Source organism: Desmodus rotundus, chromosome X, assembly GCF_022682495.2.
Source record: "Desmodus rotundus isolate HL8 chromosome X, HLdesRot8A.1, whole genome shotgun sequence".
Taxonomy (NCBI): domain Eukaryota; kingdom Metazoa; phylum Chordata; class Mammalia; order Chiroptera; family Phyllostomidae; genus Desmodus; species Desmodus rotundus.
In genome coordinates, this window is record NC_071400.1 from 94996828 (window position 1) to 95240620 (window position 243793).

Below are 243793 nucleotides of genomic sequence, written 5' to 3' on the forward strand. Positions count from 1 at the left end.
AAATGGGGAAAGGAAAGTATTTTGAACAGATGACACTGGAACAAGTGAACATCCACATTTTTAAAAAGGTGAATTTTGATCCATACCTCACACCATATACAAACTTATCTCAAGATGGATTTCAGACCTAAATGTCAAAGCTTAACAATAAAGCTACTAGAAAATAAATTGGGCACAGATTTCCTAGACAGAGTGCAAAAATCTCTACCATTAAAAGAAAATGTGATAAATGACAGTTCACACAAATTTAAAACATTTACTTATCAAAAGACAGCATTAAAAAGATGAAAATTCAAACCACAGACTTGGAGGGGAAAAATTATATGTCAATATGTCCAACTTGTATCCAGATTGTGTAAAGAAGTCCTACAAATCAATTACAAAAATATAAACAATTGAATAAAAATGTGCAAAAGGATTGAACAGACATGTCAGAAAGGAAGATAGATGAATGGCCAATGAAAGCATGAAGAAATCCTCAGCATTGTTACCACATAAATACAAATGAAAACTGCAATGGGATACCCCTACATAGTCACTAGAATAGCTACATTTTAAGTTTAAAAATTAAAAACTGGTAATACCAAACAAACATTTGTAAGAATTCAGAACAAAGGGAATTCTCATACATTGCTTGTGGGAATGTAAAATGATACGTGCATGTGGCAGTTTCGTAATAAAGTTAAACATAAAACTACTTCTGATCCAGCCATTCCCTTCCCAGGGACAGAACAAAGAAAAAGCAAAACATATGTCCTTAAAAACACTCTATCAAGAGTTTTCATTGCAGCTTTATTCACAATAGCCCAAAGCTATGAACACCCTACATGACCAACAGTAGGAGAATGATAAATCATTGCGGTCTACCTGTACTATAAAATACAAGTAACTCGGCAGCAGAGAACGGACTGCTAATGCGTGCAACAACATGGATGAATCTTAAAATCATCAGGGTGAGTGAAAGAAACCAGACCCCAAAGAGTCTGACCCTATGATTCCATGTATATGAATTTCTAGAACAGGCAAAACTAATCTGTGATAATAGAAATGAGAACACAAGTTGCCTGGCAGACAGGAGAATTCTTAGGAAGGTGTACAAAGGAATTATATGAAGTGACGGAAGATTCTATATCTGGATGGGACTGTTGCTTGCATAGGTGTACATATGGTCAAAACTCATATAATTGAATGCCAAAGATTAGAGCATTTCCTATATGTAATTACACTCCACACTCACACACAAAGAAAACAGGGATAGGAGGAACAGCTGGCATAACTTTTTTATGTCATTGTTCCATGTGTTTTTATTTTCCTTCGACTGTGGTAGCCCTGTGAAATGCTATTGTTAGAATGTAAGTCATAGAGGTAGGAGCTACATCCGTTAAATTTGCTTAACCCAATACTAATGCCATTGCCACTGGGATTGGCAATCCAATCCCAATTTACAGTAGTAAGTTTGACGGAAGAGAGGAAGGCAGAGGATAGCTAATGATTAAATAACAAAAACTTGCTTTTAGTGCAGAAAAAGAAATCAGCAGAAAGTGAAATGGTAAATAGGTTAGAGCATTGCAATTCAAGGAATATCGTTTATGAGGCACTCTGCCCCATCCAAGTGTACAGAACATCAGTTAAATAGTGTCTAACTGTGCAAGTAGTTTGCATCCCATTTCTTCTCCACTTCCGTTGAGTTCACATGGTACCATCTGTTACATGGCTTCAAAACAGATGTCTGTACCGCCACAAGTGTCTTATGGTCTCTATCAGAGGCGGGAAGGAGTGTAGCAGGTATTATACCAACAACATTTTGATGTTGCTTGAGAAGTAATAAAACATGAAAAACTATGACCCCTTTATCCTAAAAACAAGGCTTAATTAAATGAAAATGATCGGTAGAGCTCCTAGTTTATGACCAATGAAGCTTAAAAATGCAAAGTGCCTTGTCTGGGCTGGCTGAGATTGCTTAAAAAGAGGAGGTAAAAACATCAGTAGCATTATTAGATACTAATGGTAGCAATTCTACCTTGAGAAGAAGAACAAGGTTAAACCCCATTCAATAAGCCCCAAAGGTAACAGAAAACAGTCAAGCGATGCTCATCCATGTCTCATGGGTATAGTCGTGTCATTTATAAGAGACAAACAGATCAGAGTCACATAATTGAATCTCACGATTGTCAACAGAAAACAGAGGTAAAGGGTGGGGGTCTCAAAGCCTACTGGTGTTTGTGAAATCTCCCCCTAAATACTAAAGAGAACCTACTGTAAAGGGATGCAGCAGAAACGTAGGAAGTGTGATTTGCAGAAACGTCTAGGACCAGGGAAACAGAAGCCTAGTTCTTAACTCAGATTTCCACTAATAAGCTGTTGTAACTCAGGCAACTGAAAGCGGTTCCTAAAATGATGTGTACAGAGATGGAGGCAAAGCAGCATGAAAAAATTATACATCAATCCGTTTTACTAAAAAAGAAAGTGTAGTCATCCAGTTGAGTAAGAGTATCAGATAAATGCAAATTACTGTTATTATTTTCAAAAAGGCTGTCAAATTCTTCTTAAAAGATCCTTTCATCTATTATAGACATTTTGCTATATTTACAATTTCTTGTTGCAGTGTCCTTATATTGGGATATCAGTAAAATGCAGAGAAAAGCAGCACTTTGCAAATTATTTTCAGATCTTCCTTAGAAGGTTTGCCCAGAGACAGAAAGGGATTACAGCAAATCTCAATGCAAATATCTGATGTAAAATTTTATAGCTAGGGCAGTGTGTAACAAGATCAATAGATATGCTTGTATAGTTTGAACAGTAATCACGTAGTACAGAATATATTTTTTTAAATTTAATCAACAAAATAAAAACAATAAGAATAAAGGTGTACATGCAGCAACAACTACAATAGCAAAAAACTTAAAGTAATATATGCCTAACATTACAGGAATAGTTAAGAAAATCATAATACTTTGATTAAATTAAATGCCATCAAGCCATTAAAAAGTATAATACTAAAAATATATCTAATATGCCCTGGCTGGTGTGGCTCGGTGAATTGAGTGCTGGCCTGCGAACCAAAGGGTCGCTGGTTCGATTCCCAGTCAGGGCACACGCCTGGGTTGCAGGCCAAGTTCCCATAGTGGGCCTGAGAGGCAACCACACACTGATGTTTCTCTCCCTCTCTTCCTCCTTCCCTTCCCCTCTCTCTAAAAATAAATAAATAAAAAATATATATTTTTCTATTTGTATGTCTATTGATCATTTTCTTAATTGCCTCTAAATATCCTGTTTTGATTCCTGATCTTTGCTCACCCACAAGGTTACAGAAACATTTTCCTAAATTTTCTTCTAATATTCATAAACATTTCATTTTACATTGAGTTTTATTAATCCACTTAGTATACATTTTTATAAACGGTCTAAGGTAAGAGTTCAGATTAGTTTACTTCCAAATGAATAATGAAATAATACCAATGTTTAATAATCTTTCTTTCCAATTGAATTGTAATGCCAGCTTTTCCAATATTAACTTCTATATTTTTTGGTATGTCTTTACTATGTTTCATCATTTTGGTTATTGTTTCTCATACTATTGACATTCTTTTTTGATTACCATGGAATTATTATAAGTTTCATCTGGTAACCCTACCCCAGTTATTCCTTTTCTGAAACATAAATATTTTTTATTGTTGTTCAAGTACAGTTGTCTCCATTTTCACCCCACCTCCCACCCTCGAACCTACTCTGTTTGGTTTTGTCCATGTGGCCTTTATAGTTGTTCCTGAAAACCCTTCCCCATTTCCCCCACCCCACCCATTGTCCCCTCCCACCTCCCTCTGGTTACTGACAGATTGTTCTTAATTTCACTGTCTCTGGTTCTATTTTGCTTGTTTGTTTTGTTGATTAGGTTCCGCTTATAGGTGAGATCATACGGTATTTCTTTTTTACCGTTTTTTTTCATCATTTTTTTATTGTTGGAAATGTTCTCCCTCTCCTGCTCCCCCTCCCTCCCCCTCCCCCTCTCCCCCTTTCTCTCTCTTCCCCACGGCCCCTCTCCTCCTCCCTTTCTCCTAAATTTTTATGCTTAATTCTGGAGAATAAATGCAAGCATAAGCGTGACACAACTCTATTCGTCAACTAATGCCCATATCAGTAGACCTTTATCGGGCTGAAATTAAAGCAGAATAGATCAATCCGTGCTTTTGCTCCCAGACAAAACCCCTACTTCTGTCAGTGATTTAAAGCCAAGGTTGAAATCCTCATTTAGCCGGATCTCTCACCTCTTTCTAGAGTCATGAGTCATGGAATGATTGTGTCAAGTTCTTTCCGGGCCAACATGGATAACGTGGATCTGCTATCCAAACCACCAAGCATTATTTTGACTATTTGGCTACCAAGCGGCGCTCCCTGATTTTAAAATCTTGCTGTTCAGTCAAATGTTTCCGCGTCTGGAGAAAAATTGATATCGCCCCTTCAGGAAGGGAGTTAACAATTCACAGTTCAGTCCTGACAACAGCATGAGCTAATTAACCAACCTTGGAAACAAAATAGAGCCATTTTTATTTTATTTTAAACCTGTTTAATAAATATGATATGCATAGCTGCTGAGGCAGTAATTACCGCTAGGAAATTATGAACATAAATTAGCAGAGCAGTTGTCTAACCCACAGGTAAGCAAGTTTTCAGATTGATTTATTTTCCAAATAGAAATCAAAGTTGTCAAGGCAAAAATTACATGCAGACATGCTGAGGCATTGGTACAGAGCCAGAAAAGTGAAGTTGTGGGAAATTAAGGGAATGGACCACAGGTTGCATTCAAATCACAGGTCCCGAGACTGGTGGAAATGCTATAGTGTAACAAGAGGAAAAGAAAACTCTAAGTCAGAAAGCACTTAAAATTCACTCAACTACACCAATTCTACGTGCCCTTGTGTGAGCAAGGCTGCTCTTCAGACAGGATCAGCTTCATAATTGTCATGACCCATTGCAAAATAAAAAGCAAGGCCCCTCGTTATAAAGTATTACAAAGTTTTTAAAGGTTGCAACAGCGCATGAAACCAAACACAGAGCGCTTTGAAGTGTGAGACCGTGTTGCACAGGGTCTGCCTGTCTCTGGGTTTTAATCTTTTAATTAGTGAAATGGGAAACAAAATTATATTTGCCTTGCCTCCTTCATGGGGTGATTGGGATGATGGAGTGAGATAATATCCATAAAAATGTTTTGCAAATTTGCAAGCTCTTTATCCAGAGCAGAGGCCATGGAAAGTCTGGAAATGCAAGTAGAGCATTTCCTGGACCCCTTCTGCTCACTTACAGGAATTTAATAAGGGATGGCCGAATACTTTACCTGTATTTAGTGCTTTATAAATCACCAGATTGAAATGGATCTTATCCTTAGCAATTTTCACTGAATTAAAAGAAACCAGCTCACTAAATGCAATGATTTTTCTGGATCGGTTCCTAGAACAGAAAAAGGAGATCAGTGGGAAAAACTGGTGGATACCCATAAAAGCTCTGGAATGTAGTTAATGGTATCAGGCTACGGTTAATTTCTCAGTTCGGACAGATGTACCGTGGTGTGTAAGATGCTGACATTAGAGCAAACTGCCTAAAGGTTGGACAGGAATTCTATGTCTATCTTTGCAACTTTTCTGTAAACCTAAGTTATTCCAAAACTAAAGTTTATTTAAAAAATGAAACTACTCCAGTTTGAAAGACTGGGAGAAAATGATGATTCTTATTTACTTGGAGGCAAAATAATAAGATTAGCTTCTGTATTAAAATATGGAGACCTGTCCGAAGTTATCTAGGCAGTCCTCTTAAATGATATATACCTAAATATACATATCCACAGATAGAGAGCCAAAGGGTCAGGGGAGAAAACAGCTGGATAAATAGATGGTGAAGTTGCTAAGATCTACAATAAGAATAAATCTTCTATGTGTGAAATTGCCTAATTTATAAATTAAACTTCATCGTAGGTATGTATGTGTTGGAAAATGCATAGTACATATAGGGCTCGGTACTATCCATAGTTTCAGGCATTCACTGGGGGTCTTGGAACGTATCCTGCCCCCAAAAGAGGGCACTATTGTGTTGTCACATTAACATATAGTTGAACTTCTGTCAGTGTTAAAATTTATAGTAAAAGACCACTCCACTTTATTGCTACAAGTTCTTACTTCTCAGAATAAATTAAAGAGCATCTTGGGAGTATTTATGTTCGGAAAGTAAAACCCGGCATATACATGAATAATCTACGCAAAACCCACACAGAAATTGAGTTTTACTAAGAGAAAAGAACCAGATGTGAGCTCCCCCCCGTGTGAGATTGTGTCTTGGGAGAAATTCTCGCCCCATTTACTTTAGGCCTACAGATAACACTCAGTCAATTCTTGATTTTTCCTTCCAGTTAAATCTACAATAAAAATGTCTCTAGAACTCCATGGAACATCAATCCCATATTAGCTACGACTTTAGCCTTGTCCCCGACCAAATGTATTAGCAGAACCTTCCCAGAAAATGTGCTCTGTGTAAAGAGCATCTCTTTCTGCCTTCCCTGGTCGCTTTCCTTGGTGAATTGTAAACACAAGAAATCCTCGAAAGTGTGCCAGCAGGAGGAAGAAACACAGCAGCCAGACCTGAGATTGATGGTACACGCCTTAGCCTGGCCAACTCCCACCCACCCGCAGGCCAAATCTAACCTGCAGCCTTTTTTTCTACGTAAACTGGGTGGAGCACAGCCACGCTAGTTCCTTCTCCTGTGGTCTATGCAATGGCAGAACTGAACAGTTGCAACAGAAACTCTGCGGCCTGCAGAGCTACATGTATTTAATGTCTGGCCCTTTATAGAGAACATTTGCTGAGTATGTCCCGGAATGTGGGCTTCGCTGCTCCCCACCAGTGCAGGCCCCTGCAAAGCCGCCTCACTGACTGTAAAGGCACTCTTACATCTCTCTAGTTTCACCTCGGTAATGTCTGTCATCCTCTAATTAGAATCGAACCCGGACCTCAGCCATTCACACAGAAAAGCACAGGGTAATGCAGTCACACCGTTTAATTTTCTTCCACTAAGGCTGCAGTCAGCTTCTAATTCAATCTGATTGTCAAGGCCTGAGAAATGTTCGAGCTGGGACTAAAAAAATTAAGGTAAAACAGCTAAGAAAAGGGCACTGTGCCTCTTGCGTTGTGCTATTTCTGATGCACAAGAGAAACCTAGTCTAAGGTGAAAATAGCAATGTGGAAATAGCAATGTGGAAACATCCAAGTTTTGGGATCTCCAAAATAGACGCATTATTTTTAAACACATTTCCAGCGTCAGTCTGAAGCCTCTTCAGGTAGGAGCCGAGACGTTCACAGGCCTTTGCTAAAAGAGAGGTAATTGCTGGCTGTAGGCCAAGCGGTTAAGTTCCTGAGCTATAAATTGAGTGACACTTTGTACCAATAATCTTGTGTTTCCACAGAGGCAAATGAGGACAGAAAAAGACCGAATGATAACAATGTTCTCGGAGTTATGCTGTTTCAGACTTCAGGGTTCAAAGCACGTAAGTTGCTTTTCAAATCATTTCTTAAAAGCTCAGCCACAAATTTGGTGAACAAAATTATAGGAACACTTTATTTATTCTGTTTTACCAGAAAGTGAGGTATTCCATATATGTAAACATTCTAAGTAATTAAATTTGAAGTTCAGAAATCTTGGTTATAATCATGTTAGAAAAAAAATTCCCAAAATAAATTGCTTGACTGTGGACTATATGTAAAACACATATCAATTTTTTCGTGACCAAGAATTTCGTGAGCCATCTCTGCCCTCAAGGAAGTGACAGTCCAGGTGTCAGCAAACATTTTCTGTAAAGGGCTAGGTAGTAAATATTTTCAGCTTTGTGGGCCATATCGTCTTTGTTGTATGGTCTCTGAGTGTAGAGAAATAAGTTCTAGCTGGGAACATTAGGCTTTTTGGAGGATCCGAATTGAATCCTCGAAGGATGAGTATCAATTATTGTGTTCAAAGGTAAACATGCATCCAGAATATATAAAGAACTCATGGCTCAATAACAAAAAGACAAACAGCTGAACTGAAATATGGGCATAGGACTTATTTCACTTAGCATAATGCTCTCCAGTTCCATCCATACTGTTGCAAAAGGTATGAGCTCCTTCGTTCTCTCTGCTGTGTAGAATTCCATTGTATAAATGTACCATAGTTTTTGGATCCACTCATCTGCTGATGGGCACTTAGGTTGCTTCCAGTACTTGGCTATTGTAAATTGTGCTGCTATGAACATTGGGGTGCATAGGTTCTTTTGGATTGGTGTTTCAGGGTTCTTAGGGTATAATCCCATAAAACGGTAAGTTTTATGCTATATGAATTTCACCTAATTTAAAAAATAACTTTAAAAAGTAAATATACAGGCTATTCATCGATTCAGGGATTATTGATATAATATCAATAGGTCATATATATGAATATGTGTGGGTGTTTCCACACTTTGGGGCCACCTTCCATATGTATTGCTTTCTTACTGTTAAAGTGGTAGATGTTTGTTGTAAAGTTCAAGGCATGTAGAAAAATTTCAAAACCGTAGCTAAAATGTATTACACCCTGGCCATTTGCTAAGACTATGCTGAATTGAAACAATCAATACATGTCTGAATACTTACAAGAATCCTGTCAGCTGGACATTGTATCTGTGCCCAATTTAAATAATGTAGAAATAAAGGATGAAAGAAATTAAGAAACAAGCCTAACAATAGAAATCTAGTAAATAGCAGAGCCAGAGTGGGAACCTCAGAGTTCGACATCAGAAGTCTGCCTCTGAAACGTTGCTTTCCGTTACCCAGAAAGAAGTGATGGAGTCTTTCCCAATTCTGTTCTCTGGAGGCCGTCACCATCAACTAACCATCTTTAGATACCTTTTTAAAACAAAATGAGGATCCCCTTATAGTCAATATTCTAGAATCCAATGTTTCAATTTAATACATCATGAGCATATTTCCATGTGTAAACATGCATTTTATCCTTCAGAGCTCAGAGGGATTGGGCTGAGCCTATGACTTCTCTATCCTGCTCCTTCCCTCCTGGACTCTCCCAGAAGTGCTTCCTTAGGAAGTCACTTGCTCTCAAATTCTCCTGCCAGGGTCCACTTCTGGGGAGCCTGAGTTCACACAAACCTTCCTTTTATGCATTTAGATAATAAATGATAATAATATCATTTATTGAGGACTCCTACCTACCAGTCATGGTGCTTGGCACTTCAACCTGTTAAAGAGAAAACCACAGGCCCAAAATGGAGTCACTTCTGCTAGACCTTATCACCAAATGAGGGCTTAATACCTAACTAACTGCAGTTTCAGTGTTCCCCCAGTAATGTAATCTTAAGGTCCATCTAGAATTTTCTGGTCAGTGCCAATGAGATAATCTGTCACATGGTCCCTCTCCCTCTCTCAGAGGAATATGAGGTAACCACATAAAAAGACTTTTTTGTCCACCAAAGGGAGGTGACCTAATCTGAAATAATCCTTTTTTGTTGGTTACTTATACCTTCCTGGTCTTGCCTGTAAAAACCTTTCCCATTCCGTAGCCCTTCAGGGCATCTTTCTATTTGTTAGATGCTGCCCGATTCATGAATTGTTCAATGAAGAAGCCAATTAGATCATTAAGATTAACTTGGTTGAAGTTGGGTTTTTGACAATCCCATGAAGCAGTCCCTATGTCTTCTCCGGTGTGAAGCAGAGCAGCAGATGACTTGCTTGGAAGGGAAAGCACGAATGTAAAAGAGCAGTCATCGCTTGCAGAGCACACTGCTTAAATTAAGGGGGTGGTGTGACAAATCTTCAATTAGCAAGGCTCCTGAGACAGAGACTTGCCCAGTCATCAAAGCACAATTTTCAGTGTTACTCAGGCAGTCAGATGGTCCTCCCTGAGATTTAAAGACTTCGTTTGCTGCCTTTAAGCCAAGATATTCTTAAGATAAACAGAAAGTCCCGCTTTAACATGAGCATATGCAGCACCAAGGAGCAAAATCTTTATTTTGCTCTAATGAAGTAAGTGAAATAAGCTCCACTGGAAAAAATACACTACAAATAAAGGCATAGTTCCCTTTTTCTTTCTTTAAAAACCATGTCCTATTCACATAAATAATACCAGTAATCCAAGAAGGAACAGAAGAGGGAAAAAATCCTCTCTTTTAACTAGGCAAATGAATCATCCAAAAATTTCTTTGATGCCTGAGAGGCTTAAATTATAGAATTATGTCCTCACTCCTGTCACCGTCATCCTGTCGTTTGTCTCTTTTATTCTAAAATGAAAGTCTGGCTTTTCCCTTTTCCACACCAAAAGTTAGCAGCTCTACCTACATGAAGGTAAAAATGCTGAACAAAACAGTTTTAAAAATTAGTCATAGGCTCATTTTATCTAAATGAGGACAGCTTACAAAAGTTTGTTGTAAGTACTCATTTAATAAGTCCACGTTTTAGGAAAATTGGAACATATAATCCCATAGAAACAGTATGAAACAAGGTCAAGACAATCTGAAATTTTACTGAATCTGTTGAGTAGCTAAATGTGATATAAATACGTAGTGTCATTATACCGCCAACTAATTTCTATGTATTTCTATGGGAAATTTGTCCAATATACTCACATGATATGTCCTAAATCTGGCTTCTTTAAGACTTAAAGATAAAGAGGTGTAGTAGATAGACTGTCCAATGCAAAAAAAAAAATGTTTGTTACATCAGCATAGGTATTGTGTAGATATTTTCAAATTAATTTTATATACATATTAAATTTTCAAGGTTTAAAATTCAAAGTTACAAGTACCCAACAAGGTGAACCCAAAGAGACCCACACCAGGACACATCATAATTAAAATGAAAAAGGTTAAAGACAAAGAGAATCTTAAAAATAGCAGGGAAAAGACAGTTAGTTACCTACAAGGGAGCTCCCAAATGACTGTCAGCTGATTTCTCAACAGAAACATATCAAGCCAGAAGGGATTAGGAAGAAATATTCCAAGTGATGAAAAACAAGAACTTACAATGAAGGCTATGTAACCCAGCAAGGTTATTTAAATTGAAGGAGAAATAAAGAGCTTCCCAAACAATAAAATGCTAACAAAGTTCATTACCAACAAACCAGTATTACAAGAAATGGAAATGTCAAAGGGTCTTCTTGAAGAATAAGAAGGAGGAGGAGGGGAGAAACAGGAGGAGGAATAGGAAACAAAGGAACATAGTTATAAGGTGCAAAATGGCAATTACTACATGCCTATCAATAATAACTTTAAAGGTAAATGAATCAAATGCTCCAGTCAGGGCCTAGGTTAGCTGAATGGATAAGGAAACAAGGCCCATATATAAGCTGCCTCCAGCACACCCAACTCGGAACAAAAGATACACACAGACTAAAAGTAAAGGGATTGAAAAAAGTATTTCACGCAAACAGAAATGAAAAAAAAAATCAGGGGTAGCAATACTTATATCAGATAAAATAGACTAAAACCAAGGCTATAGTAAGAGACAAAGAAGGACACTACATAATGATAAAAGGAGCAATCCAGCAAGAAGATATAACCCTGGTAAACATGTATGCACCCAATATAGGAGCACCTAAATATATAAAGCAAATCTTGATGGGCATAAAGGGAGAGACTGACAGTAATACAGGCATAGTATGGGATTTTAACACCCCATTGACATCAATGAATAGATCTTCCAGATAGAAACTCAATAAGAAAACAGTAGCCTTAAATGACACACTAGATCAGATGCATTTAACTGATTTCTTTGGAGGATTTCATCCCAAGGCAGCAGAATGCATATTCTTGTTAAGTGCACATAGAACATTTTCCAGGATACACCATGTGTTAGGACACAAAAAAAGTCTCAATAAATTTAAGGAGATTGAAATCATATTAAGTATCTTCTCTGATCATAATGGTATGAAACTAGAAATCAATCACAAGAAGAAAAGTAAGAAACATGCAAAGACACGGAGGCTAAATAACATGTTACTGAGCAATGAATGGGTTAACAATGAGATCAAGGAAGAAATCAAAAGATACCTTGAAACAAATGAAAATGAAGACACACCAACCCAAATCTATGGGACACAGATTTTACACAGAGGTAAGTTCATAGCATTACAGGCCTACCTCAAGAAACAAGAAAAATCTCAAATAAACAACCTAACCTTACATTTAAAGGTACTAGAAAAAGAACAACACACAATAACAATGCCCAAAGTGAGTAGAAGAAAAGAAATATATATTTATTAAATACTGAGGAATAAATTTAACCAAAGATGTCAAAGACCTCTACTTGGAAAATTATAAGACACTGAAGAAAAAAATTGAAGAAGATACAAAAAAGTGAGAGCACATACTGTGTTCATGGATAGGAAGAATTCACATCATTAAGATGTCCATACTACCCAAAGCATTCTATAGATGCAACGCAATTCCTATCCAGATACCAATGGCATATTTCTCAGAACTAGAACAAATATTCCAAAAATGTCTGAGTAGCAACAACAATCTTGAGAAAGAAGAACAAAGTTGGAGAAATCATGCTACCTGATATCAAACTATACTACAAGGCAAGAGTAAACAAAACGGCATGGTACTGCTATAAAAACAGACACATACATCAGTGGAACAGAATAGAGAGCCCAGAAATAAACCCATAATCTTATGGCCAGTTAATATTTAACAAAGGAGGCAAGAACATACAATCAGGTAAAGAGAGTCTATTCAATAAATGGTGCTGGGAAAACTGTATAGCCACCTGCACAAAGGGAAATCAGACCATCTCCTTATACCATGTACAAGAATAGACTCGAAATGGATTGAAGACTTAAATCATAAACATCTCAGAAGAAAACGTAAGATGTAAAATCTCAGAAATTTCCTGTACAAATCTTTTTTCCCTATATATCTCCTCAGGCAAGGGAAATAAAAGAAGAAATAAACAAATGAGACTACACCAAACTAAGAACTTTTGCGCAGCAAAGGAAACCATCCACAAAATGAGAAGACAACCCACTGAATGACAGAACATATTTGCCAATAGTACATCTGATAAGGGGTTAATATTTAAAATTTATAAAGAACTTATACAACTCCATACCAAAAAGCAACCCAATTCAAAAATGGGCAAAGAGCCTGAATAGGCACTCCTCCAAAGAGGACAGACAGATGGCCAATAGACATATGAAAAGGTGTTCAATGTCATTAATCATCAGATATAAATTAAAAGCATTATATGTTATCACCTCACACCTGTCAGAATGGCTACCGTCAATAAAGCAACAAACAAGTGCTGGTGAGGATGTGGAGAAAAGGGACCCTTCTTGCACTGTTGGTGGGAATGCAGATTAATGCAGCCACTGTGGAAAGCAGTATGGAGGCTTCTCAAAGGGGAACTGCCTTAAGATGACACAGAGATTCCACTTCTGGGAATATATCTGAAGAAACCCAAAACACTCATTCAAAAGAATATATGCACCCCTGTGTTCATTGCATCGTTATTTACAATAGCCAAGATTTGGAAGCAGCCCATGTGACCATCAGTAGATGAGTGGATAAAAAAGCTGTGGTATATTTACACAATGGAGTACTACTCAGGTGTAAAAAGGAAGGAAATCCTACCATTTGCGACAGCATGGATGCACCTGGAGAGTGTTATACTAAGTGAGATAAGCCAGTCAGAGAAAGACAAATACCATGTGGTTTCACTTATATGTGGAATCTAATGAACAAAATTAACAAATAAAATAGAAACAGACTCACAGATACAGAGAACAGACTGACAGCTCTCAGAGGGGAGGGAGTTGCGGGGCTGGGTGAAAAAGGTGAAGGGATTAAGCAAAAAAAACCCCCACAAACCCTCATAGACACAGACAACAGTGCAGTGATTACCAGATGGAAAGTGGGGGGCAGAGAAGAGGATAAAGGGGGCATAAATCGTGATGGAAGGAGACTTAATTTGGGGTTGTGAACACACAATACAATATACAGATAATGTATTATAGAATTGTACACTTGAAAACACTATAGTTTTATTAGCCAATGTCACCCCAGTAAATTCAAAACAAAAAACTTAAAGTTACCAAAGGGCATTTAGGAAAGAGTCTCCTCTTACCAGGTCTCTACCCACCCACTTCCCCTCCCAGTTATTAGTTTCTTGCATATCAACTAAATGTCTTGTGTGCACACCCAAGCATATATGAATCCATTTTTCTCTCTTTTTACATCCATAATGTAAACACTGGAATCCCCACGGGGTTTTTTGCACTTAATGATAATGGTTTATTTCAATAAGGGACTATTAATAAGGTCTTTGAACCTCAAATTTAATTCAGTGTCCTAACAGGAGTTTTTCAAAGTGACATTCACTGGACAACCGGTATGTAAATCACCAAAAGCAGATTCCTGGGCACAGCTAGACTAGAGCATCAGAAAGGTATACACACTAAAGTATGTGATCTGAAGATGGGGCAAAAGAGCGTTGGCTCTGGAGTCAAGTAGATCTGGGTTGGATTCAAATCCGGTCTCTCTGGAAAGCAGGGGTGATGGTGTCCCCTCCATGTCCCTAGGAAGTAAGAAATGATTGCATGATCACATTAGAAAACCATCTCAGGAACTGGTTTGTGAGCTCATGAGCACCCATCGCTGTCTCCCTTTCCCAATCTACTAGAGTTTCTTCTCTCTCCCAAATAAACTACTTGCATTTGAATTCTTTTTCAGGAGTCTTCTTCTAAGGGAATCCAAGCTGATGTTGTAAAGATGAGTGAATATCTATAAAGAGATAGAAAATTGCCAATCATAAAATAAGCACTATACATGTTTATTATTATTATTATTATTATTATTTCTCCATTTTTAATGGATGGCAACCTCACTATTAATAACTGTCCCAAAACTCTCCTACCTTGTTTCACAAAGGAATAGTTTATTCTCTAAGGGAGGGGACATTATTTCCATTCCCTGTAGGCTACAGCAGGCATTTACCCTTGGCAATAGTTTTTAGAATCTTAATCACATGTATCTGAATTACATTTTTTGTTGTTGTAATCACTCTCCAAAGCCTTCACACTCTTCTCTCTCACTCAGATATGAGGCATGCATTATTAATTAAATGACAACGTTATTACAGGCAGTAATTGAATTACTCCATAGCTCCTGCCTGCAGTAATTAACATCCATCAAAATAAAAGAGGAGGAGTTGTGTTGCCTTTATTACAAATGGTTCAGTTTCATGGGTTTTTGATCAAATTAAATAGAGTCAAAGTAACAAGTAGTTAAATTAAGCAAACGTCATGATGCTTACATTGCCCTTATTTGTCCCCAGGCATGACTGAACATCGAGGCTCCCCTTTGCAGTCTACATATTTTTCATTAACACGCTTTTTCCTTCTCACTGCAGACCCAGGGCTGTGTTTTTAAACTGATGAACCACATTCTCATCAGACTGTGTGCAGCAGTGGTTTTGCACCCAAGAAACTACTTAAAAGTAAGTCAAGAACAACCAATTAAGTCTAAACGTTATTTTGCAGCCACTGTACCAATGATAAGCATAACCAAGGAGCAGTTTGTGTGCAAAAACACTCATGAAATCAGAACGGTGTCAGAATCGGTCGATAGCTGTCAATTTGTATTAGTCTGAAGTGAAACAGTAATGCCGGGAACGCTGAGCAGGCCAAACGCTGAATCAAAGGGAAGTTTTCTCATGAATAGGCAAACAGATTGTCTCTCATAAACACACGCAGAACTGCATGCAGAGAAATCTGTAAAGAGAAGACAGACCACCCCCACAATAAAAGAGCTTCCCACCAAGCCACATCCCCGTCAATATGCAGAGCATCGTGAACCACACAAAAGTAATGAAATCTCTACTCATAAAAATATTCATGTCAGCGGTGGACTTCAACAGAAACATACGCTACTTTTCCTCTTAAACTCGCAAAGACGAAACCTGCCTTAACTGGGATGTTCCTCTCAGTAGACACTGTTCCCTCACTGAACTTCGGGGCACAAACTCACATTCAACTGCAGCCGTCATTCACAGGTTGGCTAAAAGTGACTTAGGTGAATTTGTTCTAGTCTAAATAGCCTGCGATAGTCCCATTTATGGCTGTTGCTCTAGCTAAATTGGCAATAGTTCCATTTTCTCTCTCAAAAGTGTCCTGATTTGGAAGTTTCTTGACAAGCATTTCCTCTCTGAATACATCAATGACAGTCTACTGGGCAGAAGAAGGGTACAGTGCCTTCATTCTGAACTAAAGGCGAAATAGCATTGTGGAGCTGAGGTGCTTCCATGCTTAAAATTTTGCACGTAATAAAAAGATGTTGCCCCTAAAGAAAAACAAGTTTCATGCATACAATCAGCTCTTTAATTTCATCAAAGATAATAGAAACATCAAATTGTAGAAATATCAGTTATGGAGCAATAGATGAGTAGAAGAACATTCTAGAAGTCAACAACCTCCCTTTGTCCTCAATATAACAGTATGCTATCTGACTTTTACCTGCCTCAAAGGGATCTGCTAAGCAATTATCCATCAAGATGATAAAGTATTGAAAGAAGCTGGCTAAAGAAAGTGGTGGAGGCTCTGTACCTAGAGACATACCAGAAGAAAATTAATAACCACCTCTCCTGAGTGCTATGGACGTTAATCTTTTGGACCAGCTGATTTTTCAACTTACTACCCAGCCATACAAGTGTATGATTCATTAGAACTTTGAAATCGTCTGCAGGCGATATGCTCATACAAATGTTACAGCATTAAGCACATCTAGGGAAAAGGTGATCTTGTGTAGATACCAGTTTGTAAATGGTCAAATTAGAAAAGTAGCTTACCAGCTTAAACAATAAAATCATTTCTTAAGAATTAATTCTAGTTACTCAAGAAATACATGTTCATTGAGGAAAACCTGGAAAACACACGTATAGCGAGTAAGAAAACATAATCACTGAGTCCCAACGTGGTTAACATTTTAGCTTATGACTTATGTACAGTTAGATGAATTATGATGAATGTATACGCCCATGCAACCTCCACTTAAATCGAGAAGTACAAAGTTTTCATCTTCCCCAAAAGTTTTCCTTATGGCTCCTGCCGGTCAATCCTGTCTTCCATAGACAACCTGTTCTGATCTCTGTGTCTCTGGATTAGTTTGGCCTGTTCTTGAACTTCATAAAAATGGAATCACACAACACAGTGTTCTTGAGATTCACTCATGTTATTGCATGTTGTGGGGTCAATACATGGCTGTCCCATAACCTGTGACAAGAGCTAGCCAGGGGTCTGTGGCCAGAAGGAATGTATCCTGTTTTGGGAATGGATTGTAACTCCTTATCTCCTTTGGGAGTGACTTCTGGTCATGTGACTGCTTCTTCACGTTTTCTTTCTGCAGGGACACACTGAGGTAGTGTAGTTTAGAACTACGCATAGGACACGTGCCCCCTTTGTCTGGGCCCCCTTACAACCAGCCTCAGACTGGAGGAGCTGCGGTCTCTCTCACACTGATGCGGTCTCTCTCACACTGTCGGCGCGCTCCCTTGACATGTGAGTGATAAACGGCCTGTCTACATCTGCTAATCCTCTGGGTGGTGTTTTGGGAATATCGCAAACACTTAAGCAGCTCCCCAGTTTGGGGCTCCTGCGCTACACGTGTATAAGCAGTTAACTCATTTTTATTGCTGAATCATTTTCCACTATGTGAATTTAGTTGCATTCCATTGCATCGCTGACCACATTTTGTACTATTGATAGTCAAGGGTGAATAGAACGTAGAATGGGTAGTAGAAGAGAGCGCTGATAAGTATCAGTTGTGGCCTCAAGAGCAGCCGCAGAGATGAAGGCTGTAACACTCACTAACTTTCCTCAAAACATTCTCTGCAGGAAAGGGGACTGACCAGACCTGTAAAGAAGCTGTTCATAGAACTTATCATAAGATGCAAGGGCACCCAAGTGGTACAAAGGGTGGGTGGTAGTGGATACTCTGGAGCACCAGCCAAGATCCCTTTTAAGGACTGAAGCACTCATTTCTCCAACTGCTGGAAGTCGTAGTGGCTGATGGCCCTCAGCTGAAGAATGTTGACTGACCCAAGGTTCCAGTGCGTCACTAGGGGAAGCCGGCAGCCCGTGAGTAGTCAACTTGATGGTATAAAAGCCAGGCCTTTCTTACCTAAAAACAGCGCAGCTCGGAATAGTTCTCTCAGTTGCTGGGTTCCCTGAGAGAGAGACTAAAGCCTCCATTGCAGCTCCTTCGTTCCTCCCTTTCTCCCTCTGCTAAACCGCTCTGCCTGCACCCTTCCCAAGCATGGCTCCTGAGAGCAGTCTCGGATAAGTTTCTGCTTGCAAATGGCATGGTATCAGCACCATTGCCTCATCACATCTGACCTACAAGCAAGTTTTCAAATAAGGTACCGTTCTCCGATTTTGTTCCTGTTTCAAGATGGTTTTGATATTCTAGGCCTTTCGCATTGAGATGTAACTTTTAGAATAAGCTTGTGCATTTCTGCCAAAAAGCCTACTGGGATTTGGATAGGAATTGCGTGGAGTCTGTGGATCAGTTTGGGGCTGGGGTTAATCTTTTTCTATGTGGATATTTACTTGTTCCAGAAACATTTGTTGAAAAGATTCTCCTTCCCTCCGTAGGATTACTTTGACACAATCATGTCACCTGCGTGATGTTGAACAGAATGAACTTGCCTTCTTTCCAGTCTTTAGAGGAAGCACCCAGTCTATCACCAATGAGTTGTCCCCCCGCAGCCACCGAGTTGAAATGCCATCTCTATTAAATACCAGATTCCCCTCATTCCTGGGCCTTTTCTCATGGATCCTTTTCTGCACTAGTAACACAATGTCTTAATCACCATAGTTTTTGTGGGTCATATTTATATCAGGTAGAACAAGCTTTTCTTTTTTTGTTATTTTCTTGGTTATTCCTCATCGGTTTATTCTTTAGAATGCCATTTGTTTTATTTGTCCCTTTTTCTGTTGTTGTCCCTTTCTTTCTTCCTTTTTACTTTCTATGCACTTAACCAAATGTTGTTCTACTGGTCTGTTTTAATTACTCTGTTGATTTTTTATCTATCTCTTTCCATTAGTTTTAGTAGTTATTCTAAACATTAGAACACGTATCCTGAACTTATCAGAAACTGTGTTGATTTAACATTATACCACTTTGCATAAAGTGTCAAAACCTTGTAATAGTATAATTCTATTAACCCTCCCTTCTTATCATTGTTATATATTATACCTGTATGTTATTAATGCCAAAATAAAATATTATTTTTTGCTTTAAAGACTCAGTTGTATTTTAAAGAAATAAGATTAAAATCAAGAGTCTTTTACATTTATACAAATATTTATGATTTCCACTGTTCTTGTTTCTTCTTTTGTATTTAACATGCCATTTCCCTTCAGCCTAAATAAAGTCTTTTTCATTTCTTGCAATTTAGTACTGCTTAGAACTAATTAATTCAGCTTTTATTCTCCTCAAAATATATTCTTCTTTAAAAAAAAAAAACCCAGAGGGGAGCAGGGAGGGGATAACGGGGGAAAGAAGGGGAGGGGTCAAGTCTGGGAACATGGATAAAGGACCCAAGGACAAAGACAATGGAGGGGAGGATTGAATCTGGGAGGTGGGGTGGGTAGGGCTGGGGAGAGCAATGAGGGGAAATGGGGACAACTGTAACTGAACAACAATACAAAATTTTATTAAAAGATTTCTTATGTATTTAGTTTTAGAGACGGGTGAAGGGAAGGAGAAAAAGAGGGAGAGCAATTTTAGTGTGAGAGGGAGATATCATTCAGTTACCTCTCATGCTTGCCCCTACCAGGGACCGAACCCACAACCCAGGCATGTGCCCTGACTGGGAATCAAAATGACAACCTTTTGCTGTGCGGGATGATGCGCAACCAGCTGAGCCACACACCAATCAGGGCGTGTCGATTCTTTATTTATTTATATTTTTAAAAAACACTTTCTATGCATATAGATTTATGTGTTCATTCTTATTTTATGGTTTTATTGTTGTTCAAGTGCAGTCGTCTCCATTTTCCTGCCACCACTTTCCCCCGCCCCAGCCACCCCCACCTCCCACCCTCCATCCTTCCCCCCTTTGGCTTTGTCTCTGAGTCCTTTACACATGTTCCTTGATGACCCTTCCCCTTCTTTTCCCCATTATCCTCCTCCCCTCTAATCAGAGATATTGAAAAAAAGAACAAACTGACATTTTTGTTTTATTTTTATTGGATCTAGAATTCTGGTTGAATTTTTTGGAGAACTTTTAAAATGTCACTCCATTGTCTCTGTGTCTCTATTATATCTGATAAAAGTCAACTATTACTCATGCCATTGTTTTCTAAAACGCCTCCCTCCCCCTCAAGCTGCTTTTAAGATGTTTCTGTATACCTTTGGTTCTCAGCAGTCTGACTATGATGTACCTAGGTGTGGTTTTCTTTCTTGTTTTCCTATTTGTTGTTCACTGAGCTTCCCGGGCCTATAAAAGCGATGGTTTTCATCACTGTAAACTTTGCAGCCATTATTTCTTCAAGCATTTTTTTCCGCTCCTTTCTCTCCAGTTCTTCTCAGACAACAATTACGTGTGTTCTGAGAATTACATTGCCTTCTCAGACTGTTCAGTTTTTTCAGTCTTTTTTCCTCATTCTTTAGTTTGGATAATTTCTATTGCTTTGTCTTGAAAATTAATTGAGCCTTCCTTCTGCTAATTCCAAGCTACTGTTAAGCTCGTCCTGTGAAGTTTTTATTTCTGTTATCATATTTTTACACTTTTAGAATTTTATTTGGTTCTTTTTTATAGTTTTTATTTCCCTGCTTTGGTGCCCCATCTGATCACTCATTTTTTAAAAGATTTTATGTATATACTTTTAGAGAGAAGGGAAGGGAGGGAGAAAGAGAGGGAGAGAAACGTCAGTGTGGGAGAGAAACACGATCAGTTGCCTCGCATACGCCCCTGACCAGGGACCCTGCCCACACCCCACACGTGTGTGCTGACCAGTGACCTTTCAGTTTGCAGGACAATGCCCAGCCCACGGAGCCACACCAGCCAGGGCTGATCGCTCATTTTAATAATGTTTTTAATTTAAGTTTTTGGACATAATTATAATAGTGCCTTCAAAGTTCCTGTCTGCAAGTGTTTAGTTCCATTCACTGCTGTTTTTCCTGGCCCTAGGCCATATGTTACTGCTTTATTGCACATGTTATCATTTCATTATACACTGAACATTGTGGATGGTATGTTTCAGAGAATCTGAACTCTGTTATTCCCTGTGAAATTGATGCATTTGGTTTTATCAGGTAGTTAGATTACTGGCTAGCCTTGAACTTGTGGAAACTTCCTTTAACACTTTGTAGGGGTGGAATTGTTTTGATTTGTCCTTACTCTTACGATTAATCTCTCAGTCCTGTGACAAAGTTTTAGTACTCCGGCCGTGGCCTTTCTAGACTTTCAGTGGAAATCCCAAAGTATTTGCCAAAGCTATGTAACTTGGCAGGACTCATAAAGCAAACTCCGTCTCCCCATTGCGGGTAGGAGCTTCAATCTCTGCCCACACGTTTCAGCTTTACTGCTTTTACTTCTACGAGTATCCTTGCCTGCTCCTTGGTGCAAGTTCAACTCAGGGATCAGCCAAGGATATAAGGGGAGATTATGCACAGATTTGTATGCATTTTTGAGATGCATTTATACAATCTAAGAGGAGATTATTTGCAGTCCCCTCTGTGACTCCCTACTTTGAGGGTTTTACCTGTCAAATTCCAGTCACTCTTACATGTCCTAATTCAATCTTCCGACACCTCTAGCCAATATGACGTCAGCTTTCTGTCTGAGCTTTCGCAGAGACTGGAGCATGCCTTCAGAGGGAAAAAAGCTATACAAACTTGCACCTTACCCAGTGTAGTTCACTTCTCTCAGAGAGTCAAATCCAATTTCTGTAAACCTTTTTGTCACTTTCTAGTGCCTTCAAATACTTATGTTGTTAATATTTTGTCAGACATTTATAATTTATGTGTGTAAGAGGGTTAGTCCAATCCAAGCCAGTCTGCCATCACTAAAACCGGAAATCCTCTATTACATACTGCTTGGGAACTTGCTGTATTCACCTAACAATTTAGCTTAACCATTTCCTTTAGAGTTAGGATTTCCTTCTACAATATAATTACTTCATATTCGAGCATAATTTTTTTTTCAAATAAACCTATACATTTGTGTCTGAGTCATGGAAACTGTTAAAACGCACAACTTTAAATGTCATTTAAGGCTACGGTGACAGTCTGGTGGTGGCACCATGAAGATGATGGGAAAGCATTAGGTAACATCCTGTGAGAATTCAGAACTTTACAAACCATTCCACCGAGAGTTCATACTACTTTCCTGATGTCTCTCTTCTGGCTGTACCTTAACTGACGTACCAACCGCAGGGATACTCAAACCCTGTGCCTGGGGATCTAAGAGGAACCCTCCTCAAAAAAAGTACATGCTCTTCCTGAATTGTAAATATCTAGAAATAAATGATGGGCTTTAAATATTTTTTTTAAAAGGGGCGGACCCTGGCTGGTGTGGCTCAGTGGATTGAGTCCCGGCCTGTACACTGAAAGGTCACGGGTTCAACTCCCAGTCAGGGCGCATGCCTGGGTTGCGGACCAATGTTTCTCTCTCTCTCTTTCTCCCTCCCTTCCCTTCTGTCTAAAAATAAATAAATAAAATCTTTTTAAAAAGGTATATTCTCTACAGATGAATAAACAAAGAAAACAAACAAACTCATAGACACAGACAACCAACAGTACGGTGGTGACCAGAGGAAAGGGGGCGGGGGTAGGAAAAGGTGAAGAGGGTCAAATATACGGTGACAGGTGATGATCTGACTTTGGGTGGTGGGCACACGATGCAACATACAGATCATGTATCAGAATTGTACACTTGAAACCTATATCATCTTATTAACCAATGTCACCCCAATATATTTAATTTTTTTTTAAAAAGGGGAAAAGTAAATGCTCTAGGTACCTTTCAAGATACTTTCCATTCCTCAGCATTTACCTTTACCCACTAGTTTTTTCCTCATGGGAGCTCTAGGTAAAGGTGTAGGAAGAAAAATAGACGCTAATGGGAACCTGTTACCACACATCGGAGCTTGCCATTGCTTTATATTTCAAACATGCTCTATGATTTACAAACACAGTTAAGCAAGAGGGCCTGCCAGGGTGTGCTAAGTCTGTGGAGAAGTCTTCATATATAATGCCAACTTCTAAACGCCCTATGTATCTCAAGGCAAACTGGGGTGTTTTCCTTAATACACTATTTGGCAGCTCTCACCACTTAGAGGGAATAAAAATTTCAAGCATTAGTTAACAGGTCTGATAAGATTTATGTTCAGGTTTCTTTTTAATTCCAAAGTTTTCTAGGCAATTCCATCTCCTGGAAAAGAAAATACCTCTTTCCAGTTTATGCCTGCGTTTATTATTCACCATGGACAGGAAATAGCTGAAATGAAATGACTACAAAATGAGGTTTTTCTTTAGTCATCAGAATGTGGAACACAGCTTTTGTTGCATGATCATTCTGCTCTGGGGGTTCAGAGTGTAGCTGCCGTTGTCTTTCCTCAGGACACCCGAGCCCCTGCATTTAACAAAATGGAAGCATCCTGGAAAATGTAACATTCCCCAGCGCCCGCATCTGCAAGGATGCTACTGAATAGAAATGCTGGCTGCAAATTTAAGTAACAAATTTGATAAATTATGCCACGGTGCTTACACAAAGCTATTTTACTAAGAAACATACTTGGAAAGACAAAAGGCAGGTTTATGTTTATTTCAATCAAAACACTTTCCTTCGGCCACCAAGGCTGATGAGCGGCCACCATCCAGAGGTAAGGTAGCTGAATTGCAGGGGAGATGGTGATTTTGTTTTGTTTTGTTTAGGGATGAATAAAATTCATTTGAATCGTCAAACGTTAAGTTACCACATCATCTGTGAGGAAAAGCAGACGTCTGTCAGGTGACCACTAGCGTAGCCTGTCCTGTCTGAACCCTATAATTGTCTGCATTTTCTCGGCCTGCTCTCAAGATGAGGTTTGATTTTTATGTACAGGGTGTTCTTTAAGTACTCAGCTCAGTAACAAGAAGCAGGCAGAAATAAATAAGAGGATGAAAATGATGCAAATAACATATGTCGGCCAAAGACAGAATGTTCTGAATAGGCAATTATGACACTGGAAAAGCAGGAATAATTAAAAAGAAAGGATCGAAAATGAAGGTCACTGTGGGAGAGGCAAGGACGACTGCTTGGGTAAACAAGACCCACAACTCGGTAACATTAGGTAAAAGTTGGCCTCATCAATGCAATAAGCCCACATGGGTTATGAGAGAGGGAAACAATCTGAGACGATTGTGGATAAAGACGGCAGATGAACACGGACATTAGACAGCAGCTCCGTAGAAGTGCCGCACTGCCACAAAAAGATTTGCACCAGTTCAGGGTTCCTAAAGGTGATACTGTATGTAACTGAGAGAAGAGGCACAAGGAAAGACCTCCTTTGTTCCCAGGAAATTTCTGTGTGGACATACAATGCAGTGATAGAGCTCTGAAGTAAGTGTCTGGAAGAGTCCCCTTCTCAAAAGGAAGTAGTACGGCATTTAAGAAATGCTTTCTGTGGACCTGGCTGGTGTGACTCAGTGGATTAAGCGCCAGCCTACAAACTAAAAGGTCACCGGTTCGATTCCCAGTCAGGGGGCACATGCCCGAGTTGCGGGGCAGGTTCCCAGTTGGGGGTGTGTGAGAGGCAACTGATCAATGTATCTCTTGCACTGATATTTTTCTCTCTCTCTTTATCTCTCCCTTGGTCTCTCTCTAAAAATAAATAAAATTTTAAAAAGGAAATGCTTGCTGTGAATCGGGATCTTCATGTGGTATTTCAGTCAATTTTCTTTCTAAAACAAGTGCATTATATTCATTTTAAAAATAGAAAATGAAGCTTGACTATCATTTATTAGGCTCTTATTTATGTGCAATGCATCGAACTAAGCACTTTATGAGCATTATCTCATTTTATCTTCACAACGACTCTTCAGTAGCTATTATTATCCCCAGTTTACATATAGTAGAAGTATTAGCTAGAATAATCCTTCCTTTTCAGATACATATAACCTTGCTGTTAACTGCCACTTCATAAAAAACAATGCTAGTCCTATGATTCCTAAAACTTCCTTAGGGACTTACTTCCTCATGGTTTCCCTGCCTCTGAGCTCCTGCTTTCACTCTATGAGTTTAGCTGAGTAATTGTCTGATTATTCCATCTTTTCCCCTTTTCATGTAGTTGTAGTCTCAACATTGAGCCATTCCCTTCCCTAATTCACACACAAACACACTCACACACATACACATAAACACATAAATGAATCCAACCAAAGCAGTTGTGTTTAGAACAAATGTTACCAAAGCTTTGGAAAGATTGAGAAGGTCTACAACACAGGAACAGAGAGAACTTGAACCGAATCCAAGATCTCCCTGTTCCTTTTGGCCTCCCCAGCATTCCGTGTAGCCTCAGCCTTTCTTACCGGCTCCTCTTCCCCTTCTCATGAGGGCCAACAGTGAATGAGCAATTTCTCCCATGTTGTTATAAAAATGACTGGCCCTTCCTGTATTCTGTACTTCCTTTCCAGACCCTTCTCTGAGGCTTATATTTGCATAGCCAAGTTATCCATCAATTTATTTTCTCAAACAAAGAGAGTTCTGTCCCTAAGAGGATTCAGATACTGGCAAATAAGAAACAGAGCTGAGGGAAATGAAGCCTGAAGAAGTTTAGAAATTTGCCTCAGGTTAAGCGCATAGTCAGTAACAGAGTCAAGATTCATTCTCTAGAACTGCACTGTCCAATACAGAAGCCACTCGTCTCGTGTTACTACTTAAATTTAAATTCTACTTAATTAAAATTGAATAAAATTAACATTTCAGTTCCTAACTCTCACTAACCTTATTTCAAGTGCCGAAGAGCTCATGTAACTGGTGGCTATTGCACTGGCCACGGCAGATATAGAACAGTTCCATCATTCCAGAAAGTTCTATGAGGACAGGGCCTCTGCAGACACTGTACAGTTCCCAGACTCTGCTGTCCCCAGCCTGGCTGCCACATTGGAGATGGCGACAGATCCATCTCACTCTTTGTATGTTGGACTGCCATCTGCTGTGGCATTTATAAATGAGAAGGAACGCAGGGCACAGTTGCAAGTACGGAGTCCATGAAAAACCAGCCAAGTTTCTCTGTCACCTGTGTGGAGGCTGCCTCTCCCTCTGCACAGGTGTCCGTGCTCTTTCCATGTTTCTGCTGGAAACCAAGGCCTCATTGCATACCCAAGGCACTGGCCTCTTTCTGAACCTTTCAGAAACAGGTATTTTAAAGAGTGGTTGCTTCCAGCCCCTACCCGTTAGATGATGAAGGACAGCTGTCCCTGAGAGAAAGGGCTCTTAGTGCCGCTGCATTGATAACGATGTGTCTACTCCCTCCGCCACCGCTGTGCTGAATCCTGTTCTCCCAGTTCTCTTGAATTCTCGGTTTCAATTACTCAAACTGCCGCCATTTCTTCATTTTGAGCTTTGATGGCAAAAGGGACGATTCATTGGGATTGAATGCCTTTAAGCCTGTGGTTCTCAACTTGGCTGCCCATTGCAATCACCCAGAGAGCTTGGAAAAATCCCAGTGCTCAGGCCCACCGAAGGCCACTGTGAGACTCTTGAGGGATGGGACCCGGCGTCAACTATATTCACAGTCCCCAGGTGGCCCTGTCAGGTGTGGTTCAGTTGGTTGGAGCCTTGTCCCGTACACTACAATGTTGTGCATTCGATCCCTGGTTAGGATGCATATGGGAAGCAACCAATCAATATTTCTCACATTGCTCTTTCTCTCCCTCTCCCTTCCTTTCTCTCTGAAATCGATGAACATATTTTTTAATAAAAACAGTCCCCAGATGATTGTGACATGCAGCCAAGTCATCCGGCCCCACTGAGTTCCATGGAGCGACTACACTGTAGAGGTTCCCAAACCTGGCTGTGCATGAGCATTGACCCAGAAGCTTTGTAAAAATAGATTCCCCGGTTCCTTGCCCACCAACTGAGTCACAACCTTGGAACCTGGGATCAAGCTATTTGTATTTCTCTAAAGAGGCACAAGAGTCCAAGAGAAAACAGCTTTGCAAATACCTACCTAGGGGCAATTGCCATCCTATAGGGACTAAGGCAAAATCGCCCCACGAGAGAGTCTGCCTCTCCCTCCTGAACTTTGGGCCCTCTGATGGGCTTCCTGCCCCTCCCTAGTCCTGCAAACACCTCACCTCCACGCCTGCAGTCCTGCAGGTCAAATGCCCCCAGGGCCCTTCCTGCCTCCATCACATTTGGGTTTTATCACTGCTTTCTATAAAAGGAAACTGAAAAATAAATTGACTCTTAAAAAAATAAAAAGAAAAAAGAAAACTGAAATAAAGCTGGCATCTAGAAAACCCTCAGTGAATCCCTCCACAATGGGCCTCCTTCCATTCATAACTTTTCTGCCTCAGGATTAACCTTGTTTCTCCCTAGCACCCAACCTATTTTGCAATCAAGTGCATGGTCCCAGCATCTTGCCTTATGTGCAGTAAGTACCCAAAAAAATGTTTGAATATAAATGATGAATGCACAGAAATTTTCCTGTATCTATAACTTAACATGTGTAGGGTTTTTTTTTTTTTTTAAGGTCAGGGGTTTTATAACAGTCAAAAAACAAGTCCCTTTTGTGACAACCACATTAGTTCCGTGGCACATCTTTGCATGCAGAAGTGGTAAAGCAGAACTTAGGGAAATACTTTAAATTAGCAGAAGATGAACCCTACAAGTTGTGTAATTAATGCACTGGGAATTAATGTCACTGTAATTTTAAATCCATTTTCTGAAGTGGAAGAGCCTGCTGAAACTTTCCCCACATATTTGTATGAATTTCCCTCCTAAATCCATATAAATGAATTCTGAAGACCAAAGAAATAGAAACAAATGTTACTTTTCTCCAAGGAGATTTCCATGAAGAAACTCCAGCAGTTTCAGAGCTCAGGGCTACTGGTCATTTATTACATCTGCTTGTGGGTGATTTTTCTCAGGCTCAACCACTGGAGGTAGTTCAGACCTGCTAATGAATCAAAGATGCTCATCCAGGGACCCTGCAGGGAGAGGCAATGATTATTGCCAGGGAGGGGGATTGTTCCTTTCTTCCTTTTGCTTATGTTTCCTGTTTTTGATACAATGAAAATCTATTTTTAGGTAATAATAAATGTAAGTATCCAAGCTCAATAGTGAACATGGGGAGTTTCATTTTTATTCAACTGGAAATCAGAGAGGACCTTTCCACTTCTGTTCAAAGATGGATTAGATGGCCGAGCTAGTATGCACTGCTTGGTTGGAATCCTGTTTATTGGGACCTGACTGCCAGTTTAAACCTTTGATGATTAATAGTAATCCATGGTGGATTATTTTTCTCCATCACACAGAGTTTTCCAGTTACATATTTCTTTATGCATTCTTCACAGATAAAGACTTCAAAATGGGTCTTAAAAGTAGCTTCAGAAAGTAATCCAAACATCAGAAAAATCTGTATGCAGGTAAATCTATCTCTAATGGTAAAAACTTGGAAACAAGTGTCCCCAGACAGAAAAATGGCCTAACAAATTCTAATATAGCCATTTGAAAGAATGTTTTGAAGTCATTTGAAATACTGATTATGAAAGATAGCAACCTGTAAATGCATATCAAATCACACTTTAAATGAAACAATATACAATCAACACCACAATGATATGCCCCCTTCATACTCACTAGAATGGCTAGAATCAAAAAGAGAAGGAATAACGAGTATTGACAAGGATGTTGAGAAATTCAAAAACTCGCACATTACTGATGGGAATGTAAAATGGTGTGACTGCCTTGGAATGCATTCTTGCACTTCCTCCAAAGGATAAACATGGAGTTACCATATGAGGTAGCAGTTTCACTCCTAGATATAACCCCAAAGGTGCCTGGCAAGCACACAGTAGGTGTGCAATAAATATTAGCCAAGCAGGTATTTCTTAGGCTGTATCCTGAGCCCCCTTCTCCCGCCTCTCACTTTTATTGTCTCCCAGAATTTTGACTCCTTCTGTAATAATGATTCCCAAATGTATTTCCAGCACAGAACTCTTTCCCGAGTTTCACACTCCTGTAGCCATCTGTCCCTGGTGAATAACAAATATAAAGTTTATTAATAAACTGTGTTGATTGCTATTAAGCCCTCTTCCCTTAGAATCAGCACTTACAAGAATGCTTTTTTACTTATCTGAGCAAGTACAAACTTGTTTATTTGGACAGTCCACCTCAACACAGTGTCAAGCTCTAGTAGTAAACTGGGAGAGGAACCCAAAAGGTGGGAAAAGGAAATTGAGAGTGTCTGTAGAACTGTCTCCTCTGAATTTCCGCTTGTCATCCAAAGCAGGTGCATGTTCAAAGGTAACTCCACCCTGCAACCCCTCTCCCCCTCCTACCCCCAAGTCATGAAATACTAATGCTGAGATTGTCAAGAGTATGGCCAAACGTGATCTCAAGGACCCCGACAAGGGACTATAAACACTCCAGAAGAGGAGACATCTTTTGGTGATGAATAGCTGCTTGGCACTGTGTTAAGGCTCCCCATGCCTTAACCCATTTAAACCTCACATCAACTCCAAGGTGAGTGCTAATAATAGTTACATTTTCAGATGGATTCAGGCAGGAATAGTAAGTTGCTCAAGGTTACACAGCTAGGAAGTACAGGAGCAAGAATATGATTACATACTGTCAGATGCCAGAGCCTCACTCTGTTGGTGAAGGTTCCTTAACCCCAGCACTCGTGGCATTTGGAGCCAATAATTCTGTGCCGTGGGGCTGTCCTGTGTGCCGTAGGATGTTTAGCAACACTGCTGGCCTCTACCCACCAGATGTCAAATGCAAACCCCAAGTGGCAACGATCAAAAATGTCTGCCACATTGCCAAGTGTCTGCTAGGGAGTAAAATCGCCTGCCGTTGAGAATCGCTGCTATAGATAGTAGGGAGGGTGTGCCTAGTTTAGAGATTAAATACATTGCCAATCAATGGTAACTAGGGAAGAGCCCAACTTGTATTCAAACCCAGGATGACCTGATGCCATATATTATGCTATATTGATCAATACGGCAGAAGGACCAAGACCCCCCCAAAAAGGAAAGAAAGAAAAAAGGAATAAAAGAAAATAAATAAGATTATTCTTTTCGAATGATTTGCTTTTGTTTAAAGGAAAAGAAACAGAACAGAAATGGTCCCTAAAGACTGTTAAAGAAACAGACTATCAAAGATTGTTTTTTAAAAAAGAGTCCCTAATGTACTTAAACTTAACTAAGAGTGAGCAGGAATATTCTATAAAGCAGTATTTCCCAGACTTGGCTCTGTATTAGAATTACCCAGTGAGCTTTAAAAATACTGATAGCTGAGTCCCAGCCCCAGGTGATGCTCATTTAATTGATCTAGGATGTGGCCTGGGTTTAGGGTTTTTAAAAGCTCTCCAAGTGTTACTAGTATGAATCCAAAGCTAAGAACCATGGCTAAAAACAATTAAACTAGCCTTATCAATTATGCATATTAAATTGATTGCATTTCTTTAGCTTCACAGAAAACCAAATGCTTACTTAATAAACTGAGTACATACACTATTCTCAACATCCGTTGAGCTACTGACCATCCAATTTGTAGATGTTCACAGCATTCTATGGCCGGAAGGGAAAGTATTCTCTAGTCCCTAACTTTTGGGCCATCTCATCTCTCATTTTCAATAGAAAATGAGCAAAAAGATGGAAAGGATATTGATCATTTTATAATTTTTCCACAACATCGTAAAAAGAATTTTTAAAATTACTGGGCAAAATATGGTTTGGAATGGTTTCAAAGCTGTAAACAATTTTTTGATTATTCCAATATGTTTGACTGAGTGGTTTTGCTAAAATAAAACTTAACCTTGTCCCTACTACTGTGAATAATCTGGAATTCAATAGATGCATCAATTTCTAAAATGCGATTTTTTCAGATGACAAAAGGACGTTGTAGGTTTTCATTAGGATAGCCTTCAAACTATGGAAATGATAACCATTTTCTCAACTAGCTTTCTATCACAAAGACCAGCGAATCTTGTCTAATTCGACACAACACTGTCTTCGCTCCAAATATACGCCCGTTCCTTCCCTGGACAGCCTGTGCTTTCTCATCATTTCTGCAATACCAATGCCCATGTCTAATCACATGGACCAAAATTTGTCCAGCAATTTGCATTGATTTTTAGAAGATGGTCATTTCTCAAACACGGATCTAAGGGTAGGTCATTTCTCACATACTGAGCTGTGGAATCTGTAGGGCCCTTCAGAATTAAACAAAAGAAACCAAAAATTATGTCCCATTACAAGGGGTGAGTTTGCTTATTTTGTTTTGTGGTTATTGCCCATTTGGTTGGGTATTTTTTGGAGTAAGAAGAAGGCTGGGAAGTATAAAAAGCTTTCCCAAGCCCTGAAGATTAAAAACACCTTTAAGGAGTGGGGTGGAGCCCAATAAACTGTGGTAGAAATGCTCTTCCAAAGGGCGTCTATACATCCATGATGGCTAACGTTGGGCTGCAGTCTTACCTTAGATACCAGAACTAAAAATAGCACTGACACTGGCAGCGGCAATATCTGTATTTATCTAACACCTGGATTCCCAGAGAGTTATGTGTAATTTAATTTAATTACCTTTAATTCGATTTTAATTGCACAAGTGGTCCACTCTATCCTACAGTTAATTCTTTTATTTAAAAATGAGGGGAGGGAACATAAATGTCTACTTTTGAGTCTCCATTGCATCTAATAGCCTGGTTTATATGTTTAAAATATGCTTTTATGTTCAAGATATGTGCTGTTTATTGGTTGGCTAAGAGAAACGATTCTTGGGTCACGCCAGTAATTATTCTCTAATTTATTTTCGTATAATTTCTGCTTTTCCTTGTTCCATTGCTCCTTCCTAAACTAGCGATACATTTGGACCGGGATGAAGTCTATGAATGGAAAGGATGAAGTGACAAGGAGAAAGAATGGAGCAGATGCAAGTGTGGGGTTTTTTTGATGGCTATTGATTGCTTGACTCTGCTTCCAGTTTCCATCGATTGGCTGGGGTCAACTGGCTTTACTACTATTGTGCTTTGTTTCTGAGAGCCAGTATTTTATTGTCCCTGCAGCAGCATGTCCCTTGTGCTTAGGTCATTTCCCTGAGACCTCAAATATCCACGAAGCAGCCAAGAGCTGAGAAATAAGTCAAAACACTTCTGAGCAACCAAAATAGATATGGCCGTTTCCCCACGGTCCAAAAACTTACATGAAGTGGAAAGCCCTTTGGAGCTCTCCGCACATAATTCTAGTAAACTGCATTGTGTGATTTTCTAACAAGGCATGTTAGAAGCAGCAAATTTGTTACGAGGTTAGAAAAAATAAGGCTTCCAAAGGCTGGGAAACTGGCAACCATGAAAATGACACCTAGGAGACCGCAAGAGAGAAACAGACCAAACAACTAAAAAAGAAAGCCTGTAAAAACAAGAATTAAGTAACCAAAACTCAGAGGAGATTTGATCAGGCCTCGCAGAGGCAATTGACCCTGTGGCTGAACCGCACGTGAGGACAACATTGTATTCTAATGCGGGAGAGAAATTGATAGTCGTCATGGCAAGCCTGAGGAAGACAAGGGTAAGATATGCCCAGGAAACTTCTGCAGGAGGCAGGAAAGTATGCGCTATGCTTTAGAAAGATTTCTAGCCAAAATGCTCTTGCTGGTGTTGTGTTTGTGTTTAAGTGAGTGAAAATCAGAAAAAAAAAACCTCTTAATTTTTAATCAGATTAGTTAAAATTTTTTAACAGAAAAAAATCAGATTCTTATTTAAATGACTTAAATGACTTATTTAAGTCACTTAAATATGCCACTTCTGATTGAGTAGCAGCCTGCAAACCAAACGGTTGCCAGTTTGATTCCCAGTCAGGACACACGCCTGGGTTGCGGGCCAGGTCCCCAGTCGGGGGCTCACGAGAGGCAACCACACATGGATGTTCCTCTCCCTCTCTTTCTCCTTCCCTTCCCCTCTCTCAAAATAAGTAAATAAAATCTGTCTTTAAAAAATAAAATAAATAAATAAATATGCCACCTCTTCCCTAACATGCTGGAAACATTGGGCATTACTGAATTTCAAACAAAGCATGCAAATCTCTTTAGAAGCATCATGTTCTACAAGTAGCAGTATGATAGCAATGATGAGATTTAGGAAGGAGAGTCAGGGAGGCAGACAGGGAGAGAGATACAGAGCTACAGAAAGACAGACTGCTAATTCTGTCAGGGTTACTGCCGTTCCATCTTTCTTGCCTGTGTTTTCCAGCCACATGTGCTTTCAATTTTGACAGAGTTATTAACATGATATAAAATTCATTCTGCTTTTATTTTACTTACCATTCATCAGACTTACTTTCCATGTACCTCTGTATAATAGTCACAATTTTCATTTTGATGGCTGCCATCAAATTGCTTCCTAAATTGCTTCCAGTTTCACTAATTACCCATAAACAATACTGTAATAAATAAACATCTATACATATGGAGCTATTATGTCCTTTTATCGTTCTGAATTGCTGTCAAAGGACAAATTCCCCAAAATGAAATGAGAAATGCATCTAAAGTGAAGTAAGAAACATGTCTGAAGTGCGAACAGCTTTATGAGGCTGTGGTAAAAATAAGGTTGGAATGCTAATCAAAGCCCTCCTCCCAAGAATAGCAGAAATCTAACCTCTAGAGACCTTTTCCTCCCCCTACTCTGAATTGACCAAGAACCTGGGGATTCCCTCAAATTCTTCACTCAGAGAAAACTAGAGACTGACCGCCATCTGGTGGACACTTCATGACATTGCTTCAGTTAGTCCTGTCCTATGGCCCAGACGACGCCTCGCATCTCACGTGTAATGCGCAGGGCTCTTACGCTGTGAGCACCCATCGCCCATCGGTGAAGGGGGCCCAGTGGGCGTTAGCATTCCTCTATTAACAGATGAAGACAGAGAGGCTCTGACAAGTAGTTACTTGGCCAAGGTGTCACAACCAGTAAGGGACAAAGCCAAATCTTTCATCCCCCTAGACCATGCCTTTGTCCATTTCACCACAGGAGCTCATCATGCACAATACCCATGCCAAGCAAAGTCTGAAAACGCAGGGGGGCACTGTTAACGTTAACGGTGAGGCCGACACTGCACCATATATATGTCGGTGCTTCCACATCATGATTCTTAAAATAGCTCGTGAGAAGAGAAAACATACCATATGGGAAATTATGCCCTAAAAGGCCCTTACACATTGTTGGGTTCAAATGATTTTAGCCAGTTGGAATTATCAGTATTATTTTTTTCCTTTTCATTGAATTTATTGGGGTGACGCTGCTTAACAAAACTATACGGGTTTCAGGTGCACAGTTCCACAGCACATCATGTGTACACTGTATTGTGTGTTCACCGCCCCATGTCAAGTCTCCTTCCATCACCTTTTATCCCCTTATACCCTCCTCTACCTCCCCCCGCCCCTTCTCCCCGCTGGCTATCACCACAGTGTCATCGTCTGTCCATGAGGGCTTTTTTTCTCTTTTTTGCTCAGTCCTTCCACCACCCAGCCTCCCAACTACCCTCCTCCAACAGCCGTCAGCCTTGTATCTATGAGTCTGTCTCTATCTACTTGTTAGTTCAATTTGTCCATTTGAGTCCACATATGAGTGAAATCATATGGCAATATTTAGAGATTAACCTAATCCGGAGCTTGTTAAAGATATAACATAAAAAAAAATGTGAAAGAATAGAGTTGGAAATGCAGCCTCCAAACAACACATTATTGAACTTCAAATGTGTAATTACACTCATTTACATGTGATAATATGTCACTATAGTGTATGGCCGTGAGATTAACGCACTTCCTATTTGCTTCTGAAAGTATTTCTCCATCAATAACTGTGTATAGCTGTGCCCTCTGCTGGATTGAAATGGGTGCTATTTTGTATAGCTGAACATAGACATAGTGTGTTACAATAACATCTATTTAAGTAGAAATTTTCATTACTTGAATTCTGAGTAATATTTCATAAATTAGTTGGCTCTGTGCAATACCAATCCCCTAACCCTCTTTATAAATTACTGATAAGGAATCTCACCTACTGAAAATTCAAAATACTGTTAAAGGTTAGGTCAATACTGTCTATCAGCTGATAGTGACTTGAAACTTCCAAAAAAAGTACTCATGATTTAATATAATAATGTAAATATACATTAATCTTTTTGGAGTGTCTCAAGAAAATGCATAATGAAGCCTTTCATTATAGTATTTAAGTTTGCAAATATCCAAATAAGCACAAGCATCTTCCCATTTAATTTCATTAGGTCATTTAACCAGTGTTTCTTCCCAGCTGGTATGTTATGTTTTGTTGACACAGAACTAAATAAGGCATGACCTCAATTCTCAGGAGTTTCATCATTGAGTGGAAGATGCTGAGAAGCAAATGGACAATTCTGGAGTAGCACGTCACGCACACTCGGATTGCCCGGGACCCCCTTCAATGAAGCGCCTGTTGCTCCAGCCACATCACCAACAGCACGCCCCCTTCACATCCAGTGCCTGCTCCATAGGAGAGAATAGGGGCCCTGACATCTCAGCCTACCTTTGACGACTGAGAAGGGCGATTTTTGGTCCTGAGATGCTGTGGTCCGCAAAGACTGTTGTTAGGCTACATCCAAGTTCAACTCTTCTCTCTCCCCCAGTGCTTCTCAATGGGGAGCAATTTTGCTGCCCACCCCCATGCTTGCCAACGGGGGAACATTTTGGGTTGTCATAACTGGGGGAGGAGAGGTATGTGTGTGTATGTGTGTGTGTGTGCACGCGCTACTGGCATCTAGAGGGTGGAGGACGGGGATGCTGCTCAACACGCACAAGTGGCAGCCCCGCCACAAAGCATCACCCAGGCCAGAAGGCCCATGTTCTGGCAGTTGAGAAATCCCGTCAACCCCATCGCTTCTGTTGTTTCCCTTTCATAGGTCTTGGTCCCAAGGTCATTCCTTAATAAGCATCCTGCACCCTAAACTCCATCGTTGAGTCAGCTCGCTGGGGAACAGTTTCAGTGGGATCTGTCACAAGAAACCGTTTGGTTTTATATGTGTGTATATAAGCAAGAGAGTGGCATGTATGCGTTTCACTGTGTTAGTATAGAACACGACTGGAAGGACATAGTCTAAAGAGTGGGTACTTTAAAGTAATGGGACTGTTCCATGTTTTCTTTTTTGCTTAAGCGCCTGTGTTTTCTGAGATTTGTGTTTTTGTTCTTATGTTTTTCTTCTTGTTTTTTGTTCTGTGCACGAGGCACATGTTACTTTTGCCATTTGGGGAAGGACAATGTGCTAATTGCAAAGAAAGAGGGCATGGTCAGTAGTATCAAACACTGCACAGAGGCCAAATAATACTAGACCGTAGAGGGGAAGAAGTCGGCAGACAGCCTCGGTGACGCGGCTGTGTTGTAGTGGATGTGCTAGAAGAGAAACGGCAGTGGATTGGGAGGAAAGAAGGCAAGGCAATCAAAGTAGGGCATTTTTTACACAAGTAGGACCACAAAGAGAAGTTGAAAAATAGAACAGTAAGGAGTAAGATGAAAAGTCAACCAAAACTATTGCAAAGATCAGAGAGCCTGGGTGAGGTTGACGCTGATGGAAAAGGGGCCGGGGGGAAAGAGAGGTACCGATGTAAGACAGAGGCGTGTGATTGAGGAGCAAGGTGCCTGTGGGGACGTGGGCTCGGATGCAACGAACACAACAATGGGTTGGCCTAGGCGAAAGCCAAAGCCGTCTTCTAAAATGAGAGGCACGGTCAGTACAGAGTTCAGACGGCGAAACATTTTGAAGTGACAAAATCTGCACCTGGTCTTCATTTTGTTGGTAGGAGGTGAGGCCATCCACCGAAAGAGAGTGTCTGGGTGGCGGGGCAGGAGTTTGCCAGGAAGGGAAATGGCTGGGAAACTGGAGGGGCCTGATGCCCTGCCTGTGACGGCATTCTCCTGAGAAAGTGACCTCTCCTTTACCCAGTTTGAAAGTAACTGGGTAACCAATGTGACTGAGGCGAGGGGATGCTACCTCGCGCTGTGCTAGTGCTACCATTGTGACCGAGGCGAGGAGACGGTTCTCCACAACACTCAGGTGCCACAGGGCTGCAGGAAGGACCTAAAAAGCCCCATCAGATTATAGTAGCTATGGCTTCCTGCACCTGGCAGGGTCATCCACACCTGTACATCTCTAAGGGGAACTTGGGGGCCCAGCATCACAGTCTGGGATGACTCTGACTCTGCGCTACTTCCTGCTTTAGATAATGGTCTCTGAAGATGTCCTTGCCATGGGGTTCGAACAAGCTCTACACCCTCTCACGGGGCCTTTTGGCATACCTCCCTCAATCTGATGTCCAGCTGTCAGGAGCTGTCCAGAGGACAAAAAAGAGGACATGTCATGCTGCAGCTGGAGCCTCGTTTTCTTTTTTAAAAAGATTTTATTTACTTTTAGAGAGAGAGGGGAAGGGAGGCAGAAAGAAAGGGAGAGAAACATCAATGTATGGGTTGCCTTTCACCCCCCACCCCCACCCCTGGGGACCTGGCCCGCAACCGAGGTGTGTGCAGTGACTGGGAATCAAACCGGCGACCCATTGGTTCGCAGGCCCGTGCTCAATCCACTGAGCCACACCAGCCAGGGCTGGAGCCTCGTTTTGTCCTACTTCTGACTGTCCACCTCTCCCAGACACCCCTCTCCCACCCCCAGGAAACACTGTGGTCTTACTAGACTGTGGGATTTTTAGGAGCTCTGTTAAAAGGAACAGTTCTCAACTAGGAGCAATTTTGCCTCCCTGCCCAGGGGACATTTGGCAATTTTTGCTGAACATCCTACAGTGCACAGGACAGTGTTCATAGTGAAGAATGATCTGGCCCCAGATGTCAATAGTGCTGAGGGTGGGCGACCCTGCTTTGAAGAGCTCCTTACCTGCAAGGACCTTTTCTCTTCTTTTTTAAATCCTCACCCCAGGATAGGTTTATTAATTTCGAGACAGAGAGAAAGAAACATTCATTGGTTGCCTCCCCTGTGTGCCCCAACCGGGGATCAAACCCACAACCTATCGGTACAGGGGAGATGCCCCAGCAACTGAGCCACCTGGCCACAGAGCCTGGCTAAAATCCATATAAGGGCTATTTATTATTTAAGGTTAACGTCTAAAACAAATCAAAGAATATACCACACAATAGCGTGAGGAATGGTAGGGTTTATAAACTGCCACAGGATGGCACTAAAACACATGAAAATCCAAACTTCTCCAGCCTCCATTTCACAATCCAGTCTCTCACTCACCCTGCCCAGCTGCCTGGGGTAACAAATGCCCATCCTTTTCAAAACGGATTGTCACTTTTCCGTGCTTAGTGTTCCCCACTGGCAGTATTTTCATGCAAGTGAATTAAAAGGATTAATGACTAACACTTTGCCTGGAAGATAAAAAGAACAGGGCCACCTTCTCAGTCAGCTACAGAATTTCCACTCCCTGTAGCAACAAGGATGGGGAAGAATCTGCTAGCTTCTTGCCTTCTTCTTTAGCTAACATTTAGCTGGGAACCTGGCCAGCACACACTTCCAAGACTCCACTACCCTTAGGAAGGTCAAGTGATGAAGCTCTGGCCATGAGTGGGATTTAAGCAGAAATGCTGTTGGAGACTTCTGGGGAATACTCTTAAAGCAATGGTTCTCAACTGGGGATGGCTTTGCCTCTAGGGACATTTGGCATTGTCTGGGACATTTTTAATTGTCTCAACTGAGGGGTGCTACTAGCATCTAGTGGGTAGAGCCCAGGGATGCTGCTAATCATCCTACGGATGCACAAGAGAGCCCCCAAACACAGAATTATACAGCTTCACATGTAAATTGTGCCAAGGTGGAGAAATGCTACCTTAGAAGGACGGGGCATGCAAGGGCTTCCCATACCTCTCTTCCCACTGGCTGGAAGGAAGGTACAATGGTGTGCCATCTTGGGCCATGTGGGCCAAGGCTATAAACCAGGGAGCAGGAAGCTGCAAAATAGGTGGAATCTGAGTCCCTGGCCCAGTGGATCTACCTTACTACTCTGGACACCTTCCACCCAGAGAGATAGAATATATACACATTCACGGCACCGTAGTACACACTCATAGTACTCCCGCAACTGCTCTACCCGAAATGTATTTACTCTAGCCTGCTTGCTCTGCCTTTCCCAGGAGCCCTTCAGCATTTTCTCCCTCCTATCTTACCCCTCTTCTTCTCGCTTTCCTTCCTCCCCTGATGGCAGCCTCTTCCCTAAGGCAACTATTTTAACAGGCCCCCATTGATTTATCAGCTTCACTCCATACCTGACTCTTCCCATACGTGACTTTTCCCAGAAGCCACTACACCCCATTCTATTCCCTACCCCCATTCTATTCATAGATATTTCATCCCCCCCATCCATTTTTAAAAGATTTTATTTATTTTTAGGGAGGGGAAGGGAGGGAGAAAGAGAGGGAGAGAAACATCCATGTGTGGTTGCCTCTCCTGCGCCCCCAACTGGGGACCTAGCGTGCAATCCAGGCATGTGCTGTGAATGGGAATCAAACTGGTGACTCTTTGGTTTGCAGGCCGGCGCTCAATCCACTGAGCCACACCAGCCAGGGCCCATTTTTTAAACAGTCGAGGAGGAACCTTGTCTAAAATAATCCCCCTCAATATACACTTTCTGGCCATTACCCTAATAGATTTCCTTCATATAACTTACCACGATGTGCACTTATACTCTGTGTATTGTGTATGGTCTACTGAAGAGTGTTAATGTTCTGAGGTGAAAAAATGTCTTGTTCACCACTGCATACCTGGTAAATAGAGCAACATTATGCAATAGGCACACATAAACATATCATTCCTGCCACATTTATAATTTTAAATGTTCTACTAGCTGTGTTAAATAAAGTAAAAAGATATAGGTAGAATTAATTTTAATCTTATATTTTACCTAAATAGCTCTTCCCTAACATGCTCTCACTATTAAAAAATGAGATTTTTATCCTCTTCTTCTCAAACTACTTCTTCAGAATCCACTGCGTACCGTTACAGCACATCTCAGTTCAGCTACACTTTGAGCTGTGAGCAGCCACACGTGTTGAATACAGTAGGCGTCCAGTACATTTTTGTTAAAGTTAATATTCGTCTGTGCTATTTGACTCTTCTGTAGTGCAAGAAGAGCACGGTAATTATGTCCATGACATTAACTAGCCTGACTTAGCCATCTCCTCTTGTTTCCAGTTTCCACTTCTTAAAATAATTCTGCAATGAGCATCCAGTTTACATCTGTTTTTTCTTGGAATAATTTCCCAGAAGTGAAAATTTTAGGACTAAAGTACACCCTCTTTTAAGGATTTTGCCATAGTTTGCCAAGATACCCGAGAAAAATATGCTTAGACTTCGAGTGGTTTATACTTGGTTATTACTGAATCCTCTGAGACACTAACAGGGAAAGTATTGCTGACAATGATTGTGATGATAAAAAAATAATGTTAGTGGGCACTATTTGTTTGCTCTAACGCACCGGGCATTGTGCACTAGGTATTATTCACATATTATTCACGAGCTGAGGCTGGCGGAGGTTAATAAACTAAGTGCTAGCATCGCGCTCATACTCAGATTTGGGTAGCTATTTCCAAAGCCTGGCCGTTTCCCTGAGCCACGACCACTCTCCCTTGAGAGAAGAGCGAAATGTCAAAAGCCAAGGAACTATTACAGGGACCTGGGCCGTGCAGAACGCCCCTTGTCTTCTCACCCCGCTAACCCTTCGGCACAGAAACAGCCGCCCGACGCGGGCGCTGGTCTGGGGCCAAATTCTAGTGCCGCGATCAGGGCGCTGCAGGTTAAGTCCTCCGCACCCAGCACCTGCCACCAGCCGTTCCGTGGACTCTCGCCCTGGGCCCGCCCCACAACGTGGTGCAAAAGGCGCCACGAAAGTGTCGTCACCCAGGGCGCGGGGCGGGGCGGGGCGGGACTTCCGGCGCGCAGTGACTACCTAAACCAATCGGAAGCGCCTGCTAGTCGCCCGGGCAACAGTTACTCCCATTCTCGACCCACAGGAAATAGGTCCCTGCTGTCCCACCGCCCAGGATCAGCAAGCCACGCGTCCACGAGGTGACTCTGGGGACGACTGGGTTTTCTTTGGGAAGTGAAGGTGGAGCCTGGAGGCCCCGAGAGCCGAGAGCTTGACTGTCCCATTGTAGTAGTAATTGTCATGCCGCGGTTATTTGTGAGAAGGGACAGGTTCCAGAAGCTCTCAGCTCTGATGTACATGAGAATCACTTTATGACTTTTAAAATTCTGATGCCCGGGCCTCCGTCCCAGATCAGTTAAATTCATATCCCCAGAATTAGGGCCCAGGCATCGGTATTTTTATTAAAGCCCCCCATGTGATTCTGAAGTGCCAGTAACATTGTGTTAAGCTGGGGCAGCCTCATTCTTGGAGGGAAGTCTAGGATATCGGTCGTTATACTCAAAAATGGGTGCTTTCTTTCCCCTCGCACTTTGCTCTCTGTGGGAAGTCAGGGGTTTGGGTGGAAGTTGTCTGGAGAACATTTGCACCTGTGGTCTTTTATGCGCCTTGCCTGTGGAAGTGGAGAATGTCTTTGCCCGTTTTTCTTCCTCAATATTTGAATTGAACCAGTAGCCAACAAAGTACCTTTTAGGTTTGAAATTCAGAGTCCCTTATTTCAGGCCAGTTTGTTCTGAACTATTTAATTTTTTTTTCAGGAGTGATTTTTAAAGTTGTTTCACAGGCTAGGTTGTGTATTCAGTGGTCTTGCACCTGAATTCAGAATATTACTTGAAAGTCCAGACTAAAGATTAGTAACACAAGTAAGACTTCTGGGGTTATTTACTCTCAAAATACAATTTATAACTATATAGTTTATGAAAGTAGCAGTCTCTGCGATGGCAATGTGAACAGAAAACTGTATTTTGAAAGATTGTTAGGAATTCGACATACGCATAACAAGCAAGTTCACTGTGAGGTGTACAAATCCCCTACGCATGCTCATTGCCCTGCTGGGAAAGTACGTAAACTGAAGGTCCAGAGAGACTTTCATTCTAAAACTGTTTGACAGATAGGGAAGGCCTTGTGGTTTTTAGGATCCACCACTGAAGGATGGGGCGCCATGAATGACAGGGATAGGGGATATTGAACAAGTAGGCTGGAGCAGAGGTTGGAGAGTCCAAATTCGCTGCAGAACTCCTGGAATGACCACAAATCCAGCTACAGAACAGTGACAAAAGTGAACAAGTGGAGGAAGTGGAACCAGAGTTGATCAGATGAACTGAAAATATCTTTGAAAGCATTAATGCATTCAAATGTCTTTCTGAAAATATTTGGAGCTTTATAATATTGGAGTGCCTAGCTATTCGGTGATTTTAGAAAGGGTAAGGGTAGGAGGAGAGAGTGTTATTGGGAAACAGCAATCCCAACAGCATCCAAGAACAGGAAATATTAGCTATGATGTTTTTATACTGGAAGGAAAATAGGAAATGTAAAAGAAATAGATTGCAGAAGCCATGCCTACAGCTACTTGATTAAACACCCAGATGAGTGGGGCATAGTGAGTGCCGTATGCATTCAGAAAAGTGAGATTAACGTGCAATTACCACATATGCGTTTATAGAAGTAAAACTTGAAATAAGGCTCCTAAAATCTACTGGTGGTCTTAGCCTCGTTAAACTAGTCATGGGCTTTGCTGGTAGGCTCTTTGCTTGTATTACCTGATTGTTCGACCCTTATCCCTTTATGCTCACACAAAGTTTTACCGAATGAAGGATAAACTTGCAGTGAAGAGATCTTATCTGTTTCCTTTTATGAGTTGTATTATTTTTATGTCCTCAATTGCCCCAGTTTTCTGCTATTTCATTGCCTGGTGGGCTCATGAGTCAGAGGGTAACTTTGTTTTGGGATGTCCTCATATTTCACTTCTGATTCTGATGTTAGTCCCATAGGGAACTGGGGGACTTGTAAATAAATCCATTCACAAATCTAGCACTCTTGCGGACAAGTTAAACAATGCCGTTCTGTGGCAGAATGCTATGTTTGTTAAAAAGAAGAACTAACTACATCCTTTCAGTCTTTCTCCTTCCCTGGGCTGTGCCTCTGTTGTGACATTACTTATTGCAACACCCAGAAGAGAGTAAACTGGGGTTTGGGTTTGAGGGAATAGGAAATAAACTCCATTTGGGGGCTCCCTTGCCCAGCAGTTTTAACGGTAGCTGTTAGAGACAGAAAGATGCGGGCTTACTGAACACAGAAGCCTGGGCACTTGTGGGAGGCCTGTGTCTGAAAGATGGAGCTTGGACTGCTGAGAGCGGAAGACCATTCAGACTTCAGCCATCTTTGATGCCCAAAACACTCTGCAGGGGCCATGCACAGCCACAGGACAGAGCCCGTCGAGGCATCAGGCCAGACGAACTTGCCAACCTTATCACGCGGCTGGGGGTGGGGGCAGGAAGTGGTGCTCTCAAAAAGCCTCATTTTATTATTTTTCTTAGTTGAGGAAGTTCCTACCATTGCATGTGTTGTTGAAAGACATACGGTTATTACTGTACATAAGAGATTCCTTAGAGCCACATGACTCAATTTATGTAATTCAGGTTTCTCACTGTACCTTCATTTATTTTGAGTGATCCCCAGCAGAAACACCCCCCTTCCCTCTCCCTTGAAACAGTGTAACCGGTGGGCCTAATTAGCTCCCTGAAATTATCTGGGTGGCTCAGGGAACCAAATCGGGGGGAGTCTTACAGGAACCGTTCGAGTTTCAGGGCTTTAACCAGCATAACTTATTTCGTGACTGACTTGCCATGTGTTTCTTTGCAAAAATCAAAGCAGGTGAGTTTTCCTGCATTTAAGTTTCAGAACTCTAGCGGAAAAGGGGAATAGAGAGGAAAATGCGGTTATAGATGTATCGTTTTCAGGGGTATTTGTGGTTTTATTTATCCGGTTGCTGTGATACACCCTAGATCCTATATTTATAAGAATATAAATATGCAATGAAAAGAAGATACACAATGCCACTACTTTTCAACAAAGCCACATTACTTATTAGTGGGATTTTTTTTAATTGATGAAAATAGTCACAGTGTATCCATTGAAAACTACAAAGCTCTTGTCTGTTGTTACGCATGTACACTTACGCATGTAAAAAATGTATCTTCCAGGATAAGCAGATTCAATGAAGAATGAGTACATTTTCTCAGAAAGGCTTTCTGGGAAAATACATTGTTGACGACTCAGGGGCAGTGTCTTCTTGCCTGTGGGCCTCGGCAGTGTTCAGTGAATGACCTCAATGCTGTTTTTATTCCTTCCTTCTCTGCTGGTTGAGGACAGACAATGAATTCAGTCTCTGTACTTGCCGGGGCTCAGCTGGGCAGTGACTATTCTGCCATTGTACTCACTGGGGAGGGCTGTCCGGTTGGTAGTGCTGTGGATCCGGGCCTGCCCTGACATTGCCAATCTCTTTTCTTTCAGCTGCACCATCCCATTAGAAAAGAAAGTGGCTGTTCAGTCCCCGAAGTGCGCCATAATAAGTAGAAGACACTCCCAGGGAGGCGGGGAATGAAAGATAAAAGTAAAGGCCAGTGAAAAGGCATCGCAGTTTGCTGCAACCATCCGAGTTCTTTTCTTTGAGTTGGTGGCGGTGTTGCTCTAACATCTAGAATTGTTTTAATGTTGCCCTTTCAGAAACCCAGGTGTTTTATTAAGTCTTGAAACATTGTATGTGGAAAGAGTAACAAGCTTTAACAAGTTAACAGGACCCTTCCCTTGGGAGTTAACTGATGCAGCCAGCAGGGAAGAGTATGGATTCCTGGTTCCAGTGATTAGACGCAGGGAACTCTCTCCCGTTTCTCCTCCTTGTTGGGTCACTGCCTAGCGCACAGCAGCTGGTAGAGCGTCCATCAGAAATCACAGCACTGTGGGTGTATTCTAACGTACACCTGCTGATAGATACTGTTTTGTGGGAGTTGGAGGTCTTTTTTTTTTTCCCTTAAGTCTCTAAATGTCTTTGTAGGTCTTTAAGAAATGGTTCAATTTGCTTATTTAGTCATGGAGATGATTCTTTTGTCCCAAATATTAGGAACTGGTCACTGAGATTTTTGGCCGTAATCTGTGTGCTCTTGCTTCCACTCATCCTATTCTGAGTCTAAGTGTGAGAATCTGAAGTTGCCCCAGTGATTTCCAAGTGGAAAGTGAGGAACAATTAGGATGTTTGGCATTTGATAGTAAATGTTCTAGCGTCCTAAATACTGCACAAAGCACTACAGTTGAGGACAAAGTCACTTGTATTCCATCGTTAATATAAATCCATCTTTTCTTAATGGCCTGGGTCTTGACAGAGTCTAGCACTTTAACTGATTAATTGGTACACTTTATAAATAGTCAGCACACTGGCCTGAATCAGAGCTGCTTCTGCCTCAAGTGCTGGAATTGGCTTTCTTCGAGCATCTCAGCTCATGGTCCTGGCGTCTTTCTTACGAAAATGTTCAGTGTGTCTTGCGTGATCTCTAAGGCAGTGTAACATGGCAGCCTTTTTATCAAATTACTGCTCGAATTAAAGGCATAAATAAGTAATCTCTCCTCAAATTAGCACTCCCTCCACCTTTTTAATCACAGCCATCAACAATGAGCAGCCTGGCGGACATGACAGATTACACTTGAACTTCTTAAACACTTGCCTGCTTTATCGCATCTTCCTACACTTCTCACTCGGAGAAGTGGAGCCTCTCTCCTATGCTGTCTCGTGTGTTTGCAGAATATGGTACTCTGACTGTTAAAGCCAGGCTGGGTTGTCGTAATGATAAATAAAAACAGGATTTCCTGAGGTCTGCAGTAGTGCTCAATGACAACGATGTTTATTACATATTTGAGGCTGTCACACTTCCCCATTTGGGATCATTAGTATTCATATTCATCTGGTTCTAAGTACATTTTGTAGGGCATCAAAGTCTGGATTCAAAACTCTTAATCTCCAGAAGACATGCAGATGTCTCCTCGACTATTCTAATCTAATTTCTATGCTGCTTGTTAATCTTCTAAAACAAATTTGATTAAGACACACACGGAGTTCACTTTACTGCCATTTTGCAGGCTCTCGGCGATTCACGTGTCAGGGCCAGACGGAAACTGGCTGGAGTGAATTTGCCACTTAAAGGCTGCCCCTTACGGTCTAGCACTCAAGGGTGTGCTGATTTCCACCATAATTTCATCTGTGTCAGTCTTATTTCTCTGGGCAGTTAGCCCCTGGGTCGTGTTGCATTTTATATTTCCTCAATAGCCTGTGCAGCACACAGCAGTTAGCCAGGCTTGCAGATAATGGCTCATAGTTTCAAAGTAATGTGAACTGAATTTGCACTTACATTTTTGCTGCATCTGTTCACTCTTTTCCAGTTTCCATTCACTGCATGTGTGTGCATTTCTGAATTTAGAACAGTGAACAGGAAGTGTGGGCTGTGTGTAAGGTAAAACTACAGGTCATGTCGGCCCTCTTGGAAATACCCTATTTGAAAGTTTTTTTGTATATTGAAAAGAAGGCAAGTGGTTCTCTTTTAGGTTAATTCTTAAAAGAAGTCATTTTGACATCGCAGTTCCCAACAGTACCCACAGCAAAACATCTGATCGAGATTATGAAATAAGTCAAGTTTATTTCTTAAGACTTGAAGATTTTTAAATGTTATTCTGTTATGAAGAGAAGTTAGGAAAAATAGCAGTCCTTCATATCTGATTTCTGAAGTTTCAGATGCTACGTAACAGCTCAGCGACACATTGTGGTAGTGGATTTGTCTCACAGGCACTTCAATTCCCATGCATTTTAGACTTATTATTTTTGTTTAAGTTTTTAAAGTACATTCTGGTGTAGACTGTCATTTTAGTAGCTCTGAACCCCTGAACAGGAAGAAAAAATATTAAAAGCCTGTTTTAAATAGGTTGTAAAAGGTGCAGCCTGAACTTTACCTTTAGGTATTTCCTGTCCTATCAGTAAATCGCAGGCAGGTAGGCAGTGGGGGAAGGAACAAGGCTGCTGGGCAAAGGCGTTCTGCACTGAAGCTTGGTAGAGAGTCTCCATGGACCGGTCTCTCCCCCTGCACAGGGGCAGAGGGGTCAGACAGGAAGAGCTCCGTGTCACACACTGGCTGAGAGGTGCTCATCTCAATCTGAACCAAAATAAGGCCCATTGAGGGGGCTTCAAGCGCAGGGCACAACCCAGGCTGGAGAGATGGCTTGAAGGGGCGTCTAACCTGTGGCCCGCGGGCCACATGCAGCCCAGGATGGCTGTGAACGAGGCCCAACACAAAATCGTGATTTTACTTAAAACATGATGAGATTTTTGTGTGATGACATGTCACAGTGTATTTAATGTGTGGCCCCAGACAACTCTTCTCCTTCCAGTGTGGCCCAGAGATGCTAAAAGGTTGGACACCACTGTTAGAGTCTTCTCCAAGTCCCAGTCCGAGGACAAGACCTAACAGAGGTTTCCAGTGAGTTGGCAAGATGTAGTTCATTCCAGCCTCGGGGACAAGCAAATTTAATTTCAATTTGAATTAAGGATTGGTAAATAAAATAATATAGTTGTCCATTTTTAGTTCATGCTCTGTGCATTATTTTGTATATACATCGTAACTACTGTTTACATGTACTCCTGAAACCACTACAAAATAATATTGAAAGTAAACTGTAATTGAAAAATAAAAATAAAACATAGAGAAACCAGGACTTGAAAAATGGAGTGTCCTTGGAGCGACTTAATCATGCTCAGGGGACCCCTCATTTTCACGCCACAAGGCCACGCCCCTGTGCCAGGCCCCGTAGGGGCGAGCTGCAAGAAGGCCAGGCACCTGTGCTGACCAGCTGTTTGCCCTGTGGTTGTTCTTTCCTAGCTTCAGTGCCGCTTTGGACTTTCGCAATCAGAGATGGCATCAGAGGTAAGATTTTTTTTAATTTATAAGAGAAAAAGGTATATTTAGTCTTCAAAATCCTGGTGTTCTCATTCCATGACTGAGAACAGCAAAGAAATACATCAGAAATGAAAAGTAAAGGCACCCCTGGGTGTGTCGCCGACATCTTTTGTCCTAGGCACTGAGGAGTAGGCGGGGCCAGCAAGCATTTGGGGGGCAGAGGGTGGGGGAGCAGAAAACACCACATTTATTCATCCACGTGGTGCTTGGCTTTCTCACTTGGAACTAGTTGCTTAACTATAGTGGCTGGAAAGGCCCAAGGGAATAGATGTCCGGTCCTTATCTCTCCCCACATCCTATCTAAAAAATGATCATTATTAGCCTCTGTCCTGCTTTTTAACAGCCATAGCCTTAAGCTCATTGTCCTGTGTGTACCTCACGTACACACACTTCAGAGCCAGTACATGGGCACTTGGTGTCTGGTGAGCATGGACCTATCATGTCCTCTTTTGTCATACCTACTTTTGTCTCTTGAGGATGACCTGTGGTATCTAGCCTACACCTCCCTTGACTTTGTAGGCAGCGCCATCGGGAACTGGGGAGCCTTGGTCTTGTCATCCGGCGTATGCAAGATACTGGCGTCATTATTACCAAGCAATGGCTTGGATGCGAAGCCACCAGATGGCCTATTGGAAGGCCGTGGAGTCCTACCTCAGGTCCCCATGGTACTTCACTCCCGACGGTCATCCCCAGGGCCCTTATGCTGAGGAGGGCGGATTTCCCCAGTCCTTCTGGGGCCACCACTTGGCCTCCCAGGACTCCCGCTGCAGGTGCGCACACTCCCCATGGCCTGAGCAGCACCATCCTGACAGCACGAGAGAAGTCCAGGATTGGGCCGAGGAGGAGGAGGAGGAGGAGGAGGAGGAGGAAGAGGAGGAAGAGGAGGAAGAGGAAGAGGAGGAGGAGGAGGAGGAGACCGACTCAGACGAGGGGGTGGAGTGTGACCTGAGCAACATGGAGATCACCGAGGAGCTGCGCCAGTACTTCGCAGAGACCGAGAGGCACAGGGAAGAGCGGCGTAAGTGCGTGTTTCATCTTCTTGCCCTGCGCTCTGCAGTTTTATCTTCCCTAGGCTGTGTCAGGTCAGCTTCCTACGCCTCGACTGAGCACAGATAACATTCCATAGCCAATCCTAACCTTGCAAACGCTATGCTGATGTTGCCCCTCAATTGTATTAGTTTCCAGAGCTGTTTCAATATAGGGCTTCTTTTTTTTTTTTTCTCAGTTGTAGAACAAAGCTCAACCTGATAGTGTGTCTCACACTTATTGAATGTTAGAGACCCCACCAGATGGAGAGTGTGCGTGCCTGCATGTGTATGTGCGTACATGTGTGCACGCGTGTGTTCCCTGACTACACAGCAGTCCCTCGAGGTGTTAAATCCACGTTACCGATGAGGGAGGTGAGCCTTCAGAAGGTCGACTGACTTGTTCCATGGTACACGAGCAGTCATTGGCTGTTAGGGTTCCAACCACCGTCTGCCCGACTCTGGCTCCTGTGCTCCTTCCTCATGCACAAAGGTAGGGATTAGCTCCTGTCCCTACGACGGCTAGGTTCCTAAAATACTGTTGCCGACTCACAGGCACACAGCTCTGAGCCTTCCCCGCTGCTCCAGAGCTGCCAAATCTTAAATGGTAAGCTCCCTGCCCTCAGAGCAGAGATTGCCATGAACATAAACAGAATAACAACATGCCTAGTACTCATTCTGATTCAGTCCTGCATTGAGATGATCTGCCTGGGGCTGGAGACTTGTGAGAAAGCAGGAATTGTCTTTTTTTTTTTTTTTTAATTTCTTACTTACTCCAAGAATTAGAACTGCTTTTGGTGCTCTGCTTACTATTAAGATTATCAGACCATTTCCAGTTTAAGTGTCTCTAACAGATATACACATATCTGTTATTTTCTGTCTATTATAACCACTAGACAGTCTCGATATTGTTTGTATTGAGTTCTAATGAGATGACAGTTTACCTGTAATTGTTAGTAAACAGAAACAGAAGCCCCGAAGAGCTGCAGTTCCATTTTCAATGACCCGCGTTTTCATAACGATGGCGAGCATTCACAGATGCCACAAGGTGCCCTTTGCTGTCTTTGCTGCTATTTTCCTTCATTTTCTTTCTTAACTTCCCTTCTTTTAATTAAACTGTGGACTTTTCTGATGTGCATTAGAAAGTATACCAAACAAGTACTTTTAAAACAGTGCTTTATGTATTACACATAGAATACATTTCTCTCTGGGATCTCCAGAAATGAAGTCGAGCTTTTTTCAAAATACATACAAAATAACTATTAGTATAAGGAGAGTAGCCATTGGCCCATGTGCACATCTGGTTGGAGTGTTGTTTGTTCCTTTAAAAATGAAAATCTGATGGCGATAGGGCTTATTTCTGTTGTCCTTACCAGAAGTTGTCCCCCCCCCCCCACCAAGAGACTGATAATTTTATAATAAAAGTTGTAATTAAGGATAGGAGCAAACCCTGCTCCTCAAAGAGGCCATTTTCAATTATCTGCCGATTTAAAAGAAACCTGATACAGTTATTCAATAAAAGTAGACATGGATGAAATGAACATAAAGTAATGAAAAGTGTTCTTCCAGCGAGCGATTCGGTCACGGGAGCGGGGAAGAACAGCTGGTTAAGTGCTAGGCGTGTGGTTACTCTGATCCGTTCCTCCCTCTTGCCTCCGTCAGAATCCAGTAGGTTTTAAAAACTCATGAAAATTATGTCCTACTTTGTGCCTGGCACTTAATATTATTTTGAGTGAATGAATGAACTATTTTGGTATTAATTATGAGCCTTAAATCAGAGGTTTTCTAATCTTATCCCACAAAGTACTGAACTTGCTATGCTTCTGTGAAACATTTTACCAAGTGAGTTAGGGTCGAGTGCTTTACAAAGTTGATGAACTGCATATTTTGTTGGATAGTGGTCCTAAGTCATCTTTATTTATTTCAAGGCTCCAAATGGCACTGTTATCATCACTGTTACAGCTTCACTTGTGTCCCTTAAAAAAAGACATGTTGGAGTCCTAACCCCAGGCCTCGAGATGTGACCTTATTTGGAGATAGGGTCTTTAGAGAGGGAATCAAGTGAAAATGAGGTCATTAGGGTGGGTCCTAATCCACTGGGACTGGTGTCCTTAAAGGGGGACATTTGGACACAGGCACGCCCGGGGAGAATGCCACATGAAGACAGGAGTTCTGCTGCCACAAGCCAAGGAACTAGGAGAAACTAGGAGAGAGGCCAGAACAGACCCTGCCCTGGCACCTCCCCTGCCCGGGGCGGCCCTGCCCTGCCGGCCCTTGATCTCGGACTTCCGGCCACCAGACCTGTGAGCCCATGCGTTGCCATTGTTCGAAGCCACCCAGTTTTCGGTGCTCTGTCACGGCAGCTCTAGGAAACTAATACAATCCCCCCGCAAGAGTTGTCTTTGTGAGTGGGACATAAAGTGTGCTGGAAAGGTGTTATCACCCCCGTGAGGAAAATGCGGTATGTGCTTGTTTTACTGTGATCTAGACAGCAAGCCAACAGAAAGCGGAATGTTCTGAAAACCATTACAGTCATCATCCTTAACCTCGCTCCCAGTGCAGCTGTGGCGGAACTGCTCAAATCATGGGGCTCCCCCACTTCCGAGCCAGAGGTCCTTACCCTCTTGTGGGCCCTCTGCCCTAACCATTGTGAGCCTCAGCCCCCTCACCTGTGAAGTGGGGATTCTAATTAATGCGATGGTAATTATGAGATTAAATGATATAATAAGAGAAAAGTTAGGGAATGGTGCTTGGTACAAAGTCAGTGCCCAAGAAACGTTAGTTGTTATGGTTAGTTGCTTATAACTCATCCTTTGTCATGGATTATTCACCATAAATTGGTTTTACTCTGATAACTGTTTCTCCTAATTAGTGCTTGATTCCGATTCTGTACCTTTTCAATAAAGATGTTCTGTGACTTCAAACAAAATCACATATTTCTGCTCTAGGCAGCACTTAAACTCTTAAATCGATCTAAATATTTAACATTTAAATATTTAAAACATCAAAGAATTAAATTTTGGTGTCTGTCAAGTTTAGTCATTTAGTTCTGTTTCTAGGACATTCTCATTTGACATAACTTGATATAGTAAAATACTGGGGCTGGAAAAACTAACCTCCTTGCATATTACTAATCACAGCCCTGAACACGTTGAGCTTCCACTCCTTTGGGCTTTTGAAAATGTGTAGTTGTAGCAAAATTCAAAACTACTTGTCCTGGAGTCTCTGCCATGCTTTTGGGCCCTGCAGTCTGCCCTGAAAGCAGTATGAAGTCCCTAGGAGACATGAGAAGCATCTGGTGAGGGTTAGAACAGGCTGCGGTGCCAACATCTCTCTGCTAAAGACCTGCTCTCTCTTAGAAGTAGCTGCCAGGGCTTGGCCCTGAACCCCCAGTAACAAACCCACGGCTCACCAGCGTTGTTTTTTTCACCAGCACTTTGGGTGGCATTTAGGATGAATACGTGTTCCTTCGGGCAGTAATGAATGATGGAGTTCAGATGTAAGTAATTTGAATGCCCGGGGTGTTTTCCAAGTCACGGCCATTACTAGAATGTACCTGAGGTTTATACACAGTCCCATACACGGTCAGGAAATGCTTGTTAAAGAGATACGGGACCTGAGTAGTGGGAGTACTTAGTTAAAGCTGTTTTTGTTTTGCTCTTTGAACCACTAGAAGCTACTTCTTCAATAAGGGCAAATTCTACTTTGAATATGAACCATTTAGAGAACACCAAGTTTTGTAAAATATTACTAACAAAGGAAAAACAGAGCTAAAGTTGGTTTAGCTTTTTCTCATCTGGATCTTATTTAAAATTTTCTTAGGATAAAATCCTTCAGATTAGATGGCATGTTCTTGCTTGTGATCCCTACTCTTCCAGATAATCTCTAATTTAACATCCTTCAATGGTAACAAAACATTACGTCGAATAAAGACCTTTTGTGCAGTGGGAACAAGCATACTTTTGATTCTGGTATGTCATCATTTCCTCATGAGATGTTTCCATTATTTAAAACTTCAGTGGTAACATTACTTACAGGAAACTAGGCAGTTGTGACGTTTTGAAGTTCAGCTGTGCTTTCACCTATTTCTTGGGGGAAAACTTTATTGCTAGGTTAAGGAAACATTTTATTATTATTTTTTTTGGTATAAATAACCATGGACTGTGTCTGCAAGGTTATCATCTTAATTCTTAGAGGGAAAATGGGCGCAAGTTACCATTCGCAATAGACAAGAAGGCCCCCCGAAACAAACACTGCCACTGTTGTCCCGGGCTTTAGCCAATCAGAGATTTATCATGTGTTTTGGGGCCAGGTGTTGAGTCAAAACAGGGACATATACGCAAAGAGCAAACCCAGGTGGGAAGGGGAGATAAATTAAAAAATGGTACCTAGAAGAGCCATCTGCGGTGTCGTCCGTGGCTACTTTTGCAAAGCGGGGTAGAGTACGGATCACCAGTAGTGAACTTGGTAATCGGGGGAGGAGCCCCGCGGGCGAGCTGTGGAGAAATGGAATATACCCTAGGCTTTGAGGTATGGGCTCAATTGGGAATGAGAGAGAAAGAAAGGAGGTAGGTCCACTCCCACTCATCACTCTAAGTACTGTTCTTACCAAAGGGCCCAGATGTGTTTTTCTTACATTTGTTGGGAGACATCTGCTCCATTGTGTCATGTCTACCTGAGGAGGGAGGTTTAGACTGTCAGTTGGCTGGACCCCCATCTGTTTGGTGCTCCTTCAGTCCCCCTGTACGGAAAACCTAGAGGATGTAGCAGAGGTTACAGCCCAGAATTTAACGAGTCATTTTGGTTAAGTCAGTGAGATTCAAGTGTGGAATCATACTGATAGAGCATAATTCCGCCGTGTGTGCATTTCATCCAGTCCAGATGTTGAGACGTGCATAAAGCCAATGAGTGAGTAGAAATGTGTGAAAGGCTGCAGAGAAGTGGAAGGGAGGGCTGGAAACGCACTTTTATTCTACAAATGGACATGGTGGTTGTCCGCTGGCTTACATTTGGCATGGACTGAGGGATGTGGCGTGAGGATAGAAGACCCGCCAGAAATGGCTCCGGGTCTGCACCTGTGTTCTGGGTGTGTTGCTGACAAGTCAGAAATGAGGCGTTCATTCCATAAATCAAGCCTGTGCTTTCACTCGGTTGTGTGAAGATCATTAATTCTAGCAATGTAGCAGTGAATAGAATCAGAAAGACATGCTAATGCTGGAAAACCAACATTCTTTAACACTCATTTGTCTTACTGCTTTGTCCTCCAAAATGTTCTGCCTCCAGGCTAATTATCTGTGGAATACTGAAGGCATGTTTTCCTGCTATGTGAGGTTCCCTAGAGTCCAAGTCACTTTCCATGGTTTTTTCCTTCCTTTATGCCCTGCAAGTCTCTATCGGTACCATCATGTAAACGTACAGAGTGAGGCAAAAATATCAATGTCATATATCCTGAACCCGGATGAATCCAGTAGTGTTTCTCCTTAACAGTGTAATACTGAGCGTTTTTATTGTGTTAACCCTATCTGCATATTCTCCCTGCATCAGTTTCCTAGGACCGCTGGAACAAATCACCACCAGCTGGATGGCTTAGGACAACAGAAATTTATTCTCCCAGTTCTGGAGCCCGGAAGCACAAAGTTGGGGTGTTGGCAGGGCCACACTTCATCCAAAGGCTCTAGGGCTTTGTTTCTTCCAGCTTCTTCTGGCTCCTCGTGTTCATTGGCTTGTGGCAGCATAGTTATAATCCCTGCCTCCGGGTTTAAATGGTTTCCCCCCTGTGTCTCTAGCTGTCCTTCTCTGTCTCACATAAGGACATGCTCCTTGGATAGGGTCCACCCTAATCCAATATGACCTCATCTCCATCCTTCCCTTCACCTCCATCCTTCCCTTCCTCACATCTGCAAAGACCCTGTTTCCAAATAAGGTCACATTTGGAGGTTCCGGGCCGATGGTAATTTTGGGAGGATACTAGTCATCCCACTACAACCTGGTGCTGGAATCTAAAAAGGTTATGATTTATATTCAAACAAATTCCCATGACCAAGTGTCCTAGAAGAAGAGAGCTCTTGGTCAGATCAAGTCCCATGGCTGTTTTCAGTAAAAGTGACACCCCCCCCTCCCCCCGCCCACCAGGTACCTGTTCAGTTATGAATGAGGTGTGACAGTCCCCTTCTGTGCTTCAGTCAGCTGATAGTCCATCAGGTTGGAGGAGCCCTCACTGTGTTTTGAGAATAAAAACTACCAGTGATTGAGAATCCTTCTTTTCAGTGGGAGGAAGGAAGCAGTAAATAGAAACCAGAATAAGTGGATGCTTTCAAAGGAGTCTCTTCCGCCCTGAGGCTTGCTTGGTCCCCTAGGTCGCTGTACACCAAAGCACTTTCAGCCAGTCTGAGGGTATTTGGTTTTAAGCTGGCTGGTTTCCAAACCTGTAGTCCAGCCTTAGAACCATTTTTTTAATTGTGTGAATAAATGGAGGTGAAGTGACTCAAATGGAAGGGAATAAGATCAGACCCCACCTCATCAGGGCCCTCCTGTGCCTGCTCCCCCAGCCCCTCCGCCATGGAGGCTCTGAGGGAGGTAGTGAGGGGCGTGCCTCCAAGCCCCATTAGTGATGTGAGCATCTGTTTCTCTATCCCTGGGCTGTCAGCATTTTTCTTTAACAGCATCTGGAAGAAACAGAGCTGTTTACCAAAGGAAAAAATAATGTATGGCCTTTGTCCGCACTTTCTCTCAACAATCACTTCCTGAGCACCTGCTTTGTGTCAGGCACTGTGTCCCCCGGGGGTTGGGGAGGGGGTGAATGTAGGCGATGGGGCCCCTCCCCCACAGGCAACTCCTGCAGCCCATCCGCTAGCTGGCCTTTCAGTGCAAAGCCCAGGCTTCCTGCCCCTTAGATCTATGTTTTAGGACAACTGTCCACTGTGCAGGAGACCTGGAAACCTCCAAGCCTTTCAGGCAGGGAGGGGACAGGGTTGGACCTTACATTTTCATGAGGAAGGCCCAATGGGAAGGAGATACAAGTAGAGAACAGAGGAGAGGGCTGTATCTTTTATTCTTACGCTGTGAACTTTGTTAAGAATTAAAATCCAATGATGGCAACCCATGAGCACAGGCCATGTGCAAACTTGGAAAATTGCACAGGCTTCATGGGTTGCCGGATGGGGTCACTTTGTAATAACAGTGTTTCGTCCACAGATGTCAACAGTAAGAGAAAATATCTTTCGACAGAATGGTGACACTGATTTAATATTAGTAAGATAGTTTTTGTCAGAAGAGTGGCTGAAAGAAGCATAATGATAACCAGGTTAAATTATAAGGAAAAGGGAAATAAACATGCCAAAGTAAAAAGTTTATATTCACATATGCTAATGGCAGAGAGCAACACTTAACTAAGATAGCGAAGATTCCAGTGTGTATTTAAACTTCGAAACGCACAGACTCAGATTTAGACAGGAAGTTGAACATCTGCTCTGTCACTAAAGCGGTCAGGAAGGCTGATGACAGTCTTGGGACAAACTTGAGAGTGAATGGACCGTGGTCTGGGAAGCTCTGCCCTCTAGATGCAGAGGCTCTGAGGCCCCCACGGCCCCATGTTTGGAATCGCGTCCTCCAGGCCAGCAGCAAGGCTCTCACAGGCGGGACTCTGTTGTCCCTGGCTAACGTGGCCATGCCAGGCCTTCAGAAGAGTAGTCCTTGAGGGGCGCTGTGGGGAATAGAATGGGAACACCCAGAAAGACAGAACAACTTGCATCCCAATGTTTCAGACTCGTCAGAAAGACCACAAATGAGAAACAAATGCTTGTGGAGCTCCCGTTCAGTTGCATGTTAGGTCAATATTTTGGTTGAGGTCTGTGTTTCACAGTAAGTCAATTATATCTTTTCCATGGATAAGGTAACAGTGATATGGGGTTTATTTTGACAGTCATTTGGCATATCCGTGTACTGCTTCCTTGTGTGAAAATGAACCGCAGATGTGCTAAGACAGAAATGGCCACATACATTTTTAATAATGTTTCCAAGTTGATAAACCCCCTTCCCTCCAACTCCTAGGTGTCGTTTATAAAGAACGGGATTTATGAGAGTGACTGTGCATAAATAACATAAATAACTTTCTGTTCACACTTGATTCGCTCACTTTCGTTGTCCCTCCCATACTAAGCTTTCTTTCCGCTACTTTCTTTGTAACAAGGGAAGGACGATTTATGTTGTTGGGATACTCCCTGCTCAGTAGCATTTCTCTTGGTAGCAATAGCAGCTATAGACGTGTACATTCTACTGTCGATTTCTCTGTTCTTGACAGGAGCTTACAAAAATCTACATATTACATTAAGTTAAATTTGACTTTTTGTAGCATCGTTTTGATGATATTTTTTAAGTCAATTTTTTTTCTACATGACATTTTTTAAAAAATTATTGATTGATTTTAGAGAGAGGGAAGGAGAGAAAAAAACATTGATTTGTTGTTCCACCTATTTATATGCGGTCATTGGTGGTTGAACCCACAACCTTGGCATATTGAGACGATGCTCCAACCAACTGAGACACCTAGCCAGGGCAGTTTTTCTGATATTTTTATGTTGTTCTTATTTACATAAGAATAAAAGTTATGTTAGTACTTGCTATAATAAAAGAGAGGGGCTAAACAATTGAATAAAGATTTCTTGCTATACTAGAGTCCATTTAAATGAATAGAATTGAAAGCTTGTAACCATGGCACTTGAAATGCAGCCTAAGCTCATCTGTGAAGTGGGAAGTCAGATCCCGTAGTGAGGATGTTGCCACCAAGTTACAGGTTTACGTAGCAGGAAGATTTTAAGTAGCAGGAAGATTAGATGTCAGGGGTTTCCCTTCCATTTGAAGAAGAATCGCCTTGCTCAGCCCTTCTACCCTCAGCAAGAGTTGAATCACCTGACCTCCCGTTGCCTGGGATGGTTTCTGTTTTGGATGCGTGGAAGGATCATTGGTCATCGTGGCCGTTCTCTGTTGCCAGCACTTGCTCTTTCTGGATTACCTAAAATCATTCCCCCCCCACCACCACCTCATTTGTGGTGGGAACTACTACTTATTTGCACACTGGCCTTTCCAGGAAGCACTGCATTCTCCTGCCAGCGTGGTGCCGTGCTTAAATCCCAGGGAATGAGTCTATTTATTTAAATCTCCTCGCTAGGCAGGCTGTGGGCTGGCGTGTGGATGAGGAGAGGAACCCAGGTGGTGTCATTTTCTTCTGTGTTTTTAAGACTCTTCCCAGAGGTTTGATATTTTGGGGTGCCATGTTTCCTTGTGGCTTTTTGCTATTTCTCTCAGCGTATAGCCCCCTGATAAGTGAACAATGAGCTTCATAATTAAGTAGATAAGAAGAGGCAGGTTGTGCCTTAGAATCTAGAGAACATCTGAGCAGGCATAGCTGGGCCTGGCTTCACAGTTTGAAAGGGAAAGCTAAGGGGACTTGCTGGACTGCCCGCTGTACGTCTGGGTACCACGGAATTCACCCCAGTTGACCATGTTGGCTTGTTCCCAGGGCGGCAGCAGCAACTGGACGAGCAGCGCCTGGAAGACTATGTGAACGCTGACCACGACCTGTATTACAAGACAGGCCGCTCCATGGAACCACCGTCTGAGAGGCCCGGCGAGCAACGCCAGGCTGAGATGAAGCGCCTGTATGGGGACAGCGCTGCCAAGATCCAGGCCATGGAGGCCGCCGTGCAGCTGAGCTTTAACAAGCACTTTGACCGAAAGCGGCCCAAATACTGGCCAGTCATTCCGCTGAAGTTCTGAGCCCTGGCCTCCCGGCCCCCTTCCTCTGGGATTCGTTCCTTCTTCTGCCTCTGTGCATTTTCTTGGGGAAACGGGTCTTTATACTGAGACGTTCACCAAAGTGCCAGGGGGCCCACCGTGGGGGTGATAGGATAAGTCAGGAAGTTTTCAGCATCAGGGTGTGTACTGTAGTCAGCCTGCGAGGTTTTCTTTTGACATAAAATGCTCATTTCATATGCATCACACTTTCGGTTCTTTGAAGTTCTCAATTAGAGATACTGCTTAGTTGTTTTTGTCTTTTTCTGCTTTCTTCTATATTTAGCCCAACTTAAATGCCTTAAATGTGTCAGCTGTGGTCTCCTACTGGCACTCTGTTTGCCCCTGCTGACACTGACCCAAACGTGCAGCCAGACGATGGCCACTCCTCTCCCACACAGAGGTCAGCATGCAGTTCTGCCAAGGGCCAGAGAGTTCGTATGTTTGCCTTTACAGACCACGCGTTCCGTCTTGTGACTACTCAATTCTGCCCTTGCAGCCTGCAAGCAGCCATAGACAATAAGTAAACAAGTGGGTATGGCTGTGTTCCAATAAATCTTTATTGATAGAAACAGGCCATGGGCCAGATTTGGCCTATGGCTGGCAGTTTGCGGGCCCGTGCTCTAATGGATGAAACAACCTGTCTGACATTGTTCTTGTTCTTTTTACAGAGTTTGAATGTCACACAGAACTGAGGGCAAACAACAGTAATTCCCAAACCTGCTCCCCTCTGCAGTCTCCTCTCTTGTCAGAAAGGTATTATTGACCTCTTACTTTGTATAGCAGATATCATTTTGGAAAGAGAATGAATTTCTGAGAATGAAAATTTAAAGATTGATGGAACAGTCCATTTTAAAAAGCCAGCTGCCTTTTAAATAAGTTATTACGGTGTGTTGCCAGGGTGAGCCTTGTTGACCTGAGAAGATTAGCGCATCCATCAAAGATTGGTGGAAAGATTTAGTATTGACATGTTTTTCCCTGAGAACACTTAGCTCCACACTTCGGCCCTTGCCCTGTGACAAATGCATTACTTTCATCAGCCCCAGGTGCTTGTTTTTCCAAGCCCTTGTTTTATTACTGGAGTTGCAATCTGAGCTTGGGTATTGCAGACCGAAATCAGTATTAATTTCCCCTGAGGTGACGCATGACTCAAATCTCAAGTCTTTAGTAGTCCTCTCTATTTTTTTCTAACTTTAAACTCATATGCCTCAATAGAAAAGAGATGTGACGCAGGCACAACTACAAACTAATTGTATTTGCAGCAGGTTCTTAGCTATGTGAGAGGGAAATGTGTCTCTTTACAAAGACCTCTCCTACCTTTCCCTGCAGAAAGCTGCATGCCGGTGCCGCCCCTGCCGGCGTTGTGGCTGCAGACTTCGAGTTACTTTCACCTCGCAGCGCTTCGTGTTCCTCACTCTTCAAGAGGGTCTTACTGTTTCCCCCACGTGGAGTTCTTGTGAGGACCACATTGAGTTAGCGCCTGTAAAACATGGTGCTGGCTGCACAGTAAATACGCAACACATGTTGATACTTATTTATTCCCTGCCTCTAAAAATTGCCAAAGAGAGCCAGTGGAAATCCCACGTATGAAACTTCTTCCAAATACGGAGAAATGTTTCCCTGTCAGCCTTTCGAAGGGATGCATTGGCTTCTTACGTCTCATTCCCGCCTGCCCTTCTTCCCAGATGCCTCATAGATAAAGTGTGATGGGGGGACCTATGACTTATTCATTCATTTATTCAGCAAACACTTGAGTCCTTCCAGGCAGCTAAACCATAGTCTCTTCCCTCAGGGCACCTGCATTCTAGCAGACGCAGACAGGTGTGTAAAGATAGCAATGGCATTTGTGCACTGCTGCACGCATGCGCAGGAGCTGCAAGACTGTAGGAAAGAGAGTGATGAGGGCGGGGCTTCTCAGTCTCAGCACTATTGATGTTTGGGACCCATCATTCTTTGTTGTTCTTAAAAAATGCGTACTATGGACACATATGTACTAAAATTGAGAAACTTGCATGCAAATGATTCATACACACCAGCTTCAGAATAGTGGGTAGTTCTGAGCAGGGGAGGGATTGGAGTGCCATTCAAAAGTGGTTGTTCTGTCTCTGATGTTTATTGTTTTTCTCCCTTCATTTCCAGGGTTAACTGTTACATGAAATGTTTATTTATCAAATGCTTATGTAGGGCTTACTGTGGGCCACACACTCTTCTAATTGCTTTTCAAATATTAATTTCTTTAGCAATCAACCTATGACCGACCTATGAAGTAGCTATTATAGGTTCGCAACCGTTTTCCAAACCGTGAGACCAGGCATGTTCCAGAATTCAGATGTCGTTGTACTTTCAGTTCCATTCAGGTCAGGTTTTGTCATCAGATCCTTACAGTTAAGTCAGGTTAGGCTGCCAAACAAATTATTTTTAAAAAAACAACAACAACAAAAATAACTTCTAGTTTCCAGAGCTTTGGGGATTTCAGAAAAGGGGTGAAGGAACATTATTATTTTTATAGACGAGGAACCTGAAGCACAGAGAAATGAACCCGCTGAGCCAGGCTCACTTTCAGTGGTGGAAGTGGGTGTCAAAGCCAGATGTTCTGACTCCTAAACTCCCCACTTTTTGCTGCTCTGCCCTGCTGACCTCAGCCTCTACAACCATACTGTCAGTGTGGGTAAGGCACGCCGTTTCCAAGCATTGTGAAGAATCTGGAGCCACTTACAGCCCTCAGCAGGATTCCAGTACATTCCAGGCTGGAGCATGGGGTTAGGTTCTAGTTCTAGCTCTGCTTGAGAATGTCTGACTCTGGATAATGCGTTTGTACCTTTTGTCTGAATTTAAGAACTGAGGCTATAGCAACGAGAAGAAGAGGGACACACTTGAGCTATTGAGGAAATAGACGTTCCATGGCTTAGCAATTTGGGGCAGGTAAAGAAAAAGTCTAGGATGGCTCAAGTTTCTGTCTTGGATGGTGGTTCTAGCCATTGAGGTACAGAAAATGAGAAACTGGTTTGGGAAGAAGCATAATTCTATTTGGGACACTGAGTTTGAAAGGCTCACAGGACATCCAGTGACATCCTGTCAGTCACTAGATATTTGACTTTGGAACTCAGTGTAGACAGCCTGCATGCATAACCCATAGACACAGACAACAGTGTGGCCGTGGCCAGAGGGAAGGGGGGGTTGGGGCTGGGTTGAGGTGGGCAAAGGCGGTGGGTGGGGCGGGGGGGGGATGGGGACATCTGTAATAGTGCTTCAAAGCATAAGAGGAGTCTGAAAGGAAGGAGAAATGACTAGGAAAACCAGGAGCTAGAGGTGTCTCAAAGAGGACAGTGGGACAACCAGACTATGTGGCTTCTGCTGGGATGCATTAGGAAGCTGATAGGAGCACCAATGAAATGTTTTCACAAATATGTATATACATATATCTATATCAAATGCATTGCAAATGTTCTTTCAAATATGTATCTGTATATATAAAAGAGTCTAGTTAAGTTATCCAAGATTAAATATAGGGAGAGCATCTTACAAGCAGGAAGAGAAAAGGAGACAGTTACCTACAAAGGAGTGCCCATTAGACTATTAGCTGATTTCTCAAAAGAAGCCTTGCAGGCAAGAAGGGGCTGGAAAGAAGTATTTGAAGTCATGAAAGGCAAGGAAGGACCTACATCCAAGATTACTCTATCCAGCAAAGCTTTCATTTACAATGGAAGGGCAGATAAAGTGCTTCCCAGACAAGGCCAAGTTAAAGGGGTTCATCATCACCAAGCCCTTATTATATGAAATGTTAAAGGGACTTACCTAAGAAATAGAAGATCAAAACTTATGAACAGTTAAATGACAATAAACTCACAACTATCAACAACCGAACCTAAAAAACAAAAACAAAAACTAAGCAAACCACTAGAACAGGAACAGAATCACAGAAATGGAGATCACAGGGAGGGTTATCAGTGGGGAGGGAGAGGAGAATGGGGGGGGAAGGTACAGGGAATAAGAAACATAAATGGCAGTTACAGAATAAGTAGGGGAGGTTGAGAATAGTGTGGGAAATGGAGAAGCCAAAGACTTATATGTATGACCCATGGACATGAACTAGGTGGGGGGGGGTTCTGGAGGGAGTGGGGTGCAGGGCGGAGGGCGATAAAGGGGAGAAAAAGAATGGGACAGCTATAAAAGCATAATCAATAAAATACACTTTTTTAAAAAAGACTTTAAATACCAATTTACAGGGAGTTCAGGGAGTAGACTAACATTTTAAAACATACTAAACATACAGTCAACGAAATCTAGAATGAGGGAAATTTGATAGGATAGAAAACCCAGTTTCTTCAACAAATGGACTTTCAAAAAGTGCGTGTTGAATAGGTGATAGCAAGGAGAAGAACTGTTATAAGATGTACTGTGTAGACTTCGTATGGATTGTAATTTGAACAATATTAAAAATGTGAGGGGATTTGAATGTGACTGTTAGAGGATATTAAAAATTATTAAATTTTTAGGAGTAATGAGTGTTTTGTGGTTCTGGGGATTTTTTTCAGTTCTTATCTGAACTCTTTATGGTTGCGCTCATACGCTGTCCTTTATGGTTGGGTTTCCTGTAAAGTAGTCCAGTGGCAGAGCATGGGAGAGGTGGCGCGTGAAACAAGATCAGCAAAATGTTGAAAATTCTGGGAGCTGGGAACCGGATGCCTGGGGGCCCCTTATGCTCTTTTCTCTGGCTTTGTTTGTGTTTGAAAATTCCATAGTAAACTTTTAGAAAATGAAATGGAATTTGAAGGAAAGAGATTAATAGTGTTGTCACAGAAAGGTCTGGTAAACAAAGAACAGAAAAGGAGACTTTGGCCTGACAGCCGAGAGACCATTGTAATGTAAAGGACCTTAAAGCAATCTCAGTGCGTAGGTGGGGAAGGAAACCAGATTTTACATGCAAAGCTAAGATGGGTGTGCGGAAGGACTGGGGCAAGTCAGAGGGACACTGGAGCCAATCTGAAAGAGCTCCCAGCCCAGTGGCCCAAAAGGGGCACTTTGAGCAAGAAACCAATGTAGTATCAGAGTGTAACCCAAAATACAAAAGAAATACACACAAGTCCATACTGACAAATGATTGAATAATAAATGGGGAGAAGAGACAGCTTCCTTACAAAAGAATTCCAAATAATATCTATCGATACCGCCCCCTGTAGGAGGGGCCCCTTATCCTCCCCCACTGAGTAGAGGCTAAATGAGCCACTCGCTTCCAAAGAACAGAGTATAGAAAGGGGCTAATAACTTTCAGTGGAAACCTAGCAGACCACATCACTTAAGTGCTCAAGGTTAACATCAGCGGTGACGAATTCCGTGGGTACAGTGTGCTACCCGACGTGATCTGATGTGACGAGAAGGGCACTCCACCTCTCGCAATCTCCAGACCCATCACTGCAGTCCCGTCACGAGAAAAGCATCAGATAAACCCGGATTGCGGGACATTCTAGAGAGATCCTGGCCAGTACTCTTTAAAACCGTCAAGGCCGTGAAAAGCAAGGAACACAGAAAATGTCACAGAAGAGACTAAGCAGACTGGATGAATAATTACAATGAGGGTCCCTGGATTGGATCGGACAACAGAAAAAGGATATTAGTGGGAAAAGTGAAATCCAGATAAAGTCCATGGTTTCATTTCATGCGAATGTGCCAATGCTAACTTCCTGGTTTTGACACACACCTGCGCCACGGTTGGGAAGCTGGGTGAAGGTGTGTAGGAGCGCTGTACAATCTTTGCAATGTTTCTATAAATTTAAAATAATTCCAAAATAAACAGTTTTGAAATAAAAACAAATTTTATATTGATTCTTGCTCATTGTATTTATATGTAACTCTTGTTCCACCTTTACGAGGGGGAGAGATTTTTATTCTTCTAAAGAAGGAATTTACAAAGCCTTTTTTATTGTTTTGAGCGGTATCGAACCTGACCCCTCGGACACCAGAATGGTGAGAGCGAGGGGCAAGTGAAGTAGGGACCCAACCTTTGTTAGACCTGAGGTTCCACAATTTGCACGTTACCTGCTTTGTTTTTCCGAACAACCCGATGAAGCGTGATCCCCAGTTTTCTGATGAGCAAATTGATTCGAAGTAAGAATAACAACGTGCCTAATGGCCGTGGGTCGGGCGGAAAAGGGGAGTGACAGCTAATGGGCTCAGGGTTGCGTTTTGACAGGATGAAAACGTTTGGAATAGAGAGGCGGCGGTTGTGCAACACTACGAATGTACTCAATGCCACTCAATCGCTCACTTTAAAATGTTACTTTTGTGTTATATACATTTCAGCTCCATGAAAAAAGGGTAATAATAAAGAGATGGAGAAGCTATGGTCTAGTTTTTCAGGGTTCTTGGTAAGGATACTCAAGGCAGAGTCCCAACAAACTGGCAGCTGCGGTTGCTGCAGTTCTGTCTTCAGCTCCACGGGTGTCCACTGGCCAAAGACGTGCTGAGTCGTCTCCCGGTTTGAGGCAGTCAGCAACTCACAGCGTGGCAGATCCACCAGACACGAACTCCTGATTTCCATGGTGAATACGGTAGCGCTGTATTAGCTGGCGGAGCCGCTTTCTGTGTTGCCACATGGACGTGCACGGCAACACAGACTGGAATAGAATGAGCCTGTCCCTGTCAGCAGAGTCTCCCCAAAGGAATGGGGAGATCAGTAATCATCGCAGCTGCTGTGATAATGAATTGTCTCAAAACCAAGTCATAACTGATGCCAAGTGAAAGCACTGTGTACACATCAGAATACGGAATGACCGAAGAAATAAAGTACATTTGAAACCTTAAAAGAAGAATCTGGGGTCTAGGGACGGGAGAAAACCTGGAGAGTGATGGATAGCAATCATGTGGTGTGTAATAATTCTCAATTTGTTTTTTTGGCCAAAGAATAGTTGCTCCACTAGGTAGGCATCAGTACATGACAGAACGTTAATAATTCTCCGTAGCACACAGATTGAGAAACACTTCTTCATGGAACGAGTCCTTATTTTAACAAACAGAACAATGTAGGAGTCTAACTTGGCCCCGGGTGCCGTAGGAGCCACCCGTGTGGCTTCAGGAAATTGAGAGAAGAAAAGGATCAGAGACCAGTTTGAGGAGAAGCTGTATTTGGGCTCAGTCTATTCCTAGGCAGGACGGATTTGGCAACATGCAGATGGCATGGACACGCACTCCGGGTAGAACTACCAGCAAAAGGCAGAATACGTGCTTGTGTATGGGAAATAGAATGTGCGTGCATCTGTCAGACTCCCAAGGTCCTCAGACCTGGCTGCACATTGGAATCCCTTGGATCCTTCTCTAGCCAATTAAATCAAAACCGCTGGAGGAGGGGCTCAGGCACCGGGAGTGTTTTTAACGCTCTCCCGGTAATCCAGTGTGCAACCAGGAACGAGCTGTTCCTGAATATGGTGTCAGAGTGTACTGCTGTTCAAATTGGAGTGTGGTGGTATACACTACCTTTCAAACTTTAGCGTGTGTAACAATCACCAGGGAGCTTGCTGATGCACAGATTCCTGGGCCCTACTCTAAGATTCAGATCACTAGTGTGAGGTGAGGCCCACGAACCTGCCTTTCTATTAAGCTCCCAGGTGGTGCCGATGCTACTGGTTCACTGACTTCACATGGACCAGCACTGGCGGCAGCAATGTGATAACAATGAAGGGATAGTAAAGAAAGGTTTGCAAATAGCCTGCTTTCTTAAAGTGGCATCCTCAAAAGTGAGTTCAAGTGCTTGAACAGGAGACAACGTGGTGGCGTTACGGCAGTCATGCCAGGACTTGCAAATATCCCACAGCTCTTCATCCCCCACACCAAGTGCATTGCGATGAGGAGGAGGTCATGAAGACCTGGGCGTGGGTTGGCGAGGGAGAGTGATGACCCAGAAGCATGGGAAAGGGCCAGTTTATGAGGGGCCTTCCCTGCTAGACTATGAACTCTAAGCAACTGCAAGGTCTTTACAAAGGCCATTTTTCGAGAAGAAGACATTTGCAGTATTTGTTCAAAGGTGATACAGTAATGAGAATTAATGGGGCTTGACTACAGAAGTGGCAGTGGACCTGGGCAGAGAAGATAGATGTGAGAGATGGGGCAGAAATAGTAACTCCATCCTTCCAGGTGCGCAACCAACTCTTCTCTTTCCCTCCTCTGGCCAATCCATTAGAAATGCGGTCAGTGCTACCGGCTTCTGCCTCTGTACAAAGTACCACCCTCTCGCACCTGGATTGGTTCAGTGGCTTCCTAACTTCCTTTGCCCTCCTACAATTTATCCCCAGCACAGAGCCTACAGAGATACTTCTAAAACATAAGCCAGGTTACAGCACTCTTCTGCTCCCATCTCATTTATAACAACAGCTCAAGTCCTTACAGTGGGTGGCCTTAAGGCATGGCAAGACCTGGCCCCCTGTTACCTTTCTGACTTTGGGTCAGTTTACTTGGCCACTCTCATTTTCCTCCAGCCCCGTTGGTCTCTTTTGAGGACCTTGCTACTCAGAGTAGCCGTGGTCTGTCCCTAGACCAGCAGCACCGGCATCATCTGGGATCTCATTAGAAATAGTGTCTCACTTCCACCCCAGACCTACTGAGTCAGGATCTGCATTTTAACAAGACCCTCAGGGGTTCCTCTGCACCAGTAAAGGGGGAAGCAATGATCCAGAACAGCCGGGTACCCTGCTGCCCCCAGGATTTTGCACTCGCCATTTCTCTCCCCGGACAGCTTGCCCTCTAAATAGCCACATAAATCACTCTCTCCCTCCTGTATTCACATTCCACCTTCTTAACGTTCTATTTAAAATTACAGCTCCCTCCACCAGGAGGGAAGTCATTAACCCCTCTGTTGCCTTTATTTCCCCCATAACCCTTCTCAGCACCTGCAAATGGTAGTCTCTGGGAAGTGCAATCAGGTGTGGAATGATGGGGTCTGGACTATGGCTCGTTTGAGCCTAAGTCTTGCAGGGTTATTTGACTTTTAATGCATGGACACCTTCTATTTGTTTGTTGAGGTTAAAAACTGCCAGCCCTAGCTGGTGTGGCTCAGTGGACTGAGTGCTGGCCTGCAAACCAAAGGGTCACCGGTTCAATTCCCAGTCAGAGCATATTGCCTGGGTTGCGGGCCAGGTCCCCAGGAGGGGGCACAGAAGAGGCAACCACACATCTCTGTTTCCCTCTCTCCTCCCTTCCCCCTCTGTAAAAATAAATAAATAAAATCTTTTTTAAAAAACTGCCAGAGTTTAGTTCCACATGTAAGGGGCATGGGAGTCAGCACTCCATCCTAACAACAAGCAAAAAGCTGAACAGACTGGCAAATCAACAACTCTTCTATGCTCTGTGACACGGGAGGACACGGAGCAAACCGCTGCCCCCGAGACTGGAGAGCAGGGAGTACAAGGAGTTGTGGCTTACCGCGGTAGAGCCTCAGAGCGGAAAACACTGTGGGAACCAGCGCTGGGGCAGGAAACAGGAATGGTAAATGACATATTTCTGGGCGCTCAGCGTGGACAACTCTGAGACTTAAAAGCTCAGGGGGTCCCAGTCACACGGGGCCCCTACAATATTGTGACATTTCCCTGCAGGAGCTTGCCCAGAATATAACAGTAAGTGTTGGAGGGTATAACAGTAAGTGTTGGGGGTGGAAATCCCCTCTAGTTTCCGCAGAGGGAGGGGAAACATTTTAAAATGCTTCAGAACACTGTGTTCTTAACCAAGCCTGCCCTCAGATGAAGCCAGTTAACCAGAGCCTAGCCTACTGGGTTATTATCAAGGCCTAACTGACCTGAGGGAGGGAAAGGCCCCACTCGGCCCACTCCAGCGTCCTGCATCACGTAAGGGGTGGGAAGGGCAGACTGGAGCCCTTGTACAGCGCACAGCGCCGGGGCACAGGCTCACTCAGAGACAGACCCAGTCACAGGGCGACAGAGCTCCTGCCCTCCCCGCACCTCAGCCCACATTGCTGCAAGCCCATGCACAGCACTTCCTGAATTCACCTGGCACGTCCTGTCCGGCCACCAAGAAAAATGACAAGGCGTTCCAAGAGGCAAAAACCAATCAGAAGAGAGAGACAGAGCAACCATCACGGCCAGACATTCCCGGGACGTAGGAATGATCAGAACTGGAATTTAAAACGATGATGATTAATGTGTAAGGGCTCTGAAGGGTGAAGCAGACAACATGCAGCCATAGATAAGCAATGTCAGCAGAGGTGGGAATCCTAAGAAGGAGCAAAACAGAAATGCTAGAGATCAAAAACGCCACACAGAAATAATGTCTTTGATGGGCTTATCAGTAGACTGGATACAGCTGAAGGAAAACATCTCTGACCTGGAGGGTATATGCATAGAATCATCGCACACCAAAAATCAGGGAACAAAGACTACAAAGAACCCAGAACATAATATCCAAGGAATGTGGGACAACTGCAAAAGGTGTAAAGACATAATGGGAATACCGGAAGAAGAAGAAAAAGAGAAAGGTACTGAAGAAATAATTGAAACAATGACATTTCCCCCACGTTACCATCAGATACCAAAGAGATCCAGGAAGCTCAAAGAAACCAGGCAGGATAAATGCCACAAAACAAAACAAAACCTATACCTGGGAATTTTCAAATCACAGACAGTCAAAAGATAAAGAAAAAATCCTGAAAGAAGCCAGAGGAAAAGACACCTTCGCTACAGAGGAACAAACACACGAACTCCCTCCAAATTCTCAGCACCATGTAAGCAAGAAGAGACTGGAGTTAATATTTGAAGTATGGAGAGGGAAAAACCCCCCACCAACTTAGAGTTCTGTACCTGGTGAAATTATCCTTCAAATGTGAAGGAGGAACACTTTCTCAGACAAGCAAACATTGAGGGACTTTGTTGCCAGTAGACGTCCATTGCAAGAAATGTTCACAGAAGTTCTTTAGAGAGAAGGAAAATAAGAAGTCTGAAACTCAGATCTACCTAAAGAAAGGAAGACCAGCAAAGAAGAAATAAGTGAAGGTAAAATAAATACTTTCATTTTATTACTTTATTTTTCAGTTCAGAGTTTGGTCATTTTGTTGCAATTTCATTGTTCAGGGTAGTATGGATGGATGTGTTGAGTGGTTCATTTCCATCCTGAAGAAAACATAGCTTCTATCTTATGTAATTTTATCAAATTCAAACATGACTCGGATGGTTTTTTAAAAAACATTTTCTTTACGAAAATGCCAGAGTTGTATGATACGATTTTTCTTCGGGATCATTTTTTTTAAACCTTCAAGTAGTTTGGAAACATTTACCTATTTGCTCATTGCTCTGGGCACACCCTTCCAGGACATTTATCCCACCTGAACTGAAAATCTGTATTCTCCCAGCTGGTGTTAGGAGGTAGAGGAGATCACAGAGAAATGAAGAGCAAGTAAGCTTTGTAAACTACTTCTAAATCTCTTCATTGGTATGCTATGCTTCCCCCAGGTTCTGCAAAGTCAGACATGCAAGACAAGTAGTTGGCCAAAAAAAGCAGGATTCTTACTAGCGTAAAAATAGGTTTTGAATAAAATAGAAACTCTGTAGGAAAGAGAATTAGATTATGCTTTACATTCCCACCCCTGCTTTAAGGTATCTGTGTATATAAGTGCAAGGGGCACTTACGGTTGGTCTCCCCCAAGTAAAAATTGAGGATGTCTGAGTGCATTCGCTGTGCACAGTTACAGGTGTGGTTCTTTGGGAAAATCTGCAGCACATCCCACAACAATGGGTGGTGCTTAGCGACAGAGCTGGTGAACTCTATCAAGTTACCTGTGAGACACTGAGGTCAAAGAGGATGAGGCCTAACCATAGGCTAAAAGACAACTCTGAAATGCGATCATTTGAAAACCTGAGCTAATTATAAAGCTGAAAGCAAAACCCCTCATTTGCCAGTATGTCTTATTAACCTGTCCAGCTACCTCTTTTGGAAGCTAAATTCCAACACCAGTGTTACTTTAATGTTTTTTTACTTTTTATTTTACTTTAAAAATTTTTAAATATTTTACTGAGATATCATTGACATATAACATTGTATTAGCTTTAGGTGTACAACATAATAATTTGATGTATGTATGTATTCTGAAATGATCACAATAAGTTTAGTTAACATCCGTCACCACACATAGTTCCATCTTTTTCTTGTGATGAGAGCTTATATGAAAACTCTTAACAACTTTCAAATATAGAATATAAACTGTTAACTGTAGTGACCGTGCTATATATTATATCCCCACGAATTCATTATGACTGGAAGTTCTTACCTTTTGACCACCTTCACCCTTTTGCCCATCCCCCACCCCCTGTCTCTGGCAAACACCAATCAGTTCTCTGTGTGCATATTTGGGGTGGGTTGCATTTCACATATAAGTGGCATCGTATGGTATTTATCTTTCTCTGTCTGGCTTATTTCACTCAGCATAATGCCCTCAAGGTCCACCCATGATGTTGCAAATGATAGGATTTCCTTTTTGTGGCTGAATAATATTCCATTGCGCATTTATATGACATTTCCTTCTCCATTCATGTTTATGGGCACACAAGTTGTTTCGGTGTTTTGACTATTGTGAATAGTGCTGCAGCGAACACGGGAGTGCAGACATCTCTTCAAGACCCTGTCTTCATTTCCTTTGGCTGTATACCCAGAAGTGGGATTGCTGGGTCACGGAGTCGTTCTAGTTTTAATTTTGGAGGGACATTCTATCATTGTTCACAGTGGTTGTACCAATTAATAATCCCACCAATAGTGCACAGGGTTGTTATTTCTCCACATCCTCGCCAACACTTGTTGTTTCCTGTCTTTTTGCTAACAGTCATTCTAAACGATGTGCAGTGATATTTCATTGCGGTGCTGATGTGCATTTCCCGGATGATTCGTCATGTGGAGCATCTTTTCATGTACCTGTTGGCCATGTGTATGTCTTCTTTGGAAAAATGTTCCTTCAGATTCGCTGCCCAGTTTTTAATCAGATCCTTTGTTTTCTATTAAGTTGTATGAGTGCTTTATATATTTTGAGGATAAAGTCATTCAAATATCAGATATATGATTTTCAAATATTTTGTGCCATCCCTTAGGTTGCCTTTTTGTTTTGTCGATGGCTTCTTTTTCTATGCAGAGCCTTTTGGTTTGATGTACTCACATTTATTGATGTTTGTTTTGGTGCCTTTGCTTTTGGTGTCAACTCCAAAGAAATCATTGCTAAGACCGATGTCAAGGAGCTTATCCACTGTGGTTTCTCTGAAATTATGGCTTCGGGTCTTACATCCAAGTCTTTAATACATTTTCAGTTGATTTTTGTGTATGGCATAAGGTTATTTTACTTTTTATTTTTATTTTCTACTTTTTATTTTTCTCATTCTTAATTGATCTAACAGATAACAGTTTGTTCAAAATAACAATAGTGACAATGCATTCAATTATGTACGCTTGTGTATATTTCTTAGGTGTGTATATATGCTATGTGTGTGTGTATATACATACTTATGTATGCTTATATATAAATGAAATGAATGACAGCAATAATAGAAGAAACAAGAGGGAAGAATTAGGAATTTTGTTTTGATAAAGTACTCACACTACCCATGAAGTACCATAGTATTATTTGAAGTGACCTTGGATTAGTTGTAAATGTATATTGCAAACTCTAGAGCAATGATTTAAAAAAGTTTTTAAAAAAGTATAATTGATGTGCTAAAAAGGAGAGCAAATGGAATTATATAAAATGCTTAATAAAAACCACAAAAGGAAAGAAAAGAGTAAAAGATGAAAATAGGAACAGAGAACTCTAAGAGAAGAGAGAGGCACAGATTACTAATACCAGAAATGAAGCAGGGCATATCCCTGTAGATCCCACGGAAATTAAAGGGATAATAAAGGAATACAGTTGACTCTTGAACAACACAGGTTTGAATTGTGCAGGTCCACTTATATGTGGATTTTTTTCAATTGACACGTGCTGTTCCAGGGTCAACTGTACTATGAACAACTCTATGCCCACAAATTTTATAACCTAAATGAAATGGACCAATTCCTTGGAACACATAATATTCTGAAACTCACACAAGTAAAAACAGATGATCTGAATAGGCCTATATCGATTAAAGGAATTGAATCAATAGTTGATAGCCTTCCAAAACAGCAACAGGCTCAGATGGGTTCACTGGCGAATTCTAAAACACATTCAAGGGAAGTATATCAAGTTTTAGCAATCTCTTTCAGAGGATAGAAACAAAGGGAATCCTTCCTAACTCATTCCATGAGGCCAGCATTACCCTAATACTCAAAACCAGACAAAGGCACTACAAGAAAAGAACAAACCAATATCTCTCATGAACATGTATGCAAAAATTCTCAACAAAGAAGATAAACAGATGGCAATTAAGCACAAGAAAGGATGCTTCATGGCATATGTGATCAGGGGAATGCATATTAAAACAGTAATGAGGTACCACTACACACATATTAGAGAATGGCCAAAACCCAGAACACTGCCAACACCAAATGCTGGCAAGGACGTAGAGCAACAAGAACTCTCATTCATTGCTGGTGGGAATGCAAAATGGTACAGCCACTTTAGAAGACAGTTTGAAAGCTTCTTACAAAGCTAGATATATAAAAAGATGCTCAACTTCACTAGCTATTAGGGAAATACAAATCAAAGCTACAACAAGATACCTCCTCACACCTGTTAGAATGGCTATCATCAACAAGTCAACCAATAACAAGTGTTGGAGAGGTTGTAGAGAAAAGGGAACCCTCATTCACTGCTGGATGGAATGTAGACTGGTACAGCCACCATGGAAAACAGTATGGCAGTTCCTCAAAAAATTAAGAATAGAGTTACCACATGACCCAGCAACCCCTCTTCTGGGTATCTACCCCCCCAAAATTGAAAACATTTATTCACAAAGACATATGCACCCCTATGTTCATTGTAGCACTATTCATGGTGGCCAAGACATGGAAGCAACTGAAATGTCCCCTGATAGGTGGCTGGGTAAAGACGTGCTACACATATACAATGGACTACTACTCAGCCACAAGAACAGACGAAACACTGCCATTTGTGACAACATGGATGGACCTTGATAATATCATGCTAAGCAAAATAAGTTCAACAAAATATGTTAAAGACCATTTGATTTCACTCCTAAATGAAATATAAAACTGAAAGCAACAAGTGAACAAGCAAGAAAAACAAAGAAATAAAAACTCATAGACACAGACAATATGTTGGTTATCAGAAGGAAAGGGGGGTGAGAGGTTAGGAGAGGGTAAATGCGTCAGATATATGGTGATGGAAAGAGATCTGACTTTGGATAGTAAACACACAATGATACAGATGATGTCTGATAGAAGTGTACACTTGAAACCTATATAATTTTATTAACCAATGTCACCCCAATAAATTCAACTTAAAAACTAAGCATACTCTTACCCTACAATCCAGCAATCACACTCCTTGGTATTTATCCAAAACAGTTGAAAAGTTATGTCCACACAAAAACCTGCACCTGAACGTTTATAGCAACTTTATTCATAATTTCCAAACTTGGAAGCAACCAAGATGTCCTTCACTAGGTGAGTGGATAAATACATTGTGGCACATCCAGACAATGGGATATTATTTGGTGCTAAAAAGAAATGAGCTGTCAAGCCATGAAAATCCGTAGAGGAACCTTAAATGTGTATTATTAAGTGAAAGAAGCCGATCTGAAAAGATACATACTGTGTGATTCCAACTATGTGACATTCTGGAAAAGGCAAAGCTATGGAGACAGTAGAAAGGTCAGTGGTTTGCTGGGATGGGGTGGGAGGATGAACAGAGCAGAGAGGATCGTCTCTGATAATACGTATCTATTACTATCCATGATTATCTGCTATGTATTATCACAGAGTATGTATTACTCTCTGTATCAGAGAGTATGTATTTTCACAGAGGGCAGTGAAAATACTCTATGATATAATAACAATACATATGTAATCATACAGTTGTCTGAATCCATTGAATGTATACTAAAGAGCCACCCTAAGGAAACTGTGGACTTTGGGTGATTATGATGTATCAATGTAGGATCATCATTGGTTTTTTTTTAAATGTACCACTCTAGTGTGTGATGTTGATCGTGGGGGAGGCTATGCATGTGAGGGGGCAGGGGGATATCAGAAATCTCTGTATCTTCCTCTCAATGTTATTGTATACCTACAACTTCTTTTGTAAAAAATAAAGCCTTTTTAAAAACTGCCAGAGAATGGACCCCAAACTGAGAACCCCTGGTTACAGCAGAAGATAGAAAACGGACAAACCCACCGCTCTGCCACTGCTTAGGCTATAATGAGCTTAGGCACTGAGTGCCATGGCAACAAGGAAGAAGAAACAGCCTGCAGGTTCAGTGACTGTCAAAACTATGAAGTAATGAGCTTATCCAACTGTGGAATGTCCATGTCCAGTGACTTGTAGAAGGAGAAGAAAGGAAGGCACACGGTTGCATGTCCGAAGGAGTGTGTGCCTCGTCAGTGCTGTGCACAGGTACTTCCAGTCCTCCTTCCAGACAGCCTAGGATGGCATTGAGTGTACCCAAGCCACGTGACTTGCTTTGACCAATGAAATGCAAGCAGAGGCCTTTAAGAGCCTGTGCACACTTTTCCTTCCTTTCCCTGAGCCCCAGCAATAGCAGCATTTGGACGATGTGAGGGCCAAGATGGTCAGCCCCATTAGACTGCATGAGCGAGGACGTGGTGATCAGCATCTGGTTTTCCACATGGTAGAGCAGTCCCACAAGGGACACGTAGTAAGAGCAAGAAACAAACCTTTGTGGTTTAAAGGCACTGACATTTTAAAGTCATCCCCACAGCCCAACACAACTTCTCCTGACTGGTGTGGGGAGGGAGAGCTGAAGTGGGAGATGCAGTTTTTGAAAGTCAACCAAGATGAGGCTTAGTAAGCACAGTGGTGCCATCTCCTCTACGTGGAAATCATAACACAAATGTATAGGATGCACACTCTTGCTGAAGTGCTGCAAGTAGCCCACAGATATGCTTTGTTTGGCCAGGGAAGTATTTGTTTACAGGTTTAAACCTGGGAGATGGGAGTGTAATTTATTCCCCTCTTAGCTATAGTCGCCACTATTCCCTATTACTGGCAGCAACCTCACTTGACTCGGGTACTTGACCACATAGCCACTGAAGACATTTGGGTTTGCTCTCCCCCTTCCCCGGTGGTCTATGCATCTAACTTATTGAGAGAGGTTAGGATAGGCATTACCATTCTCACCTAGCAGAAAAGAAAACACAGGCCCTGAGAGATCAAGAGCCTTCAATAATGACACAGCAAGTCAATGGCAGAGCTGGGGCCTGAACCCAAGATTCCTGATGCCTGTGTGCAGGGCAGGCTGTGAATGCACTACCCCGGTGACAGCTGCCTTCAGCTACTGCAGCCATCCTAGGAGGTCAATTCATTGATTGCATATCCTGTTGTCTAATCAGCCCACACACTGCCCGAGTTTATCACCCAGCAAATTCCCATTTATTTTAACAAGAAAATCACACCATCCTGAAATGCCTTGTTGAGATCTCTGCAGTCTCAACAGACAGCTTGCTTTTTAAATCCATAAGCTCAACACAAATCTGCATTCTTTCAGCCAAGCCATTGCAGCTCTTTTTCTTTAAGTCTGAACAGTTTCGTGATAAAGACAGCCAAGTGGAGGAAATTCAAGGAACGACCACAACTACATACCTCCAGGACAATACTGTTAAGTACAAAAACCAAAGTGCAGAGAAGTGTATATGAATAATCCCATTTGTACAAATGAAAAAAAGAGAAAGAAATGTATTGCATGTATTTATATTTTTATACACAAAAATGTCTCTTAGGATATGCATGAAACATTATGGCTGTACCTGGAAAGCTGACTGGGGGTCAGCAGTGGGAGCGGGCAGCACTGTCGGTGCCCGAGCACCGGGCCCTGCCAACTCCAGCCTCTGTCTTTGTGACCTGGCCTAAAGGCTCTCTCTGGCCACAGAGCCTTTTTGACCTGTGCTCTGGACAGGTGGAGGTGCTGGAGAATGAACTCTCCTGGGAGCAACATGCAGTCAATGACTAATGGGAATTGGAGAAAGGCACCAAGTCCTTTATCTCTTGGGCAGGGCGATTCTGAGATCATCAGCGTGTGCTCTACGCTGACTGCCCGAGTTCCCTGGTCAGTCGGCTCCCGTGTTCCCACAGTGTGGATATGCTCTTTTTTGGCTGCCCCCTGCTCTGTGACAAAGGGGTCTCAGGTGGCCAGGCATGAGCACTACGGTGTTTGCCATGTGTCTGAGGGTGGCAGAAGTGGACAATGTCTTAGGGAACTACAAGGAAGTTCCCAGAACAGTTCCTTTTTTAAAAAAACTATTTAAAAAAACACTGCATTGCACAAATTTGTTTACATTTCAACAAATCCCAATGAACACTTTGTCGTGGGTTGGCACTGGTTCTAAGGACCAGTATTTGGGGACAACACGTGGAGGATAGATCCTAGTGATCAATTTCCGGCTCATTGTGGCAGCGGCTGTTGGTTGTCCTCCAATATTCAATGTTCCTTCTTCCATAGTAATAGAGACCCTGGTTTTTAGCTGTGTAGCCATGCAACTATGCCCTGGCTTAATGAGATGTGGACAAAAGTGTCCCTTCGCTGTTTCCAGGCACCTCCCTTAAAGGACAGCTGGTATATGACATTGTGCAATTTGCTCCCTCTTCACTTCCTCTCCTCCTGCCCGGAATTCTGATGTGGTGGCCGGGTCTTGACCTTCTCTTAGACCACAGATGGAAGGTCACAAGTTGGGGGCGGGGGGTGGCTCAGTGAGATGAAAGGAGTCTGGGTCCTTGAGGACTTTGGGAAGTATGACAGCCACAGCAGCTCTGGACTGCTCTGTCCTGACTTCTGCATGAGAGAGGTAAATTTCTATTTCCTTAAGCCACTATCATTTGGAGCCTTTATTGTCTACAGTTACACCTTATCCTTTCTGACCTGTGCCACCACCAGCCATACTGTGAGAAAGCCCCATGTCAGGGTGGTAGGACCTGTGCTATTCAGGATAGAAGGCAGCCATGGCAACGTCCTCCTGTCACTGGCTCACATCCTCTGCCCACTTCATCACATTTATAATAATTTGCTTTGTCTGACTTTTCTATTTCCATACGTGTAGTCATATTTCTTTCTACTTTCTGTTAGGACCATTTCATGAGATATTTCAAGATGTTTTGTTTAAATACAGTAAAAATAGAAGTAGTTACCATTATAAACAGCACAATTAACAGAGGATCTCATTATACCCCTATATGAAGTCAAATGCAAAGGGGCATAACAATCAAATTTCTAAAGGGAAACCATGAAAAGCATTAGTGTTCTCTCTCCTATGGCTCCTTCCACTTTCCCAGGGGTCAATGGCGCCCCTGTGCATGTGTCTCCATATGACGGATGTGCACATCTGTTATTTCTGTTTTAGAATATAGTGGGTCTCTTTAGGTCACCAAAGGCCATTGTTGCCCAAGTTATGAAGAGAAGAATATTACTCCATCTTGAGCATTTTCCAGTACACAGGACTTTCCTGTCATCTTTCCAGAAAAGTTCTGTGTCCTAGTTAGAAAAGCAAATTTTTGATATAACTTTGTATTTAGTTTTGTTTCATATGAGAAAACAAATGTCCTGAGCAAATATAACCACAAGACATCCATTCCACAAGCTGGGCGTTGTTTGAGTCTTTCACATTAATTTTTTAGATTATGTAAAGAACTTAAAGAATTAAGTCAATCCATACAAATAATAATCATTTGTGGAATTTAAGAGCCTAATAAATTGCAACCCTTGGTCCAACCAAGTTCAAAACCAATTGAGAAATAAATTCAGGAGTCCAACCAATGGACATGGAAATATCAACTTTGTTACTGATAAGGTGATTGAAGAATGTGACCTTAACTCTTGGCCAAATGCAGTTCCTGATACATTCCCACGGACTTGATCTTAACTCTGGGGCAGTGCCCATCCCATAAATCCTCTTATTTTAGAGCATTGGGGGTATGGGAAGAAGCTGCATTTGCCTGCATGTCCTTTCCCCTGCTTCAGGGCACCCTGTTCCTGCCCCGCCTCTATCTATCAGGACTTACCCCTCCAGGTTGACTGTTGTTTGCATGTACTATATCTTGTATCCCATAGTCACATGATGCCAGGTCATTCATTAAATGGCTACAGAGTATTGCATCGATGAAGGCAGAATAGTTTATTTAACCAGTGTTTCCTTGTTATTGGATAATTAGGAGTTTGACTTTTAGTACAAACAATGCTACAATGCATATCCTCGCATACACATCTTTTACTTGTCTCTGTAGTACAGGTTCCTACATGTGGAATTGCTGGATCAAACAGCATGTCCAGCTTGAATCGTCACAGATATTGCCAAAGTGCTCTGCAAAGAAGTCGCCTGAAATTGCCCTCCGCTAACGGTGGGTAAGAGCGCCCATTTCCCTTCCCTGCCAGTGGTAGCTATTAACAAATTGTTGGGTTTTTGCTAGGTTGGTATTTTTTAAATGTATTTTCTTGATACATTTTAATTTGCAGTTTTAAAATTATAAATGAAAGTGAGCATTTTGCCACTATTGGTCATTGGAATTTCTTGTGCTGAAAACTACTTATTCATGTCCTGTCCCATTATTTTCTCTTAGTTTTTTTATCTTTTTCTGATTGATTTGGAAGAGCTGTTTGTAACTTTGGGAAATCAGTCATAAGTCATATATGTTGTAAAATTTTCACTACTACATGTTGTCTTTTATGGTAGTTTTCCCTGCAGGGAAAATTTATTTTTGGTGAAATTTATTAATCTTTTCCTACATATCTTCTTATTTTATATCCTTCGTACAGAGGCCATCCTCATGATTACAAAGTAATTCCCTTAAATATTAGTGTTAGATTTTTTCGTAATTTATTTTTTACATATGTATCTTTAGTCCATCTGGTACAAATGGAAGACGTAGAGATTTCATCTTGATGTCTCCAAGTGACTAGACAGGTATTCCAAAGCCATTTATTGAGTAACCCATCTTTTCTTGTTTTGATTTGATTTGATATGTGACTTCATCATATTTTAAATTCTTATATGGATGGGGTGTATTTCTGAAATCTCTACTCTATTCTGCTCAATCTATTCTTAGTCCAGAGACCAAGCCATTTTAGTTATTGTTGCTTTACAACATATTTCACTACCCAATAACGCTAATAATCACACCTTACTCATTTGTCATGCCCCCTACCCAGTATTCTCCTAGCCATCCTCACATGTTTGCTTAAATCAATAAATGGGACTGAGCGCCTGCTAAGTGCCAGGCAGTGGTCTAAGGATACAGCAGTGAACACAAGAGGGAAAAGCTCTGCCCACATAGTGTTGACATTCCAGCTGTGAGAGGCCTAAACAAGTTAAATCAGTCAAATGCTTGCAGGGTCAAAAGATGACAAGTGAGATGGAGAAAGACAAGATAGGGAAGGAAGATAGGAAGTGAGGGGTGTGCGAAAACCAAGCACTCGGTGAAGGCCTGCTTCAGAACATGGCAGTGGAGGTGAGGGGACAGAGAGGCAGACAAGCAGGAGCAACATGTGAAAAGGCCCTGAGGTCAGAGGCCACGATACCTGAAGCAGAATGAGGGAGAAAGAGAAAAGGAAATGACAGCAGAGAAATAACAGGGAGCGATTAACGAGGGCCTTGTGGGCAAATGAAAAGATCAGGGCTGGCTCTCCGGGCAAGGTGGCGACCCACTGGAGCATATTGAGCATGGGCGTGCCATGAGCTGACTTGAAGTTCTAAAAGTTGATGCTATACGTTTATTGGCAGGGATCACATTGAAATCTTACATTAATTTACAGAGGATGACATCTTTATAATCATGTATCCTCATATCCAAAAATATATTATGTGGCAATATTATAAATGCACAGTGACCAATTGATTTACCTCTAGGAATGGATTCTACATATACTCTCACATACGTGCAAAATGAGTTATGTACAAGCGTTGTCCACAATGGCAAGAGATTGAAAACGATGCAGACATCCAGACATCCACCTATATGGGTCTAGCTGAGTAAATTTTGATGCATGCACACAATGGAATATACAAAAGATTGAGAATGCTCTTTATGTACTAATTTGGAATGATATCCTAGATGTACGAAGAATAAAAGCAGGTATAGAATAGTGTGTATAATATGCTACCATTTGGATAAAAAAGGAAACTATACTTCATGTATGAATTTGCTTTGGTAAAAATAAAATATCTCTATGAGAATACGTAGAAATTGCTAATAGCAGTTATCATTAGGGAGGGACACTGAGTAACTGGAAGACAGGAGGAATACAAATGAAATTTTTTGCTGTCTACCCTTTTGTGTTTTTGGACTATTGAGCTATCTGAATATACTACCCCTTCAAAAACCAAAAATTATATAAATTTTAATGAAATAAAGTATGTCTTTATATTAGGACCATTTTGGAAATGTCTGCAACAATGGCTCAGACAGAACCAGTAGAGACCTAAGTCACAGGCAACGACCTATGTGATGTCTCTTTACATGTCCAGTTGTAGACAAGTGTGATACTTAATGCACAATGTCCGCATTTTCTGACCCCCTAAAAAGTAGAAGAGGAACAAGGACACAAAGGGCAATTTGCACATTATTCAGTGCAAGTGAGCTAGGCAGAGCTCAATCTTGGCCTGCCAATTACAGATTTAGGCCCGTGGTGAATAAGTGGGCTGTGCAGTGTCTTAAAAGATGATGCAACCTACAGATAAAAGAAAACTGAATCCAGTAAGAGTGATCAGGAGTGGGCGGTGAATAGCTAAGATGAGAGTGGGTGTACAGACCTGAATTGTGCAGTTAGGAAGACTCCCTGAGACTAGGTAAAATTTGGAGAAAGATGTGAAGATGGGGAGGAGCAGCCAGGCTGGTGTCTGAGAGAAGAGCCTTCCAGGCAAAGAAACAGCCAGTGCAAAGGCCCTGAGGCAGTTTCCCTGGCAGATTGAAATGGCAGTAAGGAGGCCATTGTGGCTGGAGTAGATGTTTGGGGGAACATAGGAGATGGAGAGGAGATAGCTTATGCCACAGGGGTTTGTCAACTCTGCTAAAGACACTGCCTTAATGAACGGGAAACCACCAGAGAACATTGAATAGAAGAGTGAAACTTGCTCTTACATTTTAAGAGCATCGCTCTCGTTACTGTGTGGAGAATATGCTGCAGGGAATGAAGGGGAGCAGCAGGGATGAGTGTCAGAATGTTTCTGTTACTCCTAACTTCATTCCCTGAAGCACATTGTTAGGGCTATTCAAAGTAGATGCATGCAAGAACCTACACTCAGCCCTGGCTGCTGTGGCTCAGTGGCCTGAGCGCAGGCCTCTGAACCAAAGGGTCGCTGTTTCAATTCCCAGTCAGGGCACATGCCTGGGTTTCGGGCCAGATCCCAGTAGGGAGCGCAGGAGAGGCAACCACACATTGATGTTGCTCTCCCTTTCTTCCTTCCTGCCTTCCCCTCTCTCTACAAATGAATAAACAAATTCTTTTTTAAAAACTTTAAAAAAAGGACCCTACACTCAACACATAAACAGTCTTTAAAAGCTAATTTCTTTCTGGTCATAAGAATAACATATACTGCAGAAAACTTGAGGAAAACAAAAACATATGCATGAGAAAAAATTGCCAGTGTGATAGCTGCCAAACACAAGCACTGTTGATATTTTAGGGTGTTTCCCTATCATTCATGTGGTTTTACATAGTGAGGTTCATAACATGCATGTACATTGGTATTCTGCTTGGTCTCGTAACCTAATAGAATAAGCATTCTACCTGTAAAAGAATTATTTATTCTAATGGAAGCATAATATTATATTTTTTGACCGTATAAAATGTAACCCAACCAATCCACTAAGTAATACATTAATGAAGATTTTTATGCATAAATTTTGGTCTGCATTTTATTTTAAATGTTTATTTATTTATTTTTAGGGAAAGGGGGAGGGAAGAAGAAAGAGAGAGAAACATTGATGTGCGAGAGAAACATCGATCTGTTGCCTCTTACATGCCCCCCAAACAAGGACCTGGCCCGCAACTCAGGCGTGTGCCCTGACCAGGAATCAAACAGGTGACCTTTCAGTTTGCAATACAATGCCCAACCCACTAAGCCACACCAGCCACGGCTTGGTCTGCATTTTAGATTTGCTTTGCACAGGACAGATTTTAGAAGTGGAATTCACAATTCTAACAGAGAATCAATTTTAGGATTTTGATACTCACTGTCAAATTGTTTTTCAAAAAGGTTGTGCTTATATAAATTCCCGTAAATTTACCAAAGCCATAAACAACATTTAAGAGAAAATATCCTTCATTAACATCATCCTCTTAGAGAAATTTTTTTAAAATGAGAAAGTTTCTGCCCTGGCTGTTGTGGCTCAGTGGCCTGAGCGCTGGCCTGGGAACTAAGAGGTTGCGGGTTCAATTCCAAGTCAGGGCACGTGCCTGGGTTGTGGGCCAGGTCCCCAGGTGTGGGGATATGTGAGAGGCAACAACACATGGATGTTTCTCTCCCTCTCTCCCTCCCTTCCCCTCTCTCTAAAAATAAATAAATAAAATCTTTTAAAAAATGAGAAAGTTTCAGAATTTCACACATCATATGCATAGCAGGGATGGTGAAAATAAGATTCTGAGTATGAAAGAATCATTAGAGTTTTTAGACTAAAGCTGCAGTTAAATTATGATCCAGCTCAAGGAGTACATATGAAACCAAGTGCACGCTGGGTATGCTTTACAGGCGTAGAAGTAGTCATCACTAAATATATGTGGTTGCTAAGTAACTACAGTGGGGACTAAAAATGACATTTAACACATTCTCCTCAAATTGAGTTATTCCAGGACTAGCCATCTCTTCTCTCTAAATGGTATGCCATGGAGTCATTTGTGACAAATTGGTGTTCAGCCAGAAGGAAAGAAATACGCAGAAAGATGAGATAAGGAGTAGGAAGATGTGGGTTCTAGAACAATTCATTACTTCCTTACTTCAGGTCAATCACTTGACCCTTTGAGTCAAATAAAGTGGGACTAATATTGCCTGTCTTGTCTCATCTACCTCAAAAAGCTTTTATGAAGATCAAATATGCTAATAAATGGCAAAGTGATATGCAACCATAGGGTCTTATTACCATATTGAAGTCTCAAGCGAGCTGCTTAGGGTACTTATATATAATAAGGTACTTTCATTCCTCTTGGTGGGTTATTCTTATATATTCAATTATAGCAGATTCAACAATCTGCTCTGGGGAAAATCCACTCGAAAGGAGAGCATGTAATGCAGGACATCATTCTGAGCCCCTGATGAAACAGGAATTTCCTAAAAGGCAAGAATTGCATCTCATTCACCCATGTGAATGAATGTTCAGAACCCCTTGGGTTGGGAGGAAACAGGATTATACACTCCTCTTTTGTCTTCTTTCTAACGGTGTGTTATAAATGAGGGCAAGATGGAGGCCCATGTAGGAACTTCTTTCCTGCTTCTGAGCCTACATTACTGCCATCTGGTTATTCCGTCCTCACCCTGAGCGGCCAGGCAAGCTACTCCCTCAAGTCTCAGGAAACCCACCCCTTCTAGCTCTTTCCTTAATGCCATCATCCAGTCCTAAACCTCCATTAGCACCCAGTACACCTCATTACAGCACCATCTCATTGGGTCCTACCACGCTCTTTTCCCCCCCAGGCGGGGCAGGTTCCACAGGCTTGCCCTGCTGTCTTATCTCCTTTGTACCTGCTTTGGAAGGAATGGATGAGTTTTAAAGGGCCTGGTGTCACAAGGAGGCAAAGCCTCCCTGATAAAAATGAAGCCTCTGTAGTTTGGCTTCAGAAACAGAGTGATAAACCAATGTCTCTGCATAGATACATTACTCTATACATAAACATGCTTATGGATACTTATAACCAGTATTCTCTTGGTAACATAAAATGTTGAGAATAGCAACAAGCTGAAGTTACTGAGGCCTGATACTAACATGCCCAGGTCTTATATTTAAATGAAATTGGCCCTGGCTGGTGTAGCTCAGTGGATTGAGCACGGGCTGTAAGCCAAAGGGTCACAGGTTCAATTCCCAGTCAGGGCACATGCCTAGGTTGCAGGCCAGGTGCCCAGTGGGGGCCACATGAGAGGCAACCACACATGGATGTTTCTTTCCCTCTCTTTCTCCCTCCCTTCCCCTCTCTCTAAAAATAAGTAAATAAAATCTTTTGAAAAAAGGAAATAAAAGTGAAGTATACTCAGAAAGAGCAGGGGATTTTTAATCTAGTCTTCTAAAACCCGCTACCAGAAATCTAATTCAGCTGCTGTCAGTTGTCTGATGATTCTATAGCAGTAGACTCTCTAATAAATGCTGACGTCTGTGAACTACCCCAGGAGATTCAGATTTAATTCTTTGGTGGTAGGACTTGGGCATCTGTACATTTTAAGAGCTCCCCAGGGGATTCTAATGTGCAGCCAGGCTGAGAACCACCATTCCAACGTGTCCAAGCTTGAGATGACTGATCTAGCTAATTAAACCTCAGGGCTGAGCACATTGGACTTCCTGAACATCTGCATAAAATCTCTTGCTCTCTCTCACGCTCTCTCATTTCCTTGCCCTCTCACTCTTCCTTCTTTGCAATGACTCTGCTGTTTTTCAACCACTCAGGCAAGAACTCCAATCCTGATGGTTCACAGTGAAGTGATCTGGGATTTTTAAAACCCAGGCCATAGTGGTGCAAATGAGGGGCTATGAAAGGATGAGACAAAGCCATTGAATTCCCTTTCCTACTTCAGCTTGTGTAATGTGGGTATACTCGTGGATGGGAAGAGACACAAGAAACCTAGAGAAATACTGATATACCAGAATTTACCAGACCTCCATCAAGTTCCACTCTTGGAATCAGCCACAGACCAGGTGGGATACCATCTGATTCCCATGTGCTAGATGCCACGTGGCAGCTAAGTATCCTAAGATTCTCTGAACTAGGCAGTTCCTGCCTTTTTATCATGAGTCCCAGTATCCTAAGGAGCCATGACTCTTGGGTTGGGGTAGAGCGAGCACTCAGGTGTCTCAGTATTGGTGCCACAAAGGCGCTCTGTATAAATAATCATCCTTGCACAAGGTGAGTCAACTGCAGTCCTTCTTCAAAAGCCAACCTCTGACTGTAAGTTCCCAGAGGGCTGGGTTCCTCTGTCCCAGCCTTCATTGCCTCTCACAGAGAGATGGTCCCTGAGCAGATGCTCAGTTGGTGTTTATAGAACAAATGCTCTCCAGTTTGATATTTCAACAAACCATTGAAGCCCCACAATTCGCTTATTCCCAGAAATAGTTAATGTAGAGATACACAAGCCCTGAGGTTCCTTCTTAGAGCTGTAAGATATGAACCACAAGAGCGCAAGAGACAGGACTGAAACAACATGGCACCTCCCTGGTGCCATGTCACTCTGAAAAGTGACTGCGCTCTCCTGGAGCATACTGATGAGCCAGTGTGTCACAGAAGACTTTGGGCCGCGAGCCCCTGAATTCCTACACCAATCATCTCCCTGACAACCAGCGTTTCAGCAGGATTATGATGAACATTACCTCTAAAGCTGTGAGCTCAACAATTCTCCCATAGTTGCATTATCCTGGGGGCGGATTCAACTGGTACGGCACTCAACTTTGATTGCTACACTCGGGGCCTCGGCCATCACGAGGATGAAGGAAGTGGAAATCCAATCAGATCATACTTTTTGGAAAATATCAAACAGAAAAATTATGTGATGCCTTTTATCTCAGTGTCTCGGTTTCATTTTTTCCCTATTTCTTTTACCGTTTGTTACATCATACAACCAAGCTTTCTATGCTAAAAGAAGGGGTTACAAGGGAATGCTGCTTCTACTGAGTATGAAAGTGGAAGAAGCGAATCCTAAAGCTTCTGCTGGAAGGAAGCCCTATTTCTATTTTCACTGGAAGTTTTTCAAAGCAAGATAATGAGGATTTCTCAGGGTCATGAGGTTCACCCTCGTGCCCTCCATACAATCAGCTGATTCTCACACAGATACATTTTGTGGAACCTTTTCCTGCAGTGCCATTTCCCGCTAATTTGGGAACATGCCATTCCCCTGACAGGCAGCGTAACTTTTCATTACACTGGACAGCGTGACTCAAACCCATGTGTGCCAGGGCCGAGCCGTAAAAGTGCCAGTAGAGGCCTCTTGACATCCACACTCATTTCTGAATTTGGTGTTACCCCAGCTTTTCAGCTCCCAATTTCTGTTTTTCGTGTTGGATTGAGTTTTAATTATCTGCCAGAAATATGCCAGCATTTTTTCAGGGTAGGAGGCTAGGAGGTAGAGTTTTAGGAGACTCCGCCATGGTGAGTGTTGGGAAAACTGTCAGACCAATGCAATGCATTGTTGTTATTTATTTCATGTCTGATACTGAATTTAATTCCTAGATTTTAGGCTATAAACTCAGCTGAAATTGAACAGAAACCTATATAGGTTTGCAGTCATTGCTAGTTATAATAATAGTGACATTTATCCAACATCCTTTCTTTATGTACCAGGAATTCATATGCATAAAACTCCCACCCCATGGGCAGGAACTCTGCACAGAAACTCGAGACACCCAGGCCCTAGCCTTTGCCCTACCAGGCACTGCTGGGCTATTTGAGGCACACACTTTTATAAGCCTGCGTTTTCTTCCTTCTTTGACACTCTCTGAACCTCCCTTTCCTTATGGTAGAGTTCGAGGCTGCGTGATCTATCGCAAGTCCCCTCCACCATTTGCAACTCCCAATGGATATATATCTCCAAAAATTCAGCCAAATTTTACAAAATGGAAAAAATAGAAAAGATAAATGAGCCCTGGCTGGTGTTGCTCAGTGGATTGAGTGTGGACTGCAAATCAAAGGGCCGCTGGTTCCAATCCCAGTCAGGGCACAAGTCTGGGTTGCGGGCCAGGTCCCCAATGGGGGCCACATGAGAGGCAACCACACATGGATGTTTCTCTCCCTCTCTCTCTCCCTCCCTTCCCCTCTCTCTAAAAATAAATAAATAAAGTCTTTAAAAAAAAGAAAAGATGAACAATTATGGGTATCTATCTGAAAATTTTGAAAAGATTAATTTGCAAAGATATATGCACCCCTGTGTTCATTGCAGCTTATTCATGGTGGCCAAGATGTGGAGACAACCAGTGTCCTTTGAGAGATGACTGGATAAAGAAGATGTGGTCCATGCAAACAAAGGAATATTACTCAGCCATACGAGAAGAGAAAATACTGCCATTTTCAACAACAAGGATGGACCTTGAGAATATCATGCTAAGCAGAGTAAGTCAGTTAGATAAAGTTAAGAATCATATGATTGAACTCATATATGGAACACAAAACTGAAAGTAACAAATAAACAAACCAGAAAAACAAACTAACAAAAACTCGTAGACATGGGCAATAGCATGGTGGTGACCAGAGGGAAGGGGGTGGGGGAGTTGTGAAGGGTAAAGGGGCCAAATACATGGTAACAGAAGAAGATGAATAACAAGAATGTTGTTCTTATTGAGTTAATGAGTTAACTGTGGGGTGTGGGCACACAATGCAACATACAGATGATGTATTATAGAAACGCACACTTGAAACTTATAAAATCTTATTAACAAATGTCACCCCAATAAATTTAAAAAAGAAAATTAATAAAGAAGATGAAAGAAAGAACAGTAAAGATGTAAAAGAATGAAACAAATCATTCTGTTTCCTTCATTTGGATATTCTTTGATTTCTATGACCATAATTTTTCTCCTTGTCATTTACTGGGAAGGACAGAAGATTTTTTTGAAAATGACACAAATGGAAAGCAGAGGCGCAGGAACGGAAGAAGCTAGAGGAAGAGCCAAAGAGTGTGGTGACAGAAGCCTCGCCCCCGGGCCTGCTGTTCCCCTCTTCTGCCAATAGCCCTTGCGAACTGTGGCAAAGCACAACCATATGAGGGAGTGTGAGCTGACCCAGCAGCGTTTCCCACTCTTGGAGGCCATAACATCACTGCAACAAACACCTACAGAATCCCTTCTTTTATGTGAGGAGTGACAGCCTCAGCCCTAGGAACTTGCAGGGAGATGGGGTAGGCAAGATGTGAACAGAGAAAATAATCTCAGGAAGCAGAAAATTAAGTCTGAAGTTGTGTGGGAGGAATAGCATGCCCTGGGGGCAGTCGAGGGTGGGGACCTGTGTGGGTTGATGGGGGTTGGGAGGATGCAGGCGAGAGTTGGGGCTTGATTGAACTGGAAGGTTGGGTGGTAGGGATGTGTGCAGACGGCAAAGAAATGGAAGGACCTTCTAGAACTATTCATTCTTTTTCCTGACACTGCTTTATTTCTTCAGATGCTCAGCTATCATTTTAAATCAGCCTTCATACATGTATCATTAGTGAAAGAATCAGCAGTTTTCTTCAGAAAGGACCATTTGTCCAATACACCAAACATTGTTATTTCCTGTCAATGTGGGATAATTTCCTGAAAGTTGTTATTATTCTTTTCCATTAAGACCTTATTCTGCAGTAATTTTCACCGGGGTCAATTTATGATCCCATCCTCTCATTTAGTGTATTACATTGTTATTTGCAAAATGAGCCTGCTAAAGTATGGATGATTTATTGCCTCTGGTTTCCATTCTACCATGTCTGAAAATCCATGTTTAGTTAGGAAGGCTAGGGGGGCACAGAAGAGAGAAAATAAACTCATTTTTGGTGTTCATTCAGTTTCATTCACTTAAGAATCAGAGCCTCAGAAACAGGCAGGCAAATAAATGCTCTGGGAACTTGCTTTTAAAAGCTGCTTAATGTCTAGATTTAATGCACACACACCAGAAAATTGTGGTTGGAGAAAGACCAAAAGCAAATTGCTAAATGCTATAGCTTCTTTTATGTGTAAACTTTAAAAAGGGTACCAGTGAAGACAACTCACAGGATAGAAAGAAATATATGCAAATCATTTATCTGATAAGAGACTTGGATCCAGAATATATAAAGAATCTTACAACCCAATCATAAGAAGATAAATAGCCCAAGTAAAATAATGGGCAAAAGACTCGAATAGTCCTTTCTTCAAAGATACACAAATGGCCAATAAACAATGAAAAATGTTCAACACCATTACCTGTGAAGGAAATGCAAATCACAACCACAGTTAGATACCGCTTCACTCCCACTAGGATGGCTATAATAAAAAGATGGACAATAATAAGTGTTGGTGAAGATGTAGAGAAAACAGAGCATAGGAATGTTAAGTGGCACAGCCACTTTGGAAAACAGTGTGGACATAGTTAAACACAGAGACTCCCAGCAATTCCACTTTTAGGTATGTGCCCAAGAGAAATGCAAACATATGTCTACATATAAACTTGTACATGAATGTTCATAGCAGCATTATTCATGAGAGCCAAAAAGTAGAAGTAACCCAAATTTCCATGAACTGATGAATGGATAAACAAAATGTGAGCTATCCATGCAGGCGAATATTATTCAGCCATGAAAAGAGTAAAATATAGATGCTACAACATGGATGTACCTTGAAAATATTATGCTGGATGAGAGAAGCTGGTCACCAAAGGTCATATATTGTATGATTCAATATACATTTGACCCTGAACATCATGACCCTGAACTGTGCAGGTCCACTTATATGTGGATGTTTTTCAATAAATATATTGGGAAACATTTTGGAGATTTCCTTAATACAGTGAAGCAATTGTATAGATTAAACTAAGCCACCATAAAGCAATCATATTGCTGCTTCTTAGTTATGAGTGCATGAATCATTATACCTGTAAATAAATAGGAATTTCTTTTTTCATATTATCTTTTTATTTTTGATGTCTAGTGTTAATAATTCATATAACAGCTACAGTGTTTTGTATCATATAAGACAATACTGATGCAGGTACTGACAGACTGACTCACCTTGTAAACAGACGATATATACTTACAGTATTGCTATAATACAGTACTGTAAGCATATTTTGTCTTCCTTATGATTTTCTTAACACTTCTTTTCTCCAGCTTCTTTATTATAAGAATAGAATATATAATCGATGTGACATATAAAATATGTGTTAATCAACTATTTATGTTATCAGTAAGGCTTCCAGTCAACAGTGATTATTATTAGTTCCTCAGTTTTTAGGGAATGAAAAGTTAGATGTAGATTTTTGCATGGGGGTAGGAGGTTGGTGCCCCCAAACCCCATGTTGTTTAAGTGTCAACTGTATATGAGATAATTCAGAATAGGTGAATCTCTGGAGACAGAATATAGATGAGTCTTCACCTTGGGTGGGGGACTCTTGGGGGGCAATTAGAAATGACTGCTATTTGGTCTAGAGTTTTTTAGAGGTGATGAAATGGTATACAATTGATTGTGGTGATGCTTGCTATTTAAAACCACTGAAGTTGAACACACACACACACACACACACACAAGGTACACCAGACCCCCCCCAAAATCCCAAAGCTTTGTCCCACTTTTGCTGACAGACGTGAAAACTGAAGGGACAGAAATCAGACAGTTACTCAACCACTGTCCCTAATGTTGATTTCTGTCCCTTCATTTTTCCATCAAAACAGTGAAAATCAGCACCCATCTATTTCCATGAACCATAAATGATTGTAGGGCGAGCAAGTCCCATAACCCACATAATCCTGGGGTAATGCTGACGCCCAAGGGTAGTGTCTTAAAAGATAAGAATCCAAGGTGGGGCGCAGCTCTTCCCTCACAGCAATGTCACTGGGCATCGCCTCGAACCAGAGCCATTTTCAGAGGCTGAACCCAGGCCAACCTGTTCACAAGATAGGGGTGAAACATTACTGTTCCATAGTGGCATTTAGATGAAAAAGATTAGATTTTTATGCTCCTAAAAAACACATGCACACGTACATACCCTGTACCACCAATTTCTTAAAATGAGCTTTTCTGTTTATTACCAAGGACTCCGTGAGTCATTTAGCTTTTGGAAAGCCATTCGAAAGAAATGATCTTCAATTTAGAAAAATAGCTATGTGCACAGGGATGTGTATTATCACGGAATTGCTCAGATTGGTGAAAAATTGCCTAAAAATTGGGCAGTGGTGAAATATGCCATTCCACTATCATAAAGCCATTGAAGTAATGACAGTGTGATGTGGCTGCATGACGTAAACATGTGGAAATGTACACATATAAAAACAGCATTTACCTTAGGGTGCCAGGAAGGCAGGTGATATTTTTCACCATTTCTCTATAATGAGCTTTTATTACTTTTAGGATGAAATAATTTACATTTTTAAAAATCATTATGAGAATTAAAACGATATTTTTCCTCATAGAAAAGAATTGTGGCTGTAAACTACTGCCTCATTTCCTGGTTGCCTGCAACAGCCGTCCTCCAACTTTAATGTGCACGCAAATCACTCAGGATCTTGTTTAAAATGTGCATTCTCGTTCAGCAGGTTTTGCGGGGCTTAAGACTGTGTTTACTTTTTTAGAGAGAGAGAGAGGAAGGGAGAGAGAAAGACAGGGAGAGAAACATCAAGGGGTTGCCTCTCTGAGGGTACCGAACCTGCAACCCAGGCATGTGCCCTGCCCAAGAATCAAACCAGCCACCTTTTGCTTTGAGGGGTGAGACCCAACCAACTGAGCCACACCGGTCAGGGTTCAGGCCCATTTCTAATGAGGTCCCAGGTGATGCCGATGCTACTGATATGTGCACCATACTTTGAGTAGCAAAGGGTCTAAAAGTGTTTTGAGATAAATTGTCTAAAAATCAAACCCAAATCAAACAAACAAACAACCAAAAACACCAATTGAGGATTGTTAAAGTCAGGAAAAAGTTCCTATAAATTGGCACTATGGAGAGCCAGGTAACCAAACTTCCCTCCAGGTTGGTTTTATATTTTGTCTAAGGATGTTTTTATTCATATACACAAGCTTGAGAAAATGTCAGTTTTCCATATTATTACAGATTTCACTACATTTATCTTTTTAATTGTGTTACGAATACTTAGCATGAACAGAAAGGACATTTCTGTTCCCTGCTAAGTGACTTGAGTTCAGTTTAGATGCCCCTGGACCCAATCCACGATTCCTTTCTTTTCTACAAACGGCCCCTCAGCTGTTGGCCTCCGCAGAATGAAGCAATGAAGAGCCAGGAGCCCTTCTCTGTGAAATGTACAATGCTTGTTCCCTCTCTCCCGAGGGCTTTCACTGGGTGATAGCTCACCTGAACCCTCTCAGGTCTGACTCCTAAACTAAAATGTAGAGAAGCTTTTCCAGTCTGCCTCCCTTAGGTGATCTGTGGCCTTTATACGCTATTGCTCATGGAATCGCCACACTGTTCAGCAAGCGCTTGTATTCATTTCCTATGGCTGCCCCAGCACATGGCCATAAATATAGTGGCTTAAAACAACACAGGTTTATTGTTTTATGGTTCTGGGGGTCAGAAGTCTACAATCGAGGGGTTGGCGAGGGTATGTTCATTCCGGAGGCTGCGTCCACTGTCAGTCCATCACCGCAACCTCTGCTTCTGCCCTCACACCTCCTTTGTCTGACTCTGACACCCTTGTTCCGCTACCCTCTTACGGGAACGCTGGCTATTATAATACATTGGCCCACCCAGGTAATCCAGAGTCATCTTCCATCTCAAGAGCCTTAATTTAATCCCATCAGCAAAATCCCTTTTACCATATAACGTAACATAGTCACAGGTTCTGGGATTATGTGGACATCTTTGGGGGAGCAAGGATGTTATTCTCTTATCACGGTGGTCTATTCATAGCCCATAGCTGCTTGCCCCTTGTGGAGTTTAGTTTTTCCTTTCTATGAATAGCTTGATTGACACCGAGAGTGAGCTATAGTCAAAGTTATCAACCGTAGAGTGGTGCCATGTTAACTCAGTGTTGCTAGTTGTCTATTGTTACATCACAAGTTACAGCCAAGCCTCGGTTGTTGAATGTCTCCCATCTCAGACAATTCAGTTCCTGACCAAGTTGTTCATGGAAAAAGCGTGTCAGTTGTCAAACAAAAGTTCACTTGCCAACCTGACGACCCTTTTGTGCCGATACCCATATGATCAGTTTTCGAACAAATCACTTCTCAAACAGCCTTCTGGAATGAATTAACTTTGAGAACTGAGGTTCCACTGTACCACAAACTTAGTGGCTCGAGACCATGCGAAGTTGTTAACTCATAGTTATATAGGCCAGCAGTCCAGGCCTGACATGGCTGGATTCTCCACCCAGGCTCTCACAAGGCTGAAATCAAAATGTGGGTAGGCTGACATTCCTTTCTGGAGGCTCTGGGGAAGAACATGCTTTCAAGTTCTTTCAGGTTGTTGGCCGAATTCAGTTCTTTGGGTTGTAGCGCTGAGGACGGAGGTCCCCATTCCTTTTTAGCTGTCAGCCAAGAGCCACTCTCTCAGCTCCGTAAGACGGCTCCTTTCCATTCTGCCAGGGCCCCTCCATCTTCAAGCCAGCAATGGCAAGGTGAGGCCTTCTCAGACTTCCAGTCTCTCTGGAATCCTTTTCTGCCACCTTCTTCTCCCATCAGCCAGAGAAAGCTGTCTGCTTTTAAGGGTTCATGTTAAATTAGACTACCCATATAATATCCCTTTGTAAACTGAGCAATGACAGAAAAGGCAATGTAATATGGGAAGCAGAGACCTGAGCGATACATTCTGGAGATGGACGAAGGGACCACCAACCGAGAAACACAGGCGGCCGTGGGAAGTTGAAAAGGGCAAGGAAAGGCATTCTCTTCTGCAGCCTCTAGAAGGAACGCAGGCCTGCCGACTCCTTGACGTCATCTCAGTGAAATGGACTTGAGGCTTCTAAGCTCCACAGCCAGAAGAGAATAAATCTGTGTTGTTTTAAGGCACCAGCTTTGCAGTACTTTGTCACAGCAGCAAGAGGAAACTAACACACTGCCTCCCCCGAGTCCAACATCGGCAGGCATCAGAATCACGCAGAGCCCTGGGCAACCATCCCCAGTGGACTGTATCAAGTGGCTAGCAGTCACCTTCAGAGACATAAACCTAACCTGAGCAGCACCCAGAGTGGGAACTCCTTGCTGTCTGGCAGGCTAGTGCTGGAGAGAGGCTGTGAGGCCCCCTCAAACCAACTAATTCATCAGTTCACCACCCAGAGGGGCCACTCACTGTGCCTCTGAATCAGCTGAGCAGACTGACATAGGTCACCAGCGCCACCAGAACTTTGCCCACTGGCTACACAGAGAGCATGGACCACTGCTCTGAGGACCCAGTAGTCACACAACATCGCTCACCTTCAGCCTCACAAAAAGTGGAACGGGCTGGGAAGCCTGGTCAACACGGAGAATGGCATAAGACAGGAAAACCTGTCAAGCTGGGCTGGTGGGACTCGGAGGAGAAAATAGAAGCCCCCCCCAAAAATGGAGGGGGTGGAGGAATAAGAAAAAGGAAACCAGAAAAAGACAGATTGAGAACAGTCAGTGATTATGAGTAAGATGTGGGAGCTGAGAGGGAGACAACTGCTGTGCCGTCCGAGCCAAGGACAGGGTGGGGGTGGGACAGCCGTCTGTGCAGCCGGTGGCTTCTGTCAAAGCCACCAGGCTGTACCATGGCCCTCGTCCCCCACCTCAGAGTCCCCTTTCTGTGCAGAAAGGCGTGCCTGCTCACGTCACCCGTGGCAAGGAGCCCTGAGATAGATGCTAGATGGTTTCGGGGAGACAAAGCTCCCCAACAGAAAATTTAAATTAATGCTGCGTTTAGAACTCCACTCCAGGAGCTTATTGTGATAAAGCTTTAATGCAATGAGACAACCAGAAAAACACTATTGGATGCTACCAAAAGGGGAGAGGTGTCAATATATGTACGTATGTAGAAATTTATGTCTCTACCCATCTCTCTCTCTACATATAGATAGAGGTGGGTGGAGATATATATAAATAAAAGGCTTGGAGATCACTGTCCAATTGGAAGGTGTTCTCGAGCCACACAAATACACACACACAAATGAAAATGAATCAATCAACAAAGCCTTCTGCAGAAACCCTGCGTGAGGAGTATAGATGAGGCCGGATTCGCCCACACTTGGTCTTCCCAGGGCCACTCTGGCTGCACTATACCTGTGATTTCTGTTTATGGAGCACTTACTGAAAGTGAGGCTTTGCACCACACTCTCCAAGTGCGCCGACTCACTGCCTCTTCATAACAACCCTTTTAATTAGGAGAGGCATCATTCTACTCCCATTCTGCTAGGGAGGAAGGCTGCTCAGAGAGGTTCAAGTCACTTGTCTGCAGTCCCCACAGCTTCTGTGAAGCCAGGAGGCAGGATTTGAAGCCAGTCCACTTCCAAGGCCACGCTCTTAACTGAATCACCAGGTCATGCCTGTCAGCTGTGTGTATTTAACTGGGGCAGACAAAGTGCCATCCACCGGCACCCTTTGCCTCTCTTACTAGGATGTGATAATTAACTTCACCAAGGAGGGAGCCTGGTTCAAGTGGAGCAGTAGAGAGGTGAGATGCAACACCACAGGCATCAGAAGAGGGGGGGAGACACACCGCATCCCCAGAGGACCTGGCGCTATGGACAGACACAAAATGCAGCCGTACACAGAGAAGGCAAAGAAACCCCATGCCCAGCTGCTGTGAAGGGGCCTCTGTTCCACAGAGGAAAAGGAGCTTGGCTTTTTCAGATGGCCAATCTGCTCCCACCACCCACACAAAACTCCTTAACAAAGCGGACACCGAACGCAGAGAGAGGATTAATCCTACCTCCACAGCCACACTCCTACATACTTTTTTCCTGGCGCTTTGCTGTGGCACAAAGACACACATGCACAAAGGTGGATTATCAAATCAGCTTCCTAAATGACATTTTGCTTGTTAAGTTTAAATCACAAACTACTGTTTTCAAATGCCTGCATGGCAGGGAAAACCAGAGAACTGTGAAGGGTGATGAGCGTGCTATTTAGTGGTGAAAATGCTGGGCCTTATAATTGCTTCAGAATCAGTCATTTGACAGTACAAAGAAAAAATTAACTGAGATTAAATTGTCTCTTGGGGATGTAATTATGATTATTCTAAAGCAGTCATTATTCATTTTACAGATTGGGAACTTGCTCCCAAAACGTGACCTGTTGGGTGATAGAAAGCGATTTCAATATAATTCTCGTAAAGGATTTTGATTCTTTATCTCAAATTCAACTGCATTTTAAGAAACAAAAGAAATGTAACAGTTTTTAGAATTAGAATTATGATATTTATTTATTTATTTATTTATTTATTTTTAGAGAGAAGGGAAAGTAGGTAGGGAGAGAGGGAGAGATGCATCAATCGGTTGCTTCTCACACGCCCCCTACTGGAGACCTGGCCCAAAACCCAGGCATGTGCCCTGACTGGGAAACAAACCTTTTGGTTTGCAGGCTGGTGCTCAACCCACTGAGCCACACCAGCCAGGGCAGAATTGTGATTTTTGATTGCCTTATTTTTTTAAAAAGGTGGACTGATTTGCTAATATTTTATCCTTGCATGTGCTGTGCATTTATTTGTGACCTACAAAGCACAAAACTCATGACTACACAAAGGAGGGACAAAGACTTGTTCAGTACAGATCAGATGATGGAGAGAAGGCAAAACAATCCACCATCTAGTTTTCCTCCGCCTTTGACAAGGAGCAAAAATTGAAAAGAAACAACAAAATCTAAAGCAGATACCATTATAAAAGGGGGAAACTATGGGTAAATTGAATGTGGGAAAGAGAAAAATACAAAATAGCTATTATTTAAACCCTCCTACCAACCCTGCAAAGAGTTTATGGTCACCTATATAAAATTTTATTAAGCAATGTTACCCCAATAAAGTCAATAAAAATAAAAATTAAAATTAATTAAGAAAAGAGTCTATTGTCTTCAGTTTGTGGATTGGGAAACTGAGGCTCAGCTAGTCAAGGCCCAAGAGGAGGTTTGATCCCAAGTCTGTCTGCTCTTTGTAGTCATTCATTCACTCAACAAACAGCAGTGAGAGACTGAGGACACAGAGGCGTACAGGAAAAAAGTCCAGCTGGTCCTTAGAATACCTCTAGGCAAGCTTGGAACGAACAGCTCCTGTCCCTTTAACATGAGACCAGGACCCCAAGCCCGTCAGTTTACATCCCTGGACCCTGCAGGTCTTTGCATATCATGGACCAGGAAACTGGGTTGAAGCAGAAGCCTCCAAGCAGACAGAGAAAGAGAGATATTGATTTGATACATCGTGGCAATAACAACAAAAATATAAGCCTGGAGGTAGGACTTTACCTTAAATCACATGTTTTCAAGTACTCTTTTGAGCCTGCTCAAAATTCTACACGGTGGCATGTGCCATGAGCATTATCATCTGCCTCTCAAGCATGAGCAGCCAGGTTCAAAGGAGTTAGATCACTCGCCTAAAAGAAAATAGCAAGTTCAAACAGCCACTTTGTCACACTTTTGACTGGATGCTGATACTGGTAGGTGAGAAGGAAAATTGACAAGGAACCACTGTGGCTCCACTCAGCAAGTTCTAGTTCTAATTATCCACGAGTCTTATAACCATGCCTAATGTACTCTACCACTCCCAGTCTTAATGATCACTTCCGAAACTTTTGATAATGCTGACCCTGCCTACCTCTGTCTCAGGAATCCACTGGGAGAAACATTCAGTGATGTGTAGAGCGCATCAAGTGTATGGTACAGTTACATTTAAGCTCTCTGAGTGTTTTTAAAACAAAGAGTTGATTGTAGGGAACTCGCATATACTAAGGCACAGAAGTTCCCTCCCCTACCCCCACCTTCCTTTCCGCTGTCTCCTCCAACTTCATTGCTTTCCTGGATAAAGTTTCTAGATGGGAGAACAGGGGCATGCTCAACATCCTCTCTGCACTTCAGGAAGAGTGGAAGCACAAGGATAGCCATTCAGGGGAGAAGAGAGGAGAGGAAAGAAGAGGCGAGGCAGTTTCTGGGCATTAAAATATGCAGGGATTGCATAATTGTCACATCTGTTCCTCTTTCTTGGGTTTAAACGGTCTTTGCTCACAGCGCATTTTAGAAATCATCCTGTTAACAGGTGTCTGCCCCAGCTGAACAGCTGAAGCCACCTTGAACTTTGTGTGTGCTAAATAGACAATGGCCTTTTTCCACAACAGAAGTTGTTATTTCCTTGTGGACAACATACAGAAGTGTGTGCTGGGTGTCAACACAATCAAGGATTACCCAGCTGGCTGAAAACAAACATGGTCAGCGAATGCCAATCAATGAATTGAGGTCAATGGGAAGGAAGAAAGATGGTCAGAATCAATATTTTCATCTACAAGATGATGAAAATATAGAAAGCATATTCACCAAAAGTAAAAGGGTGTCAAGCTTTAAAACAAAAAGGTGAGCAGTTTAGCCAGGAAAATCAAGGTTGTTCTGAAATAGCAGAGGAATCATAGGCAAGTCTGGAGAACAAAGGAGAGGGGTGTGTTTTTAGAGGGGAAGGGAAGAAATTGAGAGAGGTGATTCTGAACAAAAGTTCACTGGAAGGGAGTAAGAGTTCTAGCTGCAGTGGCTTCTCATTGGCTGAGTTGTGACGGCTTACTCGTTGGCTGAGTTGTTGCTGGGCAACTAGAAAACCTTCCTTCTTCCTGCTGAGGTGTGTAAAATAAGCTTCTTCCAGCTGAGATATATAAAGGAAGCTGCGACAAGTAGTACATGCACGAAAGCCCTCCCCTCATGGCTTCCTGACTTCATTTTGAATGTGGTTTTCCTTTATTCATTTTCACAAGAGGGAGCTAATATGTTTGGTAGAAGAATTAAACCTCAGAATGATACTTATAAGATGTCAGGATATTTCATACAAACAAGAATTTTAAAGATCCTTAGGTTCAACATTATCTAAGTTGAAATGGAGGAAATATTCATTCATTTAATAAAAACTTGGGCATCTGGTATGTTCTGCACAGGGAGGGAGTGGCGATCAAGACAAATGAGCTTTCCGTCCACCTGGACGTCCAGTCCGTGGTATGAAACTGACAGTAAGAAATAAACATAGGCATGACAAGACAAATTGAGGTTGTAGCAAAGAAGACTGAGAAGTTTCATCTGGTGAGGCAGAAGGAAAATCAGAAATATGTGGGTTCATGGAAGCCTAGATAAGAACGTGTTTCTAGAAGCATTGAGGCCTCTACTGCAAGAGTCCCATCTTGTCACATGCAATCATTTGTGTTCTTGACAAGAGCAGTTTCAGCAGAATGATGGGAACACAGGGTTTATTGGAGTAGGCTTCAGAGAGTGAGGGGTGAGGACTGCAAACAAGTACGGATGACTCTTCCAAGAGGTTTCGCTAAGAAAGGGAGAAAGAAAATAAGGCAGTGGCTGGAACGTGTGTGTGAACCAGTAGGAATGATTGAGTCAAAAGGTAGATATTGAAGACTCACGAAAGGCAGAAGGCTATTATTGCAGAAACAGAGTCCTGGGAAGGAGGGGATAGGACATGAAGTCTCCCAAGGTTTCTCAAAAAGTTTTCAATGAATTAATTAATCAGGATATTTCAATTTATTCCCACTATAGTCACAGCCCAACAGAGGAGAAAAACATGTACATTATATATGCACATAATCTGAAGAAAAATTGCAACTGTGGCAGGACCTAGGAAGGGGATGTGGACCGTGTGATAAGACTGTGTATCAGGGAATTCAACCTAATAGGGAAGTCAGAGAGGGCTTCCTGGAAGAAGTGATGCTCAGGCTGCAAGCCAAATGTTGAGTGGACTCTAGCCAGGCAAAGAGACAGTGGAATGAGCATGTACAAAGGCTCTGCATTGGGAAGGAGGGCCTGGGAGAGCAGTGAGGCTGGAGCATGGAGAATGAGGGCGTGTAGTAGGAGATTAGGGTCAGCCTAGGCAGGGCCTTAGAGCCCATATCAAGGAGGTCTTAAAAAACAGATGGCTTCAGCCCTGGCTGGTGTGGCTCAGTGGATTGAACACCAGCCTGTGAACCAAAGGGTCATCGGTTCAATTCCCAGTTAGGGCACATGCCTGGATTGCGGGCCAAGTCCCCAGTAGGGGGGCATGCAAGAGTCAACCATACATGGATGTTTCTCTCTCTCTTTCTCCCTTCATTCCCCTCTCTCTAAAAAGAAATAAATAAAATCTAAAAAAAAAAACAAAAAAAAACACCAGATAGCTTCGAACACCACTTCATTCTCACTAGGGTGTCTGCAATTTTGAAAAACGTGCAACAACAAGCATTGGCAAGGAGGTGGAGAAACTGCAATCCTCAGACACTGATGGTGGGAATATAAAATGGCACGGCCACTGTGGAAGACAGTATGATGGCCCCTCGAAAAGTTATTCATGGAATCATCACATGACCCAGCAATTCTACTAGGGATACAGGTCCAGCAGAAGTAATGCCTGCTTGAGTGTGGTTGGTAGGGTACTCACATGGGTGTAATAATTTATAGTTTTAATCTGAACATTTCACCAAAAACTTCATACAGTATGCTTGAGTGTGATATTGTTACATTTCAGAATGACATGCTTATGATTTTATAATAAAAGATTTTGTAATATAAAAGGGATATTATAAGTGCCAGACCCTGTATGTGCCCAAAAGAATTCAAAGCAAGACTTGAACAGGTAAATGTGCACCAGCATTAACAGCAGCTTTACTCACAACAGCCACAAGGTGGAAACAACTCAAATGTCCACGAAATGAATGGATAAACAAATATGGCCTAGTCACACAGGGGAATATTATTCAGCCACGAAAAAGAATGACGTACTGGTACATGCTGCAACATTATGCTAAGTGAGAGAGGCGAAGACGCGAAGGCCACCTATTGTATGAATCCATTTTCATGAAATGTCCAGAACAGGCAAGTCCATAGAGACAGAAAGCAGATGAGTGGTTGCCGGCGGCTGGCAAGCCGGGGGATGTGCAGTGACTGCTAGAGGGGTGCAGTTTCCCTTTGGGGCGGCGAAGTGTTTTGGAACTAGATAGCGATGATGTTTGCACATGTGAATACTAAATGCCACTGAATTCTACACTTTAAAATGGTTCGTTTTATGTTGTGTGTATCTTACCTCAATAAAAACAAACAAACATAAATACATATCATTTGGGGTGTTTCCAACTCAAAGGAAGAAGGAGCCCCAACCTAAGCAGCTGGAGATTTACATCTCACTCGGGCCTCCTACTTAAAGAGGAACTTGGCAAAATTAGAGGAGGAGGTTGGGAGCCCCACAGTAACTTGAGAAACGTTTTCACAGTTCCATTTGTTGAGAAATGATAGTAGCGACCTTCCCACCCTGAGAAGTATTCAATTATATCTGAACGGCTCACGGCCATGGACAGGACACAAGGGATTTCTGATGTGGAGGATTGGACTGGGTGAGTGATCAAGTTCCTTTAACTCAGAGACTCCATGACACACTCTCAAGAATCACTTGAGAGGAATGACAGGAAAATCCTAGCCCAAAGCAACATTATTTTTTCCAAGAGGCTATCAAATTCATTATTACTAGGTAAATGGGAGGTGTGTAAAAAATATTGTCAGCTAATAAAAATGATGGGCTAATAATTAAGTAATTTTGAGCTCTGCACATGGTTTCATATACAGTGTCATTGGCAAAGCCAAGGACACAGTTACATTAGCTATATTCGTTGGTGTTTGTTGTGAGTTCCTGATGCCCCACTGTGAACTCTGAGCTAGATTCATGTATGTGGGTAACTCGGCCACAGTTTAAAAGTACAGAGTCCTGTGAAAGGCGCAAGCATTAGAGGTGGATATCATCCAGACCTGTGGAGTGAAAGGCTCAGTACAAACCAAAGAAAAACCACTTGCCAATTGCTGTGCTTCACAAAAAGACAGCATGAAATGACCTGTGTTTAAAGGCCGGATCTGCTTTGAGCCAGCTTTGAGTCCTGGGCCCCCTGGGAGGCGGCCGTGTTCTATTTTGCCGGCATTCTGCTCACTCCTAGCCTGTGACTCTGTAAGACCTATGGCAGGACGTAGCCATGTTCCCCATCCTCTCAGCCACAACTGAACGGGAGACCGATTCTGAAAAGGGACCCCAGAGCAAACCCCTGGCTAAGGCTTTGCACTTGTTCATTATAGCCCAGATCAGGTGTGTTACAATTAAGAAACATTTTCTGTGGATGGTAATATGGTGGAGTGGACAGAGTTTATATTAGGACAGAGCAGAGCTCGAGTCTAGATTTGCCATGCACTCAGTGTATGACCTGGGACGCATGACCGAATACCTCCAAGGCCAAGTTTCCTCATCAAAGGAAAAACAACCGAAGGTCAGGACGTCATAAGACAACCAGGAATATGTGGGAGGGAATCTAAGGCCCTCACCACAGATGCTCAGGAAGTTCCTCGGGAGATGACCAGGGCACAGAGAGCAGGGACACCCCCATCTGTCTCCTGCAGGTCACCGGAAAAGCCACTTGAAGACTCACGATGACCCCAGGAGCCGATTAGTTCCTTAAACATTAGGCAGGCAAAAATTGTATCTTCTCTTCCATTGCCAAGTTGAACATGGAAAAATGTAGGAGAAAGCAAAGTTGATCGTATTGGAGGTGCTTTAATCTTTATCTCAGCTTCCTCTCCAAGATCCGGGCAGCTCTTCCTTGTAGGTTTTGTCGGCTTCTGCCCCAAACCTCAACCCCCGGCTGGACACTGCCTGCCTCTTCCTTGTCGAAGTCCACGTACATCACACTTTTTGTCTGCCCTTCTTCCATACAACCTGCCAACTTTCAGGAAGGTCATATTTCTAGTATCAAGGTACATATAGTTATTTGGAAAATCATCCAGATTCACATGCAAGGTGTGAGGGATCTTTAGTCTTAGGGGATATTAACAGTTTTAAAACATGTGCATTTAAACTCAATTTTTTTTCCTAATGAAGTGATGTACTAGCCAACTTCATAGGAAAGTTACTTTGTTAGTTTCCTGTTGCTTCTTGCTACATTGGGCTACTTTCTCTTTGCTCACTACTCAAGGCCACCTGAGCCCCATCCCTCCCCAGTAAGTAGATAAATAAAATACAGTATAAGAGAAGAATGCAAATCAACCATTTTCTTCCACGCTCTAGAATGGAGGCAGGGTCAAGTGAGGGCTCCTTTGCCTGCCTAAAAGAAAATGAAGCAAAAGTTTGGACTGGAGAGTTCCATCCCTGTTTCTACTGCGAAATCTCAGAATGCCCTCACCCTAAAAATATGGCAGCTGACATATGGGGTGCAAGATCATCCATAGCTGAGAACCACGATCTAAATCAATAATAATTTATATAACTGCTTCCCTTTTATTGAACAACTCTTGCTTCCTTTCTTGTTTATGTCTTATTGTTTTGTTTGCTATTACATCTTGTGGTGTGATAAGCATCTCTTTACATTAATTTTTACTGAAACAGTCATTCTTTAGTTAGAAGAGAGTCCCAGAAGTGGGATTATTAGGTCAGAGACTATGAATTTTTTTAAGCCTCTTGATTCATACTGCCAAATAGCTTTCCAGAAAGCCTCTACCAATTTATTCACCCACGTACAAGGTAGGCTTGCTTGATTTTTAAAAGGCTTTAGTTACTCAATATGAGAAAATTGGTTTGTTACTTTCAAACAGCACTTCTTTGACTAAGAGTCAAGCACACATATTAGGTGTCTTCTGCACCCTGTCTGTAACATAGCCTTGTTAATTTCCCAACTGCTGTTTTGTTTTTCTTAAGGGTTTTCGGGACAATTGCCTGTTGAAATCAGTCCATGACATTTCCAAAGTGAGTAAAAATTTCTATTAAAGTGTGGCTTTCCTTTGACGCTGTGTACACACTTGCTCTAACCGGGATTTTATCACAGCATCCCATGTGATTAGTGCCAATATTTGGACAGCTGTTATTTCTTTTCTTTAGCTAGAAAAAACCTGAGACTTCTAGGGAATGACAGAAAGCGTATGAAAGGGTTTACTTTCATCCCAGTGCACAAAACCTTAGACTTCTTGCTCCCATAGTGGCTCCCAAATACTATTTCAGAGTGCCATGCCAAGTTCCATTCTGTTGTTTTCACTGTCTCCTAGGGGCCTCCCATCATGTAGGAACCAACCAAACCAAACACTCTTCCCTATATCAGGACTTGACTTAGAATGACTTCCCTCTTGTCCCCACCCACTTCCCCCGTTCTCTCTGCCCTTTGCAGGACGTCCTAGTCACTGTCACCTGCAGTTGGATTCCTGTATACACGTGCATTCAGGCCTCAGGGATTGCTTTCCTGTAATGGGAGGACAAAAAGTTAAACCTATGAGCTCCCTGTTCTTTTATTACTACATGAGGTTGGTTAGCTACGACTACTCCCCGGGGATTGTGAAAATGAACCACTGATCCGCCAAGCACAAATCTCTGTCCTTTTATGCAAAATATTATTAGGCTTTCTAGAGCTCTGCCTTGATGAAATCTTCTCTAATCCAATAAATTTCAATAGATGAAATGTTTGCCTCCTCCACGCTTTCTCAATCCTGAAGCCTCTTTCTTCTGGCTTAAATGTCCCTTAAGAGTACTATCTACAGTTACTGTTTATGTAACCCTCGGTTCAAGTAACACGATGTATTTTCGAAACAATCAAGAAGCACAACATAAACTATCAGGGGCTCAGAAATGTCTCAGAAAGCAGCAGCCACAGAAAAACCGCCAGGGTCTCAGCACTTTTCTAATACCTTCGGAAACAGGAAAATTCTTCTCTAAGGAGACAGGAGGAATTTAAACCCCGGACACTGTGAAACCATTCATTCACCTACAGGCTCAAGCGCGAAGCGTGAGCGGGTGAAGTGGTGAGTGGGGCCAGTCTGAAACGTCTCCCAGAGCCCAACTGATTACCCCAGATCAGAAAGTGCTGCATGTGCCCTTCGAAATCATTTGTTACCCACAAGTAACTGCAGTCTGCGTTGGCAACCTTGGCTGCATGTTGGAATCACCTGGGGAGTTTTTGACTTGGTCCCACCCTGCTGAAGTCCTGATGACACAGAAGCTCCCCAGCCTACTCTCCCATGCAGCCCGGGTTGAGACCTGCTGAATTAAGTAAACCACCCGCAGCCCATATGTGAACCAAAGCACCCGGGACTGTGGACTGGGGCAGTGCTGGCAAACACTGGGTGTCCTTGGGGCAGTGACCCGCGCCTCAGTTTCTCCTTCTGCACAATGGGTGATAACTAAGACTGCAAAGCCCCTCCAGCTGTTGAATTCTCTTTTCTGAGATCCTGGAAGCCCACTCCCCTTTCTCTGCATCCCTCCAGTGACTTTTCTGGTGTCAGGCCCCTGGGCGCTGGCTCAGGGGCTCAGGACACTCCGGCCCCGTTGGCCAGCCGCCTGGGTGCGCCTGCGGCGGGTTCGGGCCCAGTTGCGGGCGCACAAAGCCCCCGGCGCTGACGTCAGGGCCCCTCTCAGCGCGGCCGGCCCCTAGTGCAGGCGGAGCCGCGCTGCTCTCCCACCCCAGCCCGGGAGCCAGGAGCCAGCCGCCAGCCCAGCAGCCCAGCGCAGCCCACCCGGAGCCCAGCCCGAGCCTGTGCCCGCCCAACCTGCAAACTCGTACCACCGGTTCGGCCCGTCCCCGGGGAGCCAGTGCCCCTCCCGCCCGTCTCCAAACATGGGTAAGCCAGCGCGCTGGCCCCGTGCCACTGCCACCGCCACAGCCCCGCGCCCAACCCTGCTCAGGTGGGGCCTCCTGGGGGCACCTCTACCACTGGGCCAGGGTGTGGACGGGGATGCTGGAGGTGGGAGGGGCGCAGCGCAGGTGTCCCGAACGCCCAGGTGCGCGTCCCTGCCCCGTCCTGGGGTCGTTCCCACCTCGGCTGCGCTCTGGCAGCGCTTAGGCTGCACCCCGGGGAGGGAAGAGCAGGGCTCCCCGGAGGGTTTCAGAGAGAGCAGAGGGAGCGTCCAGGGTGGCTTTATTTTATGGGGTTTTTAGAGAGTAGCTAGCTTCTTGCCCATTTCCCGGGACGCTCTCCCTCCCTGTCGCTCCCGGCTTTGAGTTCGGTCCTGTCCCACCCTGCCATGGTTCAGTTGGCCTTAAACCCACATGAGACAAGCGCCCAGTGCCCCAAGTCTCTCGGAAAACCCCATTTGAGAACCGCGACTCTTCAAACCAGGAAGGTGGGAGGGGAGAGGGACAGGATGGGTCGGAGGGTTTCTTTGTCCTCTGTTCCAACTCTTAAAATGCGGTCCTGGGCGCAGGTGGAGACAGTGTGCCAAGAAGGTTTCAGTGCAGTTGGCGATTGACTAGTAACGGTGAAAGCCCAGCTCTGGAGCTTGAAAATCTCCAACCTGGGCCGGGGCGGATGTTAGGCGGTTGGAGGATTCTTTCTGTCACCTCCTAACACCCCGAAATGCTGCCGTCAGCAACCTGTCGTTAAAAGGGAAACTCGTAGAGTGCGGTGGAAATCAACCTAATTCCATTGCACCCCGGGAAATGTCTGAGCGCCGTACTGGGGAAAGGGTGTTCTCTCCCTGCTCTGTTATTCTTCTCTAGTGGCTGACAGACTCCAGCCACCAGCGCCACAAAAGCCACAGACTGAAGACCTCTCCGAAGCATTGCTAATGAAGCAGTCAGTGGGTTTAACCATTGCGGGTTAATGGTGAGGGCTAGGAAGTTCGCTGCCGGTCCCCCCACCCACTATCCCTGGCCCCTTACCCCATCCCACATCCCCTCTGCTGTTGAGTGTGGGTTGGTGGGGAGGGGGGCTAATTTTGTGCCAATTAAAATTTTGGTGAGGTATAGTAAGGAAGGCACAATATTTTGCATTAAAAGGAAGTGCAAAGAATTTTGTAGTTAAATCTTCTTTTCTTTAATTTACTAGGTGATCAAAATACAAAAGGAAATAAGGCCCCTGCATCCAACAGGAAATTTGCTTACCAAAGAGTTAGGGGAGAGCTAGGGTAAAATCCTTCTAGAAGGGGCAGAACTGCGGGACCTGTAACTCTGGTTCCTGCTTCTCCTAATGCCCCCACGTGAGTAGTCACATCACTTAAATCTCCCTGTCCTCCCCCAACGCCCCACAGTCCCTGCTCTCTCCCCAGCGCCTCTTGCTGACTCTAAATTTCCCTTTTAAATGAGGTTCACACACAAAGATCAGGCCGCTGCTCAGCCTGTAACTCTCTGGGCGATGCTTGGAGCAACGATGTTGAAGTTCCACAAAGTGCAGCATTGACAAAAGCACTCACTAATTTTCCTGAAACAAAGTTGTTTCTGGTTTTTTATTGCCAAGCGTTGGGATTTGTACAGGTTAGAAATGGAGCTTTAAGGATCACATGGGTACCTTCTTGAGAACGGCTTTCACAATACCCTGGGCTTAAGCGAGGGTTTTATTTTTCAGTAGGTGTGGAAGTTCTCATGAAGCAAGTGCCCAAATCAGAGGCCTGTTCTCAAGGAAGTACTTTGTGTCTTGGACAATTGTTAGTTCTGCACTTCAATTGCCAATTTATGTTAATTTGTGCATACTTCGCTGGTTTAGCCTGTATCCTTGGTTTTGGTTTTTAGTTTTTACATAAAAAAAGAAAGTTCCCTTCATGCTAGTAAGGAAACAAACTGATTTTCTTTAGTAGGTTCTTAGTAAATACACCACAGGGCCATGAACTGGTTTTATTTTTCCAGATGTATTCAATTACCGAACATGCCCGATGAATGCTTTAATTGAAATGATGTAATGCTGGGAAAATTCTGACCATTGGTCCATTGAGTTGGGACTTGGGTTCTCATGCACGTCACTTCCTCAAACCTGTATCGGTTAATTTCCCGGTGAAATGAAGGAGGTTTGTGGGAAAAAAAGCCCCTTCAGAATCCAATTTTAAGGTATTCAAAATCTTTAAGTTAAAAAATAAAATAACGAGCAGTGGTGGTGTGTACAATTGTATGTTTCCAAGCGTCCTAAATGAAAACATTTTTTGTTGTTGAGCCCATTGATTTTTTATGATGTTGTGCAGATATAATTCACACACCATTACAACTGGCATGTTTAAGTGCACAGAATCAGGGATTTTTAGTATATTTAGAGTTGTGCAGCCACCACCAGTAAGTAACATGGTCATTGTCCCAAAAAGAAACCCTGGAGCCATTATGAGCCACTCCTCATTCTCCGCGCCCCTCCCCCCCCCCCCCCCAGCCTGAGCCAGAGCAGCCACTAATCTACTTTCTGAGGATTTGCCTGTTCCGGGTGGTTCCTGTAAATGCAATGAGCCAATTGATGTTTGCAGTGTGTTTGGCTGTTCAGTAACTTCGGCTGTTTTGCACGATGGGAAAATGTTGATGTATTGTTTGTATGCAGTACACCAAGTAAATGAGTGTGAGGAGACTAATTAATTCACTGGCTGAGGAGTTCCACATTGGCCATTGTGCAAGTGCGTGTGCACACACGTGTGCACATTCTCAGTGTCACTCTGGTTTGGTCTGATGGAAACTCACGTTGCCTAACAGAATTCTGATTGTTACCTTATTCATAGGCCTGAAGACATAGCAACTGAATGGACTGAATGCGGTAACCTCTTATAAGTCACGTATGAGCTATCCGTCCTGCTATAATAGGGATCACGTATCCAGAGAGAAAGGCCGATTTTGTTCCATTAGCTGCCTATAATTTTAAGTGAAAATTCTATGTGAGATACAGAAAAACAGCTAAGTAATTGTTTTGATCCATCTTGTGGCAAGAAAATGTCTGTGAAGATTATGAACTTATCACTTTACAAAATCGATTTAAAAATCTGGTTTGGAGCAGCCCTTCTTTAACTGTAATGTGCGTAGAGACCATCTGTGGTCTTGTTTAAAAAGCCGCTTCCGACTCAGTGGGCCTGGACACGGCCCGAGTCTCCGTGCTTCTAGCAAGCTCCCGGGTGCAGCCGGTGCTGTCCTGCCCAGGACCCAGAAACAGGAAAAACTGGGCAAGCCAGAGGCCCAGGGGCCCGCCCCAGCGATTCCACTGACTTGCTGTGTGACCTTGGATGAATCATTTTCTCTTCTTAATCTCCATTTATTACAAAATAAAATATTTGATGAAATTAGTTGGTGGGGGGCTCTTACACATTGAAATGGATGTAAATTAGGAAAACACATGAGAGGGTAATGTCATGCTTGAAACACATGAGAAAACAGGTCCCTAACTGAGCATTGTTAGTTTCCACGAAGCCCGCGTCGGAGGCATCCTTTGCACTTGCATTGAAGTCTGGCATCTTGACGTGCCTGCCAACAGGGTGACTGGCCTTTCTCCAAGGAGACTGATGGGGGAGAGCTTCCAGCTCTGGCTTCTGCCCTCTTCTCCTTAGAGCTGGCTGTTCCAGAGAGCTTTTCCGCACCCCCCACACAGGGCCCAGGCCACCTTCCAAGGCAAGACTCAGAAGGAAGCACACTGAGGACCCATAGAGACAATATCCGTTCTGGAAGTTTGCTCAGGAATTCATAAACAATTAGAGTAAAAGGGATGGTATCCTGACCAATACCCCCGCAGGAAGTATCCCAGAATGTGCTAGCTTCCCTCCCTCTGGGTGTAAAGATCTAGTAACAGCCCACCCCCCGGTTCTGGGGAGCACTCCCTTCAAGTTTCCCATGCAGACTGACATTTTGAAGAAACCTTGTAGCCGAATAGGAGTACTGTTTGTGACAAACAGGATGTTATTAATCATTTAGTATATTTTTGCTCCAGAAAAAGCTGTTGCCCAAAGCACTTGACCCGTCCAAGGGTTTCTTAGAGCAGAGCCTTATCTGCTGTATCAGGGTCAAGCAGTTAGACGGCTTCAAAATTGTCTTGCCTGTGCTTTTCTTTTTGCAACTATTTCTCCAAGTGTCTCCTCCTGGTTAAGACTTTCCAAAGCAATCGACTTGGCTTTCAAAGACATAAAAACTCACTTTTTGGCACTCATATTTTATTCGTGTGTGTAATTCTGAATTACATTTAATAATTAAAGGAACAAGTACAACTGGCATAAACAGGTTTGGGAAGAAACAACTGACTCTCAGGTACACGATTCAGCTGGTGGGAGAAGTCATCCAGAGACGTCTTGAGAATAGCTTTGAGGTCAAGTTCTGTGGACAGTGGTCATCGTGCTTTACAAAAAGAATAGAGAATAAGGGCTTATTCGGTGAGTGCTGGTTAGAGTGCTTCTACTGTATTTTAAAGCCAGTATCACCCATTTAATAATCGTAACATGATTTTTCTGGTTACTGTTATTTAGTATCTGTTCACATACTAAATTTGTCAAGAGCAAAGACTTTTATTCATTGTTATAGTCCAATGTTCATTTTAAATAATTCCTGTATAGTAGGTGCTCCAAAGACATTTGATGAAAGGATAAAGGTTTTTATCACATAAAATACACATTGTTAAGGTCTATCAACATTATAAATGTGTAGATTTCAAGGTATGTAAAATTATATTTATTTATGTACTATAAGCTGTGATAGACTGTACTAATTTAATAGGGCAAATGACATTAATTCTTTTTCTTTCATAATATTAATACTTTTAGCACAGATATTCCCAGAATAACAGAAATCAGAGCTTGAAGTCACTTTAGAAGTAATTGGATCGCTGCAGGGAGACACAGACACAGAAACAATTTAAAGAGCAGTTTGAGTGTTATTTCATTGCTTTTTTTTTGCCTTTAGCTTTTTTCTTTTGATGTTATAAAATATTTTTTCTCTCTCTGGTGAAAACTACTTCCTTCTTGTCAGATGTTTGAAGTGCAGGGAAGCTTGGAGTGAAACACGGTTTCAGTGCAATTCATTATTGCCCTGAGAATTGAAAGCTAACGGCAGCCTTGTATTTCCATGCTCGTCTTGTCCAATTGGGTTAAATGAGTACCTGTTGCCATGTAACTAGCAAGTGCCACTGTCTAAGCCTTTGAGTTCCCGTTACACACCCATCGCCATGCGAGCTCTGAAGTATAAGGTGGGTGTTCACTCTATGAGCATCCAGAGTCTTGCTCCATTAAGCCAGGTGCTCTGCTAAGTCCTGAAGCAAAAATATAAATACATAAACAAGACCCAGCCCCATCCTCAGATCCCCACAATCACTTCAGAGAGGCAGACAAACAATTATAAGAGAAATAAGTTCAAGGTCCTGTAGAATAACGTCCTCAGAGGGAGTAAAATGGGATGGTGTTTCAAAGAGGGGTTCCCAGAGGAGGCCATTAACTTTGATCTGATTCTTGAAGAATCAGCAGACCCACAGGGGTCAGAGTGTGGCAGGGTAGGTCATCGCAGGCCCTGGGTACAGATGTGGAGAAGCAGGAGGCACGACAGGGGCTGTTGCTTGGGCACAATGAGGAGTTGAGCATGGCCTGAATGTGGGAGGATGGGGGACAGTTGAGGCAGGAAGACAGGCCAGGCTGGTAAAGAGCTTGGTCGTTTACCCTTTGGGTCACAGAGAGAATCATGAAGGGATTTTAAGCAGGGAATCAACCGCTGGAGGGAAATGACATTCTATCTGAGGAGACAGAAGAAAGCCAGTGAGATCGAATCATTGTCTAATTGAAAAATTCCAAATAATAGTCTAGGAGTTCTGAGAAGGGTGAGACCTTCCAGCTCATATGAAGCTTCTGGTGGAGAGTTGGATTTTAGGTGTGTTGAGAAGGGTGGAAAGGAATGGGTACACATGAAGGACAGGTAGGAGTGAGCAAGGTTTACTACAGGATCCTGAAGAAACTGGCCTGGCTGTAGCAGAGAGTAAGTGGAGGAGGAAAGTAGAAAATAAGAAGTCCAGGGCTGAGGGGATGGGGTGGAGGTGGTGTGCAGCAGAAAAAGCCAGATGAGGGGTAACAAATTTTAACTGATTACAAATGGACACATATAAATGAATCTTGCAAAAATGTTTTAACTCTTGTCTATTGTCTCCTCCCTTTCAAAAGATAAATTGGAGAAGAAAGGAAGTGTGAGCCTTTCCGGAATGGAAAGGGTATCTGTGGTGTGATTCCAGAAGGGCTGGTGAAATGGAACCTGATCGCTGTCTATATGTTTATTTGATTATTAATTTTGAAAGTGGTATTATTTCTTCCTTGATTATTTGAAAGAATTCACCAGTGAAGCTACGTGGGTCTGGAGTTTTCTTTGTGGAAATGTTTTTGAATTGTAGTTCTTTCACAAAGATAGTACTATTCGATTTCCTGTTTCTCTTTGTTTTGGTGTTGATACGTTGTGTTTTTCAAGGACGTTTTCTGGTTTAGATGTTACTAACTTTATTGGCCTAAAGTTGTACACAACATTGTCACGTGTTCTGCCCTCTTGTCTGCAGGGGCAGTAGTGATGTTCATTCCTAGTGAGGTGGATCATTTGTATTCTCTTTATTTTTCTTCATCAATCTTGGCCATTTATTTTAAAATTTATTTTTGTAGGTTGATACTTACATCTGATAAGTACATCTGACAGATGAGCTGACCACTGAATTAAAAAGGAGTATACTCCATAGGAATCAGAAAATAGGATTTTAATGTCTAGAAGTAAAAATTGCTTACTTGATTACAAAAAAATTTTGCCGAGGGAAAAAGTATTTAAACCTGATGTCTTAAATTTTACTTTTAATTGCTGTATGTAACTCAGTATATTTGAACTTGGTGTGGCAAGATCTATTGTAAATAATCTTGAGTCAGAATTATTGTATAGCATTTGCTGGTATACAAGGGAGACCCCCCCAAAAACAGAATTATTTTCTGGAGGGAGAGCCCCTTGTAGTCCAAGCTTCCTTTGATAGGTGAGTGTTCTGGGAACCCATCTGTATCCATGTACCAGCTGGCGTTGTTGTGAGAGGCTGCATTCGGATGCAGTGAATTCTTTTTGGACACTTTCAGTGTGTTTGCCCATTTCATATGGGTGATTTACGAGCACACCTGCCCACACTGCACTGAGTGTTTGGCAGTTTGTGACCCAAAATGGCACAACCTTCATGCCCTAACCTCTCTATTCACCCAGTCTTGCCCCAAGCGACTTTTGTTTCCCAGGATAAAAAAAGTCCAAAGGAAAAACTTTTGCTGATGTGGAAGAAGTGAAACAAAAACTGGCAGAAGCACTAAAAGGCATCAAAATTGACGAGTTCAAAAACGGTTTTGAGCAGTGGAAAAAATGTCTCAATAGGTGTGTTGCATCAAATGGACAGTACTATGAAAATGACTGAAGTTTAAACATGTAAGAATGAATATACAATTTTTTATAAATAAATTCCAGGGTTTTTGTGTCCCCCCTCATATTTGTTTTATGTTGACTGCCGACTGAAATAAAAGAAATTTCCTTTCCTTCCCCCTTCAAGTGTACTTTGAAAGCATGATTTCTCAAGCTTAGTACAATTGACATTTTGAGCTGGCTGATCCTTTGTCCTGAGTGGCTGTCCGGTGCACAGTAGGATGTTTAGCACCATCCCTGGCCTCCACCCACTGATGCCAGTAATAGTCCCGTAGTCGTGGCAACCAAAAATGTCCCCAGCCATTGCCAAATAACAACTGTTGGGGAGGTAGCAAAATCACCCCATTTTGAGAATCACTGCTTTCCAGTAAAGGGATAGAAAACTTTTGGTGCTATACAATATTATAAAATCTGGATAGTAACATTATTGAGAACTTGATTGAACACATCTACAAAATGGGAAGACCCCTGGTTTAAAAGGTGTTGCCTTTGGAAAAAGATGCTTGATTTTTGTAGCTGAAGGAAGTTTTGTTTTGTTTTACTTTTGTCAATATTACCAGAGGATCTGGAGCTATAAGGGGGAGCCTTTCAGGCCCCCTAATTGACTCTTTCTTTGCAGTAAAATGGCCCCTAAACCATCTCAATAATGAGACCAACCCCCATGCGGATAGAGTGCCCGGCTTCCCTTGGCAACTTGTCCTGATGTTCAGGGTACTCTATCTTTGAAAGGACTAAATCAATAGGAACTTCATTTTGCTTATTAAAATCGTTTTCATCATCTTTTGTTCTCTTCATTAAGTAGAAAGACATCAAGGATCCTGTCCCATTTGTTAACATCCTTAATTACCTTGATGGCCTTTCTAAATTTAGAATTCATCTCCTTAGCTATAATCAAATCTCCCCAGATTAAGGCTTTAAGGCAACCTTCCTGCACGTTCTATTCCTTCCTTGGGGTCTGCAGTCATGACTTCACCATGTGTTCCCATGTGTTTGAGGGATGCAGGAGTTGTAAGACAAGGCACTGGTTTTTCCCTCAACTCCTCAACTCCTACCCACTGACGGAGACCTTCAGGTGGTGTTTTCTGAGAAATCTGAGCAGGGATGTGGGAAGCAAAGGTTAGAAGGAGGCTGGAAAATCTGCTATTTTGTATGTGCATCATATGAAATAAGGTCACTCTTTTAGGTGGGTTTTTAAATGGCAGCTTAAATTCAGGCATCTGTTCCTTCACACAAGGAGCTATGTAATTAGCAGAGAAATGCAAACCCTTAAGATGACTTTAATTCTGCAGCAGTATAAAAAAATATTTCCTTTTAGTTTTCTCACATGGCATATTCCATGGTAAGTATGACAGCATTAAGAACATAGATTAGGAAGCAGAACATTATCAGCTCTTCAGAAATCCCCAGCAAGCCCCCTTTGCAGACATAGTGTTGCCTGTTCTTGCACTTTATATAAATGGAATCATACAGTATGAACTCGTATGTCCAACAGCTTTTGATCAACATTAATAACATTATTTTAAAACTCAGCGATGTTTTCTGAGTCCAGAAAATAGACCTGCTTCCAAATCATTATGGTTAAAAGTATTTATTTAATGCCTACATGCATAGAGCTTTCAGCACAAACCACTGACTCCTACCACCTGTCTTAAGGGGGAAACATTAACACAGCAGGTGTGATAAGGACTTTGAAAATAACTGATGAGAGATTACAAAGATCAGGCATCCCCATTATCCACCTCAGAATGGAAAGTACCTCATGAGGGGCTGTGAATAAAGAGGAAGTTGGAGATGTTGTGTATTTAGCCAGGATATGATCACTATGAATATTTTGTGTCTTCAGAGTATAAGGATATAATATATTGAGGCCTCCCTTCAATTAGTTTCCTGAAGAAGATGGAGTTTGAGAAATCGTCTGAGTTAACCGTAGTCAGTCAGCTGTTGGCTGGCGGGTATTCCAAGCCGAGTGCAGATTTGGGAAAAGGGGTGAAGGTCTGAACCTAGTTTTCATCCTGAAATTTTTCAGAAATAGATACGAAACTGTTTTGCCAAAATAACTTTTCTTCTTGTGTTGTTTGGACATAGACAATAACAATGTCTTCATTTCTTCGATGAGAAATGTTGTCATCTCGCTGACTGAAGTAATGATGTCATCGCGTAAAGTGGGCTTTAGATGGTATAGTGTCACCACTGCGTTCCAAGAAGGGGTGTCACTTCATACTCCCCCCAGTAGTGTGTGAGCACTCCAGTTTCTCCGTATCTTCACAGCATTTGGCCTTTGTCACAGTGTTTAATTTTTCAAAATTTCCACGGGTATGAGGTGGTTTTTCATTGTTTATGCTGAATTTCCCTAAAGAGGACAAAACCTTTTGATAAGTTATTGGCCATTTGTGTTTTCTCTTTCATTTATATCTTTCTTTGTTTTTTTCTTAATTGATTTATAGAAATTCTTTATACTTTCTGTATACTAACTCTTAGTTAAATATGTTGGCAATATCATCTTCCTCTCTGTGGCTTATCTATCAACTATCAGACACATATTGTGTTGTGCAGAATAATTATGTCTTTTTCTCTAGTCTTTTATGATTTCTGCCTTTTACTTTATCTTGTTTTAAAATTGCTCCTATCTCCAAGGTGATGAAGATGTTCTCCTATTTTCATGTATTTTGTCTTAAAGGTTTTTTTTTAAGTATGCTTTTCATTTTTCAGTCTTTATTCCATTGGGATTTTAGGGTTTTGGGAATAGTGTGAGTTACAAATCTATTTTTATTTTATATTTCCTATGCATCAACCACCAGGGACTTCATATTCCTCCTTTCCCTACTGATCTTTATGGAATACCGTCTCTCATGTACTAAATTTCCCTATTGTGTGTGTGTGTACATTTCTGGACTCCATTCTGATCTTTGGTCTATTTTGCCATCTGTGCACTAATACTACATGGTTCTAATTTCTGTAGATTCATAACATGCCTGGTTATCTCCTTGCAGAACTTTTGTGCTCTTGCTCTTCTTTAAAAGTATCTGAGATATTCTTTCTTTTTTTTTTTTTTTGCTTTTGGAATCAGTTTTTCATGTGCCACAAACATTCCTGCTAGGATTTTGAGTGGCATCACAGTGAATTTACAGAATGATTTTCATGATAGTCACTGGGTTTACTATATGGAACCTTCCAATTGTATACATACTGTATCCCTTCATACAATTAGATCTTCTTTTACGTCCCCCAGTGATGTTTTTGCACACCTTTTAAAAATCTGCCCTGGCTGGTATAGCTCAGTGGATTGAGTGCGGGCATGAGAACTAAAAGGTCACGGGTTCGATTCCCAGTCAGGGCACATGCCTGGGTTGTGGGGCAGGTCCCTAGTAGGGGGTGTGCTAGAGGCAACCACACATTGATGTTTCTCTCCCTCTCTTTCTCCCTCCCTTCCCCTCTCTCTAAAAATAAATAAATAAAATCTTTAAAAACAATCTATTCAAGGCCATAGTTTCTGTGGCTTTTTAAAAACGAAAAAGTCACTCGATCGGGGTTACGTATAATTCCATGGAATACCATGTTTCCTGCCACAGACCTTTGACTTCTGCAGAAATGGACAAGCTTGTTTAGATTAACGTAGAAGCTGTGGGGGAAGCTGACTCTGAGTTATCACGTTCAAGCCCAGTCCAAACAACTGAAGCAAAGTGAGGTACTTTTACTTAAACCCTTGACATATTATAATGAGATAAGAAAATAAAACCCTCGATATGTTAAAATGTGGATTTCTTCTAAAAGAAAAGTCTGATCCAATTTGCTCCATCAGAAAGCCATATTTACACTCAAGATGCCAATTCTTAGTTGAAAGAGAAGGGGAAAAAGCTCATTTTCCACTGGTACCTTAGAGCAATATAGCTAAGGCAACCCTAGAATGATTTAAATATGGCTCTTCTGTTGGAGTGTTACTTCCATTTTTGGTGATGTTGCTCGTGAAAATGAACTTTTCTCGCTCCTTTCAAGATTACCTAGTTTCCCTAAGTAGTTAAATGGAAAATTTTTTCCTGGAATATTTTTACATAGCTGCTCACCCTGCAAAGAGGAGGCCAGCACTGTGCTGGAGGGCCAGCTTGATTTATTCTGGAAAGCGGTTTATTCAGCCGTCAAGTGAGATTACATGCACGACTGTTCCCCATCACATCACAGAAATATTTTTATTCCTGCACAAGGCCTCAAGGTTTTATTTACTTGGAGACAACAGAAATCACAAATGTAAATTGTCCTAAAATACATCTTTGGAAATGCAATTTGCAATAGAGTGCTGTTTCTCCTTTACTGTTGGTGATGATGGCCAGAACAAAACGGGACTGCTGGGTACTTTCTGCCCACTGCCTACTGTCTCCCCACCAGCCAGCACACATGCGCACACACACACATCCGTACTTTGAGACGTCAGTAATCCTGAAAGGCCCCAGTTGCAAGAATCCATTCTTGACATTCACTTTTTTTGGTCATATGTCTTTTTGTCTTGGAATGGTCTTTCGATGTAGAAACTCTAGAATTTAAAACTGAAGTCTAAATTCAGGTATAAAATTAAGTTCTTTTTACTTTTTATCATTCTACTTTAGCATTTAGGGATTTGAGCAAAAATGGCGCTACTTCTGCTGTGTGATTGACTTGCAGTTTCCTCAGCCTAACATGACAAGTGAGCTGTCACTGAAAGGAAAAATAAAACTTCTAACCAGACTGACCGTGACAGAGTGGGCTGTTGATTAGAATCCTCTACTTGGTTGGGGGCTTGAAGATGTTTGACTTGCTGCCTGGGCGGGGTCTTTCCTCAGTGCCCAGAGACAGTATTTGCAAAGTCAGGCACTCTTTCAGGGGCTGGTGAGAAATGGAGGTTTCTTATTCTTTAAAAAGCAACAAGGAGTTATTTTTTTATCTGAAGAAGAATTTATCATGCTGATGGTTCTTCACTGGGGTCAATTTTGCCCCACAGAGAACAATTGGCAATGTCTGGAGACATTTTTGGTAGTTACAACTGGAGCCGAGGGGAGAGTGCTACTGGCGTCTAGTGGGTGGAGGGCAGAGACGCTGCTACACATCCCACAGTGCACAGGGCAGCGCCCTTCCCACACACAGAGTCATCCAGCCCCCAATGTCAAGTGTTCCAAGGTAGGGATACACTGATCTACACTGAACTGTTGAAGTTGTAAAAGATGGTCTTTGAAAGCCTTTAAAATATGTAGCCCATGGGAAGGTTTGGGATTTGGTCTGAAAGAGGGCAAGAGCTTCTAGACATTAAATTAAAGGATCCAGGTGTGGAAGAAGTTGTCCCGTTCAGAAGGCGCCATCAGGACAAGCCTCTTTCGATGTAGACAAAACCCAGTTCTGGATGTTGCTAATTACTGGTGCTGATCTGTACCTACTCGTTTCATTCAGTCAACATCCATTAAACTCTTACCACAAGCAAGGCGTTCTTTACGCTAAGAATACTGAAGCAAATAATAATACCATGTATGTATGATATAAAACTGAAGTGTAAAATTCTTTTCACCTGAAGGTTTTATTTATTTCAGCCTCTTCCCGGCAAACTCTCAAATACTCATGTACAATAACAAAAGAAGATGGCATCGAGCATTGAAGTGAGCCAATTACGCTTTCATTCACCATCTAATTTCAAGTAGTAGGTTTAACCTTTTTATTTTATTCTAAGAGTTGCTGATAGTACAGTGGCTGGTTTAAGTGTCACATTTGCCCGACTTTCTCAGTCCTTGGTGAAATTCTTACGTTGAGACACATGAAATAGACCACATTAGACTATTTTGGGCACGTAATATGGCTCAGTCTAATACAGCCTACCTGTCCAACAGCTAGAAAGGAAGTAGCAGCCTAAATATTCTCTCCCAGGGGCCAATTCCAGCCTGGTATTGCAGTGACACAAAAGAAGTACTCGTTCACTTTTTTTCCTGAAACTTTGCAGATGACGCTATAGCCTCGTGCTAACTACTCTTCAAAGACTTTAGACTTTTCTGTCCCCAAACCTGGAGTTTCCCTCACAAATACTTAAGTACCAAAGAATGCTGTTCTTGAGCAGCTCCTTTGGGGAAGCGAAGAATCAGGCCCCAATTTGTCTCCTCAGTGAATGTGGGTTTGTGTGCGCCAAGTTCTCTTCAGGTGTGCGGTGCACCTGTGTGGGGAATTGTTCAGTGTGACGTGGAGAAAGTTCTCTAGTTATGTTCAACCTGTCGTTTCACTTATATTTAGCGAATGCTTTTTGGTGGCTTAATATTGGCATAGAAAATTAACTATACTTTATATTGGTAGGAAAGTTTTTCCTCCATATTTTTAGTTGAAATTGATAAAAATGTGGTCAGTTCCAGGTAAGTGTCCAGTTTTTATGTCCATACAACTTAATTATTCCTACACATATCTGAATATGTTACTATCTTACTATGAGTTTTCAATTGGTACATCTTACCTTAACAGCTTTGTGAGAAAAAAAAATTCGGTATAATTTCACCCACTGAGATTTCTACACAGGTTGTCTGAAAGTCTTATCCTTAGTATTATTTCTATAAAACTGCTAAATATTCATGGGCCTTACTCAAAATAAATACACAATTGCTCTTTGAGGGTGGCATTAAGAATGGGGAAACTCATACCTTGGTTTTCGAGAATTAAGAGTTCATCGTGATATGAAATGTCAAGTAACCAGAACCCTGTTTATTACAGTACCTACTGTTATATTTGGAAACAGGTGTTTATTCATGAAAGTATTATCAAACAAAAGTCATACAGCCACATATTGGCCAGCCAGGAAACTCTCTTCTTCCCGTCACGCGCTCCCACGTCCAGGCCTTTTGCCTAGTCCCTCTTTGGGATGTCTGCCATACTGGTATACTATTATTTGAAATCGGAAGGATAAAAAGTTTGGCCTGTCTTGACTATTCCCTGAAGTTGAAGAGAGCTTAGATGGCTTTTCCCAATAAGTGATAACAGAAGTTGAGAAGTTAGGGAAATAAGTGACCATGAAGGAAAGAACAATCTACCCCATGGTAGATCATCTGCCCAGGTAGCTGGGAGCCATCTTTGCTGCCATTCCCATGAGGAAATGTCTTTATGATGCTACAGAGAAGGGCTGACATTTTGTCATTGTGACAGTAAGCTACTGAGATGCCTGGGGAGAAAGAATGTTACCACCTGAAGCCCAACTCTGAACATCCTTGGTAGTTATTTGCTGTGATGTTGATGCTTTTATTGACATTATCGAAGGCATTGTTAGAGAGAGCTTGCTTTCCCAACCAGCTTCCAAACTTTCACTGTGCACATTTATTGCCCAAGTGCAGTTGAAACTTCAAGAACTGTAGTGGTAGATAACAGAGTCCTTGGCCTTGAGGAAGAGCACAGTCTGATGGGGGAGATGTACCTCTGAGCAGAGAAACCATGATAAGGATTAAAAGCAAAACAAAAGGGTTGTCTTCAAAAAGCATTGTGTTCTGGTGATAGAATGGCAGCAGTACTGGTCTACATTCCTGCCGCGTGCGTCACCATAGAGGAGACGTTTCTCTTTTCTTTTACACAGTCCTGACTATTCTAATGACAGTATTAGCAGCTTTCAGATTGAGTTTTATCTGCATCTTTCAGCAGATAAAACGTGCTGCTGAAAGGTATTCACTCAGGGAGAGTCAGAACTTTGCAAAAGGGCATTGTTTGAATGTAGTGAATTATTATCATTGATACTTTAATGCAATTAGTAAAATAGAGAGGGTTGCTAACAAAACTGATTGAAACCACAAGTTGCGTCACACAGCAAATCATAAATGATGTCAGTACCTGTAATGTTATGTGAGACTTCCTCCTTTAGAAGCCTGGAAACACCATTGCAGGGACCTGAGAACTAATTAAGATGTTGTTTGAATGCCTCACCAATTCTAGTCTCCTACACACTTTCATCTTAAATAGAATGCTTCATTGAATTATTTCTGTGATGTTATTACCTATGAAAAGTTATCTTTAGGGTAAAGGAAATGGTGTATGTTATGGTTGCCACGGTAACTTTTGTACTTAAAATGTCAGGCTATGCTTACTTGTTTTAAAAATATCTATTTAGTTTGATTGCTATAAAAACCTCTACACGTAATTTTCTCATGTCCAGTGAGTCACTCCTACTATAACTGGCATTTCAGCGAGTGACTTGGTCACATAAATTGTTTTGAGAAATGCCAGAGGTTATTACTGTAAAACACTAAAGAGATTTAAAATTTCCACCATTTAAAAACTTGAATATTTTAAAATAGCTTATATGTGTCCTTGCCATGGTTAATGGAGTGAAACAACCTTCTCAGCTTGCTTATCTGAGGGACTCGGGATGAACTGCGCTTCAGCTCCATATGGGCATCTTCAGTTAGCAGCAGGTGTTGAGGCAGAAGGGCCCACTTTTCACCTGAGTCCCTACTGTAATGCTAGACTTGAAAATTTCAGTGCGTTTCTGTCTCCCCTGTGCTCTCACCAAGCTCCCATTATAGCCAATCTGCTGCGTTGGGGGTTTTTTGTTTGGTTGGTTGGTTGGTTTTGTTTCATTTTGTTTGTTTGTTTTTAAGATGGAGCCTCCTTAAAACACACACACGAATTAATAAGTGAATACACGTTCTGTGTAAACTAACTTAAGCGCTGCCAAGGGCTGCGTTATTTTCCATTCGGTGACCTGGAACGGGTGCCCAGGGGCTTTGTGGTTCCCTTTGGGGAGTGGGCTTTGTGGCAGCGGTTGACCAATCCAACTCTGTTTATACTTGATTATTTTGCAAATGACTGAGGCTTCCAAAACCTTTCAGATTCTGGATCACTGGGGAACGGCAATTGGAGTAGATGTGTCCCTGCACAGACTGCATTCAGCGTCCGCATCAGTGGTGCAGGTCTGTCCTGCTTTGGAGACCTAGGCAATGGCAGAGCTGACTTTAAAAAAAAAAAATCCATTCAAAAAACTTGGGGCAGTGTAGGGAAGAGTACTGCTTCTATTGTGAGCTTCTCTTTGATCCATTTCTGCCTTTATGGAAATCTTCCATTGGCAGGGTGTTTGTATTTCCCTGCTAGCATCCCTTTTTGATGGCTCAAACAAGCTCCCTTGGTCACTGAGAAAATAAAATGATAGTTCAAAGCCTTGTGAAGCAGGTCCAGAAACTGCCGCCTCAGGTGCCCTTCCTGCTCACTATTCACATGCCACATGCCCCTCCTGGGATTGGGCCAGAGCAGCCAAAAATCCCGCTGGGCCTTTCACAGCCCCTGGGGGGATGTTTAAGTGGCAGATGCACTTAATATTTGGTGTATTACAAATGGCAGGACAATAATCTTTGATCGTTTTGAACTTGGGATAGAAGGACACTTTATTCTCATGAATCAACTTGGTTTTCACAGAAATCAGAATATTTGTACAAATCAGTCAAGAAATGGAAATACACACGCAAATGTATACACATATATATTGGGTTGCCCAAAAAGTTCGTTTAGTTTTTTTCTGTAAAATAAAAGACACATTTTTCATTTTCACCAATAACTTTAGTGATTTGCATATTTTGAGTATGTCAGCTGTCTCCTGCATGGCAGAACATTCATTGTTCTCAATTAATGTCTCGATTTGATCACTATGAACTTCAACTAGTCTACCCTGAAACGGAGCATCATCCAGTGAGAAATCTCCTGCACGAAACTCCGCAAACCACTTTTGACACGTTCAATCCGTCACAGCACCTTCTCCATACACTGCACGCATTTCAGTTGCGCTTTCACCTTTGTTGAAATAATAAAGCATAATATACTGAAAATGTGTATTTTGTTCCATCTTTAATATTAAAATGGCTACACAAAAGTTCACCAATTTTGATAAGTTTTTAGAAATGCACGCTGATATGACATCTGTCACAATACAGTCTAACAAAGTTGTTTACAATGAAGTTAAAGACAACTAAGTGCTACTAGAGCCATCGTGCAGAAAAAAATAAACTTTGGGGCCAACCTAATACATACACAGTACATATCAAGTGAATATATGTTATAGATAACACAGATGTATGCAGACATGCATGCATATGTAAGTTGTATGTATGACATACATATCTATTGTATATAATACATGCATGTATGTACACACATATGGTAGAGACATACACACATATAAAACATTTGCTGAGTCCTTCCTATGTGTAGGCAGGTAAATGCTTTACCTGCATTTAGAACAGTTCCCACAATGTAATCCTCACCATTCCACAGATATGACCACTGAGGCCACAGAGCCGGGAAGTGGCAAGGCTCGTATTTAAACCTCGGCACTCTGTGTTCCTCACCTCCTCTTGAGGGAGGTGGTACAGTCAATATCAGTTAGCTGTATGGTTGATTTGTTGGGTGTTGGTGCTTATAACCACAGGAACCTTCAGTGAGAGAGAGAGAGAGAGATGGGGTATGGAGAAAGCCATTTCTCCTACCTGTTTTCTTCCTCCAGTGTAGGAAAGGGAATAGGGAAACTTGTGGTTCATTTGCTTTCCAGGTCTCAACAGTAGCACATCTTTGATGGTAGCTTAGGTTTTTGGAAAGTCATTACAATCAATTGGGCCAGATCCAATGAGTAAGGTGAGTGACCAACCCAAGGACTCCATTTTGGGACCCAGTAAAATAATGTAAATGGTTATTCTCTCTGAAGATACTTCAGCAGCACCATTGGATGCCAGATGGCTTAGAAGAACAGTTCTTTGTATGTAAACTTTTGTAATTATTTTTAATAGAATAAAACACAGATAATTTTATTACTTGTTATATTAACTAGCTGACGTATAGGTTTATCTACGATAATGGAGCCCCCAAAAATGTTAATAATAACTTCAGCATGCCAGAAGTTTGTATCTGGTACGGTGACTCTCCTACAAAAAGGAGTCAGAGACCTAGGATCTGTCTGTCTTTTTGTTCTGTCCTACTCAAGACTTGGCTTCTATCTCATGGTCCAATATGGATGCCACAGCTCCTGCCATCATTGCCACATTCCTGCTAATAGGAAGACAAAAAGGTTAGGCAAACCCTGCTCTTGGGGTGCCTTGTTCTGAACCCTTACAGAAGCCAAAATTTGGATTTTATTTTTGGATTTACTATCTATTAAGCCTATGATTAGTTGGTAAGCTTGTTCACCTCATCTTGGCATCAGTTTTCTCAGCTAGGAAAAGTAAATGGTGAAAAGACAAAGGAAATAATGAACACACTATGTGGGATGGTAATGTCTTAAATTTTAGTTTGCAGTAGTATTTTAGGCAGGCCAGGTGATTGGCTACCGGTCAGTGGAGTTCACATTTGCCTTATCTTGAGACATTTTTCAGCTCGTTAAAAACAAACTATATCCTCAACATGCAAGGAAACATCTGATGGCTTTTCTTCAAGAAATATTTTCCTTGACTACATTTTGTGAGTCACGTATTTCAATTTCTAGCTGAGCCTGCTGTGGTGGATTTGCCTGGCAAATACCCAGTGAGATCACAGAGTTCATGCTTGTATCAACCCCTCGGTGGTCTTTTATTTTCAATAGAGCTTGAGATGGACTGATGAGCTGTTAAATGAGCGTGGAAACGGAGCCTGGAAGTAAATTTGGTTTGAAAAGTGATTGCAAAAGGTGAAAATGATAGACCTTTCATGGTGTCTATAGCTGTGTTTCCAATATGATAGTCACTAGCTCTTTCAATTTTAATTAGTGTAAATTACATTAAATTTAGTACTTAAGACACATCAGCCACATTTGAAATGTTTGGCTGTCACATGTGGCTAGAGGCTACTATATCAGACGACACAAACGTAGTATGTTTCTACCATCACAGAAGATTCTGTTGGACATTGCTATTTACAGATAGGCTTCTAGAAAAGAACGTTTATGGTATAGCAAGAAGGAGGCTTGGAATGGAAGTCAGTAGGTGATTCTATTCTAATTTGAACCCTTAAAAGCTCTGTAATCCTATGTATCTGTGGCCACTCTAGGCCTCAGCGGACATGTCGGTACTGCCACCACTACTTTTGTATGCTAATATAGATTATAGAGCTAACGTGAGGGTCGGATGCGATAGCGTCATTTTATGGTTAAGAGAATGGACTTTGGAGCCAGACTGCTGGATTTAAATACCAGTTTCCTACAAGTGCACTTCTCTGGGCCTTGATTTCTAATCCGAAAAATGGACAGTGACGTACCTACTTCTGATTGAGCGGTAAATGGTTTCATATATGTAAAGTGCATAGAACCATGCCCAGGTCATGGAAAATACTCAGTGTTCAATCTATTATTACTATTTTTGGTATTACCATCATCACCATTATTATTAACTTCATCTATTGAAGAGTATAATGTGCTATGAAAATTTTTTGTTACAAACGATGACTTCAGTTTGCTGGGACTTTCTGTTTTCCCTGACCTCTTTGCAACATGCTGCTCCACATGAATATAAACACGCCACATTGTGGCTTCTTAATGCTTATGTTGTCCTGCATAAATTAAGCCCCTTTGGAGAATAAATTATTTACAATGGCACACTCAAGGTTTGCTCTTCTGTATTTCAACTGTATAATTAGTTCTTCCCAAAAGAAATTAATGAGCTTGGTGTCAATGCTGAGGAATTCTAGGAGCAGCATCTCCCTCGATGATATTTATGTTCCTATCTCTCCAATCCCCTCAGTCACGGAGTGAAGAAGTCACAAGGGCCACTATTCTGTTCATAAAGGTTTTGTCGTACCCCACAGGTGGCTAGCATCTTTTGTCAGTGGGTAACCTTACTGAAAGAGGGGGGACTGCCCAGATCCCGAACCGGGAGTCCTATCCCTAGGCTCCCTGTGGACAAAGGGAAATGCGCGCTGGCCCCACGGTTCGTATTCTGGCTGCATGCTGGAATCACCTGGGGAGCTTTAAAGTGGTGATTCCTGGATCCCATGCCCTAAGATTATGGTGTTATTTTCTGGGGTGTTGCCCGGACATAGGGACTTTTTAAAGTTCACAGGTGATTCTGATGTATAGCCAGCAGTGGTATGCTGGGCCAGCCTCTACCTGGTAGAGCGGGCACTCTTTGAAGTGTAGCCCAAACATTGCTGGTTAATGGAACCGCACCACCTTGGACGGAAGTAGCTGGCGAATTTTTACAGGGTCCTGTCCAGTTCCCCGTTTTTCTCACTCATATGAATCAGGACAAAGCACGCTGATTAGACCCATGGCCAATAAAGTTAAGCTGGAAAGAGTGCAACACCTTTTACTTACTTTTCTTCAAACGATGTGAACATGTGTAGGATATGGGAAACAGTCAAAAAGCTGTGGAGACATTTCGATTGATTGACAGCTGCTGTGGTTAGGAGTATGTACTTAGAAACCAGTCCTCACTGTGAATCCTGTCTCCACCGTTTCCTCCTGGGTGATCTGGAGCATGTCCCTAAACTTTATTGGGCTTCAGTTTCCTCCTCCATTCAGTGGGAATAATAAAAGGCACCTACGTAATTCTGTTATTGTGGGAATTAAATCCAATGATTTCTGCAGACTGTGAGTACCATGCGTGGTCCATAGTAAGCACTCAGTGAATAAGTAATTATTGTCAATTTGATCTTCATTGTCATCCATGTAATGAGCCTGCCCAAAGGGCCTGTGGGACCAGCCTCTGCATGAATGGAAGTACCCAGGGTGGGGCTTGTTCTTACTACAGACACTTCCCACTGATATCGTTGACAGCAGGGAAACTGGGAATGGGCTCTATGGGATTCTCTGTACTATCTTGGCAATTTTTCTGTAAATCTAAAACTGGTCTTAAAAATAAGGTTATTTTAAAAAGTTACTATTAGGCAGTACTGCCTTAAATAGGAATGAGATATTTAGTCACTTTTGAATATATATGTGTGTGCCAACTCTGTGCTTAGTAAATGGCAAGTTTACCATTTTCATAAAGAACTAAAATGTTCTTGTGTTACATATATGTGGAGGCCCTAACAGGTGTGGCTCAGTTGGTTGGAACGTCGTCCAGCAAAGCGAAGGGCTGCTGGTTCGATTCCTGGGTTGCAGGACCAGTCCTGGGTTGGGGCACATGTGAGAGGCAACTGATGGGTGTTTCTCTTGCACACCAATGTCTCTCCCCCTTGCTTTCTCCATCCCTTCCCCTCTCTCTGAAAATAAATATATAAAATCTTTTAAGAAATAATAAATATTTCTGGGGCCGATAGCTCTAAAAATATATATTTCCATATATATATGGGACCAAATTAGATCTATTAAAATTTGGTTACTTTGAAATAATTTTTAGATACAGAAAAGTTGTAAAAATAGTATAAAATTCCTCTAGACCCTTGACCAACCTTTCCCAATGTCAACTTAGAAAACCAGAATACAGTAATCAAAACCAGGATATTAACATTGCTAAAATACTGTGTAATGCTGTGTCAATCAAACTATAGCGCTGATTTAAATCTCACCAGTTTCTCCCACAATGGCATTTTTCTGTTTCAGGGTCCCACGTGGCATTGAGTTGTCACGTCTCCTTAGTCTCCTCCAATCTGTGACAGGTCTTCAGCTGTTTCTGGTCTTTTACGACCTCCACTCTTTTGAGAATTACAGATCGGGTATTTTGTAGTATGTCCCTTACTTTGGGTTTGTCTGATGTTTTCTAATGATTAGATTGAGGTTATGCATTTGGGGCAAGAATGCTATAGAATGTCTAATGCTGTGTCTTTTGCAACACATTGTATCAGAGGACACATGATGTCCATATGCCTCGTTACTGTGCTATTAAACCTGATCATTTGGTTGAGGGGGCATCCGTGAACTTTGATTACTTTTTATAAACATCTTTGGTAACGGACACCACTCATATGCCATGTTACGATATAAGAATGAGATGGGAGGAATTATGCCCAAGCACTAAATGGTTTCAAAATAGCTGTGCTTTTGATGTGTTATGTGTCATTTTCATTATTTTCTCTCTTTAATCTCATTTGTACTCTCGATGACACCTCTGCAACATTTTTAGAGTTCAGCCATTAGACAGGGGATGATAAAGAGATGATCAAGCTGGTATAATCATGTGTGAAGCGAAAATTAATAGGGCATAAATTAAGATTTGAGAGAGTCCTCTGGAAATGCAGTACATGAACTTTGATAGATGTTCTTTGAAGCCTTTTTTCTGCTCACTTTCAAAATGAAGTGCAATACTGAAGTCCATTTTAAAGTTAGACAACCCTGGATTTGAATCTAACTTTCAATTTAAATGTTTAAGAATAAATTTGAGAGTCAGACAAACCTGGTTAAATCTTGTTATCATCCCTTCCTAGCAAGTTTTTCAGCTTCTCCAAGACAAAGGCTCCCCACTCGAGCCCTCTGGGTTGTCGTGAAGGGTACACGGGAGAATGTAAGGGGTGTGCCTGGCACCATGTGTATACACGGCAAGTGCTACCCGTGACATTCTCCCACACAGGGCTGCTGTGGCTTCTTCCGATTTGACAGGGCGCGGAAAGATAAACAATTAGGCTGATGTCCTAATTAATCTGCAGTTGGGCTGTAGAACTAACGGGAGACACAGAAACAGAAAAGGCGTGCAGGCTCATTTGTACATTTATTCCCTCAAATTGAAGTGCCGTTAGATCATGGTCAAGTTAGTGCTCTTGCTTTTGGGATCATCATTCCATGATCTTTCTGGGGATGACTATGCAATACAACAGAGCATTGTTTCCTGCATAACTTACTCATAAAACAATGACATATTGAGACTATCTTATGAACATTGCCTTTTGGAATCAGTTTTGGGAGTAATCTGATCGTTGAAAAGAGTTTATGAACTTGGGTGGTGAATTTCTTTTCCAATGGCTACTCTATTCTTTGAAGCACTTCGTATGTCTAATGGATTTAGTCCTACAATATGAAGGTCCTTAGGTTGGACATTTCTTTAAAAAAAACACATAAAAATGCTGGATTTGCTCTATTTCTAGGAAAGTAAGGCCTAGTAAGGGTGTGGTTTGGAAAATAGAGAACTAAATGATCGATGTATAGTACCGTCACACTAAATTTAAAATTTCATCTAATCATAAATTATTTCAAACCTAAAATCTCTTTATAGCTTAGCTCTATGAGAAATGATTTATTTTTAATAAGTATCAAATCTTCAAAACATGGTGACCAATAGAATCGAATGAATCTCTTGCCCCGCTCTCCGCCCTCCCCTGCGAGAGGGACACGGTGTCCTAGAAACAGCCAGACCTATACTAGGTTCCATTTTAGTCCTGAGCCTCCAAAATGGGTCTTTAGAATTAAATTTGGCTATTAGCCCAGATTTACTCAAATTTTTCACAAGCACTGCTTTGTCTTTCAGCAACCCCCCTAGCCCCCAACTTTGTAGCGTTAGGGGAGGGGAAGTGGGAGGAGGTGCATGAACAAAAAACAAAAGCAGCTGCTAGAGAGCAAACCCAGTGAAGGGGAGTGAGGAAAAACAATTCTGCCTGCAGCAGCTGCTCCAATTATCAAAAGAGGAAGCCCTCGCATTGCATGTGATCACTCTACAGTGTTTGAAGGTTTCTAGATGTTCTTTATTCGGAGAGAACAGAAATGAAGTGTGTGTATGAAGCTGATAGATTAATGCATAAATGAAATTGATATGAGATCAGTGACTCTTGAATCAACATAGTTCCTGCTTCATTTTACAATTCTGAACTGTTGGTTAATATTCAGTATGGAGCTGAATTCGGAGGTTTGTTTTGTTTGGTTGTATCCCATTGTTTTATGAATGGAGGGCATAGCTCTCTCAGGCCAAATCTCACATCCAAGATCACATAGAGGTTTTTACCCTTAGAACAATGAACAGATACACATGATAGAAAGCTGGGCCAACTTGGAAGGCAGGAAGTGTGATAGAACCTTTTTGAGATATCTTGTTATAGTAAATTGCATGCACAGCCATTCTGGAAAACTCAGAAGCACCCAGGGCAACCTGAAAGAAGTGGAATGGCTAGTTGGATTGGAAAACTCTTTCATGGAGATGCTCATTTCCATATTGTACAGATGGCTTATGCATATGCAATATTCATATCATTGCATTTCTTTATACCACAAGAGAGACCTGCATTTTATAAGGAAGCCCACTCTGAAAAGTAGTTTTTTCATAGTACTCAGAAAGTATTCCATGTCAGCCATTGAGTCTAAGAAGCTCTCAAGAACTAAACAGAACCCTTAATAGGAGAGCCACATTTGAGTATGCATGACGTTGTCTACTAAAGACCATAGTGTGTCCTTAAATCATCACTTAATTTGACTTTTCTCGGAGACAGAAGCAGGCCTGGGTTGCAGGAAGCCTACTCTGGTCTCACTCTGTCTCAGGCCCAGAGACAAATTGCTTCTGCAGCGAGCTCTTCCATTTGAAGTTTTAGAGATTAGGAGGCCCCGAGGACAGACAGTAAGGCATTAGATGCTTGCCTGATCAAGCCTTAAAGACATGCTTGGAGTCCTAGCCAGGTAGCTCAGTTGGTTAGAGCATTGTCCTGATACGCCAGGGTTGTGGGTTCAACCCCCGGTCAGGGCACATGTAAGAATCAACCAATGAATGCATAATGGGTAGAACAACAAACTGGTGTTTCTCTCTCTCCTCTCTCTCTCCCCCCATCCCGCCTTTCTCTCTAAAATAAATAAATTTAAAAATCTTTTTAAATGATAAAAGATATGCTTGGAATCTTTGGCCCCTCTGCCACCTCTAGAGTGTCTGGCCTGAGCCCCAGCTGGTCCCAAAAGTTTAGAGAATTCCAAGCTCACTGAGTCTGTCTAATGCAGGGCTCAGCAAACTCTTTCTGTAAAGAGCTAAATAGTAAATATTTGTCACAACTACTCAACTGTGCCATGGTAGCGCAAAACTAGCATTAGACAGTATGTAAATGAATAGCTGCGGTTGTATGTCAATAAAACTTTATTTACAAGAACAGACAGCAGGCCGGCTTGGCTTTCCTGCCATAGTCTGCTGTCCCCTGGTCTAGAGCAAGGGCTTCTGAAGGGCTCTACACACCTTCAATGGGTCCGTGGGGATGGAACTCAGAAGGAAGTGGTATAAAAAAAAAATACACCAGTACTTTCACTGTCCTCTAACAGAAACTTAGCATTTGTTCTCTTACGAACACGGGCAACCAACCATACACAGTCACTTTAGCAGGAGGTGCAACTTTGCCAGTAATAGAAATCATAGGTACTTTCATATCTCCTTACAGCTGTTGCAGACATCTCAGAATATCGTTATATACTCATCACTGCTTGCAAACTGTATATTATACCCTCACCAGCGTTAATAAAAAGCTTACATGTTATATGTGCATGTATAATCACATTATATGATTACATATATTTATGGTGTATATTTCAAATTTGTTTACTTTCATAGTTGTACTTCAGTTTAATTAGTTTTCTTCCTATTCCTGTGTGTTTTGCTTCATGTATTAAATGAATTAGTGTGAGAAGGGAGCCCAGAGAGCTCTGCAGATGGCCAGCAGGGAGGAAACCCTGTCCTACCGCTTGATGTCTTGGGGAGAACCCCACCTCCTCCGGTGATCCCGTCCTTCTCCTCCTAACCTCCAAAGGGCCCTTGTCTGTAGCTCTGCCTGGGCCGCCTTGCTCTCCTCACATCCATGGCCAGCCCAGCCTTCACAGTCCGACATGGCTGCCTCTGGCCCTGTCTTCCTCCGGCCCCGCCACCCCGTGCCAGTCACAGAGACTCAAGCCTGGCCCCGCCTTCTGGTCATGTCATAGTTGTAATGTTTACCTCCTGGCCCTAGGGAGACAGTCAGCTCCGAAATCCAGTGAATCTGTGACTCCATGAGGAAGGAGCCACTTCTCCCAGCACTTGAAGAACCCTGCCTAGTCAGAGAAATGCATTGGTGTTAGGTGATGGTGACCTTGTGCCATCCTGACATTTCTCTGCTTGGAGGCTGGCCCTGCACTGCAGGTGGGCCTGTGTGACAAAATGAGTCTTGAGCCCAGGGGTAGAATGCTCATGTTTCTATTCTGCCAACTTCCTGCTTTGGGCAAGTGCTTCAATTTCCTCATCAGCACATTATTTGCTATTCACACCATAACAGGTAAGTTATGGTGTGAATAGCAAATAATGTGCCTGACATGGTGCCTGAGGCATGGGCTGGGCTGGTCGGTAGCCGGGTACTTAGGGTCAGCCTATTGTAAATTCAGACCATAGGCTGGCCCTACGACCCCCAGGGATGACTTGAAATCCTAGGTGGGAGACAAAGGGGTGGAGACATTCGGGGCATGTTAGCTAGGGAAGTTTACCTTGTTGCAGAGTCAGATTCACTGTGGGCAGTGATGGGGCCAGAGGTGTGGGTGTTAGCGTTGTGACTTCCATGAGCTCTCTCATGACTTTAGACGAGCCACTTAACCTCTGTGTGTTTAAGGGACCTTGTCAAAAATGGGGTGACACCTTCCCTGAGGAGTGAATGAGGCCATTTTCATCAACACAACGGCAAAGCACGCCGTTTCTAGCTCAGAACAGCTAAAATGGCCAATTGAGATAATCAACGTCAATGCTACAAATTCAGTCCACGTTTATGGAATCACCTTTAATACCAAACTAAGGGAGAGGAAACATTCATGTATTTAGGTCTGGACTATTTCCCACTTGCTTTTGAAGATACCCATTGTCTGAAAGGAAGAAAGACTTTATTCAATAGTATCCTCTTTGTATTTCTACTGTGAAGGATATGCATTAAAGAAGATTCTACTGTAGTCTACCTGGACTGAGTCTGCCTGGATTGAGTCTACCAGGGAAACCACATACTTGGACTCCTGTTGCACAGTCAACTCATTCTCTGTCTCCACTAATAACCTCACAATCATGTAGGAATTCTGAACTCAGAGCAGCAAATCATGAATCTTGATACTAGAAGTGTGCACTTCTAGTGTAACCTCGTGTTGTCACCCTTTGCTTTTACATGACACTTAGCAATTGTTTTTTAAAAATGAACCTTAAAAAATGGAGGTCATTTAGTTATTTTGTAATGGGCAATAAAATCAGCAGGCAGACTTCAGCCTTCAGGACACCTCTTTCATGGTTGGGAAAGCTCCCTGGGGTCTAAATATCAGCACGAGGTTGAGCAGAGAGTAATAGTGAGAATTCCGCGAGTTCACAGCCCAGTTCTTGCAATCTATGTCTATCTATGGCTACAAGTGTGTGTTCTCTGCTCCAGAATTGGGTTTGAACCTGGAATCCTGAAAACAAGCAAGCAGAAGTCTTTGGATTTACAACCTGACCTTGTCTGTCTGGCTAGACTTTGGGAAGAAGAGGTCCTCTCTCCTGGTGGGATTAGGTGAAGAATGAAACCAACTCAGATGACTCTGTAGTTCCTTTAGATGCCACGACAGGAGGGATGGATTGAGCAAGAATAATTTTTGTAGACCCAGGAGATTGGATCTTCTTTTTTATACAAGGAAGTAGGGCATTCCGGACTGGAACACTAGAAACCAGGGAGACGAAGGCTAATAAAACCTTGAGGGAGGAAATGAAATTCTCTCTGGGCTGGTGGAAGTGGCTGCTTTCCCCAACATCTTCTTGTGACTGTAAACTACCTTAGTGTTTGGGATGTTCATTTTCTATTTTCTCTTCATTTTTATAGCCACCTTAATGATCATTTTATGCCAAGGCAGTAAAATAAAGGGTGTTTTTGATACATTACTTCTTAGAAGGTTAAGGATTATACTTTGTTAATGATTTTGAGTCAATCTGTGTCCAGGTTTACATTCAACTGATATTTTTAAGCACTGGTATGGTTAATTTTAAGATATGTTATCTCATCTGATCTTCAAAGTAGCCTTAGTTTAGAGATTTGATAATGTGCCTCAGAGAGGTGAAGGGGAGATGCAAGTCGTAAATCTAGAACCCTCTCCTCTCCGTAAATCTAGAACCCTCTCCACAGCTGCCTCTCATGCTCACCACACTGGGTAACTTGCGAATCCTTGAAATCTATGGAAACCCCAAAATGGTGTGAGAGGCTATTGGAAGCATTGTTATGGGGGAAATGAGCTAGATGTCTCTGGAGGCTTCAGACTGTAGTTGATGGTTCCGATTCTGAATTAAAATGCCCTTCAGAAAAAAGTATGTTCCCTGACTGGCGTGGCTCAGTTGAGTGGGGTGTCCTCCTTTAGGCTGAAAGGTCGTGCGTTTGGCTTCTGGTCAAGGCACATACCCAGGTTGCAGTTTCGATCCCCAATCAGGGTGCATACAAGAAGGCGGCCAATTGATGTTTCTCTCTCACATCAATGTTTCTCTCTGTCTCTCTTGTGGGTGAAAGCAGAAAAGTGTCCCCAACTGAACCCAACAGAGTTGGAATACACAAAACTCGCACGTGCTCATACTTCACACACCTCCAAGCCTTCTCAGTTCACCCCGGGTGTTAGGACTCATACCTCTTTACACCTGGGGTTACAACCTGCCCTCTGATTTCAGATCACCCTCCTTCCACCCCTTCCCAATAACTCATAAGCCGCAACCCCACTGATGCCCACTCCACAAGCAAACTTCAGGTCTTTATGCAAGGTGACGTGAAATATTTATAGTTGTATTTATGTATTCCTTAATCATGTAAGTGTAAAAATCATTTTTATTAGGTTTCTATCGTTTTAACATGTGTCACTGATGAAGTTTCTTTAAAGATTTAATTTAGCTTTAGAGAGGGGAAGGGAGGGAGAAAGGGAGGGAGAGAAATATCAATGTGATAGAGATACACTGATAAGCTGCCTCTCGCGCACCCCCTACTGGGGACCTGGCCCACAACCCAGGCATGGGCCCTGACTGGGAATCGAATCAGTGATCTTTCAGTTCACAGGTCAACACTCAATCCACTAAGCCACAGCAGCCATGGCTGATGAAGTTTTTGAGTGTTGTGTCCTTAACCCCATTTTTCCCATAAGCCTTTTGTTTTTTCTCCTATGTTTTTTTGGTAAGAATGATGATTTTTAGGACCAGTTATGTGACATTGTAGCATAAGTGACTGTATGAGCTTTTGCATTAAACCTTTCACCTGACTTCACCTTATTTAATGTTATTTTCAGGATAAGAGGCTCATCTATTTACACATATTTTATAGTATACTAAAGTTCTATTTATGATTCATTTATAATCCAAACAAGAAAGAATAGATTCATTTGCCAACCCCCAACCCCAAGTTAATGACATTTAAAAATCTTACAGCTGGAGAGATTGATTAACAGGAAAAGAGAAAGCTAGCATTTCATGCAAACTTCATTCCAGGCCGTGTTGGATGACTTCTAATGATCACTGCATTTTATCCTCATGACAACTTGCTCAGGTGGTAGGAAATTGAAGCTTGGAGGGAGAGAGGACATTGGCCAAGGTCCCTACAGCTGGGAAGTGAGGGGCCAGAATTCATAGCTAGGTGACTGTCATTGAGCCAGTTCCTATGAGAAAGTGAGCGTGTGATTCCTGTTCCCCTCAGTTCCTCTTTATAGGAAGGAAGGGGGAGGGAGGGTGGGAAGAAAGAAGGGAGGCACATTTAGAAGAAAGAGAGAAAGAAAGAAAGAAAGAAAGAAAGAAAGAAAGAAAGAAAGAAAACACATGTAGCCCAAAACATGAAAAGAAAGCAGCTGTTGAATAATAACTGATTCTGGCTTGTCAGCCTATATTTAACACCTTTTGTCATGAATCATTATCTTTATAAGATACTAAATGGTAGATTCCAACCTCTAGGGTATTAGAGATCAGTGCTTCTCAAACTTTAATGTGCAGCAGAATCACCCATGGATCTTGTTAAAATGCAAATTCTTATGCAGCAGGTCTGGGGTGGGGCCTGAAGGTCTGCATTTCTGCCAAGCTCCCAGCGGCTGCAGATGCTGCCGGCCCAGGGGGCCCTACTTGAAGTGGCAACATCTCGAGAGGACAGGAAGGCAGTCGTAAGAGGTCCTCAAACTAGTTTCAGAATTTCAGAATGTCTAAAGCAGTGGCTTTCCCCCAGAGGCGATTTGCTCCCCAGGGGCCATTTGACAATCTCTGTAGACATTTTTGATTGTCACATCTGGGGATGGTACTGGCACCTGGTTGGTAGAAGTCAGGGATGCTGTTAAATATCCTACAATGCACAGGACAGCCCTCACCACAAAATGTCACTAGTGCTGAAGTTGCAAACCCTGCCTAAAGGAAATGACACACTTACCCCAGTAAGGCAGCACAGACTGATACAAATACCCCTTTCTTCCTTGACAATGGTATTAACCCAGTATCGTAGCACCAAACAATTCGCAGTGGTCAAGCTCTGCAATTGACATTAATAGATGTCTCTAATCAATTTAAATGGGGAAGTGAGGTAATGGCAATATAAAGGACTGCAGTAAAGTAGATTAAAAGGAAAACACTTAACTAATCATGAGATCTACTGGGAGATGCCCGTGTACATGTAGCAGGAGACCCTGCTGCTGGAAGGCTGGGAAGGGCTGTACCTCCCAGAGTGTGAATGTAGTGGGCTGACCGGGCTGCTCACACTTGGCCGGCACTGTTTATTGGAGTGGTATGTGAGTGAGCCCATCTGGACATTTTTGGAACAAACTTGGGACATTCCTTTGGCTTCTTGAATATGACTTGCAGCTGGGTAGGAAAGTGGTGCAATGTTATGACCCACGGATTGAACATTCCTTTTAACCTTACGAATAGCTCACAGTGGAAGCGTTTCCCCTCACAAAAGTGGCACATGCAGATTGACACATAGGTGCAGGTATGGTTACTAGCAAACCAGCCTTGTTTCACGGGTTGGATATGTGGCAGCATCTAGATTTTTCAGTGTAGTGATATAATCAGTTTGTATCTGAATCATTTGAACCAACAATAGTAAGAGATAAAAGTAGCTCATCTGAGAATGGATTGTTCCAAAGTTCTTTTCTGTCACGTGTAATTTTCCATTTGGGTTAAAAGAACTTTACTATGCAATTTGTTCCTGAGAGGTATTTATAGGTTTATACTAACTACAGTCTTTCTTGTAAGAAAACATGATAGTCAACTTATGTCAACTGAATAATACTGATCCATTCATAGAAGGGAAAAAAGGATTTGTTGGGTCATTTAAGATGATTTTAAAACTTGTTGACCTTGAAGGAGAGAAGCATCTAGAATACACAATTTCAACATCCCAAGATCATCGACTTAGCTCAGCTGCTGGGCAAGAATTGTTGAGCCTGTGAGTTACATATACTTAAAACAAGAACATCCAGACTTTTCCTGCAAATAAAAACATATCTGCTAAACAGTTGATTCTGTCATCTGGAATAAATATTCCTTATTTTTGTTTGTTCCCACTAGTAAAATCAAATTAGTCAGATGGACCATCACAATTTTTCTTGCTTAATTTTTTTAAATGCTAGACTACCCCATCTTCTACCTAACTCTATGTCATTCCTCTGCTAGAGGGAACCATATGAAATTGCCAAGATGTGACCATCTTTTTTTTACCTACAAATTGGCAATTTCACATAGTCCAGTCTGATATTGTTTAGTAATGCCTTTTAATTCTTCTGTGAAAAAATAGCTTTTATGAGTGCTGAGGAGTGATAGCTACGTATAATGTGTGTTTTCCAAGCAGCTGGCTCTGTCTGGCGGGTTTTTAAATCTCTGTAGAAGGTATGGTTTCATATCAATAACACCTTTATCAATATCAAGGCACCTGAAACTTCGCAATGCACGAGTCACAGGGTTCATTCTGTTATTTTCCAGACGCACGAAGGTCTCATTTCACTTACTTAATTTTTAAAACGATGAACTACCTATCTTGTAGCTATGTATGTTTTTAAATTCTTGTTCATAAGCACCATATTTAAGATTTTTTTAAAAGCCCTAATTATATCCCGACGATTCTGCCCCGTCAACTGGACACCAATATCTCAATATGTTGACAGATATTCTGGGGGCAACAGTGGGGATTTTCAGGTCACAGAAGTGTCTAGAACCCTGAGATTTAACAAACACTCGCTTTCCTGCTAATCTTCTAGAGTTCATTACTAATTTCCATGATGGAGATGTCAGCTGTACCACTTTACAAAGATGTTAACTGCAGTGCCTGTTAACAATGTCATGGAACTAGCAACCCTCAGTATACAATCAGAAAAAGTCTGTTCCTCGCTAGTCCTTTTCCAAAAGGATTTGTTACAAATTGGCTATGATTTTCCCCCCAGATAATATCTGTTATTTTTTTCCAGCTTTTGGTCCATTCCAAAATACACATGGGCTTGACCTAAGAATTTTGCTAAAGGAATATTATTCCTCTCTAGGGAAATGAAAGCAGCATGTTTCAACACAAATTTAGAAATCTTAAAACAACTAAAGATGAAAAAAAGTGAGCCCGATTATTCTTATGCTCTGCAGAAATGAGATTTTCAGGTTTAATTGTGGCCATTGTCAGTGCCTCACTGTGGGGCAGGATCTGATAGCAGGTTGGTAAGGAGCTTACTGACCCCTCTGGGCTGTTGTGATGATGTGACTATATTTAGAAGCTGTAATAAAAGCAGAGCATCAGCCAAGATGCCCCAGTAGACACTCTCAAATTAAGATCTCTCTCATTACGAGAAAAGTCCCCAAAAGAAAATATTTGCATGGCAAGGAACGAAGAGCCCTTTTCTCACCAAAATGATGTTGTAACATTTCAGGGAAAACAGCGACTGAAGATCATTTATTATTGTCATTTCTATCTCCCAGGCTGAGCAGTCCTCAGAGAGGAGGGGAGAGGGGTGGGGGAGTGTATGGGAGGCCTGCTTTGGTTCTCTGCTTACATAAACCTCCACGTTTCAGCAAATTTATATGCTACTTCCTTGAAGTAGGTTAAAAACAGCAGGCCCTTTTCTAACAAATGCAACATATAAAATATAGTGTTTCCATGGCAAGTGACTACCCAGAAAAGAACCCAACGTTGTGTTTCTAACTGACTTTGATATGCTATATGGTTTCTTCTCATGAGATTTACAAATTTTCGTTCAACATAAATAATGAGTGGCAAATAAATGTCTGATGCTATGATTTAGTTTGTCACAAAAATGACATTGCTAACTATGAGATAAGTGAAGTACACTCAGAGATCCATGGATGAAAAAAACAGCCCTATACAAACACAGATAGAAAGATCAAATTTGCACGGCAGTTTCAAGATCAACTTTTACTGTCTAGCTTGTCTGATTAGCTAGATTTTACAGTATTATGTCCAGATTTACCACAATAACAAGCATAGTGTTTTTCCAAGTCTTTTGATAGAAGAGTAGGGGTATAAGTTCAGAAAGTAAGAGTTCTTTCATTTATATGGTGGCTGGGATGTACATTCATTTAATCTGTGGGCTTGCTTACTGGCTTAGTGGGCTGAGATGTTTGGGGATTCCCTGGAGGGGATCAGAGTGGCCACACTTTGCTCCTTTGTCTCCCCTATGCCCTGAGAACAGTGAAACAGTGAGTGTCCCCTGAGATGTCCTGGAGAGAGAACCCTTCCCCAAGCAGCAGGGAGTCTCAGTCTTGGAACCAGCTTTGCTTAACCGTGGGGAGGATCCAGGCCTAGTGCCAGCAAGTTCTCCCCACGAGGTCTCTGAGGACATGGAGAGAAAGGGCGCCCTGCAGAGTTGCAGCCTGTTACACTCCATCTCTGGGCGAGTTTAAGAGCCTCTGGGAGAAGAGGCGAGAGACCTCCATCAGCGGTGTAACATCCCTGCACAGAAGGCAACCTCTTCTCCTTGCGCGGCACCCTAATGACAAAACTGTACGTGCACTGTGCTTAGTTACTTCCAGTGAATAAAACGAACCAGCTCTGTGGAAGGCTTCTCCTCACTGACTTGGAGACTTCCATTTCATGTGTGAAAGCAAAGATACCAGCTAGTCAGTGACTTCTAGGGTATGAGTCCTTGCTTGTGGAGTATTAAAAACCTTTGGCTCTCCAGGGACCAGTAACCCAGGACACAGCACTTTGTGCTCCTGATTTCTTTCTTCCTCTACCGGCCTCTGGCCATTCAGTCAAATATGGCCATTGCTTCATTAGGATTGGCCCTCAGACACAGAGCAGGGGAAAGAAGTGAAACTGAGGCTAGTACATTACACAAATTGTCATCAACTTCAGTGGTGTGTTGATCAGAGACAAGGTAGAAGCCAATATTTGACAGAAAGAATGTTGTTTTTTTATAGATTCAGTGAGACCACCACCGTGTCTCACTCTAGCAGATAACTCAATTTAAGCTTGGAGGAAGATCCGGTCATTCGAGAAACTAAGGTAATGATGTACCTTTAAGATGAAATTCTTAGGTGCGAGGTCTTCAGGATACCTGAGACCATGTTTAAGAAATACCACGTTTACAGTGGAAGTGTTGAACTTGATAGAAGTTAGAATCAACACTACTGCCAACTCAGGTACGTAATTTGGGGATCAAACCTGATTATAAAATGACCATCTAGGTCAGCTGTTGGTAAACTATGACCCATGGACAAAATCTGACCTGTCACCTGTTTTTGAATGGCTCACAGGTTGACAGTGGTTTTTATATATTTAAATGGTTGAAAGAAAAATCATAGTTTACGATATGTGCACATGAAATGAAATTCACACTTTAGTGTCCATAAATAAAATTGTATTCAATCTTACAACAGCCGGGCCCATTTGTTTTCATATTATCTATGGCTGCTTTTGCACGACAATGAGAACCTTGAGTCGTTGCAACAGACCGGATGTGGCCCGCAAAGCCTGAAATATTTACTGTCTGCCCCCGAGTGTCTGTCACAGGAAGTGACAACAACCTCCAGGAGAAAACCACCACATGGTTTAAATTCTGGCCACTAAAGGCAGAAGTGATCTCTACACCAGTCCCTCCCTCTTAGTCTAAGCCCACAAGCCCTTTCATCTTCCTCTTATGAAGCTTACTGTGTTCACCCTTAAACTCTAGTGATTTGGGGGATTATTTCATTCCCTCAACCACCATATATACTTTTACTTCCATTATACCAACTCACTTATGTTTCCCCAAACTTGCCACGATCTTTCATGATGCTATGCCTTTGCATACTTTGTTCTGGTTCCCTTCCTCTCCTTGTCTGCCTAAATTAATTCCTCCAGTACTTCCCTCCTGCGATAGGCAACTTCATGATTCCCTCCTTTGTGGTACCATTCTGCCTATGAAGTGACACTCTTACCCACTGGATCACATGGTGTTTCAATTTGCCTACATGTCCATTTCCTTCATGAGACTGTATGCACTTTGTGGGCAGCGATTGTAACTTCTTACATTTGGGACCAAGCCTGATACGTGATAAAGTGATGAATAAGCCTCGTTCTAATGGGCAAATGGTCACATGCACATTCGCCAGCTGTTTCGTTCTGTAGTGAGGACAGAAGAGTAAACAGGCTTCCTATTGCTGGAAGACCATTCTTGGAACTCCCTTCTCCAGAATTAGATAACTCAGTGCATGCTTCTGAGCTCATGAACGTTTTATCCTTTAGCCTATCCTTAGCTTTCTGCTTTAGTGGTAAGACTGAACTTTGGAGTGATGAGTGATGAGAGTGGGAACTTCTCATCCTCTTGTTAATAATGAGTTACCACACCACACAGCCAAGTGCTTACAGGAAAATGGAACTGGAATTTCATACCAGAACATTCTGTAAAGGAAAGGAAACTATCAGAAATGCATTTGAGGTTAAAACCAAAATTTCATGATACAGGTTAGAGAACAGCAGGTTCATATTTTGTCTTTCTCCTTCATTGCCTCAAATTCCCTTTATCCAGTGAGACACATTTGAGTAGAATGTGGGAGAAGAGAGCTATGTTCACCACAGTGGGAAGCACAGGTGGTTCCCTGGGCATAGGAAGGAAATAATGACACCTCTATACTAATTTAAAACTAAAGAAATTTGAAACTGTGGTACTCACAACCTCCCACAATCACATCAAAATTACAGCTAAGCTACAAAACAATCGTCACTCAGAACTGCCTAAAATCTAACTGAACAGAAGTCCTATAATAAAGGATATAATGAAGAAGCCATATCAAGCCTGGTAAGAGAGGTGGAGACTCAGAATGGGCTGGTCCCACACCCACATATGGTGGTTAAAAATCGGGAGGGAGTCCTGACTGGTGTGTCTCAGTTGGTTGGGTGTCGTCCCACAAAGCAAAAGGTCACAGGTTTGATTCTCATTCACAGTACATGCTTGGATGTGGGGTTGGGGGCCTGCCACAGGCAACTGATCGATGTTTGTCTTACATGGTGATGTTTCTCTTCCTCTTTCTCTCCCTGCCTTCTCCTCTCTCTAAAAGTAAATTAAAAAACTTAAATAGATAAGTAAAAATAAAGAAATTTAACTTTACATTTAATGCACATACTTCTAGTATTTTAAGGATATAGTATGTGTCTAAATTTACATGGATTGGGAATATACACACTTTTGTTTTTAAATAGAGGTGTATCAATAACATTATTTTTGGAGAGTGTTGGAAAGAAGAGGTCAAAGTGTGTATTTCCTAACCCTTGTGTGCTACATGGAAGACCACTTATTTTAAATAGAAGCCTCAGGAAAGAGGCCTCAGGTTCTTTGCAGGACCAGTTGGTACCCCAAGGAAGATGAGGGAGTCTCAGGGATGTCTGAGAACCGTGAAAGGAGGGAAGGAGAGAGGGAAGGAGGGAGGTTACCACAGGTGGCTGTTGGCTTCAAGAAAACCGAATGGACCAAAGTGCTTCTTTATTTGAACTGAGAACAAAAAGGTATTGGAAGATGTAGAAAAGTTGCCTGTGTGCGTTTCCATGAGGAGTGTTCTCACTATAGTTGCAGCATCACAGGTATCTTTTGAGCTTGTCCTCTCCCCAGAAATCACATAATGTGGCCACCATCCAACAAGCCAGTGTGTAGTCGAGGAAACTTAGACATGGAGAGGAAAAGCAATGTGCCCAATCTTTGCCTCAGGCGTGCGTGAACCTGTGGTTGAAGAAGTAGACGTTTTATTGTTTGAAAGCAGCTTTACAGAGGAGAAACTAAAATGAAAATCAATCCTATGTTTACCAGGTCAACATGAATAAAGGCCCCAGATTTGTCAGAAGAAGCGAGTATTCCTGTACTTCTCAAAATGCCAGTCGGGGGGCAATTTGGGTAGGCCATTCTAAACACAATCATATGCATAAGCTGTGGGGGTGGGTTGTATTATCATGATCTACTTCAATACATGTCATAACTTAACTATGGAGGGTACTGACAGGACTGGTCAAGTTCGTTGACAAATACAGACTGAGTACTCAAAAGCAGCATGAATATTCCCAAGCCGTGCCTATGAGATGGTCTAATTGGCAAGGAACTGCTCTTTTGAATGCTTGCTTCTACTAATAAAATGGTTTCCAGAACAGGAAACCCTGCCATACCCAGGATAATGCGGGACAGGAGGTTCAAATGTTCATTTTCCCAGCCCTGATGTGAAATGGTTCCTAGGTACACAATTTGCTGCCCAGGTCAAGAGCCCCGCCCAAAAAGAAAAATGCCCAGTGCATGGTAGGCAAAATTTTCTGCCTGTGGACATTCACAAGGCTGCATTGTGGAAACAGAAGCCGTTCACATTGTTCATTGTTCTGTGGCTCCTACTTTGGCAGCCAGAAGCAAATTCATTATGCGGTGATTGGCATACTTTGCTTCTGTTTATTTCATGCCTTGAGTACAGTAATGCATTCTGTGCTCTCTGCAGCCTCTTGCTTTGCTTCTGATTGTTCTACTCTTCCCTCGCCTTCCGTTCCTCCAGCCCCACTGCTTTCCAAAACCAAGAGACAAGCAGACTTGTGACTTCTCGCCTTAAATCATATGAAACGGTTAGGTGGATAAATTTCCCCCAACTTGGAGAGAAACACACATTGTTCTCACATCTGGGCTGGTAAGCTGGCCAACAAATATTTATTAAGCACCCACGGAGCGCATAGCAGTGTGTCCGGCCCCCTTTTGGGGACTGCAAGCTCAGACAAATGTCCACAATGGCAAACAGGCCACATTTCTCCCTTGGTGTTTCCACCCCCGAAAGTGTGGCCTCTTGGGCTTAGAGGAGGGAAATGGAGAAGCAGCTCTTCCAAAATTACCATTTGCAAGTTTCCTTTGGATTTTATCTGAATTGTTTCATGCAGCTGGAAAAAAAGATTAGCAAGACTACTCACAAGTCAAGGTACTATTTTTAATGAATTCCAGAGCAGAGTTTCTCAAACTTTAATGTACATTTGAATCACTTGGGGATCTCATGCAGTAGGTCTGGGGTGGGGCCTGAAACCCTGCATTTCTAATGACCTTGACATGATGCCGATGCTGCTGATGGATGGACCACCACACTTGAGTAGAAAGTGCTAGATCAGTGGTTCTCAACTTTGGCTGTGCTTTGGGCTCAGGTGGAGAGCTTTCAAAGATACTGATGCCCAAGCACCGCCCCCCAGAGAGCCTGGTTTAACTGGTTGGGGCGTGGCCTGGGCATAGGGCGTCTCCCCAGGTGGTTTTAATAGGCACTATGGTGGGGATATCACAGCTTCCCATCTGTAAGAACTGGACTTTTCTGCAGAGAATGGAGGGTATGTCTTCCTTTTGGATCCTGAGTCTCACTGAGCCAAGTTCTTCAGCCTTTGAAGAGGTTACCCTTGAAGAAAGCATCCTTCTAACTCACTGGTTCTCAACTGGGGACATTGTGTCTGCAAGGAGACATCTGGCAATGTCTATGGACACGTTTGCTCCCCGAGTGGAGCGGGGAGCTACTGGCATTGTGTGGGTAGATGCCCGAGATGCTGCTGCCTACCCTACAGTTCACAGGACAGTGCCCACATCAAAGAATGACCCAGCCCTAGTATCGATGGTGCCAGATGGAGTAACTTGGTATAACTTATGTAACTCCTGCCCTTGAAGGACTGGGACGTTCAACAGTTCTTTCTTTCTTCCGTGACTACTGAGCGCAATCCAGTAATAGCATGTAGCTAATAATAGCTTTTCTTTAGTATTTAATTCCATTTGACAGTATGCCACAGGGGCAAGGATTCTGAACCAGAAAGTCAGGTCTCCTCCTCTGGAAAACCAGGCTATGGAAGTACAAGCTCCCGAAGTCCCTCTCAGTTGAAACATTCTGTGATTGCTTGGACAATAAACCACATGTTTGCCTGGTTCCAATGTGAATCCATCACCCCGCTCCGCATTCTCATTATACTTGGTACTTGTGCTTCCTGACACTTACGGCCTGACATTATAAGGATGTGTGTGATCGTCTGAGTAATGCCTTTCCCCCCTGACCTGTCAGCTTTCTCAGGGTAAAGGGCCACTCTGTTTTTTTCTCCATGGGCTCCCCATTGTCCAGCCCAGTTTTCCTGGGACCTAGTAGGCTTGCCACAAATACCTTTTGGATGGATGAATTTACTACTAGCACTGCATATCTGTTAACCTCCCTGGGAACAGGCACTGGCCTTTATCCCCGAATTCAGATTTACTATCTTCTGTTTTCTACCAGAGGAGTTGCAAGGTGAAGGATTTATTTCTAAGCATTACTTTTCTGATGGTATGCTCTGGAAATTGGCTTAGATCAGAATCACCTGTAATATTTTCTTAGTACCTCAGCCCCCACCATAGATTCTGTTGATTTGTGGTGGGATGGGCATCAGTAGTATTTAAAGCTCACTATGAGTACCAAGGTTGCAAACCATCATCTCTGTGCTTGCTTCTGAAGATGCAGTCACAAACCAGCAGCATAAGCATGCCCTGGGAGCTTGTTGGAGATCCAGAATCTCAGTCAGTGCCCCAGACCTGTGGAATCAATCTGCATTTTTAACAAAGCCCCCAGGTAATTTGTTTGCATATCCAAGTCTGAGAAACTGTATACGTTCCTTTCTGGTTAATGCCCCGTTATTCTAGTTGGCTTGGAGAGCTGTTGACTCCACCACGAAGAAAAGCACTGTATGTTTCTGGAGGCTGGAGAGAGATCTACAATGCAAAAATATTCTGCAGAGAGAGAGGTGTTGTTACCATCAGAATCAGTTGTGATTCTATTTTAGATAATTAGCCTGGGCGACAACAGGCAAAAAACCACTTTTTTTTCTACTTCATTACTAATCTCCGTTTTTAAAACCATCACCAAGCAGAACAAGAAAAAAAGGGTGAGGAGGTGGGAGATGCGGGAACCAACTGGATGGCATAAAAAAATCTTGCCCCGTGTGGAAGAAAAATGAAAGGCAAAAAGCTACGTCTTTCTCTCCCAGAGAAAAGAATGTGTTTCCTGTTTGCCCTCCCTGGGAGCCTGAGCAGAATGCTTCAGTGTGTGTGCGGCTGCTGAACAAAGAATATAGAAGTGGCTGAAAGGGCAGAGTTTGAACTGCCAAATGTTGGCTCAGTTAGAAACCATGTGACAAATGCCACTGCTGATTTCATTTACCAGGGCGGAAGAGAACGAAATGTGTATGTTTTTCTTTCTCCTTTGAGGCTTTGCCTGAGAGACAATTGAAGGTCATTAATTTTACCTTCCAGAGTTTAGCGTGTGCATTGGAAGATCCATTATGATGGAAAGTATAGCTTTTCTTCAGTACGACACTTGTAACCAAATGGCTTGCTGCAAGAAAGTGAACTTTACAGTAATCCATAGCTGCATACAGAAATGTTTCAAAATGGTGACATTTTCTATTAGTGTTTATCGTGTTCCACACATGTTGGGAGGCCCTAGTAGGATCAGAGAAAAATAGACTTTAGGTGCTGGAAGGGACCTTGGGCATTATCTAACTCAGTGGTTCTCCATCTGTTTTCTGTCCGCACCCACCTGTAGAATATAAAACCCAGCAGTTAGGAGCATGGGCTCTGTAATGCATGAATTTTCGGGGCGGAGAGGTCATTTTGGAACCAAAACGTGCTCAGCAGCTCTGATATGCTCCATCTACCACTAGTTCTTGAACTTTGCTGGGCAGCTTTACGAGCTACTGGTCTCTGGCTTGCTCCCTGCCCTGCCCCGCCCCACCAGATTGGAATTTAATTGTTGCAGGATGTGGCCTGGTGGGGGATTGTGGAAATGCCCCCAGGTGATTCCAACACGCAGCCAACATGGAGACTCACTGCCTTAGCCCATCGTCCTCCTTTCTCTCCCAACATTGGGAATGACTGTTTTCACCCTAGACTTCAACAAGGAGTGAAGTAAGGCTCGAGGGATCCTGTCGATGTCAGGTCTGTGATTGAAACTCTCTTGGGGGGCTTCTGAGGCTTTCCTGTGGAGAGAGGTGGGGTCTGCTTGTTACTGGTGTTTCTGGTGTAGTCAGGCTGGTATGAGGAAGTTCATGCCGTTCTTTCCAGCACCCTAATCAATGTCTTCCCCCAAGATGGCCCCAACACCCTCCCGAAGGAGAAACCCAAGGTGATGAACTTAATGAGCTCTTTCCACTTTGGTCATCAGCATCTGAGCTTGACTTACCTGTTTGTCACCAGAAGTAGAAATACAAAGCAGTTGTCAGTGGACACAGTAGGCGTGGACAGACCGGCACCTAATGTCATCGGAAGGCAAGGGTCCCTATGAGAAGGGGCATCTGTAGCTTAGTACCCAAGTTCATGCATCAACCATGGAGAATAAGGGTTTCTATATTTTCCTATTGTCTTTGATTCAGCAGTGATTTAAGGCAGAGAGAGGTGGGGCCCAGAAGAAGTCATTCTCTTTGGTTCGATGTGGATGGTCAGTCCTGTTGAGGGCTAGGGAAGTGATGATGGCAGCAGGAGAACGTCTGCTTTAGGCTTCCATGGCCCCCCTTCCTGTTCACTAAGAGAGGAAATGTGTCTTGCAATCTGAGTACAGAGGACTGGATTATGTACGGACTCTATCCCTTCTGCGCCCTGTAATGTCAACAGTGATGGGAGCTTATAAATACTGTTTATGTGTGGAGGCATTTTTCACATGCTAAATTGAAACAGCTATATCCTGAAACATACAGGACTATAAACATAAAGATGAAGAAATGTGATATTTAAGGGAAGTGTTTTCAGATTTCACTGGAGAAAAATGTGGTAGCCTACAAAGCTATCACTTGAGTTCCCAAAGGCATTGGGTTAAATTAATCATTGATTAAAAGCGAAATTTCAGGATGAGATTTTGCTCCGTAATTCATTGCTTAAAATTTGAATAAATTTGCATCAATGCATATGTAAAATATTAATTTGGTAAAGTCTTTTTGTGGTACATAACCCAAAAAACAATAAGTGTTTTATGCTCATGAGTTGTAGAATCAAGAGAAGGGGGTAGATAGTAAGATCAGAATTGCATTTCTATCGCTAATTTAACAAATTCTAAGTGTATCGCGAAAGCATACAAGTGTTTTTGTGCTTGTCAGGTCTTTGATCTTTTTGTTTTGAAAGCATGTTTTAGCTTTCAAAAAGATATGTCAGTTTTTCACTTGGAGCCATTATGGTAACGGTTGGAAGTAAGGTGGGTAAAAACAAAAACAAAGTTCTCAAAATCCAAACATAAAATAGTATATCGCTCTTTACTGTAAGGGCAAGCCTTTCTCTGCCATGCACGCTTGCCTTCTCTGCTCCATCACTGCTCTCGAATGTTCTACCCCGACTGCACATCATTCCCTCCATCGATCACTCTTGTCTGCAGCAGTGGCCTGTTTACACAGACGTAGGGTTATAAGCACGTTTGTGTCTTTCTCAGGGGGTGACTAAGTCCTGCCCCATTCACACCCTTGACGTGCCTCTGAAGACTGTGCCGAGGAGGGTGCAAATAGCGAAGGACAGCAAGCAGGGCAGGTCCACCTCTAGAGACCCTTGCCTGCCAACTTGCCAACCAAACCTTCACAATGCCTCCGCTATTGCGAAACTATAGGGGATATTTTTGGAGAGTGCCTCTATTTTCTGGGGGAGCAGGGGAGGACTTATTGGGGGGAAGGTATTTAGCCTACACTTCTTGGACATCTACTTGAATAGTTAGGAGTTCCTCTTTCTAAGGTGGCAAGCAAGATAATTAATGGAATGTTTAGTGCTTGTGTTAGCTACTCTGTTAGTTGGGATGAAATAAAGTCACAGAGAAATTTCTTGTTGTATACAATGCCTGTATACTTTATAACAAAGCAGTCTAACATGTATAATTATAGTTTATTTATGCACAGTTTTTAGACTTTGTTCAGGCAATGTAGAGTTGGGAACAAGACAACCACACTAACAAGTTACTGGATTTCTCCCTAAGGTGACATATGCAAAGTACATATAGATGATCAACAAATGTTATTTTTCTACCCCTTCCTCTGGGTTTCAGTTTCCCATCGTATAAATTTCCAGCTTTCCCAAATGCTCTGTGAGGTCACCTCCTCTGGGCCCATCCACTGCTGGGTCCCCCCGTCAGTGTTTTGTATACTTCTGCAGGCTGGAGGTTGTCATTTCCTTCCGTCACATTTGTTTATGTTTTCATGCCTTGGATCTGGAGTCCTTGGTCAGGACCCCAGGCTCAATTATCTAAAGTCTATGGGAAAACTCAGCCCACTTAATGACATGCTGCATTATTTTGCAGCTCTCAGGAGAAAAAAATGTGCCAAAAAAATGGAGACTGCTTGTTATTTCTTCTCACACCATGGTTCCAGAACCTTTTAATGGGAGTAAATAAAGATGAGGTAAGATTTGCAGAATCTCTAGATTAGGGAGTTTGTATTATCGGTTGATGGGTTCTTAAAACATTTCCCCTCTACTTCAGAACAATGCAGAATTGCTTTATGGCTACTAAATGTACTACTCTTTAAATAGACAAAGTGTAGAATATCAGATTAGTTAGTTTTGTACATTTGAAGATGCCTGATGAATTCATTTGACATTCAAAATCTAGAGGGATCTGATATTTGTTTCTAGAAAAAACCTGATTAAGAAAATATGCGTTTCTGCCCTGACTGGTGTGGCTCAGTTGGTTGGAGCATCAGCCGGTAACCAAAGGGTCGCAGGTTCAATTCCCAGTCAGGGCACACACCTAGGTTGCAGGTTTGATCCCCGATCCAGGCACATACAATCCCTGGTGCAGGCCTGTGTGTATGGGAGGCAACCAATCGATGATTCTCTCTTGCATCAATATTTCTCGCCCTTCCTTTCTCCCTTCCCCTCTCTCTAAAAGCAATGAAAACAAAATGTACTTAGGTGAGGATAAAAATAAGATAAAATAAATAAAATAAAATAAAATAAAATATGCATTTCCAACATGGAAAAATACTCTTAATGTCTTATATAATATGAATTATTATAGAATACTCTAAATTAGTACTGTCCAATACAAATATAATGTAAGCCAGTTATGTAGTTATTAAATGGCTATTACAAATAACTTAAAAGGTTAAAAACTAGGTGAAATTAATTTAGTAATATTTTATTTAACTCACTATATCCAAAATGTTGTTTCATCATGGAAGCAATATAAAAAATTGAGATATTTACATTATTTTTTATACTAGGTCTTTTCAAAGTCCAGGGTGAACCTTACAATTCCAACACTTCTCAACAGGACTAGCCCCATTCAAGTGCTCAATACTGACATGTCAACAGTGGCTACCGTGTTGGATGACACGACTCAAGACCTTCCTAAACCCACAGACTGAGAGATCGATAACTAATCAAGATTCTTGCAATGACTTGAACACTGAGAAAAGGAACTCTTTGAAAAGAAATGTGATAGAAATCTGTCACAGTTGGTATTAGGAACTAACCCACTTTGCCTACGAAACCTTTGTTTTTGTTTGAGGACCATTCTCTGCAATGTTCCCTTGTGAACTGGAAGGGCATCCTCTTTCAGTTTGCACTTGTCAAAGACCAGATCCTGATGACATTGGCAGGCGGGTGTACTGTCTCCAGCTGTTAAGTGAAGCTCTCTGTAGCTACAGCACCTGGGTTCAAGTCCCACCTTGAATATGCATTGGCTTTGTGATCTTGGGCAAATTCCTCTTCCTGCCTGAGTGTCTTTAGCTGAAGGCTCAGGCTAATAATAGGAACTATCTCCTAGGGCAGGGGTGTCAAACTCATTTTCACCGGAGGCCACATCAGCTTCAAAGGGACGAATGTAATTTTAAGACTGTATACGTGTAACTACTCCTTCACTGTTAAGGGAGAGCTCGGCATTGCTGCCGGGTAGAAACAAGGTGCCGGGCCGGATAAACAAGGTGAAGGCCCTCATTCAGCCCGCGGGCCTTGTGTTTGCCCCCTGTGTCCTCGGGTTATGAGGATCAAATGAGCTAGTAGACACAAAGGAGTTAGTACTAAGCAGTGAGCTACAATACAGGGAGGGACAGAAGTGGGTTTCCAGTTGTGAGTACATGAAATAGAGTTTATTTTTGTATTATTATTTATTAGTTATTGTATTCTTCTTCCATACAAACAACTGTAAACCTACTTTGCCCCACCCTGTATAATAGCATTAGCTATTAAATGAGCATCATCCTCATTGGAAAGTTGTTTTTTTGCCCCAGGTCTCACTTTCAACTGGCTTATTTATTCATTTGCTAACTACTTACTGAGTGTTTTCCACATTCCAGTTAGTGTTTTCGTTGCTGGGACCATTGCTGGATGAGGCTGACAATAGTGCTGTGACCCGCGCAGTAAACAAGGGAGCAGGGAAATGAACAGGAGCATTTCAGAGTATGAGCCGTGCTTTGGTGTCTCTATGACAGGTTAGCATGACAGTGAGGAGCTTGGCTCAGACAAGCAATCAAGGAGAACCTTGCAATGGAGGTAAGGAGGTGACGGTAGAGCTAAGACCTGCAGGAGGAGATGCTGCCAGGTGCTGTGGATCTCTGGCCTGGGAACTGCAGGTTGTAAAGGCGCTGTGGAGAACCTGATGTGTCTATCCTGTTTGAAGTACCAAAAGCTGACTCTTGTGTTTGGGGGGTGGGAGTAGACAGCAGGGAGATGAAGTCAAGCAGCAGGCAGGGGCTGGCCCCTTGAAGACCTGTCAGAGTTTGGAATGTTGTTCTAAGAGCAATAAGAGGTGTAGGGCAGCGAAGTGGCCGGATCTGAATTGCCTTTGGAAATGGCACTCTGGCTTCATAGGGTTTTATGGGAGTAGCGGAGAAGGCCACCCCTGTCTGTGTTCCATGAGAATGTGAGGTTAGGCACACTCTCCGTTCCATGCTTGGAACATTACTAAGCAACCCCCCCCACCCCAAACTGGCTCATCTGCCAGCCCTGGGGTCTGAAGAGCATCATTTTCCACTGGTACCGATGTGTAGTGGGGCCCTTCCCCTGCTGTGGTCTGCTACTTCAGACTGACATAACCATGTATGTGCTCACACGTTTCGAGGAGGATCAGTGGGTAAGTGAGCAAAGGGTCTTTTGTGTTTTTGCAAAGCAAGGGAAAAGAAACCCTCACAGAAGCTGAAAATTGCCACTAGCTATTCATGTTTTATTTAGGTTCTTCCTGTTGGCTGGAACGGTGGGGTGGAATATTTATAAGGTTTCTGGGCTAGCTTCTTATCGGAATTCTCAGAGCTGTATAACTGATGTAATTATGTCCTTCCTGAGTCAAATTTAACAGTCTGCACTGGAAGAAGCTTCTGGTAGTCCTGATAAAGAGTTTCTACTGAGAAGAAATGGGTGTTGTATTTGAATTTAAAAACCATATTCTCAGCTGCCCACAGGTGGACTGTCTACACGGCAGCTTCCCTCTGTGAGTGTTGAAATCCCTGGGTAGCTCACGCCACCAGCCACCCTGTTTGTATGTGGGTCTTCCTGGTTATAAATTATCTGCTTGTCTTAGCCTGTCAGGCTGCTATAACAAAGTACTGCACACCGGAGGGGCTTATTGATAACGGAAGTTTATTTCCCGCAGTTCTAGAGGTTGGGAGTCCAAACTAAGGTGCTAGCAGATTCGCTGTGTAGTGAAGGCCGGCTGTCTGGTTCACAGGCTGCTCTGTTTTCTGTGTCCTCACATGGTGGCAGGGGCAGGATCTCTCTGCAGCCTCAGTTATAAGGGCACTAATCCCATTCCCTAGGGCCACACCTTCATGACGTAAGCACTTTCCAATGGCCCTACCTCCTAATAACCATCATCTTGGGGGTTAGATTTTAATATATGAATTGGGGGTGAGGGGAGACACACAAGCATTCAGACCATAGCATTGCTTAAGGAACACTGACTGGTTTTTAGCTGAAGTGTATTATAAAAAGTACAACTACCTACTAGGGGGAGAGTGAGAAAATAAACCTTCCAAATTCTATTTGTACATGTGAAGGCTGTACTTATTCCTGTTAGTTTCCCAGGGCTCCTATAACCAATTGCAAATATTGTGCCTTAAACAGTAGAAATATAATTCTGCCTACACAGCAGGCCACTGAACTTCCTTAGAACCTCAGTTGCTTTAGCTATATAATGGGAATAGTAAGAAGTTCCTGAAGGTTCTCCTTGAGGATTGAATGACATACATGTGAAAATATCTGGCACAGAGCTGCTCTTCAGTAAATGGTGACAGCCTTTTGTGACAGTCTCAAATCTTCCAACACCTTTTATGTGTTCCCAAAGTCTCTACATTGGTTCTTTTTAAAATGACTTAAACGCGTCCTTCCCCTCGCCCGCCCCAGACCTCTGCTCTGTTCTTTGACACCCCCACTGGTGGTGATCCCCTTCCCCCATGATGATAGGGTGGTTCAGGGTAATCAGAGCATTTGCAAATGGAAGATGGTGGGGGGACCATTCTTACCCCAAATAATTTGTTTCCATTTCCCCCTCTAATTTAAACCCTGACTAGGTAGGGGAAAAACACAACAAAAATATGAGGGCTTTACTTGATTTTAAAAAAATCAGCTTTGTTAAGGCTTTATTTTTTTAATTTCTCTGCTTTCTAGATTTCCTTCTCATTGTCTCATATTCAGGGCCTTGTCTAATTCTGGTCCATCAAACCAACCGTCAATGACATTTTAGGGGATAATACATGGATCTTGGATGATCTTAAGAAGTTGTTAACTCTTGCGGAGGTGATATTGGTATTGTGGTTATATAAGAAAATATGCTTTTTAAAATATATACTGAAATACTTAGTTGTGAAATATGAGCGAGGCCTGTCCGGAAAAAGCCCAGCCATTGTTAATAGAATGAGAACAGTTTGCATGACATCCACATAACCTGGCAGCCAAGGAGAGGAGACTGGAATGCACATGCATGAATAATGATGAGTTCACTGTACTAGTCAGTGGGGCAGTAGACACCATTGAGTGAGCACGTGTATTGTGTGGCTGTTGCGTTCAAACTGACTGAGTAGAGCAATGAATCTGTATCAAATTTTCCATTAAGCTTGAACATTCCTCCGTGGAAACTATTCGGATGATTCAGAAGGCTGCAGCTATGGGCAACTGGTGATTGGCAGCTTCATCACGACATTATGCCCATTCATGCATCACGTCTGGTACACAGTTTTTTGGTCAAACATCAAATCACCCAGGTGACTCAGCCCCATTACAGCCCATATTTGGTGCCCTGCGATGTGTGGCTTTTCCCAAAACTAAAATCATCTTTGAAAGGGAAGAGATTTCAGACTGTTGATGAGATTCAGGAAAATATGACGAAGCAGCTGATGGCGATTGTGAGAGCTGTGTGAGGTTCCAAGGTGCCTCCTTTGATGGGGACTGCGACATCATTGTCCTATGTACAATGTTTCTTGTATCTAGTATCTTCTTCAATAAATGTCTCTATTTTTCATATTACATGGTTGGATACCTTCTGGACAGACCTTGTATCTTTACAAAAAAAAAGAGACAAAGGACCCACATGGCCAGAAGTAGTTTCTGAAACTGTTATTTTTGTCTTAGTACTGCAGTGGAGAAGTAACTTTGATCCTAAGACCTTCACGGATTACAGTCCACCAGCTTCCCAACTCTTCTCTATTTACATAACTCACGCTTTACCAGGTGCTCCAAAGAAACTCTGTACCTCAGCATCCCTGTCAATTTCACATGCTCTCTGTGCTCTTTGGTGGAACATAATTTACATTTGAGACAATGGTAACATCTTGGTGCATTTGTTTTGTCCCATATTCCAATCCACTGTTCAACTTTTAAAGGACATATCCTGCTTCTAGATGGACAGCATTGCTTACCAGGCCAGAAAGCTCATGTAATCATTGACTGTTCTAACTGGTATGCATTTGCCTCTTGATCTTTAGCTCTGTGGGTGAAGCAAGGGGCTGCTTTGTGGGAGGCTATGGTCACGGAAGTATCCTCTCCTGCCCCATGACCCAGACCTTGCAATGACACCAAGACACACAGCTAGAAATTGTTTGACCCCCCAAAAATGGCCTTGCCTGTTTTCTCATACAAACCCCAGATTCCCCCACCACACCACCCAGCATGGGAGTTGATATAGTGCTTCTAAATTACCCCAGTGGCTTGTCCATTATTCCTGGAACTGGACAGGAGGTGACACAGCATCATGGTATGTGCATGATGTCACATCAGACATTGCCAGACAACAGGCCCACTCAAGGCGGACATGCGGCCCTTTACAATGGAGGCTAGGTTCCGCTGGGAAACAGCCATTCTCTTGTCCACTGTCGCCAGTGTTTATAGGTGGATGTGCTGTGCCCAAGCTTGCCCAGCCTTGCAGAAGCTTCCTTTCGCCTTCGGAGTGAGCAGCAGGCCATCTTCACAAGGAGTAGCACCCTTGGCCATCTGGCCGGATTTATCCCACCATCTGTCCTGCACACTGGCATCTCACTCCCTAATGTTTCTAATGAACAGTCTGAAGTTCCCTGCGCTATTATCTCCTCAGGCAGAGCTTTTATTTTCACTCCTGGGTGACCAGTTATGCTGGGAATGCAGGACCCATGGGCATTCATCAGAGAACATTTGCATATAGAAATTTTTAACAAGTGAGACTTAAAATTTTGAAGACAAAGATGTAGACACCTTGTATGTTAACCTGTAGGTGTCTCCCTTGATGAATAACCAATCAGCAGTTTATCAGTGAGTTTCTAAAGAGATTAACACACTTCCGAGTAATCCAGATGTCACGTAGGGGCCCATCTGCAGTGCCACGCTGTGTAGAGCCCTGAGGATGGCCAGCATTTGTTGCTTTTGGCTTTTCTCTTATCTCTGATTAAGAAGGACTGCTTAGGTGCTGTACAAGGTTAATCTCATCTCTGTGACAAATACATTTCCATTAGTTCTCCTCTTCCCACACAGCACTGTTGTCCTGTCTCCCTCACCATGGCTGTTTGCTATTCTTGTGGAATTCTTCCTTGCTTTCATTCCTTTCATTTAATTTACTTTTATTTTATGGTAAAGTGCATGTAACAAGATTTATCATCTAGCCATTTTAAAGTATGCAATTCTGTGGCATTAAATACACTCACAATGTTGTGCAAACACCGCCACTGTCATACCCGTCCTCCTCGGCCATGTATGCCCATTGTCTTTCAAACGCGCGTTAGGATGTGCCTTCACCATGAATTTTTCTCCCGGTGGTTGTCGGCAGCTTCCAATGACTCATGCATCCTTGGCAACCCCATGAATGCCTCTCATTCAGCTCCGCCTACTTTTTTTTAGTTTTTCATGTCTTTTGTGTCTACCCTAGTTTTTTGGCTTCAAGGATGTTTGTTGCTCTACCTGCACCAACTGCAGCCTCTCAAAGACAGAGATGGATGCACGTTCTTCATGCTCAATGGCCCTTGGGTACTATTTTTGCCTTTTTATTTTTAGGCTATTCTAGTAACAATTGGAAGTTACAAAACTAGGTTTGATTCTATTGCTCATGAAGCTCAGGTTTTCATTAAAATATATGCATTGTAGAGTCCACCATGTCTAAAATACTAGAATGTCAGAGAATTAAAAAATAGGCCAAAGAGAAAAATGGACTTTGAAGGGAAGAATTGTTATGCATATGGAGTAAAAACTAAAAATTTCAGTACAATAGCATGAATGCAGACTTCCTCATTTTGAGCTCATTTAACCTTCAGGGCAACTGTGTGAGGTAGATCCTATCACTGTCCCCACTTAGAAACAAGGAAACTGCCCTGGCTGGTGTAGCTCAGTGGATTGAGTGCCAGCCTGCAAACCAAAGGGCTGCTGGTTCAATTCCCAGTCAGGGCACATGCCTGGGTTGCGGGCCAGGTCCGCAGTAGAGGACACATGAGAGGCAACCACACATTGATGTTTCTCTCCCCCTCTTTCTCCTTCCCTTCCCCTCTCTCTAAAAATAAATAAATACCTTTTTAAAAAACAAAGAAACTGAGGCACAGAGAGATTTAGTACATGGCTCATGGCCACATGGCTGTTATGTGGCAAGGTTGCAATGTTTGACTGCAGAGTCCAGGCCTTTGACCCTCTTCTATTCAACCTCTCATGGTCCTTAAAGAGGGTATGCCCAAGATGGAACATGTATTCATTTCCTAGGGCTACTGTAACAAAATACCATAAACGGGGTGGTTTGGACAATAGAAATTTAGTTTCTTACAGTTCCAGAGGCTATAGTCCAAAACCAAGGTACCAGTAAGGTTGGTTCCTTCTGAAGACTCTGCAGGAGAATCCATTTCATGCCTCTTTCCCAGTCTCTGACATTGCCTGCAGTTCTTGGCATTCCTTGGTATGTAGAAGCATCACTCCAGTTTCTACCTCTATGTTCACATTTACCCTGTGTCTCTCCTCTGTATCCAAATTTCCCTCCTTAAGCAATCATTAGGTTAGGCCCACCCTAATCTAGTATGACCTCATCTTGACTTGATTTCACCTGCAAAGAACCTATTTCCAAATAAGGTCACATTCATAGGTACAGGAGGTTAAGGCTTAAGAATATATTTTTTGTTGGGACACAATTCAACCCTCAACAATATTTGTTAGTTTTTCAACAGTGCGCAAGCTCTAGACTGCTGCCACTCCTTTGTCATTTTAAGGGTGGACTGCTGTCATTACTTCTTGTACGAGCATTGCAGGTATTACTGATGAGCCTCTACTTTATAAGTGGCTCACCAGTTCTGTATTCCCCAGCTTCTTACAGATGTTTGGGGTATTCTCGTTGCTCAATGAATATTTGTTGACTCTAATTACCAAGGAATATGCCACTGATCGTGTTCATTTTCCCCAACATCCCATTTTTTCGTTAATTTTTTCCTTAAGCCCCAGAGAAGTGCAGGCTTTTCTTTATGAAATTGTTCCTACTTATTCTTAGGCAGGAGCTTCACTCTTTATTTGCATCTGTTTACAAACTTTTGAAACAAAGCTTTTGACTGCCTCATAATGTCTTTCTTAATCTCATTCTTTTGGATAAAAATAGTATTAATATATCCATTGTAAATCACTGGCAGCTCAATTTGAAATGTGTCTTTTTGCACAATACATACTATTAAGTATTCTCCTGTGTTGTTGCTCAGGGTGAGAAAAGATGACAGAATGTTTTTTGTCATTTAAAACAAATCCTAGTGTTCTTTTAATTTTTAGAAGCCAAAGTACAGCTTCATAAAAATGGGAACTTGCTATTTTGATGATGGAGAATGTGCAGGATGGGATACTTCAGATACATTCTAAAATGAAATGCATTTTAAAATATAAATATTTGGGTTTTAATTATTCATGAGGCAAAAGCTGAGACACTTGTGTGGCCTGGATCCCTTGAGCACCTTTTAATGGCACTTACATGGAATGAGGCAGCTGGACTGTGACATAATCATAATCAGTAGCAGTAGCATTAGAGGGCTTCCTGTGTGTCAGACTTGGTTCTAATTGCTTCATGAGGACTGACCCATTTAATCCCAAGTCCGTTTTATGAAGCACATGCAGTCATCCCCCCTTTTTTATTGAGACAAAATTCACATAACAAAATGAGCCATTTTAAATTGAGAGATTCAGTGACATTTAGTACATTCACGATGTGATACGACACCAGCTCATCACCCCCAGAGGACACCCTATCATCCCTTCTTTACGAATCAGGAAACAGAGACATGGAGATCATAAGCCCCGTTCCTAAATTTACCCGACTACTGAGTGATGGAGCCCACGTTTGAACCTGAGCATTGGGACTCAAGGCTACTGGGTATCATTGTTGAAGATCTGTGCTTGAGTCCAGGCTCCACCTTCCCCCCTGGGCCCTGCGGGGCAAAGCACTTAGCCTCTTTCACTTTATGATCTTCGTAAAGTGAAAGGCAGGTGAGATGCCTGCCGGTTGCTGAAACCGCAGGGACACTCAAAATTTCCCACACTCGTCCCCTTAGGAATCAGGCCAAACCTTTCTTCCTCTGTCAAACATCCAAACCCTAATTCTGCAGCGCAAACAACACACCAGTTGGGAATTCCCTCTGTATACTCCACCTACGCACTTCTCTGTGTCAGCACTCATCCACCCATTTCAGAAGTTTCCAGCCCCTTCTCCAGGCCTGGGGCTTGGGTAAAGAAAGGAGGGTGCTTAGGGTGCAAAATGTCAGGCGATATTCACTGTTAGAGTCGTGTAAGCTCAGGGTCAGGGCTCTCTTACCTCCCTTTACTCCCAGCCTTGCCCTGTGCCTCCTCCAAGATCACATTCAGTTGTTACTGCTTCTCATTCCTTGCCTCTGTGTATTAACTTCTTCCTTCTGTTGACTCCTAGGATCCTCCTCCCTCCAGACTCTTCATCCTATCTCAGACCATTGATTGCAGTCCTCTCTGAGGTTCTTCCTCTGTGTATCCCTTCATGTTGGCAGCCTGTGCTTCATTGTATTTTCCCTTGCTCTCCATACCCAACTGGGTCATCCCGTCCACTCCCTGTTCTCCCATCTGTGTTGATGACTCTCGTACCTACAGTTCTAGCCCAGTTCTCTCTTCCATGCTCACCCTCAGCGACCATATATCCTGGTTGGCCTGAAAAGTCCCAATTTATGCCTGTTGTCTTGGAATCATTACAGGCAGTACCTCCTGTCACCCTCAAAAGTGACATATGGTCATGTACTGCAACGCTCCCCAGTGCCTCTATTCTCATAGAGTGTCCTACAGGCATATGAAGTTCAACCGATCAAAAGCAGATTCCCTATTGTCTTACCTCAAGGCTGTGCCGCCCTGGCTTTGTCTATCTTGATTAATTATATCTATAAGGAACCCTATTTTCCAAGGATGAGGGGAGCTTGCCACACTTAGAGGAAGAGCTGGACCCAGTAGCCTCCAACTCTATTCCCTGACATTCACCCACCCTTAGACAACAAGGGCTATTGCTCATTTAACTGTGTGGCCCAGAGCTGTCCAATAGAACTTCCTGCCATGATGGAAATATTTTATGTCTATGCTGCCCAATATGGTAGCCACTAGCCATGTGGCTATTGAGCACTTGAAACGGGGCTCATGCAACTGAGGAACTCACTTCAACGTTTTACTTACTTTTCATTTGAATACCACGTGTACCTAGTGACTACTATATGGTACAGAGCGTTCTACTGCAATACCTCTCAAAGTTTAACCTGCAAACCAATCACCTGGGAGTCTTGTTAAAAGGCAACATCTGCTTCAGTACGCCTGTGATGAGACCTGAAATTCTGCATTTTTAATGGGATCCTGGGTGAAACCCGTGCCACTGCTCTGAGGACCACACTGTGATGAGCAAGGCTCTGCTCTAACCAACTGATTCTCAGGCCTAGCTCTCGTTGGCCACACCTGGGAAGGTTTCAAAATCTGCCAGATACCCAAGCTCTGCCCCAAACCCGTTAAATCAGGAGCTCAGAGTATAACCTTGGCATAGGGATGTTCCTGTGTGGCACTTACTTATCTGGAGCAAAGAGTCCCTGTTCGGGGCCTCCTACCTGGCTGCTCCCCCAAATCTCCTGACACTGCCAGAGTTTGGAACAGCTCTGACTTCTTGAATAAGATTTGGAAGCTGTCACGCAAACTTGGCCTCACAGTTGTAAAGGATTTCCCTTCTTATAAAGGACTGTTCTAGACTGTGTCACTTTTCTGACAAAATGCGTGCAAACCCCAGGAATTACTTTATAATTTGCTTTGCACACATACATTCAAAGTACAAAGACATACTTCCGTAAAGAAATAGGCGTGGAGAGCAGAGCTGTTTAATAGTTGGGTACATCCAAAGATTGAGTGCAGAGAATCCGACTCCCCCTGAAGAAGTGTTTGTTAGAGGCTCTGTTTTCTGTGCTCACACAGCCCTCAGTTCTTACCTCATTAGAATGGCTATCTTCGCTTTATGACTTATCTGTGCCTGTGCTCTTCCTTTAAGGGATCCTTCAAAGTACGGCCACTGTCCTAATTCTCTCTGCCTCTCCACCCTGGCCACTGTCGGCATCTCCTGGGAAGCCCAAGAGACTGAGCCCAGGAATGTGTGTATAAAAGTCTTCACAGGCCATCTTCTTTGTTTAAAAGATATTATTTATTTATTTTAGAGAGAGTGGGAGGGAGAGAGAAGGAAAGGGAGAGAAACATCGATTGGTTGCCTCCTGTACACACCCTGTCTGGGGTCCAAACCCACAACCCAGGCATGTACCCTGACCAGGAATAGAACCAGTGACCTTTTGCTTTGTGGGACAACACACAACCCACTGAGCCACACTGGTCAGGGCTTTTCAGGCCACCTTGATTTGCAGACAGGAATGAGCATCACCGCCCTAGAGCATAATGTATTCTGACACATGAATAAATATTTTGAGTGTATGGAAATAAGTTTTAAATTATAAATGTCAGTGCACAGTCTTTGCAGACCACACCCTTGCCAAGGGATCAAGGGTAACATCACAAGTAATATACACTGGCACCGTTCGCCCCCTGATATGATGCTTTGCAGAGGACACAGCATCATCTCTCTGGTTTCCTTCCCAGGAATGCATAGGCTCAACCAAATCGTGAGCAAACATCAGATACATTCAAAATGCCCGATACTTTCCAAAACACATGACTAGAACTCTTCAAAAGAGTCAAGGTCATGAAAAACATTGATTAAAGAACTGTCACAGAGCGAAGGAGACTAAGGAGATGGGACCACTAAATGCGATGTGAGATTCTCAATTGGATCCTGGAATAGAAAAAGAACACTAGTGGGAAAACTGTCAAAATCCAAATAAGTTCTGTACTTAGCTAATAACATTGTATCAAGGTTAATTTTTTTTTAGTCTTGATAAATGGTCTGTCGTTATGTAAGATGTTAACATAAGGAGATGCTGGATGGATATAAGAAACTGTAATGTTTTCGTGATATTTCTCAAAGTCTAAAATTATCTCAAACCCCCTCAAAGAGTGGTTAAAAATAAGTTATAAATAAAGGGATGGAAAATAATTTAAATGTCATCGAACAGGGTATTCTGAAAGGAGAGTAAAGAAGTCCAAACGAGACAGTTTCAACATGGAATGTAGAGTGGATAAGCGCGGATTACAAATTGATGGCCCACATATTCATCGTGACTCCCTGATGTTTCTTGAGTAGCTTTAGTCATAAATAATTCACATGCCACACAGTTTATCCATTTAAAGTATACAGTTCACTGTTTTAGGACATTCGCGTGGTTGTGCAGCTATCACTCCAATTAGTCCCACTAAAAGAAAGACACCTATACCCATTAGCTGTCACTGGTCATTTCCCCCTACCTCACTATGCCAGCTCTAAGCAGCCACTAATCTCTGTCTCTATAGGTCATTTTCTGGCCATGTCCTATTGTGGACTCTTATTTTTCATGGAATAATATGTGCTCTTTGGGATCTGGCTTCTTTCACTGAGCATAACGTGTTTGAGGCTCAGCCACGTCATGTCATGCATGCATCAATACTTCATTCCTTTTTATGGCCCAATCATATCCCACTGCATGGATATGAACCACATTTTGTTTATCCATTAATCTGTTCATGGACATCTAATATCTTTTGCACATCACTCTGATAGCTTTTGGTCAAATCCTAAGGTGGAATACTGCCCTAGCGTCCCATGTTCTGTGCATCTGTTGTTCTAGAAGACAGACTCTCGGAATCCAGTGTCTACACTATCTCCAGGCATCCCGTGCAGTACTGTTTACTTATGTACATGATTAACCACCTTGGAATGTCTTTAGGATTAAGGCAAGAAATGATCCCAGGGTCCCGGAAAGGGGGAAAATGTGGGTTATATTATGTCCAAATCAATAATCACCACTTTAGGGAGCCATGCAATGAATCACTTTATTGAATAAATGTGAGGGGAAAAAAGATATTAGTTGTCCAAGAATGCTGTTGCCAAACTTTGTGGAAACAATCTTTTCTGTGGAAACAGCGTACATTTTATTCTGTGCCATGGAATTTCCCCTCATTTGACCCAAGGGGTAAAGGAAAACTCTTATGCAACCATCAGATTTTAAAAGTTATTCTCTTATATGTAGGCTGGTTAATAACCAACAATAGACAATTTTATCTCAGAAAAGATGACTAAGATCCTGTATTTCACTTTTAGTGAGAGATGATTTGCATATCTAATTCATGTTCTATTAGCAAAAGTTGTGGGAAATAGAAAATGCAAGAAAAACCCAAGACTGGGTTTGGATCTGATTTTAAAATCCTATAGTTTTATTCAGTTGTGAAGATTGCCTTCAGAAGTCAGAAACTGAGTAAACTGTCAAGCTACTTTTGCTGAGTTATTGACCTTTTCTTTTTGAAATCTACCAGTTGTTAGTTGCTGCACTCTACAAGCTTTTTAATACAAAGCATTTCCTCCCATCATTTAAACAACTGTTTTCCAGAAGTACGTTCACACACACACACACACATTTTTAATGTCTATGAAGAACGTTTTACTTTCTCGAAAATTCTTTGCTCAACTTCAATCTTCTTCGGTATTCTGATGTCATACCTGGGTGCAAAATGGAGACATTTCACAGAATCTAAGTGCAGAATGAGGCCCTATACTTGCATGAATAATTCCTCATCTTCCCACCAGCCCTCCCACCCAGTTCAATGACTCCTTGTCCTTATTCCAGAAGTGTGGCATCCAGAACTGAACACCAACCAACAGATACCATCTTGGTTCCACATTTTTGGTCATTCATTGTAAGCTCCAATTGGCCTCTTTGGGTGAACATATTATTGAGCTAAGTCCTTCAGTCCTTTTCAGTATGTTGATCCCATCTTGAAATCATGCATTTGGTTCCTAAGACCTAAATTTAGAGTATGACATATGTCCCTGTGACATTTATCCTTTTCAGATTCTCCCTATTTTGTCAAGTTGCTCTTGGTATCTGATGATTTGGTCATCAAGTGCTTTGGCCTCACTTCCTAGTTCCATATCACCTGCAGATTTAATGAGGAAGGTGTCAGTGACTTTGTCTGAGCCATTGATAAACACGAAAGGGAAAGGGCCAGCCCAAGCCATTCACCACTGCTGGCCACAGCCTTGAGATCTGTTCGGCCTCAGCATCACTAAAAGTCATCTCCTCCATATTCCCTTGTGGATAGGGCAATTTGAAAGACCTTTACAAGTGCCCTGCCATACCCAGATACTTCATGTCTCAGAAGTTCCCTCAGCCTAACAACCTAATTACCTTCTCAGAAAAAAGAACCCCCAAAAAAGCAAGAGAGGCTAATCTCACATCTCATAATCACTGCACCCTCTCCTAAGCACTCAGAAGACATTCTTTAATAATGTATTCTAGACTCTTGACTAGGCTGTCTATCAAATTCAGCAATCCGTAATTTTTCAAGGCATATATCTTCCTTTTCTTTTTTGGAAATTGCAAATGCATTTTCCCTGCTCCATTTGTCGTTCTGGGAGGATTTAGCTATTTCATTCTTCCAGTTCTCCGAGTGCCTGGAGTGCAATTTGTCATCACTGTATTGCTTAAATTCCTTCAGAATAGCTCCTACACAATTTGGGGCCTCACTTCTCTCTTCTTTGTACTTTTTTGTACTCTTTCCTGGCTGAAGGTCATTGTTCTTGTCCAAGAAATCAGCAGCAAAATGAAGTTGAGGAGATCATTGGGTTTGCTTTTACCTGTTGGAATTGAAGCACGATGGAGCCCATGACCTCTTTGTTCTTTTTGATCGTGAACCGCCTTGTAGTTTCCAAAGTGCTCTCTTGTGCGTTTCATCTTCACAACTGCCCTGTAAGCCAGTGACTTCACCACCTACATTTAAAAATCAGGAACCAGAATTGAACTTACATTTCGGGATGTGTAGGGTTGAGTGACTTTCCTAAGTCTTCATGAAGCCTGTTTCTAGAAGGGCTGGGCACCTCCTGGCCTTCCCGGCACACAGCCTTCACTGCATCAACCACACACACAAATAGTCCGGAAGCTCACCTTTCTGACTCCACCCTCCAAAATTCTTGTTTGTCCTTTAATACATGCCCTTTCTCTCTCTTTTCATCTACACTGCATGGGAAGGGCAATTACCATGAACCATTCAACTTCCCTCTGTGTCTTTTTCACATCTTTTAAGGGCTCGTTGATGAGCGTATTGCCAGAATATCATTAATGACATCATCACAACCCTCTAAAGCCATGTTCCTTAGAAAACTCTGACCCTGGACTCAAAATTGCCAATTTCTGAAGCTTTGAAAACCCTTCAAATGCAACCACTCCCTGCATGTACCTACCGGTTGGCCTCGGGGAAGAACCTTACACAATGCAAGCAGACACAGCCAGCCACTTCCTCCCAAGATTTCTCTCACTTTGCCAACTTCTTCCCCGAGGGGGGTCTAGCATTTGGTCTAGTATGGCAGCCCCTGTATGCTTGCTATAGGAGGCAATTGGCAGCAGTTCCAGGCAGGGCGATTCCGAATTTATCAGCTGTTGGGCTTTTTTTGCTGAATAAGACACTCCATGGGTCTCCTTCAGTGATTTATCTACATTGCCATGCGTGTCCTTGGAGAGATGCGCAGAAGGTTAAGGGTCAGTATTGATTTCTTTCAGATTTGTCAAACAGCTTGCTGATTTCCCATGTTCCTTTGTACTACACAGGGCACAATCAAAGGGATGACCTTTTTAATATAACTTTATTGATACAATTTATGGCAACTTTTCTTCTTGCCTTCATTAACCTTTTACTGCTTTCCAGAAATAAATGGGCCACATCCTTTGCCATTGGTTATCAGTTCTGGATATAATAAAACAAGGTACCACAAAGAATTGCTTTAAGAAACATACTGATTTCGTCATCACATATGAAACAAAACATGAAACTGCAACATTGGTATTTCTCTCTGGTTTCTTTCAGCATTGTGCTGAAAACTTAAGAAAAGGGACAAGGATGGAGCAAAGGGAAATTATTTCTCTGTTGTAATGCCAAAGACTTCTTCTACTTTCCTTTCAAAACTCCACACATCCTGGGGTTTTTAAAACCACTATAATTATCACAAGGCAGCTCTTTCTCTAGAAAGAAAGTGAGTGAGTTTCCCATTAGGAGATCCACAGTTAAAATAATCCATCGGCTCTGGGACCAAGTGTAACTAGAAAAGTGTGTTCAAAAGCTGCATTCATTTGGGAGAGAGAAAGAACAACCTTTCTCATAATGAGCCCTGGGAAGCAGCCAGCCTAGAAAGGTCGCACAATTGACAGTTTGGCGTCTGAATAACTACTACTAGCTTATTTTTGCTTGCAGTGTTATAGCTTTTGTGGTTTTTTCTGGGGCTGAATCCCTGGTGTCTTCAAACAAAGTTTCCACTGAGTCGGACTCTCTTCTTTTAAACCACTCTGCATTGTGGAATTATAATCTACCATTTCCATGGGAGATGGAAACAGTTACTATGGCACAAATGAACAAAACGGGGTAGGTTTTTATTTCAAATGGATGTTGCATGTGGTTATGACATTTGTTCTTACGCAGAGATGAGATGCACTTAGACTGTGTGAAATTATATATTTGGCTGTTCATTGTTCAAAGATTTCCCGAAGGGTGGCTTGATGAAATTAAATAATATGTAAAAATGGAAAATATCCCTATCATCCAAGCAGAACTGAGAAGGATGCTGTTCCTGAAGATTCTGCTTGCTGCCTATGCAACATGCAAAACACTGGTGAGGCTGAGGGTGGGGAGAGGGGACATTGCTTTCTGGCTCCACGGCTTCCTGTGGTTATGCTACCCCGATTTTTAAACTATATTTCCACAAAGTCAGAAGTGAAAGAGGCAACTCTTTGAGGGTGGGGTCAGGTGATATACTGTTCTTATTGGGCATTTTCCAAAAGCTCTCAAATGTACTTGTTTTTGGTATTAATTTTATTGTATTTTCTGTATAACTTTAAGTACATAAAGGTTTATTTCTACTTTTATTTATTACTGTCGCTCCATATTATTTATATTGCACTTACCTGCCATATTATATTTATCATTTATGTTATAAAAATGGTGTTTGGGATTCAAACCTGAAACCATGGGATGAATTTTAAAAAGTCACAGAAGCCAAGACTGCTGAAGCCTCTGTTGTCTTCAGGAGAAACCCTCACGGACTGCAGTGGGTCCTGTGATGTGTGCAGTTAACTCACAAGCTCAGGCACGTGACCTCAGCAAAAGAGTGAGCTGTCCGTGCTTTCCCATTGCCCTCCCCCGTCTCCACCTGGATCTTGGCTACCCTGTAACAATCATGTGTGGCCTTGATGGAGGGCAGAGAAAAATTTCTTTTTGGCTTTTGAGCCTCCAAGGTCCAAGATCTGCTGGATACTTTGTGATTTTAACTTTGTGGTATTTCTGCCTAGTTTACTTAATTATTTTTAACAAATAATATGAAAAAAGTCCTTATTTAAAAGCAGATATAAATATGGTTAGGGTTTGATTGTGTTAATGGTCTCATTCACAAGGGGAAAATGGTATAGTTGCCAAATTGCTACCCGATAGCATGAAAAGGGTAAGAGTGGATAACTACCGTATCAGGAACAGAGATACTGGGACACCTCCTTACCTTGTTCTCACCAGAGCTTACCTTATGTGACTGTATTTTTTATTTAAAAAGAATCTCCTAGAATTGTAGTGACTGCCTTCCCTTGGTTGGACTCCACACAGGAGCCATCTTTTATACTAAATCTTTCACTGTGCCAGAATGGTGTAAGATTCCGGTATATTTTAAATGACAGTCATATCATTTACTTTCCAAGCAGGTTTATGTGACATTTTTGTGCTCTCTTCTTAAAATCCGTAAAACTGAAGTAACTAAAGGGAGGAAAAAGAGGAGGAGGATGAAAAATAAACTCTAGTGAGGATTCTCCTGTCTTCTAAAATTCCTTCCTGTATGAAAACCACCTGGCCAACTAATGAAGATTTTCTTTCAACTCTCTGTGTAGTGTTTGTCCGAGGGCATGTGTTAGCACTGAGTGATGTTTCAGCTGGTGCTGCAACGTGATATCTGTTGCCAAGATGATCAAACATGGGTTTGTTTTTGGATGTGGGATGCGAGTGGAGGATGGGGAAGGAAGGAGAGGTGAGCTGAGAAGAAAGGGACAGGCATACATGGATGAGGCACATCGTTCATTTCAGTAGCTGTACAGCCTCACTTTCAAACACTATTGAGTACTCGGTGGGTGGCAGCATTGTGTGTGGGAAAGAACATAGTTATAATAGCTAACATGTATTGAACACTTCATATTCTAAGCACTTTATTAACTGATCTAATCCCTGTGACGATCATATGGGATGCCAGGGTTCAAAGGCTGACTCCTCAACTTCTTAACTGTAAAAACATGTACAACTTTAGTTTTGTAGGTGAACCATCCCTTGCGGTTGATGTTAACATTCAATGAGATAATCGGTATAATATATTTATAATTGTGCTTGATCTATAGAAACCCCAAAGATATAAACAATATTAGCAATAAAAGGAAAATCTGCTTAAACAAAGACTTAGAGTATTCACAGCAGCATTTTTCACAAGAACCCAAATCTAAAAGCAACTCAAATGTCCATGAAGTGGTAAATAATTTTTTTCCAACACCTGTGATATATCCGTGCTATGAAATACTACTCGACAATGAGCAGGAAAGACATGTGCATGCACACACCATGTGGAAGACTGTCAAACAGTATGCTATGTGAAAAAAAGACAAATGGGAACATACTATATGATTTCATTTACGTGACATTGTTGCAAAGCCAAACTATAGCAACAGAAAGCAGATCAGTGGTTGCCATGGGTCAGAGAAGGAGACCAGCTGCAGAAAGGCTCTAGGGACCTTCATAAAGTGGAAAACTGTTCTGTGTCTTGGTTGTGGTGACTATGCGACTGTGTGTAATTACTAAATTTCATCAAACTATACATTTAAAAATGGGTAAAGTTTAATGTATGTAAATTATACCTCAAACTAAAGAAAATACACTTGTTGCACACTGTAAGGTTGTATGATATTAGATTTTCTTGTATTTTAGAACAGGGCTGAATGGTTTTGACACAGATCCTGTTTGGGGGACTATTTAGATTATTTCAAAGGAGAATTAATGCAGGGGCTACTGAGCTCTCGCCATGCTCTCTGTGGTGGTAGATACAAAGAATGATGCCAAGGGACCTATGGCACTCTTTATTTCTACAGAAATCATGGGTAGGCTACTAACAGTTCATGTACACTGAACTGTCAAGAAATCACATAAGCAAATAGAATTCAAGGTGTGTGGTGCAGATAAGTATTGGGACAGATCAACAAGAAGGGAGAGAATTTAGTGGGGATAGGCATAACTAGGGAAGGCTCCTGGCAAAGATAAGACTTGAAAGGTTTGGATACAGTGTCCTGGAAATAATTTGAGCAATGATGTGCATATCACAACTTATACTTGAAACTGGCCAGCCTGGAGCACGTTGGGAAGACTCAGATTGTACAGTACTCTGAGGTTTGTCAACTGCGCAGACATGGTTGCAGAGGGTTGCCGATTGTCCAGTGCTGTGCTGGAGCTGGTACATACTGGTTCTTGCCCTGATTATGAGTGTCTCCTCCCAACTACAAGTTCACTGACATAAATTGGAAGCTTAAGATTGGCCATGATGGTAGTATTTACATCGTGCAAAAGGACAAATGTTACAGATCTGGCTTCCCCCACCCCCATCCCCACCCCACCAGAGAGCTAGTTGATAACCATTTACCAGTGCACCATTGTTTGCAACCCTAAATAATTACGAACTTGAGAGAAGGTAGCAAACGGATGATATAGAGATCGCTGAGAAGGTGTTGAGAGGGAAAGAAAACTACTACTAAGGAGGGGGAGCACAAATATTTAGTGTTAAAAGACAAACAGGATGATTTTCATGCAGTTCCTGAGAGAACTGAAACAGTAGCATGCCTTATCTCAAGCACCGATGTAATAAGCACCTCTTGTGCAAAGTAGGGTGTTTACAGACCCTTAATCAATGGGGCGCCCTCTTGCCTCCCACTTCTTTGAGATATACAAGGCAGCACTGACATTGTCAATGCATGCAGTGCCAAATCAGGTCTTCCCTTCTCTGTGCTTTCTAGCATTCTTTAGGTTTCTGTCCCATTGAAGGCAGTCCTAGCGGTGGAATGAATGAAATCATGAACTAATCCTTATTGCTCATACTGCATGCTTACAACACAAAGTCTTGTTTGCTTGTTTGTCTACCTAACAGTGTGAACTCCAGAACGGCCATAATTTTGTATCTCTGCATATCCTAGCACCTACCATCACACAGTAGGTGCTCGAGTAATGCTCATTGAAATCATAAATGAATTTAAGCAATTTCAGTTTTATATAACATGTCATTATCAAAAGATTGATTAGCCGTCTGTTCGGTAAAACAAACCCAAGCGTTTCTTAAAACATTAAAAAGAGGTAGCATTGGTTGGGTAAAACATGGGCTCAAATCCTGGCCTGTATTTTGGGGGGGCACTAGTCTGCCAACATCTCAGTGTTTTTGTACAATATGGAAACTGAAGCAATTTACTTCCAAGGTTTCTTCCACGTCTAAGATGCTGTGGTTCTAAGAGGGAGGAAAGCTCAGGCTTTGTGGGCTTAAAGCCATGGGTGGGTCCTCTAACTGCTGCTGCACGTTAAGGCACAAAATCATATGCTGCATCAAAATTTGCTATAGTTTTGTTTTGACTTTGATTGTACTACGTATGCAACTGATAACTAATAAATAATGTTGGCTAATAATCATTGCCCCATCTATCCTATTTCTCTTTCTCATCATCTGTGGTAGACTGAATAACGTTCACCCCAACTACCATGTCCAGGTCACAATCCCCAGAACCTGTGAATACACTACCTTATATGGCAGAAGAGAATTTTCAGACATAATGAAGGATCTTGAGGTGGGGATATGATCCAGGTGGATCCAATGTATTGACAACAGTCCCTATAAGAGATTGGAAGGAGAGTCAGAAGATGTGAGGGTGGGAGCCAGGATGAGATGAAGAGATCTGAAGATGTTATGTTATTGGCCTTGAAGATGGAAGGAGCCACAACCTACAGAATGCAGGTGACCACTAAAAAAGGCCAAGAAATTCTCCCCTAGAGCCTCCAGAGGGAAGCAGCTCTTCCTACACCTTGAGTTTTTAGCCCAGTAAAACTGAACCTGGACTTTGAGCCTCCACAACTGTATGAGAATAACTGTATTGTTTTAAGCCATCAATTTTCAACCAGTGTGCTGCAAGAATTTTTAAAACATGCAATACCTGTTTGGTCAGGGGCACTGCCCTCTTTCCTCTTAGATTGTCAAATAAAAAAATGGCAACAGCCAACACAACAATAGCCGTCTGGTGTGAACACCCTGGCGGGAACCATAAATATATAGGTCCTATAACAGAGCTGCATCTTATTGGTCACGTCACATAATAAGGTTGCGACTAGTTAATTCTTGGTACCAGCAGTCCTTGTATACAAGGCACCAGATTTTTTAAAAACTCACTTTTGTAGCAAAAAGAGTAGGTAATTACTATCATTATTATTCATTATACCTATTTTTTGTCAGATCAGCCAAAAATATATTTTTCAGTGCACTGCAAAATTTTAGTAATTGTTTTATGTATGCCGTGAGATGAAAAAAAGTCAAAAGTCGGTGTTTTAAGCCAGCAGTCCCCAACCTTTTTGGCACCAGAGACCAGTTTTATGGAATACAGTTTTTCCATGGACTGGGGTGAGGGGAAGACAGGAGGCAGAGCTCAGTTGGTAATGACAAGGGCATCCATGGAGCGGGAGGAGGGAGGTTGCAGGCCTCTGTTTTAAGCCATTAGATATGTGGTCATTTGTTATAGCAGCAATAGTAAGGCATCTCTTCTCAAGATTTACTTTGAATATAGCATCCTTTCCCTTCCAAACTTCAATAAACATAGGGTCACCTGATAGCTTATGAAAATGCAGATTCTAGTGTGGTGCGCAGCGAGAACATTTGCATTTGTACTGAGGTGCTGCTGATGCTGTGGGCTCCGTTTCAGCCCACACTCCGAATGGGAAGGCTCTGGCAGCAGTATTCGTTGTCTGGGCTTCTCTCTCCCTAATCTCCTCTATTCAACATGACTAAAATATTATATCTCGTTGGAGCTCCTTAGTTCCTAGAGGCGTGTAGAGAATTAGAAAACATTACAAGGTGGGCCACAAAGGCTTAGAGTAGAGCCAGCCTGGGAAGAAAAGCTGTAGTCATTCAACCTGAGGAAGAGAAGGCTGAAGATGACTTAATAACGATATGTAAGAAATGGGAAAGTTAATAAGTGGGAGATGGGGATTGACTGCTCCTCCTCTTTACTGAGGCAGCTCCAGGAAAAAATAGCAGCAAAAAGAATTTGGGTTCAGGCACAAGGGACTGGCAGGGGAAGTTGCGATTCTTGTTGACCACGTATACTAATGCGGCTGCGATGGGCTCTGGGACCCATCTGGCTCCACACCTTCATTTGCAGATGATTAAACAGTGGCAGAGTGACCTTTGTGAGGTCACAAGCAAATGATAGAGTGTGTGGCTTGACTACATTCATTGGATGACCTCAGTGGAGGATACACAGGGGGTTTAAAGATTGGCAGTTGCTTATCTTTTCCAAGTGACTGAAAATTGAGAGTCTCAGGGAGTCTTCTGCGGCGACAGAACTATTCCGTATCTTGCTCTTGAGTTTGGTTCTATAAGTATGTGTGTGTGTAAAATTCATCGAGTTGTATACTTACGGTTTGTATACTTGACTCTATGCCTATTCACCAATTAAAAAAAAATGGCTAGCTTTTTGAAAATGAACATGCTGAACTCTTCATAATAGCTCCAAGCTGGAAACAATCCAAATGCCCTTGAAGTAGACTGGACAAATAAACTGTTGCAGGTCCGTGCAGTGGGTTTCTCTACAGCAGCAAGAGTAAATAAGACCCTGTGACACGCAGTGATGTGGACGAATCTCACCAGCAACTTGTTGAACAAAAGAAACCAGACACAAAAGAGAGCATTCCGTATGATTCCATTTATATAAAAGGTCACAACCGAGCAAACATATCAGTGCTTTTCAAAGTCAGGCTAGTGGCTAACTTTGAGGAGGGTGGCAGGGGCACAAGAGGGAGGGGGTTCTTGGGTGCTAGTGATACTTTGTGAGATCTGGGATCTGCTTACACGTGTATATCCATTTTGTGAAAATGAAGTGAGGTGTACATTCCTCATTTGTGCATTTTAGTTATGTATGTTATATTTCAATTACAAATTAAAATGGGACTATTAGAACGTTTAGAGAAGAACCTGCCATTAGCCTTTCTACTATTTGTCTCTGGAGAATTTCGTTTTGATGTTTTTGAAGCCATGCAGGTAGGTTGCTTTCGTAGAATCATTAGAAAATACATGCTACAGGGAGAAGCCTCCTCTTAAGGGAATTTCTACATTCAAATCTCGGTTGTAAACCAAACGATACTTACTCTATAATCTGCTTTCTCACTGAGCTAGTACAGTCTTTCATGAAAATCTATGAAGGCAGCACCAGCACTCAGTTCCTTTTTGGCTCTTGGTAGTTCTATAGAATGAAAGAATGGGGTCGTTTTGTTTTGTTTTGTTTTAAAGAAGCAGCTTGAAATAAATAGTTATTTTGTTAGGAGACAGTTTTGTCATGCCAAGCACATTTTCCTGCAGCAGCGCCTGGATGCTACCGTTGGATTCAAACCGCATGCAGTGAAGCAGCCGACCAACCAGAACTCATCCCTCTGAGCCAGAGTTCAGCAAAAGCCACATCCACCTCCTGCCACTGGCCATCTAGCTTCAAACTAGCTGATTAGCTGACCTGAAATAATCTTCCCCTGTGAGATTGTGCAGAAGAGTTGACATAGCAGGCCTCAGGCTGCTCTCCTTAATAAGGCCTGCTTGCAAGGTTGGCCCTCGTCTGGCCACTGGGAAACGGACTGGGAAACAGGTACCTTCATGGGTATGAAACTTTCCTAACCGGTAAGGCTGGTTTAGAGTGCCTAAACTGTACAAACAATATGTTTTATGCCAAGCACCTGCTTTCCTTCCTGGAGTCTGGAATTATGGTATGTCTAGGCAGAGGGTGCCTATGTGACCAGCATGAGTCTCTAATGGCTTCCCTGGGCAGGAATATCTCATACACGTTGTGTTTTCATGGCAGAGGACTGAGTGTGTGCCCCGTGTGACTCTTCATGGGCGGGAGACAGCCTAAGGAAGCCTGCGTGTGGGTTCCTCCCGGCCCCGCCTGTGTCATTTCCCCTTAGACTCTGTGCCGCTCTAGTATGCTGAGTCCCCTGAGTCTTTCTAGTGAATCTCTGGTCACAGGCATAGCCTTGGAGACCTGAGTGAATATTTAAAGTAGTTTTTCTGCTTTTTTCCCCAATGAAAATGAGTTTAGGGGACACTCCCAGATGCTGCTGGTAGGGGTGCAAACATGGAGCAACCCTTGTTGGGGACATGTTGTCAGTCTCTAACAAAATCATAAATCCCTCAGTCCCTTGTTGCAGGAATCCATCTTCTGGAGATGTACCCTATAGCTGTACTATACCTGTACAAAATGATACACAAGAAAGTTGTTTATTGTATTCTCCCCAGAGCACTTATTTGTAATAGCGCGAGACCACAAACCAGCGTCTGTCGGTAGGGGCTGGCTGAATCTCCCAGGGTAGAGTCCTGGGAGATTAGGAATTGCTAGGCAGCTGGGAGAAAAAAGGATGAGGAAGTTATACATTGCTACACAGAAGGGTTTTCGTGTGTGCGTGTGAAATAAAAAACAAGCTGCGGAATGGTAAACGCGCTATGCTATTTTTTGTGTAGGAAAGGTGGGAAGTGTGTGTATTTATGCTTCATCTATTAAACATGGTGATTTGTGAGGGGCAAGTGAGACAGTGAGTAGAGACCAGAGAAGTGAGCATTCTTAATGTGTACTTCCTTATAGGTTTCGCTTTTTGGATTGGATCACCGTATTACATATTAAATTTTTTAAAATAAAAAATATAAAGGGCTGAGAGGAGGTGGTGTAGATGAATTGTATCGAAATCATGCTATTATAAGTGAAAGGAAGAAAAATTTTACATTCTGTGAATTTACTTTTCTATTTGTTTATATCAGTTATGGCCCATGAGTCACCCACCTGATTTTGGAAATAAAAAATTTTGGAACACAGCCACACCCATTCTCCTATGGCTGCTACAAGAACAGAGCTGAGTCGGTGGGACAGGGACCATATGGTGGACAAAGCCTAAAATATTTACTGTTTACAGAAAAAGTTTGATGACCCTGTGCCCAAATAAGTTATAAACCATAATTTATGTTGATTAGTTATGGTTTATATCTTAATTAACTTATTTGCTTTTTGTCAGGTAAATGCTGCATTTCTATAAAGAGCATTCGATGACACAATAAAAATCTCTTCACTACTCTGTGGACTCCTATCAGATTCATTTTCCAGTGGTTTGGCTCACTTTTGAGTAGGAATTGGCAATGTTGAGGTTCTTGCCCTCATTTTGATGTACGTTTTGTGATACTTCTTTTTAATAGCCTGAGTAACGTATCTGCAACTTAGGTGGTGGGGCCCTGCCCATGTCCCCTCCCCTCACCGCTTCGGTGAGCCCTGGTCTGAATTCAAAGTTCCAGGACCTGCATTTTGTCACCTGATGGCTTTGGCCTCCAGAGACTGCCTTGCTCATCTGTTGGTAAGCCAGAAGTTCCAGAGAATTATCAACCTCCAGGAGAAGCCCCCAACCAGTTGTTGATGGAAATTGGTGTATGAAAACCCCTGCTCCCCTGCCCATTGGTGGGAGGGCTCTGCAGTCCATACTCCATATTGTCTCTCAGAATTCACCAGTGGGACTAAGACCCAGTCACCCATAGTAATAACTTGCTTGTCAATGTATCTTTATAGGCTCCCTTCTCTTCCCATCTCTAACCTCCCATTCCCCTACTCATATTTCCTGGGATCAACTTCCAAATGAACTACTTGCAAGCAAGCCCTGTTTCAGGCTCAACTCCTGGAAGAACTCAAACTTAGCTAGGATTCTTATGAAACATCTTTCTTGTTGGCTTTAGGCTCACATATGAAGTATTTAGAATGTTCCTATTCTTTCTGTATTTCATAAATGAACACACCAGAGGATTTTCCATGTTCTTAGTTATCTTTCTTTAAGAAACCCTAATTATTCTGCAGACCAAAATACATCAGACTGTACAAAGGGAACTGTCCTCACATTCTCATTAAACATATCATGTGTTCAATGAGAATGGTGCGTGATAACTTTAAAAGTGGTTTTTGCTTCTTGATCAAAGTCGCTGTCCTACCTAAGGATGTTGTGCTGCATTTTAATTTGATTTGGTCATTCATTTGTAATAGGCAAGGCAAGTGGCGATCATTTCAAAGAGACCATTTTTTAATAAACTTTGAACAAATGTCCATGGAATTTGGTCTGAGCCATGTGGGTTGCGTGATTGCTTGGGGTCACTGGGGGGCCAGTTGTTCTTTCCTACAAAGGCACACTATTAATTCATTGGTAAAATATTAAGAAGCAAAGTAATAGGATCTGTTTTCTAAAAATATGTATGCCTCTAAGATAAGAGCCTATGTTTCTGGCCCTGACATCCTGGCTAGATGTTGTTTTTAAAGGTTCATGTTGTTAAAAATTGTGGAAACTGGACTTCTCTAAGGGAAGCTGAAGCCTACAGTATTCAGGATGGGATAATGCTTCCTCCATTTCAACTGTTTATTTCACCCTATGTCTGAGATGACTTCATCCATCCTTCCAGAACAAAATGTGTTCTTATTCCTTGAGACATCTGGCGATTTAGCAAAAACTTCATGTAAAACCATAAGCTAGTCATGTTTTAAATAATCATGATTTGATATGAGTAATGATGATGCTAGCTACTGCTCATTAGGGGCCTGCTGGGCCCCCAGCAGTATGTACCATGGTGCACGTGTATTATATCTATTTAACCCTCCCCCCAGTATTAGAGGTTTATTGTCTCAGTTTACAAGTGAGAAAACTAAGGCACAGAGAGTTTAAGTCGTGCCTAAGGTCATCCAACTGGTAAGTGGCAGAGTAGAAATCAGAACCCAGCTCTAACTCAAAATCTCTATTCTCTTCCCTTTACTTCGGTAACTTGGAACAGAAATTAACTATTAGGTAGAACTCTTTTCAAATGAACTTCACAGTTTTTTTTCAAGAAGGCAGTTTAATATAGCTTTAATTCATTTGTAAACTAGATCACTGTATTTTAAATAATTGCAAAAAACAATAATACTTTGATTTATTGCATGTCCTAAAAGCCTACACATAATTTCATTGACGTCTTCTGTGGACTTCGTGAAAGATGTTTAGGGTTCTCGTATTTTTTTCAAGGAAGTTGCCCAAACTCACATGAATGGTTCAACCAAGGTCCAGCTCCTACATCCTGGACCCTGTTCTGTCCACTGCACTACATGGGCTTCAGACTTGAATTAGTAAATGGACAGACTCTTCATTAAGAAGACAAACATGTTCTTCAAAGTATTCCTATATTTTTATGTTCCCCCCCAAAAAATATATATTGCAAATATTGTTTTTGGCTGACTTCCCGACTCTATCTTCTGTTCCCATTTCTATCAGTTATGGTGGTTATTTTCTAACAAATTGAGTTTTTACTCTACTATTGTGTTGATGACTTTTGCAACTCCTATGTGAAGGTAATTGCTAGTTTTATTGTCTGAACATTATGATGAATGTTAATATAACCCAGAATAATCAATGATATTCAGCATGGGGCTGATTATGTTTAATTGTTTCGCCATTCATTTGCCCATGAGTATTTATGGTGCACCATGTACACATCCAGCCTCCGAGCAATGACATTATGCACAAAACAATCAACTGATAATGTAAGACAGTGTGTGATTATGTCCAAATGAATGGTACAGCGTGTTGGTGCCGTAAGAGTTCACAGAATGCTAAAGCGGGCAAGCAGCAGCATTATGGAAATCCTGACGCTTCTGTCTTCTGAGCTTCTTTTGAATCAGTCCACCTTCTTCTAATTTCATTCTCTTGGTCCAGGCCACCGTCATCTCTGACTTGAATGACTGTACCTGCTTCCTGCCCATTTCACCCACATCTATTTTTTAAAACAATTTTGGTAAGGTATAATTTACATGCCATAAAGCTCACCAGCTTGAAAAATAGTTAAATGATGTTAAGTAAATCTACCGAGTTGCACAGCAGTCACCACAATCCAATTTGAGAACGTTGCCCTCAGCCAATAAGACAGCTTGAGCTTACTTAGAGTTAATCCCTGTTCCCACCCTCAGACCCCAGGTCCCTGGGGAACCCTAATTGACTTTGTCTCTGTTTGCTTTTTCTGAACATTTTATATAAAGAGACTAATATAATATATTTTTTTATGTCTGGGTTTTCTCACTGAGCATAATGTTTTTAAGGTTCGTATGTGTTGTAGCGTGTATTGGTACGTTGTTTATATTGCCAGATAGTATTCCACTATACTTGTAGAGATGGACCACATTTTGTTTATCCATTAACCAGTCGATAGACACTGGATTTGTTTGTACTTTTTGGCCATTCTGACTAGTGCTGCTTTGAACTTTCACGTATAAGTTTTTGCGTGGACATATGTTTTCATTTTTCTTGGGTATATACCTAGGAGTGGAATTGTCATATGGTAACTCTATGTTCAACTTTTGGAGAGACTTACATGTTGTTTCCCAAAGGGGCAGCACTGTTTCACATTCCTGCCAGAGGCAACATGAGAGTGTTTCTGTGCCTCCATATCTTTACCAACCATCGTTATCTTTTGGATCTTGGCCATTGTAGTTTGTATGAAGTGCCAGCTCATTCTCACATGCACTTTTGCCAGTGAACAACATTTGTGATGTGGGGCGGTCATCTGAGTAAACCGGAAAAATGTTTGACATCCTAGTTCATGGTTTTGGTAGCCCCTTTAATATCTTTATAATGGCCACTGAATATTCATGTAGTTCCAGGCTTAGAGTATGGAAAGAAAATGTAGGTGTTTATTCTGTATGTCACCTTCTCTATCTTGAAACAAATATAATTAAAGAAATAACAGAGAATTTTAAAAATCAATTTTTAAATCACAGTATTTGTAAAGCTGCCTGAAAAGAACCCTGCTATTCACCTAGTGTGGAAGCTGTAATTCGGAAGGCCTTTTTGGCTTTGTTGTGAAGTCCAATATTGGAATTATTTGATGTAATATGTACGAGCCATTTTCTAATGCACCAACATTAATCCACTTAAAGCTGAGTGGCTAACGGATTAGCAAACACTTCCATTTTCTATAAAGAAATTGATATTGTGAGGGCCTGAGCGATGGTGAGGAGGCTGAATGGAATCATAATCCAGGTATTCAAACTATGCAAAAATATAGGTGGAGTTAATATTGCATTAGAGTTTAGATGGGGTATTTAGAAATAAATCCTGAAATCCACAAAGAACAAGAATCTTTATTTGTTTAACTAGGCTTTGAGAAAGAAACTCATTGGTAAACATTAACAGTTATCATTAATGTAATTTAATTACATGAAAAGTATTTTTGATTTTTAAAAAATTGGTATATTGTTCTCTTAATGGATTTTCTGTGAAATTCTTATGTTCAACACTGACAACTGTGGCAGCAACTCCTGGGGAAGGAAATTGGTGGATGTGTAAGATGGTATTTGCCCTCATCGCCAACAGCTTCATAAGGTCTCAGCTTTCTATCATCACTGACTTTGAGATTTTGGATTTATAATACCATGTTTATATATTTAACATATGGAAACATGACAAATGCTGGGCAAAAAGCTCAATACAAATAGATATATTGACAGAACAACCAAGCCATCTGCTTGTCTCTGTCCATTAGTAGTAGTTTCATTGGTGTAGTTGATGGCAGGCACTCACCTTTATTGCACCCGCATCTGATGAGGACAAGAAACGAGCGATCACTGTGCATGCTGGTGGCCCACCATAGTACTAGCATTCACCTACAAAGTGCAGGTCAGTGCTGGGAAAGATGATTAGTCAAAGCAGAAAAAGTAAGTTTAAAAAAAAGAAATATGAACCTACAATTAGTGTAAGACAGCCTTTTCATGATTAGTGGATTTTCTGAGTCTGGTTTTTTGTTTAGTTTAGTTTAGTTTAGTTTTGTTTTGTTTTGTTTTGTTTTTAACCAAGATCAATCATTTCTTTTTTTCTTTTTTATTGTTGTTCAAGTACAGTTGTCTTCATTTTCCCGCCACCACTTTTCCCTGTTCCACCCACCCCCATCCCCCACCCTCAAGGAGGGCCTGGGACCATGGATAGTAGTGTCCAGGCACACAGATCAGAATTAGACAAATGAATCTAGAAATTCTGGGGGTGACTAGGAGACGTGATCAATAGATGTATGGAAACTGAGGATTCAGTAGAGAAAATGAACGTATGGAAAAGGAACAGTGCTCAGTTGTAAACACTAGAGGTTTAAATGTTACAGGGAGACAGCCAAATGGTGGAAGAAGAGAAGATGGAAAATGAGAAAGGAAGAAAGGAATGCAGGGTGGAGAGCAGGGGTTTTGGCACACTTTTCTGGGACTCCCCATCCATTCTCTCTGAGACAAAGAACCCACCGCTTTGCACACATTGCCCCTTCGTGGCTTGGGAAGGATCCTCAGAAGGATACAACTTCCTTCGTAGAGAAGGGAAAGTTTCAGAAAAACCACATAATGAGATTCATTGACTTGAGGGTTACGCCAGGTTCTGTGTGGGTGTATACTCCATACAGAATATGTAGCTGAAAATTCAACACCTGCTAATAAAAAGTTTCCTTGCAAAGTTGCTGATTGTCCTTAGTCTTGAGAAGGTAAAGCATTCCACAGAAGTGGGCAAAAGCTAAAGATTTAAACAAAACTCTAAAAACTAATTTATAAATATACAACTAGTGGTAAGCTGGAAGCTAAATAACTTCTAGAGAATTTTTACTCTCAACTTATGCTTGCATGGAAAAATAAAATCTACCTTCTATGTATATAAGAAGGCTTTTGTTTTGGGAATAGACAATGGGAATAGGGTGGATGGAAGGCCATTTCATACAAATGAACAAAAATTCTGTGAGATGTAAAATGGCAGTCTATCCTAAATAAATACTGAAAAAGCTAGAAGGGTTTTGGTGCTTAAATTTCTACTGTAGAAATGAAAACATTCTGGCAAATGTTAGATGGTAATTGAGTAAGGCAAGGTGTATCCCAGCTTTCTTGCTCTGACTTTATATCAAAGACAATGAGTTGCCTCTTGTTTTCTTGTTTTTGTTCACAGTATATAGTCAGTGGTAAAGAATGGTTCAAGAACTCTAGATAGATCAGACACCAGGAAATATGTTGGTAGGTTCTAAGGAGGAACCAATTATAGCTGTAGACCACCAAAAAATGCTGTAGACCACACCATGAAATACTTCGTCTTACCTAAATGCTGTTTGGAGATCCTTCTAGATCCCAGCTTTGACTTGGAGAATGGCATCCTCCAGTTCCTTAGACTGCAAATCTCTGTGTTCAAGTCTTGACAGTCATCTTGTATCCAACTGGAACGATAATTTTGATGCTATTTGTTCAAAAAAACTCTGAATATACTAAGTTGACAAATTTGTTAAATGGGATCTTTACTTTCATAGGCTGTGTATATAATTGAAGCATCTTTCAACTCTCATAAGACTGGGCACTAAAAGTTTTTGCCATATAATGAGCATCAGTCAGATGTGAAATTAGGTTTTTCCAGTCACTTCTAATATAGCCAAAATTTGTGTTAAAATAGAATTTTATCAATATGGAATTTGACACCTCCCAAAATAGCCAAAACTACAAAGCTACAGTAATCAAGGTAGTTTGGTACTGGCATAAGAATAGACATAGATTTATAGAATAGAATTGAGAATCCAGAAATAACTGTTACATTTGCGGTCAATTGATTTTCAACAAGGGTGGCCGCCCCCCACCAAATTCATATATTGAAACATAATCCCCAAAATGATGGTATTTGGAGGTAGGTCTCTGGGAAGGTGAATGGGTTATGAGGGTGGAACCCTCATGTATGGGATGAGTGCCTTTATGAAAGAGGTTTCAGAGAGCTCCCTCACCCCTCCCACCATGGAGGGCACGATGAGAAGTTGGCTATCCATGAGCCGGGAAGTGGAACCTTACCAGACATGACATCTGCTGGTGTCTTGATATTAGACCGCCCAGCCTCCAGAATGGTGAGAAATAAATATTTGTTGTTTAAGCCACCCAGTCTATGGTAGTTTGTTATGGCAACCCGAATGACTAAAACAGGTACCAAGACAATTATCGGGGGAAAAATACTATTTTCAACAAATGGTGCTGGGACAACTGAATATCCACATGCAAAAAAATGGAGTTAGATGCCTACCTCACATCATTCACAAAAATTAATTCAAAAGGGATTGTAGATCTAAATGTAGAAGCTAAAATTATAAAACTGTTAGGAGAAAACATGGGGGTAAATCTCCATGACTTTGGGTTAAACAATGTTTTCTTAGATGCAACACCCAAAGTACAAGCAACAACAGCAAAATAGATAGACTTGACTTTATCAAAATGAAAAACTTTTGTACTGCAAACGATCCCATCCAGAAAGTGAAAGGACAACTAGCAGAATGAAAGACAATATTTGAAAATCAAATTTCTATGGGACTTATACCCATAATATATTTTTAATAAAGTTTTACAACTCAATAATATAAAGATAACCTAAATAAAAATAGACAAAAGATTTAATAGTCATTTTTCCAAAAAACAGATACAAAAATGAACAATAAGCCCATGAAAAGATGTCAAGCATTGTTAGTTATTAGGGAAATGCAAATCAAAACCACAATGAAATACCACTTCACACCACTAGAACGACTAGAATAACAAGGATAGATAATAACAAGTATGGGTGGGAATGTGGGAAAGAATGAAACCCTCACACATTGCAGGCGGAAATGTAAAATGGTGCACCTGCTTGGGAAACCAGGCCGGCAGTTCCTCAAATGCTTAAACATAGAGTTACCATATGACCCAGCAATTCCACTCTTACCTATATGCCCAAGAGAAATGAAAATGTATGTCCATGCAGAAACTGGTACACCAATGTTCATAGCAGCATGGTTCATAATAGTCCAAAAGTAAAAACACCCCAAATATCCATAAACTCACGAATGGATAGACAAAGTGTAGTATATTGTTCCATAGAATATTATTCATCAATTTAAAAAAAGGAAATTCTGACACATGCTACGACATGGATGACTCCTGAAAATGTGCTAAGGAAAAGTAGCCAGTTACAAAGGACTGCATATCATATGTCCAGAACAGGCAACTTTACAGAGAAAGTAGATTAGTGTGGCTGCTTAGAACCAAAGTTGAGATGTTCAGTAGGGTAGGGAAGAGTGGGGATTGACTGCTCATGTGATCAGATTTCTTTTCTCCTATTTTTAGAGGACATTTATTAAAGCTGAGGACAGTGAAACAAGGAAGAGCCTAGCATAGAAGAAGCAACAGGAGAGGGAGTAGGGGAGGAATGAGCCTAGGCTGGGCTGCTTTGGCTCCCTTAGAAGTCAGAGAAAAGGGGGCCTTGGGAACATGGTCAGGGGTTAGTCAGTCTGGGATGGGCTGCCGTTGCCCATTGCTCCCTGGTTTGCAAGGCTCATGGGGTCCCTTAGGGTGTAAGAGATGCCTGCCTGTGGGGGAAGAAGAGGAGGAAAGGAAAGGCCCAGGCATACTCCAGGGAGGGAGAGTGCTTCCAGAATTTCTCTTAAGGATGACCAAAATGTTCCAAATTAGGTTGTGGTGACATTTTCTACCATAGAATTTGAACAAGTGGAAAGGGTGGAATAATCTAAAAACCATTGAATTGTACACATTAAGTGGGTGAATTATAGGATACAGTTTTTTAAAAAATGATTTTGCATTAATTATACATTGTAACCAGTGAAAGAAATGTGTTGAATAAATGTTAATAGTACATTATTTTATGTTCTACCTATTGACTCATATTTTAATTAGGGAAATATGCATCTCTAATTACTGTTATTGTGTGCCTAAGGCTGATGGGTTTGGCTGGATCTTTTTGACCATGGAAGTAGTTGTTCTTTAATCAGGTCAATAAAACAATTAGTGCTGGCAGATGGGTGCGCCTCCTGTTCAACATCAAGGTCATTTTGAGCCCCTGGGCTTCACAAACTCTAGGTGGAAATTTAAAACCACTTAGTGTTTCTGCATATTGAGCCCTACCAATGTAATATGTTAAATATGTAAATTTATACTTTATAATATACTTTTCCAGATTTTCCCTTTCTAGTAATGAAGTGCTATTTTCTTACCAATTTTTTAAAAGAGATGGTACTGTGTGGTCCATTTTTATTTCTTTCAGATAGAAACATTATACTCTTACTTTAAAAGCCACAGGACATAAACACTGCAAATAATCCAATAACTATTATTTGAAAAATCAGTGAGTTCTCATTAAATGTGACAACATTTTTCTAAACCCAGGCTAGGTATTTTGGCCTGGCACCAGAGAAGTAACATATGTGGTTCCTGTTCCATCGGAGGTCAAAGTCTTTTGGGAATGTAACACTTAAATAAGTACATGGATGCTGTGGGAAAAAAAGGATAGAATGTCATAATGTGGTAAATTGGGCAGCATGGACCTGAGACTTGGTCAGAACAGAATCATTGGGAGGGGTTCCCACAAGCTGTAGCCTTTGAATGATGCATTAAAAATGAATAGAATTAGAACAAGTGGAAGGGGAGAAGAAAGAGTGCGAAGGAAATTTGTCCAAGAGGCAGAGGCAAGAAGGTACAGTAGTTGTGAGCAACCAAGAGGAGCATGGTGGCTGAGCATGGATGGCTTAGTTTGGAGGAAAGTGACCCATGGGGGCCTGAGAGTCAACCTGAGCTAGTAGGCAGGGTTCCATTGTAGACTGTGGGTATGAAAGTGTTCATTTTGGACAGATACACCTTGATCTGGGATTTGAGCTGGGAGATTGTGGACGTTGATAACCAGTTAGACAGTTATTGCTACCACCCAAGCCTGACGTCGGGAGAGATTGGCTAAAGGGCCAAGGAGTAATTTGTGCGACCTCTCTCTCTCTCTCTCTCTCACTTATACACACACACATACACACACACTCATCTGGTAAGTAATCAGATGTGGAGAAGTCATAGCCAATTAATACGTATTTTAGAGAGAGAGATGGAGAGATATAGAGGGATTTTATAGAATTTGAATGACTGTTTCCAAATAATACAGTGATGTGGGACAATATTATGACCATTATATATATGTTGAAATGGATGTCCAGAGAGGTAGAAGTTAAATAACTTTCCAAAGTGACAGCTGACAAATGGAGGAGCTGGTAAATCTGTACACGTATAAAATGTCAGTTGTTGGGATAATGTGATACTTTTGACAGGAAGAAGAGAATTGGGAGGGGGGATGAGGGAGGCATTAGATGGAGGTAAAGAAAATGAATTCAACTTAGCCCATTTTGAGTTTCAAAGGATGTGAGATATTTAAATAAACATATGTGTATTCATAAATATGTATGTGTGTGCATATACATGTGTCCACACACATGTGTGTCTTGTACGTGTATATGTTTGTATGCATGGGTGTGCACATACATGCATCTATGTGTGTGTATCTATGTGAGGTGTTCATGCATGTGTGTGTGTATGTATGTGAGCTCATGAAATGTGTGTATATTTATGTACATATTATGGTACATGCAGATATATGATGGGCACACATGCATCTATACACCCATACTTCACTTAAATATTTTACATCCTTCTAAATGCAAAATATTCTAAGCTGAATTCAGCTTCCCTGTCCTCATCAGAACTTTCATCATTCTTCCCTTCATACATGTCTATACACATGTGAATGTGTATAAAAACAAAATATATATATATACACATATACATGTGTATGTTATAAATGAACCACTGTAGATTTAAAAATAAACTGGCCTAAAACGTAGAATTGAGGGTTTCAACCTAGAGGAACCATTTGAATCTATTAGAAAGGGTAACTTCATGAGAGAGCGACTGGGCACCTAACTGAGCCTCTTAAACATTCACAGATGGATCACAAGGAGAAAGGGAAGTGGGGCCAAAACAGTGGATGAGAGCACTGAGGGAAGAATGGATTCTTTCTCACATGGGCACGTGTTCTAGGTGGTGTTTGACTGGAGTAGGAGCCCGCATAAATGTCACGTGAATGTCACGTGAATATTTGTCAGCGGGTTTCTTTCTTTAATATTTACTGTGCAACTGTTATGCACCGGGTATCAAGTGAGGGCAGAGGATGCTCTAGGAAATCTCAGACATGGTGCCTGCCCTCACAGAGCCTCAGGCGGGGAGGATCATGCTCAGACCACTAGCACACCGTTGTGGTGAGCGAAAGACAGTGCTGTGGCTTCAGAGAGCAGGGCAGCTCCGGTCACTGCGGGGTCCTCGAGGAAGAATGCCAGGGCTGAACCTGAGGGGTGGGTGAGGTGATGCCCAGCCAGGTGTTCCCTACATGGGACAGGACTGTGACACTCCAGTGGCATCATCCAGAATGAGGTATTTCACATAAATTTATTAGCTAGATGAAGGAGACATCTTTCGAAACTCTTAAACCACATATTTGACGCTCTCTTAAGCGATCACTTCGATGAGGTCTACCTTGGCAATGTTTTTCATTTGTGGATCGTGCTTTTGGTTTTGTATCTGAACGCCCATCACCAAACCCAAGATCATGCAGATTTTTTGGTATATTTTTCTCCAGTAGTTTTATAGTTTCACTCTTTACACATGATCCATTTTGAGTTAATTTTTTGTGTGAGGTATGTGTCCAAGTTCACATTTTGCATGTAAACATACAATTGTTCCAATACCATTTGTTGAAAAGAATATCGTTTATCCATCAAGCTACCTTTGTCAAAAGTCAGTTGAGTCTATTTGTGTGGATCTATTTCTGGGCTCTCTGTTCTGTTGCATTGATCTATATGTTTGTGTTTTGTTACAACCACACAGCCTTGATTGATGCAGCTTTATAGTATCTTGAAATCGGGTAATGGGAGTCCTCTGACTTTGTTCTTTTTCAGAATGATTTTGGCTGTTCTAGTTCCTTTCTGTAAGAATTTTAGAGTCAGCTTGTTGATAGCTACAAAAGCCTTGCCAGGATTTTCACTTGGTTGCATTGGATCCACAGATCAAATGGGAGAGAATAAAACTATCATTTTGAACATCGGTTTTTTAAGGTCAGCTTTAATCTCTAGAAGACCTGGAATGAGCAGAGGCCTAAACTGAGAAACTGTCCAGGCCAGTGAGTCAACAGGGGAAAAGGTGCTATTGCGTGACCTGTAGATGAGAAAGCAGGATGGAGGTCAGACCTGAGGGTTTGGGGCTAAAAGAGAAAGGAGAGAGAGAGAGAGAGAGAGAGAGAGAGAGAGAGAGAGAGAGAGAGAGAGAGGTGGGATCAGTGACTGTAGACTCCATCACACATACAAAATGAACTTTGGTCCTTGTCAGGAAGACCTGGGCCTGGTGGAGGGTGCTGTGTCTAGGCACCTAATACAGGCAGGAGACTAACTCTGCGGAAGCGTGGTTGGAGGCAAAGCAGATGGCCCCGGCAGCATTTCCAGCTGCCTTCTTTCCCCTGTGGGCCGCCTTCCAGAGCCCAGGGTAGCTGAGCTGGCCCCGGGCTCCACCGGGGCCCTCAGGAGAGCTCCAACACTCTGAATCTCCCAGGTCTGTCTTTCCTGGGGGCTTCGAACACCAATGTGCCCAGGGTACGATTAAGGCACTGGAGCTTTCGTAAAGAAGGGTGTCATGTGAAGTACCCATGGGGGTCCTGAGTTATTGTTGAAGGGCAGAACCCTCTGAAAGAATTCTTTCTGAGCCACAGCGATCTTAATTTCTCCCCCTCTAATTGAGATTCAGTCTTTTGGAGAATTAATATTTAGTGGCATGGAACACAAATGATTTCTTTGGCTGACCTCTTACAGATTTACTAGATTGATGTTTTTATGACCTTTCAAACGTGTTAGTCTGGTTTGGCAGCCCCCTTTGCAGCGTTAGGGCTCTCCTTTAGCAAAGACAATGGTGACAGGGGCAGCCTCCACGGAAAGGTGATGGAGTGATGGCCTGTGTCTCAGAGTCGGTCTTGGTAATTTGAGCATCCATGTTGCCTTTCAACTTTTTTTTTCATTTGTATTACTGGAGATTGGAAGTGTGTAAATAAATATGGCAAGGGAGTCCCCTCGAGTACTTCCCTCAATAAGTAGTTACAATAACGGGATTTCTTCATTTTGTCAATTTCTCCAGGAGAAAGGGACCTGTCCCACTCCATCGCTGCATTGGACAAAGAGTTTAGGGTTTGTAATTATTTTTTTAATCAAAAAGTTTAATTGCAATTTAATGACAAGGGAGAGGGTGTTTATTACACAGTAGCCCAATAAATATTTTCTAATAAGTGTTGAGGCCATTTGAGAGGAGGCTTGCTTTAAGAAAATTGAAAAACACAAGCTGCTTTGAGGGAGGCAAATCATTACATTCAGACACTGTTGCTAAGAGCAGGCTTGCTATCCCCTCCTCCTCTCTCTCCCCTGCTTTTAAAAAGCTGAAGCTCAAAAGCCTCCATTGTGTGAAGGGGAGAAATATGCTAATTTGAGGCACATTTCCCCTCTGAGTCTTTTTTTCGGCCTGTCATAGCTGAGATATGAATGATGATAAAGAGAGAAGGCGGCTTTCTGCAGGCTCAGGGCTCCCCTATTGTGCAGGGAGAAAGGGGATGAATAGGGTGACAACTCCCAGTCACCCGTGAAGCCCCTGGAGTCTGTGGGCTGCCCAGAGCTGAGTGGGTTCTCATGGGTTTGCTCTGCCCTCCCCCCCAGGCACCTCCTCTTGTCATCTGTGCTAGACAGCCATGTTCTATGGGGAACTCGGGCCGCCCCCTTCCCAGGAAGGCTGTGTGCTTAAAATTATTAAATGTATCAGGGTGGGAAATTATGCAGGGTCTCAGGGTGGAGGTGGGGGCCTTCCTCCTAGACAAGGCATAGCCAAGAGAAAAGAAATTGGCATTTAGAAATGGCAGCAAAGGCTTGATTATGCCAAGGCCATGACTGAATGGTTTTGTAGACACTTGTGCTTTCAAAGCCCCGTTTTATCCCAATTTAATACAATTTGGGTTGTGTTTATTTTTCTCAAATCTTCAGCTTATTCAATTGGCTTGGATAACTAGATGTGTAGCTAAATTTTTATGTGCTAAGCTTGAATTTTTATGTGGCAAACTTAGCCAGGATTTCTGTACAATGAGATGACAACATTGGATGGGGAACCCTACATTCAACCATAGGAAAAACATGTTTTCCTTCCTGCTCCGACTGGCTGATTTTAATGCAGGGAAGTGCATTGATTTAATTCCTTATGGGCACATTTTAGCTCAGTTAGTTTTTTAAATGTGTGAATTTTATAACTGAAGAATAATGCATGCATTACCAAACAGCCATTAAGACCTGCAAAAGTACTTCCAAATTGAAATTTCACATGACTCATTGGAGGCAATTTGTATATTTGTCATGTGTAGTTGTTGTGTATTCTGTAGAGTTCATGAAATTGAATTTTATACCATCGTGTAAAGCTATAAAATGAATGTTAATTGAATTCTAGGTTTGTGTTGAGTACCTATGAACAATGATGGTGCAGTAGTCCCTTGGTGTCCTTGGAAGTTTGGTTCCAGGACACTTCATGGATGCCAAAGTCTGAGGATGATCAATTCTCTTACATGAAGTAGCATAGTTTTTGCATAGAATCTATACAGTTTGGCCCTCCGCATCCATAGATTCCACAGTTTGGGATTCAAGCAACCATGGATCGAAAATATTCACAGGAAAAAAATTCCAGAAAGTTGGTCCCTAAACAATACAGTATAACAATTCTTTATATAGCATTTACTTTGTATTAGGTATTATAAGTCACCTAGACATGATGTAAGGTAACACAAGGGTGTGAGTCATAGGTTATATACAAATACTGTGCCATTTCATGTGATGGACTGGAGCCTCTGGTGACCTGGGTTGGGGGCAGGGTCCTGGAACAGTGCCCTGAGGACAGGCTGTGTTTGAGTATGCCTACACATCATTTCGTCCCCATGGATTCAGTATGGTGCTTGGTACATGGAAAATTCAAGCTTTGCTTTTGGGAACTTTCTGAGATTTTTTTTTCTCCAAATTTATTTGATCTGCAGTTGGTTGAATCTGTGGTTACAAGACCTGGGGGTGCAAAACCCGCAGACACAGAGCGCAGACTGTACTATGCTTTAGGCGTGGAGCAAAAATGTAGGATATCTGTACTGTGAAGGTCTCCAATGTGCTTTTTTAAAAAAAATTAAACATTGCATCTTTGTTTCTCATTTTGATAAATTTAGAGAAGTTAAAACATGATAAATCTCGCCCTGTAGACATGAAAGTTATTTATACCCACAAAAGTTCATGGGCTAGAAACCAGGGTTAGAGCTGGTTCATTCACCTTGACAAACAAGTAGCTCACATACCTGGATGCATGCAGGTACTGGCTGAGACTGAGTAGATTTGCTTCTACTTTAAATTAAGTTCTGGGTTCTGTTGGTTAACATGGTACGCACACTTTAGCATTGAAAATCACAGGTTGTAAACAGCTAGTATTCATCTATTTTTCTCATTGCAATCATAGCGGGTCAAGCATCAGGTCATAGCGAAGAAGCGATCAGCCACCTATCTTAGTGACATGAAGTGCCAACTGCTACTGGTTGTAAGCCCAAGACTCGTCTCACGCAAACTTGCAGAGATCACAAAGCGATGGCTTATCACGTTTTGTTTGTTCGTGTGTTCAACTTCAACTGGCGGCATAAGCCCAGCATTTAAGAGCCGCCATGACAGTGCCCCCCACAAGCGTGGACAGGTAAAGATTTGCTGAATCAGAAGTGAATGTTGGTGTCCCTCTGCTCCTAAGAGCACCTTAGCTCCTCGAATGAGAAACCACTCTCTTTTTTATTTTACCTTTTTAAGTATTTCTTTTTTAGAGAGAGGGGAAGGTAGGGGGAAAGAGAGGGAGAAAAAGATCGACGTGAGAGAGAAACATTGATCAGCTGACTTTTGCCCCTGCAGGAGACCAAACCCACAATCCAGACATGTGCCCTGACCAGGAATCGAACGGGCAACCTTTCATTTTGCAGGACGATGCCCAACCAACTGAGCCACACCAGTCAGGGATCCAGTGTCTTTTCAGATCCATAGTACCTGGCACCATCCCTGCCACATGGCTGGCACTTGATAAACATGTGTCAAGTCAACAACTAAGTTATTAAGATTTAAAATATTTATAACTTGTCTTAGCTGTTGCTAGCAGTAAATTACAGGTATTTGAAAAGGAAAGAATCGGCCATTGTCACTTTCTGTGTATTTTTGACTGTGAGCCTTAATATGTTTTTAATCCGGAAATGATGAGATCCAGATTTCTGATGGACGAGGAAGAGCAGGGCAAAGAGAAGGGAATGGAAATGTTCTGGCTGAATGTTCAACAGTTACCATTGTCGGCAGAGGTTTTAGAGAATGGTTAGGGCAGCGTATCCGGGATGCATTACAGCAAATGTACTAACTGCTTTTTATTGACAGTGATAAAAGTTACCACGGGAGGACTAAACTGTGTAATCATTTGTCTCCCCCCCCACTGAATATACTAAACCAAGTATGGGGTTCGCAGGCTTGAAATTCCTATCTCATTGCTTTTGAATCTCCCACCAAGTTTGGCAGTAATTAGTGAAAATAATCAAATTACTTTCTTAAAAAGGAGTAAATATGCCGGATAATTAACATATTGACTGATCAACTAATTGGTGTGAACATGACAAAGTACCTTCCACCTTCACCCGTGAAACTGACAGAGCAGCAGAAAAGGTTACACAGCAAATGTCTCAAAACAAGATTTTCGACGTTTTAAAAGAGCTAATTATCAGGATGGCCAATTAGAAATAAACATGTTTGAATTTTCTAAATACATTTGAGTTTCATTTTCTATTACAGTGCTGAGTTCACTTTATCCTTTATATGCCAACCCATAGTGTTTGCCAGGCACTTTTTTTTTTTAAAAAAAGCTACAAATTCCCATTTAGCTCCGGGAATTGAAGAATTAGACCAAATCAAGAATTTCCTTATTTTTCTCTGTTATTGCATTTCCTCTTTGGCAATATAACAACAACAGCTTGGATTCTTTTAATGCTTTATCATTTTAAGTGCTTAGAGGCATTTCATATCCCCCCAAAGCATGCACGCTCAGCTGTGGAACGTATCGCACTCATGTAGTACAATTGGTGAGAAATTCCAATCTGTTACTAATAATGAAGCAGGGAGATGTGCACTGATTTCCCTTCTCCTTTTATAAAAAAATGTACGCATCTGTTCTTAGCACATCCCACCATCACTCCCTTGCAGTTTGATCCACTTTCTTGAGTGGGCAAGAATGAGTGGGGACTCAACTTGGGAGCTTATTGCCAGTTATCCTAGGTTGTCCCTGAGAGTGGGTGGGGCGGGTGACCATTATCCATTCGTTATGCTCTGGCTGGGGCTGGTTGACAAGCTCCATCCTGTAGCTTTATTGCCTTTGTGAAAAAGCCTTTCCAACCCCACTCCGGTCTGCCCTATTAATCATAACAGCTACTTTTCATTGACTGTTCCTAGCTCCTGTGCACAGCACATGGCAGGCATTAGCTCACTTAGGCCAATGGCGTGGCTTATGAGTGGCTTTTCATTAAAAAGATAAATTGATGTTAACAAGCATCGATTTCCAAAGATTTATGTTGTCTTCTCTATTATACTCTCTTGGCCCAACACGATTTAACTTTTAAAAGGTAGTTTGTAAAATACATGAATGTGTTTTTGCAAAGGTAGGATGTATATTTTAGGAAGAGTACCTGTGTCTAGTGTGTGCACTGCGAATTTGGCATTTGGGCCGCATCCTAACAGAATATTTACTTTGCTAACTATGCACCAGGCGATAAAAAAGAGCACATTTGGCTGTGAGTCAAGAAATCTGCATCTTTAGTCCTGTCTTTCCTAATTACAGACTGGAAAAGGAGAGAAGAGCTAGATAATCTTAACATTTTCCTCCTGCTTTTAGGATTCCCTCAGGGGTGCCCATCAGCAAATGAGTGGATCCAAAAACTATGGTACATTTACACAATGGAATTCTATGCAGCAGAGAGAAAGAAGGAGCTTATACCCTTTGCAACCGCATGGATGGAACTGGAGAGCATTATGCTAAGTGAAATAAGCCAGGCGGTGAGAGACAAATACCATATGATCTCACCTTTAAGTGGAACATAATCAACAAAAGAAAAAAGCAAACAAAATATAACCAGAGACATTGAACTTAAGAACAATCTAACAATAGCCAGGGGGGAGTGGGGAGGGGACAGGGGGGAGAGGGGATTACAGGAACTACTATAAAGGACACATGGACAAAATCAAGGGGGAGGTTGGAGGTGGGGGAGGGAGGTGGGTTCAGCTGGGGTGGGGTGGAGGGATGGGGAGAAAAGGCATACGACTGTAATTGAATAACAATAAAAATTTAAATATATATATATATATACACATAAATAAATAAATCTTTTTTAAAAAGAGAAAAATCTTTATTTTTCCCATGATGAGAGAGAATTCTGTTCTCTCTACCCGAGAAATTTAGGACAGCTTTTGTCTGAGTTCCAGCATCTCTCCGCCTTCACCGTGATTATCTGTAGCAGGTCACACCTAAAGGTCCTCTCAGGATCCTGCTGTCCGTTGGTTGGTCCTGGAGACAAACTTACATTCCAGCAAAACTGTCCACTTTCCCATTTAGTCATGATGAGCACAACTCAAGTCACAGACATGACATGTCCGCTGCTGAGGTCAGAGACCATACAGACGTCGTTCCTCTCAGATTTTACTTTCTGCTCCGAGATGCTCTGAATTTGTAGATTCCCCCGTATGAAGACGTCGTGTGTGATTTAGTGATGTAAAACATTATTGATAGATTTCAATGAGATCACCAAGATTTACTCTTCATTGGTTTGCCTTTTCTACATACTAAGGTATTTTGTGTCTGTCCTGGCCGAGATGGTTCTTTCAAGTTGTCCTAATGGGTCCAATTTTCAAAGCCCACTGACTATTTTAGTGGAGTAGAGAACCCAATAACTTCAGTCTACTTCTCCTCATTTACATCCCACCAAATAAACAGAAGAGGTAATTTAATAAAATATTCCATTTGAATAAATGCGAATGTATTTTAAAGTATGTGGGGTTTTGTCCTTTTTAATGTAAATTCTCATCAGCAGATTACATGAAATAGCTCATATTTCTTTTCATATTTGATACCAACCCTGGCTCACCCAGCGGCTGACCCAACAAGGCACTGGTTTGCTGTAGACTTTCAACTGAGAGCTTTTGAATTATATATCTACAAGTCCTGGGGGTTTTCCTGAACTAGCAAGAGCAGGTGTTCTAAGGTCAGAAAGTAAATTTCAAATACTCTGTCCAGCTATGTGTTAGTGAATCTCAAATATTCTATCAAGCTAAATGTTGGATAATCGTATTCTTCTGTAAACCAATGGCTTCCAGACTCAGTGTGTTTATCAGGATCACTTGGTGCTAGGCTGCTTGTTCGGGATGTTCAGCGTCCTTCATCTGAGTAGGTGGTTTCAGGAAGGTCACATCTAGCATAGAGGGAGAAGAAAGTGACAGCCAAATCACCTCGGTGTATCCTGGCAATTCAAGGGCTGATACATAGCACACTCCTTCTATCCTAGCATATCAATAGCCTATTTTTTAACTGTAAAAGGTACATAAATATATTTTTTCAGTTGTACTAAAAATTACACTCCCCAATCCATGAAGAGATTTTAACCAGCCTTAAAACTCTCTACCAGATTTCTGTTTGAAAAAGACGTGACTGAGATCCCAGTAAGCTGCCTTTTCAACAGCTAACAGGTTTGGAAGACCTGCCCCTGTTCATGTTGGCCGAGGCACGCTTGGTGGATGAGTCCATTAGGAGCCCTCGCAGGGGCAGTGCACTGATGGTGCGCCACTCTTAGTGAGGGACCTGAGCTCCCCCAGGGATGTGATAATTAACCAGGAAGCACGCTGTCAGTACATCAGCTGTCTGGCTCCTGATGTGTGCTTTGTGTACACAAGAAGTAGAAACTATCCTTTTTAAATCAAAACCAGTTCAAAACCCATCATTTGGTCCTTGTTTCTGTTCTGGTTTTAAGTGCGGTTCCATCCTGTTGGGGTCCACTTCTCCCCAATGTGGTAAGACATATGGTGAGGAGGGTATTGTTTATCTCTCTCAACTCAACCTCCAGTCTCTAATGCCCTGGCGCTTACTGGCTCTCTGATACACCAAAAACTCAGGTCCCCAAGCAATCTAGACTTAGGGCAAGCTGCCTCCCTTACTAAATAAGACCAAGACCACCATGTCTTCTGTTAAGTCGCCCGTAAAATGGGGCTGATAATACCTCCCTCTTAGGGCTGTAACATGGATGACACGCGGTAACAGATGAGCACTTTTCAATGCCAGACAAGTTACCCTCTTAACCTCCGTATCACTACCACCTCTTGTAAGATGAACTTCCTTAAACCTTGGATCAACTCCTTTTCCTCCCATTTCCTCTTTCCACATTTCCACTTCAGAAGAAGTCTTCCATCCTCCTACCCACAGCTGGCCCTCCACCCGTTCTGTGATCTCAATGTGTCATTTATCCACCTTCACTTGTATCTTCTTCAATTTCTCTTTCAACTGCCGCCTTCTTTTTAGCATAAAATATTTTGGGACTCTCTTTCTTACTGTCTTTCCCTCTTCTTCAATCTGCCTGCATCTTTCTCTCGCCTTCTCTTCACTGTCAAAGTTCTTTAGAAAGCTGGCTACCCCGCTGCTTCTTCTTCGCTTCCCAGTCCTTCAGTAGCTCCCCTCTGAACTGGGTTCCATTCTAATCTTTCTACTGATGCTGGTAAGAAAATTGGAATTTTCCAATTTTCCAGTGATCTTTGTCAAGTCCTTGCCTTCTGGCTGCCTTGACTGCAGGCTACCTCCTCCCTTCCAAAATCCCCTCCTCCCCATAACAAGGCCTTGTCCTGGATCTCCTCCAGTGTTCTCTGCATCCTTTGAGGGTAGTTTTTTCATTAGAAACCCCCAAATTGGGTGGCACCCACAAGGCTTTCTCCTCTGTATCATCTCCCTTGGCATCTCACTCACTCCCATGATGATACTTGGCTCCTCTCTGCTGGTAACACTCAAGTCTTTATTTCCAAACTGCCCAGACTGAGCAGCTGCACAGACATGGCCCACGTGGCTCCCAACTTGATAGTCTTTCTCACTAACTCTCCTCACCCATTATGGGTTACATTGTGTCCCCCAGAAAAATATGTTAAAGCCCTAACATCTGGTACCTGTAAATGTACCCTTATTGGGAAATAAGGTAACCAGTTAGTAGAGACCAGGGATGCTGTTAAACATCCTCCAATACACAAGATAGCCCTCGTGCCTAAGAATTATCCAGCCCCAGATGTCACTAGTTCTGAGGTTGCACATCACTGATTTAAGAGATGGGAGAGAAGCAGCAATGCTGACATTGCCTTTGAGATGGACAAGTATGGTCCACACCAGTGAGGAAACTGCACACGTGGTCTCATGCCACAGTACTGTCTGGGCTGTGTACCCATTCATTAGTCTGGTATGTTGAAACTTTTCACGCCGTACCTGTCTCCCTCAGGAGTGTCCAAACTTTTGGTGTCTCTGGGCCACACTGGTAGAAGAAGACTTGTCTTGGACCACACATTAAATACACAAACACTAACAAAAACTGATGAAGAAAGAAAGGTTTTAAGTAAATGTATGATTTTGTGTTTGGCCACATTCATAGCAATCTTGGGCTGCATGCAGCCGGTGGGTCATGGGTTGGACACCCCCGATTGTAAAGCCTCGGCCTGCTTCTGCCAAATATATTCTCACGCTCTCCTTTTGATAAAGAGGTTCAGTGCCATTTTTGCTGGAAGAAAAAAGCTCATCAGCCCCTTGAGTTGCTTTCACCAAACTCAACAATCACTATTGTGGTGGCTCTCGCGGCTCCTAATGGGGACACTGTGTGTTGTTAAATGAACAGCTAATCAGATTAGGAAGAGACTGGCTAACAGAGGCTTTCTGTGTGCTCATTGTCAGAGATATTACCCAGGATCATGACAGTGGCCTGCCTGGGAACCACCTCTGCCATCAAAGAGACACTAATGATGATGGCTTGCACTTACGGAGCTTTGCAACTAATAAGAATTTTCATATACATCGTCCAATTTGGTTTGTCATTTCAGCTCTTAACTTTATGTGGTGTTATTTCCTTTAAAGGAAAGTATAACAAATATAAACAAAGTATTGAGAAGATACATCAGGAAAGAGAATAAGAATATGGCATCAAAAGGCATTAAAAACCCACGTTGAATGTAAAATTGGAAATTTCAGCTCTGGCTGAGTAGCTCAGTTGTTTAGAGCATTATCCTGACACACCAAGGTTGTGGGTTCAATCCCCGGTCAGGGCACATACAAGAATCAACCAATGAATGCATATATAAGTGGAACAACAAATCTCTCTTTCTCCCTCCCTTCCTCCTTCCCTTCCTCTCTCTCAAATCAGTAAGTTAAAAAAGAAATTTTATTCTGATAATGGGAGACAAAGCTTAGCCAAATTGATAGCATTTTGGAAAGATCTAATTATGGAAAAGACCCAGTCACATTCTAAATTTCTGGCTTTATGCTGTATTTCTAGTTCCTTAATTTAAAAATTTTGAATATAGCACAAGTCTTAATATTTGGAATATTATTGTTACTTTATTTAAAGAGTACATTTTATGCTTGAAATGTAAGATTTCAGAATTCTTGCAGTATTTGAAATCCTACTGTCTTCAAAGGCTCAGATACTTGCTTCTAGAACCCATCTTTAATTTTGAGTAATGTGGAAATAATAGTCACTTAATTTCTTTTAAGACACAATTTATTTAAAATTTGTCCATTTGAGCAGGTAATGGATTTTCAAAGTAGAATAGGAAGTGAGGTCGTCTTTGGTTTGGGGATTGTTGCTCTGGACATTGATTTATTTTGATGGGCAAAGAGGAAGAGTTATGCCGGGCATGTAAATTATATGGGGACGTGTGAATGCCTTCCATGCCCCATAAGCATTGTGGGAGGGGTAGGTCTCAGGAAACCCACTGCCTCTGAGTCACTTGGCTCTGTTGGAGGTGGCCTACACTGATGTCTTCCACAAGTGCAGTCTTAGCTCCTTACTCAGTAGAGTGATGAAGAAACTTAAGGAATCTGGAGGACACGCTCACTCATTGAAAAGGAGGGCACATCCGTCACCAGGAGGAAAGAAACAATCCAGAAAGAAAGCCAAGAGTGGTAAATGGGGTGAATGGAAAGGTGAATGAGGCTCTGTCTCCTGGAACTGCAGGGCCACTAGGAGGCTCTGCTCCTGGGTGCTGAGTGGGAGGCTGGACTTTGAGGAAAAAATGTGCTATGAAATTAGTTGGAAGGAATTTGGAAATATCCCTTCTTGCTGATTAATGACTCCCCACTGAGGAGTCATTCAGAGGCCAAAAGAAACCTAAAATATAACTCCAGAAATTTGGAAGGAATAGACATTTGACAAACTTTATTGATAGCTATGTGACTATGATATGGAATTGTAGGCAGGTGATTGTGCAACCCAATGAATTCCCAGTTGACTGAACAATCATAGTCATATAATGTAGAATAGTGACTGAATTTTCAGCATGCAATTGGTGCTTAATGAATAGCAGTTGAATGAATGAATGAGCCGATCAGTCAACTAGGATGATGCCCATAGTACATACACAGGATTCTCTCCTCTTGGTCTTGTTATGTTCAACACTTCCGTAAGTAATTTGAATCACAGGCATATAAGACACATAAAGCAAATTTACTATACTTAGAGACTGTGATATTATGATTTATATTAAGAATCTTTATCCCCATTTCTGGCACAGTGCTCCTAAAACCCTTAGAACTTCCTGAACCTAACTAAGGGGGCTGGGTGCCAGTGGCACCCACAGTGTGATTATAGGTTTGGAACTTTCGGTCCTTGCCCCTACCTCCAGAGAGGAGAGAGGGACTGGAGATTGAGTTCTATCATCAGTGAGTGATTTAATAAATCATGCCTATACAATGAATCCTTCATAAAAACCCAAAAGAATGGGGGTTCAGGGAGCTTCCAGGGTGGTTAAGACATGGAGACTTTGGGAAAGTTGTTCGCTTGGAGAGGGCATGAAAGCTCTGCATCCCTTTCCCCATACCTTGTGTCATGCATCTCTTCATCTGCCTATTAATTCGTATCCTTTAATATCCTTTGTAACAAACCAGTAATCTAGTAAGTAAAATGTTTCTCCGAGCTCTGCGAGCTGCTCTAGCAAATTAATCAAACCCAAGGAAGGGATCGTTGGGACCTCTGATCTGTAGCCCATAGGTCAGAAGCCCAGGTGATAACCAGGACTTGTGACTGGCCTCTGAAGGGTGGGGGCAGGGGCGTTCTTGTGGGACTGTGTTGTTATCCTGTAAGATCTGATGTTATCTCCAGGTAGATAGTGTCAGAATGAAGTTGAATTTTAGGACACCCTACTGGTGTTGGGGAGTTGCTTGGTGGTGTGGGAGATGACTCCACCACACATACATAAAGTGGAATTGGTGGCCAGAATTGTTAGAGATAAAATAAACATGAGAAGGCTATTAATGGAATAGATCATAAAAGAAAAATCAAGATTATGTTGGTAAGTTGAAAACTGGACCAAGATGCGCAGGCATAAGCGTGAGCCCTGTGTGTGTATGAGATTAACATTTCAGTTAGACCATGGGCGCCTGCGATTTTGACAGCAACGATTGTGAAAAGGACCTGGGAGTCTTGCTCCTGTCTCCATCATTCAACCAAAACTGTTACGGAAATTCCAACGACTATTTGGTGGTAAAAGGTACTTTCTGCTTGTCCTCATCCTTGTTGCTCCTTCTATAGTATTTGGCACTGTTTGACACTGTTAACTTTATGCCCTTCGTGGAAACTTTTTCTAATTTAATAATCCCACTTTGGCATTGTTCCCCTGTTTCTCTGATTTTTCCTTTGTAGTCCTTTTTTACCCTCCCTTTAAAGGTTTTCCTTTACCTTTGTATTTAAAGTCAATGTTCTAAAATTCTAATCTTAGCATATTTGTAATCTGTCTCTCTCCCTAGTCATTTGTTCACCATTCATTCAAAATATATTGCTGAAGACCTACTATGTGCCAAGGACTATTCCAGGAGTTGGTAATACAGCAGAGAACAAAACAAAAATGTCTGCCTTAAGGGGCTTATATTCTTGAGGGGGTGGAGAGAGACAATAAATAAGTAAATAGATCAGTGTTGCATCATGGTTAAAGCAAGGGTGAAAATCAAACCCAGGAAAGGGGACTGGGCATTTGGGGGCTCTACTTTTAGACAAGAAAGTCAAGGAGGATCCCCCGAGAAGGTGGCATTTGGGCAGAGCTGGACGCCTTACACTCCCAAGGATTCCTCTGCACCAAAGACTCCCAGATCCTTGTCTCCAGGCAGCTCCTCTCCTCCAGAGCTGCACTCCTGAATGCCTCCTGGACAGCTCCTATGGGATGTCCTAGGGCACCAGGAACCACACACACTCATCTCTTCTACCAAACTGCTGCCTCCTCTTTGGTTCCCCATTTTGGTTCATAGCATGACCATCTCCTCGCTCACCCAAGCTAGAAACTCCAGACCCCCCTTCCCATCCTTCTCTCTCTCCACTCCTATACATAGGTATCCAATCAGGTATCATCCGGGTCCTCACTTCCCTCCATGCCATAGTGCAGGCCCTCAGTGTCTCTTGCTTATACTATTTCAGGAGACTCCTAATAGCTTGTCAGCCTCTAGTCTGGCCCTTCCCCACTCTCTCTGACATTACCAGCGCAATGACCTTTCTAAAGCACAGGTCAGATCTGCTTTTAAGCGTTCCATCTGCCTCCCAGATTAGCAAGGTGTTCAGCCTATGTGGTTTCCAACCTACCGATTCAGCCTTCTCCCTTCATTTCCCACCCACCAGCCCCATCGTATACCCTATGCTCTGGATGCTCTGTCAGAGGGTCATCTCCCCAGCACTTTGACAATACCCTTTTTGTATTATATTTTTTACATTACCATTTAGTCCCCTTATACCCCATCGCCCACACACAATCACTACACTGTTGCTTTTCATATGTTTTCTTTTTCAGTTTTTTATGGAATGCTTTTTCCCTTCCCTACATATTCCTTCTTTACCCTACCCTACTCTTATCCACTCTGTTTTTTCCTGCCCTTCCTTGCCCTTTCCTACTCGTCCCTTCCCTACCCTTCCTTACCTTTTCCTTCCTTACCTTTTCCTACCTAGAAGGTTTCTAACCAACCACAGTGCTTATACCAGGGAGGGTCACCCTGGTTTAGGAGGGTCTCCTTAGTCTGTGTATTACATGAAGACAGGCACCGATTCTTGTACGTGTGTATGTTTATTATAGATATTAGTACTTTGAAGGTTACTTTGTGCATGTGTACTGACCTGGCTAGGATTCCACAGAAAGCGTGAAAATATATAAGTTGAACCATATGAAACTACCATTCTTTTTAGCATTAGCAATTATGTATGGTTCAATCTAATACATCTATTTCGTGTCAATATTTGTCATTCCTATTTTGGCTTTCAGAAGCATTCTTACCTTCATTCCAGTTGCCTTAACGTATGTGGCTCAAGGAATTATTTTCAGTTCTGCAAGACATTTCCCATCCTACTCATTCTATGTGTCCATTTTTTTTTCCAACCAAAAATGGGTGGGTACCTGAGAAATGTTATAAATATCTACTCCTCTTTCTTGCTAGTAACAATCTATTATTTTTCTGATTCAGACGGTTTATCATAAACATCCAGGAGGTTTTTGAGGCTGCTTATAAAGTTACAGTGGTAACTTTCAGAATTGTCATACATTATTTGCCCAATGAAAAGACAATGATGATTCTGTGAATAAGGCAAAAATGATATACATTTAATGATGCCTGATACATTAAATGATACAAAAATAATACATGGGGTTTTTCAGGGTGAAAGTAGACAAAAGTATCAACTGGAGAACTTGTGACTATTTTGTCCCACGGTTTTGATTTCCGTGACCATGATACAGAACTAGAGTTGCCCTTAAATATTTTAAAATAATATTCTTAAGTCATAGCCAAACAATTATTCTATTCTGCAGTTCTTTTTTAAAGTACATTGAATTGAATGGTTTTGCTAGATCCTTTTAAAGTAAAACCCAATAATATAGCTAATCACCACTGTCCCCTTTTGGGCCAAATTGAACTTGGTTTTGCTTTGACTTCTCATTTGAACTGCTGAGAGAGAACAAACCGGTCACGGAGCAACAATTACCATCTCTCTGTGTGCACGCACCTACGCAGTCTGCAAAAATGTTTAAGACCATCCTGTTGGGACACATCGTCAGGTTTTTCTGTGGAGGTAGTTCATCAGAAATGGGCCTCTTTTTGTTTTTTTCTTTGTTTTTGATTTGTCTCTTCTTTGATTATCCTCCTTTTACATTTTTATTGAATTCATCACGGTTACATTGCTTAATAAAATTACATAGGTCTCAGGTGTCCAAGTCTCTAATACATCCCGTGTATATTGTACTGTGTGTCCAGTCCTATGTTCACTGCAGCATCGTTTACAATCGCCCAGATTTGGAAGCAGCCCAAGTGCCCATCAGTGGAGGAGTGGATAAAAAAGCTGTGGCATATTTACATAATGAATACCTTTTTGAAAATCTGAAATTTTAGACTGCCATGTTTGCCTATCCCCTCGCTATGAGACGATGAAATTGACTGGGACCATAATGTAAGGAAATAGCTGGTTGTGGGCGAGGTCTCCTAGGACAATGGTTAAGGTGAAAAATGAGATGTAAAATTAAAAGAAAATGTTGAAACAGGCTAAACGAGTTCTCAAAATCCTTTTTTGGTTTAGCAGGGCCTTAGGTATTGAATGCAGAAGGCTTTGGGGATTATCTAGAGCTAACGTGTTAAAAGATCAGGTTGTTAGAGGATTTTGATTCAGGATCTTATGCATTTTTTGTGTGTGTTGAGCAAGACACCCTGAAAACTTCAGAGATTTTTTTTTTTGGATAGAGTGGTCTCTAACTTACCTTTATGTTTGCTTTTAAGATGGGTGCTCACCCCAACCTACTACCAGACTCTGTTCTTGGTCAGGGAACCCTGTGCACTGTGGCTATCAGTATTTATCACTGTATTTATTTGATTTGAGTTTCTATAATTTTTTTGATAGGAAGAATGAAGCTAAGTGGGTCAACCAAATGCTTAAAACATGGTGCAGAAATTAGGGATGCTTGGAAACACGTGACTCAACCATGATAAGGCTTATATGCTGGGAGCCTTATGAGAATGCTGGTCCACTGGTATTTGGGTGAAAAGCCATCAAAATCAAAATCATCATTGGTACAATAGCTTTTATGCTGAATGTTTAGAATATTCTTGACACTCCCCTTTTCACTTTGAGCCAGGGGTTCTAATGAGTAAAGCTCCATATAGAAATAATCACATCCAATAAGAAAAAAAAACATTCTATTGTGATCCTCATTCCAAGAAGCCACCAAAAATGCCAGCTAGGTATACTTGTAGCATATTATGATTATTGTAAAATAAGGACAGGCGTCTCTTCATGAATGGGGCTTGAGCTAAGTTTTTCTTTCTACGACACATGTTAGCTAGAGACCAGGAAATTGGTTCTAATACTAAATTGCTACGCTGCTATTGTTATACCCATGTTTGGGTTTTCTTCCCTCTTATGTATTTTTCTTCCATATATATATTTACATGAGTCTATCTACTTAGAGACTGTGTGAAAGACGAATTTGAAAGAAAGCAAATAAAATAGGGACCCTGGCAAATCCTTTGACTATATTCTGCCAGGGTCGGGGGAGGGGGGGCTGGTAAATGAAATACATCCAGTTGTGATGCCTCGTAAAGGGGTCCCACGGAAAAGAAAGGGTTTGCTCATAGAAGACATGCATTCTCCTGAGAGAACACACTTTGTGGCCAGCCGGCCAGCTGAGTCACGTGGTGGGAGGGGGCTCTTTTCTTCTCCGCAAGCCCTCCTCTGATGTCACGAATCTCTTCTCTCCTGGGAGAATTAATTAGCATTCATTGGGCGCAGTTGGCAAGGAGAAAGAAGGGCGCGCAGAGCGTGTGTAGGAGAGCAGGGAGGAAGGGGCCCGGTGGGGAGCGGGTCCTTCCCCCTCGGAGCTGAGCCGCATTGAGATTGGAGGCACAATCGGACAGAGAAAGGCTGTTTTATAACTGGGATCCTCGGTGACGTATGGCTGCCTGCTCCTTGGCAGCTGTCTTTATGGACCAGTAGGCAGAGGGGAATTGACGCTGACGAGACTTTTGCATCTTGGAAGGGACTGTAATCTACTGTAGTGAAGAACAGAACCTCTCAATCACACGAGTGTAAATAAGAGACGGAGGGGAGTCCAAAGAAAAGGAAGAGGAGGGGAAAAGTGTGTGTTTGGGGGGAGCAGGGAAAAGCATTTTTGGTGGATGGTATGAAGCCAGCCATGGAAACTGCAGCCGAGGAAAATACTGAACAAAGCCAAGAGAGAAAAGGTACCCAGCGCTGACAATAGCCTGTTTAAAGCTTTTCACTGGGGGTGCTTAAAAAGGGGTAGCCCGGTTTTGTGTCTCTTGTAAAATAGCTCAAAAGTAATCCCTATGGCACGGTCTTGCTTTCGGGGTGTTTTTCTTTTTTTCCTGTAGCCTGATGTTAAATTAATAGAACAGCCTTTCTGCAACCCCTTCCTGTTCCAAATCTTCCTACGGAACGGGCTATTTCAGAGAACGGTGTCCACAGCTTGTCACCTTGAGGAGCTGGATTGGGGGAAACTGTCTTTTTTTAATTAATGGAATGTCATCACTTTGATTCTCTGTTCTGCATGTTCTAGTCCGGGGGGAGGGGGGGGACATGGGACGCATTGTTTGCTGCTCACGGCGAGGAACCGGAGGGGCATGCATGTTAATTACGCTTCAGTTCCACTCACGCTGGAGCAGTTTGGGCAAAAGATACGGTTGCTCTTGTCTGTGTATCAGGCCCTGGCTAGGGCATGTCATAGCCACTTAAGTTGGAGCTTGAGAGAGGGGGTGTCAGCTCTGTTGCCTGTTGCTGATGAAATTGGGGGGGGTCTTCTGCTCTTTATGATTTGGAGATTTGGGGGGGTAAGGGGGGTTGATAATGGTCCTGTTCCTGAAAGGGAATTTTAGAATATGTCACAATTTTGACATATAGAATGCTTTTTTGTAGAAAGAAGTATTTTGTGGTAAGAAAGTGGCAGAAAATAGAAGCTAAAATCAATCTTTTCCGAGATAATGACTGATTGCAAGGTTGATACCCACAGGATCAGCCGGGCTGCCGTTAGGGAAAAGGCACCTCTCAGTATGGTAATGGATCTCCCTCCCCCAAAGGGAGAGACTGTCAGAGAGGCACAGGACCGGATGCTCTAACCGCACTGGCTCCAATATCAAAAGCCACCATGCGAAGGAAGGTTATTCTTTCCCACGGCCTTGCCATCCACGGACAGTCACTAAACAGTAGTCGTTGTCCAGGATGGAGGTCTTACTTATGAACATGTAGGTTGGACTGTGAAATTGCTGATAGTGAACCATTTTACATGACAAAACGGCAACTTCACGTTTTCAACCTAAACAGCGCTCCGGGGCTGAGGCACTGCTTGTTTTTACATGAGATTTCTTCTGTACACAATACTTCAGTAACATTGTATCCTAAACAGAGCAATTTTATTTTTTAAATTAATTATTTTCAACGTATGATAAAATATACATACCTAAAAATTGCCACTTAAACCAGTTAAGTGTATAATAATTCAGTGGCAATAAGTACATAGCCCTTCCATTTTAAAATTGGTACTTCAGTTCAATCCCTGCATCAAACCTACTGCCGCCTCCACCAAAAAAACAGCCAAAAGCCCCCAAACAACCCTGCCTTTCCTTGTATGTATGTATTTTAAGTGCACATGAGTGAGCAAATAGTGGTGACAGAATTTAGGAAGCTGAGGAACTGAGATGACAGTTTAAAGATTCGTTTCCATAATGATCAGAGGCAAAGTTTGGGGATAGAATGAAGTAGTACCGCATTGTTGCGAAGTAGCCTACCCCAGTTGATAACAGGTTTTTCCTAAACCAGATGACTGTTTAGCACACACTTTTTATTAATATGGTGTCTGCTGGTGGCAGATAAAACCATTTTGGTCTCCGCAAAAACATACCTTTCGTTTTTCTCTCCAAAAGCAAGCAAGGGGCATAGAACCAATATGAAATCCTTACCACCCAACTGTGTCTCGTCACCATTTAGTCTTACAGACTGTTATTATTTTATGTCAAATAAATATTATTTAATTTCAAGACCACAGGCTGCCACTACTTCCATTGACCATCTGTATATGAAAACTCATTAGTGATGCTTTTGGAGACAAACTTAGAAGCCAAAGGTAATTCCTGGAGGAACTTTAACAATTAGTAAAATTGACAAACGCTAGCTATTTGTTAAGGAATTCAACAGGGCCACGTTAACACAAGCTTTGGTCGCATCTGTAGCGCTTGCTGCAGTAGGAACACGGCCCGGGGAGTGTACTTTCGCTGCAGCCTCCGGGGTTAGGATCGCTGTGTGAAGCACCTGCCACACATGTTGGTCTGCAGGGCGGCCTCTCTGCCAGTCTTCCTCGTTCACACTAACAAGTTCATAGCTGCACAAGGCAGAACTCACACAGGTATCATCTTTGTAGTGTCCTCGGTCCGCTCGCCCACCACCCTTCGAGGCATAAAATGAGAATAACACATGTTTGTGCATGTCTGTCATGCCAGTCTTCCTTCAGATTTCATTTTCAATTTATAAAATATATGTTTAGTTCATTGAAAATAACATTTTAAAAATGGATGTAAGTAGAGCATGCATTATATAATTCTTGAGCAGGTGGAGCTGTTCTCCCCACCCCCCCCCTGCCTTTTAAACCTTTCAGCAAGGGATTGAATTTACCAAATTTAATCCTATATATTTTGTCACTTCCCATTAGTTTTTATGCACATATATTGTTTCCCTCTGTTCCTTCCTTTGCTTTTAATAGTTAGCACTACAGGTGATATCTGTCTCCTCATTTGGGGAATTATTGCCTAGTGGCTAGTACCCACAAGCTTCTGGATTAATGGCTTTGGATAATTATTACAGTGTTTATTAAGAATATAAATTAAATTTCGGTTTCTAAATCGACCTCAACTTTTCTAGGTGATGTCACTTCCCGGGAGTTTTGGCAAGACAAAGAGAGCTGTTTCTTTAAATCAGAATGACTTTGTTCCTATTTTGAAAGAATAATCCAAGTCCTTCGCAAAAAGAAAGCAAATGTGTTTTTGAAACAGTCTCATAGCTTTTGCCACAGCACACTACTGAAGGATCCAAATTTACAGGAAGCATTTAGTAGTTCCTCAGGAATTTTTAAGGAAAGCAACCACTTTCTCTCAGACAGATGTAAGAAATGCCAAATTATTACAAATGACAGCTTTTAAATTGGAAGCATTAAATTAAATCAAAATGTGAGGACTGAGTAAGCAGATTCACTGAAATGGAATAAGTGGAGGAAATGAATTAGAACCAAATAAAATAGTTAATGAGACTTAATGATAAAGAATGGAGTTAGGTGGTTTCTATTTATTTCTGTGGATTATTACTTGATGTCAATTCATTTGTGAAAGTCGATGCATCTGGAGTTGCTGGGAGTACAGAATCGGGGGGGAGAAAAACAATTGAGTCAGTTGCTCTACTGCATGAAGAAATCTAAGTATCTGCGATGAAAATTATTTTTATTACATGTAGGAAATTGGAATCTACTGAAGCAATTATCGTCAGGCTGGTTGAGCTCTTATGACTCATTGCTGAAATAAATTCCAGGATTCTAGGCATCAGATTAAGTTCCTAACCACATAGGAAGAAAAATAGTGTAAATTGGAAATAATGTGTCGTTTAAAATAAATTACAGGACATAGTCAAAGTCAGAAATGAATTCAAATTTTTGACTTGATTAAAAAATTAACACATCCATTTAAACCTTTTAATCAAATACTTATAATTTCTTATATGGTTAGGTCTTGGTTTTTGGGGGGTTTTTTGCGAAATGTGTGTGCTTTTTGGACCCTCTTTTTTGTTTAGGAAGAAAATCACTGCTCCAGAATATATGACATGTATGTTAAAAACACAGAGTGACACATTTAACGTGTCACGCTATTTCTGGTGACCTTTGAATTGTTTGATTTTAAGATTTTTATTGATGCTCTCTATCTTGATTATATGCATATGGTACAGAGGATGTTTTAGACGCAGTTATTCCCTGTAAGAATCTGCCCAGGAGGACATTTGAAGAGAGGGTGTCTGGGGGATAGGCTGTAGCGAAAAGCGTGGCCGGCCAGATGGTGCTGGACATATGTGGTAGGTATGATACAGCCTGCTTTTATTTGACTTTTTTTTTAGAAAACTCAAGTGTGGAGAAGATCTCAATGAGCCATTTGGTGTATCTCTTACTTTTATGTTATTGTTTCCATTAGCATACTTTTCAAGACTTGGTCTTGCTATTTCATTACACAAAGTATTCTGACCCAGTTCTGGAAATTTAGATTTGCCTACCTTGAAATTGGGTGGAAATCTTGCATTCAAATTGTAACGTTAAAAATTATACTTCTCTGTTATTTGGAAGTAGAGGTCAATGTACGGGTGTCCAACCTTTTGGTGTCCTGAGCTGCACTGGAAGAAGAAGAGTTGTCTTGGGCCCCACATTAAATACACAAACACTAACAAAAAGTGATGAGCAAAAAAAAAAAAAAAAGGTTTTAAGTAAATTTATGGTTTTGTGTTGGGCCACATTCACAGCCATCCCAAGCTGCATGTGGCCTGTGGGCTGCAGGTTGGACACCCCCGAATAATCTCAACAGCCTGACTTCCTAGTCTTGATGTTTCTGAGAGTACGTGAAATATCCAGTCGCCATCGTGACAGATTTCCCCTCACTGGGTCTGGTGATGAGTTGGATGATTCCAAAGACACTCTCTTGCTTTTTCCTCCTTGGAACCAAATGCACATCCATGGGAGAAGGTTGGCCAGGAACAGGATGGCTGTGGGACAGAGGAAGAAGGTGACACACACTGGCTTTGGAGAGAGGGAGGCTACAGTTGTAGCTCACAAACATGCCCTGATGTTCCTTCATTCATTTATTCACTTATTCACTTAATAATGTTCTCTTTCCAACCATCATCCTTCCTCTGCCCTCTCAGCTCATGTCAGAGGAATAGAAGGATGCTCACTCATTTTAGGGGACATTATGTGTAGCTTAATCTTGGTTTTGACTACAGTTTTGCTGATAGGTGGCAATTAAACAGCAGACAACAATGCCAGAGAGAATTTTGATCCTTAGCCAGCCCAGTGATATTTCTCTTAGGAGAACCTATGATAAGAGAAAATAATTTCCTATTTTGTCGGCTGATTTGATCACTTGCATTAACTTCTTTAAATATTCCAGCCTGAATAGCTATATGCAAATCAAGGATCAGCATACCTCGCCTGTAAAGGGACAGAGAGTCAATATTTTGGGCTTTGTGAGCCACACAGTCTCTGTTTTAACTGTTCAGGCCTACCCGTTGTAGCCATAAATGGTACTGAAACAACTGGGTGTGGCTGTGTTCCAATGAAACTTTATTCCCAAAAGCAGGCGGCCGTCGTTCATGACCTCCGCTATAGTCTATGGTGTGGTTATAGCTTTCCTTTCATGTTTTGAATAATGGCTAAACATGAAGGCTGGAAAAAAGGAAAAATAAATACATACATACAAAGGAAGGATGATAGAGCTTTCAGAGACCTTGCCCAGTGACTGTGGTCTTCCTGGGCAGCTCAGCCTTTGTCGCTCAGTTGCTCCCAGTGATAGCTGCCTACGTGCAAGAAAGTTTGGCAGTCAGCAGCTCGGTTATTCAGCTTTGTCACTAAATCACATTATCTAAGAAAATGAAAAAAAAAAAAAGGGGTACAAGGCATCGTTGTGTTTGGTTTTTCCCTCAATTTCCTATTGTTTGTGTCTTACCCACCTGTGGTGATGACCAACCACAGTTTTGTCTGTGGCCACCAGCCGCCAACCACTCGCCTCAGCCCCAGCCGTAAATAGTACCTCAGATGCCACCGTCTGTGGTGCTTCTGCGAGAGTATAGATGGGTCTAGAGCAGTTGCAATTTTCCCTCCCTAAGGCAGGGTTCTGGGTGTGTACATTTTCCCATTTCTTGCCAGTCGCCCAGAATTGACATATAATGTACCATTCAAGCTGAGGCTTCTCCCTGCAATCACGTGACTCCCTTCTAAGTGTTGGGACCCTGTCCTTTAAACAAAATGGATACTGTGTCCTTTGAAATTTTGTAAATAATTTTATGTTTAACATCTTTATTTAAGTTTGGCTCGAACACATGAAATAGACATGATTTTCTTTTCTTTCATAGTTTAAGATTTACTGTCCTAGAAAGGCCTTCCCAGAAGTACTGGAAAACCTCCATCCATTTCCAGCTCCCATCTCCACATCTGCTGGAGTAGTAGTATTTTTATGCTGAATTAAGCATCTGAGGCATGGCTGCCATGTTGTTCCCAGAAAACACGTTAGTGTTGGGCAGTTCGTGGTTTTCCATGGTCATTGCCTAGCAGCCTGTGCCTCATTGCCCGAACATCTGGAGACCTCCCCATCCTGTGAGGAGGTGAGGACAGGGAATACATGGATCCTATGCAGAGAGTGTCTGAATTGCCTTGCCTAGGTGAGGTCAGTGTGCAAGGGGACCCGGGGGTCCATTTCTTGGGCTACGAGGGTCGCAGGGAGCTCCTTTACGTTCAGCCAAATATTTACTCAGCACACATTTCGGAGGCACCTATTGTGGGTTGGGCACAGAGAGAGAATTTTTTTAAAAGGAGGATGACATGTTTCAGATCAAAAGTGATAGAGCTACATGGAATCCTCTTGCTTGAGGTCAATATGAAGGGGTCACAGCCACTTCAGCAAGAGGAAATCGGGAATGAGGCCAGTGGACCTTCTTCTGGTTCTTCCACCAGCCCCAGTGGGCATTTTGACTCCACTTTCTAGGCTCTGAAGTGCTGACTTTAAGATGAGGTGACAGAGAGTACTGCAGATATCAGTCGAAGGACAAAAGTGTCATCCAAGATTCAGCAGACTATGGGCTTCCTTGCCAGATTTTCAAGGCAAGGACTGAGTACCGTAACGGAGAGTGGGCCTGTAGTCGCCTTTGCTCGTGCAGCTGCAATAATCACTATAAATATTATCTGCGCAATATGAACATTCAAAGGGGTGGGAGTGGGGGAGATGGATAAAATAAAGAAAGAAAAGGCGATTTGGGTGATTTTTTGTCAACTGAAATTGAAAAACGAAGGAGCAGATTCCAACATTCTCAATTTATCATGCTGAGTTAATAAGATGGTACTGAAAGATTTCATTCCAATCTCATATTTTTAAACTCCCCCTTTCCTTGAACTATATGGTAAAAGAATAACTAAAAATGCTGATATGGAATCTTTGCTGGAGATAGAGACACTGACTCTTTGCCACCTGAAATTGGCAGTGAACAGCAGAGCTGAAATGGAAATTGGCAGGTACCACTGGATGTACCCAGGCTCAAAGAACCACCAGTACCATCCCGTGCCAACCCTGGGGGACAGGGCTAGCCCCTTGAGCAGTCCAGGTAAATACAGCCTCGGGGTGAATTCTAATAGCAAGTCAACTGTTATCGTTAATATTATTTGTAATGGTTCTTTCAGATTGGTGATATTTTGTGTTTTGCTTGATGCCTTAATTTTTCACAGGGGTGTGGGTGGAATTGGCCCTTCGACAATTTTTTAATCATCTTTCTTTTTCTCTCTTCTCCATTCCACCCCATCCTTCGCCTTTTTCTTCTCCCTCCTCCCCCTTCTCTCACCCTCACCTCTTCTTCTCAAAGGGAGGAGTATAATATGAGCTACACCTTTGGGTTAACCACAAAATTTCCAGTGCCTGAACTGATAATGGCATGGGGGAGGGTGGCACCCATGTGCACCTTGGGACCAAGTACTAGGCCAGGACACTCGAGGAGCCTTGGCTCTGAGTACTGTGAGTGTCCCAAATTTCTTCTGGCCCCACTGGTTTGCACCACTCTGATTTAACATTAGTCGCTGGCCTTTGAGACGGGAAAGTCAAGGCTCAGGAAATGGGAATCGGATAACTGTACCCAATCCCATCAGGTAGGTCCATTGGGTCTGTTTCCGGTTTCCTTGCTGATGAGAACACTGGTCTCTCAGAGCGCTAGGTGCTGGGCCTGGGTGAAATGTGCGTCAGTTGCCTGGGGGACTCAGAAGGGGAGAATGCTGAGTAACAGGTACAGCCACCCACCACATTCCCAAAGTCTGCACGTGCCTTAATATTCAGCTCAGTTAACTACAATTCAGTGATCTCAAGTTACCTAAGATATGACTATAGGGACAGCGGTGGGTCAAATAAGCACAACAGGTTTAAAGGTTTGCTACAGTTTTGCACGAACCCTCGGCATCATTTTTCCCAAACCATTTCTTACTCTCTCAAGAATACCTCTGACATGACCATGTAGAATCTACAACTCTAGAAACAGCAATCCTGAGGTACAATGGAACACACCTGTTGAATTACAAATTACGAAAGTCGTAACACCTGTAATTGATTGACTATCACTTTTTAATTTTATTTTTATTTTAAAACCTAAATTGTAGCTTCAGGTTAATTATCTGACTTGGGATTTGGTTCCACATCTTGAGTTATGCATTCTTCCATCCAACAGAGGGCTATGAGATGCCAGCTCTGTGTGTACCTGAACAATGCTGGTTAGAAAAGGCCAGCAAGAAGGGGTTTCCTACATTTGTCTTCAGAGGTCCTTTAAAGAATGGAGGGTTCAGGCGGCCCGGCTAGGTCAGTCGGTAGAGCATGGGACCCTTAATCCTAGAAGAATGGAGGGTTCTAGAATCTTGATTCTTTTTTAAATTGCCATGCGACATGATATATTCATATGATGTAGGAATACTCTTCAGCAATTAAAAGGAACAAGTTACATACTACAACATGGATGAACCTCAAAAACATCAGGCTGAATTAAAGGAGTCAGTCACAAGAAACTAAATACTGCATGATTGTACTCGTATGAAATTTCTAGAACTGACAAATCTTTAGAGATGGACAGTAGAGTTGTATTTGCCAAAGGCTGGGGAGATGGGGAGTGACTGCTCAGGGTACAAGGGATATCTTTTTGGAGTGATGGAAATGTTTTAGAATCATATTGTGCTGATGGTCACACACTCTGAAAATTTACTCAAAACCCTTGAACTGTACACTTAAAACAGGTGAATTTTTTTATGTAAGCTATCTCATCAAAGCTGTTTTTAAAAAGCACTGCCACCCAAAAAAGCACCATTAGATGCGCCGTTCAGTAACTCAGAATGAGAGAGAAGGGTATTTGTTAACAAGAAGGTCCCGGAGTTATCAGAAACTACCCTTAACACAAGTCTTCATTTTTCAGAATGTGTTAGAAGACACCAGGCTAGTTGGACATCAAGAAAAAAACAAAAAACCAAAAAAACAAAAATTTTTTGGATTGAGTGGAAGAGAGTAAACATCAATATCTTAGTAGGGGGAAGTCCCCTAGCAATTGCTCTTGATGAGTTTTGCCCACTGGTTGAGCAGTTCTCTGGAGGAGCATTGGAAAAATGTGTGCTTTAGACCCTACAACCAAGCACCTGAGCGCGGGCATTCTAAGCAGCTGTGGCAGCTGAGGAGAAAAACACAAGGCTCCAATTTCTTTTCCGAACCATTTGGGGCCAGATTTGTTCCAGAATTCAGAAGAGTTTGGGTTTTTGAAAAGTAACACGGCACGTGCACCGTGTGCTACATGACGTCACCAGCAGGGTCTGGGCACTCCCACAAATCCAGCACATTAATCTTTGCGGAGAGCCCACGCTAGGGACGGGGATCCTGTAAACAGCCTCTTGTCCGTTCAGATGCGGTTTTGACTCCAAATAAATGTACATCAGAACAGGTTTTGTTACCAGATGAAATATATCAATAAATAGATAAACGATCCTTAGTTTTTAGACTTCTGGAACTGTATGGTGGGAAATTGTAGAACTCTAACAGTCCCGGGGTGCTGGTGGTATTTTATGTGAGTGTTCCATGGACAAGCAGGTTGTTGTCTGAGGGGGGAAACAAATCACTGAACCTCATTTATAGAAACATCTTCCGAGATCCTGAAAGGATCTCTAAGCTACATGTAGTTTTAACTTTTTCTGTGCAACGACTGAAATCAGGACCATGTGCTTCTGGAGCCAGCCCCAGAGACCTTGCAGGTAGGGCAGGATAAAGAATACAGCGCAGGCCCTGGAGTGAGGGGACCAAACCCAGCCACGCTCTCACCTTCCCAGTTGCTTGGAGATTCTGTTGGCTTCTAAATCAATGCAGTTGCCATTCTGTACTTAGATTCCAAACCAGATGGTGTGAGAGAAAAAATAGAGAATTCCATATGGCTCTTGTGTCTTTTTTTTTTTTTTTTGAAGAGTTCTCAGTTTCTTTTTAGTGCGGGCGGGGGGGAAGAGGTTTTGTGATACAAGCTGACCGGGAGATCTTTGCCAAAGGAAAAAGCCTCTCCTGCCTGTGCAGTTATTATGGTCAAGACCACCTCCGCCAACCCCTCAACGTCCTTATTCCCCACTGGAAAAGCCCACTAGCCCCAGTGTGCTTTCCCTTGATCTTTTCATGTTTGATTTTTGTGGGATAAGTTCCCAACAGAATTACATTTTTAGGACTTAGATAGTTAATCCATCACCATCTGTTGCTTTTTTTCTTTTCTTTTTTTTCATTTTAAAACTCCTTTACCCAGGTGATACCCACATCTTCACTAGGCCTACTGGAAATCCAAGGATGGATGGCCACATGGCCACATGCTGCCCTAGGGGACCAGGCCTGAGATGGTGGTCTGAGATGGTGGCATTAGTGAAAGAAGGAGTAGTCAATGCCACACCTGCATTCGATGGGCTATTGTGCTTGCCATGTAGGATAGGAAATACTTTGAGCTACTGTAGATTGTGTTACACAGGCTTCAGGCTATCATAGAAGAGAATTTAAATCCTCTGTTCCAAGGGTGGCCTGTGGACCAGCAGAATTGGCATCACCTGGAATCTTATTACAGCGGCAGAGTCTCAGGCCCTCCCCTGGACCTGCAGAATCAGAATATGCATTTTAACAAGATTTCCAGATGGTCCTGTTTAGAGTTTGAGAAGGACTAATTTAGAGAAAGGTCCAGGAGCAAGGAGAAGACAGGAAGGAATTGAAGGGAATTCACCTGTGAGATCTTGGCCCCTCTTTGGTTTTGGAGAAAACAGAGGATTGCTGAAAGTATTCATTCTGCTTCCCCTCTCTGCCCGTGGACAGGCATGCACAAGAATTGGCTGTCATTAATGCTCGGGCAGTGACCTTGGCTAGTTGGAAACACAGTGACCTTGCATTCTCTTATCTACTTGTCTGCAAGCACGCCTTCTCCCACTCCTTTGTCTAAAACCTTGGTGAAGGAGTGGGGGAGCAGCAGTGAAAGTGGGAAAGGTCTCTTTCCTTGCGGCAAAGAGAGGGCAAGGAGAAAGTAGTTGATGGGAGCTTGGGAGAAATTCTTACACGTCCCTCATCAGGTTAATGTAATCCAGTGACATGCAAGGTGCTGTTGTTACTTAACCTAGGCTCTAAGCTCATGGGCCAAGGATGGCTATGCACACATTTGTAAATCTGTAGTTAAGCATTCCCTCTGACAGGTAAGGAGAAAAACCAACCCCTTCACCAATCACCAATCCCCCCCCCTCACCATCTCCCAAATCCTAAGTGCTCTGGTGCTAGAAGCCCAGAGAGCCCTCTCCTGCACGGGCTACAATGGGGAGTGCGGGGAGAGCATGGGGCAGTGGTGGTGTTTCACAGGAAGAGAGCTTAGCAGGAAGCCCATGTGTTGGGATTTCCATTGCCAAGAAGGGATTCCTGAGCAGCCATGCAAGGACAGGGACCTGGAGGGAGGGGGGAGAACCTGGAGGGAGGGATGTGGCAGGGAGGGACAAGCAAACATATCTCATGTGTTCACTGCTGTGGCTCAGGTCACATTCTTGGTTCTGCCCAGGGGTGACCTAAGAAGACAGGCCTCCTGAAACCTCCAGCCTTTATCCCTCTGGCTCTGGCTAGGCTGAGCCTGGGACTTCTCTCTCCCCAATCCACTTTATAGAGTCACACCCGGGGCCATGAGTGCTGGGAAATGCTGTGGGACTTTGCTGCTGTTCTTTAGTATCACTCCCTCCTAACCTGAGCTCGTAAGGCCAAGAGGTTTGAGGTCTTTTCAGAAAACACTTGAAATGTATTTCAAGGGAGAAAAAGACCTTAATCTTTTTGTGTGTATTATGAAACCTGCGTCGTGGTTGAAGGCTTTTGTAAATAAAGTTTTATTAGAACCAGCCACACCCTTTCATTTATAGCGTGGCTGGCTGCTTTCCTGCTACAACGATAGAATAGAGTGATTACAACCATGCACACTGCAAAGCCAAAAATATTTCCTATCTGGCCTTTACAGAAAAAAATTGCCAACTCAACTGAGCGCAATGCATTCTTACAAGATACGGCAAACACAATCTATTTAGGGTAGGGAATACCTAAGAATTTTGCTAGTCACTCAGTTTCCTGAAATCTTCTCCATCCATGAGCCCTCACTTTCTTCTATCTAGGTTCCAGAATCCTTGCTCTTGGGGGGTGGTCATGGGGGAACCCACATCTCACAGGCTTTAGACTAAAGCTCAGCCCTTCTCCAGAGGGTCCCTGGGCTCTTTCTGGAAGCGCAGCCCATCTGGCCGGCCTCTCTTGGGGCTTTCTCTGAGCTTCCTCATGATAAACCATGTCCTATTCAATAGATGGAGCTGTTTTCATTTTCGTTCCTTTCGGTGTACTTCAGCAAGCCTTATTTTCTGTGACGTGTAAAGGGTTATTTATATTTTATTTTTTGTAGTATTGGGGGTCATTTCTTTAAGGGCTTTTTCAAAGTATGGGCCTCTAGTGCCCTGAATCAGAATCACTGCGGATACTGGGTAGACATTCGGATTCCCAGGCCCCACCCACCATGTTTGGGGTGGTCCCCAGGAGTTGGTGTGCTTTAGTAAACCCCCCAGGCCATTCGGATGCACACTGAAGTCTGGCCGCCACTACCATATACATAGAGGATCACAAGCTTGATTAAGGACATAGCTCCTCATGAGAACATCTTTGCTAAAGTGTTGTATCAGTTCAAAACACCTTTGTGGAGACCAACATCAACTTGAAATTCTCGGGAAACTTGTACACATATTTACTTTCAAGTTGCCCAAAGCCAAATCACTACATCCTTAGCAGATGGTGCTATTGAATTTGAAACAAACCCCTCTTGATGTTTTTATATTGCTACTGCATCTTTGTGTATCTAAAAAATGCAAAAAGGATTCTATTGCAGCTGTAGGCAAACACCAGTGTGTTAGTTATCTATTGTTGCATAACAAATTAATCTTAAACTTGGGGGCTAGGAACAGCAGCCTATATCCTCTCAGTTGCTGTCGGTTGGAGGGCTGGGCACGGCTTCTCTGTCTGTGGGTGTCATCTGAAGGCCCAACCAGAGAATCATCCACTTCCCAGCTCACCCCTGTGGTTGCTGGTAGGACTCCGTTCCTTGCTAGCTGCTGGCCCAAGACCTCCCTTGATTCTTTGCCATGTGGCCTTTCCCACAGCTCCCCCATGACACGGCAGTTGGCTTCACCAGAGAGAGCAAGTGAGTGGGCAAGACAGTGCGCCAGCAAGCAAGGGAGAATGCTAGCTAGCAAGGGCAAAGCTGCACTCTCCTGAAACCTAATCAGGGAAGCAAGTCACTAGATCCAGCCCAACCTGGGAGAGGAATGACACAGGGGTGTGCATCTCAGCAGGTGGGGTCACCGGGGGTGTCTGAGAAGGGTGCCTGCCACAAGCTGTATAGATGTGTCCAAGTGGAAATGCCTCCTTTGTCCCCACTGTCTTCTCCTCTTCGTGACAATAGCCCCTTCACTTACCTGTCACCAAGTAGGGGGAGCCTGTGGATTCTGCACCCACAAGCTATACACCCTGCCCCGCTCCCCTCCCACCGAGACTGAAGTGGCCCCTGCCTTTTGCTGCCAATCCTTAGTTCCCAAAAGGGATTTGCAACCTTTTCTTTTATATATATTTTTTATTGTTGTTCAAGTACAGTTGTCTCCATTTTCCCTCCACCACTACCCCCCTCAACCTTTTCAAATTACTAGTGTCTTTTGTAAACATCGAACTTAAAAGGCAGGTCTTTTTCTTCAACTTTTTTTTAGATGATTGACACGCATAAACTTCATATATTTAAGGTAGCCTAGTTGATAAGTTTTGACATATATGTATGTGCCCAAGCCAGATGGTGGCGAGCCCGTCAATCCCAAAGTTCCCCCAGGTGTCTCTGAAAGCCCTCCTCTCACCTGCCCTGCCAAGCAACCACTGACATGCTTTCCGTCTCTCTGGATTAGTTTACACCTTCTGGAATGACCCTTATGAAGATTTGTTCACATAAATTCTCTCACTTTTTCTCTCCAAGCCATTTCCATAAAATGTTATATGACAGTAACTGCTTAATAGCTGCAAGCATTGTCCAATTTTCATCCTTCCGGCCTCCATTGAACACGCCCTGTGCACTTGGAATAAAACTCAAAAAGACCCATTCTGCTACCACCTACAGTGGACGAGTTTAGTTTGCACCCACTCCAATCCAGCCTACACCCAAATGCCAGATTAGTCTCTTAAAAGCATACCTGGGATCACGTCACTCACTGCTCACAGACCTTCCCTCTCTCCTCCTGCAGGGGCGAGGAAGCCCACAAGGCCTGCCGCTTGCAGGTCTCCTGTGGGGGTGCCCAGCCAGTGGGCCAGCAGCCTTGTGGGCTTCATTGTGGTGACAAGGAGTGGTGTGGCACCCACAGAGGGTGCCTGGGGGGAGCTCAGTGTGTGAGAGCAGTTCAGGGTGTGGCTGAGTTTATGGAGGACCCTGGGGCAGTGTCCGGGAAGGAGCCAGAAAGACTGGTGTCCTGAATAAACTTGGCCACACCCTGAACTGCCCCCAGGCACCCATCAGCAGGTTGGGCCTGCTGTCCTTCCCCCGAGCTTTTCCATCTGTCCCAGCCGAGGGGTCCTTTTGTTCTTCTAGGCCTGTCTACATTGCTGCCACCATATACCCTTTCGTTAGCTCCTCGTACTAGACCAAGGACATCTGTCCCTACCCCACTCCCCACGTCCCTGAGTCATGTTAACATAAGCAATATTTAGGAAAGATAACTGTTTTCCAAAACAAAATAAAACTTCAGTTAGAAGAGTAGTATTGTTTTACATTTCTGCAAATCTCCTTAACATCTGCCTTAATATTAGACAGCTGGATCCTTGTATCTGCCTCTACATTCATTCAAAGGCATCTTGGGGTGTCTAGTTTTTGTTGAGTTATATGAAGGAAACTCAGGGTCTCACAGATACATAGTCAGAGAGGGGAGGAGTGTTTTAATGGCCTTTTCCTCTATTTGTGGAATTCTTCCTGATAATACACCAAAATTCAACAAGTGGTGGTCTCGAAAAGATTATTTGTTATATGGAATCTGAAACCGTATTAATGATCTTTTAATACTCTGTGCCATTCAACTCTGTTGCTCTATGTTTACTCTGTATTCAGGAATGATTTTATAGTGTCACGCATTGCTCATTTGAAAAATATTGGCTCTCTGAGTTGTGCAGATCTTTCATTATTTGCTATCAAAATAGTCACATTTATTAATATCACCACTGATTTTATCAAGAAGCTTTGTAAATATTGGGAAGCTGGCATTTCCCATATGTCAGTTGCAAGTTTTCCAAAATTGATTGGCAACAGATACTATCAATTGTTTTCAAGGGATAAGCTCCCTTGGATCATTTTTGAGGAAATTTCTGCCAGATACCGAACTCTTAATAACTATAGCTTGTCAGCCCTTTTTTCAAAAAACAGTGGTGTTCCGTAAACAAAGGCGCTAGTGCCGCTCGTAACTCAGGGACGCAAGGACTTTGCCCCAAACAACGTCACGCTTTGGTACCCACTGGAACTGCTTTCTGCATCCTCCCCATCTGATCGCATGGGATTTTCAAAGGTGTATACTCAGGGCTTCAGATTTATTAAGTTCATCATTTTTTCCTGCATCCAGGATGTTTCTAAGTGAAGCTGTCTATTTGGTGTTTATCTCTGTTACTGTGAGCTCACGGTGGCGAAGCTGATTGGCACACTTTGCGGCCACTGCCCGCCTTGTGCTTTCACTGGGCAGGTGTCCACAGAGTGAATTCAGTAGCATTGTAGTGCTGTTGTAAGAAGCGTGGGCCTCACAGGCCTCCCAAAAGAGTCTCGGATTCTCCCAGGGCTGCGCAGACCCCTCCCCACTTTGACAAGTGTGTTATCTGCACTCGTGGCTCACTCTGGGGCTGGTGGATGGGCAGAACGGAATCGCCCCCAGGCAGCAGATAAGAAATGCATGGTCCTCACCTCAGACATGCCTAACTAAGAATCTGCATTTTCCTGAGCTCCCCAGGGATTTATCTGCACACTTTTCCTGTAAAGGATCAGATGGTAAATATCTGTGGCGACCAGTCAACTCTGCCTTTTTAGCTTGAAAATAGCCCCACAGTCAACGAACGAGTGTGGCTGTGGTCCAACAAAACTTTATTTATGGACACAGAAATCTGAATTTCACATACTTTTCATGTGTCATGAAATATTATTCTCCTTTGAGGTTTATTTTTTTCCATTATTTAGGAATGCAGAAAAGCCTTCTCGGTTCACAGGCCACAGGGAGAGCTGTGTATAGCACGTGGGCCACAGTTTGCCGACTCTGCTCCGTAAACTCGTTCTTCAACCTGGGTGCCCACTGAAGTCACCTGGGGATCTTTGTTCTTAAAAGAGCAAAACCTCTCAGTCCTGACTCCTACCCCCTGAAATGCTCATGTAATTGGTTTGGGGTGAAGTCTGGGCATCAGGGCTTTCAAATGGGCTCCAGATAATGCTCCTGGGAAGCAAATCTTGAGAACCTCTGCTCTATAATATTTTTTAAAGCAAACTAAAGTTTACTTTACCTCTTTTTTTAATCGTAAGTGTCTCAGACCAGCATTGTACATTGTAACCTTAGAGCAGGGCTCTTTTCACCTGTGGCTGTGTTGACATTTTGGATCCCATCATTCTTTGTGGTGGGCGCTGTCCCGTGCACTGTGGGGCATTCAACAGCATCCCTGGCCTCCACCTGCCACATGCCAGTAGCACCTCCCCGTTGTGCTGTGCTGACCGAAAATGTCTCCCTACACGCTGCCCGATGTCCTGGGGCAAAAATCGTCCCCAGTTGAAAACCGCTGATCTAAACCCTGTAGGGATTCCCCAACTCAGTGCGGTCAGATGCTTGGGGGGCTGTCTTTACTCACTGGAGCCAGTAGCAGCTCCCTCCCCCAGATGTGATGACCCAAAATATCTCCAGATATTACAGAATGTCCCCCGAGGGCACAGTCACCCCCTGTTGAGAACCTCTGCTGAGGCCATCTCAAATCAGGGAGGCATCTGTGAGCTGACACTCACTTTTGCTTCTTTTAAGTAGGACTCCGCCTGCATTTTCCTGATGCTGGTTGGTTGAAAGTTGCAAAGCTTGGCTACTTTTCCATTTCTTTTGAATTTTGTGGCTCATTAGGAATCAGTAAAGTAGCAAGGAAGGCCGTGCGTAGAGTGCGTGCGTGTGTGTGTGTGTGTGTGTGTGTGTGTGTGTGACATTCATTCCCTGGGGAAGAATCTGAGCCCTTGTTCCCGCTGGCCCTCCTTCTGAGCCAGCGTTAAATGTGCGGCCAGGATCACAGGCAACTTGGGGCAAATCGCTGGGCCGTTCTGAACTCACAGCCATGGCAACGGCCATCCGCAAGCGCAAGGACAAAACGTGTTTTATTCTGTTGTTCCGCACAAAAGGTTCTAGAGATGCTGGAGACAAAATGGCCATTGAGTGTTACAGGCATTGATGTGTATTTATTTCTCCCTACTATGTGGTTTATATTTAAACTCTCTGAGGCAAGAGTACACTGGAGTTTTTGTGTGAATCAAAACCTAAAATTCAAAATTCTCTTGAGCCACAGAGACCAGCTAAGTGAAGGCTTATAACATTGTTAACCTAAGAGGTCCTGGGGGTTCAGTGAGAGGTATTGAGAATTACTAGCAAAATGTGCTAGAAGGCCTGGCATTGATTTTTTTTTTTTTTTTACTTGAGTAAATCATAGTCATCAAAAAACAAAAACACTTTCCTTCCTTGCCTTTCCTGGTTCACATTAACGGATGTTGTCCTTGCTGGTTTGAAGCTTGGGAAAATGAGTGCGGATTTATAGGGGTATCCAAGAAAAGCATTGGCCTTCCTTAGCTACCGTGAACTTGAACAGTGCCGTGCTCTGCTGATGCTCGGCACCACCTCTCTACTTCAAAACATCGGCCTTGCCTGTGACTTCTCACACGGGGACAGCCTGAATCACAGACCCAGTTCCTTTGTCCGTCCAGGCACAGCCAGCCCCGTGGAGGGATGGGGTGGGGGAGTAAATCTGTTTTCTCAGACCCTGTCTATGGTGTGGCTCTAAAGCATCTTTGTCAAAAATTCTGAGGTTAAGAGGACTTGCTTGGCTCAGAAAAACCACTCTAGCTGCACTCTTTTCAACACAGCTGAACAACTTGGAACATTTTGTTTTCTTCATTGCAGCCCCTGGAACTTGCCATTTGATTTGCTAGAGTTATGGCCAAGCCCAGCGGGCCATCTTTTCAGGGGAAAACACCAAACACAGTTGAACACAAAACAGGCGCTTCAAATGGGCTCAGGATGCCACTCCCGAGTCTTGGAAGATGGGGCTGTTGACTCAAAATGGGCTTCTCGGACTTTCTTGTGCACACAAGAAAGTCACCTGGAGGTGGAGGGTCTTGTTAAAATGCAGATTCTGATTCAGCTGGTCTGGGGTGGGGCCTGAGATTCTGCATTCCTCTAAAGCTCGCTGGTGTTGCTGCTGCCGCCAGCCCAAGGACCAAACTTTGTAAAACAAAGGGTCTAAAGCACTTTCAACTGATAAGTGGTCCACTCATATCTTTCCTGGAGCTCTGAAAGTTTTTATTGCTGTCCAGTAGAAGCTCACAGCATTCATCTTTAGCTCTTCTGAGCTACGCATCCAATTGCCTACCAGAAGTCCTCCCTTAAGACGACATTCAATCACCTGAAACTCAGCATGTCTAAGAGGGGACTCAATGTCTTTGGCCTCCAGGCCTAGCCCTCTTCTGCTCAGCCTAGCTCAGAGAACAACACAACATCCATCCAGCTGTGCGTGCCAGACATTTAGGAGTCATCCTTGGTACTCACCAATCCAACCCCACCAACCCCGTGATCAAATAAATCCACACCAAGCCATGCCCATTTGACGCCTTAATCATCACTCAGACCCATTCACTTCTCCCACTTCCACCCCCTTTGCCCGGGTGCAAGCTCCTGTCATCTCCTGTGCGAACCATCACACTGGGTTCCTGCTCATCTCTGCTTCCGCTTTGTTCCCACCTCATCATCGCCAGCGACCGTTTGCAACTCCAGTGTGCTCCCGTGGTTAACAGTGCTCAGTGGCTTCACACGATGATTCTGAGGACGAAGTCCAGAATCCTTAAGGTGGCCTGAGCCCCTAAGGCATCTGTCTGTGATAGACACACGCCCCCCTTCCTTGTCCCACCCTCTGTGTACTCTCTGAGTTCTGGCTTCTTTCATGCCTGGGAAAGTGCCCTGCTCTTTTCCACCATAGAGCTTGTCTTCCTTCTGTTCCTGAAGCACCTTCCCTAACCCATTCTTCTCTCTCTCTTTATGTAATTAACTCACATTCATCCTTCATATTTAAACTGTGGAAGCTATCCCTGGCCACTCCCCAGAAGCCTAAGTAAGTCCCCATTGTTTGCTCTCCTACCATTTCTGGGCTTGGAACCATATGGTTAATGTCCATATCGCCCATAGACTATAAACTCCAGTAGAGGGCAGACCACGCCTCTCTTACCTCACTGTTTTGTCCCCAGAGCACAGCAAAGTGCTCGGGACATCGGACACTTAGTGAGCATTGCACGTTCCCTAATTGAATTAAATGGAATGAGTGAATGCGCAGCTGCTCCCTCCCTCCCAGTGCTGTCACTCTCACCCATATCTGTTACTCTGCCTAACTGACAGCTTCAATTAAACAAGACCTTTAAGAGACCCCAATACCCAGAGTGATGATAACAGCAAGGTTATGGGAAGAGTTTCTCTTGTTTGCGTGAGGGCTGAGCCGTGACTTCGGGTGAACCTGGGCCAACTGCTTCTTTGAAATGAGTTACAGGCCATCTAACACGGCTTCTTTGGGTCTTTCTAGTATTTTAATAACTGACTCATCCGTTTCTTCATAGCCTGATGTCTAATATCTAGAAGACCATTGTTTCATATGTTTCGTCCCGTGTTTTTGTTGTTTGAGGCAGGAGAGTGAATTAGGTCCCTGTTAATCCATTTTAGCCAGAAGCGAGGAATCGTTCTATGGAGTGAGATTTTTATTACAGTGGAATTTGGGTGGTAACAAAAGAAAGTCGGTAGAACCGACACAGTAAAGAGCTTGCATGATTTGTTAGCATGTGCTTCTCAAATCTGAGCGTAAATGGAAATCTCCTGAGAGGCTGGTTAAAACACAGATTGGTGGAACCCAAGAATTTGCATTTTTAATATGTTCACAGGTGATGCTGATGCTTCTGGTTCTGATACCACACTCTGAATATCAGTGCTTCTGGATATGAGTCTGCAAACTTTTTCTGTAAATAGCAAATATTCCGGGATTTGTCAGCAATACACTCTGTGACAACTATCCAACTCTACCACCGCAGGGAAAAATGGCCACAGACAATTCGTGAATGAATGAGTGTAAACTGTGTTCCCATAAAGCTTTATTTACAGACATACAGGCTCACCCCTGGTTTAGGAGAACTGAGCTGTTCACTCTTGGATACTATGGTGGGTAATGGCTACTCTCTCTGAGAGTGAAGGGGAGCTCATTAATCCTAGGACATAGGTAGACCCTTTATATAGAGTCGGATGGTGGCTGTACATCGAGATGATATGGTAGGCAAGGTGACATCTGCCTTTCTAGACTGTATTTCTTCCCAAGACTGTGAAACAAAACAGAATGTGACTGTGGACCTATAAAGTGAAAAGAACGCCCCTCGCCTCCTCCCTCATAAATGCACCAAGGACTGGCTTCATAATTCGCAGGCTCAGTGTGAAATGAAAACGCAGAGACCCTTGTTCAAAAATTATTAAGAACTTCGAGATGGCAATAGCAGAGCATTAAACCAAGCCCAGGGTCACCGGCCTGGCCTCCACCACCACCTCTGCCACATACACACACTCACGGTGTTCAAGTCAGAAATGCTGTGAACATGAGGGCGCTGACAGTATTGATATCCATATTTAGGAAACACGTGTAGGCTATTTTTCCTTTGCACAGCAGTTTTGGTTTCTCCGGGGAAAGTATGTGGCACAGAAGAAACTGCCCAGGGTCCAGACATCTTACACACTGTGGGTAGGAAGAGCTTGTACATGGACGTGGAAGGCACAGTGGACATGGGTGGGTATCCACACAGTTTCGGCCTTGCAGATACATGTATTTCCTAGAAACCTTCCCCATGTTGTATTCTACGAGCTTCTACTCACATCTACTCACAGGGTCCCTAAGAGTTTCACCTGTGCGTGTGGAATGAGGACCAGCCCAGTGAGTTCCTACAGCTGCCAATGAAACCATCTGCTGAGAGACTAGGGCTTGTTGATATGATCCCCCAAATTCTTGAGTGCCGGGTTTCCCCTGCTGTTCTAAAACCAGACCCACAGCGTGGGGTACATGGAGTCCTTGAGAGATATAAGCTGGAGTGAAAGTTTAGCCTTGATCTACTGCAGAGTTTGGGACTGAGCAGCACCATTCTCGTAACCCCACTTGTCTTTTTGAGTCAGGGAGCAGCTGTGATATTTCCTTTGAAAGAAGCAGAATGCTATAGCCCTTTGGATGAAAGACTTTTGAAGTGGCAACTGGATCTGGAAGGATGAGTTATATTGTTACAGGGCAAGTGTGCTATGCCGTAGCACCGAAGTGCGCTACAAATGATGAGAAAGGCTGTGGGTTTGTTAAATATATATATAAATATATATATATATACATATGACACAAAAACATTTAGGAATGAATGAGCACTTTATCAGATTATGTGTCAGTGTCAGAGTGTCAGCCGTGTTCTGCATGCTAGGTCTTTCTGTAGAAGGCCTTTCGTAACCCCTCTTCAATAGGAATTATATTTCTCTCTCCCCTTCCCTGCCCACCATCCACTGGCTCTCCAGCAGTCTATATCTTATCATGCTGCACTATAATACGTGTGTGTCTGCCTGCAGCATTGAACCGATCTCCTTGAAAACAAAGAAGATGTCTGATTTCATAGTTGTATCCCTAGTGCCAAGCACGGTGCTTAGTACCCAGTAGGTCTTCAAAAAATACTGAATGAATAAAACTCAAAGTGAAACTCAGTTAGAACCCAGGTCGTGTTACCGAAAATCAAGTACACGGCAAGTGAAACTGTCTTCCAAAGCAGTGTTCTGCGGTGATAGAAGGGTCTATGCCTGCTCTGGCCACTAGGGGAGCCACGAGCACACGTGGCTCTTGAGCGTGTGAAATGTGTAGCCGAGGAACTGACTTTACCATTTTATTTAATTTTAAATAATGTAAGTAGTTACAAGAGCTAGAGGCTACTGTACTGGACAGCACAAGTCTCAAGGTCACGCATCTCTATCCAATAAGGCCCGGATATAACCTTGTTAGCCAGGGAGGCAGACGTTCATCTTGCTCCTCACATCATGCGGACTGAGAGTTGGGGAGGTTACAACACATGCAGGTCGATTCTGTTTCATGTAATGGGACACCTCGAGGCCAGGGATTTTTTTTTTCCTTTAAAGATTTTATTTATTTTTAAACAGAAGGGAGGGGAAGGAGAGAGGGAAAAACATCAATGTGTGGCTGACTCTCGCACGCCCCCTACTGGGGACCTGGCCTGCAACTCAGGCACGTTCCCCAGACTGGGAATCAAACCAGCAACCCTTTGGTTTGCAGGCCGGTGCTCAATCCATTTAGCCACACCAGTCAGGGCGAGGCTGGGGATTTTTATGTAATGGGACACATTGAGGCTGGGGATTTCTCTTGGTTTAGAAGCCTGGACTTTTACTTGAAGTCTTTCACCTCACCTCAGCCCCCAGAAAGTCATATAACAAAATACAATCGAACTCCATCATGCTTGTTCACAAATCTCAAGTGTCTGAAGCTCTTTAAGGTATTGACTTGCTAGTGAACTTGAACTGTGTTGTGCACTGGTTCCCCTTTTGTGTGGTTTCATAGATCCATCACAGGGAGGTAGGTCTTCATGAAAACAGCTTGCCATCTTCTGAAATAAAAAGGAAATACACTTTCTTATGAAGTCCCGACATTTTTTTTTCCCCATGAACTGAAGAGAAATCTGGTAATGTGGTGGGTTTAAGCAAATGCTAGCTTAAAATGGGATGCTCATCAAAATGGAAAAGCCTGTCTCCAGTGTTACATGCCGGGTAGTCATTCCCTGCCTACTGTAAAGAGCATTTGGGGAGAAGAAATGTAGCTGGCTTAATGTGCTTGCTTTGAAGTAATGAACTGCTCTTGATTGCTGTTAGACCTCATAATGCCTTCAGAGTTCGATTTCTCTGACAAGCCATTTACTTAAGGGTCTGGATAATATAAACAGGGACAGGAAGTCAGGGAGGTAGTGACATTATCCTGAGGCCAGCACTGCTCTAGTGAAACATAAATGTCTCCGAACTGAAAGTGGCACCCTCAGGGAGGTCTCCATGGACACCTCAAGTAAAAGTTTATTTTTTAAATGGATAAAAAGTATTTTATTCTCGTCAAGATGAAGAGTGGATTGTGGCTCTCTCTCCTTCATTTCACTTCATGGATGCTCATTTTGTCTCCCCCCCCCCCTTCTGTTCCTTTTCCTTCTTCAAGTACTTAAATGTCATCCACCAGTTCTGGGTTCTTATTTTGAACGTGTGTGCCGGGGAATGGGGCAGATGGAAGCCGGGGAGGAGGAGGACTATGACTAAACTGCTTGTGCTGCTTGGGCTGGGGGACATTTTTATTACTAAGTTAATTTCTGATAATGACATGAATGAAACTTGAGGGGACCCACTTGAGTGGATCTTGGTGACTTTGTTCTTGTAGGGACCAAAATATCCATCACCTTTCCAAAATGATCACATTGTTATTTTTCTGAATGCAGCAACAGTACAATTACTGTATTTGATTCTTCTGGTTGCCCAGGAGGTAAAGGCTCGGGCAAAGGTATTGGCTGCTACAGAAATAGAAGTACTTGAAACCCCAGAAGTTTGGGGGTTGGGGGGGAACTTAATGGTGGCTTTTCTGCAGGAATGATTGCTCCACATCGTCACTTGAGTAGGTTCCCTCCCCCCATCAACCCCAGGTCGGTCGGGAAGCTCTAGAATTGCGACTTACCGCATAGTTATTTGTCAGTGTCTGCTCTGCCGCTCATCCCAAGCAAATTAAGCTGTTCCCTCCTGGAGTCCCAGGGTCCTGACCCACAGAATGAGAGATGATGACAACTAACCCCACTGGCCCTAGGGATGTTGCACTATTAGCCATAGTCTGAGGGGGGAGATGGAAAAGTAGAACCTTCTCAGCTAACATGTGATGCTCGTAAAGACCAGGTGCATCTTGCTTGTTACAGCATTTTCTCTCCTTTGGGTCCAGGCTGCTTCGAATGCTGCATCAAGTGTCTGGGAGGAGTCCCCTATGCCTCTCTGGTTGCCACCATCCTCTGCTTCTCTGGGGTTGCCTTGTTCTGTGGCTGTGGACACGTGGCTCTCGCCGGTACTGTGGCGATCCTTGAGCAACACTTCTCCACCAATACCAGTGACCACGCCCTGCTGAGTGAGGTGTAAGTACCTGCTTCCCTTTAAAAATGTCCTGAAAGTGCAACCAGCCCCTGATGTTTTTAAAAAGCCCACAGGGTGCTCTCCTGGCAGAAAACTGATGCTTTTCATGAAGCCTCACAGTATGCAGACAGAAAAGGGTCCATGAGAGAAGGAAAAGGAAAGGGCCAAGAATGCAGTGGGTGTTCGGGATGTCACCTGAGGATGGCAGGGTGCACACACAGGACACTCCACAGTGTAGCCGCAGACATGCAGGGTTGTGGCAGGGTGATAGGCTGATGCTGCCCATCATCACATCAGTTATCATGGTTCCCAAGTAACAAGCGCCCTCCAGTGGCCTCACAGGAAGTAACCACCACAGGGTTCCTTGGAATAATAGGAACCCTGTAACTCCCCTCTAATTCTATAGGAACAGGACTTGGACATTAATTCTTCAGGCAGAACAAATCCCAGAGCACCTTCCAATGAAGAAAAGGGGAAGTTTGGTGGATTGAGCCCCAGACCTCTGCCTCCCCACTCTAGAATCATTCTCAGTGGAGACTCAACTACTCCCATGCAGATTCTCTTATTAATAACTATGCAGGCCCAGAACAGTGTATTGATTCCTTCATATACTTTCCCCCTCCTCCACTGCCTTCAGTGGTTTCTTTTTCTTTCCTTGATTCCCAAAACCTCCCAGTACTCAGGTGTCTTGTGATTATGAGACTTCTCCAGCAGACTGAAAAAGGCATGAAGGAATTTTTATGCAATAATGAAATCATGTTGCAAGAGTCCTTAGGGAATTTTACTCTATTTTTCATGAATGACATCCAATCCAAACCAATGAGCAGGGGTCGGGGAGGTTATAAGGAGAATCAAGCAGCATACAGGACTTACTGAATGAACACAGCTGTGCGCAAAGACGACCAGGAATACTTACCACGCCTGAACCTGGGAAAGGGGTGTTGCTTTACTTAGCTAGTAAGCTTGAGAAGTGGCTCTCAAACTTTCAGGAATCTTTAAAAACTCCCCATGGCCACCCTTCACTGCAGACCAATTAAGTCATCATCTCTGGGGATAGCACCTGGGTACCAGTGTTTCCTAGAGCTCCCCTGGAAGTTCCAGTGGGTGGCCAAGGGTTGAGGAACTGCCATCAGGGTCCCTGTCAGCTTTCATAGGACACAATTAGTTGTGAATTAACTTTTTCTATCTTAATACTACTTGAAACATTATCACTTATGTAGTGAGAATTTCAATGCCAAAAACATCTGTCAAAGGTATTACTCATGGACTCCCTGAGTGCTTCCTTAGGGTCTTTTTCAGGGTAACATTAAGCACAAGGCCTGGTTGGGAGGCATCTGACATGGTAGGAGGAAGATGGTGTCCACTGGAGCAGAGTTCCGGTGCTGGCTTTGCCACTAACTCTGTATCCTTGTGTGAGTCACCCCACTCCTCAATGCCTTTTACTTATTTGCAAAATGAGAAGTCTAACCCTCGGAGCACAGAACTTGGGGCAAGTATTACAAGATTACAACTGCCCCTGATGGAAGGCAATGGCTCCCCTGTCTGGGAATGTTGTCTACCTCAACAGTGGGCCCACCTTGAGAGACAGGCCCAGGCTGCAGTGGGGCGGGCTGGCACGCCCACCCAGAATGCCCCCTGAGCCCAGTGTAGCCCTCACAGGAGCAGGAAATGTCACAGGAACATCACCTTCACGTCCTCCCTCCAGAGGCTGAAAGGTCTGTTTGCCATGCAGTGGATTTAACTTTTCAGGCTCTCATCTTCCTTTTTGCAGAATCCAGCTGATGCAGTATGTTATCTACGGAATCGCGTCCTTTTTCTTCTTGTACGGGATCATTCTGTTGGCAGAAGGCTTCTACACCACCAGCGCGGTGAAAGAACTGCACGGGGAGTTTAAAACCACCGCCTGCGGCCGATGCATCAGCGGAATGGTGAGTACCGGCCTCGGATTCTCGGACCCACAGCCAGAGCCACACCTCTCTGTACTTCTTTGTAGCTGGGAAAAGCTACCAGTAATTCAGAGTGTGGGGAGGGTCCTGACACACACAGGCACAGCTCCGAGGTAACGTGGGTTCGGTCCCAGACCACCGCAGCGGAGTATCGCAATCAAGCGAGCTGTCATCTTTTTGTTGCGGGACGGTCCTGCCTTCAGTTTGTAAAACACACAACATCTGTGAAGCGCAACAGAGTGAAGCTCAGTAAGAACGAAGTATTGCCTGTAGTGTTCTTAACCATGACAGTTAGGAATATGAAAATACCTTCAATGTATTGATCCTAAATTAAAATCTATGGCTGGTTGTATTAAATCTAACATTTCCCTTATCAAGGTACAGGCAATGAGGGCTTTGAGAGTTTTCACATGTAAGGTCCCCACTATGAAAGGAGGTAACTTCCATGTTGTCTCCACACTCCTCTTCACGTCTTGCACGTGCACTGTGGCCATAAAGATGTACGCAGGCTAGCCTTTCAACCCCTCAGAGTTGCCCTCTGTGATGCCTTTTAATGAGCTCTTTCTAAGCTTTGTTCTCCTCTAGACCAGAGGTCAGCAAACCTGCCTGCACAGGGCCAGGAGGGGGTCGGTTTAGGCTCTGCGGACCACTCACAGTCTGTCACTAAGGACAGAATTCTGAATGCCAGAGGCCACCAGGACACCCAAGGGGCCCTCTGCACTGGGCACCGGCTGCCCTAGGGGGCCCTGGCCACTGCAGGAACCAAAGGCTCACCAAGCAAAGAATCGCCAGCCCTTTTTCAAGTCTTGGTGGTGTTATTAGAAAGAAAGTCAAGTTTTCTTCTGCAGGGTAAAAAAAAAAAGCCAGCCTAGTCTAGAGTAGCCTGTCTGTAAGCACCGGGGAGGGAGGCTGTGAAACTGCTGAAATCTGTCTTCGATTATTTTTAGACATGCAAATGCTTCCAAAAGTGTAAATGTCCTTGAGATAAAATGCCTTGTTTCTGTAGTTTCCTGGGATGACTATAGGAGGTGGCCTTTCTAAGCGTGACCCCAAGGCCGACCTGGCACAATCCAGGTATTTCCTGCAGGATAGAAAGTTCAATGGAACCTTCAAGTCTTCGGCATCAGCTTGAAAAACTAAAAAGCCAAACTTGGATTCCAAACTTTCACCCACACAGCTCTGTGGGTGCACATTCTCAAAATATAAATACCACAGTGTGTTTTAAACAGCCTTGCAAATTATCTGAAAATTGGTAGTCAAGGCAGGTTAGGAAGAAAGTAAAGCAATGTGATTATATTCTTCCTGAAATTGCCCGTGGCAACGTGTGGGTGCACAGGGTGATTTTGTCCTGAGCCAGGGCTTTGCTTGCAGAGCTCCTGTGAATCTTAAAGATGAAAACCACCGGAGGGAAACGAGAATTTTACCAGACTCACTGAGCATTAAGCTTGTGTTCAAGGCTATTTTAAACCTTTAATATAGGTTCAAGCATCCAGTGCTCTTGGTAATACCACAGGATCACGAATCTAGTGAAGTTCTTTTTGAGAAAGAACTTCCTGTAGCAATTCCTATTATACCACCCACCTATTATGTAAAATAAAGGTAATTTGGGGTAAAATAATATGAAGTTATAATTCAAATAGCCTGTGAAACCAGCCAGACACTGTCCCAGGGTAAGTAACGGAACTCCTGTTTACAAAGAATGCCAGTGGGAGGTGCTGTCACTAATTAGCTCTGTGACCTTGGACAAGGGAGATCACCTCTGGTTATCCTGGGTCCTTGTTAAAAGGACTTTTAATTACCTTGGCTTCAGGTAGTAACATTCTCCATCCTATAGCTGTGGAGAGCGTGATCACCCTGCCCCGGCTGCCAGCCCTCAGTTCCTCTCTTCCCTGTCACTTTGACTTGTCCCTGCTGTGGCCCAGGTGGTGGTCTGAACTGCATGTATTCTACAGCTTCAGTATTGGGTCGGAAATGCAGAATCATTCCTCCCAGGGATGTGCCTTGGCAGGTTCAATGATGATTCTTTCTCCTTCTCCTTTTTGGCTTAGTTTGTCTTCCTCACCTATGTGCTGGGAGTGGCCTGGCTCGGCGTGTTTGGTTTCTCTGCAGTGCCCGTGTTTATGTTCTACAACATATGGTCAACTTGTGAAGTCATCAAGTCACCCCAGACCAACGGGACAACCGGTGTGGAGCAGATCTGCGTGGATATCCGACAATACGGTGCTTCCCTTTAATCCCCCCATCACTGTTTCTGCTCTTGTGCGTACAGCTGGACCTCAGCTGTTACGTGGGCATCTAGTAATCGTTGTGCTCGCTTGCATACATTCCTCTAGTGCAATGGTGTGTACTCTTTCCCTCAATAGGCTCCATTTCTGAATGAAAAGCCTGTTTAGGCTTAGTTGCTAAAAGTGACCATTCAGAATTTTGTTATATTTTTCAAGCATGCCGTAAAACATTTTTTATAATGAGAAGCTACTTTATAATGCAGTTCAATTAAAAAAGAGCTCTGGATGGTCACTTTAAAAAGGTTATGCATTTTCTTCTTCCATTTTTCAGTTTTGTACCATCTTGCTTTCTATCCACAATACTGCATGCACTGTCTATCCAATTAATTTGTATGTCAGACTCTTCAAAGCAAGTAGTTTTTAAATGACCACCTGCTTAAATTTCATCTATACTAGAAAACACAACATAAAACCCAAATGTATTTTAGTCATCAGAATATATTCTATAAAAGCTGGCTGTTAGAAACAGGTTCAAACATATTTTCAAAGGGATGGAACCCTTCCAATAAGGCAGCTAAGGCTGGTTCATTTTGACAAGGCACAGAAGGGGCCATTGCTGTGCCTGTCAATTAATCTGAGGCTTGACTTCCCTGCTGAGAGAAGGCAGCATCCCCTGAGTAAGGAGTTTAATTAGTGCTTCTAGCCAGGATGGCAGGAAATCCTGTTCTTGGCAGAAACAAATAGGAAAAAAAGCTTTTCATTAGAATCAAAGAGGAAATAACTGTTCTTTCAGAGCTTGTCGAGAAAGAGATGACTATTTCATTTTTCTTGCTTGTTTTTCCCATGTGGCTTACCCTCAGACTCTTACCTTGTAACACAATAGGAAACGGGTCTAAAACTGCCCGCCTGCTTAATCATCTCTTCTCATAAAGACCAAGGTTCAACCACACTGCTCTTTCTGATAGATTGAAAACAGTGCCTAAAGTTCATTTTTTTTAGAGAAAGGGGAACATCGATGTGAGAGAAAAACATCAGTCAGTTGTCTCTCTTCTTGCCTCCCAACAAGGGACCTGGCCCGCAACCCAGGCATGCGCCCTAACTGGGAAATGAATCAGTGACCTTTCAGTTTGCGGGACGACGCCCAACCCACTGAGCCACACCAGTCAGGGCTAAAGTTGATTTTTAAACTATTTGTAAATGACTGTCTAAATGTATATATATTTTGTGTCACTGGTAATCATCTTTTTCAATGTGTATTTGAAATCACTGTTTTCAGTGACCATTTAGGGAGCCCTCGGCAAGGATGGAGTAAGGACTCCCTCTTTTAATCCTCCTTCTTTACGCCCTACGACAAGTGTAATTCGCATTGTGTTTAATATTTAAGCACTCACCTGCTCGTTAATGGCGAAAAGAGCCGCAGCTCCCAATGGGCAGTGTCACTGCAGGGGCGTGTCGGGGTTACAGCAAGAGAGACGTTAGGACTCTCTCAATCCCAAAGTGGTTCCAACACATTTGTAAAACAAAATTTAAAAAAATGAATATAAGAACAAAGACATACAAAATACAAGTCCGAATTACCTAACGTGAGCATAAATTACTCTGTCAAGCTGCCACGAAACTTTCTGAGCGCAGACTCTCCATCTCGGAACTTATGTCATGGCAAGCTGCTAACAGAGAGCCTGAGTGACAGGCCACAGCCCAGGAACTCACGGGGAAACGGACCTGACCTCAGCATGAGGAAGTGCTTTAGAAGGGGGCGGGGGTCAGCCTGCAGCTGCTTAACTATAGTTCATCAATTCACCAGAGGGAAAACCTAGCTTTGACAATCAATTTTTATTTTATTAGCCATGCCACCCCAATAAAGTCAATACATAAAAAATAAAAATAAATTTAAAAAAGGAAAAATTTTACAGATACCAGCTCAACTAAACAGAGCACTAAGCACTAAACAAAGCAACTAAATAATTTGTAGGAAAGATGGTATCAGGTTAAGTCTCTTACAGACTAGATGACTTTGTCCATGCCCTATTGTCCAAGTACGACTTATTAATTACTCCAAAAAGCCTGTTCTGCAGAGGGCAGACCTGTTCACTGTCGAGGGAGAACTGTAGCCTGCAGGTGCACTGTTCTCAGCACCCGGAACGGGGAGGACCGTGGCGAGCGCAAGGCACTGCAGTATGCACTAACACCTACCATTCTCCCAACCTTCACTTCACAGGTATCATTCCTTGGAATGCTCTCCCAGGAAAAATATGCGGCTCCGCCCTTGAGAACATCTGCAACACAAATGAGGTAAAGCTCTCTCCTGTCCCAGGCTCACAGACGACCACTGGCCAAAACGGGGTCGCTTCTCCTGGGGAGAAAGAGCAGGAACGATGGCTCAAATGCTGCCCAGGAAAGCTTTTTTTTGCAGACTGTTAAAGAGTGAACCGTACGTAATCACCAACATTCAGATATCTTTGACCCAGAAAATGGCCCTTTCACTTGGTCCGGCCCATTCAGTGAGGATTTTAGCAATCAGAAAGCTTTCCTGTTTTGGCAATATTTTGGGAGTGATCCCAATCCTGCAAATCTGAAAATATATACAGACTCTTCTCTTTCACCTTCACATAGTTTTTCAAACTAGAACATTTGTCACAGAACAAATGCAAATTAATCAAAGATTCCCCTGTATTTGTGTGCAAGCCAAATTTTTATAAATCAAGTCACAGTTAATCATTTATATTTCCAGAGACATTTGCTCTTATTTCTCACTCACCCTTAACTAGCACTAAATCCTAACACACTTTGGTTTAAAATCTCTGGGCCCTAGAATATTCTTCAGGCACTGGTTTATAACTATAAAATTCGGAAGTGCACCAGTGGGAGCCTGCCTGTGTAAGAGAACCCTAATATGCTTTTAGAAAGCAACCAGTTGCCGAAATAACGAGCCCATACCGACCTGGCTGGTCAGTCTGTATATCCCCAATGTAGAATGGCTCAAAGCAGGAGCTCCCAATGTTGGCTGCACAGTGCGTTGTCAAGCAGCAGTGCAGCTTACCGACGGCTGAGGCCCGGCCCCCAGATACTCATTTAATTAGCCTAGGGTGCAACCTGCGCATCCGAGAGTTTTAAATCCCACCAGGAGATTCCCGCTGGGCTTGCTAGGGGCACACACTTACACTCAGCCCTGCCGAAAACCGCACCACAGGAAGACGACACAGCACACTGGAACGGACGCAGGCCGTTACATCGCACGTGAAATGCTTATGCTGGTACCCTCTTCTTTCCTAGTTCTACATGTCTTATCATCTGTTCATTGTGGCCTGTGCCGGAGCTGGTGCCACCGTCATTGCCCTGGTGAGTAATGGCCTGAGGACTGGCCCGGTCTAGCTCCCCCTCCAGGCAGTCTCTATAATGACAGGTTTCCCTTCCAGCGAACACTCTTGGGACGACTCAAGGTTGGTCAAATTTCACCCGTGTAAACCTACCACATGTCTAGACGGCAGGGTGTGCTAGCTGGCTGTCCTGACACTGATTGTAGGCAATGTAAGCTGGATTCTGTGGAAAGAAGAGAGGGAGAGAGGGTACCGATACCCGAACACCTGTTAACTAGGACTGGAACTGTGGCATATTGAGGCAGGGACAAATGGTCCCACAAGGCATTACCCATTTCATTTTCCAAAAGGAAATATGCGTATGTACCTACATACTTACAGAGTTGACCCTGTTGTATGCAGCAGTTACGCTCAGTAAAGTCTCCTCGAACACCGAATGAACAAATACGGAGCCACTCCTCCCGGGGGACACACAGGACCAGGTTTCTGCAAGCCTCGGGTCACATTTTTTGGCAAGCCGATCAAATACATAACCTTGTTTTGTGTGATTCTGTTCAAAGGCATCTTATTTTGTATACGTTGTTGATTTACTAACACTGAACTCACAGCCTACATCACTGACTCATATCTGAATGAAAATCACTCAGCACACTTATTTTCTTTGTAAGTCACCTCACAACGTTCTTGCACTTACAAACACTACACAGCACTTTGACCAGGGAACATTTAAAAAGTAAAATCACAGCAATGCAAAAAACAGCCCTGGCTGGTGTGGCTGAGTGGATAGAGCGCTGGCCTGCGAACCAAAGGGTTGCCAGTTCAATTCCCAGTCAGGGCACATGCCTGGGTTGCCGGCCAGGTTGCATGAGACACAACCACACACTGATGTTTCTCTCCTAAAAAAAAAAAAAACCTGGCACTAAGCAGACTGCAAAAAGGACACTTGTGTACAGACTGAGAGCTGGAACAAGGCAGTGCCACCTTGGCCAACCTCTGCTGGGAGACTTAACTTTTCCACTGCTCTACACATGTCCACGAATGACCACGAAGGTGCTATGCATTTGGGGGTTACCAAAAATTGTAGTATGTAGGCAAATTCGCAAATATAGAATCTCCAAATAATGAGGATCAGCTGTATAACCACAAACAGGTATATGTATGTATATGCATATCAAAATGTAACTTAGGAGGGCTGGGTTCATGGTTTCAAAAAATCTAAGATTGGTAGAGCAAGGGGGACATCTGCTTGGAAACAAGCCACTCCCAGGTTTTCCAACCACGAACTCATTCCTTCCCACTACAGCCCATGAAAAGAAACCACCTGTTAAGTCACAGTGGTGACCCATTCTCTGGGCTGCTGCCTGCTCTCTCCACTGAGCACCAGGCAGAAGGAGAACTGCTGCTGAGTGGGCCACTTTGGAAAGATGAGGGGAATAGGGGCGTTTAGCTTCACCTTATGCAGCTGAGGCAGAACTCTTATCTTGTCATTCTCTAAACACATCCTAATCTTTTTAAGGCAGGGCTGAGGGCAGGGCTGAGGACCAGTATGGTAGATGTGGAAGGAGAAAAGGTTTGTGTGCTAGACATGAGAGTCTTCTGTTGTGATTATAAGTGGGAAAAAGAAACGCCTTAGGCTGAGCTGGCATCCCTCCCCACCCAAGTTTAGAAGTCTCGTGGCACCAGCCCTCACTGCCTGTATCTTACTGTCCTGTTTTGTTCTCTTCCACCAGCTGATCTACATGATGGCTACTACATATAACTATGCGGTTTTGAAGTTTAAGAGTCGGGAAGATTGCTGCACTAAATTCTAAATCGCATAAGCCCCCCTAAGGAGCTTTAGAGGGCTAAACGATGTAGCATGAATATCACTGACACCCCAGACTAAAGCAGAGTCTAGGTTTCTGCAGTTTTGTACCAGTAATTTGTAAATAGCTTTAGTGAACTCATCTGGCATGGGAGATTAATAAGATGACTTACCGTACATGAATTACAACGTTATGAGATCTGGCTATTTCCACAGTTTGAAAAGGATTCAGTTATTTACTGACATTCTGAGCACCCATTAAAAAATAACTTTCTTGAACTTAAAGTTTGAGTAGTATCTCTAAATGAAGTATTAAAAGTCTGAAATACCTGCATTTTCCGTTATTTTTGCTGGCTTGATGACCGAGTTCAATGATGAAAATGAAAAGTGGTGAAGATGAAATGGAAGAGAACCGTTCTATTCTGGATTTTGTTTTGTCAGACTCCTTCTGGAATATATTTTACAAATATATTTTAATTTTGATTAATTTTTTTTTATGATTACATGGTTCACTACCAAATAAATGCCCCCAAATAAGTCAGATGAAAAGCTGGAGTCAAATAAAGGCCATGTATTTGTTTTCTCTGGAAAAAAAGAAAAAGAAAAAGGATTTATATGTGGTGGTGGGGGGGGGGGGGGGTTGGGGGTTTTTTTTGGACAAAGCACAATCCCTCCTTCCAGAGCCCATAAAACTGATAACCTTAAATTATTGTTCTGGTGAGTAGTAACTGATTCCTCAAAGCCAGTTCTCAAACTGCATGTAAGATTTTAATGGGAAGAGAAATTGTTTCTGGATCTGAAAGTCTCAAATATGATGAGAAGGAGATATGAAATATAAGGAACGTGAGATGTAGATTTTGCAGGGAAGATAAGGAAAATAAATGGGAAGGAGTGTGTATCACATCAACTGTAAAGAATGACAATAAGGATTTTTTACATTTTGTGAAATGAAATAATGGCAGTTATAAAATGGAAAATGTAGTTTCACTACTAAAAATTTGTTAACACAGAGACTGCATGCTTTGCTTATAGTTCTTAAGTTTGGTTTTGACGTTCACTTAATTTTTCCATGTTAAGTATGTAGTTTTTTACTATTTACTCAAAATAAACATTGTTCACACTTTTGGGCCTTTTCGGGAATTGATTTTTATCCACAGATAGGAAAGATCTTTGCACCGCACTTACTTAAAAGTAACCACCACCGTGTTTCTGAACTTCTGCAATAGTTTTTAAAATTACTCTCGAAATGGTAAAAAGCACCCTCTTGTATTTTATTTTTGCCTTTTCTTAACAATAACTTTGGCCATTTTTTCAAGTTCATTATGTCTGTATACTAACTTTTCTTCAGCCTTTTAATATTAAGCCTACTAGCAGAGCATGCTCTCAGTATCTGATGCCTCTGACAGCAGAATAAGTATTAATCCAGAATAACCCTCTCCCCGTTTTACAGTAAACCCTAATCTACCTAGCAGCTTGCTTTGCCTCTGACATGCTCACTAGCCATCATGCTCACCCTTCTTTTCCAGATCCACTTCCTCATGATACTGTCTTCTAACTGGGCTTACTTAAAGGATGCAAGCAAAATGCAGGCTTACCAGGATATCAAAGCAAAGGAAGAACAGGAACTGCAAGATATCCAGTCCCGGTCAAAAGAACAACTCAATTCTTACACATAAGTGTTTGCCAGAGTGCTTCAGCCGACGAATTGACAGCTCTGACAAATCATCAGACAGCTGCCCTGCAGTACAGATGTGTTTCCCATCAAACAAACTCATGTAGAACTACAAACACTTCACTGTCTGTCTCAAGCTGCTGGGATGTATTTCTAGGAAAACCTTCCAGTAGGTAAATCTTTTCCTTTAGAACAGGTATTGGAGGTTTCACGTTAGCCATTTTAAAAGGCAACACTTTGACAAAATGATTGTTCATCCTTTTGAAATCTGTGGCATGCTCAGTTACCGCCAGAGCAACCCTACCGGGACGGGCTTTGAGGATGTGGCACGCTCCCTCCCCATGATGTGCCAGCGTCAAGGGGTGAGACCGTGGAACCAGGTACGCTATCTGTCCTCAAAAGCATCTAACAGGGAATAAAATGGAATCGGTGCGAAGTTCCGACAGCCGACAGTATTAAACTGTGGCTCATCAAAGATAACAGGATTCTTACAACTGACTAGGACACAATTTCATGATCCAATCAGAAATCTTTTTTCAAAAATGCTAAAATGTGCTATTATAATTCTGCTATACTTACCATTGAAGAAGCTGAATTGTGACTCATTGACAAGCTTTCCAGAGTCAATTTTATACAAGATCTTATTTTAATAAAATGACCCACTTGTCATCATTCCTCTTGGGGAATAAATATCAGCTCTGCCTTAATGAGTATTTGCTGTAAATTTCTAAGAACTTATATCACAATGGGAGACCCAAAATCCTACACAGAATTTTTTCCACAAATGTTTTTCTTAATTAAGAAGTGTTACCTTATTAAAATGACCACCATTCTAAACCATTTTTATGTGGTCTCAAAAGTGAGTTTACAGTTTCATACCAACTATCTAAAACCTAATTACAAATAGACCACAGACCTCCTACTTTTATAGACTTGAATACTTAAGTAATTTAAATTAGCATTGGTATTTATTTCACGTTTTCTTATCTAAATCTTAGTTTTCTGGAATAATAAAGTTCAATGTTCAGCAAAAAAAAAAAAAAAAAACGAAAAACAAAAAAAAAACACAACTGCTTGAGTTTAAGCCATTTTCAAACGAAACTTGCCTTCTAAATCGTGTTCCAGAACATTAAGTGACTATAGGTATTGGGTACTAGTGATGGTAGACTTTGTGTTGTTCTTTATGAAATGATACATATAACTGTTGGGTGCATCAGTGCTTTTTAAAAGGGGCTGCATAATATAGGGTTAACTATGTATATTCATGTTAGGAATTAACTTGTGGTTTGGCTGTTTCCTGGATTTTAAAACATATACATGTACGGAAATGTATTAAAATGAAAGGAAGCATACCTTTATCAATATGCTATTAAAATTGAACATCAAGTACATTTCATTTCGATTCCTTGTGTTGTTGTTGTTAATGCCTAAAATGCCTAATTGGACCTTGACTATTTTTTTTTTTTAATTGGAAGAAGCTCTCTTCTGTGTAGAACAGTCGTTCCAGAATAGCTTGGTGATTTGTTCTCCTGTGGCATGACAGACTTTAATGTTTTTTCCAGCAGTGCAGGTGCTGTTAGAGTCCAGTGTTCTAGAAGAAGCAGTGTCTAAAGGCTAATTTTACTTTTCTAATTCTGGTAGCTATTACCAAGAATTTTTGAAAGTTTTGTTTAAGTAGTCTAATATTTTTTATGTAAAGAGCATTAAATTTTGCTATGTATAAATTTTTGTAACCTAACAGTGAATCAATATTTTCTATCAGTGCCAAGGGCTTCCTGTAGTTCTATTCAAGTGTTACAATAAATATTTGTAGATAATAGTTAATACTTGTGTATGCTTATTTTAAATATCTATTTAGGTGGAAATAGTTGTGGATGTACTAACAGAAATGAAATAAAATTATAGCTTCATTCAGTTGCCTTTTTACATACATAAATACCTTCGTCCTCAGTATGGTGTCATTTTTAAATACATGCATAATCAAGATTTCACATTTGGATGAAATCAAGTTTATAAGAGAGCGCTACATTTTTTTCATCTCTGACAAATCTCTTTTAAGTGAGAGCAATTTGAGAAAATGGTGTCACCCACTGGGCTATATTTCACATAAAGTA

At 42.4% G+C, this 243793-nt stretch overlaps 2 protein-coding genes across 8 annotated transcripts; both read left to right on the forward strand.

Annotated features, from left to right (window-relative positions):
- The first annotated feature begins 41211 nt into the window (after nucleotides 1-41211).
- GEMIN8 (gem nuclear organelle associated protein 8) lies at nucleotides 41212-90175 on the forward strand. 2 transcript variants are annotated; one of them, XR_006656784.3, is made up of 7 exons: nucleotides 41212-41303; nucleotides 48078-48122; nucleotides 48675-49173; nucleotides 58698-59725; nucleotides 79335-79448; nucleotides 88175-88344; nucleotides 88829-90175. XR_006656784.3 is itself a non-coding variant. In XM_045203282.3 (4 exons), the coding sequence occupies exons 2-4, from the start codon at nucleotides 48111-48113 to the stop codon at nucleotides 58952-58954; spliced, it is 768 nt and encodes a 255-aa protein (XP_045059217.2). In that variant the 5' UTR covers nucleotides 41212-41303; nucleotides 48078-48110; the 3' UTR covers nucleotides 58955-60926. The 2 variants fall into 2 exon arrangements, 1 of the variants encoding a protein (XP_045059217.2); XM_045203282.3 differs by lacking the exons at nucleotides 79335-79448; nucleotides 88175-88344; nucleotides 88829-90175 and having other exon boundaries at nucleotides 58698-60926.
- A 16286-nt stretch (nucleotides 90176-106461) lies between these two features.
- GPM6B (glycoprotein M6B) lies at nucleotides 106462-243593 on the forward strand. 6 transcript variants are annotated; one of them, XM_024569924.4, is made up of 8 exons: nucleotides 205660-206128; nucleotides 213174-213293; nucleotides 230531-230717; nucleotides 232487-232643; nucleotides 234710-234881; nucleotides 237105-237178; nucleotides 238160-238225; nucleotides 239934-241646. In XM_024569924.4, exons 1-8 carry the CDS (start codon nucleotides 206068-206070, stop codon nucleotides 240012-240014), a joined length of 918 nt encoding a protein of 305 aa, XP_024425692.1. In that variant the 5' UTR covers nucleotides 205660-206067; the 3' UTR covers nucleotides 240015-241646. The 6 variants fall into 6 exon arrangements, with proteins under 6 accessions (XP_024425689.1, XP_045059179.1, XP_024425692.1 ...); XM_024569923.4 differs by having other exon boundaries at nucleotides 205661-206128; nucleotides 241534-243593; XM_024569921.3 differs by lacking the exons at nucleotides 205660-206128; nucleotides 213174-213293 and adding an exon at nucleotides 106462-106643 and having other exon boundaries at nucleotides 241534-243593.
- Nucleotides 243594-243793: the final 200 nt, after the last annotated feature.

Excerpts from the sequence above, each read along its gene's own strand:
- GEMIN8 (XM_045203282.3), top strand. Across the intron at positions 49,174-58,697 it reads GAGGCACAGGGAAGAGCGGC|GGCGGCAGCAGCAACTGGAC; the intron begins GTAAGTGCGTGT and ends GCTTGTTCCCAG.
- GPM6B (XM_024569923.4), top strand. The coding sequence starts at position 206,068 with ATGAAGCCAGCCATGGAAACTGCAGCCGAGGAAAATACTGAACAAAGC. Across the intron at positions 206,129-213,173 it reads ACAAAGCCAAGAGAGAAAAG|TGAACAGCAGAGCTGAAATG; the intron begins GTACCCAGCGCT and ends TGAAATTGGCAG. Across the intron at positions 234,882-237,104 it reads CGTGGATATCCGACAATACG|GTATCATTCCTTGGAATGCT; the intron begins GTGCTTCCCTTT and ends TTCACTTCACAG.